Genomic DNA, 243,793 nt, shown 5'->3' on the forward strand with positions numbered 1-243,793 from the left:
GCAACTAATATACATTCACTTACACTGTCAGATTTAACTTGTTACAAAAATATGATCCACTCTGCTTTTCTAATGGCTTCCCTGGTGGCTCAGACAGTAAAGCATCTGCCTGCAATGCAGGAGACCTGGGTTCAACCCCTGGGTTGGGAAGATCCCCTGGAGAAGGAAATGCCAGCCCACGCCAGTATTCTCGCCTGGAAAATCCCATGGACAGAGGAGCCTGGTAGGTTACGGTCCACGGGCTGGCAAAGAGTCAGACACAATAATAGTATGGTCCCTCTGTACCTTCATAGAACCTAAAATCAAAAAATCATTTTAAACGACCCCATCTTTCACATAAAGTAATTTCAAACATTTGTTTTGTGTCTTGTGCCCCAAACTAAAATGGTCTCTATTATTTTGCTGCTGTGTTTAGGAAGAGTTTAAAGACTCAAGATCTAAAATATACTTCTCCAAAATTAGCCAAATCACAAGACAAATCCTATGAATTTCTCCCCTGAATCTTAGGTGGGGAGTTTGAGTTTCAGAAAATCTAGACAGCCTCCTGGAAATCCATTTGCCTCTCTACATCTCATTTTTTTCCCTCTAGAAAAAAAGGGGTGGGGGCTCTGGGGCTTCCTTGACGAAGAGCTGCTTGGGTGCAACCTACAGGCCCGGTAAGCCTCAGTGAGGTATGAGGGGGGCAGACGCCGGGAGGTGAGCAGTCCAGCAGGCTCAGCGGTCGTGCTCCATATGCCCCATGCCACAGCATCACTCTCCTGACGAACCCGGTCACCAAACACAGAGCCCAGGACGGTCCACAAGTGGGCTTAGAAGAATTCACACCACTCACTGGTCACATCACCTCTGACGAGGCTTATCTGGAAAGGGTGAGGGCTGAGAGAGGACTAAAGTAGAGTGTTTGGGGCTTCCCAGGAAGCACAGCAGTAAAAAAAATTCGCCTGCCAATGCAGGAAACTCAAGAGACGCAGGTTCAATCCCAGGGTTGGGAAGATCCCCTGAAGTAGGAAATGGCAACCCACTCTGGTATTCTTGCCTGGGAAATCCCATGGACAGAGGAGCCTGGAGAGCTACAGCTCATGGGGTCACAGAGCCAGACACGACTGAGCAACTGAGCGCGTGTGCACACACACGAATGTTCACCAGCTTTACTGCTATGGACTGAGTGTGTCTCCCCTCCCAAGTTCACACACTGAGGCCCGAACCCCTGTTGTGACATAATTTGGAAAGGAAGCCTTGGAAGGTAGTCGGCTTCAGATGAGGTCATAACGGCAGGCCCTCTCGATGGGATGAGTGTCCTTTAAGAAGAGACACCAGAGAGCTTCCTCCCATGTCCACCCTGTGAGCACAAAGCAAGAAAGCGGGCATCTGCAAACCCGGAAGAAAGCCCTCACTAGAACCCGCTGTGCTGGCACCCAGGCCTCAGACCTCCAGCTTCCAGAGCTGTGAGAAAATAAACACCTGTTGTCAAGTCTGCAGCATTTTGTAATGGCAACCTGAGCAGACTAAGACAGTTGTAAGGAAGAACTTCAGTTTTTGCTCTGCAACTGCTATTTTATTTAACTTTCCTATGAGAATATATTAATGTATTTTTTATTATTTAAAATAACTAAAAATAAATCCAGGGAAAGAGCCCTATAGCTCACTTACAGTGATAGTTTCAGTTTTCTATTAGACTCAGGAGCAGACCAGCTGCAGGTCAAACCAGCCATCAATGAAAGACATCAATTGTCAGTTCCATCAATGCATGAGTGCATGCTCAGTCATCTCTGTCATGTCTCACTCTTTGCACCCTATGGATTGTAGCCGACCAGGCTCCTCAGTCCATGGGATTCTCCAGGCAAGAGTACCGGAGTGGGTTGCCATGCCCTCCTCCAGGGGATCTTCCAGCCCAGGGATCAAACCCCGGGTCTCCTGCATTGCAGGCAGATTCGTTACTGCTGAGCCCCCAGGGAAGCCCAGTTTCATCAGTATTCACTCTCAATTTGGAAGACGTCTCATCGATTCACTTCTCTACGTTAAAGTGACATAATTAACAAGTATCGCAGTGAGAAGATCCTTTAGAACAATGTCAAAAATTCAAGAAAGTACTGAAATGTAGCTTTTCTGATGACATTTAGAAACATATATAAAGTTCAGCAATTAATTTAAAGGATGACTTTATGAAAAAGAAACATACATAAAATTCACAAAATTCAGACCTTGAAAATTATCTGTAGAACAGTGCATATAATATTAGAGAAAATGTTTAAAGAGGAATTATAAGTTGTCAAATTAAATATCTCTTTTTAAAAGGACAATTATATGCCTGTTATCAAAATTTTAAATTAAAATATAATTTAAGAATATAGTATACTAACGCATATATATGGAATTTAGAAAGGTGGTAATGATAACCCTGTATGCAAGACAGCAAAAGAGACACAGATGTATAGAACAGTCTGTTGGACTCTGTGGGAGAGGGAGAGGGTGGGATGATTTGGGAGAATGGCATTGAAACATGTATAATATCATATATGAAATGAATCGCCAGTCCAGGTTCGATGCAGGATACAGGATGCTCAGGGCTGGTTCACTGGGATGACCCAGAGGGATGGTACAGGGAGGGAGGAGGGAGAGGGGTTCAGGATTGGGAACACGTGTACACCCGTGGTGGATTCATGTTGATGTATGGCAAAACCAATACAATATTGTAAAGTAATTAGCCTCCAATTAAAATAAATAAATTTATATTAAAAAAATAAAATGTAATTGTTGCTCTCTTGGCACTTATAATTTAGTGGATCAAACAGATATTCAGTTTAGTTCAGTTCAGTCGCTCAGTCGTGTCTGACACCTTGCAACCCCATGGACTGCAGCACACCAGGCCTCCCTATCACCAACTCCCAGAGCTTACTCAAACTCATGTCCATTGAGTCAGTGATGCCATCCAACAATCTCATCCTCTGTTGTCCCCTTCTCCTCCTGCCTTCAATCTTTCCCAACATCAGGGTCTTTTCCAATGAGACAGTTCCTTGCATCAGGTGGCCAAAGTATTGGAGCATCAGCTTCAGCAAGAGTCCCTCCAATGAATAACAAAATAAATTAGTATGCAACTATGAACAGTAATTTGGATTTTATTTTGTCTATATTCTCTAAGCAATTTGTCCATAGTACTCTTTAGCTATTGCTATTACTCTTGCTTGCTTAAACCCTAAATCAGCTTTACCATCCCCTCTATGTATGTAAAGAGCTATACACAATGGAAAAATTATTTTATCAGGCACAAAGCACCAGCCCAAAAATTAGTTGAGTTCTAGTTCTGCCACTAAGTGAACTCGCAGACTCTGTAAAATTTAGATTCTGTAAAATTAGGTGGCACCATAGATGTTCCCTGATAGCTCAGTTGGCAAAGAATCCGCCTGCAATTCAGGATACCCCAGTTCGATTCCCGGGTCAGAAAGATCCCCTGGAGAACGGATAGGCTACCCACTCTAGTATTCTTGGGTTTCCCTTGTGGCTCAGCTAGTAAAGAATCCACCTGCAATGCAGGAGACCTGGATTTGATCCCTGGGTTGGGAAGATCACCTGGAGCAGGGAAAGGCTACCCAGTCCAGTATTCTGGCCTGGAGAATCCCATGGATTGTATAGTCCATGGGGTTGCAAAGAGTCGGACACGACTGACTTTCACTTTCATAGATGTTCCTGTAGGGTCTTCCCAATTTTAAAATCATGCGATAAATGTCTTTCCAATCCGAACATTATTTTATATTCCAGCCATGTGTTGTTTCATAATAAATAAAGGCTGTGTCTTTTAAAAGAGGAAGGCACTTGAAAATATTCAAATAAAGGATTCACACAAATAAGTAATAAGAAAATTTGTAAGAACATAATAGGCTTGGCTTTAAGAAATATATAATAAAGAATGTTCAGTGTGATCCACAATGTACCGGTTTGGTGGAGGCCAGAAGAATGCTTGACCTGTGTGACATTAGCATCTTTCTCTGGAGGTCTTTAAAGACAGAGCAGTTGCAGCGGGGCAGCTTAGAAAGCAAGAGAACGGGATGACATGGCAGGCACATCCCAGCTCTCTGAACATCATCTGAGACATTTTCTTCAAAACTCAAGCATCTTTTTTTCTATAAAGGAAGACCTCTTTTAATTATCCATGGACATGCATTATTAATCAAACTCTATCTTTGAATCATAATTCATGCCAAAGTCCCTAGAAGCTAAGATCGTGTATGAGAATTTATGAGAACTGGAAAACTCCACCCAGAGGTCATTGCAAGGACATTAAAGGGCATTTACTTTGTTTGAATGGGATGTACTTTATGAATAGGGCTGATTGCACCTGCGGCAATACTCCAGGGGAATTAAACATGCTAATTTAGTTATGAGAGTTTCAGAGCACTCTTGGCAGAAAGACATGCGCCAAACTTAAATTATTTTTAGATCTATCTTTGAATTTAATTTAAAATGTGATTAAATTCGTTTTCCTTTTATCTGAGCTGATGTAAAGTCATTGTTTAAGCTCATTCAAAAACAAAAGAATATTAATCTTTGGTTTCTTCATGTAGCTTACATTGAACAGTAAATCATTGCATAGTCTTATTTATATTTGATGATATTATTCTCCAAACTAAACACAGGTTTTGTATTAGACAGTCTCGGACACAGTGTGGAACAAATATTAACTGGTTCATTTTCTCCCAGTCAGTGTTTTCAAATATACTTTGTCAATTCTTTCCTGACCCTTAATAACATCTCAGGCAGACCCCATAGCTTTGTCCCCTTTGGATATTTAAATATATGGTCCAAATTAGTTCAGTTTAAAAATCTGATCAACAAATCTTATAGCATAGGGAGCTATATTCAATACCCCGTGATAAACCATGATGGAAAATCATACAAAAAAGAATGTGTGTGTGTGTATATAACTGAATCACTTTGCTGTACAGAAGAAATTAACACAAAGTTATAAATCAACTATCAGTTCAGTTCAGTTCAGTTGCTCATTCGTGTCCGACTCTTTGCGACCCCGTGAATTGCAGCATGCCAGGCCTCCCTGTCCATCACCAACTTCCGGAGTTCCCTCAGACTCATGTCCATCGAGTCGGTAATGCCATCCAGCCATCTCATCCTCTGTCATCCCGTTCTCCTCCTGCCCTCAATCCCTCCCAACATCAGAGTCTTTTCCAATGAGTCAACTCTTCGCATGAGGTGGCCAAAGTACTAGAGTTTCAGCTTCAGCATCATTCCTTCCAAAGAACACCCAGGACTGATCTCCTTTAGAATGGACTGGTTGGATCTCCTTGCAGTCCAGTGGATTCTCAAGAGTCCTCTCCAACACCACAGTTCAAAAGCATCAACTTTTCAGCACTCAGCTTTCCTCACAGTCCAACTCTCACATCCATACATGACTACTGGAAAAACCATAGCCTTGACTAGACGAACCTCTGTTGGCAAAGTAATGTCTCTGCTTTTGAATATGCCATCTAGGTTGGTCATAACTTTCCTTCCAAGGAGTAAGCATCTTTTAATTTCATGGCTGCAGTCACCATCTGCAGTGATTTTGGAACCCAGAAAAGTAAAGTCTGACACTGTTTCCACTGTTTCCCCATCTATTTCCCATGAAGTGATGGGACCAGATGCCAGGATCTTCATTTTCCGAATGCTGAGCTTTAAGCCAACTTTTTCACTCTCCTCTTTCACTTTCATCAAGAGGCTTTGAGTTCCTCTTCACTTTCTGCCATAAGGGTGGTCTCATCTGCATATCTGGGGTTATTGATATTTCTCCCGGCAATCTTGATTCCAGCTTGTGCTTCATCCAGCCCAGTGTTTCTCATGATGTATTCTGCATATAAGTTAAATAAGTAGGGTGACAATATACAGCCTTGATGTACTCCATTTTCTTTTTGGAACCAGTCTGTTGTTCCATGTCCAGTTCTAACTGTTGCTTCCTGACCTGCATACAGGTTTCTCAAGAGGCAGGTCAGGTGGTCTGGTATTCCCATCTCTTTCAGAATTTTCCACAGTTTATTGTGATCCATACAGTCAAAGGCTTTGGCATAGTCAATAAAGCAGAAATAGATGTTTTTCTGGAACTCTCTTGCTTTTTCGATGATCCAGCGGATGTTGGCAATTTGATCTCTGCTTCCTCTGCCTTTTCTAAAACCAGCTTGAACATCAGGAAGTTCACGGTTCACATATTGCTGAAGCCTGGCTTGGAGAAATCAACTATACTTCAACTTAAAGCGCTTTTCCAATCTTATTAATATATTCAGTTTAGTATCCGTGACCTCATCTTTCCAAGCACTGACAGGTGCAGCCTGAAGGCCATGGTGTGTACCCAGATCACAATCTGCTTTTCTCTCCTTCAAAGACGTGGAACAGAAACACTGCCTTGAGAAACTGGGGCTATGCCACGTCCATCAGTACTCGCGCTCAAGGTTTCCCAGACCAATGCATCCGAGTTGTGGCAGGACTAGCGCTTTCTTAAGGCAGAGCCTAAGGGGAACTGAGGCCAGACTCTGGCAGGGCAGCGAGGGGCTGGATGTAGCCGTGGTCTCTGGGTCAGGCTCAGGAGAGACGCGCGCAGCACAGCCCACATCAGACCGTGCGGTGGGCAGACGCCTGTCTCTGTTTGCTAAGCCCTGCAGAGATCATGCGCAGCTGCTATCACAGCATCACCTGTCCCGCATCCTGATGAATGCAAAGACAGAGTGCAAGATGGAGCAAAACGCATAGGTTACACTGGGTCTGGAGCTCCCCCAGGGGACTCAGACAGTAAAGAATCCACCTGCAATGCCGGAGACCTGGGTCCAATCCCTGGGTTAGGAAGATCTCCTGGAGGTCGGCATGGCAACCCAACTCCAGCATTCTTGCCTGGAAAATCCTGTGGACAGAGGCACCTGGAGGGCTACAGTAAATGGGGTCGCAAAGAGTCAGACATGACTGAGCGACTAAGCACAGCACACTGAGTTTGACCCCACCCCCAAAAAAAGAGAGAGAAAGACAGGGTGATTGCATGAGAAGACAGTAAGCCCATTGGTCCACTGGAGTTTGTATCCAGGTGAGAAGGAGACAAGAAAGAGAGACACTGGCAATGCAATAAAAGACAGGAGGAAACAAGAGGTCCATCTTCAAAGAAATGAAAGACTGAGATCGAAGACACCAGTGAAGAGAGAAGTCTTGGAAGCAATGTTTGCTCAAAGACAAGAGCAAAGGAAAGTAAACTGGGAGAAGAAACAAAGAAATTAGAAAAGGAATGATGAAAAGTGGAAGAAAACCTAACAATAGCAAAACAGACCACTTTCTCCCATCTTCTGATGGAGACATAATCAAGGGAATTTCCAGATGGCTGAGCTTGTGTTCATCTTGTCTCGCATATTTAGATGCATTCAGCTTCATCCCCATGGACTACTCTTAATACCTTGTCTTAATTTACTCTAAGCCTGATGTCTTCTAAATCTTCCATGTTTTATTTTAATTTTTTTATTTAAATTTATTTATTTTAATTGGAGGCTAATTACTTTACAATATTGTATTGGTTTTGCCATACATCAACATGAATCCTCCACGGGTGTACACGTGTTCCCCATCCTGAATCCCCCTCCCTCCTCCCTCCCTGTACCATCCCTCTGGGTCATCCCAGTGCACCAGCCCCAAGCATCCTGTATCATGCATCGAACCTGGACTGGTGATTCGTTTCTTATATGATATTATACATGTTTCAATGCCATTCTCCCAAATCTGAGTGGTCACTCCTATGCTTACTCCATGCACACTAACAACTTCATACATTTAGATTGGGAACTGTGGGGTAGGAGAGCGTTTACCAGCCTGACAATGGAAGCACAAGGTCACTTTCCACAGCTATTGCAGGCAGGGGTCTTAGAACACCAAACATGAGGGAAAGACATGCTTAATTTGAAAAGAAAAAAAAAAGGTTGGAAAAATGTAAGCTACAGAAAAGTGTGTTCTGCTTTATATTAAAGAGACAGGAAGAAAGGAAGGGAAAGAAGGAGGGGGTAGGAGGAGAGAGGGAGGGCAGGAGAGTTTCCAGTTCTAAAATCTCTGGAATGCTAAGACACCCCTCTCTCCGATTTTCCTCTCTCCCACTAAGTTCCTAAGCCAGTAATGCCCAAGGCAGTGGATAACAGAGTGTGCAAATCCACTGTTCCCGACACATGAGTCAGCAGATTTAGAAATAATAATTCATGTGTGCCTGTATCACTCTTTAAAAGCAAGGTATGGTTGAGGGATGTATTGAGAGTTTGGGATCAGCAGACACAAACTGTTATACATAGGATGGATAAGCAGCAAGATCCTACTGGGTAGTACAGAGAACTGCATTCAATATATCCTGTGATAAACCATGATGGAAAAGAGTAGGAAAAAGAATATGTATGTGTATAACTGAATCACTTGGCTGTACAGCGGAAATTAACACAACATTTTAAATTAACTATCTGCCAATAAAGTAAATTTTTTTAAACACAATGATTATTGTGTCATCTTGTCAGTAAATGAGACTTCAGGGATCTTTCTTCAGGAGCACAGAGTCACTGGTAGGTGGTCCCTCCACACGAGTCACACTCAAGCCCCGCTGTCCTTCCCTTCCTGTGTCTCTTTCCTCACCCACTGTACCACACTTTGTCCCAGCCCTTCCCCACCTTATATTCAGATACTGTCTTCAGCTCCCTGCCTCCAGTCTACCCTGAATACCTGCTTGAATCATCATCTTCACCATGTCTTTCCCAGACCTAAAATCTTTCCACGTTTCCCCATTGTGTGTTACAGGGGCTATTTCATGGCATTAACGGATAGGCTTTGACAGGAGCTTTGAAGACATTGAAATTCTCGGCCAACTTTTTTATGCTGTGTATTGTTTTGCTGATAAGAATATCCAGTTTTTTTCACATCCTCCTTGAGGCCCTAAAAAAGGCTGAGAACCACCAATCTGGGGGCAAAATCCAAACTCAACCTGCAAGAAGTGAGATCAAATCTGCATCCTAAGTGCATCTTCCGCTGGGTCAGCTCTCCTCCTGGTCATTCATGTGTTCACTCAATAAATACTCACTGCGTACTTCTCTGTTTCAGACATGACGATAGACACCAAGGGCCAAGTGACTGTACAATTTCTCCCCTAGTGAATTTCCAAACTCAGCACAACACCCTGCTCAGGTGGCTAGGGAATTAGGTCCGTGGCCACACTTGGCATTTCAGGAATTGTCAAGGTATGGATGTGGAATAACAGAAATGGCCCTTGGGGTTAGGAACAAAAGGGGAAGGAAAGCCATATCCAAAGGGATCCTGTCAAATCAAAGGGCAGTGCTGGGCAGAGAGGTGAAAATGAAGCAGTAGCTGAATCCAAAGCTCAGCCAAGCTAAACGGAGCAAATGCACTCAAGGAGGCAACACGGGATGGAGCTGATTGAGAATCTGGGGGACCCACACCTGCAGCCAGGTTTCTTCCCCACCCTCCCTCTGTGCCAGGATGAATGGTGTCAGGACACTGGGAAATAGCAAAATGGGGCACTGAAGTCCTGGAGGGCCTTACAGCAGTGGTCACACGCTCGCTGACCCTTCAAAGAAGAGCAGGATTGTGTCAAATGGACAGACAGGAAGGCAGGACATTCCTTAAAAGGGAACATTAAGTGCAAAGCCCAGAGACTTGATGCAGAATGTTTAGGGGAGCTAAAAGAGCTTCAGTACATGTTTTGGGGCAGCTGATAACCCTAAGTATACTGATGCTTGGTATTCCAAAAGAAAATGAGATTTGTAATTCAGAGCACAAGAGCAGGGATAATTAGAGCCTGCTAGACCAAGTTCCTTTATTTTACTGAGCAACAAACTCAAGTTTAGGCAGGGCGGGGGCTGGTATCTGTTTCACCCAGGTTCAGTTCAGTCTCTCAGTCGTGTCCAACTCTTTGCAACCCCATGGACTGCAGCACGCCAGGCCTCCCTGTCCATCACCAACTCCTGGAGTTTAGTCAAACTCATGTCCATTGAGTTGGTGATGCCATCCAACCATCTCATCCTCTGTCATCCCCTTCTCCTCCCACCTTCAATTTTTCCCAGCATCTGGGTCTTTTCCAATGAGTCAGTTCTTTGCATCAGGTGGCCAAAGTATTGGAGCTTCAGCTTCAGCATCAGTCCTTCCAATGAATATTCAGGACTGATTTCCTTTAGGGTGGACTGCTTGGATCTCCTTGCTGTTCAAGGGACTCTCAAGAGTCTTGTCTAACACCACAGTTCAAAAGCATCAATTCTTTGGCACTCAGCTTTCTTTCACCCAAGTTAACTAATGACAAAGTAAACAATGCATCTTTGTCTGTTGGTCCCAGCTTTGATGATGCTTCTACACCACACAGCCAGCCCTGGAGCTGATCCAAATGATTTCTCCTCACACCCAAACTATTCAGAAAAAAACAAAACAAAAATCCACGTCTACAAGGTCAGAGGGTAGGTAGGAGAATGATGATCTTTCACTTTTGTGGGTTATAATACTGAGCAGCTTTGAAGATTAGGGTAGACCTGTCAAGGTCACCCCTGTCCGGACAGCATGAGGACCAGCCTTGAGTCTGGCACCTGGGCAGTGGTGTTCTGGCAAATGCTGAACCACCAGCATTCATTCGGGGCGAGAATAGAGGAGGAGGCGCATTCAGGAGGCTCACCTGCAACGTGTTCCAACTTCTGTGCAGCAAGTATTTCACGGCCAGTTGCCGCCGTGATGTATCTGAGATGCTGACAGTTACATCACTCCGGTGATGGACAGTCAGGTCTCAGAAGCCAGGACATGCTGGTTCACACACAGCACCAAAGGCAGGCCTCAGTAAGCCCCTTGTGAATCCACCTACAATCAACCCACCAGCGAGGTCTTCAGCCTCCCCACCTTCAGTCTTGGTTGAGCCAGGGCTCCCCCTCCATGGCAAACACAGTAAGATAGTTCATCTATTTTGCTAGCCAGTGCTGGCTTCCTAGAAGAATAGAAAGAGACTAAATCCCACCTTCCAGGGTCAAGAGCACTAGCCAGCTCCTTCTGACCTTGGCTCACGACCTTGAACTTGACCTTGGTCCCGACAGCGGGGTGCTCATCACACTCCAGGGAGGAGAGTGACCAAAACACCGGCCAAATAGAGCTGGGACATCATCCCCTTACAAACTGTCTTAACAGCCTCAATGGAAGTCCCGGGTTTCCACTGCTTCAGGAGTTCTTCCATTGTCCTGAAATTAATAGCACTGAGATCAAGTGCCCAGACGGAGTTCAGTGGCCATTAGGCAGAAATTGAGGTCAAGGGTGGCTCCTGGGGACAGTCTCGAGCCAGGAGGGGCCATAGGGAGGGTCACCGGCCACAGCCGATTTCACGCGCTGGTGAAATCACAGCTGGCTTCACACAGCTGAGTGTGACCGACAGGCTCCAGGCAAAGCACCCCCATACAGCCGGGAGCCTCTTAGGACCTGGGCCACGCCTTTGCAGCCACGCTAAGGTGGGTGTTTGAAGGTCCTTTAAGGGAAAGCCTTCCAGGGCTGGGGGTCGTGCAGGAGCGTCCCCTGCAGGCCTTCACCCCTTAACCAGCCCCGCTGGAGCTCCTGTAACCATCATGGGAAAGTGTTCTAGCCCCGCTTCTGTTTTCTGCATCCTTGGCCCCTCGAAGTTGACGTAGAGTCACCTAGCCACTCTGCGGCTCTCTGCTGCCCCCTCCTGTTACCAAATGGTAATGACTCCACAGGCCCCATCCTTTGGACCAGTTTCCAAGGTCCCGGAAATCTGGCTTCTGCATATTCCTCTGCAATGTGGGCAGGTCTTCCTTCTTTGTACTCTGGCTCCACGGACAACTCTCTCTCCTGGATCCCTTCCTAACATGTATGTGGACATTTGTGAGTCCTTTCCTGACTTTCCTCTTCTTCCTTAATAAAGAGCGTCTTCAAAGAGACAGTTCAAGGACTCTTCTCTGTTCATATATTCACTCGTGGGGAAACCATCCCCTTACAGATTTTCAAGCAACAGCCTCAGCAGAAGTGGTAGGTTTCCATTCCAAGACCTGTGTTGCATTTTTATCTCCACCCCTGCATTGTTCCTTCTCTCTCTTTTCACAATTCTTATTTATAGATTTTTGGGCTGGAGTTAAACATTCAGTGGGCTGTCTGGCCCCGCCCTAGAATGACAAAAATATAAGATCCAGGCTTTAAGAGACAAACTGTGTAGATCTTTCTGAGAAGATTAGATTATTTCTCCCCATGTGTACATCAGCAAACTTCTGCTGGAAATTCATCAGCACTGGAAAAATTATGGTTGATCAGACTCAAAGAATAGGCAAACGTATACACAAACCAAAACAATAGGGTTTTGGTCCATGTACCTATTACAAACCACTCAACAGCTTTCAGGCAGAAAAAAGCACTAGCCATGTGGTTTTCACTAGCCTCTGCACCCCTCCCCGTACAACCCCATCAAAAGATGAACAGCTTTATAATTACAAATACACACACGTATGCTAATTCTATTTTCTAAAGAGATGGACAGATTCACAGCATGCCAGTGTCAGCTCTAAACCCGATAATCTGTGGAGGATTAAGTTCTAAGCTTATCCTCTCTGAATTCATCCATAATAATGAGATTTTGGTTCATTTGAATATAAATGCTATAACTGAGTATCTGGAAGCAGAATTTATTAAAATCCTCACCCAAGTTATTACTGAATGTGTTGCTTACGTGTCTGACCAGATTTTCTTTAAAAAATATTAGCATTTACTTAGAAGTGAGGTAAAATGAGTCCATAATGTAAACAAATCACCTCTTTTCTATTTTATATAATCATACTTTATTTTACTTTTAAAATTAACCTTGGGCATTTTCCACTTTTAATAAAGAAGTATTTTTCTGTCATTGAATAAAATTAGCTGATCTAAATCAAACTTTATGCCGCCAGTTTTATAAAAGCAGTCCACTCTCAAGTAAGCAAAACTTATCATTAGCAATGTAATATACTTATTATAAAATGGCTTTTTAAAAGCTTTGTTAAATATTGCCAATAAACACATTAGCAGCAATGGATTTTACATATCCTAAAGAATGAGGCATCATTTTTGAGCTTTAACATGACAAACGTAAGATTATTCAACCTAATAGATAACCATATTATAGACATCCATCACTATTACTTGGAGAGAAGTATATTAAATTAAGGCAGTTTAAAATGGTGAACATAACCGATGTTTAATATGGAAAATTTCAGAACTTAAGAACTAAACGTGAATGTAGGTATTACAAAAACTGACAAGAAATAACAAATTCTTCAATTGTGTGCAAACAGAAATGACTATGTAAAATCCAATCTGCCTCAATTATAAGTGATTAGAAACTAGTAATAAACTAGCATGCCCAACCAGTCCATTCTGAAGGAGATCAGCCCTGGGATTTCTTTGGAAGGAATGATGCTAAAGCTGAAACTCCAGTACTTTGGCCACCTCATGTGAAGAGTTGACTCATTGTAAAATACTCTGATGCTGGGAGGGATTGGGGGCAGGAGGAGAAGGGGACGACAGAGGATGAGATGGCTGGATGGCATCACTGACTTGATGGATGTGAGTCTGGGTGAACTCCAGGAGTTGGTGATGGACAGGGAGGCCTGGCGTGCTGCGATTCATGGGGTCGCCAAGAGTCGGACACAACTGAGTGACTGAACTGAACTGAACTGAAGTCCCAGGTTTTTGTATTTCAGGCAGCTAACATCAAAAAAATAAATGACTGATAAAGTCATAAAAACTTTGTGTAAACCTATAGCTCAGTACTTTGAACTAAAGAGTAAACACAAAGATCAGTCATTAATTTACTGATGGTTCATAACGGTCTCTTGGACATCTACCAACTTTTGTGCACTCAGAGCTCTTTAGGAAATCAGGAGTAGCTCCTCAATACTGCCACTAGATGGCAGAGACCAGGAGACTCAGGCTTAGTCTAAACGTAGTGAAGACTCGGACTGGTTCAGTTCAGTTCAGTTGCTCAGTCATGTCCGACCCCTTGTGACGCCATGGGCTGCAGCACGCGAGGCCTCCCTGTCCGTCACTAACTCCTGGAGTTTATTCAAACTCATGTCCATCGAGTCAGTGATGCCATCCACCCATCTCATCCTCTGTCATCCCCTTCTCCTCCTGCCTTCAATCTTTCCCAGCATCTAGGTCTTTCCCAATGAGTAGGTTCTTCACATCAGGTGGCCAAAGTATTGGAGTTCAGTTTCAAATTCAGTCCTTCAAATTAATATTCAGGACTAGTCTCCTTTAGGATGGACTGGTTGGATCTCCTTGCGGTCCAAGGGACTCTCAAGAGTCTTCTCCAACACCACAGTTCAAAAGTATCAATTCTTCAGTGCTCAGCTTTCTTTACAGTCCAACTCTCACATCCATACATGACTACTGGAAAAAAACCATAGCTTGGACTAGATGGAACTTGGTTGGCCAAGTAATGTCTGCTTTTTAATATGCTGTCTAGGTTGATCGTAGCTTTTCTTCCAAGGAGCAAGTGTCTTTTAATTTCATGGCTGCAGTCACCATCTGCAGTGATTTTGGAGCCCAAGAAAATAAAGTCTCACTGTTCCCACTATTCCCCCATCTATTTGCCATGAAGTGATGGGACTGGATGCGATGATCTTAATTTTCTGAATGTTGAGTTTTAAGCCAACTTTTTCACTCTCCTCTTTCACTTTCTTCAGGAGGCTCTTTAGTTCTTTGCTTTCTGCCATAAGGGTGGTGTCATCTACATATCTGAGGTTACTGATATTTCTCCCAGAAATCTTGATTCCAGCCTGTGCTTCATCCAGCCCAGCATTTTGCATGATGTACTCTACATATAAGTTAATAAGCAGGGTGACAATATACAGCCTTGATGTACTCCTTTCCCGATTTGGAACCAATCTGTTGTTCCATGTCCAGTTCTAACTGTTGCTTCTTGACCTACATACAAATTTCTCACGAGGCAGGTCAGGTGGTTTGGTATTCCCATCTCTTTCAGAATTTTCCACATTTAGTTGTGATCCACACAGTCAAAGGCTTTGGCTTAGTCAATAAAGCAAAAGTATATGTTTTTCTGGAACTCTCTTGCTTTTTCGATGATCCAGTGGATGCTGGCAATGTGATCTCCGGTTCCTCTGCCTTTTCTAAACCCAGCTTGAACATCTGCAAGTTCTCTGTTCATGTACTGTTGAAGCCTGGCTTGGAGAATTTTGAGCATTACTTTGTCAGTGTGTGAGATGAGTGCAACTGTGCGGTAGTTTGAACATTCTTTGGCATTGCCTTTCTTTGGGCTTCTCTTGTGGCTCAGTAGGTGAAGAATCCACCTGCAATGCAGGAGACCTGGGTTCGATCCCTGGCTTGGGAAGATCCCCTGGAGAAGGGAAAGGCTACCCACTCCAGTATTCTGGCCTGGAGAATTCCATGAGATCACAAAGAGTTGGACACGACTGGGAATAGTAGGCACACAAAAAAGTTTTTATAATCAGATCAGATGAGATCAGTCGCTCAGTCGTGTCCAACTCTTTGCAACCCCATGAATCGCAGCACGCCAGGCCTCCCTGTCCATCACCAACTCGCGGAGCTCACCCAGACTCACGTCCATCGAGTCAGTGATGCCATCCAGCCATCTCATCCTCTGTTGTCCCCTTCTCCTCCTGCCCCCAATCCCTCCCAGCATCAGAGTCTTTTCCAATGAGTCAACTCTTCACATGAGGTGGCCAAAGTACTGGAGTTTCAGCTTTACCATCATTCCTTCCAAAGAAATCCCAGGGCTGATCTCCTTCAGAATGGACTGGTTGGATCTCCTTGCAGTCCAAGGGACTCTCAAGAGTCTTCTCCAACACCACAGTTCAAAAGCATCAATTCTTTGGTGCTCAGCCTTCTTCACAGTCCAACTCTCACATCCATACATGACCACTGGAAAAACCATAGCCTTGACTAGACGAAATTTTGTTGGCAAAGTAATGTCTCTGCTTTTGAATATGCCATCTAGGTTGGTCATAACTTTCCTTCCAAGGAGTAAGAGTCTTTTAATTTCATGGCTGCAGTCACCATCTGTAGTGATTTTGGAGCCCAGAAAAATAAAGTTTGACACTGTTTCCACTGTTTCCCCATCTATTTCCCATGAAGTGGTGGGACCGGATGCCATGATCTTCGTTTCCTGAATGTTGAGCTTTAAGCCAATTTTTTCACTCTCCACTTTCACTTTCATCAAGAGGCTTTTGAGTTCCTCTTCACTTTCTGCCATAAGGGTGGTGTCATCTGCATATCTGGGGTTATTGATATTTCTCCTGGCAATCTTGATTCCAGCTTGTGTTTCTTCCAGTCCAGCGTTTCTCATGATGTACTCTGCATGTAAGTTAAAATAAACAGGGTGACAATATACAGCCTTGACAAACTCCTTTTCCTATTTGGAACCAGTCTGTTGTTCCATGTCCAGTTCTAACTGTTGCTTCCTGACCTGCATACAAATTTCTCAAGGGGCAGATCAGGTGGTCTGGTATTCCCATCTCTTTCAGAATTTTCCACAGAAAAGTTTTTATAATACTTTGGGTCAAATAACTAATGTCTTTCTTTATGCCAGATTCATATTTCCCATATGAAAATTTAGGATATTAGAATTTAACAAGTTGGCACACACTGGAAAAGGAAAGAAAATGGTGGAGGAAAAGAAAGATATTTTCCCTAAAAATTGCTTATTTTTAGCTATGATAAATATTATAATAGAATAGCATAAGGGGGAAATACAGAGGTTAAAACCACAATTCTCCCCTCCACCTACTTTGGAATGAACACAGAATATATATCTGCAACTATTAGAAACATACACTTAGAGATTAACAACTCGGTTGAATTTAAATTGAAACCATCTGGTGGTATATTGAACGACTTAAATGTCTTTAAATATAATGGTAGTTTTCACTCCAAACAACATTTTTTAACAACTTACTGGAAAAAAATTCACATAGCATATAATTCAACCATTTATTGCGTACAATTCAATATTTTCCAATAAAACCACAAAATTATACAACCATCACCACAATCTAACTTTAGAATATTTTGTTTCCTTTACAGGAAACCATTTACCCACTGACTGTCAATACACATTCCCTCTACAACCCCCCACTCAGCAAACCCTAATCTACTCTGTGTTTCTATAGATTTTCCTATTCTGAATATTTCATATAAATGGAATCAAACAATATGTGGTCTTTTGAGATTGGCTTCATAAACTTAGAATAATGTTTTCAAGATTCATCTATGATGTAGCATGCATCAGAATTTTACTCCTTTCTATTTATTACTGAAAATATAAAATATTTTATATTTCACATGGATAATATTATATAATGATAAGATAGAGCACATTTTCTTTATCCATTCATCAGTTGATGAACATCTGGGTCATTTCAACTTTTTTTTCTATTCTGGATAATGCTCCTGTGAACACTGGCATACAAGTATATGTGTTTTCAAATTCTGGGGGCTATACCTAGGAGTGGAATTCCTGGATCATCTAATTCCATGTTTAACCTTTTGTGGAAATGCCAAACTGCTTTCCATAGGGGCTGCACCGTTTTATACTCCCACTCGTGCTCATGCCTGGTAGCTTCAGTAGTGTCCAACTCTTTGTGACCCCACGGACTGTAGCCCGCCAGGCTCCTCTGTCCACGGGATTCTCCAGGCAGGAATACTGGAGTGGGTTGCCATGCCTTCCTCCAGGGGATCTTCCTGACCAAGGGATTGAACCCAGGTCTCTTATGTTTCCTGCATGGGCAGATGCATTCTTTACAACTAGCCCATTTATATACTTTCTTTAGAGATGTATCTATTGAAATTTATTGCCTGTTTGTAATTGGGTTGTCATTTTAATTATTGAGTTCTGTGTGTTGTTTGTATATTCTGGATATAAGTCCCTTATCTGATATATGATTTGCAAATATTTTTTCCAATGCTGAGAGTTGCCTTTTCACTTTCTAATGGCACCCTTTGCAGCACAGAAGTTTTTTCCCATGGTTTAATCTTCCATTTTTTTCTCTTGTGACTTGTGCTTTTGGTGGCATATCTAAGTAGCCATTGTCTGACTTAGGGTCACAGATTTACTCCTGCGTTTCTGTACGACTTTGCTTGTGTAGCTCTTCCATCTGGTTGATGCTTGAACGAATTTGTGTGTGTGTGAAGTTTGAGTCCAGCTTCATGCTTTTGCGTGTGAATATCCAGTTGTCTCAGCACCATTTGTTGAAGAGACTGTAATTGCCCACTTGTTGAATTGTCTTGGTCCAAGCAACGTATTATAATGTAAATAACTTGTATGTATTTGGAAGCAAAATCAAGGATGTTGCTCCAGATGCTTTTCTGAAGCTCAAACAAAAACTACTACTCATTTATACATTTCAACTGAGTTTGTGATTTCAACATATCACCATGCCTAGCCTCAATAGACACTCAAATTAATGAATAAACATACAAATCTCTTCGCCATTTCCTATTTTCAAAAGCCAATTTATATATCTTTTCATTTTGATTTTGTACATTTTACTTGCAAATTATAAAATCCTCAAATTGTCTAAGACGTGACACTGTTAAATTCACTAAATTCTTATTTGCATCTGTTTATTTTGCCTCTTGATAAAGGTGTTAGTATAAACTTTTTTCGAAGACTACCTGTGTTGAAATAACATCTGACTTTGAGTTTGCTTGAAATTTTATTTCTCAAGAGTTCTGTTTCTCAAACTTGACCTCAATCTGCTAGTAGCACCTGCAGATGACTCACAAAATGCCTTATGAACTTACTCAATAAAAACTGATGTACAATGTGATGAGGACAGTTACCATCCGTTACTGAACATTGGACCAGGCATTTTACATATGTTAAGCCACGGTGGCCAAGTCAGTAAGCTACTGAACTTGGATTCAAATCCAGATCTGTCTGACTCCAAGGACAACATGCTTGGCCTCTCCATGGTGTCCTTTGGAGATAGCAATAAACATTTAATAAATGTGTCTCTAGACTCTCTTGCAACCCCATGGACTATAGGGTACCTTTATATTTGTGCATAAAACCAAAATTACAATGGGAAAGTTTCTTTAATTTGTATATGAAAATACATCAAAATCACTCAAACAATATTACTTCCAAATAGCATGGAGCACCTCATGAATAATCTTATTGGCAATTGTTATGTAGTTTTTAAGTGGAATTAAGCAAAGGGCAATGTTTTTGGTTTTTTAATATGCTGTGCTTAGTTGCTCAGTTGTGTCCGACTCTTTGTGACCTCATGGACTGTAGCCCGCCAGGTTCCTCTGTCCATGGGGATTCTCCAGTCAAGAAAACTGAAGTGGGTTGCCGTGCCCCCATCCAGGGGATCTTCCCAACCCAGGGATCGAACCCAGGTCTTTTGCTTTGCAGGCGGATTCTTCACTGTCTGAGCCACCAGGAAAGCCCCTTTTAATATTCTACTTTTGGGTTAAACAAACATCTCTCCCAGATAGTGCTAGTGGTAAAGAACCTGCCTTCCAGTGCAGGAATCATAAGAGATGCTGGTTTGATCCCTGGGTCAGAATGAGTCCCTGGAGGACAGCATGGCAACCCACTCCAGTATTCTTGGCTGGAGAATCTCATGAACAGAAAAGCCTGGTAGGCTACCATCCATGGGGTCGCAAAGAATCAGACACGACTGAATCAACCTAGCATGCAGACATATAGATGAGATTCAGATTTATAATCTAAATGGTAACACCGAGGAGACCCAGGGACACATAACACTTTTTAGTTCAAAACATGTGCCCACCCAATATCATCAGATGAATGTAACTGTAAGAAACAGAACACCATGTGAAACATGACAAAACTTATTCATTTATTTTTCTCTTTATTCCTTCGTTCAGCAAGTATTTAGAGAGTGGTGATTAAACTCTAGACATTATCCTAGGCATCGAAGACACATCTATTACCAACACAAGATTCCTGCACCTGGGGCCTTTACTTGCAACGAATAGACACAGATAAGAGCACCTGAAAAAAAAAAAAAAAAGCTCATTTTTGATGGTGAAAAGGGCTATAAAGAAAATTTGAAAGGATGATGAAGAGTTATGAGACGGAAGGGTAATTTGGTTCAGAGAGTCAGAAAAGGTCTCTATGTGAAGGTGACGTTTGTACTTATGCCAAAAAAAGTTGATAAGGTGCCAACTATGCCAAGATCTGCAAAGAGGGAGTTTCAGGTCAAAGGAACAAACAGAGCAAGTGAAGACGCACAGAGATGAGAATAAGCGGCTGGAGGAAGAGGCCGATGCTCAGGGGATGGGACACAAGACGGGAAGGAAGGAGGTGTACGAGGGGAAGTCTGGAGAACAGGCTGCCGTAGGGTCGTGCAGTCTCTTGTCAGCTGTGGCAAGTTGCGTCTAACAGCAGGGAGGGGACGTTAGAGGATTATAAGCAAAGAAACAACACGGCCAGTGGATACGGCCAAGGTGGTCAGATTCAGGGCGTATTTTAGAGATAGAACCAAAAGATCTTGCAGAAGTTTCACCTGTACAGATAGCAGAAAGAAAAGAGTTAAATGCATGAGATAAGGTCTTAAATTGCACAGTATAATTCAGACTTGTATTTTTGTACAACAGAAGAGAAAATGTAAATCTCCTAACAGAATTGAAATTAAAATAAAAGAAAAACTCCCTCTTTCATTTCCCTCTTGCATCCTCTGGAGTGTGTTGCCATCATCACATTAGACTGTGCATTCCAACAATTGTAATCACACCAGGTGATTCTAGGTACAGAAAATTGTTCCACAAAAAAGAAAAAAATGGCCTATTTTGCCAGATTCACCAAAGGACCTTTCCTTTAAATAGCTGTGTATGCTCCTAGTGGCCACCATGTCTAGGGGTACCGACTCCATCCTCAGCCTTTGTCTCTGCAAACTACTCTTACCTTAATCCCACCCAAGGAACCAGCCCAGCTATCCATGTTTGAACTACATCTTTTCATACTCTACCCCCAAGACAGGCTTCCCAGCTAGCTCAGCTGGTAAAGAATCTGCCTGCTATGCAGGAGAGCCCAGTTCAATTCCTGGCTCAGAAGTTCCCTTGGAGAAAGGATAGGCTACCCACTCAATACTCCTGGGCTTCCCTGGTGGCTCAGATGGTAAAGAAACCACCAGCAACGCGGAAGACCTGGGTTCAATCCCTGGGTTGGGAAGACCCTCTGGAGGAGGACATGGCAACCCACTCCAGTACTCTTGCCTGGAGAGTCCCATGGACGGAGGACCCTGGCAGGCTACAGTTCATGGGGTCGCAAAGAGTCGGATGTGTCTGAGCGACTAAGCACAGCACAGTACCCCCAAGACACAGGTGATTGGGCCAAGACTGTGGCTAATTTATTGACAGGTCAAAGAGTTGACAGAACGAAGACAGAGCCCACTTCTTCTTGGTTCTGGGACTGAGAGGCTGTGGAGAGAGAGCTCGAATCCATACAAAGCAAGACAAAGCCTAGTGTTTCTAGTTCTAGGGGAGTGGAAACTGGGGGTTTCAGGCTGGTGTGGGGAAGAGGGGAAGCAAGGCCAGCATGAAGGCAGGAGAAAGCATAGACCAAAAAGAAGGAGCAAGAGACCATGGAGACTCAGAATTAGAGGAATCCAATCCTTTGGGTGTCTTGCAACCACAATTCCTGGTGAGATACTCCTCTACTCCATTTAAAGATGAGGGCATTTACAAATACTGGGCTTTACCTACCTTTTATTAAGAACAAATATGGGGCTTCCCCAGTGGCCCAGAGGTAAAGAATCTGCTGCAATGCAGGAGACTCAGGACGTATAGGTTTGATCCCTGGGTTGGGAAGATCCCCTGAAGGAGGGCATGGCAACCTGCTCCAGAACTCTTGCCTGGAGCATCCCATAGAGAGGAGGCTGGCAGCCACAGTCCATACTGTTGCAGAGTCAGACATGATTGAAGCATCTGAGCACGTACGCACACACACAAGAACAAATCTACTACAAGGCCTGGCTGGAGGGTATTGTTGACAACTGACGTGTCTTTTCCATTTGAATGAAACAATGATTCTGCCTCAGGAAGAGGTTTTCAAGACATTTGCTGACTGCCAGCATCCTCAAATCCTCTATGACTCTAGGAAAGAAAAGAAGGGTAGAAACTAAAACTCCTTTTTTCCAAAAACTCTAACAGACATTCCAGGCCACTTAAAACTTCTGTGATGGCCACCAAACTAACAGTGGAAACTGCAAGAGAAGGCGTTTTTCCTGGCCAATTTGATTTGACCCAGCCCTCATCTGCTAGCTGAGATTAGACTACGTTTGGTGATAAGATATGGTATATGAGAATTACAAGTGTGTTATCACATTGTGCTATATCATGGGGCCAAAAATAAAAAGAAAACGTGAAAGGTTATCACTAGAAATGTGTGGGAAGCTGATAAGTAAGGAAAAGGAAGTCTGCAGTATGACAAAGTCCACAGATAAATCTCACCACATGCAGCAAAACTCAATATGCTGGGCACCAAAAAATCTAAAATAGAAACAAGGGCAATACAATATATTTTCAGCTGTAGATGCCCACACAGACTATATTCCCAAATATGTTTATTCTACACGCATAGGAAAATATGAAGAAAGGCTTGAAAGGGAAAACATACATCATAAGAAACTGTGGTACTGTGAAAACTATTGGGAAGACAAGGGAAGATACTGCCCAGTTACCAACTTGTGAATCTATGGAAATCATGGCTAAAGGATAATTTATGCATGCTACAAAATTCTGATGCAAAACATCTGCAGTCCCAGTCGTCCATTGTTTCACCGAAGTGGGAAGGGATAGTTCAGTTCAGTTCAGTCGCTCAGTCGTGTCTGACTCTTTTCGACCCCATGAATTGCAGTACGCCAGGCCACCCCGTCCATCACCAACTCCTGGAGTTCACTCAGACTCATGTCCATCGAGTCAGCCATCTCATCCTCTGTCGTCCCCTTCTTCTCCTGCCCCCAATCCCTCCCAGCATCAGAGTCTTTTCCAATGAGTCAACTCTTCACATGAGGTGGCCAAAGTACTGGAGTTTCAGCTTTACCATCATTCCTTCCAAAGAAATCCCAGGGCTGATCTCCTTCAGAATGGACTGGTTGGATCTCCTTGCAGTCCAAGGGACTCTCAAGAGTCTTCTCCAACACCACAGTTCAAAAGCATCAATTCTTTGGCGCTCAGCCTTCTTCACAGTCCAACTCTCACATCCATACATGACCACAGGAAAAACCATAGCCTTGACTAGACAGACCTTTGTTGGCAAAGTAATGTCTCTGCTTTCGAATATGCTATCTAGGTTGGTCACAACTTTTCTTCCAAGGAGTAAGCGTCTTTTAATCTCATAAGATGTATCTAAACCCACTACATGGGCAAGCTGCATCAACGGAGAATGCTAGGTTCCAGCAGAGTTTCCGTTCTCAACAAAAGATGGACTGTTCTCAGCTCTTTCTCAGCAACCTTGATAAAATCTGAAAAGATGTGCCTGTCAGAAAATTGATAAGAGCTTAGCTGCAGTGGAAGTACTGATAGGGAACCCTCACTTCAAGCCCGTAAAGTCTAATAAGAACAATAAGTCAGCAGTGGTTATCGCTGTGCAGTTACTAAGTCGTGTCCTACTCTTTGAGATCCCATGGACTACTGCATGACAGTAGTCTTCCACTATCTCCTGGAGTTTGCTCAAACACATGTCCATTGAGTCTATGCTGTTACCCAGCTATCTCATCCTCTGCCACCCCCTTCTCCTTTTGTCTTCAATCTTTCCCAGCATCGGGGTCTTCTCCAACGAGAACTCCATGAAAAGGCGAAAAGTTAGCAGTGGACAAACAGGAAAATCGCTGGTATCAAATATCAAATCATCCTCTACCTTGCCATTTCTTCATCATGTTTCAAACGACCTGAAGCTACTCAATACATAACTGAAATTTCTAACCTCACACCAAAATTTCTGCAATCACTTATCAGAATACAGATCACAATTTCAAAACATTCTTTTTTAAAAAAGAAAAGATAAGAAAAAAGAATAGTGAGAAATTTACTTATTTGTATGTCAGATATCTCAAAGTTTTCCAAAAGCATAACCTAATCTAAAAATGTTCTGGAAGCATAAGATGAAGTCATATTTTTCCCATGTACCTTATAGACTTCTTGCCAACCTTATGGGAGGTGTTCAGAAGGAAAATCTGAGAGATTATGATATTCATTTGAAAATCACAGGTCTCTCTCAAAAAGGCCAGTGGGTTGGCCCAAAAGTTCATTTGGGTTTTTCCATAACATGTTATCAAAAACCCGAATGAATTTTTGGGCCAATCCCCTACATGATATGTTAGAGAAATCTTCAGAATGTCTAGAAGGAGGAATATAAAAGGAAATTTCCTTTCATTCTTTTCTTCTGTTTTGAGGGGAAAAAACACAAATAAATAATTTGAAAACATCAATTTTTTTAAAAGCACTCTTTTTGCAATGTGCATTTGTATACCCCACAGCACCACTGTAAACAGGGTGATGGATTTCCACCTGATTTTCCATTATTAACTACAATGTTGCACCCTGTACTCTTTTAGGTAGTGCCCAGTGGGCTCCAAACCAAGCATTTGCACGACAGTAGAGATGCCTGGAAGATGCTGCAGCTCCCAGAGCAAGTGGGGCTAGATGGAGCATGTCTGCACTGAACTCATGACTCTGAACTCCTTGAGGCTATAGTCAGCAGATTATAACGGCTAAGATGAAAGCCATTTTCAAGAATACTGATGAGATGAACAGTATTTCGGGAAAATAAAAGTATATTATTGAAGACTCAGATAGCAAATAGCAGAGTATAAAATCAAGTTTTGCTTTCATATCATGTCCAAAATGCTTTTTAAGTTGCTGTTTTTAAACCTATAGTTTTACTTATGTGGATTTAAAAGTTTAAGCTTTCAAAAAGTAATCTATATCAAAATAGGTTTTTCCTACTCTTTGAGTTAAGAATTCATTGCTGTGGGATCTTAAATAAGCTATTGATCAAAAAAGATTGGGAAGATAAGGTAGGAACAAGTTGTGTGCATGCGTGCTCAGTCACTTCAATCGTGTCTGACTCTTTGTGACCCTATAGACTCAGTTCACCAGGGTCTTCTGTCCATGGGATTCTCCAGGCAAGAATACTGGAGTGGATTGCCATGCCATAATCCTCCAGGGGATCTTCCAGACCCAGGGATCTAACCCATGTCTCCTGTATCTCTGACGTTCCAAGTGGACTCTTCACCGCTGAGCCACTAGGGAAGCCCAGGAACTAGTAAGCTGGTAAATGAATAACTTTTCTACTTATACAGAAAAATAAGGCAACCACAAAGTTCAACACAAACTACCAGCCACATCTGGTTGTATACATAATGGTTCTCTCCCTCAGCAGATCCCTGTCAACATAGGAGCCTGAAAACCCAGGACTGAGGAACTGTGATGGTTAATTTTATGTGCTATTTTGATGAGGCCAAAGCACCCAAATATTTGACCCAGTGCCAGTCTTGATATTGCCGAGAAGGTATTTTTATTTTAATGATGTGCTTATGTGTGTGTTCAGTTGCTCAGTTGTATCTGACTCTGCAATCCTATAAACTATAGTCAGCCAGGCTCCTCTGTCCATGGAATTTTCCAGGCAAGAATACTGCAGTGGGTTGCCATTTCCTCCTCCAGGGTGATGATACTCACATTTAAATCGGTAGACTTAGAGTAAAGCCATTTATCCTCTGGTTGTAGGTGAGCCTCGTCTGATCGGTTGAAAGCCTCCAGAGACCAGACTGAAGTTCCCCAGAACAGGTAATTCTCTCTGCAGTCTGCCTTTAGAGTCAAGCTGCAGCTTGAAACCTACCTGGTTTCCTAAGTAGGAAACCCTACCTGGATTTCCAGCCCATCCTGCAGCTTTGAACTTGCCAGCCCCTACAATCACAGGAGTCAATTCCTCCAAATCTCTCTCTTTCTATTTAGGTCAGTCTGTAAAGAACCTGCCTGCAGTAGCAGGAGACAAGGGTTTGATCCCTGGGTCAGGAAGATCCCCTGGAGAAGGAAATGGCAAACCACTCCAGTTTCCTTGCCTGGAAAATCCCATGGACAGAGGAGTGTGGTGGGTTGTGGTCCACTGGGTCTCAAAGAGTTGGGCACAACTGAGCAACTAACATTTTCCCTTTCATGCTTTATATATTATACAACCACCAAAGAGAAACACTATCTCTCCTGCCTTAGCAGGGTTTTTTCCTCCTAAAAAAAAAAAAAGAGAGAGACATGAAGACTAATACCTGCCTTACAATTGAAGGCAAAGCTTTTGGATTTATTTACTCAAGCGCTTACGGAGCACCTTTGACATAGCAGAACCCGCACTGTCCCAGCCCCATGGGGGTCCAGCAGAGAACCAAAGAGACTCAGTCTCAGCCCTCGCGGAGTTTATCATCTGGTGGCAAGATACACATGATAGACAAATAAACTACTGTATCATGGATTCAATGGTGCAAGTGTGATGAAGAACAACAGAGCAGGGAAGGGAGATAGAGAGGGTTGGTGCTTTAAATACAGGGATGGGGAGGGCCGGGAGGGTAGCAGGGGAGGAGAAATACCAGGAGAGGGAACAGCAGCTATAAATGTCTGAGGTGAGGGTGTGCCTGTTGTGTCCAGAGAGCAAGGAGGCCAGGGGTTAGAGCAGAGTCATCCAGGCAGAGAAGGACAGAGGTCTTTCTCTGAGCAAGGTAAGAAGCCAGTGGAAGGTTTTGAGGGAAGGAGTGACAGGTTTGGACGTGACTTTGAACAGTTACTCTGGTGGCTCCATGGAGAGTCGAGTCTGGGAGGACACGCCTGGACTAAGGGAGAACTTGAAGACGTTATACTTCAGGCGGGAAGGATGGTGGTTAGAGTTGCCAGGTAGGAGAGGTACGATCCATCAGTGCCGGAGCGGCAGGATTCCAAAGCAGACCTGCTCCCCTTTGGAAGCATCAAGGTCTGAAGGCCACAGATAATTCTGGCACACAGGGATGTCCAAGGCTTGTGTATGAACCCAAGGAAGCGCTCCTGGAAGTTCCTGGGGCTGGAGGGTGGGGCGGGGGGTAAGGCAGGAAGATCTATGACAATGCGACCATGATGACTCTATCATGCTGCTGTTGCTGCTAAGTCGCTTCAGTTGTGTCCGACTCTGTGCAACCCCATAGACGGCAGCCCACCAGGCTTCCCCGTCCCTGGGATTCTCCAGGCAAGAACAGTGGAGTGGATTGCCATTTCCTTCTCCAATGCATGAAAGTGAAAACTGAAAGTGAAGTCGCTCAGTCGTGTCCGACTCCTAGTGACCCCATGGACTGCAGCCTACCAGGCTCCTCCGTCCATGGGATTTTCCAGGCAAGAGTACTGGAGTGGGGTGCCATTGCCCTCTCTGGACTCTATCATAATCACACCTAAAATGTCCAATATTCCTGGACGTGGAGAAAGGATGAGGGGAAAAGGGGACATAGTGTCTGTGCAGTCTAGAAAAGGGGACAAGGTTCTTCTGGTCTGTCTCCAGAATTAGCCCAGATAGGCAGCATGTTGGCAGTTTTCACGTTCAGTCTGTTGCAGGGCACAAATATCCTTATAACACAGAAGGATGCATCAAGTCCTCTTGGTTTGGTGGCAGCTGCCACTGGGATCATCACGTTAATCTTCTTATCCTGGTTCTGTGTCCAACTAACAAAATGATAGCCACGTAGCCTCCTGGGAGTAGTGAGTTCCCACACTAGTTACATGAACATTACGTGTTAGTTCCCATGCTACATCATGAATGTTACAATTCACTTGATAGCTATGCTTTTCATAGTAAATTAATAAATTGGTTCAAAGCAAGGGACATATTATACCTATGTCTGATTCATGTTGATGCATGGCAGAAACAAAACACAATATTTTAAAGCGAGTATCCTTCAATTAAATATAAATTTTTAAAAAGTCATATTTGCATGAATGCCATGAGTCTAACTGATGTGAATCAATCCTCTTGAATCTGAATGATTAGAAAATGTCAATATGTCTTGCTAAACTGAGGAGGAGACTCTAAATCCCTGGCAATGCCACCCTGAAATGTTGGCAAAGGTGGTGGGGTGATTTGAGCTGGACTTTGATGAGAGAATAGGAGTTTGTTAGCTGAAGAATTCAGGAGGAATGCTGTAGGAATGAAATATGCAAAACCACACGGGCAGGAAAGGAAGGTTTTTGTTCACATGTTGTCCAGCATCCATGAAGCAGAGACTGAGCGTTGGAGCATTGTTGAGATACGTTTGAAAAGTTGTTTGTGCTCAGATTATTCCCTGAATGCCATAATGAGAAGCTTGGATTCTCTGCTAAGACAAGGAGGGTGGCCACTATATGTAAGCAGACTTGGAATACAATGGAATATAGATTTGTTTTAGACAATGTCTCCAACATAATGATGTGAAGGATGGACTGGACTGGAGAGAAACTGGATGTACTGGGATGTTCGAGGAAGAGTCTCCCCGGGAAACAACATGGACCTGAACAAAGGCAGAGGGAAGGTCCAGAGGGAAGTAGGATCAACAAGATGACTCAAAATGCACCGTGCGTGAATATTAATGAAGAAGCTCGGATAGATTTAGCTTAGCCAAATAGTTAGACAGCAAGATCATTAACTCAGACACGGAAGGGAAATGGGCAAGCAGGAGTTGGAGGAGGATATATTGAGTTCAGGTTTGAACATGTTGATTTTGAAATGTTTATGAGTCATCCCAGTGGAGACATCTAGAAAATGGAAACATAGCTCTGTGGTTCAGGAGAGCCATGTGGGCAAAGCTGCAGCTTTGGGACTTGCTGTGGAAGACAAACAAAATCATAAAAGTTGATAAATTAGAATAGATTAGAATTTGGTAGTGTGGGGAGACAGTTCAATGAATAGAATGCCAGATTAATCTTCTAGAATGCCAGTTACCTCATGGGATTGTTGATTTGAAAGCTCCAGTGGGAGAGGAGACCTTAAAAGCTCTCATCTCTGTCTCCCTCTCACCCACCCACCCCCCACCACACACACACATAAATTCGTAACTATGTGAGTTGATGATGTTAACGTGACTTATTGCATGATCATTTCACCATATATACCAGTATGAAATCATGATGTCATACAGCTGAAACTAATATAATGTTACATGTCACTTGTATCTCAGTAAAAATACATCTCTGCACACACACACAAGCTCAGTGAGTTTCACTCATTCTTATCCCCTCTTCAGCCTGCCATCTGACACTTGACAGGCTAGATCATCCTCATCCTTTCATCCTATAACCACCTCCCACCTGCTTCAGCCGAGAGGGAGCTCTCACTGTGCTCACAATCCATTAAGCTGACTGGGATACCACCTGCCCATCTGCCTCCTCTCAGGTAATCAACCCCACCTGTCCTTCTAAGCCAAGTTAATTTTCAGGTCTTCTATGAGAAAGGAGGAAGAAGAGAAAGTGAGAATAATTACTAAAAAATGTTGTCTATTTTATCTTACAGGTGGACTAGAAAGAAGAGAAGGGTAGGGACTTTGCTGGTGGTCTAGCGGTTAAGACTCCATGCTTCCACTGCAGGGGTCAGGGGTTCAATCCCTGGTTGGGGAACTTAGATCCCACAAGCTACGTGGGCAAAAAGTAAAAAATAAATAAATAAAAATTTTAAAAGAGGAGAAGGGTAAAATGATTAAGTAAATAACTAACAATGTCTCTAGGAATATAGTGATCAGTAACTATACACTTTTGAAAGCAATCATTCACTACTGATATTGAAGTTTCCCATTTACTTCAAATAGTAATGTCTTGTTTTTTAGTAAAATAGCAACTCCTGGATTCAAGGTTTCCAGCTTTCTGCTGAATATGTGAACACTTGCTAGTTGGCAAGTTTTGATCTGAGTGCTGCAATTCAAGCACTAGAGGAAAATACCTGGGGAGCTTTTTGAAATTACCCAAGCTCCTGAAGATTCTGTTATCACTTCCCTTGGGGGCTAGCCTGCTGCTTGAGAAGCCCTAGCTTGTGAGTCTTCTCATGGATGGATGCACCACTTGCCTCCTATATGGGTTTGAGAATCACTGCAGAGCATGCTGTGCTGTGCTTAATCCCTCAGTCATGTCTGACTCTTTGCCACCCCATGGACTATAACCTGCTGGGCCTCCCTGTCCATGGGGATTCTCCAGGCAAGAATACTGGAGTGGGTTGCCATGCCCTCCTCCAGCGGATCTTCCCAACCCAGAGATCGAACCCAGGTCTCCTGCACTGCAGGCAGATTCTTTACCATCTGAGCCACCAGGGAAGCCCACTACAGAGCACAGGGGGTGGGAAATGGCAGACCTCTCACAAAACCTCAGGTTGGTTATTCCCAGTGATAAAGAGAATCCCTCCCCCCGAAAATTGAAAGCAATTAATTGGGTGACTCCAGTTCCACAGAATATAAGGAACAACCCCCAGAAAATACTTAAAAGTATAAGGAAATTTTCCCCTTAAACTGTCATGCAAAATTTTAAAAATATGTAAGAAATGCAATATCCAAGTGAAAAATAAGTCAACAGCCTGTCTCCAATCTGCCGGGTGATATACTTAGCGTATTTATAATTAAATAAGCTGACTTTAAAGTTGTTTTGAGCGTCTAAACTATTTGTTTCCTCCTATGACTTCATGGCACTCTGTCTCCCTCCTTGTCAATCATACTGGGGCCACCGTGTCCTCCAGAGAGGCCGGCTGCATTTCCTGTTATGCTGTGTTAATAGTTCTTAATTATATGGGCACAGTTTCACTGGAGCAGTCATTTTTTGTTCAGTTTATGAATACCAAACAGTCCCAAGCTGTTTTGATGACTAATACCTGCATGTATTATTGTCATTCACTCAGAGCCAGGATTTATTTAGCATCTTAAATTTTAATGGCCCTGTGTTTATTTTTATTAACAAAAGCAAACAGAGCTCTTTGAAATAAGTAGGCACTTGGCTCTAATGAAAGATAATAAGGCACCAAAACTTATTCTAGAAAATTCTATCCCAGAACTTTAAAATCAGAGAAGAATCAGGTGATCCCTTACTTTGTTGGCTCCGGCTCAAGGTGAGCTGCAGAATCACATGGAGATTCCCAAGCTGGAAGGTTCTCATGAGATCCCCAGATCTGCATTTAACACAAGAACTCAGGGTGATCCTTGAGCTCAGGGTGAAATTTCCTGGCTCACCTCTTCACATACTCACGATGAACCTGAGCCCCAGGGAGGTTAAAGGACTTTCCCAAGGTCGTACAGCTGGATCACGACTAATGACGGTCAAGCAGAAGTGATGGAGCCTCACTCAGCTCTGGGCTCCTCATCCCGACACCTTGCCGGTCTGGACTGCTCCCCTGCCAGGTCCCTAAGGCAGGAGTGGTTGCCTCTCTAGTGCTTCCTTGAAGGGACACTCCCAGTTCTCTGCAGGTGCCACAGACAAGAAGGAAGCTACCTCTGTGCCAAAAGCAGCAGAAAAGCTGTCACCTTCAGGGGAGGACAAAGAAGGCCAGCACTGAACAACATTAAAGCCAAGTGCCAGGAGCTTGGAGAGACAGACAGAGATCACTCTGAAATGGCAAGTTCACTCATGATTCACTTAACATGAGCACAATTGTAAAAAATAAAAGTCAAAACTCCATTTTTAGTTAACTTTTGTGTATGATGTTACAGAATGCTCTCATTTCATTCTTTGACATGGATCAGTATTACCCAGCCGTTAAAAAAAGAATGAAATAATGTCATTTGCAGGCACATGGATGGATCCATAGATAATTATACTGTCAGACAGAGAAAGACAGATATCATACGATATCACTCTTATGTGGAATCTAAACAAGGACACTAATGCACTTATTTACAAATCAGAAACAAAATAACAGACATAGAAAACAAAACTATGGTGACCAGACAGGAAGGGAGAGAGGGATATATCAGGAGTTGGGGATTAACATATACACACCACTATATAAAACAGATAAACAAGGACCTACTGTATACCACAGGGAACTCTACTCAGTATCTTTAATAACCTATATAGTAAAGAACCTTTAGTCTTGATTTTTTTAAAAAAACCTTTATTTTATAAAAAATAAAAACAAAATTTGTGTTCCTGATGACTAAATCTTGGAAAGACCTGAACTTACTTATCTTTCTGAGTTTCACTTTCTTATCTGTAAAAACAATATGCTAAACCTACACCCTGTGAAGAATTATCAAGAATATACTAATACTATTTGAACTCTGTTTCATGAAGTCCTGGCACACTGTAGATACTCAAAAAATGTTATAATTTTAAAAAATATTATTATGTGGTAGGTCAGGGAGATTCTAATTACAAATACATCAAAGTAAAATTATTGATCCCTCCCATCACTAGAGTGCTGTACAGATTAAAAACCAGGGCAGATAGAGGATGTTAGAAAGATTTAGAAGTTTTAAGAGAGCACCTAAAGAACCATGCGGAGAAGGCAATGGCACCCCACTCCAGTACTCTTGTCTGGAAAATCCCATGGATGGAGGAGCCTGGTAGGCTGTAGTCCATGGGATGGCTAAGAGTCCGACATGACTGAGTGACTTCCATTTCACTTTTCACTTTTATGCATTGGAGAAGCAAATGGCAACCCACTCCAGTGTTCTTGCCTGGAGAATCCCAGGGACAGGGGAGCCTCGTGGGCTTCCGTCTATGGGGTTGCACAGAGTTGGACACGACTGAAGCGACTTAGCAGCAGCAGCAGCAGCAAAGAAGCCTAAGCGCCGAAGAATTGATGCTTTTGAACTGTGGTGTTGGAGAAGACTCTTGAGGGTCCCTTGGACTGCACAGAGATCCAACCAGTCCATCTTAAAGGAAATCAACTGAATTTCACTGGAAGGACTGATGCTCAAGCTAAAGCTCCAATACTTTGGCCACTTGATGAGAAGAGCCGACGACTCATTGGAAAGACCCTAATGCTGGGAAAGATTGAAGGCAGGAGGAGGGGATGACCTAGGATGAGATGGTTGGATGGCATCACCGACTCCAAAGACAAGAGTTTGAGCAAACTCTTGGAGATGGTGTTGGGCAGGGAAGCCTGGCATACTGCAGTCCATGGGGTCACAAAGAGTTGGACATGATTGATCGACAAAACAGTATAAAATAACACAAATGCAGCTCATGTAATATAATGTCAAGTAAAAAAGTAATGCTAAACAAAGACAGCCACAATTAAACTATATTATTTGGTGATGCATAGTCAGGGAGGCAGAGCTAGAAAGCAAAGCAAGGAATTAGCAAAAAAAAAAAAAAAAATTAGCGGGATATTGGTTCCGGCTAAAAAGTATGGGGTGGGGGGCTGCCATAAGGAAAGACACGTGGGGGACTTCTGGGATTCTGGCTGTGTTCTACTTCTTGACCTGGGAGGTGGTTACATCTGTGTCCCCTTTAAAACACTTGTCTCTTCTTGTGTTGCATGCTTTTCTATGAATATATGTTATACTAATATTTTGCAATAAAAATTCGTAAAGGATTTCAAAAGCCTGAGGGAGTTAACACAGGTTCCCAGCATAGATGTTGGGTTGCATCTCTGCATGAATTGCTAAAATTAGAGTCCAGCTGTGCCTCCGGTTAGTGTAAATATTTGTCTGTGTACCAGCCCAGAGGACTCACTCGGCACAGGTCTTATGATGTTTAATTGGAAGGCATTTGATCGGAGGTTGCCAGGATTCATTCAACACTAAATATAGTGCCCATCTAATTCCATATGACTTACACGTTTAGTGCTGACTATATTAAAAATCATCTTAAAAATAGTCATGTTTGCTTGATCCACCAATGTTTTCAGCTGTAGTTTCTTGATTCCCAAACAAACATGGAGAAATAATATATGTCCTAAAGGGGAAGGTGAGCAATTTTCTGAGCTTTACAAGGGAAAAGGCTGTCATTTTGCAACTTAGAAAAAAAATCTTGAATTTATTTTGATTTAGGTGTGATTCAGATCAGATCAGATCAGTTGCTCAGCCGTGTCCGACTCTTTTCGACCCCATGAATCGCAGCATGCCAGGCCTCCCTGTCCATCACCAACTCCCAGAGTTCACTGAGACTCACATCCATCGAGTCAGTGATGCCATCCAGCCATCTCATTTAGCCAGGAACTAAACTAAAACTTGAAGATGTCAGAAGATGAAGTTATAGTCAATGGCTTGTAATTTCATTGTTTGAACTGACTCACACTATTTATACATTTAGATAAGACAGCTTTGGATGGTGTGCCCATGTGTGCTGTTTTAAGTTATAGAATATTTAAAAACTTAGAAACAATTTGGTATCAGAGTTGATGACAACTGCTTCCACAAAACTGAATTCTTAACATGTTTTCTAATTTCCTGTGATTTACTATCTGAAAATGGACCTAACTTATTAACATCAGTTCAGTTCAGTCACTCAGTCATGTCCAACTCTTTGAGACCCCATGAATTGCAGCACGCCAGGCCTCCCTGTCCATCACCAACTCCTGGAGTTTACTCAAACTCATGTCCATTGAGTCAGTGATGCCATCCAGCCATCTCATCCTCTGTCGTCCCCTTCTCCTCCTGCCCCCAATCCCTCCCAGCATCAGAGTCTTTTCCAATGAGTCAACTCTTCACACGAGGTGGCCAAAGTATTAGAGTTTCAGCTTTAGCATCAGTCCTTCCAATGAACACGCAGGACTGATTTCCTTTAGGATGGACTGGTTGGACCTCCTTGCAGTCCAAGGGACTCTCAAGAGTCTTTTCCAACACCACAGATCAAAAGCATCAATTCTTTGGCACTCAGCTTTCTTCACAGTCCAACTCTCACATCCATACATGACCACAGGAAAAACCATAGCCTTGACTAGAGGGACCTTTGTAGACAAAGTAATGTCTCTGCTTTTTAATATGCTATCTAGGTTGGTCATAACTTTCCTTACAAGGAGTAAGCGTCTTTTAATTTTATGGCTGCAGTCACCATCTGCAGTGATTTTGGAGCCCAAAAAAATAAAGTCTGACACTGTTTCCACTGTTTCCCCATCTATTTCCCATGAAGTGATGGGACCAGATGCCATGATCTTCGTTTTCTGAATGCTGAGGTTTAAGCCAATTTTTCACTCTCCTCTTGCACTTTCATCAAGAGGCTTTTTAGTTCCTCTTCGCTTTCTGCCATAAAGATGGTGTCATCTGCATATCTGAGGTTATTGATATTTCTCCCGACAATCTTGATTCCAGGTTGTGCTTCCTCCAGCCCGTGCTTCCTCCAGCCCAGCATTTCTCATGATGTACTCTGCTGCTGCTGCTAAGTCACTTCAGTCATGTCCAACTCTGTGTGACCCCATAGACATCAGCCCACCAGGCTCCCCCTTCCCTGGGATTCTCCAGGCAAGATGTACTCTGCATATAAGTTAAATAAGCAGGGTGACAATATACAGCCTTGACATACTCCGTTTCCTGTTTGGAACCAGTCTGTTGTTCCATGTCCAGTTCTAACTGTTGCTTCCTGACCTGCATATAGGTTTCTCAAGAGGCAGGTCAGGTGGTCTGGTATTCCCATCTCTTTCAGGATTTTCCACAGTTTATTGTGATCCACACAGTCAAAGGCTTTGGCATAGTCAATAAAGCAGAAACAGATGTTTTTCTGGAACTCTCTTGCTTTTTCGATGATCCAGCGGATGTTGGCAATTTGATCTCTGATTCCTCTTCCTTTCTAAAACCAGCTTGAGCTTCTGGAAGTTCACGGTTCACATATTGCTAAAGCCTGGCTTGGAGAATTTTGAGCATTACTTTACTAGCGTGTGAGATGAGTGCAATTTTGAGCATTCTTTGGCATTGCCTTTCTTTGGGATTGGAATGAAAACTGACCTTTTCCAGTTCTGTGACCACTGCTGAGTTTTCCAAATTTGCTGGCATATTGAGTGCAGCACTTTCACATATTAACAATTTATTAACATAGTACTTCATGGAGAAGGCAATGGCATCCCACTCCAGTACTCTTGCCTGGAAAATCCTATGGGCAGAGGAGCCTGGTAGGCTGCAGTCCATGGAGTTGCTAAGAGTCAGACATGACTGAACGACTTCACTTTCACTTTTCACTTTCATGCATTGGAGAAGGAAATGGCAACCCACTCCTGTGTTCTTACCTGGAGAATCCCAGGGACGGGGGAGCCTGGTGGGCTGCTGTCTATGGGGTCGCACAGAGTCAGACACGACTGAAGCGACTTAGCAGCAGCAGCAACATAGTACTTCAAAATTAATCATTTGCATTTACTTTAATGAAGTGTATCATTATGAACAAGAGAGCACAATTTATATGTGCACTTTAAAAACTAATAACAAAACACACACCCATGTACCTACCACCCAATTTAAGAAATAGATCAAAATCTCTGTTCCTTTTCTCCTCCATAAGAGGCAAACACTATTTTAAATGTCCTGACTATCACTCCATGCTTTTCTCTGCAATTTTACCAGGTGTGTGTGGTACATATAATTACACATATTGCTTAGCTTGACATGTTTCAAGCATTGTGTGTGTTAGTCACTCAGTCGTGTCTGACTCTTTGCGACCCCATGGACTATAGCTTGCCAGGCTCCTCTGTCCATGAAATTCTCCAGGCAAGAATACTGGAGTGGGTTGCCAGTTCCTGCTCCAGAGGTTTTAAGCATTAAATAAATGAAATCATGTAGCAGCATGTTCAATAAATTTTATTTATTCAGCATTCCTTTTTTTAAATATATTTACCATGTCAACAAGTGCATCTGTACTTCATTCATTTTCAGTGTTCTATATTCAATTTTCTGAATTTTTATCATAAAGCACTGATTCTTACTTTCATGTAAAAGGTATTTGGGTTGTTTCCAGTTTGAGGATTTATTATGTTATCAGAAATGATGCTATTAACATTCTTAGACATGCCTTATGCCCATGTGCAAGTTTCTCATGATCGAATCTTTAGCAGTGGAATTCCTAGATCATTGGCACACATATCTTTGACTTGAGCAGATAATGTCAAATTGTTTTTCCCAAGTGGTTGTATACAGTTACGTTATTAAATGTCTAAATTTGCTTTTCACTCCCACTTACTCAATTATGAGTTACACAGCGGTAGTAAGTTTCCCTTGCAGATTCTCTTGCTTATAAGTATTAGAAGCAAACTCTGAAGTGACTTGTCAGGCTCACATAATCAAGTTACAGAAAGGCCAAAAGTTGGCTTTAGGTGTGACCAGAAGTGGGAATTTTAATTCCATCAAGATTGTCCCTCTCACTCTCATTTCTGCCTCCCAGTGATGCCTGCCTCATTCTCTCCAAGCAGCTTCTCCACCAAGGAAGGGACACCGTCGTCTGTAATTCCAGATTCACTTCCTTCCAACGTATCAGCTCCAGGTTGAACAATCCTAATGAGAGCTGGACTGGGCCAGCCTGGGGTCCAAGCTCATTCCTTAGATTGATAATCCCTGTGACCAGTGGGTGAGGCCCTCTGATGGGGTCACAGGATCACTTATGTGGTGGACAGTTAGGAGCTTGGTTATCAAGGAAGCGGGGTGACACGGTGAGCTGATGAGTAGCGTAAAATGTAAACAATGACTCTAAAACTGGGATAACGGCTAAGTAAAATAAACCTTAGCCAAACCTTACATGACGTGTGAAGTATGACGCAGAGGATGTCACACCTGAGGACACTCCTGTCACGCCCTGACTCCTCCACCACAAGAAGCCAAGGAAGGCCCACCCCTCTCTCCAGGTGCCTGGTGTCACTTGTGAAGGTGTCACAAGTGGCAGACATGGGAAGAGAAGGGACCTGGCAGCTTGAGCGTATCTCAATGGATTGAACTTCACCTGAACACACTGTTTAGCTTCTAGGGCCAGAGTAGGTTTTTTAATGTAATAGGCTTAACATGGGACTGTTTTTCCTACCAATCAGAACCTAGAGGCTTCAGATAAGACTTGTTACAGACAGAAATAAAGAGGCCACGTCTGTCTCCACATAACTGCACTGCAGTGTGAGCCCACACGGCCTTGAAGTTCCTGCCTCTGTTTTCTGGTTCAGGCGGCCTCCCTCTGGCCCTCCTGGCTGAGGGTCCCCCAGTCTCTGCCTGGACCCTGTCTGCCTCAGCCTAGGTGTCACAGAGCCTTACCATCGGGACGCCACATGGAGTCAGCATCCTTACATGTGGGAGTGAGAGACCAGTTGTATGAGATACAGTCAGTGTCCAGACAATGCTTGCCATTCCCATGGATGCCAGCCTGACTTCATTGGCCAACTTGGTTTTGGGGCTGAAGACTTTCTCTGGACACCAGTGGCTATTCACAGGCACACAACAGGCTGGAAACACCGGGCAATTAAGGTCCTTTGGGAGCAGCACCAATGACTGTCTGGGAGATAAAGACCCCAGCCCCTTTGCCGAGGTGTGGGTCATCTGAGATACGTGTTCTAATGTACTCCCCCACCTCCCCAGCAAGGTTAGATGCCAGTTGCCCACGTGGTCACTTGTTTGACAGCACATCTGTGAGATAATAGAAAATCTGTATATTGGTCTCTGCCTCTGGTTCCTGGCACAGAGATCCTGAGAACCTTGTAATTTCCTAAAAGTGATAAGAGCACAGGGAACATCCCTTGCTCGAATATTTGGTCCTTGACTCTGGTTCCTGATGTAGGGCTCCTGAGAACCCTTGTAATTTCTTGGTGATGGGAGGGTCTTTTGTTCCAATGAGGCAAATCTGAGTGAGCCCCTAGGTGGTTTGTGGGTGGAGCTCGTCCCAAGAAAGCTAGGAATTAGAAAGTTAGAAGCTTGGAATTTTAGCTCTACCCCCACATTATCTTGAGAAGGGAGAAGGACTGAAAATGGAGTTAATGATGGGGCAGGCCTACATGATGAAGCCTCCATAAAAATCCCAATATTGGTGGGTTTAGAGGCTTGCAGGTTGGTGAACTCATCCACCCTGGGTGGGGGGGGGGGTGGTCAGTGTAAGGCAGCCCACCTCCACCAGAACAGGAGCTTCTGTGCTCAGGACCCTCCCAGGTATCTCTTCATTTGGCTGCTCACCTGTATCCTTTAAAACATCCTTCAAATTGGTAAATGTACGTGGTTCCCTCCACTCAGTGAGCTGCTCTAGAAATAATGGAATCTGAGGAGGGCATCATGGGAACCCTGATCGGCGGCCAAGTTAGACAGAAGTGCTGGGTGCCCTGAAGATCCGCTCTTTGTAGTTGGCACTTGAACAGGGCTGGGGCAGTCTTGGGGACCGAGACCTTAACCTAGGGGATCTGACACCACCTCCAGTAGACGGGGTCAGAGTTCAGTTAAATTGTGAGACACTCAACTGGTGTCATGGAGAATTGTTTGGCACACGGAAAGGACCCCACACATGTGGTGATCAGAAGTGTCACAGTGAAGTGTTCAGTGTGCTAAGTGAAGGAGACACACAGGAGAAGGACCACGGAGTATTCCAGCACTGCACCCTTATTGGCTTTCTTCTATTAAACTTAACTTCTCCACTAACCTATTGGTGTTTCCTGGGACCATGCCCCAAGTAAATCCTCCTGTATCTAAATCCTTTCCTTGGGTTTGCCTCTGAAGGGGCACATAAGACAACAGGGAAACAAAACATAAGAGCCTCCAAAAACGTGACTGTGAAGTAGCCAGATTTCCACAGGAGAGTCTGAGGTAAGCTCCTCTCAGAATCCTGAGCAGGAAACTGAGGTGAAAGCCCTTCACCCTTTCATGTAGATGCTTCCAGAATCTCTTCCCTCCTTCACTTATCTCTCCTCCTTTCTATGCTGGAACACAAGCAACCTTTTGTTGAATGTTTCCTATATCATATCTTCCTTCTATTGTTGGAAAGCAGGCCTCTACTTATCTGATATAAAGGTATTCATCATCATTGGCTGAAGGTGTATCTTTTTTAAACTCCATGAGAAATCTATGTGCTGGGTCATCCAGATTCAGCCCTTGGTCGATGTGGGTAAAGAGGAGAGTGACAAAGCCAGCTTGAAACTCAATAATCAAAAAACTAAGATTGTGGCATCTGGTCCCATCATTTCATGGCAAATAGAAGGGGAAAAAGTAGAAATAGTGACAGATTTTATTTTCTTGGGCTCCAATATCACTGCAGATGATGACTGAGGCCATGAAATTAAAAGACATTTGTTCCTTGGAGAGAAAGCTATGACAAACCTAGACAGCATGTTAAAAAGCTGAGACATCACTTTGCCAATAGTGATCCATATAGTCAAAACCATGGTCTTTCCAGTGGTCATGTATAGATGTGAGAGTTAGATCATAAAGAAGGCTGAGTGACAAAGAATTGATGCTTTTGAACTGTGGTGTTGGGGAAGACTCTTTAGAGTCCCTTGGACAGCAAGGAGATCAAAACAGCCAATCCTAAAGGAGATCAACCCTGAATATTCATTGGAAAGACTGATGCTGAAGCTGAAGCTCTAATACTCTAGCCACCTGATGTGAAGAGCTGACTCACTGGAAAAGACCCTGATGCTAAGAAAGATTGAAGATAAAAGGAAAAGGGGGCAGAAGAGGATGAGATAATTAGATAGCGTCATGGACTCAATGGACATGAATTTGAGCCAACTCTGGAAGAGAGAACAAAGCAGCCTGGTGTGCTGCAGTCCATGAGGTCATAGACTTGGACACAACTGAGTGACTGAGCACACAAAATTCTCTCTCAAAACTTACTGAACAACTTTCACTATTTTTTTTTTTATTTCAGAAGCTATCGCCTGTTTTTATTCTTCATTCTTTCTGAAATATCCATCTCCCTGATGGAAGCAGAGATACTGAAGAAAAAGAGAGGAAAGAAACAAACAAAAGTGAAATGAAGAACACAGAATTTCAGGGCCTTTCCTACAAAATAGGTCAATTTCAAACAAATAGTGCACCTAATAGTCAAAGAAATTTAAACCAAGTTGCCCTTCCTGACAAAATAAGCCTGAAAAACAGGTGATCAAGCAAGAGATAAAGAGAGAACAGGAGATGAAAAGTGAGCTTATGGGTCTCAGGAATGAACTCTTCTGAATATGAAATTATTCAGGGTGGGAAGGGTGAGCCCAATTTTCTCCACTCCTGCCCCCACTCTAGCAATTTTCTTTACCCCTTCAGATTCTTCTGATTAAACAAAGACTCCACCTTCCCAGAGGGACAATCCAAAAACTTTACCAGCCCATCTGCCCCTGTTACCACAGTCAATTTGAGCACTATTTGGTCTATATTTTAGCTGTAAAATATAGTTAAAATATATTGGGGCATCCCTGGTGGTTCAGATGGTAAGGAATGTGCTTGCAATGCAGGAGAACTGGGTTCAATCCCTAGGTTGGAAAGATTCCTTGGAGAAGGAAATGGCTACCCACTCCATTATTCTTGCCTGGAGAATTCCAAGGACAGAGGAGCCTGGCAGGCTACAGTCCATGGGGTCACAAAGTCAGACACGACTAAGTGACTAACACTCTTTACAGAAATGAATTTCTCTTTAGACCCCCAAAAAGGAAAACAGACATGGATAAAAGCATATCCAGAAACAAAGACAGTAGGCTTGAGGAAATAACAAAATGAAATGAAAAAGAACAAACAGATAAAATAAGGAAGAATATGGCAAATAGGGATGGGACACATAAACATTATCACTATTCTCAAAAGAGCTCACAAAATAGGGGGAGAATCAAGTGTATATTTGAATAAATGTTCCTGAAATAAAGATTCAAATCCATAAATTACAAAGACATAGCTAAGCTAACATTTCAGAAAATTTGACTAGGACTACTTAATCAGACATATCCCATAAAGTGGATTTGGGGAGGGAAGTTATAGTAAGTTACACAGGCAAGAAATAAGGAAGCACATGAAAATCAGCTGAAATAAGAAAGAACAGGAGAGTGTGGGAGAACGAGATGATGGAGGAGTAGGTAGATGTGGAGAACATCTCTCTCCATGGATGCATCAGGAATATACCTTCAGACACAGAAGTGCATGCAGAACACCAGCTGAGAGTGGACAGGAGTATCTGACCAGTGGGAAAGAATATATAGGACCACGCAAAACTCTGTAGGATGAAGGAACTAGGGGGAAAAACAGGTGTGCTAGCAGGGCTGGACCTGTCCTCAGCCGGTGGGGGAACTGAAGCAGCGGTCCTATGTGCACAGCGGGGCAATTGTCTGAGTCAGAGCAGAAACATTTAAGGCTGAGAGTGAAACAGCTGATCAGTGGCATCCTAAATGAAACGAGAATCAGACAGTCCTTGCCGCAGCCATACATACCCTGGACAGGGACACTGGTCCCCTGGAAGGTGAAGTGGCTGGGAGCTGGGGTTTAGGGATTGTGGAGCAATCCCAGGGAGAGGGCTGCTGTGGACTGCAGAGAGACAGATTGAGGGGTTGTGAGGCAGAAGATCATGGTGGGAAATGCCTGTGGAGGAAAGTCAGGCAGCCATGGAAGCAAGGAGATACTGCTGAGTCAGCGTAGTTGGTGAAGCCATCTCCATAGCCTCTCTCTCCCCACATGCCAGCAACGGCAGCCAAACAATAGAGAGGCTGGCCCATCAAGCACCTCACACACTGAACTACAGAGTAGGACTCCACCCAGGGTACTTCTATAAGTGACTGATGCACGGAACTACATGGTAGGACCCCACCCAGGGTGCCCCTTTAAGTGCCTGATGTGCCAATATACAGAGTTGGACCCCAGTCAGGGGACCCCTCTATGTGCCTGATGCACTGATATACAGAGAAGGACCCCAGCCAGGGGGGCCCTCTATGTGCCTGAACAGGCAGAGCTATGGAGAAAGACCAGCCAAAGAGGCCTTCTGATCAGCAACAAGAGGCTAAAAAAAAAAGACTCTGATTGGGCCATAACCCCTGCAGTGGAGGCAGTCCGTGTCCCTCTACAGTTGGTGCCACCAGGGTCCCCGAAATCCAAGCAGCTGCGCCACCATCACATTCAACTGTCACTGGGGCAGAGCTGACACAGGGGAAAAAAGTCTTGTATTTATGCATGCAGCATCGCTTTGGTCATGTTCAACTCTTTGCAACCCTGTGGACTGTGGCCTGCCAGGCTTCTCTGTCAGAGAGGGTTTCTCCAGCAAAGAATACAGGAGTGTACTGGCCAATACTGGTTGCCATGCCCTTCTAAAGCACTATATTTCCTGCTGCCCTAGCCACCAACCCCCCTGAGTATCTGGTGCTGCACCACCTCCACACCTGGGCCTCACTGGGGCAGACCCAAGTCCTCCAGGGCAGCCTCAGGAGCAAACCCCAGTGGATGACCCACATGCAGAGGTGGAAACAAAACCACATTTAAAACCCAGGGGCAGTGTGGCCAAGGAAGAAGACCCAAACCCTTCCCACCAGCTGTACAAGCTGCAGATTAAATCCATATGATCAACTAGGCAGACTCTGTGTCTATGGGATATATAAAAGGACATTGAGAGCTCCTACAAAAGAAAATGCACTAGTTCTGATAGCCATGGACAATGGAGGCAAGAACACACAGGAGTAGGAGCAGATTAGAATCTGAGCTGCCCCCTCAGCAGGTCCAGAGATCAGCACAGTGTTGGAGGGCATCCTAGGGAGATGAGGTGGATTGTGACTCCCAGTGAGGGAAAGGACTCTGACAGCAGTGACTCAAGAAAAACATTTATTATTCTTATTTTTTGTCTTGCTCTGTAAATTCTTTTGGATTTATTTTTCTTCTTTTTTTTTCCTTTTTTTCTTCCTCTACTGTAGTTGTCATTTTATTGGCACTAAGAAATCCAATTAAGCTTTTGAGCTATTTTTTTTCCTCAGTCACAATTTTTATTGTTGTCATAAACATCTGCCTCTATGTTGGGCTTTTGCAATTCTGTAGAGTTTTCCTTTTTTTTGCTTTTCTCTTTTCTTAATTTTAATTTTTAAACTTACTATTATTTTTTCTACATTTATTCCTTTGCTTGTTTTCCCTATTGTTCTTCTCCCCTTGCAGTTAAATTTTAATGTATATAAATATTCTTTATCTGCCTCTAACTTTGAATATCTATTCTTTCTTTCTTTCTTTTCTCTGCTTTCCTCTCAAAACATTTGTTAGTTTTATTTTCATTACTTTATTTCCCAATTAGCACCTTGCTTTAGTTTTGTTTTTCAGTTTGTGCTTTAATTAATTTTGTTCTGGTGAATATAATTTTTGGTTTCCTTTGTTCACTGGGTCAATCTATTTTACTTTATTTTTGTTGTACTGTTTTGATTTTGTTTATGGATGTATATGTATATGTGTATATTCAGTCACACTTTCTACTGTTATAAACCTCTGCCTCTACATTGGGCTTTTGCGTTCTGTGGAGTTTCTCTCTTTTTTTTTCTTTCTTCCTCCATTTTCTTCTTTTTTTACAGTTTTAATTTTTTTAACCTATTATATTTTTTCCTACATTTATTCCTTTCTTTGCCTTTCCTACTGTTCTTTTCCCCTTGCAGTTAACCTTTAATGTATATAAATCTTCTTTATCTACCTCTATCTAACTTTGCATATCTATTCTTTCTTTCCTTTCCTCTCAAGATATTTGTTCGTTTTGTTTTCATTGCTTTATTCCCCACTTGGCAACTTGCATTAGCTTTGTTTTCCAGTTAGTGCTTAAGTTAGTTTTGTTCTTAACTGGTAAATATAATTTTTGATTTCCTTTGTTTTCTGGGTCAATCTACTGTAGTTTATTTTTGCTGGACTATTTTCACTTTGCTCATGGGGGTATATGTGTATGTGTATATTCCATTATTTTAATTATTATTTGCCTGATTTTGTAACTGCCATTTGTCTGGGGATCATCTTTGGTTTCTCCTTTTTGGATATTTGTTTTAATCTCACTTAATGCCATAACAAACCACTTGTGGAATCTTCATTCCTGGCCAGAGATCAAGCCCTGAGCCTTTGGAGTGGGAGCACTGACTCCAACACCCTAGACTATCAGAGAACTAAACCGAGGGAATATCAAATAGTGAGAACTCACACAAAGGAAGCCACTTGAATATACGACCCAGCATCACCCAACCACCAAGAGCACCCTGTGCAGGATGCCTCATCTAAACAACAAAAATACAAACCCAATAATCAGCAGACAGGATTACCACCCCACTCAGCCTTGCCCATCAGAGGAAAAACAAACAAACAAAAACTCAGCACAAATCTCACCCTATAAGAAGATTACACAAACCACTGGACCAACTTTAAAGGACAGACCAAAAGGAAGAAAGAATTCAACGTTGAAGCCTGGGGAAAGGAAACCTCAAGCACAATAACTTAAAAAAATAATAATAATGAAAAGGCAGAGAAATACTGCACAAATGAAGGAACAAACTAGAAACACAGAAGTCCAAATAAATGAAGAGGAAATATGCAAACTACCTGAAAAAGAATTCAGAATAATGATAGTAAAGATGATCAGAAATCTTGAAAACAAAATGGAGAAAATGCAAGAATCAATTAACAAAAACATAGAAGAATTAAAGAATAAACATACAGAAACAACACAATTACTGAAATTAAAAATATTCTAGAAGGAATCAATATCAGAATATCTGAAGCATAAGAACGAATCAGTGAGCTGGAAGATAAAATGGTGGAAATAACTTCTGAAGAGCAGAATAAAGCAAATAGAATGAAAAGAACTGAGGACAGTCTCAGAGACCTCTGGGACGATATCAAATGCACAAACATTTGCATTATAGGGGGTCCCAGAAGAAGAAGACAAAAAGAAAGTGTATGAGAATTCTTGAAGAGATTATAGATGAAAATTTCCCTAACATGGAAAAGGAAATAGTCAATCAAGTCCAAGAGGCACAAAGAGTCCCATACAGGATAAACCCAAGGAGAAACTTCCAAAACACATACTAATCAAAGGAACAAAGGCTAAACACAAAGGGTATTAAAAGCAGCAAGGGAAAAGCAACAAATAACATACAAGGAAAACCCCATACATTTAAAAGCTGATCTTTCAGCTGAAACTCTGAAGGCCACAAGGGAATGGCAGGATATATTTAAAGTATTGAAAGGGGAAAATCTACAAACAAGATTACTGTACCCGGTAAGGATCTCACTCAGAATTGATGGAGAAATAAAAAGCTTTTCAGACAAGCAAAAGTTAAGGGAATTCAGCACCACCAAACCAGCTTTACAACAAATGTTAAAGGGACTTAGATAGTCAAGAAATAAATGGGAAAAAAAAGATCTACAAAATTGACCCCAAAGAATTAAGAAAATGGCAATAGGAACATATATATCAATAATTACTTTAAATGTAAATGGATTAAATGCTCCAACAAAAGACACAGACTGGCTGAATGTATACAAAAACAAGATCCAAATATATGCTGTCTACAAGAAACCCAGTTCAGACCTCAAGATACATATAGACCAAAGTGAGAGGATGGAAAAATATATTCCACGCAAATGGGAAGCAAAACAAAGCTGGAGTAGCAATCTTCATATCAGACCTTAAAATAAAGAAGATTACCAGAGATAAGGAAGGACACTACATAATTATCAAGGAATCAATCCAAGAGGAAGACATAACAATTGTAAATATCTACAACAAAGGTCCATCTAGTCAAGGCTATGGTTTTTCCAATGGTCATGTATGAATGTGAGAGTTGGACTGTGAAGAAAGCTGAGCGCTGAAGAATTGATGCTTTTGAACTGTGGTGTTGGAGAAGACTCTTGAGAGTCCCTTGGACTGCAAGGAGATCCAACCAGTCCATTTTAAAGGAGATCAACCCTGGGATTTCTTTGGAAGGAATGATGCTAAAGCTGAAACTCCAGTACTTTGGCCACCTGATGCAAAGAGTTGACTCACTGGAAAAGACTCTGATGCTGGGAGGGATTGGGGGCAGGAGGAGAAGGGGACGACAGAAGAGATGGCTGGATGGCATACTGACTCAATGGATGTGAGTTTGAGTGAACTCCGGGAGTTGGTGATGGACAGGGAGGCCTGGCGTGCTGCAATTCATGGAGTCGCAAAGAGTCGGACACGACTGAGTGACTGAACTGAACTGAACTGAACTGATGACCCCAACATAGGAGCACCTCAATACATAAGACAAACATTAACAGATATAAAAGGAGAAATTGACAGTAACACAATAATAGTTGGAAATTTTAACACCACACACACACCAATGGACAGGTCATCAAAACAGAAAATTCATAAGGAAACATAAGTCTTAAATGATACATTAGATGAGATGGATCTCATAGATATCTTCAGGACATTCCATCCAAATGCAGAAGAATACACCTTCTTCTCAAATGGACACGGACCATTCTCCAGGAGAGACCACATCTTGGGTCATAAATCAAACCTCAGTAAATTTAAGAAAACTGAAATGGTATCAAGCATCTTCTTGGACCACAGTACCATGAGACTAGATATCAACTGCAAGAAAAAAAATGTAAGAAACACAGACACATGGAGACTAAACAACACATTTCTAAGTAACCAAAAGGTTACTGAAGAAATCAAAAGGGAAATCAAAAAATTTCTAGAAACAAATGACAATGAAAACATGACAACTCAAAACCTATGGGAGGCAGCAAAAGCAGTCCTAAGAGGGAAGTTTATAGCAATACAGTCCTACCTCAAGAAACAAGAAAAACATCAAATACACAACCTAACATTACACCTAAAACAACTGGGAAAATAAGAACAAAAAAATCCCCAAAATTGGTAGAAGGAAAGAAATCATAAAGATCTGAGCAGAAATAAATGAAAAATGAATGAAAGAAACAACAGTAAATGTTAATAAAACTAAAAGCTGGTTCTTGGAGAAGATGAACAAAATTGACAAACCGTTAGCCAGACTCATCAAGAAAAAAGAGAGAAGAATCAAATCAACAATATTAGAAATGAAAACGGAGAGGTTACAATAGACAATGCAGAAATGCAAAGGATTATATGAGAATATTATGAAAAATTAAATGGCAATAAAATAGATAACCTAGAAGAAATGGATTCTTTGATTCTTAGAAAAGTTCAGTCTTCCCAGACTGAGCCAGGAAGAAATAGAAATTATAAACAACCCAATTACAAGCACTGAAATTGAAGCTTTGATCAAAAATCTCCCAAAAAAACAAAAGCCCAGGACCAGATGGCTTCACAGGAGAATCCTACCAAACATCTAGAGAAGAGCTAACGACTATCCTTCTAAAACGCTTTCAAAAAATTGCAGAGGAAAGAACACTTTCAAATTCATTCTATGAGGCCACGATCACCCTGATACCAAAACCAGACAAAGACAACACAAAAAAAGAAAACTACAGGCCAATATCACTGATGAACATAGATGCAAAAATCCTCAGCAAAATTCTACCAAACAGAATTCAGCAACACATCAAAAAGCTCATATGCCATGATCAAGCTGGGTTTATTCCAGGAATGCAAGGATTCTTCAATATATGCAAATCAATCAACGTGGTACACCATATTAACAAACTGAAATATAAAAACCATATGATCATCTCAATAGATGCAGAAAAGGCTTTGACAAAATTCACCACCAATTTATGATTCAGTTCAGTTCAGTTCAGTTCAGTCGCTCAGTCGTGTCCAACGCTTTGTGACCCCATGAATCGCAGCACGCCCAGCCTCCCTGTACATCACCAACTCCCGGAGTTCACTCAGACTCACATCCATCGAGTCAGTGATGCCATTAAGCCATCTCATCCTCTGTTGTCCCCTTCTCCTCCTGCCCCCAATCCCTCCCAGCATCAGAGTCTTTTCCAATGAGTCAACTCTTCTAATGAGGTGGCCGAAGTATTGGAGTTTCAGCCTTAGCATCATTCTTTCCAAAGAACACCCAGGGTTGATCTCCTTCAGAATGGACTGGTTGGATGTCCTTGCAGTCCAAGGGACTCTCAAGAGTCTTCTCCAACACCACAGTTCAAAAGCATCAATTCTTTGGTGCTCAGCTTTCTTCACAGTCCAACTCTCACATCCATACATGACCACAGGAAAAACCATAGCCTTGACTAGACGGATCTTTGTTGGCAAAGTAATGTCTCTGCTTTTGAATATGCTATCTAGGTTGGTCATAACTTTCCTTCCAAGGAGTAAGCGTCTTTTAATTTCCTGGCTGCAGTCACCATCTGCAGTGATTTTGGAGCCCAAAAAAATAAAGTCTGACACTGTTTCCACTGTTTCCCCATCTATTTCCCATGAAGTGATGGGACCAGATGCCATAATCTTCATTTTCTGAATGTTGAGCTTTAAGCCAACTTTTTCACTCTCCACTTTCACTTTCATCAAGAGGCTTTTGAGTTCCTCTTCACTTTCTGCCATAAGGGTGGTGTCATCTGCATATCTGAGGTTATTGATATTTCTCCCGGCAATCTTGATTCCAGCTTGTGCTTCCTCCAGCCCAGCATTTCTCATGATGTCCTCTGCATATAAGTTAAATAAGCAGGGTGACAATATACAGCCTTAACGTACTTCTTTTCCTATTTGGAACCAGTCTGTTGTTCCATGTTCAGTTCTAACTGTTGCTTCCTGACCTGCATACAGATTTCTCAAGAGGCAGGTCAGGTGGTCTGGTATTCCCATCTCTTTCAGAATTTTCCACAGTTTATTGTGATCCACACAGTCAAAGGCCTTGGCATAGTCAATAAAGCAGAAATAGATGTTTTTCTGGAACTCTCTTGCTTTTTCCATGATCCAGCAGATGTTGGCAATGTGATCTCTGGTTCCTCTGCCTTTTCTAAAACCAGCTTGAACATCAGGAAGTTCACAGTTCACATATTGCTGAAGCCTGGCTTGGAGAATTTTGAGCATTACTTCACTAGCGTGTGAGATGAGTGCAATTGTGTGGTATTTTGAGCATTCTTTGGCATTGCCTTTCTTTGGGATTCTGTGTTGTTGGGTGTTGTCATTATAGACATGCCTGAACTGGCTAAGTCTGCTCCTGCCCCTAAAAAGGGCTCTAAAAAAGCTGTGACCAAGGCCCAAAAGAAGGACGGCAAGAAGCACAAGCGCAGCCGCAAGAAGAACCACTCCGTGTACGTGTACAAGGTGCTGAAGCAAGTCCATCCGGACACCGGCATCTCGTCCAAGGCCATGGGAATCATGAACTCCTTCGTCAACGACATTTTTGAGCCCATCGCTGGTGAGGCATCGCACCTGGTGCATTACTACAAGCGCTCAACTATCACATCCAGGGAGATCCAGACCGCCGTGCGCTTGCTGCTACCTGGGGAGCTGGGCAAGCATGCCATGTCTGAGGGCACTAAGGCTGTCACCAAGTATACCAGCTCCAAGTAAATATAATATGCCTAGCCGCTGTTAACAGAGAAGGCAATGGCACCCCACTCCAGTACTCTTGCCTGGATAATCCTATGTACAGAGGGCCTGGTGGGCTGTAGTCCATGGGGTCGCTAAGAGTCAGACACGACTGAGTGACTTCACTTTCACTTTCTTTGGGATTGGAATGAAAACTGACCTTTCCAGTCCTGTGGCCACTGCTGAGTTTTCCAAATTTGCTGGCATATTGAGTGCAGCACTTTCATGGCATCATCTTTCAGGATTTGAAATAGCTCAACTGGAATTCCATCACCTCCACTAGCTTTGTTTTTAAAACTCTTCAAAAAATGGGCATAGAAGGAACCTACCTCAACATAGTAAAGGCCATATATGATAAGCCTACAGCAAACATTATTCTCAATGGTGAAAAACTGAAAGCATTCCCCCAAAGATCAGGAACAAGACAAGGCTATCCTCTTTCCCCACTATTATTCAACATAGTTCTGGACATCCTAGCTACTGCAATCAAAGAAAAAGAAATAAAAGGAATCCAGATTGGAAAAGAAGAAGTAAAGCTTTCACTGTTTGCAGATGACACGATACTGTACATAGGAAACCCTAAAGATAGTATCAGAAAATTACTCAAGCTAATCAGTGAATTTAGCAAAGTTGCAGGATACAAAATCAATACACAAAAGTCACTTGCATTACTATATGCTAACAATGAAAAATCAGAAAGAGAAATTAAGGAATCAATCCCACTCACCATTACAACACAAAGAATTAAATATCTAGGAATAAACTTACATAAGGAGACAAAAGAATTGTACACAGAAAAGTATTAAGACACTGATGAAAGAAATCAAAGATGACATAAACGGATGGAGAGATATTCCATGTTCCTGGGTAGGAAGAATCAATATTGTGAAAATGACTATACTACCAAACACAATCTACAGATTTAACGTGATCCTTATCAAATTACCATGGCATTTTTTCACAGAACTAGAACAAAAAATTTCACAGTTCATATAGAAACACAAAAAAACCCCAAATAGCCAAAGCAGTCTTGAGAAAGAATGGAGCTGGAGGAATTAACTTTCCTGACTTCAGATAGTATTACAAAGCTACAGTCATCAAAACAGTATGGTACTGGCACAAAAACAGAAATATAGACCAATAGAACAAGATAGAAAGCCCAGAGATAAACCCATGCACCTATGGGTACCTCATTTTTGACAAAGGAGGCAAGATCATACAATGGGGCAAAGGCAGCCTCTTCAATAAATGGTACTGGGAAAACTGGACAGCTATATGTAAAAGAATGAAATTAAAATAATTCCTAACACCATACACAAAGATAAACTCAAAATGGATTAAAGACCTAAATGTAAGACCAGAAACTATAAAACTCTTAGAGGAAAACATAGGCAGAACACTCAACAAAATAAATCAAATAAGATCCTCTATGACCCACCTCCTAGACTAATGGAAATAAAAATGAAAGTAAACAAGCGGGACCTGATTAAACTTAAAAGCTTTTGCACAGCAAAGGAAACTATAAACAAGGTGAAGACACAATGCTCGGAATGGGAGAAAATAATAGCAAATGAAACAACTGACAAATGATTAATTTCCAAAATATGGAATCAGCTCATACAACTCAATACCAGAAAAACAAACAACCCAATCAAAAAGTGGGAAAGAAACCTAAGCAGACATTTCTCCAAAGAAGACATACAGATGGCTAACAAACACATGAAAAGATGCTCAACATTCCTCATTATTAGAGAAATGCAGATCAAAAGTACAATGAGATATCACCTCACACTGGTCAGAATGGCCCCCATCAAAAATGCTACAAACAACAGATGCTGGAGAGGGTGTAGAGAAAAGGGAATGTTTTTGCACTGTTGGTGGGAATGTAAATTGATACAGTCATTATGGAAGATGGCATAGAGATTCCTTAAAAAACTAGGAATAAAATTACCATATGACTAAGGAATCCCAGTCCTAGGCAAAACCCTGAGGAAACCAAAATTTTTCGAAATAGACTCATATATCCCAATGTTCATTGCAGCACTATTTACAATAGCTAGAACACAGAAGGAATCTAGATGTCCATTGACAGATGAATGAATAAAGAAATTGTGGTACATATACACAATGGAATATTACTCAGCCATAAAACGGAACACATCCAAGTCAGTTCTAATGAGCTGGATGAACCTAGAACCTATTATACAGAGTGAAGGGAGTCAGAAAGAGAAAGATAAATACTGCATTCTAACGCATATATCGGAGAAGGCAATGGCACCCCACTCCAGTACTCTTGCCTGGAAAATCCCATGGACGGAGGAGCCTGGTAGGCTGCAGCCCATGGGGTCTCTAAGAGTCGGACACAACTGAGCGACTTCACTTTCACTTTTCACTTTCTGCATTGGAGAAGGAAATGGCAACCCACTCCAGTGTTCTTGCCTGAAGAATCCCAGGGACAGGGGAGCCTGGTGGGCTGCCGTCTATGGGGTTGCACAGAGTTGGACATGACTGAAGCAACTTAGCAGCAGCAACACGTATATATGGAATCTAAAAAAATGGTACTGAAGAATTTATTTACAGGGCAGCAATGGAGAAACAGACATAGAGAATAGACTTATGGACATGGGTAGAGGGGAGGAGAGGGTGAGATGTATGGAAAGAGTAACATGGAAACTTACATTACCATATGTAAAATAGATAGCCAATGAGAATTTGCTGTATGTCTCAGGAAACTCAAACAGGGGCCTCTGTATCAACCTAGAGGGGTGAAATGGGGTGGGAGATGGGAGAGAATTTCAAAAGGGAGGGGATATATGTATTCCTATGGATGATTCATGTTGAGGTTTGACAGAAAACAGCAAAACTCTGTAAAGCAATTATCCTTCAATAAAAAATAAAGTAATTAATAAAGAAAAAAAAAGAATAGGAGGAAATGAATTCAGGATATTTAGGGGACTGACATGCTGAAAGGTGGACTTCCCTGGTGGCTCTGCCTGCAATGCAGGAGACCTAGGTTTGATCACCCACTTTAGCCTTGCCTAAAGAATCTAATGGTTAGAGGATCCTGGCAGGCTGCAGTCTATAGGGTCGCAAAGTGTCAGACACGACTGAAATGACTAAGCAGCAGCAGCAGCATGTTGGAAGGCAGCAGAGTGTGGTTGTTGAAAGCCTGAAAGCTGGCTGTGTAATTAGACCCCAGCCCTACCCTGTCTCCTGACATTGTTTTGCCTCTCTGTGCCTCAGCTTTCTTACCTTTAAGATGTTGATGGCAGAGGTCCCTGGTGGTCCAGTGATTAAGAATCCACTTTCCAATGCAGGGGACACAGGTTTGATCCTTAGTGGAGGAACTAAGATCCCACGTGCTGCAGGATAACTGAGCCCACGGTCCACAACTAGAAAGAAGCCCTCGTGCCGCAACACAAGATCCTACATGCCACAACTGAGACCCTATGGAGCCAAATAAATACGTACTTTTAAAAAAAAGTAAATAAAGTGATACTTTAAAAATAAATAAATAAATAGCCAGTAATAGCCACCCACAGAATACAGTAATGATGAAGATTGATATGATACATTTAATCCTCTTAGAAAAATGCCCAGCCCATATTAAGCACAATTAATTATTATTATATCACAGAACTTGGTAATTTTCTGAAAGTAGAGAGTCAGAGCAAGGGAAGAGATAAAGATGACTTCTAGGCTTCAAGCCTGGACATTCATAGCCCCATTCATTATCAAGGAGAATACAGAAGATAAGATTATAAAAGTGTCCCCAATTATGGATTCATTTTGAACATTTTATGATGGAGGCATCTTTGGACAGATGAGTAGAACCGTCCCCTGGGTGTCAAGCTCTCTTGGGAGAGCTGTCAGGGCTAGAGCCACATGCAGACATCTTTAGTGAGCACTTGAAGCCAGGGATGTGGGTGAGATCTCATTTGTGAGGCACCCAGGAGAGAAGGAAAGGGTAAGCACTGAACTGCAGAACATCCTCACCTGGGGGCTAGGCAGAGGGTTAAGGGCTGTGATGAGGGACCAGTGGAGAACAAAGGGAGAAGGAAATGGCAACCCACTCCGGTATTCTTGCCTGGAGAATCCTGTGAACAGAGGTGCCTGGTGGGCTGCTGTCCATAGGGTCGCACAGAGTCGGACACGACTGAAGCCACTTAGCACGCGTGCATGCATTGGAGAAGGAAATGGCAACCCACTGCAGTATTCTTGCCTGGAGAATCCCAGGGATGGAGAAGCCTGGTGGACTGCCATCTATGGGGTCTCACAGAGTCGGACACGACTGAAGGGACTTAGCAGCAGCAGCAGCAGAACAAAGACAAGGGGGACAGTGATGCAGCACAGCACCAGGTCTTTGGAGAGCCTGTGATAGGGAACACAGATAATGACTAACCTCCATCCAAAGAATGACACTCCTCCCATGAGAAAGAAAACCCTGAGGATATGTGTGGGAGCTGGTAAGTGAAGTGTGTAGACTGTCGCTGGTAAAGCTGAACAGAGTTTCCAGCTGGTGCTTCAGTTTTGTCTATAAAGTAAGAGCAAGGCCGCCTGTGGCCACATACAGGAAGTCGGTGCAGAAAACTCAACAGTGGCCACAGGACTGGAAAAGGTCAGTTTTCATTCCAATCCCAAAGAAAGGCAATGCCAAAGAATGCTCAAATTACTGCACAATTGCACTCATCTCACATGCTAGTAAAGTAATGCTCAAAATTCTCCAAGCCAGGCTTCAGCAATATGTGAACCATGAACTTCCTGATGTTCAAACTGGTTTTAGAAAAGACAGAGGAACCAGAGATCAAATTGCCAACATCCGCTGGATCATGGAAAAAGCAAGAGAGTTCCAGAAAAACATCTATTTCTGCTTTATTGACTAGGCCAAATCCTTTGACTGTGTGGATCACAATAAACTGTGGAAAATTCTGAAAGAGATGGGAATACCAGACCACCTGACCTGCCTCTTGAGAAATCTGTATGCAGGTCAGGAAGCAACAGTTAGAACTGGACATGGAACAACAGACTGGTTCCAAATAGGAAAAGGAGTACGTCAAGGCTGTATATTGTCACCCTGCTTATTTAACTTCTATGCAGAGTACATCATGAGAAACGCTGGACTGGAAGAAGCACAAGCTGGAATCAAGATTGCATGGAGAAATATCAATAACCCCAGATATGCAGATGACACCACCCTTATGGCAGAAAGTGAAGAGGAACTCAAAAGCCTCTTGATGAAAGTGAAAGTGGAGAGTGAAAAAGTTGGCTTAAAGCTCAACATTCAGGAAACGAAGATCATGGCATCTGGTCCCATCACTTCATGGGAAATAGATGGGGAAACAGTGGAAACAGTGTCAGACTTCACTTTTCTGGGCTCCAAAATCACTGCAGATGGTGACTGCAGCCATGAAATTAAAAGACGCTTACTCCTTGGAAGGAAAGTTATGACCAACCTAGATAGCATATTCAAAAGCAGAGACATTACTTTGCCAACAAAAGTTTGTATAGTCAAGGCTATGGTTTTTCCAATGGTCATGTGTGGATGTGAGAGTTGGACTGTGAAGAAGGCTGAGCCGAAGAATTGATGCTTTTGAACTGTGGTGTTGAAGAAGACTCTTGAGAGTCTCTTGGACTGCAAGGACATCCAACCAGTCCATTCTGAAGGAGATCAGCCCTGGGATTTCTTTGGAAGGAATGATGCTAAAGCTGAAACTCCAGTACTTTGGCCACCTCATGTGAAGAGTTGACTCATTGGAAAAGACTCTGATGCTGGGAGGGATTGGGGGCAGGAGGAGAAGGGGACGACAGAGGATGAGATGGCTGGATGGCATCACTGACTCGATGGACGTGAGTCTGGGTGAACTCTGGGAGTTGGTGATGGACAGGGAGGCCTGGCGTGCTGCAGTTCATGAGGTCACAAAGAGTCGGGCACGACTGAGCGACTGAACTGAACTGAATTGAATAATGGGAGGGTGATCGGATGTATCCCTTCTCCAAGGGGGAAAAAAAAGTCTCATCAAGGACTCAGCAGACATTCAATGAAAAGTATGAACTATAGTATTGCAAGAAAAAAATTTTTTTGGCCAGAGATTTTTCTCAGCAATTTTTCCCAGTGTTCTGAATGTAGAAACAAGAGCCAGGATGGAGAATTTGAGGTAAGATGTGGCATGCAAAATTTATTACATGGCTACTTTTGCCATAAAACAAAGTATAAAATAACTAAATTGAGTCCTTTTCAAGATTTACCTGGGACTGGAACATTGGCTTGGGATACAAAATACCTGTATCCAACTTCACATCCCTATTGTCTATTGAAAGGATTTTAATCCTTTAATAAAGTCACTCATAACATACAATGGAAAGTATTTCCTAGAATTTTGTAAAACTAATGAGAAGGAAGCTTGAATATGCTGATTAACGTGTAAGCGAGTTATTGGAAAAGGAACGATTATTGTTTTAATATCCTCTCAGTTACTCTAAAAGATTCCAAAACTGATTGTATAACACGCTATATAAAGTACAAGGCTTAGTCATAGTATCATCAGTCTCATACCTGGGTTTTCATACTTAGTATAAATGTCTGGAGGATTTTTTATCCTCCAGCTGAATGGCTTAAAACTCCCATAAAGGTCACTACACAGCACAAAAAAGACATCTTAGATATAGTTATTTCAAGACATTTATACAGATAAATGCATTTCTGTTCACTTTCAGCATTCAGTAGTTTGTTGTAAATTGGAGTATAACTAGGAAATCATTTCCATGATCATATTAAAGACACAATTTATTAAATACTTTAAACATCATTCACAAAACAACATTAGGGCATAAGAGTGACAGTAGAGCTCACTAATCAAAGAATCATTACTTCACCTCTTTTCAAGGATTTGGTTGTCTATACACACAAAAAAAATTTTTTAATGGTATACAAAAAAATATGTTAAAGAAATGGGTCACTTAAACAATTTGTTGAAGTACAATGAATCAAACTGAGGCCAAAAACAAAAAAATGAGACTAAAGATTAGTCATAGCAAGTGGATAAATACAAGAAAGAGGTGCATTTTATAAGCAAACTTTTAAGGCGACTTCTGCAAAATAAACGAACTGTCAGCAATGAGTATATGAAGAGCCGCCTCTGGGCACCAGTTTCAGACCCACATCTATCAGCTCTGGAAGCCGCAGAAGGCTTTCCACCAGGGAGAACCCCAAAACTGGAGCACCTCTTTAGGTCCCTTCTCTTCATTTCCTCCCTTCTTTGACTCTTTATCTGAAAACAAGTCAGGTCAAACGAAAAACAGTGAAGGTTCACGTGGGTGAGTTCATGATAAGAGAGCAGAAGTGTTCTGTGTCTAGAAGAAGAAACACAGGTCCTGAGAGCTGCTGCTGCTGCTGCTAAGTCGCTTCAGTCGTGTCCGACTCTGTGGGACCCCTGAGACGGCAGCCTATCAGGCTCCCCCGTCCCTAGGATTCTCCAGGCAAGAACACTGGAGTGGGTTGCCATTTCCTTCTCCAATGCGTGAAAGTGAAAAGTGAAAGTGAAGTCGCTCAGTCGTGTCTGACTCTTAGTGACCCCGTGGACTGCAGCCCACCAGGCTCCTCGGTCCATGGGATTTTCCAGGCAAGAGTACTGGAGTGAATTGCCATTGCCTTCTCCAGAGAGCTAGACTGAGAAGATAAAAAATTAGCAAGGAGTGGCAGGGGAAGACCCTTTCTCCTCAGCATCATGATGTTTGCCTGTGTGGTGTGTGATGACTTCTGAATGCTTCTGGCTGGCACCATCTGCATTAGATGTGGGTATAAACAATTTTCAGAATCATGTTCTAAGTGGATATCATATCACAAAAACCAGTGGCTCTCTAATAACTCATCACATATGCATCACCTGTACTCATTATATAGAGAGAAACTGCCTCTGATTTGACTACAGTGGAATATGAAACATGTCTAAAAAAGAACTACAAGAACTCATTTTTCTTTACTAGATTTTCTTACTAAAGGGAAACCAAAACTTGTTTTTCTGAAACCTATACAACTGATCCTTTGTCAGTTCCTTACTGCTATTATTTGAATTTACGAAAGTTGCAATGCGAAGACAATTTAGGTTACAATGATATTTGGAGATGAGAGCCCTGACAATCCTTGGATATATTTGAAAACCGGCAAATGTGTGGCTCTCAGCTATTTTCACTACCTTATTTGATGCCTCGTGAACTAAACTGGGTGCTCCTGTTCTATTATTCCCAACTTTTATTATCCAAACCCTTTTAATAAATTATTTAGCCTTTATTGTTCTAAGTTCTTGGATTTATTTTTACATCACAATTCTCTAGTTTCCAGTATGTTATTTCCTGTTACGAAAGGATTCAAAGTAGTTTGTTTTTTATTGTTGTTTTTCAAAGCCAGGGAGGCTGGCCAGTGGTACGTAGGGATGTTTCGCAATGCTACTTCCTTCCTATATACACACACACACTCACAAGCCCTAGGTAAAAAGTTGCCAAATTATCTGAAGTCTTCAAATCACCCTTTCTGGCTCCTCTTTCCTCCTTTGGAAGCACGTCCTGCCCTTGAATTGTACTGCCTCCTGAATTCTCCCCTTTTCCTTACAGAGAGCCTGGCCGGGGTCACAGCTCCCCACGCTCCTGGGTGGCAGTGGGCCACTTCTCCCAGAACACACTCACTGTCTAGCAAAGCAAAGGGAAGAGGCAGGCTGGCCCCTCCGCCGTCAGCCTCAGTCTTTCTGGGACACCAGGGTTTCTCCTTCCTACAAGTTACATCCTGTCTGTAGCCAGATTGGCCCAACAACAAGGCTGTATCTGTGAAAGGGAAACTTGCCCCAAAGGGTACGTGTTGGAGCAGAGGGGTGTGGGGGAGGGGAGAGGTGCAAAAGGAAAGCTAATCTTCAAAGAGTTAAAATCCAGCCTATCAAAATTTCATAATACTCAGTCAAGTAAATCCTTTTTTCTTTTTTTACTGATATTTTGTTCTAGAAGACAGCAATATTAGCATATTCTAGAAAAGAAAAACCTGACTTTAATAAAATATCATTAAATGAGAGATGCATGATTAACTGTTATTGACAAAAACATTATTTTGAAGTTACCTCATATACTTAGGTTTAATGAAGTCTTAAATATATAGAATTATTTCATACACACATTAAGAAAACATGAAATAGGTGACTAGGTAGAGTTGAAAAAGATGCTCTCAAATACTTTATATTGTCCATGCCTTATATGCTGCTGCTGCTGCTGCTGCTAAGTCGCTTCAGTCGTGTCCGACTCTGTGCGACCCCATGGACTGCAGCCTACCAGGCTTCTCCGTCCCTGGGATTCTCCAGGCAAGAACACTGGAGTGGGTTGCCATTTCCTTCTCCAATGCATGAAAGTGGAAAGTGAAAGTGAAGTCGCTCAGTCGCGTCGGACTCTTAGCGACCCCATGGACTGAAGCCTACCAGGCTCCTCCATCCATGGGATTTTCCGGGCAACAGTACTGGAGTGGGGTGCCATTGCCTTCTCCCATGCCTTAATACATTGGGTTTTATATGTTAGAGTGTTTGTTACCCTATTCAGGATACAGTGGCTTTTTTTTTTAATAGAAATATAGTTGATTTACATTGTTGTGTTAGTTTCAGGTATACAGCAAAGTGATTCAGTTATGAATATACATATATATTCTTTTTCAGACTTTTTTCCCTTATAGGTTATTATAAAATATTGAGTATAGGTCCCTGTGCTATGTAACAGGACCTTGTATAACACAGTGACTTTTACTAGGACGTGTGAAATGATTTTTTTTTCTACCTTGTGGAATAATTTATTGTGGAACAGCTGAAAAGTTTCTCTAATTTACTAATACTTCAAAGCATAATTTATTTTCTCAGGAAAAGAACTGGAAAGATTGGCCCCACATTTAAAATGTCACTCTGGTAGTTTAGTATTCAAAAATGAGTAACTACATGGAGTTACCAGTGATGTTTTAAAATTAATATTCTGGCTATATGTACAGGGTTTGTTTGTTTGTTTTGGCAAAACCATGGTAAGATACTAAAATGATCTAAGACTCTTCATTCCAAAATGTTTCCCCAAATAATTTCTGAACCATATGGCAGAAATTTGATACAGATGACTAAATTTGCTGTCATGTTTCATTATTGTTCACAGTGAAACCAATGAGAGAGCTTTAGATACTAATTAATACCTTAGAAATATGAACTTACATAAGACTTTTAGAGATACCATCTTTAAGTACTCTTATTCTTACAAAAATTAAATAAAAAGCAAAGATCATAGATGAAGGGAAGAAACAGATTGAGTGACAGTATATGCCGGCCAGATACTGGGCTAGACACCTCATATACCGTAGGTCATTCAACAGTATGATTAGATAGGAAATTTTTTAAGCTGTGGAAATTTTCTTTTTCTAAACTTGTACAGCTCTTTTTTATTTTATTGAACTAATAGTCTATTTACAATGTTGTGTTAATTTCTGCTGTACAGCAAAGTGATTCCATTATACATACATATATATATATATACATTCTTTTTCATATTCTTTTTTATGGTTTTTCACAGGATGTTGAATATAGTTCTCTGTGCTATAGAGTGCTATAAGTAGGACCTTGTTGTTTATCCATCCTATGTATAATAGTTTGCATCTGCTAATCCCAAATGATCAATCCACCTCTCCCCCATCCCTCTTGCTCTGGGCAACCACAAGTCTCTTCTCTATGCCCATGAGCCTGTTTCTGTTTGTAGCTAAGTTCACCTGTGTCATAGTTTAGATTCCCCATATAGGCAATATTATATGATATTTGTTTTTCTTTGTCTGACTTACTTTACTTAGTATGACAATCTCTAGGCTCCCAAGGCGCTGCAAATGGCATTATTTCATTCTTTTCTATGGCTGAATAATATTCCATTGTATATAAATACAAGGGAACAGTATATATTCCATATATTGGTATGTGTGTGTATGTATATACACCACATCCTCTTTATCCATTCCTCTGTCAGTGAATATTTGGGTTGCCTCCACGTCTTGGCTATTGCAAATAGTGCTGCAATGAACAATGAGGAGCATGCTTCCTTTTGAATTACAGTTTTGTCCGGCTATATGCCCCGGAGTGGGATTGTGGATCCTGTGTGAGCCAGCATAACTCTTGACCCACATGTCATAATGCAGAGATTATTTACTCTGCCCTATGCTCCCCTTGCACAAGTTCTTCTCTTGTTCAAGTCCTATTCTTGAATCTTCAGCCTCAGGCTTGATGCGGGGCAGTCTCTGAAGGACTAGGCTAGTACTTCAACTCACCTTTCAAAATACTCCCAGTATAGGCCACACCTTCAGTTCCCAGGTACCTAATGACTCATGCCCCTCCCCCAGCCTACTGAGTAGGATATCAAAGCCTCCTTTATCTCTCTGGGTGGATACAGAGTCATTAAGCTTAAACATGCCCTTTGCCAATAGATTTGAGGGTTGGGTTTAGTTATTAACTCGGGGAGCCTCCACCCAGCTAACTATTCTAGGAAATAATTGGGTGAGTCAGGTGTTTTTATATTCATATTTCATATTTCAGCAAACCAGTAATCCCAGAGCACTGTGACTGAAGGCTGAATGTCCTGGAAAGCTTGCCATCATATCTTCATCATGACATAAACTCTGAGGATAACAGGAAAAAAGTGCATTGTCAACAGAACTATGTTTTATTGTTTTTAAACAGCATTGCCTTATTTGTTATAAAGGGTCAATAAGTGTTTGTCCATCTCACCATTGATGAGGCTGTAAGATGTTACCATAAGGCACAGCGCAGCACCTTCACTGAGGGAGTAGGGGACGGGAAGTGAGCATCTGTGTTTAAGTGGGACCACAACCCGAAAAGGGCCTCCTCTGCCTGGAAGACAAACAGCACCGGTAGCATCTGCCCTCTTTCCACTCAGAGAAAAGCCTAGCCTCCCTGGTGTGTTTTCCTTACGGCAGCCCGTGGCGTGACTGTGCAGGCAAGACGGCTCTGGGACACTCCCCCCACCATCCAGGCACACACCCGACTCAGAGCAGGAGCTGGAGGCCAGGAGGAGGAAGACAACAGCAAGGCAGCACCTCTCCTTGGTCATCAGGGCAAACAGAATCACTGCTCACCTGCTCAGGACCTGAGGATGCTTGTAATTCATAGAACACCACGAACGGGACCTCACTTCTGAAATGTAAGGACATGAGGGAAGTTTAATCCTCTGTAGGAAAAACATTCTCCTGAAATAAAATAAGTTAATTTTGTGTTCAGTACTTTACTGTGCATTAGGTGCTGAGCTAAACACTTTATATGCTCCTGCAATGAACAAAGCTCACAATTCCAAAAAGTTGCTGTTCTTTCACCATTTTACAGAGGAAAAAGTTGGGACAGTCACTTGCCCAGAGTTCCACAGCTGAGCCAAAATTTAAAGCAAGGTTTTGTTTGTTTTTAAGAGCCAAAACTATTGACAAGTATATTATATTGCCTATTAGTAACTGTTTAAATAAAACTAATGTGACTAGCATGCAGCCTGCATATCTAAGCTTAAAATTACTCAGTATTTTATATATATATATATATATATATATATATATATATATGCCGTATATTGCCTATTAGTAACTCTTTAAATAAAACTAATGTGACTAGCATGCAGCCTGCATATCTAAGCTTAAAATTACTCAGTATTTTTTATATATATATATATATGCCGTATATTGCCTATTAGTAACTGTTTAAATAAAACTAATGTGACCAGCATGCAGCCTGCATATCTAAGCTTAAAATTACTCAGTATTATATATATATATATATATATATATATATGATATTATAGGGGCTTCCCTGATGGCTCAGACGGTAAAGAATCCACCTGCAATGCAGGAGACTAAGTTTGATCCCTGCATTGGGAAGATACCCTGGAAAAGGAAGTGGCAACCCTGGAGGATTCCATGGACAGAGGAGCCTGGCAGACTATAGTCCATGGGGTCGAAAAGAGTTGGACACGAGTGAATGACTAACACTTTCACTTTCACATATATATAATAGCATATTTTGATATAAAAATTTTATAATTAAAAAAAACATAAAATGAAACTTTCAAAGTAGATATTCTACCACAATAAGAAATAACTCTCAAAACATGGGTAAAATTCATAATATAAGCAACATCAAGATTCAGTTCAAACAAAAACTTTACAGACAAGCAAAAGCTAAAAAAATTCGGCACCAGCAAAACAGCTTTGCAACATATTCTAAAGGAACTTCTCTAGATCAAAAAGAAAAGGCCACACCTAGAAAGAAGAAAATTACAAAATTAAAAACTCAGTGGTAAAGGAAACACATAATAAAGGTAGGAAATCTTTCACACACAAAGATAGGAGGGAAGTTAAAAGACATAAGTAGTAAAATCATCTGTACAAATGCATGGTTTTAGAAATGGATTTGAAATTGAGATCAATAATTTAAAACAATCCCAGGTGACTCAGTGGTAAAGAACCTGCCTACGAATGCAGGAGACATTGGTTCAATCCCTAGCTCAGGAAAATCCCTTGGAGGAGGAAATGGCAACCCACATCAGTATTCTTGCCTGGGAAATCCCATGGACAGAGGAGCCTGGTGGGCTACAGTCCATGGGTTGCAAAGAGTCGGACACAACTGAGTATACACGCATGCACATGTAGGCCACTATATGAAAACCTCATAGTAGCCAAAATGCAAACCACTGAGAATCACAAAGGGAAAAAAAACAGATAAAGATTTGACAAAAATGGATGTGAAGGCTCAGGCATTTTTATACTTCTCTCCGTATTTTTATGTAAGTGTGAAATATATTACATGGAAATATATTTTTAAAAAAGCAAGTCCCTCACTACCTGTCTGGTGGAAATTCTGGCCATTATTTTTACCTTGATGATGCCCTGAGTGACCACGGGGGTAACGTGGGATGTACTGGTCCACCTCATCACTACGGGCCTTTGCCGTCTTCATACGTGACCTCTGAGGCTACCAGAGAACTGACATCTGACCAGCAGACAGGGAGAGAGAGAAAATCACACATGGGAAACTTCTGTTATGGGCTAGGTCAGGAAATGGTACCCATCACTTTCACCAGCGTCCTGCTGATAGAACTTAATCACATGGTTGCTTCTACTATGGGAGGCTGGAAATATAAAGTAACATGTACCAGAAAGAGAGAGAAATAGGATTAAACAGTGAAGCAACCTTCCCTGGTCTAGCCTCCTGGGCATGACACAGACTTTCACTCTTCTTCCCTACTTACTCCTTCACAAGAAAACAGTTCAAAATCCCATTCAGTCACTGTATCCAACTCCAGATCAAGGATCTCCAAGCAAGGGTCTTTTTCCATCAGGTAAGCATGCTGCCTAAGAATCTGAACACCTATAAATTATGATAAATTATCTTCCTATCTCCCTCCCTGAAATATACAAGAATCTGAACACCTATAAATGACAAATTATCTTCCTTCCTATCTCCCTCCCTGAAATATACAAGAATCTGAACACCTATAAATGATAAATTATCTTCCTATCTCCCTCCCTTAAATATACACGCATACACCACTGCATTAACCAGGCGCTTCATATACACAACTACTTTTTGTTTTTCATCCTCATCCTATTATTTTGGTTCTTTTGCCATTATAAAGGGTTGTTTCTGCTGAAAAGAACAAGAAACAAACAAGCTAAAAGCTCATATCTAAACAACAACTTTGATCTCTACTGGGTGACAAGTAGTAATTCTCATCTCTGTAAAAGCCAACTAAAGTCACCTTCCTTAAACACCTTTCCTGACCCCATGAGCCCCAGGCACTTTTTGTTCCTTCTGCCTATATCATTCCCATCTGTGATTCAGACTTTACAAGTCTGTGGAGGGCTTGCTAAGAAATCTACACTTGACCCTAGATAGCTACCAAAAAATTTTCGCACAAGCTTGACAACAATGAAATTTTCAGTTAGAAAATTCACTGGGAGATGCCTTGAAGGGACATCAACTGAAATTTGCAGATACTCAGAGTAAACTAAAAATAACAAAAAGAAATAGAAGAAGAAAAAGCAGAAGGGCTAACTGGTGGCCTTGTTATTATCAGTGAAATAGAGACAGTTTTAGACAAATGACTCAAGGGACCTTGAACATATCAGCTGCAGAATGTCAAAGCTCTTTTATTTGCTTGTGGACAGAAAGAAGGAGATAGGCTAAATAAAAGTATCTTCATCAAATTTGAAAATCCTCAATTTAAAATCTTATGCTCTCTGTCTACCTGTAAGAAAGGCAGATTATTCATTTGTTTACAAAGGATTCATTAGCTGATTTCGAGCAGGACTAGTTTTATTGCCCTGATATTGCGCTGTGTCTGTGCGGTGTGCTAAGTTGCTCAGTCGTGTCCGACTCTTTGAGACCCAATGGACTGTAGCCCACCAGGCCCCTTTGTCCATGGGATTTTCCAAACAAGAATACTAGAGTGGATTGCCATGCCCTCCTCCAGGGGATCTTCCTGACCTAGGGACTGAACCATATGACTTATATCTCTTACATTGGCAGGTGGGTTCTTTACCACTAAGTATTAATTCCTTAAGGATTAAAAAATGGGTACATGAGTTCTATTTCAATTTTTTTCAGAGGCCCAGAATTTTAAAGTAAATATCATCTTAACATGCATTCTTAGTGAGTTATTTCATGAAATGAAACAAAGTATCTGACAGCATAAATACAAAAGAGAACATTCACTGAAGCCCACTCTGTGCAAGGCACTTTGTCATAGAAGGAAGAACAAAATATGGTTTCTACCTTAAAGGAATCTTTAAGTCATGTAAAACTCAAAGGAAGATTAACATCTTCCTGTTTCAGGACACTACATATGAAGTATTACCTAGGAAACTGGAAGTTCCCTTATTTTAGTAAGAGACTGCTGCTGCTGCTGCTAAGTCGCTTCAGTCGTGTCCAACTCTGTGCTACCCCATGGACTGCAGCCCACCAGGCTTCTCCATCCATGGGATTCTCCAGGCAAGAACACTGGAGTGGGTTGCCATTTCCTTCTCCAATGCATGAAGGTGGAAAGTGAAAGTGAAGTCGCTCAGTCGTGTCCGACTCTTATCGACCCCATGGACTGCAGCCTACCAGACTCCTCCATCCATGGGATTTTCCAGGCAACAGTACTGGAGCGGGGTGCCATTTCTTTCTCCAATGCATGAAAGTGAAAAGTGAAAGTGAAGTCGCTCAGTTGTGTCCGACTCTTAGAAAACCCTAAGTCCTTGTCTTACTCTGTTTGGCCTATTATAACAAAATACCATAAACTAGGTAACTTGTAAACAACATAAAATTATTTCTCATAGTTATTGAAGCTAGAAATCCAAGATTAAGACACTATCAGTTTCAGTGTCTGGTGAGGGCCCTCTTCCTGGTTCACAGATGGCATCCTTTCACTCTGTCCTTGCATAGTGGGAAGGAAAAGGGTGCCTTCTTGGGCTGCTTTTATAAAGGTCTTGAGAGAGCATTATGAAAAACTGTATGCCAATAAACTTGACAACTTAATGAAATTAACAAATTTTTTCTTGAAAAAAACAGATTATCAAAGCTTACTGAAGATAATACCCATAATTGCCTTAAATCTATAAAAAAAAATTAAGAAGATAAATTTGTCATTAAAACTTTTTTCTCACCAAGAAAACCTCAGGCCCAGATGGCTTCACTGGGGAATTCTACCTAACATTTAAGGAAGAAATTAAAATATCAATTCTACACAAACTCTTCCAGAAAACTGATGAGGAAGGAGTATTCCACAACTCATTTTATGAAGTTAGTATTACCCTTATACTAAAACAAGACAAGAACTTCCCTGGTTGCTCAGATGGTAAAGAATCTGCCTGCAATGCTGGAGACTGCGGTTCAGTCGCTGGGTTGAGAAGATCCCCTGGAGAAGGGAATGGCAACCTACCCCAGGATTTTTGACTGGAGAATCCCATGGACAGAGGAGCTCAGCAGACTACAGTCCAAAGTGCTGCAAAGAATTGGATATGATTGAAGTGACTTAGCACGCATGCAAAATAAGATAAATATATTATAAGAAAAAAAATCTATAGTCCAATACCCCTCATTGACATAGATGCAAAAAATATAAACAAAATTTCAGCAAATTGAGTCTGACACTATATTTTAAAAAGACAATACATCACGACCAACTGGGGTTTATCCAGGAATGGAAGATTTGTTCAGTATTTGAAATTGCTCAATGTAATTCACCATATTAACAAGCTAATAAAGAAAAACTATATATTCATCTCAATAGATTCAGAAAAAGCAGTTGACAAAATTCAATGTTCAATCCTGATAAAAATTCTCAGCAAACCAAAAATAGAACTTCCTCAACCTGAGAAATGACATCTACCAAAAAAAGTAAACAAACAAAAGCCAAAACCAAACAAATAACTTCAGTTAACATTGAAATTAAAAGACACTTGCTCCCTGGAAGAAAAGCTATGACCAATGGAGACAGCATATTAAAAAGCAGAGACATTACTTTGTCAACAAAGGTCTGTCTAGTCAAAGCTATGGCTTCTCCAGTAGTCATGTATGGATGTAAGAGTTGGACTCCAAAGAAAGTTGAGTGCCAAAGAATTGATGCTTTTGTGGTGTTGGAGAAGACCCTTGAGAGTTCCTTGGACTTCAAGAAGATTCAACCAGTCCATCCTAAAGGAAATCAGTCCTGAATATTCATCGAAAGGACTGATGCTGAAGCTAAAACTCCAATACTTTGGCCACCTGATGCAAAGAACTGACTCACTGGAAAAGACCTGGATGCTGGAAAAGATTGAAGACAGGAGGAGAAGGGGATGACAAAGGATGAGATGGTTGTATGGCATCACTGATGAGATGAACATGAGTTTGAGCAAGCTCTGGGAGTTGGTGATGGACAGGGAGGCCTGGCATGCTACAGTCCATGGAGTCGCAGAATCAGACATGACTGAGCGACTGAACTGAACTGAACATTAAACCTCATATGAAAGATGGAATATTTTTTTCTAAGATTAAGACAAGGATGGTGATCTCACTATTTTACTTCAACAATGTATAGGAGGTTCTAGCTAGTGCAATAATGCAAGAAAAATAAATGAGAGGCCTTCTGATTAAAAAGTAGTAAAACTATCTTCATTCACAGATGATGTTATCATCTACATAGAAGGCCCAATGAAATCTACACAAATAGCTATTATAACCTTTAAGTAAGTGTGGCAAAGTTGCAGGATATAACAGTTTACAAAAATCAATTGTTTTTCTATATACAAATACCAATTGGAAATTTAAAATCAATAAAATTTACAATAATATCAAAATATGAAATTCTTAGGGATAAATCTGACAAATATATGTATGACCTGGACTCTGTAACTTGAAAATATTGCTGAGAGAGTTCAAAGAAGACCAAAAGAAAAGAGAAGATATGATAATCATTAATATTATTAAGATGTCAATTTTTTGCAAATTGATCTAATGATTCAATATACCACCAAATCAAAACTCTAGCAAGTATTAATGCAGAAACTGACAAACTAATTAAATGCATATGAAAATGCAAAGGATGTATAATAGCAGAAATAATTTTGAGAGAGAATAAAGTTGAAAAACTTTTTACCTAGCTTTAAGACTTATAAAAGTAAAAAATAAAGCTAATCAAAACATAGCCATATTAGCATAAATATATGCCAATAGGTCAATGGAATAGGATAGAAGTTCAGAAATAAACACTTATATATATCATCACCTGATTTTTTCAACAAAGATGCAAAGTAATTCAATGGACAAAGAATTGTCTTTTCAACAAATGGTGCTGAAAAAAATGGGTTTCAATATGCAAAAAGTAAAGAATTCCAATCCATATCTCACATATAAAAATAAACTCAAAGTAGATTTTAGATTTGAATGTTAAAACTTTCATAACAAAACAGGAGAAAATCTTGTGACCTTAGATCAGTGTGTCCAGAATATATAAAGAACTCTCAAAACTCAATAACAAGAAAACAACCCATAACAAAATGTGAAAAAAAGCTAAACAGTTAAACAAACACTTCATCAAAGTTACATGATGACAAAGAACTCCTGACAAAAGTCTCTCTCCACACATTAGTTATTAGATAAATATAAATTAAAACCACAATAAAATATCATTATATACTTATTAAGATACTAACATTAAAAAAGATTGACCATACCAAGTTCAAAAGGATTTGAAGCAGCTGAAACTTTCAAATACTGCTTGTGGAAATGAAAGTTAATAAAATCACTAGGAAAACAATTTGATAGTTTTTTTAAAAATTAAACATACACCTGCCATATGATCATTCATTCCACTCCTAGGTATTATCAAAGAGAAAGTATATATTCATATGAATACATGTAAAAATGTTCGCTGCTGTTTAATTTGTAATAATCCAAAACTGGAAACATCACTCCACCACTACTGCTATCACCAGATAATACATTGATTCCTTAACCCCCAATGAGACTGTATTTGAAGATAAGACTTACGAGGCATTTAGGGTTAAATGAAAAATTTATATGCAGGTCAGGAAGCAACAGTTAGAACTGGACATGGAACAACAGACTGGTTCCAAATAGGAAAAGGAGTACATCAAGGCTGTGTATTGAACCCCGCTTATTTAACTTATATGCAGAGTACATCATGAGAAACGCTGGGCTGGAAGAAGCACAAGTTGGAATCAAGATTGCTGGGAGAAATATCAATAACCTCAGAAATGCAGATGACACCACCCTTATGGCAGAAAGTGAAGAAGAGCTCAAAAGCCTCTTGATGAAAGTGAAAGAGGAGAGTCAAAAAGTTGGCTTAAAACTCAACATTCAGAAAACGAAGATCATGACATCTGGTCCCATCACTTCATGGGAAATAGATGGGGAAACAGTGGAAACAGTGTCAGACTTAATTTTGGGGGGCTCCAAAATCACTGCAGATGGTGACTGCAGCCATGAAATTAAAAGACGCTTACTCTTTGGAAGGAAAGTTATGACCAACCTAGATAGCATAGTGAAAAGCAGAGACATTACTTTGCCAACAAAGGTCCGTCTAGTCAAGGCTATGGTTTTTCCAGTGGTCATGTATGGATGTGAGAGTTGGACTGTGAAGAAAGCTGAGCGCCAAAGAATTGATGCTTTTGAACTGTGGTGTTGGAGAAGACTCTTGAGAGTCCCTTGGACTGCAAGGAGATCCAACCAGTCCATTCTGAAGGAGATCAGCCCTGGGATTTCTTTGGAAGGAATGATGCTAAAGCTGAAACTCCAGTACTTTGGTCACCTCATTCGAAGAGTTGACTCATCGGAAAAGACACTGATGCTGGGCTCTGATGCTGGGAGGGATTGGGGGCAGGAGGAGAAGGGGATGACAGAGGATGAGATGGCTGGATGGCATCACTGACTCGATGGACGTGAGTCTGAGTGAACTCCAGGAGTTGGTGATGGACAGGGAGACCTGGTGTGCTGCGATTCATGGGGTCGCAAAGAGTCAGACACGACTGAGTGACTGAACTGAACTGAAATGAGTTTAGAGGGTGGTACTCTAATTCAATAGGATTGGTGATTTTGTAAGAAGATATTGTTCTTTCTTTTTCTGCCATGTGAGGACACAACAGGAAGGCAGCCTTCAGCTTCCAGGAAGATAGCTCTCATCAGGAACCAAACATGCCAGGACCTTGATCTTGGACTTTTCAGAACTATGGGAATTAAAGTTCTGTTGTCTAAGCCCCCCAGTCTATGGTGTTCTGTTGTAGCCAGAGGTGACTAATCCAACGGAGTAGTTCAGTTCAGTTCAGTCACTCAGTTGTGTCCAACTCTTTGCGACCCCATGAATCGCAGCACACCAGGCCTCCCTGTCCATCACCAACTCCCAGAGTTCACTTAGACTCACGTCCATCGAGTTGGTGATGCCATCCAGCCATCTCATCCTCTGTCATCCCCTTCTCCTCCTGCCCCCAATCCCTCCCAGCATCAGAGTCTTTTACAGTGAGTCAACTCTTTGCATGAGGTGGCCAAAGTACTGGAGTTTCAGCTTTAGCATCATTCCTTCCAAAGAAATCCCAGGGCTGATCTCCTTCAGAATGGACTGGTTGGATCTCCTTGCAGTCCAAGGGACTCTCAAGAGTCTTCTTCAACACCACAGTTCAAAAGCATCAATTCTTTGGTGCTCAGCCTTCTTCACAGTCCAACTTTCACATCCATATATGACGACAGGAAAAACCATAGCCTTGACTAGATGGACCTTTGTTGGCAAAGTAATGTCTCTGCTTTTCAATATGCTATCTAGGTTGGTCATAACTTTCCTTCCAAGGAGTAAGCATCTTTTAATTTCATGGCTGCAATTACCATCTGCAGTGATTTTGGAGCCCCAAAAAATAAAGTCTGACACTGTTTCCACTGTTTCCCCATCTATTTCCCATGAAGTGATGGGACCAGATGCCATGATCTTTGTTTTCTGAATGTTGAGCTTTAAGCCAACTTTTCACTCTCCTCTTTCACTTTCATCAAGAGGCTTTTGAGTTCTTCTTCACTTTCTGCCATAAGGGTAGTGTCATCTGCATATCTGAGGTTATTGATATTTCTCCCGGCAATCTTGATTCCAGCTTGTGTTTCTTCCAGTCCAGCGTTTCTCATGATGTCCTCTGCATATAAGTTAAATAAGCAGGGTTCAATATACAGCCTTGATGTACTCCTTTTCCTATTTGGAACCAGTCTGTTGTTCCATGTCCAGTTCTAACTGTTGCTTCCTGACCTGCATACAGATTTCTCAGGAGGCAGGTCAGGTAGTCTGGTATTCCCATCTCTTTCAGAATTTTCCACAGTTTCTTGTGATCCACACAGTCAAAGGCTTTGGCATAGTCAATAAAGCATAAATAGATGCTTTTCTGGAACTCTCTTGCTTTTTCCATGATCCAGTGGATGCTGGCAATTTGATCTCTGATTCCTCTGCCTTTTCTAAAACCAGCTTGAACATCAGGAAGTTCACGGTTCACGTATTGCTGAAGCCTGGCTTGGAGAATTTTGAGCATTACTTTACTAGCATGTGAGATGAGTACAATTGTGTGGTAGTTTGAGCATTCTTTGGCATTGCCTTTCTTTGGGATTGGAATGAAAACTGACCTTTTCCAGTCCTGTGGCCGCTGCTGAGTTTTCCAAATTTGCTGGCATATTGAGTGCAGCACTTTCACAGCATCATCTTTCAGGATTTGAAAGAGCTCAACTGGAATTCCATCACTTCCACTAGCTTTGTTCATAGTGATGCTTTCTAAGGCCCACTTGACTTCACATTCCAGGATGTCTGGCTCTAGGTCAGTGATCACAACATCCTGATTATCCGGGTCATGAAGATCTTTTTTGTACAGTTCTTCTGTGTATTCTTGCCATCTCTTCTTAATATCTTCTGCTTCTGTTAGGTCCATACCATTTCTGTCCTTTATCGAGCCCATCTTTACATGAAATGTCCCCTTGGAATCTCTAATTTTCTTGAAGAGATCTCTAGTCTTTACCATTCTGTTGTTTTCCTCTATTTCTTTGCATTGATCACTGAAGAAGGCTTTCTTATCTCTTCTTGCTATTCTTTCGAACTCTGCATTCGGATGCTTATATCTTTCCTTTTCTCCTTTGCTTTTCGCTTCTCTTCTTTTCAAAGCTATTTGTAAGGCCTCCCCAGATAGTCATTTTGCTTTTTTGCATTTCTTTTCCATGAGGATGGTCTTGATCCCTGTCTCCTGTACAATGTCATGAACCTCATTCCATAGTTCATCAGGCACTCTATCAGATCTAGTCCCTTAAATCTATTTCTCACTTCCACTGTATAATCATAAGGGATTTGATTTAGGTCATACCTGAATGGTCTAGTGGTTTTCCCTACTTTCTTCAATTTCAGTCTCAATTTGGCAATAAGGAGTTCATGTTATGAGCCACAGTCAGCTCCCAGTCTTGTTTTTGCTGACGTATAGAGCTTCTCCATCTTTGGCTGCAAAGAATATAATCAATCTGATTTCAGTGTTGATCATCTGGTGATGTCCATGTGTAGAGTCTTCTCTTGTGTTGTTGGAAGAGGGTGTTTGCTATGACCAGTGCGTTTTCTTGGCAAAACCATGTACTAAACAATAAAAAAGAATAAATTATTGGGATGTACAACAACATAGATGAATCTCAAAATAATTGCACTGAGTGCAAGAAGTCAGACAAAAAAAGTAGGCATTATATGATTGATTTCATTCATATAAAATTCCAGAAAATGAAATCTAACCTATAGCGAAATAAATTGGTTTGGGTTTGCATAGGGTTTAGCATGGATAGGGAAAGGGACAGGATATAGAGTTACAAAGAGGCTCAAGAAAACTTTTCATGGTCATTAAATATGCTCCTTATCTTGATTACTGTGATGATGTTACAAACATCAACATACATTGTACATGTTAAATAAGTGCAATTTTTGTCAATTCTATCTCAATAAACTATTTTTAAATCGAATAAAATTTCGCTTTAAAACTTGTAAAATTTTCATCTACAGATTTCAATCTTGACAATGTAGTATTTATATGATCAATTTAAACCACCTAAAAATTGTTGTTGTTCAGTCTCCAAGTTGTGTCCAACTCTTTTGCAACCCCATGAACTGCAGGATGCCGGGCTTCCTTATCCTTCAGTATCTCCCAGAGTTTGCTCAAACTCATGTCCATTGAGTCAGTGATACCATCTCATCCTCTGATGCCCCTTTCTCCTCCTGCCCTCAGTCTTTCCCAGCATCAGGGGTTTTTTCCTCCAATGAGCCAGTTCTTTGCATCAGGTGGCCAAAGTATTGGAGCTTTTGCATCAGTCCCTCCAGTGAATATTCAGGGTTTATTTCCTTTAGGATTGACTAGTTTTTGCCTCCTTGCTGTCCAAGGGACATCTCAAGTGTCTTCTCCAGCACCACAATTAGATAGCATCATCTCTTCAGCTCTCAGCCTTCTTTATGGTCCAACCTTTACCTCTGTACATGACTCCTGGAAAAACCATAGCTTTGACTGTATGGACCTTTGTCAGCAAAGTGGGTGTCTCTGCTTTTTAATATGCTGTCTAGGTTTGCCATAGCTTTTCTTTCAAAGATCAAGCATCTTTTAATTTCGTGACTGCAGTCACCATCTGCAGTGATTTAGGAGCCCAAGAAAATAAAGCTTGTCACTGTTTCCATTGTTTCCCCATCTATTTGCCATTAAATGATAGAACTGGATGTCATGATCTTAGTTTTTTGAATGTTGAGTTTTAAGCCAACTTTTTCACTCTCCTCTTTCACCCTCAAGAGGCTCTTTAGTTTCTCTTCACTTTCTGTATATCTGAGATTGTTGATATTTCTCCCCCCAATCTTGATTCCAGCTTGGGATTCATGCAGTCAGGCATTTTGTAGGATGTACTCTGCATTTAAGTAAAATAAGCAGGGTGACAATATACAGTCTTGATGTACTCCTTTCCCAATTTGGAACCAGTCTGTTGTTCCATGTCCAGTTCCAACTGTTGCTTCCTGTCCTGTATACAAGTTTCTCTGGAGACAAGTAAGGTGGTCTGGTGTTCCCATCTTTTGAAGAATTTTCCACAGTTTGTTGTGATCAACACAAAGGATGCTAAAGCTGAAACTCCAGTACTTTGGCCACCTCATGCAAGGAGCTGACTCATTGGAAAAGACTCTGATGCTGGGAGGGATTGGGGGCAGGAGGAGAAGGGGACAACAGAGGATGAGATGGCTGGATGGCATCACCGACTCGATGGATGTGAGTTTGAGTGAATTCTGGGAGTTGGTGATGGACAGGGAGGCCTGGCGTGTTGCGATTCCTGGGGTCGCAAAGCGTCGGACACGACTGAGCAAATGAACTGAACTGAACTGAACTGAACTGAATCAAAGACTTTAGCATAGTCAATGAAGCAGAAGTAGATTTTTTTGGAATTCCGTTGCTTTTTCTATGATCCAGCGAATGTTGGCTATGTGATCTCTGGTTCCTCTGCCTTTTCTAAATCTGGCTTGTACATCTGGAAGTTCTTGGTTCATGGACTGTTGAAGCTTAGCTTGAAGGATTTTGAGCACTTCTTTGCTTGCAAAAAATGAGTAGAAGATATTTTCTTAAAGGAGTTACAGTAAAATCTTCTGTTAGCTTTCAGTTCTTAAACTCTGCATGGTGATAAAGCAAGAAAAAAGAAAAACAACTGCCAAGAAAATTTTTTCTTAACTTGTAAAAGCAAGTACAAGGGCATATGTTCTTGTCAAGGAATTTCTACAAATAGAATCATCCAAAAGCTAACTATTTCTTCACCTCCCAGATCACTTTAAACTGCTTTTTCCCCTGAATACTTAAAAAATAGTGGTTTAGGTAGCTTTTAAAAACACAATGAAAATAATAAATAAATTTGTATTTTTTAAAGAAAGCAGCTTTTATTTTTTCAATACCTGAGAGAAATTTGGCAACTGCTGAACACTTTAAATAAATCTAAGGATAGATAAATTTGGTAGTTACCCAAGGGAAAAGGGGTTCCCTGATAGCTCAGTTGGTAAAGAATCAAACTGTAATGCAGGAGATCACAGTTCTATGCCTTGGTCGGGAAGACCCACTGGAGAAGGGATCCACTCCAGTATTCTGGCCTGGAGAAGTCCAAGGACTCTATAGTCAATGAGGTCACAAAAAGTTGGACACGACTGAGAGACTTTCACTTCTCGGGGGGCGGGGGGGGGGGGTGGGACACAATGAGAACTGTAATATAGAAAAATGATTTTTTTCCTTCTACTGTGTTTCCATCAATCTTTCCAATGTAAAAACTAAGAAGTGGAAAGAAGAGTTTTCTGGTGAAGAGATTTTAAACGTAAGAGGTTAATTTTGCATTCTCTATAGTCCACAAATTGTAACGGGAGTTTAGAATTGTGTTTTTTTTAAGAGGAAATTAAATACTAATTATGGATGGATGCTTAATATAAGTTAAACTGACCTGCGAATGTCCCATTACTTATCATATTTCCTTCCAGTGCCAGGAATAATCAGAAATATGTACCTTTTTTTTTTTTTTGGTAAAAGATCTTTGTAATAATTTCATAGGGCTTCCCAGGTGGCTCAGTAGTAAAGAATCAGCCTGTCAGTGTAGGAGATGCAGGAGACAGGGATTCGATTCCTGGGTTGGGAAGATCTCTGGAGGATGCAATGGCAGCACACTGCGGTATTTTTGCCTAGAAAATCCCATGGACAGAGGAGCCTGGTGGGATAGAGTCCATGGGGTTGAAAAGAGTCGGACATAAATTAATGATTGAGGACACACACAATTTCACATTCTCATAAAGTAGCTTCTTATTATGATGCCCATCTTACAGATCAAGAAGCTAGAAAAGAAAGTTATGCAAATATATGTTGTAGATGTTAGAATACTATTTTGAATGTTCGATTATGTGTTCAATCCATAAATGGCAGGGGCGGAGGATCATTAAAAGATGCTGGGAGGTGGGGAGGGAGATGGAGCTGTGTGTGAGGGGAGGGGAGAGCAAGATGGGTCTGGGGTGCATTGAGTAAGAGGAATTGGCAGGAGAGCTCTGTGACAAGGTCTGATAGGAGGCAGAAAGAATATTTGTGGCTAGAGTTAAGGATCGGGATTTGAGATAAGACTGTGTGAGTCACTAGAGGAGTGAGACACTTGCCCTGATATGTTTGCTATCACAGATCAAATTGTAACTAGTATAAACATTATTTTTTTAAAAACATCATAGTACGCTTTAAGCACATGAGGAAGAGAATAATTCAGAAATCAGTACTGTCACATGGTACGAGATAATTATTCTTCACAGGAATGATTCAGTGGGGGTGGTGGTAGGAGGAACATCTTCTTAACAGAGTCTCTCTGAATAACCCAAGCAGACTCTCTGGCTTTAGGAAATCCAGATTACCAGAGCTGCAGCCAAGGAGTCACTGTTTGCCCCTTTCACACTGTATCGCAAAAACTCGTTTGCATTTTTATCCATTATGTAGTTATTGGGTTTTCTTTTTTCTGTAGTATCATTATTAAAGACTACATACATTTAAAAAACCGTGTTGTTTAATATAGATTTGAATATGTTTTCCTTTAATATACTCACTAGGTTCAAACTCAGATGAATATACAATAGAAATACTTCTTTCCATTCCCTCACCAAAAGCCCAGCCCTCCAAGTTTCCCTCTCAGAAGCAACCAATATTATCTGGTAAAAAAGAGAAAGAAAAAGAAAGAAGGAAAGAAAGAAAACTGCCTTTTTTTTTTTTTTTGAGGGATTGCTATTGTATTACAGGGAAGACTGAGTTTTATTGTGATTGTTCCTTCATAGTTATTAAGTCATGAAAAAAATGTTATGACATTAAGTTATGAAGTAATACATTTGCCCTTCTGGTTTGTAGTTGTTACTAACCCATGAAGGAAGTCTTATAATGAAATTTTGTTTTGCCCCATCTCATATTTGGTAATATTATATAACCTTTAAAGAACTTGTCTTGAGTACAGCGAGCATGCTCTCAAGTATTTGCAAATGATTAAATCTGTATTTTAAACAGACTCAAGAATGGTTGCTGCAGAAGGGGGTTTAGTACTTTATTAACACTGGGCTGGAAGAAGCACAAGCTGGAATCAAGATTGCTGGGAGAAATAGCAATCACCTCAGATATGCAGATGACACCACCCTTATGGCAGAAAGTGAAGAGGAACTAAAAAGCCTCTTGATGAAAGTGAAAGTGGAGAGTGAAAAAGTTGGCTTAAAGCTCAACATTCAGAAAACTAAAATCATGGCATCTGGTCCCATCACTTCATGGGAAATAGATGGGGAAACAGTGGAAAACAGTGTCAGACTTTGTTTTTTGGGGGCTCCTAAATCACTGCAGATGGTGATTGCAGCCATGAAATTAAAAGATGCTTACTCCTTGGAAGAAAAGTTATGACCAACGTAGATAGCATATTGAAAAGCAGAGACATTACTTTGTGAACAAAGGTCCATCTAGTCAAGGCTATGGTTTTTCCAGTGGTCATGTATGGATGTGAGAGTTGGACTGTGAAGAAAGCTGAGCGCTGAAGAACTGATGCTTTTGAACTGTGGTGTTGGAGAAGACTCTTGAGAGTCCCTTGGACTGCAAGGAGATCCAACCAGTCCATTCTAAAGATCAGCCCTGGGATTTCTTTGGAAGGAATGATGGTAAAGCTGAAACTCCAGTACTTTGGCCACCTCATGTGAAGAGCTGACTCATTGTAAAAGACTCTGACGTTGGGAGGGATTGGGGGCAGGAGGAGAAGGGGACAACAGAGGATGAGATGGCTGGATGGCATCACTGACTTGATGGACGTGAGTTTGAGTGAACTCCAGGAGATGGTGATGGACAGGGAGGCCTGGCGTGCTGCAATTCATGGGGTCACAAAGAGTCGGACACAACTGAGTGACTGAACTGAACTGAATATTATAATACTTTACTTATTAGAAAATAATCCAATTCTTAAAACAAAAATTGTTTAAAGGAAGTCAGAATTCCATGTATAAAATGCCATAAAGAATCATATTCCTGGAAAATGTTGTGGAATTATTTTGACTACATCTTAACGTTAATTTAAAATTTTACAGTTGATAGTGACCTCCTTAAAGCAACAGGAGTATTTTAACCATCATAAATCCCCAGAAGGAAAAAGTAAGTTTACTTGCTGAGTGAGTTGATGTCTAGCAACAAATAGATATCTTTCCACTAGGCTATTTCCAGATGTACAATATTCATTTCTTCTAACCTCTCAGTCTTCAGCTGAGCCAGTATTGTGCGACTGTGTAGAAGTTTAAGAGAACACTCTAGTTAGAAGGACTTAGGAAATATTTGAATACATTCTATGCCAAAGCTAAATCACGTAGACCATAGCTAGTAAACCACGGGATAAAAAGTATCCCAACTTTGCATCCCTTGAGCATGCATGGCTTGGATAGAAAATGACATATAACATGACATAGTTTAAACGGTAAGCATGTTAAGTGTGACACAAAACCGTTAATCATCAACATAAAGACTGACTCAAAATTGGGGAGATAAACGGGAAGTAAATTGAAAGTCATAAAATTTCTAAAAGACCTTAGACACAATATAATTTGATTCTCTTGTTACAAGAGAAACTGAGATCTAGAGAAGTTAGAATTACATAGATTATACAGACTCTACAGATCAGTGTACTGCAGAGCTAGAACCTGAACCAGGTAATCTGACACCTAGATCAAGGCATTCTGCACTCTAATAATATGTCAGGAGATAAATATTTTCTAATTTTTAAGAGAGTATTTTATATTTTTCTCTTGACGAATCATTTCCAGAAGTCTTGTCTAACCTTCTAGGTTAGTTAGAAGGGAGCTCTTCTTGTGGGCTGCCAGATGACCTCTGCCTACCCCAATTTTAACTCTGGTACAATGTTTTGACTTGTGAAGTACCTGTGTCCCCTTATTAGATTGTAAACTCCCTGAGAGTTGGGAGTGACTCACTCCTCATTGCATCCTAGTAACTAGCACAGTGCTTGGCACACATTGAATAAGTAATGAGAAAATACTAGTTAAATTGATCTTTCCTTGAAATCCTTTAAAGGGGCACCATGATCTGAACTTTGCCTGCTTCTCTAGCTTCATACCCCCAAATTGTGGCACAAAATTGCTAATCTCATTCTGTGCAAACATCATTTCTGGTTGTATGGTTTTGTTCAAACAATCCTTTTCCCCACACCTCTCCCTACCACACTCTGCCCTCAAACACACATATATTCCACTGCATTAACTCTCTGGAATCATTTCCTCCTGGAAGTCTTTCTTGATTCATAACTTCTCCCAACCTAAATTGGATTAATCCTATTCTGAGCTCCAGTAATTCCTTGTGCATGCATCTCTACACTACACACATCACATTATGAGGCAGTTCCATAAACACTGCACCCACGTTCTGTTTTATTCATGTTGGAATCTCCAAGATTAGTGCACTCAGGCACACAGATGATTTTAAAATGCGATTTAAACAAAAAGAATACATTAATAGAGAAGGAATCTTGGCACAGGGTGAAGTTTAAGGAAAGTATAGACATGGAACTGCAAATAATTGGATATTCAGTATATTTTCCTAAGAAAGAACTAAAAAAAAAAAAATAGAAAAAGGCTTTCAATTGTGGTTACATTCAAATCACAAAACAAACTTTTATGTAAAAGGACAGTAAAACACTATTTGGCAATTTTTTTTACGAAGACAGTGATTAGGAACTACAGTGGCAAGCCTTTCATGTAAATACTAATGTACTGGTTATCATAGGACAAAAAGGCACTTTTAAGCATGTTTACATCATATACTAAGATGAAGAAAAACCAGAGGTTAAACTATATTCAAAACCTGCCCCCCAAATGTCCGACACTACAAGGCATCGGTTTTATTCCCAAATTGGTGCACAAACCTTTTTCTTTGCAATCCATTTTTATTGTTATATTACATAAAATACAACCATTTTAACAAATTTTATTCTTTAAGTATAGTTGACTTACAATGTGGTGTTAGTTTCGGATTTACAGTGAAGTGGTTCAGATTCGTTCCCCTTACAGATTATTACAAAATACTGAGTATAATTCCGTGTACCATACAGAATGTCCTTAATGGTTATCTATTTTATATATAATGGTATGTACCTGTTACTCAAAAATGCCGAATTTATCCGTCCCTCTCCACCACTTAAACCACTTTAAAAAGTGCAGTTTAGTGTTATTAAGCGCCATCACCACTAAACACCCACAATTGTAAAACACTCGCTTCAGCCGCAACTTCCTTCTTTTCAACTTTGCTTTTGTAACACACTTAGCTTTCCGCACCACAAAAGGTTCAGAAACTAGGGAGAATGAAGTAAAGGATTATACTTCTCGGGATCCGTCAAGAGAATCGAAAAGCTACGTTCAGGCGTCCGTCGCCAAGCAGTAACCATAGCAACAAAGATACCTCCCCTCAAAGGCAGCAACTGAGCGCCGCCGCCCCCCAAGCGGCAGCTGTCCCTTCCCCTCCTACTGCTTAAGGAGCAGGCTCTTCACCCCAGACTGGAGGCAGAAGGTGAGGAAGAGGGAAGAGTAAATGACAAAGCGAGAACTACAGCCCAGCAGTCGCTCTCCTCGCCCTCCCTCTTATCCCGAGAACTAGCTCTCACCCTCCTCACGCCCGCAATCCGGCCCTTCCCGGGGGCCAGCGCCTTTTATTGACGCCAACTTCCCGTTCTCGCGGGAGTTTGGGAGCCTGAGCCCGATAGGGTGGACGCAGCTCTCAAAATCTCAGTCTTCGCTGGGTCTGGAACCGAGGCCCGGGAGCGCACCGCGCGCGGGGGGCGGGGCGCAGGCCTGGGAGGGCGGGGCCTCGCCTGGCGAGGGGAGGGCGCGGCCCGCAGGGCGGCCAGGGGGCGGGGCCGCGGCCGGGACCTGTGGCTCGCAGGTAGCGCGGCCCGCGGCGCTCCCTCGGGCACCGGCGCACTGCGCATGCTCGCTGGCCGCGCGGGGCAGCTCGCCGGGCGGCGGTTACGAGCCGGCTCCTCAGCGGCGGAGGTTGCGGTGCTGCGACGGCGATGTGAGGGGCCCGCGGCGGGATGGTGCTGACCCGGGCGGGGCCGCCTCCTTCCACAGAGACCGCGGGCTCCTCGGTTCGACGGGCGGCGGCGGCGGAGGCCAAGCCGGGCGAGAGGTGAGCGCTCGACGTCCGGCCGTCGCGGGCCGCGACCCCCGCGACCCTCTTCGTGTCCCCTCCCCGCGGCTGGGCGGGGAGCGGCCTCCTCTGCGCCCGGTCCCCGCTCGCGGCTCCGGCCCTTCCCGGCCGCTCCGGGTTGGAGCCGGCGCCGGGCCGCTGAAGGTCGGCGGGGACGGCCGGCGGGCGCGCTCGGGCTGTGGAGCCGCGCTGCCTGCCGCTCCTCGGGCCCGACCCTCGCGCGGCCCCGGAGCCCCCGGCCGCTCTTCGCCCCCTGTCCGTCCTCGCGCCTTGCTCCCTGCCGCGCCGCGCCCCTCATCCCCGGCGGCCCCTCCGTGGGAGGCTGGGTGCCCCTGGGTCCCCTCCCTCCTCTGGGCGCCCCCGGGCCGGCTCTTCGCTCGCCGCCGGCTCCCTTCTCCGCTCCCTCTGTCATTCCTCCCTTGGCTCGCTCTGTCCGTTTCCCCTCTTCGGTTCTTCGCCTTTCCCGTCTTGCGTTAGCTTCTGACAGGGTTTTGCTTCAGCATCTCTCGGCGCAGGACTTCATCTTCGGAGGCCCCGGCGCCCCGAATCCTTCCTCTCTGCCCTGACTTCACCGCCTCTCCGTCTGAATGTCCCTCCCTGTCCTCCCGCCTCTCTCCATCGTGTCCCCAACCCTTAACTCTCGAACCTTGATCTTTTTTCCTCACTAAAACTTGTTGTTTTCTCGTTTGCATAGGTCGAGTCTCTTAACTCCTGTCCGTTTTACTTTTTATGAAATCTCTGAAGAGTTCTAGTCTCTTTTACTTTCTACCTAAACTAGGTAACTCCTCAGTATCCTTAGTTCAGTTGACAGTTTCATGAAATCTTTCTTCACTGACTGGAAGTACCAACAGGAGTGACAGTAGCCGTAACCTGTTACACTTAACTGATCGAACCTTTAATTTTCAAGAATTGTGTTTACTTGACATGTCAAGAAGAAGCAACTTGAGGAGAGGCTTGGTGAAAATATAAAGGCTAACCTCCAGACCTAAGGTTAAATTTTGGAGATTTTATTGTCCTCCAGGAAATACAATTGTCCAAGAACGAATATTAAGTGAAATTTATCAAAAATTTTAAAAAATTAGTTATTAATTTGATGTTTTGTACATTTACCATTGCAGTTGACCGCATCATTTTTGTGATGGTCTCTGTTCTCTGCAGTAAGTGCTAACAATTTTTACTAGCTTAGGGAATTAGTGTTCTTACTAAAGGAGAAATTTAGTAAGGGGACAGAAGTATTAAATTTGTGAATTGGGTAAAAGAACTTTATAAACAGTTGGGGAGGTTTTTTTTTCTCCATTTCATTGTGATCAAAATTTGGCTTATAAAAAACTTCTCTATATAAAAAACATTGTAGGATCTTATTTTGAAGGCATCTGCTGAAGCAGTCACTCTCAGTGAAGTTTGCCTTTATTCTAGGGCCGAGGAGCAACTGGATTATGTATTTCATTCTGTAATCTCAAAGCAGCCCACAAACAGTAAATTCTTCTTTATGTTTCTGTGTCAGGTAGGAATTAAAATTTTCTGTTTCTGTAGTACAGAAGGGAAGCACCAAGGCAAAAATGTGTAGTTTCTTATTTGACATGATATTAGTATAAAAGTAGAACTTGATGTTGTGAAACCACACCTCTTTTGGAAGAAGCAGCAGTTGTTGTGTATGGTAGGAGGTGATGAACTCAGCTTTTAAGATTTTTTAAAATGATTTTTCCAGTGCAGGTAGAGATAACTGCTGCTTCTGAAGGAAATCTTCCCATCTTTCAAAGGCGAGTCCTTCTATTTCTAGGTAACTATTTATTAAAAAAGTAAATGCTTACACATTCTTGTTGGTATTTATAGTAAGTTGATTCTGTGCTCTTAGAAATGAAAATAAAGGTTCGTGGCGGACAATGGGCACATGGCTGGATGTCAGAGGATCTACACTCTTAGGATGACTCATGACATTAATTTGTAGAAGTCACTTAACCTGTGTACCTCCAGTGTCTCTCCTTACAATATATGAGTAAACAAGTGGCTACCCACTAATCTTTGAAAACCAAAGTAAACCCTCATCATTTAAGCATGCTTAGGGCCACCACAGACAAAAATTGCTATATAAAACACTTAGTTTTTGTCTCTTTTAGACTGTGTAGTAAGAGTAAAATTGAATGCTTAAATCCTCCTGCTCCTGCTGCTGCTAAGTTGCTCCAGTTGTGTCCGACTCTGTGCGACCCCACAGACAGCAGCCTACCAGGCTCCCCCGTCCCTGGGATGCTCCAGGCAAGAACACTGGAGTGGGTTGCCATTTCTTCCTCCAGTGTTTGAAAGTGAAATGTGAAAGTGAAGTCGCTCAGTCGTGTCTGATTCTTAGCCACCCCATGGACTGCAGCACACCAGGCTCCTCCGTCCATGGGATTTTTCAGGCAAGAGTATTGGAGTGGGGTACCATTACCTAGATCACTGCAATTTAGTTTTTTTTTTTTTTTTTTAGTTTCAGACTTAAGTGAAAAGTTTAGTAGCATGTGTTATAAACGTGGACTAGTTTAGATGAATCTTCATATGCAGTGAAACAAACACTGCCACATTCAGTATGTTTGCCAGAATTTGACACTGAAAATTTAAAGTTAACAATGTTTTGGTAACTTCCATGAATTTCTGTTGTCTTACAGTTTATCTTTGTGTTCTGTAGATATAGACATTTGAGAGTGGAGGTTCTTCAGGGGATAGAAAAGGCAAGGATTTCCTTTGATTCGAAGTATTAAGAATGATTAAAAGTGAGTTTTGTGATGTGTTCTGTTGTGTGTTTAAATAAATGAATGGAGATGGGAGCATATGTCTGAAGTGAGTAATGTTGTTTCCTTTTTTTCCTTGAGTTGTTTGTCAGGAAGGAGGTTTTGAAATGAATATGAGTAAGAAGCAAAGTGGTAGTACAGAAAAAGCATTCCTAATGGGCCCAGTGGATTTTCAGAGAAGTTGGGAAGCACAAGTTGTTAGGCAGGTCTGGATTTTTCAGAAGGGGTATAGTGAAATATCTTCACAGTGGGTTTTACCATTTTATTTTTAAAGATTACCATTTTTTTAATAGGTTCATACTTGGTTGTCAGTGATGTTCTAAATTTAATAACAATGAGCCTCTTTTATCTTAATGGAAATATGAAAAGTGTCAGGTCCTTTTAATGTAGAAATTATAAATCTTTTCCATTTGAGAAAACTGAGGCTTAGAGAGTCTGAATTAGAATCCAGGTCTATCTGCTACCAAGTTAATGATATACTGAAGAAAGCATTTCCTGTTAAGAAAACATTGTTTGTTTCTTGAAATATTTTTTAGACAGAGGATTGTACTTTTTGTTTTGAGTTCTGAGCTGTGTTCTCTGTTGATGAAATATTTTGAGAGGTGCTGGGCAGATCCCGGAACTGGGTAACAGATAATGACTGTGAAATAATGAATTTCTTTTCATGTTAAAAGGAGGGACTAGTTCTGGTTCTTTGGGCTCTTCCGGGATTTTTAAGGTATATAATAACATGACATACTCAAAGACATTCTGTGTTGTGTCACTGTCAGGTGTATTTGATGGCATATGAACAGCATGAAAACTTGACATGAGCTGCTCTTAAATAGCCCTGCCCTCCCTGGGGCGCCTTTTATTAGGTGTCCCATAATGAGCAGGAGGGGTTCTCCTCTGCTTTCTGTGCTTCCTGAAGTAAGTCATCCATCGAAGTGATGTCAGAGGCTACTGATGTTCTTTCTACATTATGTTTACACTTTGTTTTTCTATGGATTTTCTCATATTAACACAGTTATCCAAAATTAATAGTGTTCTGAGGGTGCTCCTTAATCTTAAGTGTCAGTTCTAAGATAAGAAGTAATATATTTCTCTATTATTAAACTCAACTGTTTAAACCCAGATTTTTAAGAAATTAGAAGATAGTAGGGCTTCCCAGTGGCGCAGTGGTAAAGAATCTGGCTGCCAGTGCAGGAGATGCAGATTCCATCTCTGGGTCGGGAAGATCCCCTGGGGGAGGAAATGGCAATCTTCTCCAGTATTCCTGCCTGGAAAATTCCATGGACAGAGGAGCCTGGTGGGCTGCAGTCCATGGGGTTGCAAAGAGTTGGACCCAACTGAGTACACACACACACACACACACACACACACAGGAGATGTCAGTGCCTTTAAATTTCAGATTTTATATCTGTGGGTGTGAGGAATTTGAAGATTTCATGATTAGATCAGATCAGATCAGTCGCTCAGTCGTGTCCAACTCTTTGCGACCCCATGAATCACAGCACGCCAGGCCTCCCTGTCCATCACCAACTCCCGGAGTTCACTCAGACTCACGTCCATCGAGTTGATGATGCCATCCAGCCATCTCATCCTCTGTCGTCCCCTTCTCCTCCTGCCCCCAATCCCTCCCAGCATCAGTCTTTTCCAATGAATCAACTCTTCGCATGAGGTGGCCTAAGTACTGGAGTTTCAGCTTTAGTATCATTCCTTCCAAAGAAATCCCAGGGCTGATCTCCTTCAGGATGGACTGGTTGGATCTCCTTGCAGTCCAAGGGACTCTCAAGAGTCTTCTCCAGCACCACAGTTCAAAGGCATCAATTCTTCGGCGCTCAGCCTTCTTCACAGTCCAACTCTCACATCCATACATGACTACTGGAAAAACCATAGCCTTGACTAGACGAAACTTTGTTGGCAAAGTAATGTTTCTGCTTTTCAATATGCCATCTAGGTTGGTCATAACTTTCCTTCTAAGGAGTAAGCGTCTTTTAATTTCATGGCTGCAATCACCATCTGCAGTGATTTTGGAGCCCAGAAAAGTGAAGTCTGACACTGTTTCCACTGTTTTCCCATCTATTTCCCATAAAGTGGTGGGAACGGATGCCATGATCTTCCTTTTCTGAATGTTGAGCGTTAAGCCAACTTTTCACTCTCCACTTTCACTTTCATCAAGAGGCTTTTGAGTTCCTCTTCACTTTCTGCCATAAGGGTGGTGTCATCTGCATTTCTGAGGTTATTGATATTTCTCCCGGCAATCTTGATTCCAGTTTGTGTTTCTTCCAGTCTAGCGTTTCTCATGATGTACTCTGCATATAAGTTAAATAAACAGGGTGACAATATACAGCCTTGACGAACTCCTTTTCCTATTTGGAACCAGTCTGTTGTTCCATGTCCAGTTCTAACTGTTGCTTCCTGACCTGCATACAAATTTCTCAAGAGGCAGATCAGGTGGTCTGGTATTCCCATCTCTTGAATTTTCCACAGTTTCTTGTGATCCACACAGTCAAAGGCTTTGGCATAGTCAGTAAAGCAGAAATAGATGCTTTTCTGGAACTCTCTTGCTTTTTCTATGATCCAGCGGATGTTGGCAATTTGATCTCTGGTTCCTCTGTCTTTTCTAAAACCAGCTTGAACATCAGGAAGTTCACGGTTCACATATTGCTGAAGCCTGGCTTGGAGAATTTTGAACATGACTTTACTAGCGTGTGAGATGAGTGCAATTGTGCGGTAGTTTGAGCATTGTTTGGCATTGCCTTTCTTTGGGATTGGAATGAAAACTGACCTTTTCCAGTCCTGTGGCCGCTGCTGAGTTTTCCAAATTTGCTGGCATATTGAGTGCAGCACTTTCACAGCATCATCTTTCAGGATTTGGAATAGCTCAACTGGAGTTCCATCACGTCCATTAGCTTTGTTCCTAGTGATGCTTTCTAAGGCCCACTTGACTTCACATTCCAGGATGTCTGGCTCTAGGTCAGTGATCACACCATCTTGAGTATCTGGGTCGTGAAGATCTTTTTTGTACAGTTCTTCTGTGTATTCTTGCCACCTCTTTTTAATATCTTCTGCTTCTGTTAGGTGCATACCATTTCTGTCCTTTATCGAGTTCATCTTTGCATGAAATGTTCCTTTGGTATCTCTGATTTTCTTGAAGGGATCCCTAGTCTTTCTCATTCTGTTGTTTTCCTCTATTTCTTTGCATTGATCGCTAAAGAAGGCTTTCTTATCTCTTCTTGCTATTCTTTGGAACTCTGCATTCGGATGCTTATATCTTTCCTTTTCTCCTTTGCTTTTCGCTTCTCTTCTTTTCACAGCTATTTGTAAGGCCTCCCCAGACAGCCATTTTGCCTTTTTGCATTTCTTTTCCATGAGGATGGTCTTGATCCCTGTCTCCTGTACAATGTCATGAACCTCATTCCATAGTTCATCAGGCACTCTATCTATCAGATATAGGTCCTTAAATCTATTTCTCACTTCCACTGTATAATCATAAGGGATTTGATTTAGGTCATACCTGAATGGTCTAGTGGTTTTCCCTACTTTCTTCAATTTCAGTCTGAATTTGGCAATAAGGAGTTCATGGTCTGAGCCACAGTCAGCTCCTGGTCTTGTTTTTGCTGACTGTATAGAGCTTCTCCATCTTTGGCTGCAAAGAATATAATCAATCTGATTTTGGTGTTGACCATCTGGTGATGTCCATGTATAGAGTCTTCTCTTGTGTTGTTGGAAGAGGGTGTTTGTTATGACCAGTGCATTTTCTTGGCAAAACCCTATTAGTCTTTTCCCTGCTTCATTCCATATTCCAAGGCCAAATTTGCCTGTTACTCCATGTGTTTCTTGACTTCCTACTTTTGCATTCCAGTCCCCTATAATGAAAAGGACATCTTTTTGGGTGTTAGGAAAACAGAATATAGTTAATTTATCAAGTGTATTTTTTAAAATCAGCATTGCAGGTTTTCTTTTAGTAGGGGCATATTTATTTCATGGCTTGTTACTATTGAATCTGTTTCCTAAAACAATTAAGGTATAGACTTTAGAATTATATAAGTTTAAATATAGGCTGTGAAGTTTGACACTTTCGAAGGTTTTGTGCTTTTTCCATTGTTTTCTAACCGTGTGACCTTGGATGAGTTGTGTAAACTTTTTGCTCCTTAGTTTCTTCACCTGTAAAATGAAATAATAATAGGTCTTTCATTCATATGAGAATAAGATGAAGTGATGTTAATAAGAGCTACTTGTATAAAAGTAAGAGCTCCAAAAAGTTCTCAGTGTTTGTATTTGATACTGCTATTTGGTCTACATTTGGTATCAACAGGGAAACATATAGCTTTTTAAAATATAGTTTGTCAAGGTTTTCTGCTTATCTTTCCTCTGGAAGATCTCCCTCTTACCCTCACCCCAGAAGAGAAGAACTTAGTACTCTATTCTTTTCTTAAATATTTCTAAATATAACTTGTGCAGTATGGTGTATGGCCCTCAGGAGTTTATTGTGTTGAGTGATTAAATGACAACAAAAGATTCTAGACCAGTGATTTTCCTTACTTTCCATGTCCCCTTTATTCATAGCAATTCTTTTAAGCTCCTCTTTATTGTAAATCACCTTTTAAGATGAGAGATGTTACTGATGAAAGGGTGTTGCATGTGTGAATAATTGTGAGGGCAAAAAGGTTAAAAGCCACCTGAGTGATGGTGATCCTGAGTCAGGAGAGTGCCAGGTGACTTGGCCATTTTAGAGTAGGAGGTAATCCAGTGGCGTAGTGTGTTTAGCTCCAGAAAGAGGGAGCTTTCAGAGCTGATCAGGGTATCAAGACCTCAGTCAGTCCAAAAGGAAACTGAATGTAAATCCAGAAACAGGACTATAGGCCAGATATTTAGACTGAACCAACCAATGCAGATTTAATTAATTGAGGTGGCCAGAGTTACACCAGATAGCAGGATTACAGGTGTACAACTCTTTAGACGTCACTGGCTGGTTATTCTCAGTTTATGGCTGTCTGGTTTGACTTGATCAAGGTTAGCTCAAAGGCTTGAGGGCCTTGAAGGGCCTGACTTTTGTGTATTGGAGTTCTGCTGTGGCCTCAGTGAGTGGTACTTAGGAAAGGTGGTGGCTGAGGATACTTTGTCCAAGAGATGGATCTTCCTACTCTCACACAGAACTTGGATGTTACAGAAATATTTTATTATGCACCAAGTTATGAGAACAGCATTCTGAAGGCTTATGGGGTGCCCTTCTTTGGGGCTTCCTGCTTATTCATTGGGAGAAAACCCCCCTCCCCCCCAGAATGGACCCAAAATTGACTATTATTAAATGGATTGAGTTAACCTTCTAAAAGGATCTAATGATCTTAGGATCTAAAAGATCTCTTTGTTCCCATTGTATTCCTATTTAACAAACTGTAATTGAAACGTGCATGTTAGGTTAGATGCCCTTCTCTTCACTGGTCCCAGATCCCAATGTCACTCTCAGTCCCTAGATGTCTGGCCTAGTGTTGAGCCCCTTATCTGGTTGGACTTTAACTTGATGTTCCCTCACTTGGTTTCAGTTCCTGTGTGTCTGTCTGAATGTGAGCATCTCATTACATTGAGTGTGAACATTTAAAGACATGTAGGTTTTTGTACACTTTGGCTCCTAAGTGCAAGTTTACTACATTATATAGTGTTCATCTGAAAAACTAGTGAATTTTTTCCCTAAAGCTGAAAGAAAAAAATGAGTGTGCTTTACTCATTGAGAAATGATGTATTGATTGCTAATGTGGAGGTTTTCTACAGATAAGTGGGTCCATAGATGATTTTTGCCTTATATGGTGTCTTTAGTACCTAACTTCTGCATACAGCTGGACATTATTATTTGGACTGTCAGTATTACAGGCTCTGAACCCATTTGTCCCATGACTGCTAACCTGGGAATGGGATTTAGAAGCTGGAGCCATTGGCTTCATAATCGACAGAAGTGGCCCCTTTATTTCTTGGGTTGACAAAGGGAGTGTCTGGAATCTCCAATTTGTTTAGCTTGTTTACCCTCAGCTTTAGGAGAAGGAACATCCTCAAGATATCTATTTTGGGTTTGTAGTTCAAGAGTCAAGGCTGTTCACTCTTTGATTTCTGAGACAGGATCTCATCATTGCCTGTGGTCTCCAGTCTATTTTAAGAACCTCTGAGCTGTGCCTCTCAGTTTCAGACATGTCCGTGTCCTCTTTTTAGGTTTCTGAAACAATCAGGAGTTCAGGCTAAGTTCAGAATGGTTAGCTGTTGTTTCAGGATGGTGTGGGTGGTACAGGAGCATCTTCCATATTTTTCCAGATATCCATGCCTGGACTCCCCTTGCAGATACTGGAGGTCTCAACTGATCCGATGCGAGTGAACAGCCCTGGTCTTAGAAGCTAGGCCAAGTGTTTAAGCACCCAGCACTGTTTTGGGGACAGTTACTGTGCACTCTAGTGGTTGGGGGGATGGATTGGCATTCTTAGGCTCAGGTCCAGTAGAAATCTGAGAGAGATGTGTAATAAAACATGTCCAAGGAGCTACATTTTTAAAAATAAAAACAAACTGATAAAATTAATTTGTATATTTTATTTAATTCAATATATGCAAAATATTATTCAAGATGCACGCATGTTAAGTTGCTTCAGTTGTGTCTGACTCTGTGTGACCCTATGGACTATAGCCTGTCAGGCTCCTCTGTCCATGGGATTCTCCAGGCAAGAATACTGGAGTGAGTTGCCGTTCTCTTCTCTGTATTTCAAGAGGTGGTCAATATAAAAAACATTAATGAGATATTTACATTCTTTTGTGTACTAAGTCTCTGAAACCCAGTGTGTACATCTACAGCATATCTCAATTACTAACTACATCTGTAACAGTTTAAGTAAAATACAGTCCTGTCTGCAATAAAGTTAGGTTTAATTAAAAAATATTTACACTGCTTCAGTGTTTGGATGTAAATGTAAAAGTAAAAATTTTAAATGCATTTCTTCAGTCATACTAGTTGAGTTTTGATTGTGCACTAAATCAAATTACTGACCACGTGTGGCTCATGGCCGTGGTGTGGGATGGACCGGCTCTTGAGGATCCAACTGTCTTTCAGACCAACAGATGATCTTGCTTCTTTGGGAGCAGTCTGTCTTTCCCTGAGGTATTACAAGGGGATTGTCAGATTTGACTGTCAGAGAAATATCTCCTCAGATCTCAGAGCCATTCAGCGAACGGTTCTCGTTTCGTATCAGGGCAGTTCCTGTTTGAGGTTCCCCTGTGGCTTCTTTGGGTTGAGCGTTATAGTCTATTTAGCTAAGTTCTTTCTTAGGGACCTTGGAAATGACCCAGGGGCCTACTTGAACAGACCTCTCAGATTGCTCTGTTTAGGCTACTTTGCCAGGGCCAAGATAATAGAACAGATGATCAGTCTCAGATAAGTCAGGGTTCCTACAGCTTCACAGGCTCAGGTGAAAGTGACAGATCTGAGCCTGCTAGCGGACTGTGAAAGGGGCCATGGTGAAGGGAGTTCCTGACGGTGGAAAGTCTCCCAGGCACGTCTGGGTAAAAGGAAAGAAGTCCTCTCTTTGAGCTTCTTTTACTCTTGAGAGAAAACAGGCCAGAACTTCCCTGTTTGATGAAAGATCTTTGCCTAATGAACTGAGTGGCATGAAAACCTATGCTAAGTCGAAGATTACAAACTTGAAATGAATTTGCCCTGTAGAGGAATTTGATTTTAACTGCACAGGTTTTGTTTGCTTGTTTTATTTGTGTTTGTTTTTTAACTAGTCGGCCACATCTAAAATTTAGAAGAAATTTAGGTGAAAACTCTTAGAAAAAACATTTTCAATTTCTACTTGAAAATTTAGAAGCCTGTGATCATGCTGGGCTAGCCAGGACTGTGTCGAGCTGAGTGGCAGTCCTTCCCGTAAAACAGGGAATAGAAGAGAGTCCCATAGAGCCCCTAGACTCTGAGAGTCCTCTGAATTTCTCTTTCCTTTCTCTCTTGTTTACTCTCCATTTCCTTTAGTCTCTTCTTTGAATTTTTTTCTTCTATCAATGTGTAAAAATAATTCTTTTTGGTTTTTTTTTTGGCGGGGGGGATGAAAAATAGATTTATTAGTATTACTCTGTATGTATCTGTACATGTACTGTATGTTTCCACTTAGGGAATAGTCAGTAAAAAGGGATAAATTGAGAAAAATTAGGCAGCAACTAAAGAACAAAAAGTGCAGCAAGATATGAGAGGAAAAGTGAAGGAAATTACTTTATACTGGTAATTTTATCATAAAGATTTGTTCATGTCTGTTTTCAGTTTATCAGTGTAATAATTCCTTTCTTCAAATTGATTCGATTTAAATATAAAAATAATAATAGTTAATATTTATGAAATTATTTTTGTTCAATTGCTCAGTCATGTCTGACTCTTTGTGACCCCATGGACTGCAGCACACTAGGCTTCCCTCTCCTTTACCATCTCAGAATCATGTCCATTGAGTCGGTGATGCCATCCAACATCTCATTCGTCCTCTGTTGTCCCCTTTTCCTCCTGCCTTCAGTCTTCCCCAGCATCAGGGTCTTTTCCAGTGAGTCAGTTCTTCACATCAGGTGACCAGAGTATTGGAGCTTCAGCTTCAGCATCAGTCCTTCCAGTGAGAATTCAAGATTGATTTCCTTTAGGATAGACTGGTTTGAACTCCCTGCAATTGAGGGGACTCTAAAGAGTCTAATCCAGTACCACAGTTCAAAAGCATCAATTCTTCCCTGCTCAGACTTATTTATGGTCGAACTCTCACATCTGTACTGGAAAAACCATAGCTTTGACTATATGGACCTTTGTTGGCAAAGTAATGTGTCTGCTTTCTAGGATGTCTAGGTTTGTCATGGCTTTTTTTCCAAGGAGCAAGCGTCTTTTAATTTCATGGCTGCAGTAACCATCTGCAGTGATTTTTGAGCCCAAGAAAATAAAGTCTGTCACTGTTTCCATTGTTTCCCCATCTATTTGCCATGAAGTCATTGCCTGGAGAATCCCAGGGACGGGGGAGCTTGGTGGGCTGCCGTCTATGGGGTCGCACAGAGTCGGACACGACTGAAGCAACTTAGCAGCAACAGCAGCAGCAGCATGGGACCTGATGCCATGATGTTCGTTTTCTGAATTGAGTTTTTTTTTCCTTTTTTTTTTTTTTAATATATTTTATTTTATTTTTTAACTTTACAATATTGTATTGGTTTTGCCATATGGATGAATGTTGAGTTTTAAGCCAGCTTTTTTTTCTCTCCTCTTTCACTTTCATCAAGAGGCTCTTTAGTTCCTCTTCGCTTTCTGCCATAAGGGTGGTGTCATCTGCATATCTGAGGTTATTGATAATTCTCCTGGCAGTCTTGATTTCAGCTTATGCTTCATCCACCCGGCATTTTGCACGATGTACTCTGCATATAAGTTAAATAAGCAGGGTGACAATATACAGCCTTGACGTATTGCTTTCCCATTTGGAACCAGTCTGTTCCATGGGTCTGGTTCTAACTGTTGCTTCTTGACCTGCATACAGGTTTCTCAGGAGGCAGGTAAGGTGGGTCTGGTATTCCCATCTCTTGAAGAGTTTTCCACATTTTGTTGTGATCCACACAGTCAAAGGCTTGTCATCGTCAATGAAACAGAAGTAGATGTTTTTCTGGAATTTTCTTGAAAAAAAATTATCTTGAGTTTTCTGGAAATCTCTCTTTTGCTATGATCCAGTGGGTGTTGGCAATGTGATCTCTGGTTCCTCTGCCTTTTCTAAATCCAGCTTGAACCTCTGAAAGTTCTTGGTTCACGTACTGTTGAAGCCTAGCTTGATTTTGAGCATTACTTTGCTAACATGTGAAATGAGTGCAACTGTGTAGTAGTTTGAACATTCTTTGGCATAGCCCTTCTTTGGGATTAGAATGAAAACTGACCTTTCCCAGTCCTGTGGCCACTGCTGTGTTTTCCAAATTTGCTGACATATTGAGTACAGCATTTTCACAGCATCATCTTTTAGGATATGAATAACTCAGCTGGAATTCCATCATCTCCGCTAGCTTTGTTTGTAGTGATGCTTCCTAAGGCCTGTGTGACTTCGCACTCCAAGATGTCTGGCTCTAGGTGAGTGATCACACCATTGTGGTTATCTGGGTCATGTAAGATCTTTTTTGTATAGTTTTTCTGTGTATTCTTGCCACCTCTTATTAATCTCTTCTGCTTCTGTTAGGTCCCAGCCTTTAGGTTTCTGTCCTTTATTGTGCCCATCTTTGCATGAAATGTTCCCTTGGTATCTCTTAATTTTCTTGAAGAGATCTCTAGTCTTTTCCATTCTATTGTTTTCCTCTATTTCTTTGCATTGTTCACTTTAGGAAGGCTTACCTGTCTCTCCTTGCTATTCTTTGGAACTCTGCATTCAGATGGGAATATCTTTCCTTTTCTCCTTTGCCTTTCTCTTCTCTTCTTTTCTCAGCTACTTGTAAGGCCTCCTCAGACAACCATTTTGCCTTTTTGCATTTCTTTTTCTTAGGGATGGTTTTGATCACCACCTCCTGTACAGTATTACAAACCTCTGTCCATAGTTCCTCAGACATTCTTGTCTATCAGATCTAATCCCTTGAATCTTTTTTGTCACTTCTGCTCTATAATCATAAGGGACTCGATATATGTCATACCTGAATGGTCTAGTGGTTTTTCCTACTTTCTTCAGTTTAAGTCTAAATTTGGCAATAAGGAGTTCATGATCTGAGCCAGAGTCAGCTTCAAGTCTTGTTTTTGCTGACTGTATAGAGCTTCTCCATCTTTGGCTGCAAAGAATAAAATCAGTCTGATTTTGGTATTGACCATCTGGTGATGTCCATGTATAGAGTCTTCTCTTGTGTTGTTGGAGGAGGGTATTTGCTATGACCAGTGTGTTCTCTTGAAAAAACTCTGTCAGCCTTTGCCTTGCTTCATTCTGTACTCCAAGGCCAAACTTGCTTGTTACTCCAGGTAGCTCTTGACTTCCTACTTTTGCAGTCCAGTCCCCTATGATGAAAAGGACATCTTTTTTTTTTTTTGGTATTAGTTTTAGAAGATCTTGTAGATCTTCACAGAACCGTTCAGCTTCTTCTGCATTAGTAGTTGGGGCAAGGCCTTATGTTACTATGATATTGAATGGTTTGCGTTGGAAACGAACTGAGGTCATTCTGTCATTTTGAGATTGCACCCAAGACTATGATGGCTACTCCATTTCTTCTTAGGGATTCTTGTCCACAGTAGTAGATATAATGGTCACCTGAATTAAATTTGCCTATCCTGGTCCATTTGAGTTCACTGATTCCTAAAATTCACTCTTGCCATCTGCTGTTTGACCACTTTCAATTTACCTTGATTCATGGACCTAACATTCCAGGTTCCTGTGCAGTATTGTTCTTTACAGCATCAGATTTTACTTTAACCACCAGTCACATCCACAACTGGACATTGTTTCCGCTTTGTCTCAGCCTCTTCATTCTTTCTGGAGCTATTTCTTTGCTCTTCTGCAGTAGCATCTTGAGCACCTACTGACCTTGGGAGTTCATCTTTCAGTGTCATATCTTTTTGCCTTTTCATACTGTTCATGGAGTTCTCAGGGTAAGAATGCTGAAGTGGTTTGCTGTTCCCTTCTCCAGTGCACCACGTTTTGTCCGAACTCTCCAACATGTCCCATCCATCTTGGGTGGCCCTTCACAGCATGGCTCAGAGTTTCATTGAGTTAAACAAGGTTGTAATCCTTTTGATCAGAACAATTATACCAAAGAAGTTCTCACACTGTTGCAAAAGTTCTAGGCTCCACAACAGATTTCCCAACCTGGGGATCCAACAGAGGAACTGCATATCCCCAGGGAATCTGACTTTGAAGGTCAGCAGGATTTGATTACAGAACTTCCACAGAACTGGGGAAACAGACTCTTGGAGGGAACAACAAAACCTTTTATGCACCAGGACCCAGGAGATAGGAGCAGTGACCCCACAAGAGACTGAGTCAGACTTGCCTAAAAGTGTCCAGGAGTCTCCAGTGGAGATGTGAGTTGACAGTGGCCTGCCACGGGGTCAGTATCATTGACTACAACAGTCCTAGGAGCCATGGGTGCTGACCTAAGTCCTTTTGCAGAAATTCACCATTACCCCTTCCATAGTTTGACCTCAGGCCAAATTACAGGGAAGGAACACAGCCCCACCCATCAACAGAAAATTGGATCAAAGAGTTACTGAGCATGGCCTTGCTCACCAAAGCAAGACCCAATTTTCACCACAGCCAATACTTCCAATCAGGAAGCTTCCGCAAGCTTCTCATCCTCATCCATCAGAGGGCAGACAGAATGAAAACAAGAATCACAGAAAACTAACTAAACTGATCCCATGGATCACAGCCTTGTGTCACTCAGTGAATCAAGAAAGTGAAGTGAAGTCACTCAGTTGTGCCCGACTCTTTGTGACCCCATGGACTGTAGCCTACCAGGCCCCTCTGTTCATGGGATTTCCATTCCAAGCAAGAATATTGGAGTGGATTGCCATTTCCTTCTCCAGGAGATCTTCCCGACCCAGGGGTTGAACCCGGGTCTCCCGTATTGTCGGCAGACGCTTTACCGTCTGAGCCACCAGGGAAGTCAGTGAATCAAGACTAAGAGGTAAAAGGTGAGTCATTTGGATATCCTGGAGGGACGAGTGTCCAAGGCAACAACTGCAAAACTGCAAAAGCCCCGAAGCATTAATCTCTTTGGTGTGTTTGAGAAATAGCAAGCAGTGTGACTGGAGTGGGCCAACTTAGGAGATGAGGTCAGAGAGGTGGTTGGAAGAACCAGGTTGTGTAAGGTTGTCATATAGGCCATTGTAAGGTAGTGCTACTGAACATGGTGGGAAGCCATTGGGGGTTTGGAATGGAAGAAAGATGATTTGAATTATTTTCAAATCATGTATATTGTCATATAGCATTTTATTTTATTGTTATTGTATGTAATATATAATTATTAATTAACATACGTAATTTAAAGGATCATTTGCCTGCTTCTTTGAAAATAGCCTGAAGGGAAGACATATTACTTAGGGTATAGGTTAGGTACAGTTGCTGTGATAAAGAGTTATAAAACGAAAATCTGAGCAGTCTAGATAAATTTGACGTCTGCGCTCTATGAAACCATTCCAGAATCCAGAATTTTTCCATCTTTCTGTTTTACCATTTTTCAGAGTTCTGTCTGAATCTGTGTGGTCGATACTAGATCACTATTAAGAAGGTATTCCAGCCTGTAGAAAAAGGAAGCAATGAAATCCAGAGCCAAGAATTTCCTTTTAAACAAGTGAGGTAGACATTACATATCTGTCTGCGGACTTCAGTTTGCAGTCCACGGAAAGGGTGGATTAGCCACACTTGCCTCAGGGCTGGTTGGGAAATGTTATCTCAGGATTGCTCATCATTCAGCAGGAAAAGAAGAAGAAAACAGAAATGACAAGTTGTCAACCACAGTCTTGCAGTTCACCTACTAAAGTATCCATGTGTATCGTTCATCCTGCCTGTTGAAAATACTCCAGTTCCCATTGCCAAAGGAGACAGACAATCCAGGATCCATCGTACTGTTATATTAATCCAACTGAGAGAGCAGATCCACCTGTTAGATCTGCAAGTCCAGTGACCTGGAGACAAAACACAGTTACTGTTCCTCCCTTGCCCCTCCCACATACACCTGACATATAGTGGTGGATCAAAAACAGGAAAAGAATAATAAAATTTTCCATTTGGGTAAGCAAACAATGAGAGAAGTCACTGGTTGAGGGTAATGCTGGGCAGTAATGGTATAGCAGCTCTTCTGGTAAGAATGCCTATATTCATTGTACTCTGACCCCTGTCTTTGCTGTCCGGGTGTTTCTTCCTTATGTTAACCTCCATGATCACATCTGAAGTTTGTATTGAAAATTTTCCCAGTTGGGAAGGCATCTAGTTTTCATAGTTAGCTTTGTGCTACGGTAGGCTTGCCATCCTGCAAGTTACACAGTCATAGGTGTTTGCAGGTTAGCTTTTAATATCTTTGACAAATACAGTTCTCTCAAAAATATAGTAGGGTTCATTTGTGTTTGTCTCCATTCAGTTCTGGTGCCAGTGACTATAGCAAAATAGTTCTTTCCTGCTGTGGTTCTTAAGCCTGACTTATTTATTGCTTTCCTGTGCACTCAGCACTTTCTCTTTGTCTTGAAGGCATCTGAAACAGGAGGCATTGCTGAGTGGGATGGCAGCACCCTAATATAATCTTATCCACAGTGCTGTACTTCTTTGTTTCGTCAGGAAGTCTTAAAAGTTCTGTGAAAAATGCCATTGGTAATTTGATAAGGATTGCATTAAATCTGTACATGGCCTTAGGTCATTTTAACAATATTGATTCTTCTAATTCAAGAACATGGTATATGTTTCCATCTGTTTTTGTTGACGTGCGTTTCTTTCATCTGTGTCTTAGAGCTTTTGGAGTATAGATCTTGCCTCTTTAGTAGGTTTATTGCTTGGCATTTTATTCTTTTTGATGCAATGATAAATGGGATTGTTCCTTAATTTTCCTTTCTGATAGTTCACTTTTGTCTATAGAAATAGCAACAGATTTCTGTATATTAATTTAGTACCCTGCAACTTTACTGAATTCATTGATGAGTTCCATTAGTTTACTGGTAGCATTGTTAGGGTTTTCTAGAACAGAAATTTTAAGATGTGTATGAAAACACAAAAGACCTCAAATATACAAAAAAATCTTGAGAAAGAAGAGCAGAGCTGGAGGAATCATACTCCTTGACTTCAGACTATACTACAAAGCTACAGTAATCAAAACAGTATGGTACTGGCACCAAAACAGACATATAGATTGATGAAAAAGGATAGAAAACCTATATATAAACCCTTACTCTTATGTCAATTAATCAATGACAAAGGAAGAAGAATATACAGAGGAGAAAAAACAGTCTCTTCAATAAGTGTGCTGAGAAAACTGAGCAATTGCATATAAAAAAATGAAATTGCAGCATTCTCTAACTCCATATACAAAAGTAGACTCAAAATGGATTAAAGACCTAAATGTAAGTTTGGATACTATAAAACTCCTAGCGTAAAACAGACCAAAACACTCTAATAAATCAAAAATAAACAAATGGAACCTAATCAAACTTAGAAACTTTTACACAGCAAAAGAAACCATAAAAAAATAAAGATTTAACTACAAAATGAGAGAAAATATTTGCAAGTGATGCAACTGACAAGGGCCTAATTTCTAAAATATACAAACAACTCATATGATACAGCAAAAAAAAAAAAAAAATCGGTCAGAAGACCTAAATAGACATTTCTCCAAAGGAGCCATGCAGGTGGCCAATAGGCAAATGAAAAGATCTTAACATTGTCAGCCATTAGAGAAATGAAAAGCAAAACCTCAATGAAATACCACTGCATACTGATGAGAATGACCATCATTAAAAAGTTTACAAATAACAAATGCTAGAGAGGGTGTGGAGAAAGCATTCCCACTGATTGGCAACTTAGTGCAGCAATTATGAAAAACAGGCTGGAGGTTCCCCAGAAAACTAAAAATAGAATTAGTATATGATCCAGTAATCTCACTCCTGGGCTATATAGCCAGACAAAACTATAATTCAAAAAGATACATGCATCTTTATGTTCTGTAGTAGCACTGTTTATAATAGTCAAGACATGGAAACAACTTAAATGTCCATTGACAGATGAATGAATGATGAAGATGTGGTATGTGTGTGTATATTAATATATATATGTGTGTATTACATATACATATATATATGATGACATACTGTTCAGCATAAGGAATGAAGTAAGGCCATTTACAGCAACATGGATGCAACTAGAGATTACCATACTAAGTGAAGTATGTCAGAAAAAGACATGTACCATATATCACTTATATGTGGAATTTAAAATTAAACTTATCTATAGACATATAGAACAGATTTGTGTACCAAGTGGGAGGGTTTGGGGAAGGATGGACTGGGAGTTTGGGGTTAGTAGATGCAAGCAATTACATACAGGGTAGAGAAACAACAAGGTCCTGCTGTATGGCACAGGGAACAAATAATACTCATTATCTTGAGATAAATCATAACAAAAAACAGTGGATGTATGTGTGTTTAACTGAGTCACTTTGCTATACCATAGAAGTTAACACAACGTAAATCAACTATGCTTCAGTAAAAAATAGAAAGAAACTACAATGAGGTATTGTCTCACACCAGTCAGAATGGCCATCATCAGTAAATGTTTGCAAGGGCATGGATTAGAGGGAACCCTTCTACAGTGTTGATGCGAATGTAAATTGGTACAGCCACTATAGAGAACAGTATGGAGTTTCCTTAAAAATAATAGAGTTACCATATAATCCAGCAGTCCCACTCTGCACATATATCTGGAAAAGATGAAAACTCTAATTTGAAAAGATGCATGCAACTCACTCTTCATAGCAGCGCTATTTATGATAGTCAAGACATGGAAGCAACCTAAATGTTCATCAACAGATAAATGGATAAATATGTGTTACATATATACATTGGAATATTCAGTTCAGTACAGTCGCTCAGTCGTGTCCAACTCTGCGACCCCATGGACTGCAGCCCACCAGGCCTCCCTATTGATCACTGACTCCCGGAGTTTACCCAAACTCCAAACAAAGTCCATTGACTTGGTGATGCCATAAAAAAGAATGAAATAATGCCATTTGCAGACATGGATAAACCTAGAGATTATCATATTAAGTGAAGTAAGTCAGATAGAGGAAGACAGATAATCATATGATATCTCTTATATGTGGAATCTAAAAAAAAAAAAAAAAAAAGATACAAATGAACTTATTCACAAAACAAAAATAGACTCACATAGAAAACAAATTTATCTTAACCAAAGGGGAAATGTTGAGGAGAAAGGAATAAATTAGGAGATTGGGATAGGAGATATAAAAACCACTATATATGAAATAAATAACAAGGACCTATTGTATAGCACAAGGAACTATATTCAATATCTTGTAAGGGATTATAATGGAAAAGAGTCTGAAAAGGAATATATATGTAATTGAGTCACTTTGCTGTATATCTGAAGTGAAAACATTTTAAATCAACTATACTTCAATAAAAAGTTTGTTTTGAAAAAAATGTCTTAATAGAAGTCTTTGGGAAAAGTACTAATAATCTTATCTGCTAATAATGCAGATATTGAAGGAGTTGACTACAGGGACCCATTTCTACTCTATTTCCTTCCATCTTTCGTTGCCAACTGGCCAGTTCTTGCCTGAATAAAGGCAGCAAAGAACCACTGGCACACATGAATGTTGTGGTTCTTTTCATATTCTTACCTTGAAGTTCTGAGGTTTTTATGGGCACCACGTTCTGTAAGTTATTGTCGGCAACAGTTTCTGGCATGTTTTGCTCCAATATAACCAGGGTCACCATTATTTTCTTAATAGTTTTGCCTATTACTCTGTTGCCTGGTACCCAGTGACTTAGCCAGTGCCACATATTTTAGAATTTTGTTATGACAGTTCTCTAATTCTGGTATTAATTTCTGTATTGAAGAAAAAGCTGCTGTAAAGGGATTACAAAAGTGAAATGGTATACATGAGGAAAAAAGATATTTCTTGCTCAGATAACAGGCCTACTGATACAGGTGATAGAGATGCTATGTTCCCTGAAGGAAATGAAGACTTGAGAGGTAAACTACCAAAATGTTGGATTTGAACTCAGATCCTAAGCCTTGTTTTAATCATTGTGCTGTACTTAATCTATATTAATCTCTTCCTGGTGGTTAGTGAGCTTTTTGAGATGTTGGGAACTTACCTCAGGGGCCTTGACCTCTTGCATTTGCTAGCTTCTAGTAAGTGTTCAATAAATGTTTGAATGATTGAATACCTATTTTATTTCTGAGTAAGTTAAGGCATAGAGACCTAACCAAACTTGACATAGGCAGGGCTAGAACACAAGAATATATGTACAGGAGAAGCTGTCTTAGAGAAGAGACTACTTCCATGAACAGGAAATATATAAAGGCAGTATCATTTTGATCTCCTTAGAAATAGTTACTATAAAAATCTTTTGATTATTAAGCTTTAACAATTAAGGAAGGTGGTAAAGTCTATATATACATGATGGAAAGAAGAAAAAAATCTATGAAGAAGTGTGAATGTGGTTTTCATTCTAACATTTTTAGTACCTAAAATAATTATACCAAAGGCAAAAGACTTTTTTTAAATTTAAGCAATAAATATTTGGAGTGTGGAAAAAAAAACTGTCCACAGTATATCCAGGCACCTTTTTTGTCAAAATATTTTAAATAGCTCATAGCATATGTGTGTATGTATATATACACACGTTTCATATCTCTCTATTTATGTGTGTGTGAAGTTTCAAAAATCATTTCTTCTACCAAGGGAATGGCATATTTTAAAATGGTGAGTTCTGCATCTTAAACATTGATAAGTTTAGGACTTCCTTGGTGGTTCCAGTGGTTGGGAATCCACCTGCCAGTGCAGGGGACACAGGCTCGGTTCCTGGTCTGGGAAGATTCCACATGCTGTGGGGCAGCTGAGCCATGTGTGAAAACTGCTGAGCCCACATGCCTAGAGCCTGTGCTTCACAGTGAGAGAAGCCACCACAGTGAGAAGCCCGTGCACCGCAACTAGAGAGTAGCCCTTACTTGCTGCAACTAGAGAAAACCTACGCACAGCAGCAAAGACCCAGCACAGCCAAAAATAATAAATAAACAGAAAATTCTTAAAAAAGTGAAAAGCTTATACTGTTTTGGGTATTCATGAGGATTGTTTCTGAACCACTGAACTAAGAAAATACTCCTCTATTTATTATTGTACTTTGAAGTGTACACAGGTGAATCATAACAAAGATAATAGTTACTATTGATGTGTGAAACTGAATGAAAACAAATTTCTAACCCTTATTCCTAAGCCTTATGGAGGATATGGATCTTCTGGATAAATTGAAAGTACTAAGTAACAAAGCATAGGTTTCCTTAAAATGGACATTTGTATGCCTCTTATTTTGTTTGAGATGTTATTTTTTCTTTCTCATAGGGGGAGCACTATTATTTTAGCAAGAATCACTAACTGGAAGTGCAGCATTGGTTATTTAATGATATTAAAATGAAGTTTTGATCAGCAGAGGTAAGACGATGGCATTTCTTTTGTGTTCAATTCATAATCAAAATATTTGCTAGATTTCTATGAAGAACTGTTTTAAGAAATGCGAAGGGTCAATATTATCCCACTTGCAAGTAACAAGTTAGCCTTCCCAAGCACCACGGATGTCAGCAGAAGACTCAAGACTCCTCCTGGGTCAGAGAAAAGGACAGTTTATATGCGGGGCAATAGCAGTGGCTGGAGTACGAGGCAGCCTGCGTAAGAGTAGTTTATGTTACATGAGAGGACGCCTGAGCTGAGGGACCTGAATCTTTCGTGAGGGACAGTGAGCTTGCTGATTTATGCTTCAGAGGAGACTTAATCTCTATCACACTGGACAGTAAAAAGATTTGCCCTTTACTCCAGAATGAGACACTGTCCCTGATTCCTGACGCTTTGCTAAACATGTGTCCTTGAAAAATAGTCTGAAATAAAGGCAGTCAGTGTCTCTGCTTGCAAGACATGCAGAAACATAAGGACTCTCAGAATTGTCTTTCAACACTTTCTTACTACATCAAATTGCTTTTTAAAGTATGTATTATTGATAAGGATGATTGCAGTGATGCTTTTTGAAATGGTGTGAAGATGGAAACTATTAAACTATTAATATCTAACAATAGGAGATTGTTTAAATTATAACATCATGGTATAATAGTTATTAACATAGATATTGGTAAAAATAAATGAAATAAGCAGATTATATTAAATGTATACATAATTTGATCCTACTTTTATAGAAATTGTACAAATATATATATACAAATATAAAGAAATATACCAAAGTATGTATTTCAGTGGATAGAATTATAAATGTTTTCTTTTTTGCTTGTCTCTCTCTTTTTGACCTCTTGAAAATGAACACTTTAGACTTTTGTAATGAGGGGGAAATTGTTTTTAATTAAAAAGTGAGCAGTCATTTAAGAACTTCACCTGACAGAGAAAAAGCTTCATAAATTTAAATGGAAATTAAAGAATGCTAATTCTTTTTTTGACTCTGAGTTGCCTTTATGTGAAGTGCAGTGTAGAACTAGAAGAGAATAATTAGGTAACTTAATTTTTCTCTTAAAAAGTTACCTTTTACCTATGATAAAGTCAATAGTTACTTTGAACAATTTGCTGTATTATTTATTATCACATAGTTGTCACAAAGAGAAACAAATCTTAGAAAAGCATTCAAACAGGGCAGATCTTCTAGGGTAGTGCTGTTTAGTATTTCCTTAGTATATATGTATAGTGAGTACATATGTATAGATTCTGGTGCTGTACAGTCGGATCAAGCTAAGTTAGGAGCACTAAATGAATTGTCTTCATTTTTATTTCCTGCCTGCATATCATACTCTGAAATATGTTTAATGTTAGTGATTTTGTAAGTTGGCATTTTTTTTGTGCTTCTCATGATTTTTTTCCCCCTACTTTAACCAAGGTGCTGTTACCAGATTTGTCTTCTGAGTATAAACTAAAAATGACTGAAGTTCAAGCAATGGTAGAATTCTCCGTGGAGCTAAACAAGTTCTACAATGTGGATTTATTTCAGAGAGGGTTTGTATTTTAATGTGAAAATTATGTATTTTGCATAAGATAAATTGTACAGTTTTCATTTAAATTTAAGTACATACTTTTGTTTGAGCATATATAAAGAAAACAATGAGCTATGTTCAAGGATTTTCTTAGTGAAATTTTATTTCTAAATAAATGAGTATTATTCCTATGGATTTAATGAAGATTCTGTATATATTTAACTTATGCTTATGAATTTGTGCTGAGCATTGAGAGGACTTCACTGAAAATTGATAAGAAAGATTTCATTTCTGCTTTTTTAAAAGATGACAGTGTGTGGGCTTTCAAAAAAGCAGAATATACACACACAATATACATATACAAAATAGCTTAGTAGGAATACAATATGATGACTCTTTAAAAAGTATATATAGAAAGTGCTCTAGAAATCAGAAGTGAAAGACCTCTTTCTGGTAGCACGTCAGGAAAGGCCCATGACAGGGGGATAGGGTCAAAGCATGGGTAAGAGTGATAGGGAGAGGATAAGGTGAAAGAGCCTCTTGGTGGGAGAAAACATTGTGAATCCAGTCTTGGAAATAGGAATGAGCATGTTATTTTAGAGTCCTAAGAGGCTGGATATTTTCTGGTAGAATTGCAGAAGAAAAGACAGCAGAGGAGAGGTTATGTTTGTGAAGGGCTTTTGTTGTCTGGAGGAGAGTTGATACTAGGGATTGGGGTAGCTGCTGGTGGTTTCCAAGAATGGATGACATGGTCACCATTATTACAATTAGTACTTACTGGCATATGGAGAGCATGATGATACTGAATGGATGGTCCGGCAGAAGAAATAGAGGCCCAGGGGCAGGGTAGAGGGGCTCACAATATCTCAGGACATAAACCTGAATCTCTACGCTGGGGATGGTAGTGGTAGGGCCATGACTGGGGAGATGATGAAAGAAATAATCCTATTGTTGATTGTTTATCTCGGCTTTGCCATCTTGTTGAAAAAACAAAGACAGCTGTGCTCTGCGCCACATGGTCTCTCACCCATCAGCAGGACAGCCTGGGCTTGTCCCCCTGGCAGAGGGGGAGTCCAGGAAAGTGAGCAGAAGGTGCAGGGTCCCCTCACTGACACAGAGCCTTCCCAGTGCTGGGCTGGTGGCTCTTGGGCCAGTGAAACCTCTGTAAAACTTGATGGGAATTCTGCGTGTTTGGCATGGTTGATTCCATGCTCTGAAACCCACACCCACACTTGTTTAGTGAGACGTGACTGCTCTCTAGATGAATCACTACTGTGTAGAGATCAGAATTCTGTGGGATCCTGCCCTTGAACTTCCTAAAAGCCCTTTTGTCAAGCTGAAAATGTCTACTTAGACACTGCCCTTAGCTCTTTTGGAGATCTTAAGAAAGGGATTAACAGCCACACCCTTGATTAGATCTTTGTATGAAGTTTTATTTTCCAAACCAGGAAGTCTTGATTCCTCTCTGTTTTCTCTAGATTCTGCTTATAAAATGACCAGGTGTTTCTTTAGCTCATCTCTTTCTTGCAGAACCTTACTGTATGGCTTGGAGCAACCAGGTGACATTTTCAGCATTCTGCCAGGAAATTAGCTTGCTCAAGCCAAAAAGTTTCTTTTAAATACAGTCTAACTTCTTTTAAGTTATTGTTTGAAAGCATAGTCACCAAAAATTTATCACTACAAAACATGGGTCACTGTTTTTTAAGTCTCATATAGTTTCCTCATTATTTTTCTTGCCTTTGTAACTGTAACTACTACTTTGGTCCCAAAGTCAATGACACATATTTTGTTTTTATTAGTACCAATTTCTGTATTAGTTATTTATTGCAACAGTAATGCAGCTAACAAAAAACCCAAAGCCTCAGTGGCATCACAATGGTAAACATTTATTTCAGCTCACAGATCTGTGGACCAGCTGGATGGTTGTGCTAATCTGGGTTGGCTGGGCTCGCTCGCAGTCGGCTGGCAGGGAGCTGCATGGTATAGAATGGACTCACCTGGGTGCACTCATCTCTGCTCTATCACCTCTCATCCTGCAGTGTTATTCTCACTGAGGGAGGCAGGAGTCCAGAGAGACAGAGAAACCTTACAAAAAGACCTAGGCTTGGCACTAGCTCACTGTCTTCTCTGCCACAGCATACTGCCTAAAACAAGTGGTCAGGACAGCCCAAAGGGATGGGGACCTGCACCCTACTTGTTGAAGGGAATCTTACTGTGAGAGGCATGGATACGAGGATGGGTGAAAAAAAACTGAGGACCTTTAAAAGTCTCCCACGCACTTTAATGTTTTTTGGGGATTGTTATTGATTTCTGTGAGACCTTTTGAGGTTATTAAGTGAAAGCAAAAGTTGCTCAGTTGTATCTGACTCTGCGACCCCATGGACTACACAGTCCCTGGAATTCTTCAGGCCAGAATACTGGAATGGGTAGCTTTTCCCTTGTCCAGGGGATCTTCCCAACCCAGGGATCAAACCCAAGTCTCTCGCCTTGCAGGTGGATTCTTTACCAGCTGAGCCACCAGGGAAACCTAAGAATACTGGAGTGGGTAGCCTATCCCTTCTCCAGTGGATCTTCCTGACCCAGGAATCGAACTGGGGTCTTCTGCATTGCAGGCGGATTCTTTACCAACTGAGCTATGAGGTTATTAGGAGTAGGATTTAATAACTGATTCCATGTGGAGGATATTGCAGAGACAGAAAAAACATTAAAATATATGTATGTGGAGGTATGTCTTTACATGATGTCGAGGGTTACTTTGAAATAGCTCAGCAAGAAAAAAATTACATATGAATCAAATGTGGCAAAATCTTTTTCATTGGTGGAAAATGGGCAGTGGGGATTGAGTTCACTGCTCTACTTTTTACAAATTTGGAATTTTTAATAAAAAATTTAAATGATAATGCTGAAGTTTTGCATCACATTTACTTGGACAGTATTAGTGATACTGATGTACATAATGAAGTTACAAGGGATCGTAGTGTAGAATTTAAGGTTGGATCATTTTGTTAGGTTGAGTTGAGGTAAGATCCAAGTAGAGATAGTTCATAATTGAAGATATGGAACTGGAAATACGGTCTAAGTGAACTTCTCTTCCATCTTACTGTCAGCCATCATCAGCATAGCATGTATGATTGCTGCTTTCATTTATTTTCTGTTATTCTGCAATCTAGTTTCCACATCCATTGAGGACTCTTGAAGAATGTAGTTACTGATCTTTGAAAAATCTAGTAATTAGAGGCTTATTGTTTTTAGATACATTACTTGACTTGTTTATTTGTAAGAATGTTTTTGAGGATATAATTTAGTCTTTTTTCTATTCTGATTTAATTAGTTCCTACCTTTTAAATCTTTGCTTTATGCTTCTTATTGTGCCTTTACTGCCTTTGCCATATAAGTCAGTTAACTTGGAGCTTGTGTTTGCTATAATGTTAAGTAATTGTCAGTTTTGGTATATAAACAGATACATTTATTTAAATTTATATTTAAATGCTAGGAAATAAAATATGTCTTTTCCAGTTTATTTTCTGTATGTGAAATGACTTTTTAGGAGACTGAGATGAGAAACTTAAAAATTCAAGTAATGAAATGGAGGCAGACCTCAGAAATACTGCAGGTTCAGCTTCTGAACACCTCAGGAAAGTGGGTATCACAGTGAAGTCACGTGAAGTTTGTGGTTGCTCAATGCATATAAACGTGATGTTTATATAAACTGTAGTCTGTTATGTCTAAAAATACAATGTACATACTGTAAGTAAAAAGTACCTTAATGCTAGAAAATGCTAACCATCATCTGAGCTTTCGGTGAAGCATAATCTTTTTGTAGTAGTCACGTCAAAGATTAACTATCACAGATCACCATAGCAAATATAATAGCAATGAAAGTGAAATCTTGTGAAAATGACCACAGTTTCTGTGGCACAGAGACACAAAGTGAGCAAATGCTGTTGGGAAAATGGCACCAATAGGCTGCTCAGCTCAGAGTTACCACAAAACTTCAATTCGTAAAAAACACATGATCCACAAGGTGTAGTAAACCGAAGTGTGATAAAATGAGATCTCCCTGCAGTCCTGTGGAGTATTTTACTTCGATGTTTTAGAAATAACATCAATAACTGAGTAGCGCTGGAGTCATAGCCCAGCAGGAACTAAATGGAAGTGGAGTGTGAATAAGCACCACTTGTGCATGTTTGGTAACAGTACTTGTCCTGCACGTCCCTAGGGCTGAGTGTTTAACTTTGCCACTGTTGTTACACGATAAGAAAGCAGTTAGACACCTGCTTATTTAACTTATATGTAGAGTACATCATGAGAAACGCTGGGCTGGAAGAAGCACAACCTGGAATCAAGATTGCCGGGAGAAATAGCAATCACCTCAGATATGCAGATGACACCACCCTTATGGGAGAAAGCAAAGAGGAACTAAAGAGCCTCTTGATGAAAGTGAAAGAGGAGAGTGAGAAAGTTGGCTTAAAGCTCAACATTCAGAAAACGAAGATCATGGCATCTGGTCCCATCACTTCATGGGAAATAGATGGGGAAACAGTAGAAACAGTGTCAGACTTTATTTTTCTGGGCTCCAAAATCACTGCAGATGGTGACTGCAGCCATGAAATTAAAAGATGCTTACTCATTGAAAGTTATGACCAACCTAGATAGCATATTCAAAAGCAGAGACATTACTTTGCCAACAAAGGTCTGTCTAGTCAAGGCTATGGTTTTTCCAGTGGTCATGTATGGATGTGAGAGTTGGACTGTGAAGAAAGCTGAGTGCCGAAGAATTGATGCTTTTGAACTGTGGTGTTGGAGAAGACTCTTGAGAGTCCCTTGGACTGCAAGGAGATCCAACCAGTCCATTCTAAAGGACATCACTCCTGAGTGTTCATTGGAAGGACTGATGCTAAAGCTGAAACTCCAGTACTTGGGGCACCTCATGCGAAGAGTTGACTCATTGGAAAAGAGTCTGATGCTGGGAGGGATTGGGGGCAGGAGGAGAAGGGGACGACAGAGGATGAGATGGCTGGATGGCATCGCCGACTTGATGGACATGAGTTTGAGTGAACTCTGGGAGTTGATGATGGAAAGGGAGGCCTGGTGTGCTGCGATTCATGGGGTTGCAAACAGTCAGACACGACTGAGCGACTGAACTGAAACTCCAGGCAGGCACAGAGAGAGAACATGTGACATCTGATTAGGTCCGTTTTTACCATAATTATATCATTGTTTCCTCAATGGTAAGCAAATAGTCAAGATACTAACAATATAAAGAAAAACTACCTTTATTTTCATTTTAATCTGTTCTTTTTTAAAATATGGTAGATTGTAAACTCTGGAAAACAAAATTGAGACTCTAAAGCATTGATTATAAATTTGATGTTATTTAATGGTGTGTGGATGTATGTCTTATAAATGAGTGCTATGAGAGCTCAGTATAATTACCTTGTTTTGAGTTTATTTACTAGCAATACATGATTTCAAAATGGTGGTCTTCCCAAATGACTCTTTCAAAATTCATTTAAGAGGGCTTAAAGCAGGGAGGAAATTTTGCTTTTTAAATATACGTGGAAGATTGTTGTTTGGACTTCTGCTCCCAGCAGCATAAAGGATATGAAAGTGGGATTAAATTGAAGATATAACAACTAAAGTTAGGTATTAAACTGAGGGGGAAATTTCCTCTCTTTGGAGACCACTGAAAAATTATTAGAACTTTTTTCTGGAATTCGTTAGGATATTGCTATCTGTCATACTCATCTGCATAGTTTGTTACTAATTCAAGAAAAGGTGAAATACTTTTGCCAAAATATAAATTACTGTGCTGCTTTCTTCAGTGAGAAAGTCTTGCTTAAAGAAAAACAAAGGACTAACTAAAATTGTGTGCTCTGAGATAGGGTTGATTTACTTTATTTCACTGCAGATTGATAACATGTCACAAAGATGCACCTGTGTACATACCACAGTTTAAAGAACACAGCTTTAGAATTAGTGAATGGCTTTTAGAATGGAGTTGACTTTAATTCATTTCAGAAGGAGGCAAATGGACTAGCCTTGCATGCATGCATGATGCTAAGTTGCTATAGTCATGTCTGACTCTTTGCGACCCCTTGAACTGTAGCCCCCCAGGCTCTCTGGCATTGGATTCTCCAGGCAAGAATACTGGAGTGGGGTGTCATACCCTCCTCCAGGGGATCTTCCCAACCCAGGGATCGAACTCACATGTCTTACGTCTCCTACATTGGCAGGCAGATTCTTTACCACTAGCATCACTTGGCAAACTGGGACTAGCATTCAGTTCAGTTCAGTCTCTCAGTTGTATCTGACTCTTTGCGACCCCATGAATCGCAGCATGCCAGGCCTCCCTGCCCATCACCAACTCCTGGAGTTCACTCAGACTCACGTCCATCGAGTCAGTGATGCCATCCAGCCATCTCATTCTCTGTCGTCCCCTTCTCCTCCTGCCCCCAATCCCTCCCAGCATCAGAATCTTTTCCAATGAGTCAACTCTTCGCATGAGGTGGCCAAAGTACTGGAGTTTCAGCTTTAGCATCATTCCTTCCAAAGAAATCCCAGGGCTGATCTCCTTCAGAATGGACAGGTTGGATCTCCTTGCAGTCCAAGGTACTCTCAAGAGTCTTCTCCAACACCACAGTTCAAAAGCATCAATTCTTTGGTGCTCAGCCTTCTTCACAGTCCAACTGTCACATCCATACATGACCACAGGAAAAACCATAGCCTTGACTAGACAGACCTTTGTTGGCAAAGTAATGTCTCTGCTTTTGAATATGCTATCTAGGTTGGTCATAACTTTCCTTCCAAGGAGTAAGCGTCTTTAGTATATAGGTTCTCATAAACCAGTTTAATTACATACCTGTAGCTACAACTGCTTTTCCCATGCAGTCCTACACCATTTCCTTGTCATAAGCTATATTACTGCAAGGTGAGTAATATATTATGATTTGGAAATAAAGAAGAACAAGGATATGGACTTAGAAATTGTTTTCTTAAATTGTAGTAACATCGCAAGATAGTGGAACTGAAATCCTCTTAGGAAAGGTTTGTGGAACCCTAGAAACTAGATTCCATACCACAGTCTTTAAATGCTCTGAACTAAATAAATCTTAAATCCTTTCCATTAATGATTCTGAGGTTGTTAAACTCATGGGAAGTTTATAGTTTGATTTTAAAATGACTGTCAGCCAAAAGAGAAAATTACATGCTGATTTTTTTGGATTATTGACATTGGTTACAACCTTGGAAAAGATAATCCCTTGCCTATAATGTCATGTATATGTTGTGTAAATTTCAAAAAATTGGGGACTTCTGATTAAGTGGTGCTGATTGGGACTCACAACAAACTACTTCAAGTTTTCTTCAAGGCCTTCAAAAGTGTCTAAAATTGTCTGTTTTTTCAGTAAGGTATAAGAACTGAGAATATTCTGTAAGAAGTTAATCAGTTTTTCATATTAATGAATCAGCCACTCTGTAGTCAGAAAGTTTGTTTTCTCAAAAGCAGTTAGCATCAGTTATTAGACTATTTCTGAATCTTTAGATTTATCTCATTGTTGTGTCCTATCTCATTTTTAAAAAGTGATACCATGGTATAAGTCTGCCATTTGTGGCCTGTGTGAAACAGGATGTCTGCATTCTTTGAAGAATCATAAGGACAGAATTGATAGTGATTAGGATCCCCCAAATTAGCCAGTACTGGCCTTGATTGACCTGTGTTTGAAGTATAAATACAGAAAAATTAAATTATGAACTGTGAAAAAAAATATGGAAAACAGAGAAAAATAGTGTAATGTTAATGTTGTCAATTAACTAGAAGGAAAATCTTTCCATGAAAGGACAATTTTTATTATAAGAAATGTCTACACGAAAATCAAAGTGTAATGACTTTAATGTAATGCAAACAAACACTTGTGGGAGGAGAAACATGAAACTTATGAGTTTGTGTACTCACAAATTCAAATTTAATGTTTCCATATTAATGCAAATAATTAAGTTATGAAACAGTTTACACAAAGACGAATTTATTTATGGATCAAATATTACTTAACCCGGGGACTGTCTGTATGGATTTTATGAGAGCTCCACTTGTAAACAACAAGATATTCTCAAACAGGTAACCAGTGAATTCACCTCAGTAATAAACAAGAATAGATCTTTCCTGATCTTAATAAAAACTTTTTGAGACAGCAAGTGAGCCGTTTATTTTCTTGACAAAATTAAAGGATAGATTTTAAATGTTAACATATTGGGGTAAAAAGTTTACATTTCAAAAATTAAAGAGTTCTCTAGGTATCTGGTTTCAAAAGATTTTACCTAAAAAGAAATATGAATCTACTCAAACTTTTTTATTAAATTACTCATGATCCTACAATAACACAATATCCCCTTCAGGAAAAATACAGTGACCACAGTATTCTGTCTTTAGTAACAGTTGGAAGATATTCTAAGAAAATACTGCATCTTAGAAAATATACTCTCTATTTACTCTTTTTGAGTATATTACTTATGATATGTTCTGAACAACAGGAGAGGGAGTAAAAATTTAGAACTCTAAGGAAGTTGTAATAGGGAATTGGCTTTGAAACATTAAAATGATAAAATAAGTCAAATAATACATTTATCAAGTTAAATCTTAGGGTTCTTTAAATTTTGCTCATTTTGAACAGATTAGTGAATTGGTTCTCTAGAGTTATTAATAAAATATGGAAAAGGAGAATGATGGTAAGAGGAGTAATTGTTAAATTCGGCATCTTGCCTAAATGTAAAGCAAAATTTTTAAAAATGTATTTCTATAAAATCTTATAGCTGTATACTAATGTTTCTGAAAAGTTTAATTGCTTTCTAATGAAATTAAAGGTTAAATGTGGTTATTGGGGAAAAAAAAAATAAGCAGGCTAACCAGCATTAACATAGCAAATTAAAGAACGGAAAACATCAGCAACATCAAAAACTATAGAATAAGATGACAAATACAAACATTTAAAATTATTGTGACCATAAATTTACCATAAATAGTTTTAAGTTTTCCTGTTTAAAAGCAGACTTTTGGATTTTAAATATCCGATATTTTGAGAACAGATACCTACAAATTAAAAGTTCTTACTTGATGAATTGAAACTTTTATCCTTATGAAGGGAAATGATTGGCAAAGGAAATGGCAATCCACTCCAGTATTCTTGCCTAGAGAATTCCATGGACAGAGGAGCCTGGTTGGAGTCCATGGGATTGCAGAGTCAGACTTGACTGAAACGACTTACCACATCATTTATGAAAATACTTTTATATCCTAATAATGCTTTTTGCTTTTAACTGTGTTCTAATATTAATATTGTAACATCAGTTTTCTTTTGGTTAGCATTTGCAAAGTGTACCTTTTGCCATTCTTTTATTTTCAAACTTTCTCTATCCTTGTATTTTAGCTTTGTTGTAAACAACATACAGTGGTATTTCCTTTTTCATTCTTTAGAACATTCTTTGTTTAACTGGAACATTTAGTCCGTTTATAGTTAATGTGATTGTTGATAATGTTTGTCTTTCTATCCATTATCTTATATTTTGTGCTTTTTATAGTCCCTCTTATATTTTTTTCCCCATCTCTCTCTCTCTCTTTTTTTCATGTTCTGATTTCTGCAGAGATCTTCAGGTTTATTCTTTGAGAGAGATTTTCCTTTTCTTATGTCTGGCCCTTGGAAAATACCAATCTAGGACCACCTTTGTTTCTTGAAGGAAAATTTTGAAACACATCAAAGTATAGTAAACATATATATACCAAACATCTAGCCAATAATTATCAAAGTTTTTTCCTCCTTATTTTACCTCCTTATTTCTTTTTTCAATATCTCTAATGCAGGAAGGCTTTTGTTTTTGAAAATCTGCGAAGTCATTATCACACTTAAAGAAATTTAAAAAATAATTTCTTGGTATCAAATAAAACAGGGTTCTCATTTCTTCATTCATCTTATAAATGTGTTTTTATAATTTATGTTTGATTCAGTATCCCACCAAAATTTATAGGTTGCATTTGAATGTTAATGTCTCTTAAATTTTTTTTTTTAATTTATAATAGCTCAGTTTAGGCTTAATTAAATTCTGATAGTTTTTGAGAAAAATCGTTCATAGGTACGTAGAAGGCAGTGGCAACCCACTCCAGTACTCTTGCCCGGAAAATCCCATGGATGGAGGAGCCTAGTAGGCTGCAGTCCATGGGGTGGCTAAGAGTCAGACACGACTGAGCGACTTCACTTTCACTTTCATGCATTGGAGAAGGTAATGGCAAACCCACTCCAGCGTTCTTGCCTGGAGAATCCCAGGGACAGTGGAGCCTGGTGGGCTGCTGTCTCTGGGGTCACACAGAGTCGGACACGACTGAAGCAACTTAGCAGCAGCAGTTCATAGGTGACGCTGTGTTTTTCCTGTTACATTACACCTGAGGGCATAACATGTCTCTTTTCATAAATTTGAGTAAGGTGTTGTCAACCTGATACATCTATTATGAAGTTCCACATCACTTAATTGGTAGTACCTATTGATAACTTTTGTCCAGAGTCATTGTTTTATATTACTAAGGCTTACAAAATGATGATATTCTATTATTTCTTCTGCACTTACTGGCTGTAATTCTGTGACGAATTTTACCTCATTAACTGTTTGGTTACTTTGAAATACAGTTTATCCTATAGAAAGAAAGGCATGGCAGATGTTTTATTCTTTTCTTTATTTATTAGTTTTCAGAATATTGTGTTGTTGCCCTAGCATCTTTCAAATATTGTAAGTTTTTATTTAGTACAGGCATACCTTGGAGATATTGTGAGTTCAGTTCCAGATCCTCACAATAAAGCGAATTTCACAATAAACACATTCCCAGGAATTTTTTTATTTCCTGGAGTATGTAAAAGTTGTTTATACTGTAGTCTGAAAAATTAAATGTGCAATAGGATTGTGTCTAGAAAAACAATGCACATACTTTATTTAAAAATACTTTACTGCTAAAAAATGCCAACCATCATGTGAGCCTTCAGTGAGTTGTAATCTTTTGGCTGCTGATCTTTCCATAGTGTTAATGGCTGCTGACTGATCAGGATGATGATAGCTCAAGGTTGGCATGGTAATATGACAAAATAAGACAGTGAAGTGTGCCCCATTGGTTGACTCTTCCTTTCACCAACCATTTCTCTGTAGCATTGAGCAATGTTTGATACCATTTTATCTGCAATAGAACTTCTTTCAGAATTGAAGTTAATCCTTTCAAACCCTATCCCTACTTCATTAACTAAGCTTAATATTCTAAATCCTTTATTGTCATTTCAACAGCCTTCACAGCATCTTCGGTAGATTCCATCTCAAGAAACCACTGCCTCTGCTCATCCATAAAAAGTAACTCCGTTTCCATTAAAGTTTTATCATGAAATTGCAGTAATTTAGGCACATCTCAGGCTCCACTTCGAATTCTGGTTCTCTTGCTGTCTTAACCACATTTGCATCTTAGTCCCTCTACTGAAGTTTCAAACCCCACAAAGTCATCCATGAAAGTTGGAATCAGCTTCTTCCAAACTCCTTATTTTATATTTTCTAAACATTTATTTATTTCTTTGGCCTTACCAGATGTTAGTTGCTACACTCACGCTCTTTAGTTGCAGCATGTGGGATCTGATTCCCTGACCAGGTATCAAACTCTGGGCTTCCTGCATTGGGAGCGAAGAGTCTTAGCCACTGGCTCACCAGGGAAGGCCCCAACTCCTATTTTAATATTGGTGTTTTGACCTCTTCCCATAAATCATGTATATTCTTAATGGCATCTAGAATGATTAATTCTTTCTGAAAGGTTTTCAATTCACCTTGCACAGATCCACCAGAGGAATTACTGTCTCTGGAAGCTATAGCCTTACTCCTTGATCCATAGGCTGCAGAATATATGTTATGTTCTCAGTAATGAAAACAACTTTAATCTTGTTGTTCATCAGAGCTCTTAGGGAACCAGGTACATTTTCAGTGAGCAGTAACATTTTGAAAGTCGTCTTTTTTTCTGGGCAGTAGGTTCCAACAGTGGGCTTAAAATATTCAGTAAATCATATTGTAAGCAGATGTTATGTCATCCAGTCTTTGTTGTTTCATATATAAAGCACCAGCAGAGATTTAGCTCTAGAACTTTCAGAATGGTAAATGAGCATTGACTTCAAGTTAAGTCACCAGCTGCATTAGCTCCTAACAAGAGAATCAGCCAGTTCTTTGACGCTTTGAAGCCAGGCATTGACTTCTCTCCAGCTATGAAACTTCTAGATAGCATCTTTTTCCAATAGAAGACTGTTTTGTCTGCATTGAAAATCTGTTGTTTAGAGTAGCCATCCTCATGAATTGTCTTAGCTAGATCTCCTGGGTGACTTCAAGTGCAAGCTTCACCTTGCACTTCTATGTCATTGAGTTGGCCTCTTTGCTTAAATGTCATGAACCAGCCTCTGCTGGCTTCAAACTTCCCTTCTACAGCTTCCTTGCTTCACTCAGCCTTTGTAGAATTGAAGGTATTTAGGGCCTTGCTCTGGTTTTAGACTTTGGCAAAAGGGAATGGTATAGCTGGTTTCATCTTCTCTTCAGACCACTAAAACATTCTTCATATCAGCAGTAAGGTTGTTTGCTTTCTTTTCATTCATGTGTTCACTGGAGTAGCACTTGTAAATTTCTGTCAGGGCTTTTCCTTTGAATCTACAGCTTGGCTATCTGTTTGGCACAAGAGGCTGAGTTTTCTCCCTTGAACGTGCCTTCCTCACTAAGCTTTTGATTTATAGTGAAAAACAACCAGCTCTTCCTTTCACTTAGAGGCCATTGTAGGATTATTAATTGGCCTAATTTCAATATTGTGTGTCTTAACTGGGAGGCTTGGGGAGAGGGAGAGGGGAGGGGTACAGCCAGTTGGTAGAGCTCTCAAAACACGCACAGTATTTATTAGTTCAGTGTCTTTTTTTTTTTTTTTTTTAGTTTTCTGTTAAAAAAAATTTGGCCCAATTTTATTTATTTATACTTTTTGGCCACATGGCATGGGGAATCTTAGTTCCCCAACCAGAGATCAAACCTGTGCCCCCTGCAGTGGAAGCAGAGTCTTAACCACTGGACTGCCAGAAAAGTTTCAGTTCACTGCCTAATATGAGTGGTTCCTGGTACCACAAAACAATGACAAGAGTAACATCAAAGTTCACTGATCACAGATCACCATAACAAATACAATAACAATGAAAAAGTTTGAAATACAGCCTGAATTATCAGAATATGACACTGAGACACAAAGTGAGTGAATGCTATTGAGAAAATCATGCCAATAGACACTTGACGCGTGGTTGCTACAAACCTCAACTTTTAAAACATAAAATATCTGTGAATGTTGTCGTCTCTCAGTCCTGTCTGACCGTCTGTGATGCCATGGCCTGCCACACGCCAGGCTTCCCTGTCCATCACCAACTCCCGGAGCTTACTCAAACTCATGTGCATCGAGTCAGCAATGCCATCTAACTATCTCATCTTCTGTTGTCCCCTTCTCCTCCCACCTTCAATCTTTCCCAACATCATGGGCTTTTCCAGTGAGTCAGTTCTTCGCATCAGGTGGGCAAAGTATTTTTATCATACTTGATGGGTTATACTGCGTCATGACTCTTCCTGATGTTCAGAGGGAGCCCTGTAGGTTGATTTCTGCAAACTTCTCATGGGATAATGCAGGCAGTGTTCATCTCCTACTATTGCTAGTTGTTCCAGACTCTAGTGATATTCTCTGTTCTAGATTTAGAATCAGCCTAGGGGCTCTAGTTCCTTTTAGTGGGAAATAGTGTTTAGAGATCATAACATATATGTTAAAAGTACACATTTTTATTGAATCATTGTTTCTAGGCCTTCTCAGTTGACACAAATTTTTTTAAAGAAAAATATTTTCCTGTTCTAACTTTTGATTTATTTTTTTAATTTTATATTTCTGTCTCTTTTCACTTACACTGAAAGTCTTGGTTCCTAATAACATAATTAGTCATTGCTTTATTCATATGTGTGTAGATATGTCTAAAATAATTTCGAAATAATGGTAGCAACGTAACCAGCAAGACTATTAATGTTGTTTGGAACCTCTTTGGGGTTTTCTTTTATTGTATATCCCATGAGGAACAGGCACTGAAAGTACTATGTTTTAAAAATCACTTGAAAGTACTCTGTGAAATTGCAATTAAGTAGATACACATTAAGTTCAGTTATTTTAGGGTGGTTTAAGGGATTGCTTTTTAAAGTTAATGTATTTTGCTTTTTTATAAAAAGATTTTATGATTCCAAAATAAAAACTCTTAAGTACATTCATTGAAAAGGGTCTTATTTTCATCCCTGTTGCTTCTCTTCACCCTCATTTCCCCATCTCCCCACCTATAAAAGCCATTTTACTTTTTATTAGTTTTGTGTATGTCCTTCTTCCTTTTTATTACTTTTTTTAAAAGGCAAAAAATACATGATCATATCCTTTATTCTCAAAGAAAGGTAGCATAATATACATATTCTGCACTTGCTTTTGTCTTTAAAAAATGTATCTTAGAGACCACTGCTTTGTAGTATATATAGATGTGCTAAATATAGATGTAGATATGCTAGTGGTAAAGAACCTGCCTGCCAGTGCAGGAGACATATGAGGCATGGGTTTGATCCCTGGGTTGGGAAGATCCCCTGCATGCCAACCCACTCCAGTATTCTTGCCTGGAGAATCCCTAGGACACAGGAGCCTGGCAGTATGGGCCACAGGGTCGCAGAGTCAGACATGGCTGAAGTGACTTAGTATGCACACACACATATATAGATGTATGTATATATGTATATAAGATTATGTTTTATAACTGTATGGTACTGCACCATAGTTTATTCAGCCAGTCCTTTATTGATAGACATTTTTTTCTCGAGTTTTCTTGTTGCAGTTAATACTTCAGTGAATAGCCTTATGCTACCTCATTGAAAATTTTTGCTAAAGTATCTTTGGGAGATCGTCTAACAAGTGTGATGCTAGGTCAGAGAGTAAATATGTGTGTTTTTGCTCTTTGTGGCTAAATTCTGTTTCACATGGTTTGCACCCTTTTACGTCTCCAGCAGTGCAGAATTCCTTTTTGCCCAGACTGTCACCAACAGAGTATTTTGTCAAATTGAATTTCCCTCAATGTGATAGATGAGAAAAGATGGCTCATTATAGTTTTAATTCATGGTTTTTAAAATTATAAATAAGATTGAACATTTTTTCATGTATTTAAGAGACATTTGCATTTCTTTTTTGGTGAACTATTTATTAATATATTTTCCCCCTTTTTTTAGGTTAATTGGTCTTTTTCTCTGTTTTTAGATGCTCTTTATATATTAGGAATATAACTCAGGTTTTTAAAAGTGAAAGTAAGATTTGTCTGAATGGATCAGCAAATTCCCTCAGGACAGAAACGGCTTCATTGCGTTGCCTGCCTGACTGAATTTTTTGATAATTCCACACTATTTTGTTGCTTCTTCAATAATCTTATAAAGATACATTTTAATACTTTATTTAGCAGTTTGGGTTGTTTTCTAAGCAAGAAGTTCTAAATAGCCTAGCTCACCATGGCCCTTGCTGCTGCTGCTGCTGCTGCTAAGTCGCTTCAGTCGTGTCCGACTCTGTATGACCCCATAGACAGCAGCCCACCAGGCTCCCCCGTCCCTGGGATTCTCCAGGCAAGAAAACTGGAGTGGGTTGCCATTTCCTTCTCCAATGCATGAAAGTGAAAAGTGAAAGGGAAGTCGCTCAGTCGTGTCCAACTCTTTGCGACCCCATGGACTATAGCCTACCAGGCTCTTGCGTCCATGGGATTTCCCAGGCAAGAGTACTGGAGTGGGGTGCCATTGCCTTCTCCATGGCCCTTAAAAAGGAACTATTTTATCCTGTATTTCAAAAATTTTACTGCTTGATATTTAATGTAAAAAATAGTTAACGTGCACAGTCACACACACACAATTGAAAGTTTTCCTCATTTTTGGAGATTTGTACCTTAAAGTACCATTAATTCTAATTTAAAAAATGTATTTAGAGTCATAATAGGCTGCTGTTACAAATGCTGTTACAAATGCAAAAGGAACATCGTTTAAAATAACGTATGTAATTACTACCAGTGGTTTGTTTTCCCTGTGTCTCTAGTACTTAGCCCAGTGGCTAACACATTGGTGGGTCCTCTATAAGTCATGAATTAATGGTACATGTGTGTGTTATATGTACACACTCACATTTAAGTTCAGGGAATTTTAAATAAGATACTCTAATTGCATACAGTTTCATGAAAGATAATGCTGTGAAAGTGCTGTACTTTTGGAAAACTCAGCAGTGGCCACAGGACTGGAAAAGGTCAGTTTTCATTCCAATCCCAAAGAAAGGCAATGCCAAAGAATGCTCAAACTACCTCATAATTGCACTCATCTGACACGCTAGTAAAGTAATGCTCAAAATTCTCCAAGCCAGGCTTCAGCAATACGTGAACCGTGAACTTCCAGATGTTCAAGCTGGTTTTAGAAAAGGCAGAGGAACCAGAGATCAAATTTCCAGCATCCACTGGATCATGGAAAAAGCAAGAGAATTCTGGAAAAACATCTATTTCTGCTTTACTGACTATGCCAAAGCCTTTGACTGTGTGGATTACAGTACACTGTGGAAAATGAAAGAGATGGGAATACCAGACCACCTGACCTACCTCTTGAGAAATCTATATGCAGGTCAGGAAGCAACAGTTAGAACTGGACATGGAACAACAGACTGGTTCCAAATAGGAAAAGGAGTATGTCAAGGCTGTATATTTTCACCCTGCTTATTTAACTTACATGCAGAATACATCATGAGAAACGCTGGGCTGGAAGAAGTACAAGCTGGAATCAAGACTGCCGGGAGAAATATCAATAACTTCAGATATGCAGATGACACCACCCTTATGGAAGAAAGTGAAGAGGAACTAAAGAGCCTCTTGATGAAAGTGAAAGAGGAGAGTGAAAAAGTTGGCTTACAGCTCAACATTCAGAAAACGAAGATCATGGCATCTGGTCCCATCACTTCATGGGAAATAGATGGGGAAACAGTGGAAACAGTGTCAGACTTTATTTTTTGGGGCTCCAAAATCACTGCAGATGGTGACTGCAGCCATGAAATTAAAAGACACTTACTCCTTGGAAGAAAAGTTATGACCAACCTAGATAACATATTCAAAAGCAGAGACATTACTTTGCCAACAAAGGTCCGTCTAGTCAAGGCTATGGTTGTTCCCATGGTCGTGTATGGATGTGAGAGTTGGACTGTGAAGAAAGCTGAGAGCCGAAGAATTGATGCTTTTGAAGTGTGGTGTTGGAGAAGACTCTTGAGAGTCCCTTGGACTGCAAGGAGATCCAACCAGTCCATTCTAAAGGAGATCAGCCCTGGGTGTTCTTTGGAAGGAATGATGCTAAAGCTGAAACTCCAGTACTTTGGCTACCTCATGTGAAGAGTTGACTCATTGGAAAAGACTCTGATGCTGGGCTCTGATGCTGGGAGGTATTGGGGGCAGGAGGAGAAGGAGACAACAGGATGAGATGGCTGGATGGCATCACTGAATCGATGGACATGAGTTTGAGTGAACTCCGGGAGTTAGTGATGGACAGGGAGGCCTGACGTGTTGCAGTTCATGGGGTTGCAAAGAGTTGGACACGACTGAGCGCCTTAACTGAACTGAACTGAATGGTATACAGTAAATGCAGTGTTGTTTAAATGTCTTTGAACTAATGTATACAATTATAATTGTGGGTGTACACGTATAAGTAGGTCATAGTTCCTGTGTTTAAGACGTTTAAAATGAAACATATCAGTTGTTTATTCTTAGCTCTTATATGGCATATCTGAATATTTTAAAATATCAGTGTTTGATTTAATCTTTAATTAAAATTAAAACTTTGCTATCTCATGCCAAAGTTCCTGCTTTTTCCACTTTGATTTTTGTTCTCAGTCGTCTCATGTTTTCAGAGTGACCTGATCTTAATCTTAACTCCACAGAGATAGATGTTATCTCTGTGGCATTTTGCCAGTTCTCTTTAAGTCCAAATTGTGATTTTAAAGGTTCTAAATTTAATTGACCACTCTTTCTTTCACTCTTTAAAAATCTGGTGTTGTCCATATATTCTATCCAGCGCCATGCTTTCCTAGAAATCATAGTAATAAATTTATGTATTTTAAATAATCTTTGTATTATTTACAGATTTATACTCTTGCCTAGGAAATCATTAAAGAAAAAAATGAAGATTAAATATTCAACTCTCTAGTGTCCATCTAAACTCATCCCTGATTTATAATCATCATTTAGCTTTTAGTAACCCTTTGTGTGTGTGTGTTTGTATACATAGATACATATATCCTCCATTACATGCACAAACTTGTAGTGTAATGATGTTAAAACAGAAGCATTTGTTTTTACCTCATAATTTTTTCTATTTAAACTGATTGTTAATGACCATTAGATTTATGCAAGTAAAAGTACATAAACTAAACGGAATAGCACTGACCTTGAATAAAACTGAGTTCTTTCAGCATAATACATGTCTTATGGTATGAAACCAATTTTTAAAACTGTTTGTTATTAATCCTGTGTTTTCTCAAAATTGTGCTTAAGAATATTTTTATTGTCTTTTAAATGAAAAAATAAATCAGATTAAGCAGTGAAATCCTTAGAATCCTTAGTAACTCCTATTATTGTTATGACATTCTCTTATTTAAAGTAAGAATGTTTCTGTCTTTACATTTGCCTGTTTCTCTTGGGGTTATATGCAGTGCAGTTGTAATGTTTGATCTGTATGTGGATCTGGTACACTGTTTTCCACCAATAGTAAATACTGTGGGAGATTGATAAAGCAGATGAACTTTATTTTTTAATACATATTGATATATAGAAATAGAGGCATTGCATATTTTTTGAATATTTCGAAGTGACTTTTTTTGTCTCTTTTGCTTTAGTTTTTACCAGATTCGTGCATCTATGAAAATTCCACCAAGAGTTCCTCACAGAGTAGAAGCTAGTTTGCTACATGCAGCAGGTAAGCCAAGGAATATTCTCAATTAAAAAAAATAAAACTGAAGCAAGATTATAATGACCAGTAATAACTTTTCATAATTATTTATATCTCTTAATTATGAACACAAGGTGCCAAAGAACATCATTCTCATACTTCATATAAGAAATATATTTGAGGCCTCAGTAAAACAGGCTTGATTATATATTCCTTGTCTCCATCTTAGGTTTCTTAGGATGAGCAAGTAAAAGAAAGTTTGTGAAATTTCCTGAAAACAAACATAAGTAAGGGTGATATCAATTATATCATGTAATATGTACTTTTAACAAATGCATAGTGAATGTGAACACATAATTTGATATATGATCACAAAGCTGTTTTCTGATAAAGTTTTATAGTATGCGTTTTGAGATTATTTTTTCACCTACTTTTTTTTTACTTGATTAATGAGAAAATAAAGGATCAGAAAGTATAAAATAGACATATTATAACTGGCACCCCACTCCAGTACTCCTGCCTGGAAAATCCCATGAACGGAGGAGCCTGGAAGGCTGCAGTCCATGGGGTCGCTGAGGGTCGGACACGACTGAGCGACTTCACTTTCACTTTTTACTTTCCTGCATTGGAGAAGGAAATGGCAACCCACTCCAGTGTTCTTGCCTGGAGAATCCCAGGGACGGAGGAGCCTGGTGGGCTTCCGTCTATGGGGTCACACAGAGTCGGACATGACTGAAGTGACTTAGCAGCAGCAACAGCTCTCTTATTTACTCATATTCTAAGGAGACACTCTAGCATTAAAGGATTTGAGCCAAAACTAGTGGCCCTGATGTCATCATTGGGCATTTTTTTCAGCTTTCTTGATACAGTATACTCTATTAAGCAGTTAGAAAATACAATGATTAATGAAACATACTGGAGAGTTTTCATTTCTAATATGAATTAATAGTTTTCAATGCATCACAAAACATTAAAAAATACCTAATATAAAGCTAGCTCAGTGAAGCTATGAGCCATTCTGTACAGGACCACCCAAGACAGATGGGTCATGGTGGAGAGTTTGAACAAAACATGGTCCACTGGAGAAGAGAATGGCACACCACTTTAGTATTCTTGCCTCGAGAACACTGAACAGTATGAAAAGGAAAAAAGACATAACACTGAGAGATGAGCCCCCCAGATAGGTAGGTATCCAGTAACTGGAGAAGAACAGAAGAATAGCTCCAGAAAGAATGAAGAGGCTGGGCCAAGCAGAAATGATGCTCAATTCTGGGGGTGCAGAATTAGAAAGTCAAGAGTTACCTAGAGTAATAGGCAAGTATGGCCTTGGAGTACAAAATGAAGCAGGACAAAGGCTAACAGAATTTTGCCAAGAGAACATACTGGTCATAGCAGATACCCTCTTCCAGCAACTTAAGAGACTACTGTATACATGGACATCATCAGATGGTCAATAGAAAAATCAGATTGATTAATTCTTTTTTTTAAAATAATATCTGGCAGTTTATTAAAAAATGGAGTATACTGAACAACAAACTATCTCACATCTTTCAGGAAGAAAAAACATTAAATTTGAAAAGACATTACCCACTGAATTTAGGCACAACACCTCTACTCAATTAAGAGAAACATTTGTACAGCCCAGGTCTTTATTTTTACACCCCTCAGGCCATGAACTCATAGGGAAGGGGCTCCAACAGTTTGGGTTCCTTTCCATTGGTCCTCACAAAGTGTGCTTCTCTGGGTGGAGCAGACTGGCACTTCAGCTGAACCCAAGTCCCTTTCTCTTTGGCTTCCTTCTTTTTCTGATCATTTTCCTTCACACGTTTCAGGAAGTTATCTCGGCTCTTAGAGTGCTTAATATGCTCGATATGCACATTAATTCTCTTGGCAAGAATCTTGCCCTTGTTTGTTTACAGTGATGCCAACAGCATGCTGGGTAAAACTGTAGACTCCCAGTTTTGCCGTGGTAACATTTGTGGGGCATTCCTTTTTGAACAGTACCCATTCCTTTGTATTGCTCATTTTAGCGAATTACTGGAAGATGACGGTTCTGGCCGAAAAGCCAGATAGATTAATTCTTTGCAGTCAAAGATGGACAAGCTTTATACAGTCAGAAAAAACAAGACCTGGAGCTGACTGTGGCTCAGATCATGAACTTACTGACAAATTCAGGCCTAAATTGAAGAAAGTAGAGAAAACCACTTGCCCATTCAAGTATGACCTAAATCAAATTCCTTATGAGTATACGGTGAAAAGGACGAATAGATTCGGGGGATTGAATCTGGTAGACAGAGTGCTTGAAGAACTATGGACGGAGGTTCATAACACTGTACCAGAAGCAGTCACCAAAACTTTCCCCAAGAAAAAGAAATGCAAGAAGGCAAATGATTGTCTGAAGAGGCCTTACAAATAGCTGAGGAAAGAAGAGAAGTGAAAGGGAAAGATATATCCAACTGAGTGCAAGCTTCCAGAGAATAACAAGTGGAGATGAGAAAGCCTTCTTAAGTGAACAATGTGATGAAATAGAGGAAAACAATAGAATGGGAAAGACTAGAGATCTCTTGAAGAAGATCAGAGATACCAAGGGAACATTTCATGCAAAGATGGGCACAATAAAGGTTGGAAACGACAGGGACCTAACAGAATCAGAAGAGATTGAAAAGAGGTGGCAAGAATACACAGAAGAGCTATACAGAAAAGATCTTAATGACCCGGATAACCACAATGGTGCAGTCAGTCACCTAGAACCAGACATCCTGGAATGTGAAGTCAAGGGGGCCTTAGGTAGTGTGACTTTGAACAAAGCTAGTAAAGGTGATGGAATTCCAGCTGAGCTCTTTCAAACCCTAAAAGATGATGCAGTTAAAGTGCTGCACTTAATATTCCAGCAAATTTGGAAAACTCAGCAGTAGCCACAGCACTGGGAAAAGTCAGTTTTCATTCCAATCCCAAAGAAAGGCAAAGCCAAAGAATGTTCAAACTACTGTACAATTGTGCTCATTTCACATGCTAGCAAGGTAATGCTCAAAATCCTTCAAGCTAGGCTTCAGCAGTTAATGAACCAAAAACTTTCAGATGTACAAGCTGAATTTTAAAAAGGTAGAGGAACCTGAGATCAAATTGCCAGCATCTCTTGGCTCACAAAAAACAAAAGAGAATTCCAGAAAAACATCTACTTCTGCTTTACTGACTATACTAAAGTCTTTGTGTAGATTACAACAAACTGTGGAAAATTCTCAAAAGAGATGGGAACACCAGACTACCTTACCTGTCTTCCTGAGAAACCTGTATGAAGGTCAAGAAGGAACAGTTAAAACTGGACATGGAACAATGGACTGGTTCAGAATTGGGAAAGGAGTATGTCAAGCCTGTATATTGTCACCCTGCTTATTTAACTTCTGTGCAAAATACATCATGTGAAATGCTGGGCTGGATGAATCACAAGCTGGACTCAAGATTGCCGGGAGAAATATCAACAACTTCAGATATACAGATGATGCCACTCTAATGACAGAAAGTGAAGAGGAACAAAAGAGCCTCTTGATGAGGGTGAAAGAGAGTGAAAAGGCTGTCTTAAAACTCAGCATTCAAAAAACTAAGAGCATGGCATCCAGTCCCATCACCTCATGGCAAATAAATGGGAGAAAAGTGTAAACAATGGCAGATTTTATTTTCTTGGGCTCCCAAATCACTGTAAATGGTGACTGTAGCCATGAAATTAACAGATAATTTCTCCTGGAAGAAAAGCTATGACAAACCTAGACAGCATATTAAAAAGCAGAGACATTACTTTGCCCACAAAGGTCCGTCTAGTTAAAGCCATGGTTTTTCCAGTAGTCATACAGGGATCTGAGAGCTGGACAGTAAAGATGGCTGAGGGCTGAAGAATTGATGCTTTCCAGTTGTGGTGTTGGAGAAGACTTGAGAGTCCCTTGGAAAGTAAGGAGATCAAACCAGTCAATCCTAAAGAAAAACAACCCTGAATATTCATTGGAAGGACTGATGCTGAAACTCCAATACTTTGGCCACCTGATGTGAAGAGCTGACTCATTTGAAAAGACCCTGATGCTGGGGAAGATTGTGGGCAGGAGGTGAAGAGGGTAACAGAGGATGAGTTGACTGGATGGCTTCACTAACTCAGTGGATGTGACTTGGGCAGACTCCAGGAGATAATGAAGACAGAGAAGTCTGGCGTGCTGCAGTATGTGGGTTGCAAAGAGTCAGACACAATTACTGACTGAACAACAACAGCATAAAGCTATGTTGAGCACCATTTAGTTCATTTTTGAAATTTAAAAATATATTCTGACAACCTGATGTGCTGAAGATTAACTTTCTTAGCATACAGTGGATACTGAAATGCTGGTTAATGGTTAATGTTAAAAATGAAAAACTGGTTAATGTTAAAAATTTAATGAATTTTACATGATGAAGAGTTTATGTTTTTGAAGACTGTCAAAATGCTCATATTGCTTATGACCAAAAAGATGTATATTTCTTTTAAAAAGGAAAAATAAATTTTCTTCTTGGCCTTTTGTATATGTTAACGTATATATTTATTGTCAATGGGTCTTTTGTAAGTCAACTTTCTAGGAAACAGAGGTTAAAACAACTAGTGGTATAAGATGGATTGGTCCTCCCGTTTTGAACTTCCTTAATCTAGTAAACTAAATGTCTTGCTCTATTGTATTTCTTAAAGTTGCCTGTTGAAAAAAAAGCTAGAAAGACTTATTTTTTCTGGACTTTTTATTTGCTTATTTTTTCAGCTTTATCAAGGAATAATTAACAAACATAATTTTACATATTAAAAGTGTACAGCATGATTTGTTTTATATATATACATATATACACTATATAATACATATAAATATGTGATTTGTTATACAGATAACAATGTGGAAAAATGGCCATAATCAAGATAATTAGCACATTGTTTGTGGTAAAGAACGCTTAAGATTTATTCTTAACAAATTTTAAGTATACAGTACTTTATTACTAGCTATAGTCATAATGCTATGCATGAGATCCTCAGAACTTACTTTTCTTATAACTAAAAGAATTTCTGTCTATGAAATTCACTTTTTTTTTAAAGTTAGCTGTGCTGGGTCTTAGTTGTCATGTGCAGGGTCTAGTTCTCTTAATAGGGATTGAATTCAAGCTCTCTGCATTGGGAGTGAGGCGTCTAAACCACTGAATCATCAGGAAAGGTCCCCCAAATTGATTTTGTTTTGTTTCTACATGTAAGTGATAACATCCAGTATTTGTCTTTTCTCTGTCTGACTTATTTTGTATAGCATAATGCCCTCCAGGTTCATCCATATTGCTGCAGATGACAGAATTTCCATCTTGTTATGGCTGAATAATACTCCATTGTGAATATATACACTGCATTTTCTTTATCTGTTCATGCACTGACAAACACTTGGATTATTTCCACATCTTGACAATTGTGAATAATGCTGCAATGAAAATGTGCATACAAAACTTTCTTTGAGATACTGATTTCATTTCTTTCAAATATATATCTGGGAGTGGGATTGCTGGATCATGCAGAAATTCTGTTTTTAATTTTTTGCAGATCCTCCATACTGTTTTTTATAGTAACTGCACCAATTCGCATTTCCCACCAACAGTGCACACTACTGTTCTCTTTTCACATCCTAACATCTCTTTTCACATCATAACATTTGTTATCTCTGGATTTTTTTTTTAAATAACCAATCTAACAAGTATGAAGAGATAGCTCTTATGCTTTTGGTTTACATTTCCCTGTAAATGAATAATTTGTGATGATTAGTGATGTTGAGCATCATTTTATATACCTGTTGGTCATTTGTATGTCTTCCTCTTTAGTGTTTTTACTTACTTATCATTTATTTGGTTAGCAGCGTGCAGGATCTTCAATCTTCCTTGTGGAATGTGGGATCTTTTAGTTGCATTGTGTGAACTCTTAGTTGTGGAATGTGGGATCTAGTTCCCTGACCAGGGATCAAACTTGGCCCCCCTCCATTAGGAGCATGGAGTCTTAGCCACTGGACCACCAGGGATTTATGGTTTCTTTGGAAAAAAAAAGTCTGTTCATTTCTTCTGCTTATTTTATTTATTTACTTTTTTATTGGAAATACTCTTTTATTCTTTCTTTTTTTTTTAATATAAATTTATTAATTTTACTTGGAGGTTAATTACTTTACAATATTGTATTGGTTTTGCCATACATCAACATGAATCTGTCATGGGTGTACACACGTTCCCCATCCTGAACCCCCCATACCATCCCTCTGGGTCATCCCAGTGCACCAGCCCCAAGCATCCTGTATCCTGCATCGAACCTGGACTAGCGATTTGTTTCATATATGATATTATACATGTTTCAATGCCATTCTCCCAAATCGTCTACCCTCTCCCTCTCCCAGAGTCCAAAAGACTGTTCTATACATCTGTGTCTCTTTTGCTGTCTTGCATACAGGGTTATCGTTACCATCTTTCTAAATTCCATATATATGTGTTAGTATACTGTATTGGTGTTTTTCTTTCTGGCTTACTTCACTCTGTATAATAGGCTCCAGTTTCATCCACCTCATTAAAACTGATTCAAACGTATTCTTTTTAATGGCTGAGTAATACTCCATTGTGTATATGTACCACAGCTTTCTTATCCATTCATCTGCTGATGGACATCTAGGTTGCTTCCATGTCCTGGCTATTATAAACAGTACTGTGATGAACATTGGGGTACACAAGTCTCTTTCAATTCTGGTTTCCTCGGCGTGTATTACCAGCAGTGGAATTGCTGGGTCATAAGGCAGTTCTATTTCCAGTTTTTTAAGGAATCTCCACACTGTTCTCCATAGTGGCTGTACTAGTTTGCATTCCCACCAACAGTGTAAGAGGGTTCCCTTTTCTCCACACCCTCTCCAGCATTTATTGCTTGTAGACTTTCGGATCGCAGCCATTCTGACTGGCGTGAAATGGAACCTCATAGTGGTTTTGACTTGCATTTCTCTGATAATGAGTGATGTTGAGCATCTTTTCATGTGTTTGTTAGCCATCTGTATGTCTTCTTTGGAGAAATGTCTATTTAGTTCTTTGGCCCATTTTTTGATTGGGTCATTTATTTTTCTGGAATTGAGCTGCAGGAGTTGCTTGTATATTTTTGAGATTAGTCCTTTGTCAGTTGCTTCATTTGCTATTATATTCTCCCATTCTGAAGGCTGTCTTGCTTATAGTTTCCTTTGTCGTGCAGAAGCTTTTAATTTTAATTAGGTCCCATTTGTTTATTTTTGCTTTTATTTCCAGTATTCTGGGAGATGGGTCATAGAGGACCCTGCTGTGATTTATGTCAGAGAGTGTTTTGCCTATGTTCTCCTCTAGGAGTTTTATAGTTTCTGGTCTTAACGTTTAGATCTTTAATCCATTTTGAGTTTATTTTTGTGTCTGGTGTTAGAAAGTGTTCTAGTTTCATTCTTTTACAAGTGGTTGACCAGTTTTCCCAGCACCACTTGTTAAAGAGATTGTCTTTTCTCCATTGTATATTCTTGCCTCCTTTGTCATTCAGTGCAATCCCTATCAAGCTACCAATGGTATTTTTCACAGAGCTAGAACAAACAATTTCACAATTTGTATGGAAATACAAAAAACCTCGAATAGCCAAAGCAATCTTGAGAAAGAAGAATGGAACTGGAGGAATCAACCTGCCTGACTTCAGGCTCTACTACAAAGCCACAGTCATCAAGACAGTATGGTACTGGCAGAAAGACAGAAATATAAACCAATGAAACAAAATAGAAAGCCCAGAGATAAATCCACGCACCTATGGAAATCTTCTGCTCATTTTAAAATCAGATTGTTTGGTTGGTTGTTTTTGCTAGTTAGTTCCTTGGTTCTTTATAGATTTTGGATGTTATCCCCTATCAGATGTATGATTGGCAGATATTTTATTCCATTCAGTAGGTTGCTTTTTCTTTTGTTGGTGCTGTCTTCCACTGTGCAGAAGCCTTATAGTTTTATGTAATCCTACCTGTCTATTATTGCCTTTGCTTTGGTGTCAAACATAAATATTACCAAAGACCAAGGTCAAGGAGCTTTCTCCCTATGTTTTCTTCTAGAAGTTAGTGGTTTCAGGTCTTAAAATTTAAGTCTAATCCATTTTGAGTTAATTTTTCTGAGTAATATATAATAGGAGTCCAGTTTTATTCTTTTGCATGTGTATATCCAATTTTCCCAGCATGATTTATTGAAGAGACTTTCTTACTATGTGTTCTTGGCACCCTGTCAGTTATTAGTTGATCATATGCGTGTGGGCTGATTTCTGAGCTCTCTTTTTTCCTTCCATTGATCTATGTGCCTATTTTTATACTACTACCATACTATTTTGGTTACTATAGCCATGCAGTGTAGTTTGAAATTAAGAAGTGTGATGCCTCCAGCTTTGTTCTTTTGCTCTTAAGATTGCTCTGGCTATTCAGGGACTTTTGTGGTCTAATACAAATTTTAGGATAATTTTTTCTATTTCTACGAAAAATGCCATTGGAATTTTGATAGAGATTATATTGAATTTGTAGATCACTTCAGGTAGTATGGATATTTTAGCAATATTAATTCTTCCAATCTAAGAACATAGGTTATTTTTCCATTTATTTGTGTTTTCTTCAGTTTCTTTCCTCAATATCTTACAGTTTTTAATGTACAGGTGTTTCATCTCCTTTGGTTAAATTTATACCTAAGTGTTTTATTGCTTTTGATGCTAGTGTGAAATTTTTCAGGTAGTTCATTGTTAATGTATAGAAATGCAATTGGTTTTTGTATGTTGATTTTGTGTCCTGCAACTTTACTAAATTCATGGATTAGTTCTAACAGCTTTTTTGTGGAATCTTTAGGGTTTTCTCTGTATAGGATCATGTCTTCTGCACAGAGAGACCCTTTTACTTCTTCCTTTCCTATTTGGATACATTTAATTTCCTTTTTGTGTATGTGTGTGGCTAGGACTTCCAGTACTGTGTCATAAAGGAGTGATGAAAGTGGGCATCCTTGTCTTGTTCCTGAGTTGAAAGGAGCACTTTCAACTTTTTACCATTCAGGATGATAGCTGTGGGCTTGTCATAAATGGCCTTTATTATATTGAGATACATTCCTTCTGTACCTAATTTATTGAGAGTTTTTGTCATGAAAGTATGTTGAATGTTTTCAAATTATTTTTCCACATCTTTTGAGATGATTATATGATTGTTATCCTTCATTTATCATCATTTTCTTAATGTGGTATATGTTTATTGATTTGCATATGTCAAACCATCCATGCTTCCCAGGGACAAATCCCAATGATTATAGTGTATGATCCATTTAATATGCTCTTGAATTTGGTTTGTTAGATATTGGTTGGTCAAAATTGCCTTTCATTTTTAAAGTAAAAATAAAAGGCACATTTTTCATTTTCACTGAGAAAACTTTTTATTGAACAATGTATTCACCATTTTGTTCCACTACCTTCTGCCAATTTTCAGGCAACTTCATAATGCATCTTCACAAAACTTTTTATCTCTTTGAGCAAAGAACTGTTCCACGTGCCTTTTACAGTATTCCAGGGAATTGAAATTTTTTTCCATTAAGAGAATATCGTAAAAACCACAATTAATGAGCATTCAAAGTGCAAGGTCTGGTGATTATGGCAGATGAATCAGAACTTCCCAGCCAAGCTGTAACAGTATTTGGTTATTAAAGAAATATGCAGCCTTGCATTATCTTGATGGAAGATTATGTTTTCTCTTAACTGATTCTGGATGCTTTTCATCAAGTTGGTCTAATTAGGAGCAGTATCTGTTGGAATCAATCATTTGGATGAAGACCAGCCTTTGGTATGATTGGTGATGGTTCATTTTTCTTGCCCCATAATCTCTTCCTCCCAGATTATTGTACAGTATCCACTTTTCATCACCATCATAATTTGTTTTAAAAATGGAACATTTTCATTACATTTAAGTAGAGAATGTCATGCAGAAATACCATCAAGGTTTTTTCTGTTTAACTTATGTAGAACCCAAACATCAAAGTGACTAAGCTGGTGCAAATGACTTTCAGTGCTTGATTTGGATATTTTGAGTATGTTGGCTATGGTGTAACATTAATTTGTTCTCAGTTAGTGTCTCAATTTGGTCACTATCAATTTCAACTGCTCTAACCTATGGTGGGGCATTGTCCAGCAAGAAATCTCCAGCTCGAGCTTTGCAAACCATTTTTGACACGTTTGATCAATCACAGCACCTTTTCCATAAACTGCACAAATCTTTTCTGCATTTTAGTTGTATTTATACCTTTCTTGAAATAAACATAATATGGCAAACATGTTGCATTTTTCTTCCATCTTCAGTATTAAAATGACTATACAAAAATTCACCAATTTTGTGGGTTTTTTTCCTGCATTCTTTTTTATTTTTTTTTTATTGAAGGATGATTGCTTTACAGAATTTGCTGTTTTCTGTCAAACCTCAACATGAATCGGCCATAGGTATACATAGAGCCCAACCCTTTTGAACCTCCCTCCCATCTCCCTCCCCATCCCACCCCTCTAGGTTGATACAGAGCCCCTGTTTGAGTTTCCTGAGCCACACAGCAAATTCCCGTTGGCTATCTGTTTTTCATATGTTAATGTAAGTTTCTGTGTTACTCTTTCCATACATCTCACCCTCTCCTCCCCTCTCCCCATGTCCATAAGTCTGTTCTCTATGTCTGTTTCTCCATTGCTATCCTGTAAGTAAATTCTTCAGAACCATTTTTCTAGATTCTGTATATGTGTGTTAGAATACAATATTTATCTTTCTCTTTCTGACTCACTTCACTCTGACTCACTTCACCTCATCAGAACTGACTCAAATGCATTCCTTTTTATGGCTGAGTAATATTCCATTGTGCATATATACCACAACTTCTTTATCCATTCATCTGTTGATAGGCATCTAGCTTGCTTCCACGTTCTAGCTATTGTAAATAGTGCTGCAATGAACAATGGGATACATGTGTCTTCTTCAACCCTGGTTTCCTCAGGATATATGCCTAGGAGTGGGATTGCTGGGTCATATGGTAGCTTTATTCCTAGTTTTTAAAGGATTCTACATACTGTCTTCCATAGTGGCTGTATCAATTTACACTCCCATCAACAGTGTAAGAGGGTTCCCTTCTCTCCACACCCTCTCCAGCATTTAATATTTGTAGACTTTTTGATGATGGCCATTCTGACTGGCGTGAGGTGATATCTCATTGTAGTTTTGATTTGCATTTCTCTGATAATGAGTGATGTTGAGCATCTTTTCATGTGTTTATTAGCCATCTGTATGTCTTCTTTGGAGAAATGTCTGTTTAGGTCTTTATCCCACTTTTTGATTAGGTTGTTTCTTTTTCTGGTATTAAGTTGTATGAGCTCCTTGTATTGGAAACGAATCCTTTGTCAGTTGTTTCATTTGCTGTTATTTTCTCCCATTCCAAGGGTTGTCTTTTCACCTTGCTTATAGTTTGCTTTGCTGTGCAAAAGCTTTTAAGTTTAATCGAGTCCCACTTGTTTACTTTTGTTTTTATTTTCATTACTCTAGGAGGTGGGTCATAGAGGATCTGCTTTGATTTATGTCATCGAGTGTTCCGCCTGTTTTCCTCTAAGAGTTTTATAGTTTCTGGTCTTAAATTTAGTTATTTAATCCATTTTGAGGTTATTATTGTGTATGGTGTTAGGAAGTGTTCTAATTTCAGTCTTTTTACATGTAGCTGTGCAGTTTTCCAAGCACCACTTATTGAAGAGGCTGTCTTTGCTCCTTTGTATATTCTTGCCTCCTTTGTCAAAAATAAGGTACCCATAGGTGCATGGGCTTATTTCTGGACTCCCTATCTTGTTCCATTGGTCTATGTTACTGTTTTTATGCCAGTACCATACTGTCTTGATGACTGTAGCTTTGTAGTATAATCTGAAATCAGAAAGGTTGATTCCTCCAGCTCCATTCTTCTTTCTCAGGACTGCTTTGGTTATTAGGGGTCTTTTGTGTTTCCATATGAATTGTGAAATTTTTGTTCTAGTTCTGTGAAAAATGCTATTGGTAATTTGATAGGGATTGCATTGAATCTGTATATTGCATTTGGTAGTATAGTCATTTTCACAATATTGATTCTTCCTACCCAGGAACATAGAATATCTCTCCATCTGTTTATGTCGTCTTTGAATTTCTTTCATAAGTGTCTTATAATTTTCTGTGTACAGTTCGTTTGTCTCCTTAGGTAAGCTTATTCCTAGATATTTAATTCTATTTGTTGCAATAGTGAATGGGATTGATTCCTTACTTTCTCTGATTTTTCATTGTTAGTATCTAGAAATGCAAGTGATTTCTTTGTATTTTGTATCCTGAGACTTTGCTAAATTCGCTGGTTAGCTCTAGTAATTTTCTGATACTGTCTTTAGGGTTTTCTGTGTACAGTATCATGTCATCTGCAAACAGTGAGAGCTTTACTTCTTTTCCGATTTGGATTGCTTTTATTTCCTTTTCATCTCTCATTGCTGTAGCTAGGAATTCCAGAACTATGTTGAATAATAGTGATGAAAGAGGACACCCTTGTCTTGTTCCTGATCTTAGGAGGAATTCTTTCAGTTTTTCACCATTGAGAATAATGTTTGCTGTGGGCTTATCACATATGGCCTTTACTATGTTGAGGTAGGTTCCTTCTGTGCCCATTTTTTGAAGAGTTTTAATCATAAATGGGTGCTGAATTTTGTTAAAGGCTTTTTCTGCATCTATTGAGATTATCATATGGTTTTTATCTTTCAATTTGTTAATATGGTGTATCACATTGATTGATTCATGTATATTGAAGAATGCTTGCCAACTTGATCATGGTGTATGAGCTTTTTGATGTGTTGCTGACTTCTGTTTGCTAAAATTTTGTTGAGGATTTTTGCATGTAAGTTCATCAGTGATATTGGCCTGTAGTTTTCTTTTTTCTTGTTGTCTTTGGTTTTGGTATCAGGGTGATGGTGGCCTTGTAGAATGAGTTTGAAAGTGTTCCTTCTTCCTTCCTCTGCGATTTTTTGAAAGAGCTTTAGAAGGATAGGCATTAGCTCTTCTCTAAATGTTTGATAGAATTCTTCTGTGAAGCCATCTGGTCCTGGGCTTTTACTTTTTGGGAGATTTTTGATCACAGCTTCTATTTCAGTGCTTGTATTTCGGTTGTTCATACTTCCTGGTTTAGTCTAGGAAGATTGAACTTTTCTAAGAATCTGTCCATTTCTTCCAGGTTATCCATTTTATTACCATATAGTTCATTATAGTCTCTTATAATCCTTTGTATTTCTGCATTGTCTGTTGTAACCTCTCCTTTTTCATTTCTAATTTTGTCGATTTGATTCTTCTCTCATTGTTTCCTGATGAGTGTGACTAAAGGTTTGTCAATTTTGTTCATCCTCTCAAAGAACCAGATTTTAGTTTTATTAATCTTTACTATTGTTTTTTTCATTTCTTTTTCATTATTTCTGTTCATATCTTTATGCTTTCTTTCCTTCTACTAATTTTGGATTTTTTTTGTTCTTATTTTTCCAGTTGTTTTAGGTGTAAAGTTAGGCTATTTTAATGTTTTTCTTGTTTCTTGAGGTAAGATTTTATTGCCATAAATTTCTCTCTTAGGACTGCTTTTGCTGCATCCCATAAGTTTTGAGTTGTCGTGTTTCCATTGTCATTTGTTTCTAGAAATTTTTTGATTTCCCTTTTGATTTCTTCAGTAACCTTTTAGTTATTTAGAAATGCATTGTATAATCTCCATGTATTTGTGTTTCTTACAGTTTTTTTCATGTGATTGATACCTAGTCTCAGAATTGTGATCAGAAAAGATGCATGATACGATTTCAATTTTGTTGAATTTACTGAGGTTTGATTTGTGACCCAAGACGTGGTCTCTCCTGGAGAATGTTCCATGTGCATTTGGAAAGAAGGTGTATTCTGCATTTGGATAGAATGTCCTGAAGCTATCAATGAGATCCATCTCATCTAATGTATCATTTAAGACTTGTGTTTCCTTATTAATTTTTCTGTTTTGATAATCTGTCCATTGGTGTGAGTGGGCTGTTAAAGTCTTCTACTGTTATTCTGTTACTGTCATTTTCTCCTTTTATGTCTGTTAGTGTTTGTTTTATGTATTGAGGTGCTTCTATGTTGGGTGCATAGATATTTACAATTTTTATGTCTTCCTCTTGGATTGATCCCTTGATCATTATGTAGTGTCCTTCCTTATCTCTGGTAATCTTTATTTTAAGGTCTGTTTTGTCTGATACGAGGATTGCTACTCCAGCTTTCTTTTGCTTCCCATCTGCATGGAATATATTTTTCCATCCTCTCACTTTCAGTCTATGTGTGTCTTAAGGTCTAAAGTGGATTTCTTGTAGACAGCATATATATGGGTCTTGTTTTTTAATCCATTCAGCCAGTTTGTGGCTTCCCTTGTGGCTCAGGTGATAAAGATTCTGCCTGCAATGCAGGAGACCTGGGTTCGATCCCTGGGTTGGAAAGATCCCCTGAAGAAGGGGAAGGCTACCCACTCAGGTATTCTGGCCTGGAGAATTCCATGGACTGTATAGTCCATGGAGTCGCAAAGAGTTGGACATGACTGAGTGACTTTCAGTTTCAGCCAGTCTGTGTCTTTGGTTGGAGCATTTAATTCATTTACATTTAAAGTAATTATTGATATATATGTTCCTGTTGCTATTTTCTTAATTGTTTGGGATTGATTTTGTAGATCTTTTTTCTTCTCTTATATTTCTTGACTGTGTAAGTCCATTTAACATTTGTTGTAAAGCTGGTTTCGTGGTACTGAATTCTCTTAACTTTTGCTTGTCTGAAAAGCCTTTGATTTCTCCATCAATTTTGAATGAGATCCTTGCCAGGTACAGTCATCTTGGTTGTAGATTTTTCCCTTTCAGTACTTTAAATATATCCTACCTTTCCCTTCTGGCTTTCAGAGTTTCTGCTGAAAGATCAGCTGTTAAATGTATGGGGTTTCCCTTGTATGTTATTTGTTGCTTCTCCCTTGCTGCTTTTAATATTCTTTCTTTGTGTTTAGTCTTTGTTCATTTGATTAGTATGTGTCTTGGAAGTTTCTCCTTGGGTTTATCCTGTATGGGACTCTTTGTGCCTCTTGGACTTGATTGACTATTACCTTTTCCATTTTGGGGAAATTTTCATCTATAATCTCTTCAAAAATTTTGTCATACCCTTTCTTTCTCTCTTCTTCTGGGACCCCTATAATTCGAATGTTGGTGCAGTTGATATGGTCCCAGAGGTCTCTGAGACTATCCTCAGCTCTTGTCATTCTTTTCACTTTATTCTGCTCTTCAGAGGTTATTTCCACCATGTTATCTTCCAGCTCACTGATTCGTTCTTCTGCTTCAGATATTCTGATATTGATTCCTTCTAGAGTATTTTTAATTTCAGTATTTGTGTTGTTTGTCCCTGCATGTTTATTCTTTAATTCTTCTAGGTCTTTGTTAATTGATTTTTGCATTTTCTCCCTTTTGCCTTCAGGGTTTTTGATTACTATCATTATTCTGAGTTCTTTTTCAGGTAGTTTGCCTATTTCCTCTTTATTTATTTGGACTTCTGTGTTTCTAGTTTGTTCCTTCATTTGTGTAGTATTTCTCTGCCTTTCATTATTTTTTTTTTTTAACTTACTGTGTTTGAAGTCTTCTTTTCCCAGGCTTCAAGGTTGAATTCTTTCTTCCTTTTGGTTTCTGCCCTCTAAGGTTGGTCCAGTGGTTTGTGTAAGCTTCTTATAGGGTGAGATTTGTGCTGAGTTTTTGTTTGTTTGTTTGTTTGTTTTCCTCTGATGGGCAAGGCTGAGTGAGTGGTAATCCTGTCTGCTGATGATTGGGATTGTATTTTTGTTTTGTTTGTTGTTTAGATGAGACATCCTGCAGGAGGTGCTATTGGTGGTTGGGTGATGCCGGGTCTTGTATTCTAGTGGTTTCCTTTGAGTGAGTTCTCACTATATGATACTACCTACATTTAGTTCTCTGGTGGTCTAGGGTCTTGGAGTCAGTGTTCCCACTCCAAAGGCTCAGGGCTTGATCTTTGAAGCTTCAGGTGTGGTACTCTGGTCATTTCCTGTAGCACTGAATGACGTATTCTCTTCAGTCTTTATGAAATTCATGATGAGTCCTAAGAGAATATAACTCTCTTCCACTTGGATTTCCGACCAAATAAAGTAACAGGGACCTGACTTACCTTTCAATTACCTTTCAGTTAAACATATATTTATGTGCTGTACTTAGTCTCTCAGTCCTGTCCAACTCTTTGCGATCCCATGGACTACAGCCCTCTAGGCTCCTCTGTCCATGAGGATTCTCCAGGCAAGAATACTAGAATGGGTTGCCAAAACATGTATATATATCTATTCTTTTTCAGATTCTTTTCCTGTAATTTTCTTTTCCAAAGTGTGTTTGTCTGGCTTCTCAATCAGGGTGGTACTAGCCTTGTAAATTAGTTTGAAATTATTTCTTGATAGTCAGTTTTTGAAAGAGCTTGGAAAGGATTGGTATTAATTCTTTATATGTTTGGTAGATTTCACCTATGAAGGCTTCTGATCCTGGACTGTTATTTTGTTGGGAGATTTATTAGTGATTCAGTTACCTTACTCATTAAGGACTTCCCTGGTAGCTCAGACGGTAAAGCGTCTACTTACAATGCAGAAGACCTGGGTTCAATCCCTGGGTTTGGAAGATCCTCTGGAGAAGGAAATGGCAACCCACTCTATTACTCTTGCCTGGAAAATCCCATGGACAGAGGAGTGTGGTAGGCTACAGTCATTACTGGTCTGTGCAGATTTTCTGTTTTTTCATCACTCAGTCTTGGTAAGGTATGTCTCTAGGAATTTATCCATTTCTTCTAAGTTATCTAATTTGTTGGGGTCATTGTTCATTATAGTCTTTTATTCCTTATATTTCTGTGGTATTTGTTGTAATGTCTCCTGTTTCACTTATAACTTTATTTGAGTCATCTCTTTTTTAAAGATTTGTCAATTTTGTTTATTTTTCAAAAAACCTACCCAGTTTCATTCATCTTTTCTGTCGTCTTTATTACCTCTATTTCATTTACTTCTACTCTGATCTTGGTTATTCCCTTCCTTCTGCTAACTTTGGGTTTGTTGTTCTTTGTCTAGTTTCTTGAGGTTCTGTTGTTTGAGACCTTTCCAGATCATTGATATGACAGAAATATTACATGTAATTAATATTTTTTGCAGAGTAATGTTATTTTGACATTGTGAAAATTTGTGTTTCAGAAATACCTAAATGATGAGCCTTCTTTCTAAGTGCCTTTTGTTCTGCTAGGCACTGTTATTTTGGTTTTTCTTAGTTGTAAGTCCAGATTTAGTCGTTGTTGTTACCCATTCAGTTTCAAGTTTCTGATACAGTCAACTGTATATTATTGATTGTGAGATGTCAATGGCCTGATAGCTTGCTAGTTTTCAAAAGAAAGTATCTTAAAAATAAATTGTTTATAGCAGATACCAGTTTTTAAAAGAGATGCCAGGATTTGGAAAACAGTAGACATCCATGATATGTAATTTTAACCTATAGAGAAAACATTATTTATGTATGTATAAATAAAACATTATACCAGAAAATTTTTAAGAGGTGGCATGAAAGTGTTAGTCACTGAGTCATGTCTGACTCTTGCGACCCCATAGACTGTAGCCTTCCAGGCTCCTCTGTTGTTTCCTTTTAATTAAATTATAGCAGCCAAAATGGCAAACACAAGAACTAGATTTTTGACAGTAGGAAAAAAATATGTAAACATGTTTCACACTTTTTTCTCACTTAAAAAAAAATTTGCCAACTTCCGTCTCTCATTCCTGAAATGTTGAACCTAATATGATTACACAAGACCTTTTTTATTCCAGATGTTTTATCAGTGTATTTTCTTTAACTCTAGTTTGGAATGTCATATTTTTGTTCTTTATGGTACAGAAAGATGTCAACATTTACCAATAAAGTAGCCCTGAATGCATTGTGAGATATGCTGCTGTTCCTGCCTAGGACCAGAAATGGTTACCTTTCATGTGTGTGTCATGTTCCACAGCTTCTGAACCATCCTCTGAAACCTGCATGGTGATATAAATCTATCATTCCAATTGTCTTTCCTGACATGCTACCTCAGAATAGCCATTATGTGGAATGTTTAAGTTAATATGAAAATTATAGAGAATAATGGTTGATGCAGTGTGGTGACTTATTAGAGGCCTACAGGTATAGTAGATGCAGTATTATGTTCTCATGTTCAGGTGAGTTTCCTCACCAACAATCTGACAAGCAAAGTGCATAGCAGGCTGCCAGTTTATTCCAGTCTAAGAGGTTCTTTTCTTTCCTTCTATCCTTCTTCCTCCAAGAATTTGTTCCATTTTAAAATGATTTTTAAGAGTCCTTGAAATGTATGTACCTTTTACGTTTGTACCTTTTTAATTTTAGTAAATTTGTTACGAAAATGTATCCTTTAAAAAATTTTCTGCCTTCAGAAATTACTTCTATGTATTTGACTTTCTTTTAATAAATATATACCACTCACTTCTAGACTCAACCTTGCAAACAACATAAATATCTTTATGTTAAGTCTCTTTTCACTTCTGTTCCTTAATAGTTGACTTTTTTTCCCAAGGGCTTGAATTTTCTCTGTACTTTTTATTAACATGTCCTATTTTTCTTCTAATTTAGATTTGTGCTTTTTATCTCAAGACTGTTTCTTTCCAGGTTTATATTTTACCATATCCTACACCTTGTGTATATTTCTGGAAAACTTTTGGAAAGAAGAGAAAAAATGATTTTGTGTGTGAGTTGCAGTAGGGCAGGTTAGATGGGTTGGGAATTTTATTGCAACATATTTAAATTATTTCCAGCATGAGATTGTGCTGACAGGGAAAGGTTTGGGTCAGCACATAGCTGTCATCTGTAGTAACATCAGTCATGAAAGACAATGCATATTTATGGGCTGTTGGAAATGGAATAATAACAGTGCATTCAGAGATTTCTACAACAGAGAGGACATTGCCGGTTCATGGAAGCTGGCCCCAGCTTGAAAGGTTAGAGGACTGTGTATAATTTTGATAAAAAGTTGAGTAACAACTAGCCATTTCTAATAGTGATAGTATTTTTTATAAAGAAATATATACTGTTTTATTTGCTTTTTGATATTCATCCCTTTTCTCTGAAAAACAAAATTTTTTGTAAATAATATATGCAAATAGTTAAAGATCCATTAATCCAGAAAGATTAGCAGTGAAAAGCATAACTCCTTCTCTAGATGCATCCACTTTTAACTGTTTCTCTAGTCCTGATGGTTTCCTCTCCATGGACATTCCACATCCAGTGATGATAAATGACAATTTAACTCACACAGCTTCCTCTCCTCCTGCTTTTTAAAAGAGATAACAGTATCCCACATCTCTCATTGATCATCACTGAAACTTCATATGATACATTTAAAGCTAAATATGAAGACCCCTCATTTTGAAAAGTAAAGATATACATAATCTTACCTCTTTTTTCAAATTTTCTTTTTCTCTCAACTTCTCAACCTATTAGAAATATCCTTTGTTTTACACTGTCAAGATTGCTAACATTCATATTCAGATTTGGAGCTGTATTCAAATCTTGTATATTTTGTCTATTTTACTTGTTAAAAACAAGTAAACAACATTTGCATTTTTATGGTAACACAAGAGGGAAAGGGTTTATAAAATTGAAATGAGTTTCCAACATAAGAAGAGTCTTAGTTTCTGACAAGACAAGACAAATCTAGTTCCTGTTTTGGTATTGATCAGGTCACCTGTGACATTGAGATAGCTGTATAGGTCTGTTTTGGAGTCAGAGATGCAGCTTTGTTGTGGTTAAGAAAGTAGTTACATGGAATCAGGATATCAGCTTCCTTTTATGTTACCTTGGAAAACTCACCCTCTGTGAGTTTCGGTTTCTCATCTGCAAAATGTTAACCTGCTTTACAATAAGTGAAAGTTCATAGCAAACTGTGAAGGACCATATACATGTCGCGTATTATTAATGGACTTATATTAGTACAAGAAAGTAAGAAGCCGTCTAGAATGCTGTTTGTGAAGTATATAATATTGCAAAGAGCTGAAATTTACATTAAAATTAATTTGATGTTTTCCTATGATTTTTATATTTTCTATTCATTATAGCATATCTCATGTTAATAAGTAAATCTAATTTTTTTTTTAAATCTGTAAACCATTTCTTGCATAAGAAGTATGAACCAGAATGACCAAAGTCAGGAAGGGAAAACTCAAGGGAGGAAGAGACCTCAGAAAAGACCCTAGACTGTGATTTACAAAGGAAATCTGGGTCCTTGGGCTTCCATTCCTATTCATATAAAATCAGCTTAATGTGCAGAGAGTATCTGAATTTAGACATAACTAGTTTCAAGTCTTACTCTGCCATTTACTAGCTGTATAGTTTTAAGCAAATTACTCAGTTTCTCTGAGCCTTTCCTAATTGTTGAAATGGAAATAATCCCTATCTTATAGTTTGTTTTTGAAAGTTAAATGAGAAAATTCGGTAGAGAGGCCCAGTGTGGTGCTCTGTGAATATTGGATGCCTTTGTCCTGCTTCTCTTTCTATTTTAACTGCCCTAGATGTTAAAAAACTGAAAGAGGTAAACTCTAGGATCTCAGCACGTGTTGATGTTGGGAGAGACAGTCCCTGAATGAAGAGGAAGCTGACTGGGGCCGTTTTCCTGCCTTTCCCTATGCCATGTGTAAGGGCCAGCCTTGCTTGTGCACCAGGAAGCTGATTGACATGGTTTTGCCCTCTTTAGAACCATCTTTGGGTCTTTCCTTCCCCAGTGAGACCGCTTTTCCCTTCTAGCATGGGTGTTCTGTGGTAAGCATAAGAGTTAACTGCACATACGTGTTTGAACTAGTTTTTCAGTGCGTCATAGAGACCAGGCATAGCCTGTGGAGCAAACAGCAGTGGCATTTACTTCCTGAACAAATTATTTATGTTCTCAGAGCCTTGGTATCTATAAAATGGAAATTAATCCCTGCCCTGTAAGATTGCCTGAAGGATTAACAACAATATATGTAAAACACAATGCCTGGCACATAGTAAGTGCTCTATGCTGCTGCTGCTGCTGCTGCTGCTAAGTCGCTCAGTCGTGTCCGACTCTTAGCGACCCCATGGACTGCAGCCCACCAGACTTCTCCATCCATGGGATTTTCCAGGCAAGAGTACTAGAGTGGGGTGCCATTGCCTTCTCCCATGGTAGCTAGTAGCTGTAGTGAGAAGGAATAAAAAATAAGAAGTAATTAAAAGTAAGTTATTTTTCTTTTTATTGAATAAATTTAACATATTTATTGAATAAATGTAACATGCAAGTTTAACATTGTGTACAAGTTACTTTGATACATTTATATATTGTGATTGCCATTGTAATAACATCTATCACATTACATAATTATAGTACAGTATTGTCTTTATTCATTATATTGTGTAGTAGATCTGTATGGCTTATTTACTGCTCATTTTTACCCTCAACTTATTTCACTTAGGATAATGGGCTCAAGGTCAATCCATGTTGTTGCAAGTGACAGGATATCCTCCTTTCTTGTGGCTTAATAACATTGCATTGTGTATATGTCCACCACATCTTCTTTATCCTTTCATCCATTAATGGGCTCTGTGGTTGTTTTCACGTCTTGAGTATTGTGAATGATGCTGCAATAAATACAGAAGTACATAGATCTCTTCAAAATCTCACATATTGTAAAGTAATTAGCCTCCAATTAAAATAAATAAATTTATATTTTAAAAAAATCCCACAACCATTGCCTTTGGATATATGCCCAGAAGTGGATCATATGGCAGATCTATTTTTTAAATTTTTTTCCTGTATTTCTCTAAATCAGATTTTTTTTTTCAATTTTTAATTTTTGGGGGAACTTACATATTGTTTTCCACCATGGTCAGACCAGTTTACATTCCCAGTAACATCTTGTGAGAGTTTCCTTTTCCCCACACCCTCTCTAGCATTTATTGCTTGTAGATTTTTTGATGATGATCATTCTAACAGGTACGAGGTTCAATGTGGGTTTGATTTGCATTTCTCTGATCATTAACCATGTTGAGCATCTTTTTATGTGACTGTTGGCCATTTTGGCATTCTTTTTGGGAAAAAATCAATTTAGTTCTTCTGTATGACTGCTATTTTTGAGGAGGAAGAAAGGGAAATTGTACGAAATTCAAGCAGTAACATGCAGGGAGTCTTATTACCAAAAAAAAATATTCTCCAATTTTATAGCAGCTTCACAACTAGATAAACATTTGGACTAATAAGAAATCAACCTGGTTTAACAAAAGGAAATTTTCAGCTGTTTGTATTTGACCAGTGTTTTTCTAAAGCCATCTCTTCCAGATAAGATTCTTTGTGTATATGTATTGCATTCTTCTTCCTACTACTACTACTACTACCACCCAGTGCTTTTATAGTGGTTAAAAAAATTAATGTCAGGAAAAAAAGGAAGTCTGAAAGTGAGGGCTAGTTATCAGAGTAAGGAAGGGTTGGCCCAGTGCTTTGCCTTGGGAGCAGCTAACTGACCACTTGTAATAAAGCATCAGCATTTTGAAATGCTGCTACAAGAACCATCTCTCTCCCCGATGTTAGCTGTCTCCTTAAGCTCTGCCTACCCACCAACCTTTTAGGGCCTTCCTTTGAGAGTCACTGAAATGTTGTGACAGTTTTGCTGAATTGTGAAGGTTTTCATGACTTGACCCCATCCTACATGTCTGACTTTTATTTCCTACCATTGTCCCTGTGGATTCTCTGGAACAAATTTGCTGGGTTTTCACCTCCCTTGTATTCTGTGCACCTTCATCCTCCTCATTGTCTCCTTTATTAACCCGTAAATGACTCCCATAAGCAATGACAATAGACCCCATTGTCATAGCACTTTCTATAGATCTCTTTCAGCTCTTAGCGTCTTGTAAATTTTTCCAGTTCATAAATGGAATTCTAATACAAACAAACAGTAAGAATCATTCAATAAAAATGCTTTTAAAAATGAAAGAAGTTTAAAGAAATATATAGCTGGAGGCAATTCATACTATGTCATTAATCCATTACGGTTGCTGCTGCTAAGTCGCTTCAGTCGTGTCCGACTCTGTGTGACCCCAGAGACGGCAACCCACCAGGCTCCGCCGTCCCTGGGATTCTCCAGGCAAGAACACTGGAGTGGGTTGCCATTTCCTTCTCCAATGCATGAAAGTGAAAAGTGAAAGTGAAGTCGCTCACTCGTGCCCGACTCTTAGCGACCCCATGGACTGCAGCCTACCAGGCTCCTCCATCCATGGGATTTTCCAGGCAGGAGTACTGGAGTGGGGTGCCATTGCCTTCTCCATTACTGTTACCAGTAATCAAATAAGTGTGAAAAGAAACAACTGTGAAAGGAAAACACCATGAAGTTAAATCTTGCCATAGACTCTGCATAGATTGTGAGACTTGAGTCCATTTGGCACACAAGCCTCCACATTCTTTCCTTGGATTCAGCAGCTTCCTCTGTCACTGCCATTTGCTGTCTTTTTACCTGGTTGAAGAGACAGTGATAATTACAGCACCATTTGCTTTGGTCTCCAGAAATAGTGAGTCAGGAGATTATCGCATTGTACTACAATTATTTGCTTGAATGTTTCTATCCAAATTAGATTGGGAACTCTGAAAACAAGAGCAGTATTCTTATTTATGTTCATATCTCTTAGTTCCTGATATTTTAGAGGCAAATTATGGTTGAATGAATGCTCGCTTGTTCATAGAATAAAGGATACAAATGCTCACTGTTTAACCAAAGGAAATGGAAATGCACAAAGATGGTGATAAGAATAAAATCTGAATTGTCATGATTTAATGGAAATAAAGTCTTTCAAAGTGTAGGATTGATGTTTGGGGTTAGATGACTGATAGGCAAAGTGAAAATAGAATCATTTCAACAAGGAGATAGAGCACTAAATTAAGACGTTTGATGAAAGTTCATTTATTCAATAAATACTTGCCGAGTACCTATTATGTGTAAGACATGGTTCTTACTCACAAATTAGAGCAATGAAAAATGTTTATGTGGTTCCTAATCTCATGGAGAGAGGTTACTATCAAATAAGTGTTGAAAAGTAGGGAAAGGTTCTGATTCAAGACAGTGAACTTGAGTACAGTGTATATCTGGGTCTTCTGGTTTCCAAGACTCCTTGGTAATAACAATAGAGAAGTATAAGAAGGAATTACAAAAATATTAAAGTGAGTTTTGAAGGACAGGAAGCAGAGTGGGAGCTGAATGACCTTTTCAGGACACTTTTCCCCCCAAGAGTGCAGACAGGAATAGCAGACGAGAGAAGTGAGATGGGGGCCTGAAAACAGGGATAAATAAAGGTCTGTAATTGGGTCAGCCAGGCAGCCCAGGCCCAGGGCACAATATCAGGAAATTAATGTTAACCTTGGGGAGCCTGACAGGCTACAGTCCACGGGGTCACAAAGAGTTGGACACGACTGAATGACTAACACTTTACGTTAGGACAAAAATCCCAAAGCTTTTGTCTAAATAAATTGCCATAGATTACTTTATTTTCTTGGGCTCCAAAATTACTGCAGATGGTTACTACAGCCATGAAATTAAAAATGCTTGCTCCTTGGAAGAAAAGCCATGACAAACCTAGACAGCATATTTAAAAGCAGAGGCATTACTTTGCTAACAAAGGTCCATCTAGTCAAAGCTATGGTTTTCCAGTAGTCATGTATGGATGTGAGAGTTGGACTTAAAGAATGCTGAGTGCTGAAAAATTGATGCTTTTGAACTGTGGTGTTTGAAAAGACTCTTGAAAGTCCCTTGGACTTCATGGAAATCAAACTAGTCAATCCTAAAGGAAATCAGTCCTTAATATTCATTAGAAGGACTGATGCTGAAGCTGAAACTCCAATACTTTGGCCACCTGATGCGAAGAGTCTACTCATTAGAAAATGCCCTGATGCTGGGAAAGATTGAAGGCAGGAGGAGAAGGGGACGACAGAGGATGAGATGGTTGGATGGCATCACCAATTCAGTGGACATGAGTTTGAGCAGGCTCTGGGAGATGGTGATGGACAGGAAGGCCTGGTGTGCTGCAGTGCATGAGGTCCCAAAGAGTGGGACACGACTGAGTGACTGAACAACAATGTAGGTTACTAACACTCCAGAGTAAATCACACTTTTTTTTTTAAGTGCATAACATGAAATCTCCTCTAGTAACAAACTTTTCAGTGTTCAGTAAGTGTTTCTAATTGTATACACATTGTTGCATGACTGAAACTGTAAGTTGAGCATGGTGAAACGTAAACTCTTCATCTCCCCCAACTCCCAGCCCCTTTCAACCACTCTGCTTTCTGCTTCCATGAGTGACTGTTTGAGAGCCCTTGTGTAAGTAGAATCATGGCAGTATTTGTCTGACCTGTTGTATGCACTTAGCATAAGTCCTCATCATTCATCCGTGTGGTAGCATATGACAGGATTTCCTTTATTTTTTAAGGCTGAAAATATTCCGTCTTATATCTCACTTTCTTTATCCATTCATCTGTTGATGGTCATTTCAATTGTTTCCACCTCTTGAGTACTGTGAACAATGCTTCAGTCAACATAAGAATGCAGATATTTATGTCTTCAAATCTTTTGTATAAATACCCAGAAGTAGGATTGCTAGACCATATGGTGGTTCTATTTTTAACTTTTTGAGGAACCTCCATACTGCTTCCACAATAGCTATACATACCATTTTACATTCCCACCAACAATGCACACAAGTTCCCATTTCTCCACAAGTGCTGACTGTGGACCTTGCCTACATGAAATTTCTGCTCCTTCCTCTTGAAATTTTCTTCTTTTCCATCTTAATTTGACAAACTTTTTATTTTTTTTATTTTTTTGCTTTTTTAAATTATTTATTACATCAAAGCCAAATATACATATTTTTAGGTTTATCATATTCATGCCTGGGATCTTCTTCTTCTTTTTTTTTTAATTTAATTTTATTTTTAAATTTTACATGCCACCAAAGCCTTTCCTGACTCCACTGACCAAGATCATCCTCATCTTATGAGATGTCATGGCTCTCTTGCTTCTCTGTAAAATTTAGTGGAAATGAAATTTACAGAATTAGGTGAGAGCAGAGAGAGTGGTTTTTTGGTTTGATCTACTTAGCTTAGAACAATGCATGACATAGAGTACCTTTACAATAAGCATTTAAAATTTTATTGTGAAATGTTCAGACATTTTTGAAACTAATATAAAACATTATTTTATTAAGTGATAAAAAAACACCCAGGTACCTAACCCTTCATTTAAGAAATGGAATATTACTAGTACCATAAAGGCATCCTGAACACCTCTCCTGACTTTTGTGTTAATCATTCTTTTTTTTTTTGTTTATACTTTATTGACCTACGAGTGTCTGCCATGGACGGGTCTGGTTGAGTTTGGAAGAACTGAGTAATAGCACAAGCCTGGTGTAAGGGACACTGCTATTTGAAGAAGCATCCATGAGAAAGCCAAGTAGTCCCTGGTTGTGGTGTGCTTCTGCATACTGAGGGGCCTCAGGATACCTCTAGGGGAGTTGGTAGGCAAGGTCAGGAGTGAGTTGTATGAAACACAGAGCTCACATGTCCAGGGCTTCCTCCAAGGTTATGGTGTGATGGAGCACTGGATGTACAATGTATGAGACAGGTTGGTGTGCATCTACCCTTACTACTCAGTTTTCCTTCCTGCAACTCTTAGACTCGAGTAAGGCAAAGCAGAAAGCCACTGTGAGATGTAAAGACTGCCCTTGTATGATCATAGGCTCCCATAGGGCGGAAATGTCCTGAGTATATCTTCAAACACAGCTAGTGCTGAAAGAAATCTGGCCAAGCTTTTAATTTGTCCTTAGGTTATTTAAAAAAAAAAAAAAGGCACCATGGCAGCAGAAGTCTTTAGGATGGTAGACCTCAACATAGCTGTCTGTTCTGAGCACACTGATCCTATCTTGATGCATCACCTCTATCTAAGACAAAGGACGTCTTCGGAAGCGTCCTCACCCTCTTCCTGCCATTCCCTCGGCCTCCCTTGTGCATTGGTCTTCTTCCCTTCCACCTGTTTTTTTCTCCTGGTTTTCTGTCTCATTTTGGTGGAGCCTGTTCTCCAACATCTTGTTGGGAAAAGTGGCATACTTTTCTTTCAGACATAAAAAATTTTAATCTCTAAAATGTCTTTATTCTACTCTTAACATGTGTTTAGCTGAGCATGGAATTCTAGGTTGGAAAGGAATTCTCTTTGCTTCAGAATTTTGGGAATGTTGGCCCCTTGTCTTTTGGGGTTGCAGCTTGGCTGTTGAGAGCCCCGAAGCTCTAGTTGCTGGTCAAGGAATGTGATCCTTACCCCTGTCAAGAATCCTGTGGGACTCTCTCTCTGTTTCTGTGGCCCTAGCGCACATGATGACGCCCCTGTGGTCTCTGAGGCTCACTGGGCCCTTTCTTCCAGAAGCACATGGACTTCAGTTCAGAGAAATGTTCTGTTTGTTATTTTCTCCCACCTGTTTTCTGTGTTCTTTCTTTATAAAACTTCTGTCCTTTAGATGGTTGATCACCTTCACTGGTTCTCATAGTTTTTAGTATTTTTCCTCTTACTTTTTTTCCATTTCTGTCTTTTTGTTGTATTTAATAGGTTTTTTAATTCAACTTTAACCCCTTTTTTGAGCTTTTTGGCTTTCTCTTTCTCCCTTTTTCTTTCTCTGTCCCTCCTCACTTCCCTGTTTTTCTTTGCTCCCTCTTGCCCCATCTTTTCTTTTAAAATTCAAATGCTCTTTTGTTTTGTTACTGTTCCTTTGTGTAGCAACATTTTCCTTATTAAAAATGTATTGTATTGAAATATAGTTGATTTCAATCTTGTGTTAGTTTTTACTGTACAGCAAGTGATATATATATACAGGTACATATATATGTATTTATATGCATTCTTTCTCATATTCTTTTCCATTATGGTTTGTCACAGGATAGTGAATATAGTTCCCTGTGCTGTGCAGTAGGACCTGGTTGTTTATGCATCCTATATACAGTAGTTTGCATCTGCTATCCCCAGCCTCCCAATACATCCCTCTCTCGCCCCCAGTTATAGCAGCATTTTCTTATTTCATGAATGCAATATCTTTTCTCTGAGAACAACACTGATAGATTTTTTAAAATTTCTCTCTACAAGTTGCTTTTCTCTCTGCTTTGGTTTCTAACTTGTATGTTAGAAGCCTTCTTCCGATGTCTGATTGTCCTCAGGTGTCTACAGGAGGAGACAAGGAAGCTGATTAGACGTTTGGTAAAGCATACCTGGGACTTGTGTCTTTGAGCTTCATAGTGGGTGATGTTGGTGAGCCGATTGCTAAGGAATCTGTGAAGTCAGCATCTATAGATCTTATCTAATAAAATAAATTTACATAATACATCTATTATAGATATACCAACTTGTCAGATTCCCCATATCAAGAGTTGTGGAAAATCAGATTTTACCTTGTAAGTTGTTGAAAGTAATTCTCCATATGGTTTCCCAGTTTTTGTACATCTTGTGAGCAGAGACACTGAAAGGCTTTTGTTCCAAATCATCTTTTTAAAGATGTTGCTGTAGTAAAGAGCTTTGGGAGGTGTAAGTAGTGGCTCAGACAGTAAAGAATTTGCCTGCAATTCAGGAGACCTGGGGTTTGATCCCTGGGTCAGGAAGATCCCCTGGAGAAGGGAATGGCTACCCACTCCAGTATTCTTGCCTGGCATGAACAAAGGAGGCCAGCAGGCAACAGTCCATAGAGTCACAAAGAGTCAGACATGACTGAGCAACGGACACACACATACACACTGACAAAGATAAGGTCTGGCTCCAGTTCAAAGTTTACACAGGTTTTTCTTCATTTCAGTTCACTTCAGCTGGTCAGTTGTGTCCGACTCTGCGACCCCATGAATCGCAGCACGCCAGGCCTCCCTGTCCATCACCAACTCCTGGAGTTCACTCAAACTCACGTCCATCGAGTCAGTGATGCCATCCAGCCATCTCATCCTCTGTCGTCCCCTCTTCCTCCTGCCCCCAATCCCCCCCAGCATCAGAGTCTTTTCCAATGAATCAACTCTTTGCATGAGGTGGCCAAAGTATTGGAGTTTCAGCCTTAGCATCAGTCCTTCCAGTGAACACCCAGGGCTGATCTCCTTTAGGATGGACTGGTTGGCTCTCCTTGCAGTCCAAGGGACTCTCAACAGTCTTCTCCAACACCACAGTTCAAAAGCATCAATTCTTCGACGCTCAGCTTTGTTCACAGTCCAACTCTCACATCCATACATGACCACTGGAAAAACCATAACCTTGAGTAAACAGACCTTTGTTGGCAAAGTAATGTCTCTGCTTTTGAATATGCTATCTAGATTGGTCATAACTTTCCTTCCAAGGAGTAAGCGTCTTTTAATTTCATGGCTGCAATCACCATCTGCAGTGATTTTAGGTTTTTCTTATAGCCCCTTAAAAAAGATTGAGGTTTCCTAAGCTTAGAGTTCCTCAACTGTGACCAGAACCTCACTGCATGAATAGTATTGACCTGTGTCACATCCATGTTCCTGGGGAGAGAACAAGGGGAACTGAGGTGAACTTGCAACTCAGGCTATTGCTGTGTATCTCTGGCCCAAGAATCCCGTGTCTCCTGCCAGCACCGTGACACTGTGGCCAGCTAGCTTATTGGTTTGCAAGTAGGGTTAGATCTTAGACTCACCACAGTTCCTCAGATACCAGAGAAGGCTAGCCTGTTTCCTTCCTAGAAAGGAAGAATCTAACTGCCAGCCTTCTGGGAACCCAAGGAGGAAGAGCTCTGCGAACTTCTGCATCCAGGGTCAGGATCCCTCTGCTCATAACTTGGTGCTCTCTGCTTTGCCATTCAGAGGGCTCTGTTTCACCCTCTCCAGGGAACAAGCTTCCAGACTTCTCAGGTGAAGGGAGCCCATAGCGGAGAGAGAATGTGGGAGTGCGTTCCGTTCCTTCCTGAGAGGTCAGCTTCTCTATTAAGTGTTGCCTGGCTGCTCTGTTTAAAACTGCTGCCTTTCTCACCTGCTTTCCTCTCTTTACCTTTCGGTGCAGCACTTTACTGCCTTCAAACACACTGTGTCATTTTTCTTATTTACTATTTTTATTCTCTGTCTCCCTTCCCATTAGGATGTGAGCTCCAAAAGGTCAGAGGTTCTTATCTCTTTAATTTTACTGTTTATCTCTAACACCTAGAAAGTATTATGTGATGACTAATGGATTATAATAATAGCTGTTGTAATAGGTATTCAATAAATACTTGTTGACTGGATGAGTGAATAAATGAATGGGACTGTGCCACCTTTTGCCCTTGGCTCCTGATTTGAGAATAAAATTTAAAAAGTTTATTATGTAAATCATTGGTACATCTTTTTGAAAGCTTTAAATATTGATGTTAATTGAGACAGAGGTGACCCTCACAGAAGGTTACTTACTGTCATTCCAAAGCAGTTTAGGATAATTTATTCTCTGTACAGTTTCTTATCCTGAACTTTAGAATCCCATTCAGGGCACTCCTAACAGTGGGATGTTTCAGTTCAAGCACTTCTGTCACTCTCACTCAGTAGTGCTGGATGTGCATAGTTTGTTGGCAGAGCTAGTGGGATTTACTGAAGATCGGATGTAGGCGTAAGAGATTAGTAATGGTCGAATTAGGGCTAAGAAGTGGCAGAGCCTGAATTTCAACCACAGTCTGTCCTTAACCATGAGGCTATGCTTCTTGGATAAGAAAAAAACAGCAAAAAAAAAGACTAAAAGGGCATGGCCCATGAGGTAGGAGCAAAACCAGGAAAGTGGGACATCCAGGATGCCTTCAGGAAGGAGAGAGTGTGTCACTGATCAGAGGCGGACTATAAGTCAACCAAGATGAGCTCTAAGAACGGAGTATTCCTTTTAGCAAAGTGGAGGTCATTCTTTGGTCTTGATAAGAGCAGTTACTTGGTCAAAGTCTAGTTAAATGTGGATGAATTATCGCTGTGTAAGAATTTACCCCCAAACTTAGTTTAAAACAACAAGCATTATCTCACAGTTTCTTTGGATCTGGAATCCGGAAGTTGCTCAGCAGCTTACGTCTGGCTCAGGGTCTCAAGAGGTTGCAGTCTGTTACCTCTGCTGTGTCCACACAGATCCTCCTGGGACTTTGTGGGAAGTGGACACAAGGATGTGAAAGCCACACAGTGAGACTCAGGGTGGGGGCATCTTGAAGACCAGCTGTCATGAAATGGGCTAAAGAGAGAAAGGGGGGAGATGAAGCAGGGATGTTAAATGCAGAGAATTCTTTGAGGCGTTTGCCAGAAAGGGGGTCAGAGAAATGGGGAGCTTGTCTAGGGGGTGTCCGTGGGTAGATGCCCTAGTGGAGCTTATATCTTCTTATGAAATAAGAACCAAACTTCTTGGTTGAGACTGAGGGAGAGGAGGAAATGTATGAAATAGTCATCTGGGAAAGCAGAGAGAGAATGATTCTGAAAATGTAGTGTGACTACTAGGCAGCACTAAGGAAGGGGTGCCGATGACACTGGACCATGGAGTTTAAGTAAAAGTTGGGGAGGGAAGTGAGGACTTGAGAAGAAGCAGAGGGCTGAGAAGAGTAGGATTCGCAGACTCTCCTCTTTAGAGGGGGGTCAAAGGATTGCTCAGAGAAGGCAATGGCACCCCATTCCAGTACTCTTGCCTGGAAAATCCCATGGATGGAGGAGCCTAAGTAGGCTGCAGTCCATGGGGTCGCTGAGGGTCGGACACGACTGAGCAACTTCACTTTCACTTTTCACTTTCATGCATTGGAGAAGGAAATGGCAACCCACTCCAGTGTTCTTGCCTGGAGAATCCCAGGGACGGGAGCCTGGTGGGCTGCTGTCTGTGGCGTTGCACAGAGTCGGACATGACTGAAGCAACTTAGCAGCAGCAGCAGCAAAGGATTGCTGAAGTGCTGGTCTTAGATAGAATGAACTGGAAAGAAAGGCCGGGGCATGAGAGAGGGTGTTGATTGAAATGTAAGTTACCAAAGGATTGCAGTCATTGGTCATGAAAGCTTTAGGGGACCAGACTAGGAGTAGGAGCTAGGAGGGCTACAAGGCAAGAAACCTGAGGGAGGGGAGGGAATGAATTGGGGCGATTTATCACCCACATTGATGCCTGGAGTTGTTTGGTATGAAGTAATGGCAACTCAGTCCAAAATTCTTGCCTGAAAAGCCCCACGGACAGAGGAGCTGGAGGGCTACAGTCCATGTGGTTGCAAGAGTCAGACACGACTGAGTGACTAAGCACGCATGCACACACAACCTTGCCTTGAGTGCTAGAGCCTTCAAGCATAAGGGCTTCCAGGAGTCTGCAGGTGGTGCTGCCTGACTCCATGCCATTCGGAGGTGGTGGAGGTGGCCATAGGAGGCACAGAGCCTGTCTACAAGCACCCATGGGCGCACAGGAGCTGTGGGCACGTGGGAGGGGATCATGGAGGAGGAAGAAGCCCTGCTCCGGAGCTACAGCCGTTCTGGTGCTTTCTGCGGTGGCAGATTCTACCTCTGCATTATCTGAGTGCTTTAAGTTTTTCTTTCCATTGAGGAAAGTTTCTTCCTCTTTTCACCTCTGCCCCTTTATAGAAGTTGAGTTTGTGATCTACTCAATTTCCTTTATATATGTGTGAAGGGAAAAGTTGTAAGTACGAGACAAAGCACTTCTCTCCTGAACTGTGCTCCACCATCCCCAAGCACTTCAGTGTGTATGTCCTCCAGACAAGAGAATTGTCCTGTATAACCCAATGAAAGCATCAGATTATAAAACTGACATTGGTACTTCCTTGCCAACGTATACTCAGACCCATTGAAGTTTGTGACCTCTCCCCATAAAGGCCTTTGCAGCAAATGATCCAGTTCAGAATCGTGCCCTGTAACAGGTGCTGTGCCTCGTGGGTCTCTTTCGTTCTGGAAGAGTTCCTCCGTCTGTCCTTGACTCTCAGGACCATAATGTTCTTGAAGACTGTAGTCCCGATAGTTTGTAGAAAGTCCTTCAGTTTTCATTGTTCTGTGATTCCCTTGTGATCTTTGATAGGACTGTCTCAGGAGTGATGCTGTGCTCATCTCATTGTATCTTATTAGGTGGCACATGCCCTCAGTGTGTCCCATTCATGTGATGTTAACAGATCATTTGATTCTCTGTCACTTCTCCACTATAAAGTCACTCTTTTTCCCTTCACACTTCTGGGCTTTTATTTATTTGTATCTGTGGATTTGTGAATTTCTCTTATTATCCAGTGCATGTTAATCCATTTCTCTCATAATTTATTTTGATGTTCAGTTGATCCCAGATCCAACCAGGATAGCCCCTTCAAGCTGGCTTCCTGTTCTTTTGATGTGTCCCCTCATTTTTCTAGCACTTACTTTCTGATGTGAAATGATGGGCCAGGCCTGTCTTGTCCTGTGTGTGCCCAACTCTGGAGTCAGCCATTTCTCCAAAGCCCTGGTTCCTCTTAATGAGACCAGTGTTAGGAGCCAGTACTGGGGTTGTGTTCTCAGCCCCTTTGAGTGGACAGAGCTGGTGAGGATCTGTATACACACACATGTATTTATCATACATGGACACGTTTACACCTGTTTTTCTTTAGGCATATAGAAAACCTTGAATTCGAATCAGTGTTTCTAATTCTCGTCTAGTGCTGCAGGACTCACTCTGTAGTTGGGTCTCCTTTCCGTTTGTGTCCCTCCTTTGCCTGGAGGTTTCAGTGAGGAAGCTGGCTGTCACTGTCCTTGAGGCCCTTGGTCCCCTGTCAGTCTCTTCCATAAGCAGGCTGCTGTGCCATGCCCGCTCCCTCGTGGACGCGTCTGCGCGCCTCTGGGGCTTCAGCCCCTCACGCAGCTCCTGTCCCGTGACCGTCCTCACCCCACCTGAGCCTTTCTGTCCTCCTGCAGGCAGTCTCCTCTCCTCTCTCCAGCCGTGTTGGAGTGCATCAGGCTGCCGCTGCCCACACCCACCTTCACACTCAGGTGGAAGTTTCATCCTTTTGCAGCTGCTCTGCCAGGGTGCCCCTCTGCCAGGACCCCCTCCCCTGCAAGCCGTAGGTGCCCTCTCGTGCAGTTGCCCCCTCATCTTGCATGAGTGCCCAGCACCCTGCTCTGCCTGGACCGCCATCCCCTCCTACAGAGGTGTCGACATGACCCCATGGGGGCATCCTCCTTGCTCCAGGTGGACTCCGGTGTCACACTCTGAGTTCTCTGCCTGCAGAGGTGCCCACTGACCAACTCTAGCTTCTATAACTGCTTTTTCCATGTTACTTCTGAAGGATATTTCCCTGGAGAAGGAAATGGCAAGCCACTCCAGTGTTCTTGCTTGGAGAATCCCATGGACAGAGGGGCCTGGAGGGCTACAGTCTATGGGATTGCAAAAGTCGGACACGACTTAACAACTAAACCACCACCACCACCACCATTTCTGGAGGATAGAGTAATAAGACAGCAAGTAGGCTGTTGGGATGAGCTGAAACCAGCAGCCTGGAGGCAGACTACCCTTTCCAGTATGCAGTTTTCCTTAAGATGCTCTCATCTCAGACACCAGCTATGACAGGAGGATCCACAGGCTACCCTCACTTCTGATCATGTGGCTGCAAGTTGGGAGTCCTGATCTCCCCTCAGGTTCAATGATTCACTAGTAACTCACACAACTCTACTTGTTATTAAAATTCCGTTACAGCAAAGAGATACAAAGCAGAGCCATCCAGGAGAACAGACACATTCAGCCAGGTCTGGAGGGCCCCAGATCTGTGAAGCTCCCATTGTTCTCTCCCCAGGGAGTCAGGAATACATTTCCCGCCCAGGAAGCCTGTATGATAACACAGAGAGAAGGGGCCATGGCTCAGTGTCTCGCATTTGTTGGTGTTGCGTTACGTGGGCATGACTGATCGGCTCAGCAGCCACATGACTTGGTCTCCAGCCCTCTTTCCTCCTGGATGTTGGGCGTACAGCATGAGGCTGAAAACCCCAACTTACCAGTTGCATAGTTGTCTTACGGGTGTGGCCAGTCCCCATTCTCAGTCACCTCCTCATCGTATACTCTCTGGGCTACCATGAATAACAGACACTTCTGTCACTGAGAAATTCTGGATTTAGAGGCTAGCTCTCAGGAATTAGGGAGAAAAGCCAACCAAATTCTTTATTCCCAGGGCTTGGAAGTTACTTCCTAGCAACCAGGACAGAAGCCAACCAGATTCCTCTGGCATATGAATGAATTGTTCACTCTTAAATTCCACCTTGAGGTTTCTCATTTACCTTCTCAGATTCAAATTAGTTGTACAAGAGTTCTGTAATGGTTATAATGTTCTTCTCTATTCATTTTTATCATAGTAATTAATAAACTTTCAGAAATGTTCCAATACTGCTATATAAAATAATGGTGTTGGAGTTGTATAATCTAACATATAGTATTTTGAAATAACCACAAGTTTTAATTATACTGTATTTTGCCTTTTACCTGTCAATTGCATATCTTGTCTATTTTAGGTATGACTTTAGCCTTTCCAGCTTCAGTTCATGATTCTCTGATTTGCAGTAAAACATTTCAAATTCTATATAAAAATGAGGAGGTTGTTTTAAATGATGTCATGATCTTCAAAGTTAAAATGTTGTTGGATGAAAAAAAGGTAAACATTTCTTCATATATATTTAGATAAATATTTTCATAAAGCCTCAAGGCATATTTCTAACTTTCTATAAAATATTCAAAAGGCATCTCATAGTCTGATTTCTCTTCAGATTGAAGAAACCCTTGAGGAAATGAATTTTCTGTTATCCCTGGATCTACACTTCACAGATGGAGATTATTCGTGAGTAGGCTAATCGAACAGTTAAAAATCTGTAGTCATGTGTGACTGTTATCTATCCCTATTAAAGTCCCATTTTCTTCTTGGAACCCAGCCTACCCTCTTCTTATTTATTTTGAACTTCTCCCCCTTGGGAGAGTCTCATGGGAATGGTTAGTCCTGGTTTTTTGTGCTCATGCTGGTTCCAGGAGCTGCAGGTAGCAAAGCCAGATGAACTGAAGAAACATGAAACAGCTTCTGAGACTCTTGGACATTGCACTGTTGACACAGCACCCCTGCCTTGTAGCCTTTAAACCTGCCTTAGCTCTGTTCCACTGCGTCACTGGCTACTCTTTCTTGGTGGCGTGAGTGATGCCCTCTTCAGGCGGGGCCTTCTTGATCTTCAGAGAGTTACCGAGACTTGTGACTCTTAGACCTGACAGCTGTTTCCAGAGTCCATGAGGAAAATTTAGGACCGGCTACCCTGGTTCAGGAAGATCCCCTAAGAGGGAAATGGCAGCCCACTCCAGCATTCTTGCCTGGGCAATCCCATGGACAGAAGAGCCTTGCGGGCTACAGTCCATGAGTCACACACGACTTAGTGACTAAAACAACCCTAAACTTGTCCACACATCTGGACAAGTAGTCACACATTTTAGGGACAAGCTGTGCTTGTATCCATTTAAAACAAGAAACAGAGATCCATTTTACTATTCTATTTTTGTAGAAATACTTCTTGAAAATTGTATACAAATTCAGACTACTTGTGGCATAAATGTCTAGGCAGCCATAGTACTGAGAGGTCTGATGTGAGATGCCTTCTTTACCACTGCAGAGGAATAAGTCTTTACATGGTAGCTGCTGCTTCTCTGAAATACTTGTTTATTGCAGAGAAGTCCTTGAGGGAATTCTTTCATAAACCAAGTCAGAATTCTATAAGCTGAAATGAGTACATAGTTCATAGTTGTAGGTACATATTGGTTAAAAATACATATATATTTGGAAGTAATTTTCATGGCATTGTTTCAGTTTTTGTATGTATAAATCTAATGACTAAATATCGATGATAAAGTATATACTAATTGCTTGCTTATTTTTGAGCAACATTTAATAACAAAATTTTGTACCATAAAAACAGTCTTAAATACCTTTTGGGATTTATCATAATAGGATTTGACCTACATGATACTGCAGCTTTACTATAAACAGTATTCCCTACTGGAGTAAAATTTTAGGATGAGAGTATTTCCTAAAGTATCAAAAAAAGACTCATTTTGTAGGCACAGTAGTGAAAAACAGTCCATTAACATGGAAATTGTAAGTACAGATAGAAAACTGTAAGTAAGATCTGGTTATTTCTTTATTGTTAGATTTCATATTGCATTTCATAATGCAAATGTGATGCTTTAAAAATTGTTCTCATTTTGTTTTTAAAAAATAGTTAAGTAATTAAATATTTTGATAGTTTAAATTACTCTACAAAACGTTGGCCTTCATTAAATTTCTGTACTAACAAGCAAACGGGTTGCTTTTCATAGGGCAGATGATCTGAATGCATTGCAGCTAATAAGCAGCCGCACGCTGAAGCTGCACTTCAGCCTCCAGAGAGGCCTCCATCACCACGTTAACGTCATGTTTGATTATTTCCACCTTTCTGTTGTGTCTGTTACAGTCCATGCGTCACTGGTTGCGCTACACCAGCCACTGATAAGGTAAATGTAACCAGCTCCCTGATCCTTATTAATATAGTGTCATTTATTTTTATAAATGAAAGCATATGCTTTGGTGAAGATAACTGAAATAGGAATTTCTAAAGTCACGCTTATTTAATACTTTTGTTTTTATACTAAAGTGTTAGTAAAATTTAAGAGCATAGGAATATTAAATTGATGACTTTTTTTGAAAAAATATGGAGCAATCTTTGTCAAACTGACCAGGAAAAATAATACGATCTGGAAGCAACCATATAGTATTGTTTAGTATAGCATTTATGTAATGCTAGACTATAATTATTCATTCTCTGGGAAAGTATATTCATCTTTTCATAGCTTTTTTTGTCTTTTCTCTGAATGGACTTAGTTGTATCTTCTTAAATCTGTACTATACAATAGTTCTTGTTTTCTAAGTTATTAACCAATTTTATGGATCTTTACTAAATAAATCTTTTGAAACTATATCACATTAGCCTAAAGGTATATAATATTCTGGATTATAATGAATGCATTGGGATAATTGTTTTTTCTGCTCACTTCCATGGGGGAGATGAATTGTCTTTCATTAATGTGAGGATACAGTTCAAACTCTTCAGTTCTCAAAATAACATCATCCTTATTGCAGGGGCAACAGAAATGACACTTTTAAATCAGTAACTTATGTGAAAAGATTCCAAATTGACTTGATTTATGAACTACTTTATAATTGCTGGCATAAATCTTTTTGCAGCAACTGATATTAGGGATGATACTCAAGGGTTAGGATGCTAAACTGATTTATCAGAAAACTAAGTAGGTGATTTTTGGAATTACCCTGAGAATTTATAGAAAACCAAGACACTAACAAATTTCCCCCCTAGTAACACCCTGTTGCGTATCTTTAAGTTGCTGTAAAAATTGTGAGCATGTCTTCCCCTGTGTTGTCCCGTGATGTCTTTAGAGCATGGGGCCAGGAAGAGTCTGTTTCTCCTGATGACCTACTTTTGCCGTCCTTATTCTGTAGTAAGATCTGTAACTAGTTATTGTGCGGGTTTTGTCTTTCCTATTAGACCTTTGAGAGCTTGTTCTCAGTTGCTATAACTTTGTAAACAGGAAAGTGTTCCTATTATTATACATAATTTTATTAGAAACATCTTCAAAACAATTTTAGATGTTGATTAAATTAATATTTAATAGCATGATAACTCAGTGAAACTTCTTTGATAGGAAAGTATATTTTTTGATATATAGCTTTTGAATAAGTAGTATATCTGGTATGAATTACATGTTAGGTTTTGAAATTAAGTTTTTATCTGTTTATACAATACATTCCTGTAGTCTTCTGAATTTCTTATTTTTGTAATTTCAGTAAAAATCCTGAACTATACTGTTCCAACCATTACTTTTTCTTTATAACAAAGAAATACATTCATGGCTTAGTTTCTTTTCTGAAAAAATGTAGGAACTGTTCGTTGAGATTCACTTGGGTTATTAGTGCTGCTTTTTAGTCCCTGGTTACATAGAACTCATCCTGGTAACATCAGTTTGTGCTTCCTCTTGCAACACAGCTGTTTTTGCCACAAGCTAGTAGGGGATAGAGACAGCTCGCATCCTAGAGACCTTTTGCTGGAAGGAGAAGACACTTTTGGCTCAGAATCAGAAGCCAAGAGGATTAGCTGTTGGCTCTGGTTAGTGATGGGAGAGGAGACTGGGACGCCCGTAACAGCTGAGGTTGCTCCTCTTTCCGTTGTTGCCTGGGTTCTGAAGTCCTCTCTCTTGCTGCTGGAGCTATGCCCTAGAGGGAGCAGTGCCTTTCCTGGGCTTCTTGGCCTGTAAACTAGATGGTTGGGTTGGGAAGGAAAGCAAGGAAAGGGGAAGAAGGCTGTCTGCTGGTGGCATGCGGTAGAGGGTCCTGTTACAGATAACATTCCTCACTGTGTTTCTGTGAAGACAAGTTTTTCCCTGAAGTTTTGTTATGGCTGGACTTTTTAATCCTCTAAAATAAATGAAAAAAAAATTTATAATATTACCTTTTAAACATTATTTTTACATAAAACAATTTCTATGATCAACCCAACTATAGATAAAAATCAATTATTTTAAGTAACTGGGATTAGGATTTCTTTCTTTGCTTGTTTTTTGCATAACTTTTTTCTTATACTTGATTTTTTTTAAGTACAGCTTCTTTGACTCAATCTTGAGAAACTCAGTTCTGTCATAGCAGGTGGAATTTACCATTGCCTTGCTACACCCTCTTGGCTAGGATTTAGAGATTTCATTGTTGCAAAGCAAATTGATTTTGCACATGAAGACTGCCCTCTGCTTTTGGTACATTTGATTCACTTTCCTGCCTTACCCCTTTTGCCAAACTGCTAGATAGTCAAATGCTTTGGCCTTCTTATAATTAGCTAGTACTTAATCTTAGAAAAAAAAAATTGTCCATGATTTTTAAACATTCAAGCAGAATATGGTTCTTATTCTATAGAATTTGTGATATATTAAATGTAATGTTAATACTAACAGCAGTGGTTCATACCCTATGTGATTGAGGTAGTGCCTTGAAGCACTTACTTAGGTTATCTTAAAGTTTATAGACTTCTAGTGAAGAGAAAGGAAATACCTTGTTTTTGAAGGAGAGAGAGAACAAGTAGACTCGTGGTTTTCCTTTTTCTGCCCTTAAGTGGGACCTCTTTATTTCTGTAAGCAGCACCTATATTTGACTGTTAACTTTGTGAATTTGGTCACCAGTTCTGACAGGTCAGAATTTCCAAATTAAAGCTGGACCTTCATTTGTCCCTGAGCTACTCTTGATTCCACCCTGTTTTATCCCTCCCCAAAGCCCAGTAATACAGAAGTAGTCTCAAGCATCTAATCTTAGTTTTTTTTTTAATAATAATAATTCAAATTTTAAAGGAATATTTGTAAAAGTACTTTAAGAATACTTTAGAAATCATAATCTTGCAAAGTCCTTGCTTTTTATTCTATTCCTCAAAGACTTTCTTTTGTAAACATTTAACTTAGCACTCTATAAATAGACTGTTATGACAACAATAATGTGATGCTTGTTCCTCCAGTTTTCCTCGTCCTGTGAAGACAACTTGGTTAAACAGAAATGCACCAGCACAAAACAAAGATTCTGTGATTCCTACTCTTGAAAGTGTGGTCTTTGGTATTAACTACACAAAGCAGTTATCACCAGACGTAAGAACTGAAGTGTTTATAAACCCTCGTTTCTCTCTTGTTTTGAATGAAATGTGTTTTAACTGTTATATATCTGTGGATGTAATAGTTCTTTTATTAATTATTTGAGCTCAACGACTTACAGATCTAATTAAACATGATCTTCACAAGTTGATTGGTTCCAGTTGTTTTTTATGAAAACGAACCTGATGCTTCAAGATTTTACAAGATTTCATGAATAGGCATCTTTGACAGGCAGTGCTTTTTTTAACTTGTTCCTGTCACCTCCTGCTCTGTTAACGGAGCTGGTAGGATCATTCCAGAGGAGCCTGTGAGGAACCCCTGCCAGAGTTGAGACCTAACTTGCAGCAGTATAAGTATATCTGTTACTCCCCTAAAAGAAGAGAGGGTTCATACTATAAAAACAGAGTGGCCCTCAGTTGAAATACAATCTGAATCTCAAATTTTTAAAAATCATCATTTGATCTGCTTGTTTTTAAAGTCCAGTGAAACTAAGATTTCTCGAATCACATTTTCCTGTGTTTAAATTACCTGTATGAATGAGAACAACTTCCTAAGATGCTGCTAGACTTCTTACATGTTTTAGAATAACTGTGATTAGTAAATCCTTTATTTTTCTAAGTTTCGGTGTGCTATTTTTAGACTCCGGTTACTAACATTGTGTCCCAAATCTCCTCTTTGTTCAGGGCTGCAGCTTTGTCATCGCAGATTCCTTCCTGCGTCACGCCTACCGTTTCCACTACACCCTCTGCGCTGCCCTGCTGCTGGCCTTCAAGGGGCTGCACAGCTACTTCATTATGGTAACAGAAGAGCTCCCCTCTTGTCAGAAACTAGAACTGGGTATGTTGAAAGTAGCCAGGCCCTCTTCATTCTCATCCTGCTGTTATCAGCTTGGCCATAGTTTCTGTACTTAGTTTAGTACAGCTAGTTTGCTTTATGTGCTTCACCTTTACTTCTCTCTCAACTCCATCTTTTTCAGGCTTTGATAATTACTTACTGAAATTTTAAAAAAATTTATGATACTGAGAAATAATTTCTTGGTGCTAAGTTTGAGATGAGTCTTTTGATAGATTTTTTTTAACAGTATGTCTTCTTCTCTTAGAATATAACCAGAAAATGTACTAGAAGCAAATTTAATTATCCATAGAATTATTAGATAGGAAGATAAATTAGGGAAAATAAATTCAATAGGTTAGGTAATGTAAATTAAATCCATACTTCCAAATAGTTAATAGTCTAAGCAGATTATATGTACTTGGAACCTTTTGTAAAATATATTGATTTTAGGTGATCTCAGATCTTCTTTCTTCTACTTCACTTGAGAAAATAATAACATTACTCAGTTTTAACATTTTGAAAATAATTTAAATAATTTCTAAAAATCAGTCTTCAGTTTTAGTCCATTAATATATACCTGTATGTTGTAACACATAATAAAAAATCATTTGCCTTGATTTTGTATACCACTTATAGTTTGCAAAATACATATATCATTTCACACAAGATTATTGATTTATGAAAATGTTTTTATTCAAACATTTTATGAAAGTTTTATAAGCTTTTATTTTCAAATATGAGCTAATAGCTCATCAAAAGCACATTTTAATTATTTCTTTGGAATAAATTATTTTCATCATACTTACTTGAATGAATGAGAAATTGCTTTTTAAATTTGACCGAGGTTGATCACTGTTCTTATTTCTTTGTTTCTCAAGGATCTTAGTCTTTTAACAATATTGATGCCCTATCAAAAATAGTCACTGTTACTGAAAATAATTCTTGTCTTTGAGACTAACTAGCCCGCTTTTGGAGAGGGAAATGGCAACCCACTCCAGTGTTCTTGCCTGGAGAATCCCAGGGACGGCAGAGCCTGGTGGGCTGCCGTCTATAGGGTCGCACAGAGTCGGACATGACTGAAGCGACTTAGCAGCAGCCCACTTTTATAATTGCCTACCTTGAGCTACAAAAGAATTATAAGAAAGTGAAATGATCTGTACCTTACTTAAATTCAGCTGTGAGAACAGGCTGGCTCTTGTACTCCTACTTATCAGCAGTGGGTCCAGAGGGTTTGATAATTCCATTATTCAAATATTCCATTAAACAAGTGGGATCTCAGTGTAGCTCCTTTACAAGCAGTAGGAAAGCGTTTGTTCTTTTTTGCTCATGTGTTCTTCCTCAAAACAAAAACAGTAGCACAGAAACATTTTGGTTACTCTTCTCTGAAATATTCTTTTTCCTTGCTGTTTTATATACTTAGCATCCATCTGCTTTCTTTAGGAAAGTTCTTTAAGAGACTACTGCCTCAAATGTGAACTTTTAAAAATGTTGTTTTTTGAAAATGAAAGAATTGTTTGTAGAATAGAACTAATTTAGGCTATTACTTATTCTCAATTAATGGGTAAATTATACTCCATTTATTTTTAAATTTTGTCCTTTGGAGCTCAAACACATTTTCTTAGGAGAATTGTGTGATGAATTTTGGTTAATTTAGGTTTAATGGTCAGACCACAAAACTGTCAAACCATAATATTAATAAAGGACAACACCATGTTCCTGAAAAGTGGTTAACACAGAAGCCACGTGTAATGGCATTTCTGAGGAGAATTGGTTAACAGTTTAGGTGTTGAATGTTGTAGAATTCACAGAGGCATCATCATGTAGTGCTTAGGACTGCATGTTTGCACCACTGCTATCCCTTACTACTTGTAAGTAACGGGACTGAGTATACAAACTGACTTCTACTCTAAGGGCAGGAGGATTGATGGGATCCAGACGTGCAGAGTGTGTCGGGAAGGAAAGATGAGGGTGTGCAGAAAGCAGAGGGTGTTCATGGAGGAATTCCCTTGGGCTGAGCAGGGTGCTGAGGAAAGAGCAGGTCTCTGTCTCTGGAGAGCTTTGACCTCCCCATTCCCTTATTGAGGAGTCAGTCCAGTGTTGAGAGAGGCCAGAGAAGCAGCCCAGCCAGGGGGCATTCCTTGTGGTTTCAGTACAGAGCACCCTAAGTGAAGTGGGCCTGTCCATGCCTGTGTAATTGTCAAATAGTTTTAACATGTAATATTTTCAAATGAAAAACACTTATACCACATTTTAACTAAGAAAAAAATATTTTTCTCCAAAAGGAAATAATGTTTAAACAGGCATCTCTTGTCAAAGTCAAAGATTTATTTCAAAGCATAGATAGTATTAGCACTTTATCACTAACTTAGCTAACCTCAGTTTGATAATTCATTTATTTATATGCTTTTTAACTTTCTCTCAGATAGAAATGGCTTTTATGACACATATGTATTATTTTGAGCTTATGAATATAATATAGAAAATATCATAAATTTTAAAAGCCCTTATATTTAATTTCAGGAGTCAGTTACTAAATAAGTAAATAGCAATTTTATTCCAAATTATTTGCTTAAAATATTTCACCAGAAAATAAAATTCTAAAGCAAACCCCGACTTAAGTTTTAGATAAGTAGATAATAGTGATAGAAAAAAATTATTAGTACCTTACACATAGTATTTACTCAAAATATATTTGTTGAATAGATGAGTGAATGAAATAGCACAGGGAAGATTTTGTTGACAATTGAAAAGTACATAGGCATCAGCACATACTTTATAGTAGTTTCCTAGGGATTTTTAAAAATCAAGATTCATCTTCAATAAATATTTATTAGTAATACTTCGGGTTATCCTTAAACTTTTCATTATTATTTATATTTTCTTTTCTATTTGTTGTGAATTTTAGTTTATTCTTGAATGTATCTTCTAGGAAAAAATCTAAAATTTTTGTTAACTATTCAGAATAAAACTGTTGCACTTTCTAAAGTATTAACATTGTTTATTTTTATCCTAGCAAAACTACATTTGTTAGGTACCAGATATTTCTGTAAAACACTGTTCACTAAATATTATTATATCCACCAGTTTTAATAAGTTTATAAAAAGTAATTCTTGGTTAGAGGGTGTATTCTACTTCCTTCTACTATTTAGCACTTTTCCTGAGTTTTCAAATAAGTTTATATTTAAAGTCAATATTTTAAGTAAGTCTATATTTCAAATAAGTCTAATAAAGTCTTCAAATTCTGCCATGCTATGAAGAGTTTATCTAAACTCCATTTCCTTTTTAAAAATAATGCCTTGAATTCCATTTTGCTTGTCTTTTTCTTTTCTTGTAGATGAATGATGTACATTTTTTTAATGACATTCAGTTAAAATACTGGTTTGGTAAAGAACTGTTTTTAAAAATGAGCATCATGAATTCTGAAGTCTAGGCTTTAGCAAGTTATGAAACCTTTTTGGCCCCAGTCTCTATACTTGTAAAAGCAGAGGATCGACCTTGCTGATCTCTGACACCTCTGCCAACTCTTAAAATTCTGAGTTTAGATATTAAAACATAAAAATAATATCGGATTATGAAATGTTGAGCGGCACATGCACTTAGAAAAAAGAACAAAGTAACATAAACGTGAATGTACATCATTTGTAATTCTAATAAGCTAATTAACTAACTGAAAGATTCTGCTTTGGTATTCTAATCCAATTGCACTAGCGAATCAATACTAAATCTATTAATCACAAAGTGGAAAATTCTAGTAAATTTTGTTGTAAAAGGAGTATAGTAACTAGTGCTGTGTGCAATCCTTATAACTAGCCAAAGCCAACATGCAGGTCCTTTATGAGCGCCTTCTCAGAAGAAAACAGCCAGCAATCCAGAAAGACACCTGTCTAGGTACGTTCACAAATAGATTAAGTAAATAATCCCTTTTAATCAATATATAAAACTTTGCTTTAATTTAGTATCAAATTTCATAAATATGTATTTTTTTAATATTTTATATTCCTGCCACCCTTACTTAAGAACTTACTTTAAGAATCAACCTGATTTGTAGTTGAGCTTTGGTTAATTCTTAGTTTTTAATGTTCAGGTTTTTGGAACATTAAAATTGGAAACGTTAAATGCAAAGATGTCTTTGGTATTTTTTCCATATTCATTTTAGAGTTCCTGTAAAGAGCACTTTTTAGAAACCATGTTCATTGCCAGAATTTGTTAGTTTAATGGTAATGACTTAAATTTGTTCAAAGTCATTTGTCTTTAGGTAGGGCTAAAGGTAATAAAATGTGGTTTGAAAACTGAAGCTAATTTCATGCATTACAAAAATAAAGTGAGAAACATCTTTAATATCTGGTTTTGTTTTTTGAGTCAGTTTGCATTTATTTTTTTATTCTAAATTTAAAAAGCAAAATACAGGAATATCAAATCACTGCTACCCAGATATATTACATCTTTGAAAAGAGATATTCTGATTTCATTATTTCATTGATTTACTTCTCTGTATGTTTTAGACTTTTCTTCTTGAATAGCAATAGTACTTAATTTATTATCTTTCTCTAAGTATATTGAAAGTTTTTACTTTGAGTAGACCATCACAATTAAGATTTTTTAAAAGTTACGAAAAGCTATAGAAATAAAAAATAAAATTAAATCACAGCATTTGTCTCTCAGTTTTCAAAAGTATGGACAAAAGGAAATTAAGGAGCCAAAATCTTTCTCCACATTTCTCAGATGAAAATTAACTCAGAAATATTTCCATTGGGTCAGTTTTTACTGAAATTGTTAAGCGAGAAACTTACCAGGAAGGAAAAAAGAAAAGTTGAAGATTTATTTATGATCATTATTTTGGAACATAATTTTATCCTCTCATTAAGTAACCTAAGTATAAAGTTAAAGAACTCATGGTGTGAAATTATAATCATTTATGACATATTTTTTCTTTTTAACAAAAAATTGTACTTCTCATTTCCTGTTGTATTGCCAGCCTATCAGTTTACATGTGAGCATTCTAAATGATTTTTTTAAATGCTGCTCATTTAATAAGGTCTGTGTAAAGAAGGGCCCAGTTTTTGGTTGGCTAGGAAAAGACTTGATTCAAAACTAAAACATAGTTAAATAATACTTCTTAGTTAGTTAAATAATACTTCTTAGTTAAATAATACTTCTAAAAATATGTGTATATCTTTTATCCTTCATTCCTGACATTGTATTAGCATATCTGTTGAATGAATGAGTAGATGAGTGGGTAAATAGATTTAGAAAATAAATTTAAGATACATTTACCCTTTGACCTAGCAGTTGCACTGTTGTTCATAGAAAGGAGTACTAGTTTTTTGTACCATAGAAAGGATTACTACTTTGTAATGGTATTTGTACATGCATGTTCATCACAGTATTCTTAGTGACAAAACACTGAAAACACAGATAAATGTCCATCATTCAGCAAAGAATAGATTATGAAGAAAATTATGAGGTCCCTACACCAAGGAATATTATATAGCCATTTTTTTTTAAAGTGCTTTAGAGCTGCGTATCAGATTTGCATGAAATACTACTGAGAGATTTCATGCAGAAAGTTTGTAAAATACAGCCCATTTTTATAAAACAGTAACTGCAGATCTCATATATGTGTATATTTGAAAATATGGAAGGATGTGTTCTAGGTTGCCACCTTGGATTAGCAAGAGGAGCCAACTTAAAAAAGTTTGTAGGGAGTTCCCTGGTGGCCTACTGGCTAAGATTCTGGGCTTTCACTGTCATGGCCTGAGTTCAAAACCTGGTTGAAAAACTGAGATCCCACAAGCTACATGACATGGCAAAAAAAAAAGAAAATAATAACCTTTGTTATTCTAGAAATATATGTAAATCTCTAGAAAATTATATAAATAGATATATAGGTATTAAAAAAAATTAAACTCAGTTAAAAGCCTAAGTTATTTTTAAGTCATTTCGACCCAGAGATTTTGAAGTTAAGTTTTACATTTAAGCATCCCTTAAGGTGTTTGCATTGAAGTAACTCTCAAGAATCATAATGCATAGACCAGATTCTGCATTTAAGCTCTGGTATGTAAAGGTGACAAAAGTGTATCAAACTCTACAAAGTTTATGCTCATTTTTTAAAAATTAATAGGATATGTAACCTACTGAGATCAATTTTGCTGATTTTCTTCTATCTCAGGAAAACATCATGAGTGATATGAAAATAGATGTTGGCATATGAAAGTTATGATTTTAACACAGGGTCTGTCGCAGGTTTTTTTTTTTTAACATAACATTAGAAGCCACTGATTTATCTGATAGTGAAGTGATTTGTGAAATTGAAGCAAATTTCTTTAGTTATCGGTGGTTATTTATATATATTTTGTGAATTACAAAACATCTGTGTCCTACTAGTTTTAGTTATCAGTCGAGTATTTGTTATTCAGATCATAGCTTGGTTTTGTTCTGGGCAGTGTAACTGCTTATTTTATCAAATTTAAATGTTTACCATTCTTTTATCAAGAAGTAAATATTTAGTATACCTTATGAGATAGTGAGCTGAGGAATGAATTCAAAGATACCACAAAAATGTTTTCTTGTCTTTGTGTGACAGTGATCAATTAAAGTCACTCTAGCAGCAAGATTATGGAATTTTGTGTGTTGATAACTATGCTGTTAGAGTTGTCCTAGGAAAACTCATTTTAGTTTGATTTCAGATAAACGTAAGTGTGTCTAAACGTGATATTTTAGGCGTTAGCAAAATCTTTCCCTGCAAAAAATAACTGATTCTATTCTGTTGGTTTCTGTATTCCTTTGTAAATATTACCATTTTAATTGTAAGTTAATCTGCATCCCCCCTCTGTAAATGGTTATAGCATACATTAAATGTAAGTCAAGATTATATAGAAAAAAATGGCCTTCATTTTAGACTGCCTCATAGGAAACTAAATTTATTGAACTAAGATATAAACTTACATTTTTGTTGAAAAGGATTTTGTCATTCATTTTCATTCAATAGCTTATATTCCAGGTATGTTTTTATTATTTTGACTTGAACTTTTGTAATCTCCTAGGTTTTTAAAAGTAATTTACTTATAAAATTTCAAAAATAATTTTCAGATATATAACATTGAAATACTTACTTTAATTACTGTTTACTCCTTTCAGAGGAAATGGATGTAGAAGCTCGACTTACTGAATTATGTGAAGAAGTTAAGGTATTTGGATTTTTAAAATTCACATTACCAAATTATTTGAATGGATTCTGTTTCCTTTTTAAATACTTTATTGAAAATAAATTATTATTTTTCCTTTCTCAAATGCAAAGATAAAATTGTTGATTCTAGGTAGAAACACAGCTTAGTTGATCAAACAACATTTGACTTGAGTGTGAAGTTATCTTTTTTCTAATCATTATTGATTAAAATCTTTTTTTTAAATTTTATTTTATTTTTAATTGGAGGATAATTGCTTTGCAATATTGTGATGGTTTCTGCCATACATCAGCATAAATCAGTCATAGGTATACATGTGTCCCCTCCTCTTGAACCTCCTTCCCACCTTCCTCTCCACCCCACCTGTCTTGTTGTCACAGAGCACAGGCTTTGGGTTCCCTGCGTCATACAGCAAATTCCCACTGGCTGTCTTGTTTAACATATGGCAATGTATATGTTTCAGTGCTACTTTCGCAAATCATCCCACCCTCTCCTTCCCTCGCTGTGTCCAAAAGTCTGTCCTTTATGTCTGCTTCTCCCTTGTTGCCCTGCAAATAGAATCATCAGTACCATCTTTCTAGATTCCATGCTGCTGCTGCTGCTAAGTCGCTTCAGTCGTGTCCGACTCTGTGCAACCCCATAGGCGGCAGCCCACCAGACTCCCCTGTCCCTGGGATTCTCCAGGCAAGAACACTGGAGTGGGTTGCCATTTCCTTCTTCAGTGCATGAAAGTGAAAAGTGAAAGTGAAGTCACTCAGTCATGTCTGACTCTTAATGACCCCATGGACTGCAGCCTACCAGGCTCCCCTGTCCATGGGATTTGCCGTATATATGTATTAATATACAGTATTTGTCTTTCTCTTTTTGACTCTCTTCACTCTGTATAATAGGCTCTTGGTTCATGTACTTCATTAAAACCGACTCAAATGCATTCCTTTTTATAGCTGAGCAATATTCCATTGTGTACATGTACCACAACTTCTTTATCCATTCATCTGTCGATGGACATCCAGATTTAGCTATTGTAAATAGTGCTGCAATGAACACTGGGGTACATGTGTCTTTTTTAGTTACGGTTTCTTCAGGGTATATGTCCAGTAGTAGGATTACTAGATCATATGGTAGTTGTAGTCCTAGTTTTTAAAGGAATCTCCCATACTGTTCTCCATAGTGGCTGTATCAATTTGCATTCCCACCAACAGTATAAGAGGGTTCCCTTTTCTCCACACCCTCTCCAGCATTTATTGTCTGTAGACTTTTTTGATGATGGCCATTCTGACCGGTGTGAGGTGATACTTCATTGTAGATTTGATTTGCATTTCTCTAATAATATGTGATGTTGAGCGTCTTGTCATGTGTTTATTACCCATGTGTATGTCTTTAGAGAAATGTCTGGTTAGGTCTTCCGCTGACTTTTTGATTGGGTTTTGTGTGTGTGTGTGTGTGGTATTGAGCCACTTGAGTTGCTCGTATATTTTGGAGATTAACCCTTTGTCATTTGTTTCATTTGCTATTATTTTCTGCCATTCTGAGGGTTGTCTTTTTCACCTTGCTTATAGTTTCCTTAATTGTGCAAAAGCTAGGTCCCATTTGTATACTTTTATTTTTATTTCTATTACTCTAGGAGGTGGGTCTTATAGGGTCCTGCTGTGATTTATGTCAAAGAGAGTTCTGCCTATGTTTTCCTCAAAGGTTTATAGTTTCTGGTCTTACATTTAGGTCTTTAATCTATTTTGAGTTTATTTTTGTATATGGTGTTGAGAAGTGTTCTAATTTCATTCTTTTTCACATTGCTGACTGGTTTTCCCAGCACCACTTATTGAAAAGACTGTCTTTTCTCCTTTGTATATTTTTACCTTCTTTGTCAAAGATAAATTGCCCATAGATACGTGGATATTCTGGATATTTTGCATGTAAATGAAATAGCAGAGACAATTAACTGATCAAAAGTGTGCTTTTTCCTCCTGTTAATTAATTCAGACTTTCTGGACAAAATTTTTAAGCATTGCTTAAATTTACATACTTTTATAAAATGATATTGTTTAGAAATGGAAATTTATTTTATTTCAAGAAATGAATTTCTCTTGGGCTATTTTTCTATCAGTTCATTCTTGCAATTAAATTGAATAGATTTTTGTTTTTCCTTTTCTTCCCCATGGAACTAAATGTTTTGACTATTTTAGGAGCCCTGTATATTTCACTGTTGTTTAGCTATGGTAATGGAAGATATCAGAGACATGAATCAAACAAAAATACATATTTGACTTTGGGATATATTTCTGTATGTAAATATAAATGAGAACTTGACCCTTTTGAAAAAGGTATTTACCTTCTCCTTTTAAAATTATAGGTAGAAGAGACAATTTCATATCCCATTCTAAAAGCTTTCCCCACGGTTTAAGTAAGCCAAGTGTCTTCTTTAAAAAAAAAAAAAAATCACTAATGTTGTTATAATAGTTGTCCCAAAGGATTTTAGAAATAATAAGTTTTTTGTGATAAATATAAATCTACTGACTTATTCACTGACCTTAAAGGAAATTTGAGTGAAGAAACATATGATACTCCCAGATGAAAAGGTAAATGATCATTGACAGCTACCTGGTTTTTCACAAGTTAATAATATTAATGCATTATATCAAAATCCTGTTGGAAACTTTAAAATTAAACTTATTTTAAAGATCACTTGAAGAAAGGTAAGAATGACTAAGAAAAATTTTTGAAAAAAACAATAATATAGAGGGACTTGCCCAAGTGGATGTAGTTTTTATATATAAAAACTACAGTAATGGAAATAGAGTAGGATTTCTCTAAAAGAACACAAAGACAAATCAGTGGAACTAAATAGCACTGGAACAATCGTTAAATATGTGTAAGATTTGAGTATATGATAAAATTTCATGAACATTCAGTTACATAGTAGTATGGTAAAATAACATGTTATAGAAGCAAATTCTAAATGGACTTGAAGAGTTAAATGTCAAAAAAATCTGTAAGACAAATATATGTATACATGTATATATAAGCAATCTATCCTTGGAATATGAAATAACTTCTTCAGAGTAACAGTAAACAATATGATATTAATGATTTAAAACTTCTTTAAAACAAAATAAAATATAAAATTGAAAGGAAGCAACAGACTGAAAGAAAATATTTGCAATACCTGAAAGTGGCAAATGATACTGAAACTAAATAAAGAACTCCTATGTATCAGTTTCAAAACACCCCTGGGAAAAAGGGGTACACATAGAGGCTGTACAAAATGCAATTCTTATAGCAGGTTTGCTGCTTAGGTGACACCAAGGAGATGCAGATTTAAGCAATAAAGTGGGGTTTTTTTAACCATGAAATTTGCAGAAATGAAAGTGATTGCTAATCTCCATTGTTGGTAAGGTGGTAAGGAAACTAGTGTCTGCATAGGCTGTTGGTGAGGGTAGAAATGGTACATTTTTTAGGTCAGTTCATCATCTGTTCCAAAAACACTCACACGCTCTGCCACAAAATAGTTTTTATTTAGAAATGTATCCCACAAAAAGTGCCAGTTCATTTCAACAAACAAATATAAAGCATTATCAACTACCATGTAGCCATTTAAAAGAATTAGGTGAATCTCTGTGCATTGACATGGATTTTTTAACTCAAGAAATACATATTCCTCTATGATGCAGGGTACTGTTTTCATGCTGAAAACCTCTTTAGAATATATTAATTGAAAAAATAAATTGGAGAAAAATATGAATATGATTTGTATATGTTAGAAAAGCTATGTAAATATTTGATCATGTTTATGTGATTAGATTGCGTATAAAATATTTGAAAGGACACATACACAAACACATACACATTTGAACTATACATAATAATAAAGAAAAGAATACCACAAAGAATGAGGCTATAAAGGAAAATATTTGTTCTTTATTTCCATATCTATATTGTTTTAAAAACTACGTATGTACTCAGATATTACTAATGAATTTTATGTACTGATACTTAATTTCAGTATTTAAGTGTAATATAAACTAGGGTAAATAGAGTAGACAGAAGATGGAATATTTAAACAGGTCTTATAAATCAGCAAAAAAAATCCTGTAATATCCCATTTTTAATATTAATATAGCTTAGACACCCAGTTATCCAGTTATAAAATGCTAATAAGTATGTGAAAAAATTTTAATTATAAAACAAAAATTTAAATACTCTGACATGATTTTTAACCTATCAGATTGGCTGTGATTTTTTTTTTTGATTTAAGGGTAATTGCTTTACAGAATTCTGTTTTCTGTTAAACCTCAACATGAATTAGCCATAGGTATACATATATCTCTCCCTTTTGAACTTCCCCCCCATCTCCCTCCCCATTCCACCCCACTAGGTTGATATAGAGCCCGTTTGAGTTTCCTGAGTCATATGGCAAATTCCCGTTGGCCATCTCTTTTACATATGGTAACGTAAGTTTCCGTGTTACTCTTTCCATACTTCTCACCCTCTCCTCCCCTCTTCTGGTGTCCATAAGTCTATTCTATATGTCTGTTTCTCCACTGGTACCCTGTAAATGAATTCTTCAGTACCATTTTTCTAGATTCTGTATATATGCGTTAGAATATGATATTTATCTTTCTCTTTCTGACTTACTTCACTCTGTACAATAGGTTCTAGGTTCATCTACCTCGTTAGAACAGACTCAAATGCGTTCCTTTTTATGGCTGAGTAATATTCCATTGTGTATATGGACAACAATTTCTTTATCCGTTCATCTGTTGATGGACATCTAGGTTGCTTATATGTTCTAACTATTGTAAATAGTGCTGCAGTGATCAATGGGATACATGTGTCTTTTTCAGTTTTGGTTTCCTCAGGGTATATGCCTACGAGTGGGATTGCTGGGTCATATGGTGGTTTTATTCCTATTTTTTTAAGGATTCTACATACCTTCTCCCATAGTAGCTGTATCAGTTTACATCCCCACCAAAAGTGCAAGAGTGTTCCCTTTCTCCATACCCTCTCCAGCATCTGTTGTTTGTAGACTTTTTGATGATAGCCACTGGATTGTCCACTGGGGTTTGCTCCTGAGGCTGCTCTGGAGGAATTGGGTCTGCCGCAGTGAGGACCAGGTGCAGAAATCATGCAGCTGCTTGGGTCACAGGGGCCCTGGCAGCACCAGGTACTCAGGGAAGTTGGCAGCTAGGGAAGCAGGAAATATAGTGCTCTAGAAGGGCATGGCAACCTGTATTTGGCTGATACGCTTCAGTATCCATGCCTGGAGAGAACCCCCTGAGAGAGAAGCCTGGCAGGCTACAGTCCACAGGGTCACAAATAGTTGGACACGACCAAAGCAACCCTGCATGTGTAGATGCAAGACTTCTTTTATCTGTGGCAGCTCTGCCCCAATGAGGGTTGAGTGTGAAGGTGGCGCAGCTGTTTGGTTTGCGGGGACCCTGGCGGCGCCAAGTGTGCAGGAACACAGACTGCCTCCGCCGCAGGAGTTATGGCCTGATCAGAGTCTTTTATAGAGCCTCCTGTAGCTGTCGATCAGAGGACCTCTTTGGCCAGTCTTTCTCCGTAGCTCTGCCCATTCAGTCACATAGAGGGGCCCCCCCTGCTGTGGTCCTGCTCCGTGGATTGGTGCATCAGGCACTTAAAGGAGCACCCTGGGTGGGATCCTAATCTGTAGTTCAGTGCATCAGGTGTTTGATGGGCCCACCTCTCTATTGTTCAGCTGCTGTTCCTGGCATGTGGGGAGAGAGAGGCTATGGTGATGGTTCCACCCCCTACACTGACTCAGCAGTATCTCCTTGCTTCCATGGCTGCCTGGCTTTCCTCCACAGGCATTTCCCACCACAATCTCCTCCCTCACAACCCCTCAATCTGTTTCTCTGCAGTCCACAGCAGCTCTCTCCCTGGGATTGCTCCACAATCCCTAAACCCCAGCTCCCAGCTACTTCACCTTCCAGGGGACCAGTATCCCTGTCCAGGGTATGTATGGCTGCGGCAAGGACTGTCTGATTCTCGTTTCATTTAGGATGCCACTGATCAGCTGTTTCACTCTCAGCCTTAAATGTTTCTTCTCTGACTCAGACTGGACCCTTGCTTCAGTTCCCTCACCTGCTGAGGGCAGGTCTAGTCGTACTAACACTCCTGTTTTTCCTGGTAGTCCCTTTGTCCTACCAAGTTTTGTGTGGTTCTATATATTCTTTTCCACTGGTCAGGTTCTCCTGTCCTCTGTCAGCTGGTATTCTGCATGACTGTGATTTTTTTTTTAATAACAGTATAATCTTTGTTGAGTTATGGTGAGATACAGATTCCCATACCTTGCAGATCTTTTTCAGAGATGAATTTGGCAGTATGTATCCAACACCATAAAAAATATTCCTTCTCAATTTATACCAAATAAACAATCAGAAATTCATGTATAATGTAATCTGTGATATTATAAAACATTAACCTAAATAAATACCCAACAATAAGACTTTGGTTAAACAAATCATGGGCCACTCATAAAAACATTGTGCAACCTTAAAAGTGATGCTTTCAACAAATATTTGGTGATATGGGAAAATGCTCATACTGTGTTATTCAGTGAAAATGGCATAAAAATATGATTCTGGTTTTTTCTTCTCTGTAACTGAAAATAATTGAAGACTGTATACTAAAATGAACTTTATTTTTTTTCAATCAAAAAAGGTCAATGAATGCTATGAAAAGGTATACATCTATATAAAACAAAATAATGAATTTATTTAAAAAAATAGTATACAAGTATAAATGTCTTATTATTCCTACATTTATATATATAAAAAATCTTGTCAAACTTCATTCCAATTTTCTTTTTAATATAAAAAAGAATTATTATTTATATTTTGACACTTATCATAAAGAGTTATATAAACCAAAGGAGTAATTTGTTTATAGGATGCTTTTCCCAATAATGAAAATACCAAAAGTCCTTTCTCAGAAACTTGATGCCATACTGCCTGAGAAATACAGGTAATAAATACAGGGTATCTAGACAGCCTTGCTTTCTGGGGGGAATTATTTTTACTTGTGTGTAGATTATACCAGGTGTAGTATTGCTTGCCTTACACAGTACTATTTAATTACTGTCAAATACTTATTCTAGTCTTCTTTTCCTAACTTCATTAAACTCATTCTTGAAACCATACTACAGGTTTCAGCTTATTTATACTCCATTTTAATCTTCTGTGTGTTAAGAGACATAAAAATCTTGGCAGCTTTATTTCTAATAATATTTATACATCATCCCTGAGGTAAAACCCTTCTGTAGAATTTCTCTGTGTGTTGAGTCAGTGTTTATCATCTGTTGACTCATTAGCTTCCATTCTAGAATTCTGGAATTTGTCAATATTTTCGGAATTTCTCCTTGTTTTCTGGGGACTTTTTCCTTGTCTGAAGCCTGTAATTCCTTATTCAGTCATTCATTCATTTATTCGTTTGGTACACATCTATTGAGTGACTACTGTGTACTGGTTACCAGTCACACAAGTGAATAAGACATGATCCCTCCCCTTCTTACTTATTTTGCTGAGTTTTTGTTTTATATGTTCTCTGAGTTAAGAAGATAAATGGAAGCTTGGTTCGGGTCAGGGAAGAAAAGCCTGCTGAATTTCAGACTTTAAAAAGGAGTCTGTATAAACAAAAGTGAAAGTGAAGTCGCTCAGTCGTGTCCGGCTCTTTGCGACCCCATGGACTATAGTCCACCAGGCTGCTCCATCCATGGGATTCTCCATGCAAGAATACTGGAGTGGGTTGCCATTTCCTTCTCTAGGGAATCTTCCTGACCCAGGGATCGAATCCAGGTCTCCTGCATTGCAGGCGGACTCTTTAACCTCTGAGCCACCAGGGAAACCCGAGAATATCATATATGATGAGCAACATTTAGGGGTTTCATTTGTTTTTTAGAAGGGGACTGGTACAGGTATAATGAGTATAATTGGGGACATGGTGAATTGTCCAAGCACAGTTGTCCAATAGTTGTTGGGTCTAAACATGAGGGATACTTAATCGAGAGACACAGATATAGTGGTGGTTGGTGTGCAGGTGGAGATGAGCTGTGGGAGTGGCTGTTAACTTCAATCTGAATACATGACTTCCCCCATCTTTATGGCAGGAAAGTGAAATCAGCACCCATGTATATATTTAAAGTAGATTTCCTAGCGTTACTAATAATTAAAGACAGATTTTTGCATCAAGATTCTATCTGCGTAGAAACTGACTGCTGCCTTAGTGGACAAAACGTCCTTATGAGAAACATCATTCTGCTTTATAGTCTTTGTTATTCTTTGTTCAGAAGTTCTTTATCAATTCAAGAAAACTAAAAGCCTTCAAGAAAATTCTACATCTCATTCAGTACTCTTAATTTCTGTCATCAATTAAGATGAATATTTAAATAAACAACAACTTAATATCACTATTCAAACATTCATAATATATATATATACATATAATAGATATATATTTGTTTACCCACTTTTCTCTCCTCATTAGACTGTGATCTTTTCATATTAATCTTGGTGTCTGTAGAATGTAGCCCCCTAGCATGTAAAATGTGCTCAATAAATACTGGATGCATGAATTGTTAGAAAAGAAGAAAGAAGTGTTTGACAACTCTGGGAAAGGGTTTCTGTGAGCAAAATAAAATCTAAGAGCAGAGATGTGAAGGAAGAGCTGCTTTAGAGAGAATCTCAATCCTTTCTGAGGAGCATGTGACCTTTAAATTACTTAACTGATTGAAAATAAATCATATTTTAAGATTTCACAGTCTTTCAAAAATTTTATAACTTTGATCATGATTTGTTTTGCTTAAAATTCCTAGTTTTAGTGTTTGAATTTGATCATGTTGTATAGAATCCTGATTTGTAACTTTAGACTATATCTGATATTATTTCAGAAATTGAAATATTGGTTAAATTGTCGAAAATGCTAGAGTGACTACCAAGATAGGAAAAAAGCCATGGGATAGTTGGTCTCTCTCTACACACACGTGCAAGTGTGCACAGATGTACATATTTTAAAACTAAAAAATTTGCCTTTGTATTAATACTTTCAGTAATATACGTGTTATGGTAATTCTCAGAGAGCAGTTTTTTTTTTTCTTGTCATTTCAGAAAATAGAAAATCCTGATGAACTGGCAGAACTTATAAATATGAATCTTGCACAACTTTGCTCACTTTTAATGGCTTTATGGGGACAATTTCTGGAAGTTATAACACTACATGAGGAACTAAGACTATTACTAGCACAAGAGCACCATACTCTGAGGGTAAGTTATAAAAATAAGTGATTGTAGAGCATTTTAATGAGTATTGTCATTTATATTTAGAAATTTCTTATGAATAAAAATTCTGATTTTTATCTATTATGTTCATAAATGAGAAAAGAGACATCTATCATTGTGTTATTGTTTGATTCCTAAAGTTAATAATAGAAGAATACAGTTGAGTATATGACCTATCTCAGTTACAACCCTTGCAACTAAGAGACACCACCTGTATGAAATAAAATACACAATAAAGGATAGTTCTTGGAATCCAGGAACAGGAATTATCACTAGATCTCTTAAGAAAAAGAAACCAGAACTAAAAAGCCATCTCAGAATAGACAGAATATCTCTCTCCAAACCTCATACTCCCTCCTTTCCTCTCTCCTTCCTTCACCTCATTTAGAGAGATATATTATGAACTTTGCAGGCTCGGGGGAGTAATCTAGACATGGAGGTTGTTATAGGTCTGGTACGGACACTATGCAGAAAATTTTGTACAATTTTATTGTGTCAAGAGGCTTCGAGATGTTAAATCTCTGTCTTTTCAGCTTTATCTCCTTATGTACTCTGTATGCACACTAATTTTCCTGAATTAGTTACACAAAACATCATGTGTATTTTATTTTCTTTTCTAGTTTTTCTTTTCTTAACTATAAAGCACAAATGAAAGTGGTAGTCGCTCAGTTGTGTCCAACACTTTGTGAACCCATGGTCCCTCCATGGAATTCCCTAGGCAGGAACACTGGAGTGGGTTGCCATTCCTTTCTCCAAGGGATCTTCCCAACCCAGGGATCAAACTGGGCTCTCCTGCATTGGCAGATGGGTTCTTTACCATCTGAGCTACTACATAAAGCACAGTATATAATTAAAATCAGAAAAGTTCATAAAACGTGCACATTTTAACAAGTGGTTAAAAGTACCTACCCTTTTAACAATCACCCAGATCAAGAAATAGAATATTGTCAATACCACAGACATGTTCTATGTATTTGTTCCAATTTCTACCCCTTTATGACATTTACAAGGAATCACCATCTTTCTCAGGAAGTTCCTTCTTTCTCTTTTAGTTATTCAGTCTATATTACTGAATTCTACATAAATGAATTCATACAGTATGTATTCTTTTGTATATTGCTTCTTTCAGTTGAGATTTTGTTTTGGAGATTAATCTATTTTTGTTGTTGTTGTTAGTAGCTGTAGCTTACTCATTTTCATTGCTATAATGTATTTCCATTTGAATATACCTACAATTTGTCCATTTTACTGTTGATAAGTGGATTATTTCAGATTTGTAGCTACTGTAAACCAAGCTGCTGTGAATATTTCCTGTCGTAACAGTTTCTGTGATGTATTTACCTATGAAAGAGATTACTGTGTCATAGGGTATAAATAACGTCAATTCTATTATATAATGCTACCCTGGTTTCCAAAGTGGTGCTGATTTTCACTCCCACAAGCACCATAGTAAAGTTCTTAGTCCACCTCCTCCCCAGTTCTTGATATTGGCAGACTTTTAAACTTTTGCAAGATGGATGTAAAATGGTATATCATTTTAGTTTTATATGTATTTTTTGATGACTTGGTAATAGTTGAGCACCATTTTGTATGACTGTTGGCTGTGTAGATTTCCTGTTTGTGAAGTACCTGTCCAAACTGGCTGCCCATTTTCTATCAGATTAGTTTTCTTTTTCTTCTTGATTTATAATAGTTTTCTGTGTATTCTAAGTACTGATCTTTGTTAAATGTTTTATAAATCTTTCCTCATTTCATGGTTTTTTCCACTATGTTCATGCTGTCTTTTGATGAAGTAGAGGTCTTAATTTGTCGATGGAACGCAAGAGAAAAGCCAGACAGAGACACACCTGTATTTGGACATAATATGTACAGATCAGCAAGGAAGATGTGACATTATCAGTAAATGATATTGGGACAATTGGGTATTATATAACTGAATTATATAAAATTCAGTTCCAGATGGACTAAAAACAGACATGAAAGGCAAAATCATAAAGTTTCTAAAATATAGAAGAGAACTATCAGAAGTATTATAGAAGTAGTACAGCTTACTCCCATATTGTCTTTGTCAGAATCACAAGTTACCATTTTGGCACATTTGCTTCATCATTCCTTCTTTTTGTCAATAGATACACATTCCCAGTTGCTCAACTGGTAAAGAATCCTCCCGTAATTCTGGAGACCCCAGTTAGATTCCTGGGTCGGGAAATTCCCCTGGAGAAGGGATAGACTACCCACTCCAGTATTCTGGAGCTTCCTTGGTGACCCAGGTGGTAAAGAATCCACCTGCAATGTGGAAGACCTGGGTTCAATCCCTGGGCTGGGAAGATCCCCCTGGAGGAGGGCATGGCAACCCACTCCAGTATTCTTCCATAGAGAATCCCCATGGACAAAGGAGCTGGCGGGGTACAGTCTATGGGGTCCCAAAGAGTCAGACACGACTGAGCAACTAAGCACAGCACAGCACCCATATAAATATACTCACACACATATTTTTTTTTCTGGGCCATTTGATAGTTACAGACATTATACTCGTTTTTCCTTAAATACTTCAGGGCATATTGACTAAGAACAAAGATATCCTCTTACGTAACCACAGTACAGTGATCAACTTTAAGACATCTAATACTGAAGCTAAAGGCAAAGGAGAAAAGGAAAAATAAACCCACTTGAATGCAGAGTTTCAAATAATAGCAAGGAGAGATAAAAAAGCCTTCCTCAGTGATCAGTGCAAAGAAATAGAGGAAAACAATAGAAAGGGAAGGACTAGAGATCTCTTCAAGAAAATTAGAGATACCAAGGGAAATTTTCTTGCAAAGATGGGCACAATAAAGGGCAGAAACCTAAAGGCAGGGGCCTAACAGAAGCAGAAGAGATTAAGAAGAGGTGGCAAGAGTACACAAAAGAACTGTACAAAAAAGATCTTAAATGACCCAAATAACCATGACAGTGTGATCACTCACCTAGAGCTAGACATCCTTGAACGCAAAGTCAAGTGGGCCTTAGGAAGCATCACTACGAACAAAGCTAGTGGAGGTGATGGAATTCCAGTTGAGCTGTTTCACATCCTACAAGATGATGCTGTTAAAGTGCTACACTCAATATGCCAGCAAATTTGGAAAAGTCAGCAGTGGCCACAGGACTGGAAAAGGTCAGTTTTCATTCCAATCCCAAAGAAAAGCAATGCCAAAGAATTTTCAAACTACCGCACAATTACACTCATCTCACACTCTAGCAAAGTAATGCTCAAAATTCTCCAAGCCAGGCTTCAACAGTAAGTGAACCGTGAACTTCCAGATATTCAAGCTGGATTTAGAAAAGGCAGAGAAACCAGAGATCAAATTGCCAACATCTGCTGGATCATTGAAAAAGCAAGAGAATACCAGAAAAACATCTACTTCTGCTTTATTGATTACACCAAAGCCTTTAATGTGTGTGGATCACAACAAACTATGGAAAATTCTTAAAGGGATGGAAATACCAGACCACCTTACCTGCCTCCTGAGATACCCATATGCAGGTCAAGAAGCAACAGTTAGAACCGGACATGGAACAACAGACTGGTTCCAAATTGGGAAAGGAGGATGTCAAGGCTGTATATTGTTACCCTGCTTATTTAACTTATATGCATAGTACATCATGTAAAATGCTGGGCTGGATGAAGCACAAGCTGGCATTAAGATTGCTGAGAGAAATATGAATAATCTCATATACGCAGATGACACCACCCTTATGTTAGAAATAGAAGAACTAAAGAACCTCTTGAAAGTGAAAGAGGAGAGTGAAAAAGCTGGCTTAAAACTCAGCATTCAGAAAGCTAAGATCATGGTATCCAGTCCCATCACTTCATGGCAAATAGATGGGGAAACAGTGAGAGACTTTATTTTGGGGGGCTCCAAAATCACTGCAGATTCTGACTGCAGCCATGAAATTAAAAGACGCTTGCTCCTTAGAAGAAAGGCTAGACCAACCTGTTAAAGACAGCATATTAAAAAGCAGAGACATTACTTTGCCAACAAAGGTCCATCAAGTCAAAGCTATGGTTTTTCCAGGAGTCATGTATGGATGTGAGAGTTGGACTATAAAGAAAGCTGAGCACTGAAGAATTGATACTTTTGAACTGTATTGTTGGAGAAGACTCTTGAGAGTCCCTGGACTGCAAGGAGTCAATCCTAAAGGAAATCAGTCCTGAATATTCATTGGAAGGACTAATGCTGAAGCTGAAACTCCAATATTTTGACCACCTGGTGCGAAGAACTGAGTCACTGGAAAAGACCCTGATACTGGGAAAGATTGAAGATAGGAAGAGAAGGGGACAACAGAAGATAAGATGAGATGATTGGATGGCATCACCAGTTCGATAGACATGAGTTTGAGCAATCTCTGGGAGTTGGTGATGGACAGGGAGGCCTAGCATGCTGCAGTCCATGGGGTCGCAAAGAGTCAGACACGACTGAGTAACTGAACTGTACTGAAATACTGATACCTACTACATGATTCATTTTTAAATCTGGTCAGTTGTCTTAATAACACTCTGTGTGACAACCTTTTCCAGGATCAATCTCAGGGTCACACATTGCAATCAGTTATCACATCCCTTTAAACTCTTCAGACTCACTTAATCTTCCTTCTTCCTTTCATTTTCTTCATCTTTCACAACTTTAGCCAGTAATTTTTAGACCAGTCTTCAATCTGGTCTTCAATTTGATTATGATTAGATTTAGAAGTTATAGTATTAGTGGGAATGCTACATTTTATTTCTTTTTCAGTCAATTTTGGTAAATTATATTTCTCAAGGATTTTTTTTATCTCAATATATTGACTTATTGGTCTTAAATGAATTCAGAATAATTCTGAAAATTCTTAAAAAGAATTCAGAATAATTATAATGATGATGATCCAGGATGTCGGAAAAAGAATGGTGGGCAAAGATTGAGAAGATGAAATAAATGTTTACCAAAGGCCTAGAAAAACAAAAGAACAAACAAACAGAGATGAACAATATACTAGAAGGAATTAATAGCAGAATAACTGAGGCAAAAGAACGGATTAATGACTCGGAAGATAGAATGGTGGAAATCACTGCTGCAAAACAGAATGTAGAAAAAAGAATGAAAAGAAATGAAGACAGCCTAAGAGACCTCTGGGATCATACATATTGCCTTAATAATTGCCTTAAATATAAATGGATTAAAGACACCAACCAAAAGACATAGACTGGCTGGGTAGATACAGAAACAAGACCCATAGATGTGTTGTCTACAAGAGACCCACCTCAGACTTACAGACTGAATGTAAGAGGATGGTAGAAGGTATTCCACACACAGTGAATTCATAAGAAAGCTGGAGTAACAATACATCACACAAAATAGACTTTAAAGCAAAGACTGTTATAAGAGACAAATAAGGACACTTGATAATGATCAAGTGTTCAATCTGAGAAGAAGATACAACAATTATATATGCAGTACCTCAGTATGTAAGGCAAATACTAAAAACTATAAACAGAGAAATCGACAGTAACAGAATAATAGTGGGGGACTTTAATACCCCACTTTCTCTAGACAGAAAATTAATAAGGAGCATGGACCTTAAATGACAGTTTAGATCAGTTGGATTTAATTGATATTTATAGAGCGTTTCAACCAAAAGTGGCAGACTTTACATTCTTCTCAAGTGCACATGGAACATTCTCCAGGATTGACCACATGCTGGGCCACAAGGCAAGTCTTGGCAAATTCAAGAAAATCGAAATTATATCATTTTTTCTGTCACAAAGCTCTGCGATTAGAAATAAATCACAAAAAAATACTCTAAAAAACATAAATACGTGGCAGCTAAACAATATGCTACTCAGAAACCATTGGATCACTGAAAAACTCAAAGAGGAAATTAAAAAGAAAAAACTTAGAGACAAATGAAAAGGAAAGCACAATGGTCCAAAACTTATGGGATGCAGCCAAAGCAGTTTTAAGTGGAAAGTTTATGGCAATACACAGTTACCTCAAGAAACAAGAAAAACCTCAAACAACCTAACCTTATACCTAAAACAATTAGAGAAAGAAGAAAAAACAAACCTACGATTAACAGAAGGAAATCATAAAAATCAGAGCAGAAATGAATGAAATAGAGACAAAGAAAAATCTCAAAGATCAATGAAACTAAAAGCTTATTCTTTGAAAAGATAAGCAAAATTGATAAACCTTTAGCCAGAAACCAAGAGAAAAAAAAAGGAAGGATTCAAATCAATTAAATTAGAAATGAAAAAGGAGAAGTTACAACTGACTCCATAGAAATACCAAGGATCATAAGAGACTACTATCAACAATTGTATGCCAGTGAAATGGACAACCTAGAAGAAATGCCCAAGTTCTCAGAAAGGTACAGTCTCCTTAAACTGAACCAAGATGAAATAGAAAACATGAACAGACCGGTCACAAGCACTGAAATTGAAACTGTTATTAAAAACCTCCCAACAAACAAAAGTCCGGGCCCTGACAGCTTCACAGGCAAATTTTATCAAATGTTTAGAGAAGAGCTAACACCTCTCCTTCTGAAACTGTTTTAAAAGATCGCAGAGGAAGGAAAACTCCCCAGCTCATTTTATGAGGCCACCATCACTCTGATACCAAAACCAGACAAAGATAGCACACACACACACACACACACACACATTATAATCCAGTATCACTGATGAACATAGATGCAAAAATCCTCAACAAACTACTAGCAATCTGTATCCCACAATACATTGAAAAGATCTTACACTATGATCAAGTGGGATTCATCCCAGTGATGCAAGCATTTTCCAACATCCACAAATCAATCAAGGTAATATACCACATCAACAAATTGAAGAATAAAAACTATATGATCATCTCAGTAGATGCTGAAAAAGCTTTTGATAAAATTCAGCACCCATTTATGATTAAAAAAAACTCTCCAGAAAGTGGGCATAGAGGGTACATAAATCAACATAATAAAGACCATATTCTACAAACCTACAGCTAGCATCATACTCAATAGTGAAAAACTGACAGCATTCCCTCTAAGATCAGGAATAAGACCAGGATGTCCACTCTCACCTATTTTATTCAACATAGTTTTGGAAGTCCTAGCTATAGCAATCAGAAAAGAAAAAGTAAGGGGAATCTAAATTGGAAAAGAAGAAGTTAAAGTATCACTATTTGCAGATGACATGATACTGTATAGATCCTAAAGGTGCTACCAGAAAACTAATAAAACTCATCAATGAATTTGGTAAATTTGCAGGTTATAAAATTAATACACAGAAATCTGTTGCATTTATCTACACGAACAATGAAAGATCAGAAAGAGAAATTCAGGAAGCAGTTCCATTTACCATTGCATCAAAAAGAATAAAATACCTGGGGATAAATCTACCTAAGGATACAAAAAACCTGTACTCTGAAAACTGTAAGATACTGATGGAAGAAATCAAATAAGTCATAAACAGATGGGAAGATACACCATATTTTTGGACTGCAAGAATCAATATTGTCAAAATGACTATAGTACCCAAGGCAATCTACAGATTCAGCACAATCCCTATCAAATTACCTATAGCATTTTTCACAGAACTAGAACAAAAAAATCTCAAAATTTGTATGGAGGCAAAAAATATCCCAAATAGCCAAAGCAAGCTTAAAAAATGGAGCTGGAGGAATCAGGCTCCCTGGATATACTACAAAGCTACAGTCATCAAAACAGTATGGTACTGGCCCAAAACTAGAAATATAGATCAATGGAACAGGACAGAAAATGCAGAAATAACCCCATTCACCTATGGTCAATTAATTGATGATGAAGTATGTTGGAAAGACAGTCTTTTAAACAAGTGGTACTGGGAAAATTGGACAATACATATTTTAAAAATGAAGTTAGATCATTTTGTATATGTATAGAACATATACAAAGATAATCTCAAAATGGATTAAAGACCTAAATATGAGATCAGACACTGTAAAACTCCTAGAGGAAAGCATAGGCAGAACACTCTCTGGCATAAATCACAGCAGTATCTTTTTCAATCCATTCCCCAGAATAATGGGAATAAAATGGGACCTACTTAAACTCAAAAGCTTTTGCACAGCAAAGGAAACAATAAACAAAATGAAAAGACAACCCACAGATTGGGAAAAAATATTTGCAATTGATGTGACTGAGATAATCACGATGGTGTGATCGCTCACCTAGAGCCAGACATCCTGAAATGTGCAGTCAAGTGGGCCTTAGGAAGCATCACTACGAACAAAGCTAGTGGAGGTGATGGAATTCCAGTGGAGCTATTTCAAATCCTGAAAGATGATGCTGTGAAAGTGTTGCACTCAATATGCCAGCAAGTATGGAAAACTCAGCAGTGGCCACAGGATTGGAAAAGGTCAGTTTTCATTCCAATCCCAAAGAAAGGCAATGCCAAAGAATGTTCAAACTACCACACAATTGCACTCATCTCACACGCTAGTAAAGTAATGCTCAAAATTCTCCAAGCCAGGCTTCAGCAATACATGAACCGTGAACTTCCAGATGTTCAACCTGGTTTTATAAAAGGCAGAGGAACCAGAGATCAAATTGCCAACATCCGCTGGATCATCAAAAAATCAAGAGAGTTCCAGGAAAACATCTATTTCTGCTTTATTGACTATGCCAAAGCCTTTGACTATGTGGATCACAATAAACTGTGGGAAATTCTGAAAGAGATGGGAATACCAGACCACCTGACCTGCCTTTTAAGAAACCTGTATGCAGGTCAGGAAGCAACAGTTAGAACTGGACATGGAACAACAGACTGGTTCCAAATAGGAAAAGGAGTACATCAAGACTGTATATTGTCACCCTGCTTATTTAACTTCTATGCAGAGTACATCATGAGAAACGCTGGGCTGGAAGAAGCACAAGCTGGAATCAAGATTGCCAGAAGAAATATCAATAACCTCAGATATGCAGATGACACCACCCTTATGGCAGAAAGTGAAGAAGAACTAAAGAGCCTCTTGATGATAATTAAAGAGGAGAGTGAAAAAGTTGGCTTAAAGCTCAGCATTCAGAAAACGAAGATCATGGCATCTAGTCCCATCACTTCATGGGAAATAGATGGGGAAACAGTGGAAACAGTGTCAGACTTTATTTTTCTGGGCTCCGAAATCACTGCAGATGGTGATTGCAGCCATGAAATTAAAAGATGCTTACTCCTTGGAAGGAAAGTTATGACCAACCTAGACAGCATATTAAAAAGCAGAGACATTACTTTGCCAACAAAGGTCTGTCCAGTCAAGGCTATGGTTTTTCCAGTGGTCATGTATGGATATGAGAGTTGGATTGTGAAGAAAGCTGAGCACCGAAGAATTGATGCTTTTGAACTGTGATGTTGGAGAAGACTCTTGAGAGTCCCTTGGACTGCAAGGAGATCCAACCAGTCCATTCTAAAGGAGATCAGCCCTGGGTGTTCATTGGAAGGACTGATGCTGAAGCTGAAACTCCAGTACTTTGGCCACCTCATGCGAAGAGTTGACTCATTGGAAAAGACTCTGATGCTGGGAGGGATTGGGGGCAGGAGGAGAACAGAACGACAGAGGATGAGATGGCTGGATGGCCTCACCAACTCAATGGACATGAGTTTGGGTGTACTCCGGGGGTTGGTAATGAACAGGGAGGCCTGCCATGCTGCAATTCATGGGGTCGCAAAGAGTTGGACACTACTGAGCGACTGAACTGAACTGAACTGATAAGGGATTAATCTCCAGATTTACAAACAGTTTGTGATGCTTAACAGCATCAAAACCAACAGAACACTCAAAAAGTGGACAGAAGACCTGAATAGATATTTCTCCAAAGAAGACATACAGATGGCCAGCAGACTCATGAAGAGATGTTCAATGCTGCTGGTTATTAAGGAAATGCAAATCAAAGCTGCAGTGAGATAACACCTCACACTGGTCAGAATGACTATCATCAAAAACTGACAAAAAAATAAACGCTGCGGAGGGCATGGAGAGTAGGGAACCCTCTTACACTGTTGGTGGGAATGTAAATTGGTATAGCCACTGTGGAGAACAGTATGAAGTTTCCTTAAAAAACTAAATATAGAGCTACTATTGGAAAAGACTCTGATGCTGGGAGGGATTTGGGGGCAGGAGGAAAAGGGGACAACAGAGGATGAGATGGCTAGATGGCATCACCGACTCAATGGACGTGAGTTTGAGTGAATTCCAGAAGATGGTGATGGACAGGGAGGCCTGGCGTGCTGCGATTCATGGGGTCGCAAAGAGTCGGACACGACTGAGTGACTGAACTGAACTGAACTGAACTGAACTACAGAGCTACCATATGACCCTGCAGTCCCACTCCTGCTCAGCATGTATCAGGAGGAAAACATGATTTGAAATGATATATGCACCCCAGTGTTCATTGCAGCCCTGTTTACAATAGCCAAGACATGGAAGCAACCTAGATGTCCATCAGCAGATGAATGGATAAGAAAGCTGTGGTACATATACACAATGGACTATTACTCAGCTGTAAAAAGAACACATTTGAATCGGTTCTAATGAGGTGGACAAAACTGGAGTCTATTATGCAGAGTGAAGTAAGTCAGAAAGAAAAACACCAATACAGTATATTAATGCATATATGTTAATGCATATATATGGAATTTAGAAAGATGGTAACTATGACCCTATATGTGAGACAGTAAAAGAAACACAGATACAAAGAACATACTTTTGAACTCTGTGGGAGAATGCGAGGGTGGGATGATTTGAGAGAATAGCTTTGAAACCTGTATATTATCATATGTGAAATAGATCATCAGTCCAAGTTCAATGCATGAAATGGCACTTAGGGCCCGTGCTCTGGGATGACCCTGAGGGATGGGATGGGGAGGGAGGTGGGAGGGGGGTTCAGGATGGGGGACACATGTACACCCATGGCTGATTCATGTCAATGTATGGCAAAACCCACCACAATATTGCAAAGTAATTAGTCTCCAATTAAAATAAATTAATTAATTTTTTAAAAAAGAAGATGTGGTATGTATATACAATGGAATATTATTCCATTAAAAAGAATGAAAAAAGGCCATTTGCAGCAACATAGGTGGACCTAGACAGTGTCATACTGAGTGAAGTAAGTCAGACAGAGAAGGATAGATATCATATGGCATCCCTTATATGTGGAATCTAGAAATAAATGATACAAATGAACTTACATACAAAACAGAGACTCACAGATTCAGAAAACGAATTTATGGTTGCCTGGGGGAAGGGAGTTAGGGAGTTTAGAAGGTCATGAACACACTGCTATATTTAAAATGGGTAACCAACAAGGATCTATTGAATAGCACATGGAAATCTACTCAACATTATATGCCAGTCTGGTTGGGAGGGGGATTTGGGGGAGAATGGATACATGTGTATAGATGGCTGATTCCCTTCTCTGTTTACCTGAAACTGCTGCTGCTGCTAAGTCGCTTCAGTCGTGTCCAACTCTGTGCGACCCCATAGACGGTAGCCCACCAGGCTCCGCCATCCCTGGGATTCTCCAGGCAAGAACACTGGAGTGGGTTGCCATTTCCTTCTCCCAGTGCATGAAAGTAAAGTGTGAAAGTGAAGTTGCTCAGTCGTGTCTGACTCTTCGAGACCCTATGGACTGCAGTCTTCCAGGCTCCTCTGTCCATGGGATTTTCCAGGCAAGAGTACTGGAGTGGGATGCTATTGCCTTCTCCAACCTGAAACTGCTACAGCATTGTTAATTGGCTATACTATACCCAATACAAAATAAAAAGTATAGTCTGAAAAAAATAATGCTGGAATTTCAGTTTAAGTAAAATCTACAGATCAATTTAGACAGAATTTTCCCCTTAATTATATTGAGCCAATCTGTGAACATGACCTGGCTCCCCATTTACTTAGGTCTTTAATTTCTCTTAGAAGTGTTTTGTAGTTTTCAGTCTCTTTTATTTATTTATAACCTTTTTATGCAATTATATTATGTGATGTTGTTATAAATAGTCTTTTAATTTCATTTTTTTAAAGGTTGTTACTAGAGTGTAAAAGTACAATTGATTTTTGCTTATTGATTTTATATCCTATGACCCTGCTAAACTTATAGGTATAGTATATTACAAATCTAACTTGGGTCATGTTAATTCATAGGGTTGTTTAATCAACATTCTGGGTGGCCATTTTTTTTGTCTCTGCTTTGCTATTTTAAAGACATACCGTTATCATCTGTCCGCCATACTCTGTGATAATAAATCAGTCATTGATATCAGGGTTCCCAACCCCTGGGCCGCAGACAGGGCCACACAGCAACAGGTGAGAGGCAAGTGAGTGAGCAGCGCTGCTTCTGTGTTTACATCTCCCCATCGCTCACATTACCACTTGAGTTCCACCTCCTGTCAGGTCAGCAGTGGCATTAGATTCTCATAGGAGCATGAACCCTACTGTAAAACTGTGCCTGCAAGGGATCTAGAGTGTGCTCCCCGTATGGGAATCACCTGAAAACTACCACCACCACCCTTTTCCATGGAAAAATTGTCTTCCGCTAAACCTGTCCCTCCCTACCACCCAAAAGGTTGGGAACACTGATTTACAATGTTGTTTTCCTTCAGCTGCTGTTAGGATCTTCTCTTTATCTTTGTTTTTTTAGCTATTTAATTCTGATGTGCCTTGTATTTTCTTAATTTATCTTCCTTAGGATTTGCTTTAATTCCCAGATCTGCAGTGTGATATTTTTATCAAAATTTTAGCCATAACTATAGATTTTTTTATGCCCCAGTTTTTCCCTCTGGCACTCTCATATCACTTGTTACACTTTTGGTATTTTGGGGTCTTTAGTTTTTTTTCTCTATGTTGTTTGGAGTGAATAATTTTTGTTATTCTATCTTTGAATTCACTAACTCATTTCTGTAGTGTCTGATCTGGTCTAAGTCTTATCTAGTAAAATTTTCATTTCTGATATTATATTCTTACTTCCAAAATTTCCCCTTGGTATTTTTTTTAATGGTTTCATTTTTCTGCTGAGGTTCCTCATCTCTTCCTTCATTAAGATCAGCTGCTCTCAGTCATTTGGTAGTGTATAATTATTGCCTAAAAGTACTTGCCTGGACTTCTGGTTTCTGATCTGGTTTGGAAGAGACTTGGACTTCATCACTTCCTTTCTACCAACAAGAAAAGAGCTGAACAAACCAAATGTCAACACATCTTTTTATATCCATTTGAGAATTGAGGCTGCATGATAAACTTCTGCCCACCTCACCTGAACTGGAAAGAGAGATAGCCAATTACAGAGAATCACATCTTGCTAAAGCAGAAACGTATCCATGAACAGAAATCACCAGGAGCCAGTACCAGGGGAGCAAAATTTACACTGTAATTGACAAATTTCTGGGGGCTCAGTTTGGACAAGTTTGAGTTGGTAACTCCAGAGGGCCCAGTCTTAGGGGATACCCACACTTCTATGAGTTTTAGCTTGAGGAATCCTACCAGATTCGCATAATGATGATCAGAGAAATCCCCTCATGCAGGGAGAGGTGGAAATAGTCATTTGTAGATACATTCAGAGCATTCTATCCTTCTTAACAAGACCTTCCTCCTCAGAAGCTCTTTCTGGAGCCCATCTGACCTGGAGGACCCAATTCCAGCCCTCTCTAGCCATTCACTTGGGGAAGGAAAATTCCCAACTTACATTATCAGAGAATTGCAAATTAAAACAATGAGGTGCCATACACACCTGTAAGAATGACTAAAATCAAAAACACTGACAACACCAAATATTGATAAGGATGGGGACCCAACAGGAATTCTCATTCATTGCTGTTGGGAATGCAAAATGGTGCAGCCAGTTTGGAAGATGGCTTGGCAATTTCATACAAATCCAAACATACTCTTACACTACAATCCAGCTATCATGCTTTTTTATTTTTTTCCCAAATTAATTGAAAGTTAGGTCTACGCAAAAACCTGCACATATATTATGGCAGCTTTTTTCATAATTGCCAAAACTTGAACTAAACTGTCCTTCATCAGGTGAATGAATAAATCTTTGTTTATCCATATAATGGAACTTTTTTCAGTAATAAAAAGAAATGAGCTATCAAACCATAAAAAGACATAGAAAAACCTTAATAATTTATTTTTGCTAAATGAAGCCAATCTGAAGAGAGTTACCTACTATATGATTCCAACTGTATGATATTCTGGAAAAGGAAAAACTAAAGAGATGATCAGTAGTTGCCAGGGGCTCTGGGGAATTGGGAGAGAGTCAGGTGGGTGGAGCACAAGAGATCTTTAGGACAGTGGAACTGTTCTCTATGATGTTGTGATGGTAGGTGTTTGTCTTTATACATTTGTCAAAGCCCATACCATGCACAGTACCAAGGGTGAACCTTAATGAAGTGATGAACTTTAGTTGTTGATGATGTGTCAACATTGGTTCATCAGTTATAACAAATGCATCAAATTATTGGAGAAGGAAATGGCAACCCACTCCAGTATTCTTGCCTGGGAGACACCATGGACAGAAGAGCCTGGCAGGCTACAATCCATGGAGTCGCAAAAGAGTGGGACACAACTTAGCGACTGACCAACAACATCAAATTATAACAAATACAAAACGCAAATAATAGGAAAAACCTGGGGGCTTGGTGTATAATTGGAATTTTCTATAATTTCTGATCAATTTTTCTCTAAAACTGCTCTTAAAAAAAAAAAAACTTTAGTTTTAATTTTTTTTTTTTTAATTCTTGCTTGCTATTTCTAGCACCTGGGTTATTGTGGAGTCTATTTCAACAAACTGCTTGTATCGCTTGATTGTAAGGTACATTTTCCCACTTCTTTGCGTATCCAGTGGGTGTTCTTCAGGGCTGGAAGCAGTTGCTCCATGTATTTTGTTAGGTTTTGTAAGTTGTTTTCAGTAGAGTCAATCCAATACCAGTTTCTCTGTCCTGGTCTCAGTGAAGTTAAATAGTGCTTTTCAACTTTGGCTGTGTATTAGAGTCATCTTGGGAACTTTAAAAATTATCAGTGCTAAATGGGGCCCAGACATGGGTAGAATTTTTTAAGTTCTCCAATTGATTAACAGGTTTGGGTGGTAGGGGTGGTTTAGTCACCAAGTCATGTCTAACTCATTGCTACCCCATGGACTGTAGCCTGCCATACTCCTCTTTCGTGGGATTTCCCAGGCAAGAATACTAGAATAGGTTGCCATTTCCTTCTCCAGGGGATCTTCCTGACTCAGGGATCAAACGTGTGTCTCCTGCTTGGCAGGCAGATTCTTTACCACTGTATCACCTGAGAACAGTGTTAGGCCTTTCCCTAAATAAGAGGATTCTGCTAGGGGGAGTGGGAACTGAAATCTAGCCTGTCTTCCCTTGAGGCAGGTTGTATCTGCCTATGAAAAGAGTACCTTTTTGTTTCGGTTCCTGTTTGTTTTCCTTTTCCATTATGGTTTATCACAGGATATTGAATATTGTTCCCTGTGCCATACAGTAGGCCCTTGTTGTTTATCTGGTCTGTGTCTAATAGTTTGCCACTGTGAATCCCAGACTCCCAATTCTTCCCTCTTCCTGTCCTCCTCCTCCTTGACAGCCACAAGTCTGTTCTCTGTAAGTCTGTTTCACAGATGCCTCATGCCTCCCCTTGTCCCTCTGAAGATCCTGTCTCACCAACTCAGGGAGATAGGCTGAGGAAATCAGAAACTCAACTGGCTGTATCTTGATGACGAATAAAACATTTCTCCAATTCATTGTGTATTTAAAACCAAAGAACCTCTAGTCTTCTTTCCCTTTAGAAAACATTTTCAATGTAATGTAATTCCTAGCTATAATCTGATTTCTCTCTCCTCCACGTACCCTTCAAACAAAATATATTTTCCGTGCCCTTACTGGTGCTTCAATTGCTGTCCGTAGCTGACAAAGCCTTTGAATAATTAGAAATGAAAAGGTCAAAATACGAATATGATGGAAGAAATATTCAACTCGATTTGACCAGTATTTACAAAGCACTTGCTTTTATAACGTACCAAGATGTATTTTAGGCAGATAGCAAAGATCATCCCAAATACAGCTCCTACTCTAAAGAATATCACACATTAAGAGGGGAGACAATTCACATAAACAATTATTTTAAGGAAAAATGTGGTGAATGCTACAATGGTAATTGTCATAGCTTATATTTGCATATACCTTCCAGTTTAAAAAAGAAATATCAAACACGTAATTATGCTTACTCTTCACAATAACTCCGTATGTAGACTAAGTATTAAGTGTAATTGAAAGCGAGTCATCGAGGCTCCCAAGGTGAAATGCCTGAGGTCGCAGTGTCAGTGAGTCCACCCATCAGCTCACCTGACGTGTCCTGGGCTGCCTGGCACACAGCATGAAGCAGGAGCTAGGCGGTCCTACCATTTTTTCGTGTACTGCGCACTCTTCTTGGTGTGGGGGACAGAATCCCCATCTTCAAGGAGGATGAATGGTGAATCCGTAATGTAAGCCGAAGTTTCTTACTCTGCATTCTGTTCTTTCTTTTAACTCATGCAGTAAGTACCAACATACAGAGGTTTGGCAACACTGAGGAGAGAGGTTAATCTTATGGGGGTGGTTATGGGGGCCCTTGCGGAGGGTGTTTTTCTTCCTACCACCTAAAACCTCATTGACTTGTTAGATGCACCATGTTATTCATACTCCCTTTTGGAATTTTTCAGGTGCGCAGGTTTTCTGAGGCCTTCTTTTGTTTTGAACATCCAAGAGAAGCTGCCATTGCATACCAGGAACTTCAGTGAGTAGCACAAATCCAAAGTTTAAATGATTTTGTTTCCTTTTATATAAGATATCATCTCAGAATTTATCATGGTGGAATATACAATATTTACAGCAAAAGAAATGAGAATTTGAAATTCAGAAATCTCCTGTTTAATCAAATGTGTTTAATCTTGTGAATTGCTTCATGAAAGACCCCTGCCTTCCGTAAAGAATCACATTGCACTACTATCCCATCCCACACATGAGATCTACCCACCCTTAGGAGTCCCACAAGGCCCTGGTTCCAGCCTTCCGTTTGGTCATCTTGTTGTACCTTTATTTTCACAGGTCAGAATCTCTTACATTTACGATTATGTATTGCAGGTTCTCAAAAGTAGTCTGGCACTTTTGAGACTGGCAAAAGACTGGCACTTCTTGCCATTATGTAAAAGATGTATAATTCAAATATCCAGAGTAGATGCCTTTTTTTTTCCCTACTGAGTATTTTTAGATCTGGTTTTCTTTGGCTTTAAAGAATATTTTGAGGACATTATGCTGAGTGAAAAGAAGTGAGACATAAAAGAATAAATTATATATGATTCTGTTTATATGACGTTCTGGAACACATAAAACTAAGGTGAAGTGAAAGTCAGGACAGTGGTTGTCTTGGTGTTGACTTGGGCAGAGAGTTTGCCTGGGATGACATTAGAATACTCTCTAGACAGGTGGAAATGTTCTGATTCTGTGTCCACTTACCAGAACCATACAGCTAAGGTGTATTTGTTTCAGTGCCTGTGAACTGTACCTTAAAAGAGAACTGTAAATAATCATAGGGTGTGTGAGTGGAGGTTCAGACAAAGCGAGAGGGAAAATGCTCATTGTTGAAGCTGATGGGATTATTTTGCTATTCTGTGTACTTTGATTTGTTTAGGAAATTTTTCATAAGAAAAAGTTTTTTAAAAAAACTTTTATATTAGAAAAGTATATACCTTTTTAAAAATAGCTGTTGTGTTTATCAGTATGTGTTAAGTAAGCAGTAGGAATGGAACACTTTTTTTCAACATTATCATCAAATCATTAGTAGGCATTTGAGCTTTTGGTCTTTCTCTTCTATGCTATTCTCAGCTAATTAGGAAGTGCATATATTAAGTACAGATAAATCGCTTTGAAATAACATTTGTCAGTAAACCATAATTTTTATAAGTCAATAGTTTTCATTGTAGCAGTTTTTATCTCTGATTAAGGAACTCCTTTGTCAGGAGCTTGTGTCTTGAGTGGTGGGGAGCACATGACTGATGAGGGGATGGTGCCCGGGGGACTATGAGGTGGAACTGGTGTGATTATCTCGGTTGCAGTCTGACGTGAGACATGTTTTTCAGTGCTCAGAGTCATCTCCAGATGTGCACCGCTATCAAAAACACTTCCTTCTGCAGCTCTCTCCCACCCCTGCCTATTGAATGTAGTGAATTAGATGGAGATCTCAATTCGTTACCTATTATCTTTGAAGATAGGTATTTAGATTCAGTTACTGAAGGTAAGTGTAATCTAACTATAATATGTAAGCTATGTGTCATTGACAGTATATTATACCTACTATACATAAAGCCATTCCTTAATGTGGGACTTTTTTCCCCCTCCAGTTTTATTTATTTTTGAGGATATTAGAAAGTTATAGTCAGAAAAAGTAGTCTTAATCATATAAGTTCTTACACCTTGTCTTAAATCTGAATTTCTTTTTCTTTGGATAAAAGACTTAGATGCACCCTGGATGGGAATTCAGAGTCTTCAGAGATCAGAGTCCAGTAGAATGGATAAATGTGAGACTGAAGAAAGCACTCTAGCTGGACTTTCCAGCCCAGAGTTGAAAATCAGACCTGCTGGGACCTCCAGTTTTTGGTCTACAGAAGGTGAAAAGCAGCTAACAAAGTCTCTAAAAGGAAAGAATGAAGAATCAAATAAATCCAAGGTTAAGGTTACTAAGCTCATGAAAACAATGAAACCTGAAAACACAAAAAAATTAATAAAACAGAACTCTAAGGATTTGGTGGTTTTGGTAGGCTACAAATGCTTGAAAAGTACAGCATCAAATGATCTCTTTAAAAGCTTTGAAGGCAACCCTACACATAGTCAGAAGGAAGGTCTGGACCCCACAATATATGGATATAATTTTGATCCAAAGACCTACATGAGACAGACAAGTCAAAAGGAAGCTAGCTATTTGCCAGCTAATACAGAAAGAACTGAACAAAAGTCTCCAGATATTGAAAATGTGCAACCAGACCTGTTTGATCCTTTGAACTCTGGCAGCCTAAATCTTTGTGCAAATTTGTCCATTTCAGGTAAACTTGATATCTCCCAGGATGATAGTGAAATTGCACAAGTGGAACACAGTGTGGCATCCAGAAGCTCATCAGACGATTGCCATGATCGTCAGTCTGCCCCCACTTCAGGAGTTAGGACAATTGAAGTTAAGCCATGTAATAAAGACTGTTTCAGTGGAGAGAAAGTAACTGTTAAAATAGGACCTTGGACAGAGCTTCAACAAGATGAAATATTTGTGGATAATTTACAACTGCCCAGCTTTGAGTCCTTAGACTCTAATGGTAAATCTAAACCTATGGAAATAACACTTGAAAAGGAAGCTTTGCAGGAAGCTAAGTGTCATTCTGTCGGGGAATCGTTAGTTAAGTTAAGAAATAATCAACCTGCTTCTACAAGAGAATACCACCTTGTAGTGAGTGGAGACACCATTAAGTTACCAGACATTAGTGCCACGTGTGCCTCATCTCGGTTCTCAGACTCAGGTGTGGAAAGTGAACCAAGCTCTGTTGCAGCACATCCAAACCCTGACATAGTCTTTGAAACTGTACCAGGGCAAGGTCTTTTCATCAGTGAAAGGTTATTTCCTCAGCTTTTGATGAAGCCTGACTGTAATGTAAAGTTTTCACTAGGCAGTCACTGTACTGAGAGTACAAGTGCTTTCAGTGAGATCCAGTCATCCTTAACCTCCATAAATTCTCTGCCTTCTGATGACGAGCTGTCACCTGATGAAAATCCTAAGAAATCTGCTGTATCTGAATGCCACCTAAGTGATAGCAAAACTGTGTTAAATCTAGGAACAACTGATGTGCCAAAATGTGACGATAGGAAAAAGTCAAGTATTATTTTGCAGCAGCAGAGTGTCATATTTTCAGGGCATTTGGACAATGAAACTATAGAAATACATTCCTTAAATTCAAGCACTAAAGACCCTTTACAATTTGTTTTTTCAGATGAAGATACTTCCAGTGATGTGAAAAGTAGTTGTAGCTCCAAACCTAACTTGGACACTGTGTGTAAAGACTCCCAGAGTCCTGATAAATCCAGTGACTCTGTAGGAACCACAGTTCCATTAAGTTCAGAACTGGCTTGTTCAGGCACCCCTTGTGTCGTTTCAGGTTCCGTTTCCACCAGGGCAGATAGCAGTGAAGATAGAACTGTGAAAAGGAAAAACAGCGATGCATTAAATCCCAAACAAATGTGTTCAGAAGCCCCTGCAGTTAAAGATGAAACTTACCTGGGTACAGGTGATGCTTTTTCAGCCAGTCCTGATATGGTAAAGCAAGGGCTTGTGGAAAATTATTTTGGCTGTCAAAGCAGTACGGATGTTTCTGACACATGTGCTATTAGCTACAGCCATTCAGTTAGCCCTCAGAAAGAAACTTCTGGAAAAGAAATGAGTAGTCCTCAGCGGGATCAGGGTAAAGATGAGGAAGAGGAAGAGCAGGATCAACAAATGGTTCAAAACGGGTATTATGAGGAGGCAGATTACTCCTCTCTGGAGGCCGCGGGAGATGCTCACTGTGCAGATGGAGCTGACCTGGGAGGAGAAAGACTTGCCAAGTCTGAAAGACTGGCCGGCGACTATCTGAGCGATGGCATAACCATGCCTACTGTCTGTACTTCTGGCTGTCTGTCCTTCCCGTCTGCACCACGAGAGTCCCCTTGTGGCGTTAAGTACTCTTCTAAGAGTAAGTGTGACGCTGTTACCAAGCAGCCGAGCAGCGCCTCCCACAGCTGCACCTCATCTCTGTCCTGGTACGAAAACTCGCCAAAGCCTCAGATACAAGCGTAAGTAGTGGAGCGCAACGGCATGAGCTGTGAGAGAGGGAACATGTGTATATCTTTCTCTGGAAACATGCATATTTCACATTCTCTGACTTCTGTAATATAGAAAGTATTTCTTTGATTAGCTGTCCAGAATGGAGAAGTGAACTCAGTATGCTGCCTGAGACAGACCTGTAGGTTCCTATATGATTGTCCTCTTCTATTGGCTACACATCCCTGATATAACTTTTTCATCGGTAGTTGTGTGGTAAAAGTGTGGAATAGTTGAGCTTAAAACCCTTTTTTTCCCATCATTTCTCCCCATTTACTCCCAGACAGAAGTTAGGTTTTATAAGGACATCTAGCAATTAAGGACAGTATTAGATAATTACTAGAAACTTCCTCAGCCTGCCAGACTCAGATTGCCTCAGCTAAGTCAGTGGTTCCAGAATTGAGATTTAATGGTCCAGTTGAAAAAAAAAAAATCCAGAAAAATTTGAAGATGGCATAGATTTACTAGTATGGCACAGTTGTCTACCACCTTAATCCAGATGGAATTATAATCCCTAGAGTAAAATGTCTGGGTTTGGCTACTATAGGTTTTTAAGTTCCCAGATTATTCTGATGTGTGCACATAAGTGAGATCCATGGTGCTACAGCTAGTGAACCCACTGAGATGAGAATTTATTGTTATTCAGTCACTCAGCTGTGTCCAACTCTTTGTGACCCCACAGACTACACCACACCAGGTTTCCCTGTCCTTCTTGATCTTCCAGAGTTTGCTCAAACTCACGTCCATTGAGTTGGCGATGCCATCCAACCATCTCGTCCTCTGTCATCCTATTCTCTTGCCTTCAATCTTTCCCAGCTTCAGGTTATTTTCTAGTGAGTTGGCTCTTTGCATCAGGTGGCCTCAGTATCGGAGCTTCAGCTTCAACATTAGTCCTCCAAGGAATATTCAGGGTTGATTTCCTTTAGGATTGATTGATTTCACCTCTTGCAAGGGACTCTCAAGAATCTTCTCCAGCACTACAGTTGGAAAGATCAATTCTTCAGTGCTCAGCCTTCTTTATGGTCCAATTCTCACAGCCATATATGACTCTACAGACCTTAGTCAGCAAAGTGATGTCTTTGCTTCTTAATATTGCTGTCTAGATTTGTCATAGTTTTTCTTCCAAGGAGCAAGCATCTTTTAATTTTATGGCTGCAGTCACCATCTGCAGTGATTTTGGAGCCCAATGAAATAAAGTCTGTCACTGTTTTCATTGTTTCCCCATCTGTTTGCCTTGAAATGATAGGACTAGATGCCATGATCTTAGTTTTTTGAATGTTGAGTTTTAAGCCAGTTTTTTCACTCTCCTCTTTCACTTTCATCAAGAGGTTCTTTAGTTCTTCACTTTCTGCTGTAAGGGTGATGTCACCTGCATATCTGAGGATATTGATATTTCTCCCGCCAATCTTGATTCCAGCTTGTGCTTCATCCAGCCCGGCATTTTGCATGTTGTACTCTGCATAGAAGCTAAATAAGCAGGGTGACAATATATAGCCTTGACATACTCCATTCCCAATTTTGAACCAGGTGAGAAGTGCCTACTGAAGAATTATAATGTGCTAGAAGGGGGCTTCCCGGGTACCTCAGCAGTAAAGAAGCCTCCTACCAATGCAGGAGACACAGGTTCAATCCTTGGGTCTGGAACATCCCCTGGAGAAGGAAATGGCAAACCACTCCAGTATTCTTCCCTGAGAAATATCATGGACAGAGGAGCCTGGCAGGCTATAGTCCATGGGGTTGCAAAGAATTGGACACAAAGTGACTAAACAATGACAGATGTGCTAGGAAGTTGGAGGAAATTGTTCCACCTCCTGGCAGCTCAGTCTCTTCCTGAATCAAACATGAAAGCAGTATTCTTCACCCAGTGTGTCCCCCTCAGTTTAGTGTTTAGCAGCTTACTTGAGTTTTACTTTCATCAGCCCAAATCATATAATATTAAAATAGTTCATAATTTTTCATGTTCTCAATCCCCAAATTGAATAGATATGTTTGTGCCAATTTTATTTAATCACATCCCCCCTTAGTTCTATTCCTTCTTACTGATATTTTTAGAGAAAAATACAAATAAGTTAATCTACTAAATATAATACCTGCCGTTCTCACCAGTACACTGTGTAGAATAGTGCCTTTTTTTCCATTTATGTAAGATTAAAAAGGAGCAAGGGACTTCCCAGGTAGCTCAGCTGGTAAAGAATCTGCCTGCAATACTGGAGACCCTGATTCAAAACTTGGGTCGGGAAGTTCCCCTGAAGGAGGGCATGGCAACCCACTCCACTATTCTTGCTTGGAGAGTCCTCATGGACAGAGGAGTCTGGCTGGCTACAGTCCATAGGGTCGCAAAGAGTCAGACATGACTGAGTGACTAAGCACATACAGCACAAAAACGAGCAAGGAGGGTAAGATTTGGTCACAGGATCAGCATCAGACTGTTAGTCTTTGCAGTACTTCTCCCAGCTTTTTCTGCATACAATATAAAGTTCTGTAAAAAGCATAACTCCATTCCTAATATTTTCTAGTGGATTTCAAATTTAAAAGAATATTTTTAAGTGATGTCAGGGTGTAATTACTTATTGTATTTGATCAGAGTATGTACTAAAAAACAGGGATTGAACCCAGGTCTCTTGCATTGCAGGCAGATTATCAGCTGAGCCACCAGGGAAGCCCTAGTAAAGAAAATCACTGTCTAATTTCTAAATCATTTAGGTGATCACACATATTTCAGTATTTTAAAATCAAATATTTCTGGGTTTCCTTTTCTGTAGTTCTCTAAATTCAGTAGATTATCTTTTTGGTTCTAAAAACTGAATGTAATGCTTAGTAAATAATATCTTTTATAACATTTTGCTTTAGCTTCCTTCAGGCAAAAGATGAACTGAAGCAACTTAAACTCCCCGGGTTCATGTACAGCGATGTTCCTCTGCTGGCATCCTCAGTCCCTTATTTTTGCGTGGAGGAGGAGGAGGAGGACCATTGTGGAAATGGAGTGCATCTCATTGTCTGTGTGCATGGCCTAGACGGTGTGTAACATCTGTGGATATAACCCGTACCAACTCGATATCTTCTTTTCCTAGTAGATCTCGTTTAGTTTTAATCATTGACCTGAAGAAAGATTTCTAAATTGCTGATACTAATTATTATCTTAAATACATTCTAAAACAGAGAGATGTTTAATTTTGCTAAGTATAATATTAGATTTTTTTTAAAGCAAATTTTCCTTGGAACTGATATCCACATGCTGACATTTTCTTATTTTAACTTGGGGTTTTTCTGTCGGCTCTCTTACTGTTATTTTCATCAGCTGTCACTCGTGGCAATCATTTTGTATCCCTTTGGTTGTCTTTCTGCTTCTGTCTAGCTTGGTGCTTTAAACTTTATGGATAAGAAAAATCAATACCTAAGAATAAAAGATTCACTGATTAATTAGGGTATAATTTAAATTCTTAATACCTGTTCTTACTTCCTCTAATTTTATGACAGCTATTTTGGTTACTCAGCAGCCTATTTTTCTTGGTTAGGAACTGCGTTAGAAGATACCAGATATCTCTAGACTAGCAGAGTCAAGTCAAGTCAAGTCAAGTCGCTTAGTTGTGTCCAACTCTTTGCGACCTCATGGACTGTAGCCTGCCAGGCTCCTCTGTCCATGGGATTTTGCAGGCAAGAATACTGGAGTGGGCTGTGTTATAATGTGATTCTGTAATAACAAAGTAACAAAAGATTTTATGGATTATAAAAATGCTAAAGTGAAGTCTCCCAGTTGTGTCTGATTTTTTGTGACTCCACAGACTCTGTAGACTCCTGCCAGGCTCCCCTGTCCATAGGATTCTCCAGGCCAGAATACTGGAGTGGGTTGCCATTTCCTTCTCCAGGGGATCTTCCCAACACAGGGATCCAACTCCCATCTCCCTCACTGCAGGCAGACTCTTTACCGTCTGAACCACCACAGGTCTAAACTAGTAAATTATCATTAAATTGGATATTTTTAATTAAAAAAAAAAAAAACTGCAACCCAAGAAATAAAATACCTCAAATACTAACCTGTTTCCTTCCCCTAATAAAATTTTCAAAGAATTATCCTCCAAGAAAAGTTTCTTGGCTTAATAGAATCTCTGATAAAGTCCTCTTTGAAATTTCTAAGAAACACTATTCCATGTTATAGAAATTGGTCCAGAATAATAGGAAAAAAGATGGAATGGAGCCTATTTTATTCCTTGAAGTTAACCTAACCTTGTTATTAAATCTGAAAAAGATGTAACACCGACACTCCAAAGAAAAGTGGAGCAATCTAACATAAATATACTTAATAAGACTCTAGTAACATTGTAGAAAAATGAATTCATTAATTGATTAAATGTTTCCCAAAACCCTCCAGCAAATGAATCAATATATTAAAGTAGCTACAGCAAATAGAATTTAGTTCCCAGAATGCAAGGATAGGTAAATATAAAGAAATTTATATACTATATTAGTAAGTCAAGTAATATAAAATTCAATATTCATTTCCAGTTATGACAAGTAAGCATCAAACTTTAAGCCTTAAATAGCACTAGTCTAATTCATTAATGTAATTAAGCATATATACTTACAGCTCATGGAAAACATATACCTAGTAGTGAGATGCTAGAGGCATTTCTTTTAAAAATCAGGAATAAAACAGTTAATTCTGTCTGTTCATGACATAGCTAAAAAGAGGGATAAAGTAAAAATTCAGCAGTTGATAATGATATGTATATATTCCTAAGTAAGCCAAAAGAATTAACTGAAAAGCCACTAAACTAATTTTTAAAGATACTAATTTATATTTATATATTACATATGTATATACTGATTATTTATATTTATGTATGATAGCTGTTATAAATATTTTGTATTTATATATATCTTTTAAGTTAGTAATTAAACTGCTTTAGATTATTTAAATGGATTTTTATTTCTGTTTGTCTGACCTAGTACTGCCAAAGAAAAAGTCAACAGATTAAATCGAAAATGCACTCAAGTGTGGTTAAATGCTCGTGCAGAGAGTGATGGTGACGAGTTAGTCAGTTGGTCACTCACAGCTGCTATTGCCAGTGGTCAGCACAGCATGTGCTGACCGTGGGACAGACGGGGAGCCGGAGTGGGCGTGAGGGGTTGATAGCATCGTGCATCCAGACCTCTGAAGACACAGGCTGTTGGGGAACGTTGTCTGCTGGTGGCGATCAGCCGTGACATGAACAGAGTGGGTTCTGGTGTACAGGTCCTTGTCTCTTCACAGCTGACTTAGGCCCTCCACATATCCTCAAGATGATTAACAACCTGTGAGGATGTGTGCTGCATCTTTTGCTTTATCTTGTCCTTTAGACAGAATTTTCATTTTCTTCATTTTCTAGGTAACAGTGCAGATCTCCGATTAGTAAAAACTTACATTGAACTTGGGCTTCCTGGGGAAAGAATTGATTTTCTTATGTCTGAAAGAAATCAGGTACAGTATGACTGTGTTTTCAGTGAAAGCATACATGTTTCTACCAGTTTCTACCTAAATATTGCTTACTACAAAATGTCTGTAGTAGTAGAAATAATTTTTCTGATTTCTATAAAATTTAACATTCATGCATATCCTAAGGAATTTGAAATGATTTATAACTCAGTTTTTGAGCTCTTTACATATGCAGAATTTCTAGTATTTCACATTTCTATGCAAATAGTTCATTAAATAATTAAACCATTTCAAATAACCTTATATTCAGTTCTGTTAGTGTGCCAAACAGTCTAAACAAAGTATTAATGAGAAAACTGAGCCTTTTTTCCTGGAAATTCACTGCTTGTTCATTTTAGTATAATGAATATTACATTCACTAACTTCTCTAAAAAAAACTGGTCTTTAACCATATTTTCAGTACCCAAATTAAAGGTAATGTTTATATTCAGTTTTTCCTGTGTATATAATGTGTATGTTTTGCTTTTGTTTAGAATGATACTTTTGCTGATTTTGATAGCATGACTGATCGCCTTTTGGATGAGATAATACAATATATTCAGATATATAGTCTAACAGTCTCAAAAATAAGGTAACTTTTCTTATTAACTTATTTTTATGTCTCCATGAATTATAGAAAAATTACACAGACTGTCTGGAAATTTTTTGTCCTATTCTAAAATATAGTAGACAGCAATTCAAATTAATATAAAGAGAAAAAATTAAAAGATTTTAGGGAAATACTACATATTGTATAATTCTGTTTATGTGAATTGGCCAGAATTGGCGAGAGAGAAGTAGATCAGTGATTACTTAGGACTGAGGGAGAAGGAGATGGGAGCTGATGATAAGTAAAGAATGTAGGGTTTCTTTTATTTTTTATTTTTTTTAATTTTTCTAATTTTATTTTATTTTTATACTTTACATAATTGTATTAGTTTTGCCAAATATCAAAATGAATCCGCCACAGGTATACATGTGTTCCCCATCCCGAACCCTCCTCCCTCCTCCCTCCCCATAGCATCCCTCTGGGCCGTCCCAGTGCACCAGCCCCAAGCATCCTGTATCCTGCATCGAACCTGGACTGGCAACTCTTTTCCTACATGATATTTTACATGTTTCAATGCCACTCTCCCAAATCTTCCCACCCTCTCCCTCTCCCACAGAGTCCATAAGACTGTTCTATACATCAGTGTCTCTTTTGCTGTCTCGTACACCGGGTTATTGTTACCATCTTTCTAAATTCCATATATATGCGTTAGTATACTGTATTTATGTTTTTCCTTCTGGCTTACTTCACTCTGTATAATAGGCTCCAGTTTCATCCACCTCATTAGAACTGATTCAAATGTATTCTTTTTAATGGCTGAGTAATACTCCATTGTGTATATGTACCACAGCTTTCTTATCCATTCATCTGCTGATGGACATCTAGGTTGCTTCCATGTCCTGGCTATTATAAACAGTGCTGCGATGAACATTGGGGTACACGTGTCTCTTTCCCTTCTGGTTTCCTCAGTGTGTATGCCCAGCAGTGGGATTGCTGGATCATAAGGCAGTTCTATTTCCAGTTTTTTAAGGAATCTCCACACTGTTCTCCATAGTGGCTGTACTAGTTTGCATTCCCACCAACAGTGTAAGAGGGTTCCCTTTTCTCCACACCCTCTCCAGCATTTATTATTTGTAGACTTTTGGATCGCAGCCATTCTGACTGGTGTGAAATGGTACTTCAGTAGGGTTTCTTTTAAAGGTGGTGGAATATTCTAAAAATTTTTATAGTGATGCTGCACTACTCTGTAAATACACTAAAAACCATTGAATTGTACACTTTTAGTGGGTGAATTGTATGGTATATGAATTATATCTCAATAAAACTGCTCCCAAGAAGAAAAGTTGTAGGGAGATATATATAAAGAAATGAAACTGTAAGAATATTTTCAGTGTCATGACTATACTTTGAGAGTACCCAAGCAAGAGATGATGATGAAACCAGTATGTCTCATTCTTTAATCACATGTTGTGAGTAGAAATGAGAGAGAGAAAAGTGATTGTTTCTTCTGTTCCAGTAAGAAATAAAGAAAAAATTAAAAGTAATCTTCTTGAGTCAAAAAAGAGTAGAATAAGCTGATGGTTGTCATATCCCAGGTAGGAGGCCAGCTCTTTATACTATAGGCCTTTGTTCAGTCCATTTCCAGTTAGTATAGAGTAGGGACAAAGAGCAGAGAAAAGCAGGTTTTTACCTGAAGTCATTTTTAAAAAATGTTTCTGTTAGAATATGGTGGGAGATGTATGTTGTCGGGGGTGGGGGAGAAGAGATTGTTTTCTAATTATTTTTGTCATTTATGGATCTTAATTTGTTTGCTAAATTTTCTGTAGTCATCTTGTATTCCTTTTATTAATTTGTTATTTTATAATGAGAAAGTATTGTTTCAGGTTTTTTTAATTCATCCACAAGAATATGCCTCTTTTAGTCAGTTACAGTGAGCCATAAAATCCAGAAGCTTGATCTAGCTGATTGAGAACAGTTTGATATCAGACTTGCCTTCCCAGCTTCAGGAAATTTGTCAGCTCCTCCCTAGTCGTTGTCTATAAACCGTTGCTGAGACAGCTCTCAGGCTTGCTTCTTTCACTGTTAGTTGTCCCCAGGGATTCATGTACTGTCTATTGTAAAATAATGGGAAGCAGAAAAGGCTGTTTTGATTTAAGCTATTCCTAGGTAAAGATGAAATCCTCTGTATTAGCTATTATTTTGGTATAATCTTATACTTAAGTAGGAAAATGCATGTATATTTCATGTGTGTTGAAATGCATTCAGTCAAAGAACTCCCCCAACGTGGAGTGTGGACCAAAAATAAGAGAAATGGGGATGTAATGTCTCCTAAATCATCCTCACTGATACGATTTCATTATTTTGTTTTAAATCATGACTTCAGTTTAGTTCAGTTCAGTCACTCAATCGTGTCCGACTCTTTGCAACCCCATGAATCGCAGCACGCCAGGCCTCCCTGTCCATCACCAACTCCCGGAGTCCACCCACACTCACATCCATTGAGTCGGTGGTGCCATCCAGCCATCTCATCCTCTGTCATCCCCTTCTCCTACCCTCAATCTTTCCCAGCATCAGGGTCTTTTCAAATGAGTCAGCTCTTCGCATGAGGTGGCCAAAGTATTGGAGTTTCAGCTTCAACATCAGTCCGTCCAATCAACACCCAGGACTGATCTCCTTTAGGATGGACTGTTCAGATCTCCTTGCAGTCCAAGGGACTCTCAAGAGTCTTCTCCAACACCACAGTTCAAAAGCATCAATTCTTCTGCACTCAGCTTTCTTTATAGTCCAACTCTCACATCCATACATGACCACTGGAAAAACCATAGCCTTGACCAGACAGACCTTTTTTGACAAAGTAATGTCTCTGCTTTTTAATATGCTGTCTAGGTTGGTCATAACTTTCCTTCCAAGGAGTAAGCGTCTTTTAATTTCATGGCTGCAATCACCATCTGCAGTGATTTTGGAGCCCCAAAAAATAAAGTCTGACACTTTCCACTGTTTCCCCATCTATTTGACATGAAGTGATGGGACCAGATGCCATGATCTTAATTTTCTGAATGTTGAGCTTTAAGCCAACTTTTTCTCTCTCCTCTTTCACTTTGATCAAGAGGCTCTTTAGTTCTTCACTTTCTGCCATAAGGGTGGTGTCATCTGCATATCTGAGGTTATTGGTATTTCTCCTGGCAATCTTGATTCCAACTTGTACTTCCTCCAGCCCAGAGTTTCTCATGATGTACTCTGCATAGAAGTTAAATAAGCAGGGTGACAATTACAGCCTTGATGTACTCCTTTTCCTGTTTGGAACCATTCTGTTGTCCCATATCCAGTTCCAACTGTTGCTTCCTGACCTGCATACATATTTCTTAGGAGGCAGGTCAGGTGGTCTGGTATTCCCATCTCTTTCAGAATTTTCCACAGTTTATTGTAATTGCTGTGTATACCTAAAAAGGAAAATTTATCATGTAGTCAATATATTATTACTTTTTAAATGTATTTCTAAGCAGTTGCAAACTAGGAGTAAAAATTTTCTGGTAAGTAATATCTTTTTTCTGTAGATTAAATATATAAATTATATAATCATAGGAATTTTCTGCTACATTCTCATATTTTTTTCCTTCAAAATGTAGTTACATCATTTCAGAGTATCAAATCATAGTTTTAAAACGTATTAGAAATTCTTAGTATTTCACATCTCTGTATAGTGATAGCAGGTTTTACTTTTGTTTTTAAAACTAATGCTATGGGAGAAATGTCATTTTTTTTCTTTTATAGCTTTATTGGACATTCTTTGGGCAATTTAATAATCCGTTCAGTGCTTACAAGACCACGGTTTAAATATTACCTCAGCAGGCTTCATACCTTTCTTTCACTTTCTGGACCTCACCTTGGTACACTCTACAATAGCAGTGCTCTTGTTAATACAGGTAAGAAGTTTTATTGTTCAGTATAAAAAATATGGCCTGGGGAGATTTAATCCAAATTAGTATTTTCTGATGTTTATTTTAGAGCCAATTTGTCACATATAGAATTTCATGAAACAAAAGATGCAGCTATTTTTCTGTTTTATCATGCATAAGAAATAAGCTGATAAAACTCATTTCAGAAAATGATATCCTATTGAAATATTTGTCAAGCCACTGGAGCATTTTTCTCTCTTGTTTTCGTTACGTGTTTATTTTCAGTAAATGTTAGTATTATAAACAGATTATTCTGTTATTCTATTAGTGGAGCAGATAACAAATATCTATAATTAACATAAAGTTATAAAATATTTTATATAGAATGTTAACTCTGATTTTGATTTGATAACAGTAAAGGGATATTAGGAGAAAATAAATTCTAAACTTTTTAAAGAAATTAAAATAAAAATTAAGACCTCAATTTTTATTAGAATAAATATTCTCATTAAGAAAGATCTTCTACTTGATTTACGCTTATTTGGCTTTGTTTTTCCCTTAGAATTTTTAAATGGCTTTTCTAGTATAGTCAATTGATTCTCATTGAAAGAATAAATTAGGTTTCATCCTGACTTTTTTTCATCAAGCTTTGAGACTCTTATTTCCGTTTTCTCCTCTACTTCTTTCATTGACAAATAAACCACAACATTTTCATTTGAATCTCATTTTGAAGGGTGGTTTTCAAAATCTGGCTTGATCTAGATTTTTACAGTTTCAAAAAGAAGGCAAGAGAAAAAAAAATGAAACATATAAATAATATAAAGTAGAACCCAGCATGAATAAGATGCAGTACTTTAAATTTATTTCCTTTAAATTTATTCCTTCACTAAACTTTTCCCCAGATAGCATTGCAGTTAGCAGCTTTAATCAATTAAAAGGTTTTTTCCTCTTTTCTTCGTTCACCTCAGTAATGTTAGAATCAACAAAAGTAGAAATGAATAGTCTGTAGTCTTAAAAACCAGCTCCAGGGTGATTGAGGTTTTACTTAAGGGGAAGATGCACTTATATACAGGAAACTGGACTTCCATGATGATCTGGTGGTTAAGAGTCTGCCTGCCAATGCAGGTCACACCTGTTCGATCCCTGGTCCAGGAAGATCCCACATGCCACAGAGCATCTAAACCCATGTGCCACAGCTACTGAGCCCATGCTGTAGCGCCTGCCTGCCTCAATGAAAAGTACCCCTCACCAGCCACAACGATAGAGAGCCCATGCACAGCAATGAGGACCTGGCACAGCCAAAAATAAATAAATAGATAAATATTTTAAAATAAATACAGGAAACTGATAATATGAAGAAATACAATTAAAATTTAATTATAATCAGTGTTATTAGAAAACATCATCTAATTGCTCATCCCAGGGCTGAGCTGTGGTGGCTGTAAAGCCTCGGTGCTCAGGCATGTGGAGCTACGACTGTTTGAAGTTTTATCCCCCTTCACTTCATCTTAATTTGAACGAATATATCTAAAGGTATAATATCCCCAAATTTGATCTTGATAGACCATTACCTGTTTAATTACTGAATGAGATAGAAGTAGCAAGCCTTCTGTCAACCATTAACCCATTGTTAACCTCAGTGTGTTTGTGTTTATATTTATTATCAGAAAATGGAAATATTTTGCAAATACATTTTTTATTCACCAACAAAATGCTAATTTGAGGAATATGATTTTTAAGTGAAATATGTATATTAAAATTAATAACCTTGTTATATGGTACTATATTTTCCAGTTTATAACTCTCAAATATCTCGTACCATTAATAACTTTCTAGGTCTGTGGTTTATGCAGAAATGGAAAAAATCAGGTTCTCTTTTACAATTGACATGTCGTGATCATTCAGACCCTCGCCAAACTTTCTTATACAAGCTTAGTAATAAAGCAGGTAAGTATATAGTAACAGTTTTAAAAACATACACTTGAAAACCTCTTTTAAAATAAACCTTTAGCAAATAAGTTAACATGTGTTTCTGGTGATTAAAAAACTATCAATTGGTTGTAATTTCTTAATGAAATCGACTCACAAAACCAAACAACTGATAGCATGATTTAATTTTTTATATGATTGTATTTATTTCTTATGAGTTGCACAGCTAGTCTGAGATTATCCTAAAAATTTTTAGCATTTATAATTCATACCATGAGTTAGTTTTTTAACTAGGTTCATGTCCTTCTAGGTGCCCCCAACCCCAGTCTTCAGCCCTTGTTTTAAACTGCCACATATTTTTTTATTTTATTATTATAAGTATTTCTGGAAAATGTGAGAAACTGATGGCTACCTGATGGCTACCCACTCTAGTATTCTTGGGGCTTCCCCAGTGGTTCAGATGGTAAAGAATCTGCCTGCAATGCATGAGACCTGGGTTTGATCCCTGGGTCAGGTAGATCCCCTGGAGAAGGGAATGGCAACCCACTCCAGTATTCTTGCCTGGAGAATTCCATGGATAGTGGCTACAGTCTATGGGGTCACAAAGAGTCAGACACGAGTACACAACTAACACTTTCACTTTGAAACTATTAGTAGTTATTCCTTCTACAAATTCTGGCCACTGGATGAATCTGGTTAGTCATCTCTCATTAAGTGAAAGAAAGTGAAAGTGAAAGTCGCTTAGTTGTATCTGACTCTGTGATCCCATGGACTATACAGTCCATGGAATTTTCCAGGCCAGAATACTGGAGTGGGTAGCCTTTCCCTTCTCCAGGGGATCTTCCCAACCCAGGGATTGAACTCAGGTCTCCCACCTTGCAGGCAGATTCCTTACCAGCTGAGCCACAAGGGAAGCCCAAGAATACTGGAGTGGTCCCTTCTTCAGCAGATCTTCCTAACCCAGGAATCAAACCAGGGTCTCCTGCATTGCAGGTAGATTCTTTACCAACTGAGCTATCGGGGCATTAACCGGTTATTAAATATATTCCCTATCTTGCATGAAGGGAAACTATCTAAACTTTTACTAAAATTTTTATATCTAAACTTTTACTCCCAGAAGTCCCCAGCTGGTCTCTCCCCATCCAGTCTCACTCTCTCTAAGTGACCTCACCTCTGACCTTTCGTCTCTCCCTGGGTTATACTCATGTGTTCCCGGCACGCTGTAACCCTTTGAAATCTCCACTTGTGGAGAACAGACTGTGTTCATCTGTGTCTTCTGCACAGACCGTGATTTCTGCTTCCTGCAGAAAAGTTCCCCAGCCTGCAGTCCCCAGCTCCCTGCTCCCCCTGGTGACAGAACAGAGGAGTGGCACACTTTTTTGCTGAAGGGCTGGATAGTACACATTTTGGCTTGTAGTCCGTGGGATCTCAGTTGTAACAACTCAACATAGCATTGTAGCACAAGAACAGCTATAGCCAACACGTGAGCTGATGAGTGTGGCTGCATTTCAAACAAATTTTATTTATGCAAAAAGTAAAAAGGCAGCAGTCCAGATCACACAGGCCACACTGTACCACCTTTGTTGTAGAAGCAGCTGGACTTCTGATTTCTTGTTACTGAGGCCCACCTGGAGGGGGAGCGCGTCCTCTTGCTCTCCATCCCAGCACAGCAGTTATTCCTCCACCATCACATGAAACTGCTTCCTGTGAGGCTTATCCCACCCAGGCTCCGCTGCCTTCTTAAGTTATGATGACCTCCTTGCATGGTCAGTGAGAACTTTGATAGGAGTTCATTGACAAATATTTACTGCACAGTTATGCTTTAGGAAAAGATAGTTTCGGGATCTTAATATCCTGGCATCAATTTGGTAATTCCACAAGCAGCTCTTTAAATGGTTCATCAAGCATTAAAGAGCCTTTCTCAACTCTGGTAACGTTCTATTCCACTCCACTGTGAAACCACACGTGGCTACACTCTACTCTGAAATTTCAACCAGTTTTTCATCCTGTCACTGTAATATCCTGTCTTCTTTGAACACACTCATCCTTTGCTGTAGTCACGTCGTACATGTTTGTGCTTCCCACCTTCCCTGCTTTTTCTACCACCATTCCTCCCTGTGACTGCACATCTTTGCAGAACTAATCCTCTTCATTCTCTGAAATTATACTCCACACCATCACCTATCCAGAGCTTTCCTTGATGCCCTGTCTGATGTAATGTTCATTCCCTGGTGGCTCACATGGTAAAGAATCGGTCAGCAATGCAGGAGACCCAGGTTCAATCCCTGGGTTAGGAAAATCCCCTGGAGAAGGGAATGGCAACCCATTCCAGTATTCTTGCCTTGAGAAGTCCATGGACAGAGGAGCTTGGTGGCCTAATGCCTATGGAGTCGCAGAGAGTCATGCACGACTAGTACCCAGTATATACCTTCATATCTTGAGTCTTCTGTCTCTGGAAAGCCCTCATTCCAGTCTTCATTTACCTGCTAGATGCCTGTGCTTACATTTCAAACTAAGTGTGTCTGAAATTGAATGTGTTTTCTTCTGCTGCTTCCTCTTCTTTCAACCTTTTCTAAATGGTACTTGTCCACTGGATGACTTGGTGTGAAACATCTCAGTGTCATCTGTGGTGGATCCTACTTCTTTGTGTTTACCACATCCCGAGTTGTGAGTGTCATCTGTGAGCTGCTTTAACATTACATATGAACCTCTTTTATTATACTCATTACAGCTTATCTCATGTCAATCATCTTTATGCCTCTTGGCCTTTTTTCCCTGACTAGGATCTGTCATGACAACCCTTTCCCACTCCCCCACTATATGTGCCCTCAGTACTACTTACAATACCCTCAAGAACCACTTAGCATAGTTCTTCCCAGTAGGTGTTCGCTACAAAGCCATTGAATCAATGATCTTTTCAACGTTATGTTCAGTATCCAAAAGCAGGTCAAATGTTGTATGGTAAGCTGAAAATCAAACCCATGTTTCTTAAGTAACTTAAACTAGTAAACTTAAGCCCTGGCCTTTTAAATCTGTTTTTCATCTTCATCCTTATCACCATGTTCTCCTCCTGCTCTTGAAACATTTGATATGAACACCAGGCAGATTTAGTCATTGAATACAGCCCACTTCATTTGAGTCTTGTTTTTTTTTTTTTTTAATTTTATTTTATTTTTAAACTTTACATAATTGTATTAGTTTTGCCAAATATCAAAATGAATCCGCCACAGGTATACATGTGTTCCCCATCCTGAACCCTCCTCCCTCTTCCCTCCCCATACCATCCGTCTGGGTCGTCCCAGTGCACTAGCCCCAAGCATTCAGTATCGTGTATCGAACCTGGACTGGCAACTCATTTCTTACATGATATTTTACATGTTTCAATGTCATTCTCCCAAATCTTCCCACCCTCTCCCTCTCCCACAGAGTCCATAAGACTGTTCTATACATCAGTGTCTCTTTTGCTGTCTCGTACACCGGGTTATTGTTACCATCTTTCTAAATTCCATATCCTTTTCAGGATTCTGCCTTAACTACTGTTATGAATATGAGGAAGATAATTGGAAATGGTTATTTCATGTGTTATTGGTTATTAGAATCCATGAAAGAAAGGTTTTTTTTAGGTGAAGTTTTAAGATTTTGTGTCTAAGGGTACAAAGTAATGAGTTATTCACAGTATACAGAAATATATGCTTGATTCACAAAATCACAAGATATTCCTACATCACATAGTTCTCATGTGAGAAAAACTTAGACTGACTAGATCCATTGTGTGTAGCTATGGAGTTTGTACTACTGCTGCTGACAGGGTTTGTTCAGTCACTAATCTGTGTCTGACTCTTTGCGACCCCATGGACGTGCCAGGCTCCTCTGTCCTCCACTGTCTCCTGAGGAGTTTGCTCAAATTCATGTCCATTGAGATGGTTGTCCTCTCTACCTATCTCATCCTCTCCTGCCCACTTCTTTTTTGACCTTCAATCTTTCCTAGCATCGGAGTCTTTTCCAATGAGTTGGCTCAGGTGGCCAAAGTATTGGAACTTTGGCTTCAGCATCAGTCCTTCTAGTGAATATTCAGGGTTGATTGACTGGTTTGATCTCCTTGCTGTCCAAGGGACTCTCAAGAGTTTTCTCCAGCACCACAGTTCAAAAGTATCAATTTTTTGGCACTCAGCCTTTATGGTCCAGCTCTCACATCAGTACATGCCATGAAAAACCATAGCTTTAACTGTATGGACCTTTATTGGCAAAGGGATGTCTCTGCTTTTTAATACAGTGTCTAGGTTGGTCGTAGCTTTCCTTCCAAGGAGCAAGAGTCTTTTAATTTCATGGTTCCAGTCACATCCACAGTGATTTTCGTGCCCAAGAAAATAAAGTCTGTCACTGCTTCCCCTTTTTCCCCTTCTATTTGTCATGAAGTGATGGAACAGGAAAGGAAATATATGAAAGGCAAAAAATGTAAATGTTCCCTGGGGTCTGTGTATTTATACTGCATTTTACAAAGTAACATTTAATTAGCAATAGTAATAATAGCAGGGCTTCCCCTGTAGCTCAGCAGTAAAGAATCTGGCTGCAGTGCAGGAGATGCGAGTACAATTCCTGTGTTGGGAAGATCCCCTCAAGAAGAAAATGGCAACCCACTCTAGTGTTTTTGCCTGAAAAATCCCATATATAGAAGAGCCTGGTGGCCTCAGTCCATGGGGTCGCATAAGAGTCAGCCACAACTTAGCGAAAACAAGAACAATAATAGCAACATAAGAAAAACACGAGAGAGAGTATAACTGTAAAATTTTACTGTAAACATTCTGTAATCTATGGCATTCCCCTCTGAAAAGATATTTACATTACTTTATAATTATTTGTAGATCTGAATAGATCTTTTGCACTTGAATTCTTTTCTAAGAATTAGTTATAATTTTGCTTACAAGTTACTGATTTATTATTTGCCTTATAATGTGTGGCAGGACTTTCATCTCCCCTCTGGTTGTACCAGCACTGTTTAGGAGCCAAACTTTAAAAGCACACGTAGATACTAATTTTAGCAGAAACACTGACAAGTTTACTTAATCTAAATAACACTCAGTTTTTCCAGTGGTACAGTGGGAATAATACTGTCTTTCTCACAAGACTGTTAAAGGTTAAACAAGATAATTCATGTAAAATAATCAGCATTCTAAATAATACAAAACTCAGTAAATATTAATTAGTAAAAATACCTCTAAATGAAGAGATGCCTGAACTAAAATAGTATTATGGATTTATAAATCTGTTTGGGGAGTTTTTTTTAGCAGAACTGTCAATATTGCTAGCTAAAAAATTATTCAGATGACTTATTAAAGTGCTAGCATGTCATACCTGTGAATGTGTTTAACTTTGTGACATAGGAGCCCCGTTGCCCCCTTTGCAGCTGAGACAGACACGTGGAGCGGCCGAGCGCCCGCCGCTGCCCACCAGCCAGTACCAGCCCACATGGCCAGAGCAGGCATGCTAAGCCAGGAATGTGTGCTTTCAAAAGTTTGAGAAGGTTTTTCTAATTTTAGTTTTAAATATCAACAAATATTCATTAATTGATTTTAACTTATAATATTGTCATAGGAGTTGGAGCAATTCTCTCCAAGCTATGTTTTTCCCTTTTTTTGGGGGGAGGGGGGCGGGAATCATCTCAATGAAATATGAGTAGTCAATTCCTAGGAAACCTCTACACCTGTATATGTACATATAATTCTTTATTCACAAGATAGAAGTAGATGGGTTCACGCCAGAAACTTTAAGTAAATATTAATAAAACAGGAACACATAGAGCAGCATTTACTTAACCAATTTACTTAGCCAGTATGCCATTCGCAGGTATTTTTAAACAGGAGCCCTGGTGATAACTGTTCTGTTATACTTTACTTTGCTAAAGCTAAATACAACGTCTTGGATGCCTTGGTCTGATTATTGCTTTTGTTTCTTCTGAACGGCCAGTTTCCTGTTCTTTTGAGAAAGCCTAAAATCACCTGTCTAAAGCAAAATCAGACTCCTACCCTCTTCCCTTTTTTAAGCAAGGCCTCCCCCGTGGGTCTTCATTTTGAAACAGTCTTTTTTATCTCTGCAACATATCATTGGATCATAACTTTCCTTAATCAAAAGCTAGAACTAGAGCAATGTGGAAGGTAAGCTGTAGATTAGGTGACAGCGGTACTGAATGGTCAGGTTCACAGAGAAAGAAGGGTCGGGGTGCTCCCAGCATTCCATGATGAGGCCTCAAAAATAGCCAAAGAACAAACTATCCATTGTTAGAATTTCAAAAACAAAATATCCTTATTTTAAGATCTTCCTAAATATATCTGCTTGGAGAAGGAAATGGCAACCCACTCCAGTGTTCTTGCCTGGAGAATCCCAGGGACGGGGGAGCCTGGTGGGCTGCTGTCTCTGGGGTCGCACAGAGTCAGACACGACTGAAGTGACTTAGCAGCAAATATATCTGCTTAGACTCTCTTTACCAGCTGTTGAATTCTGACAAATAAAATACAACAATTAAAGAAGTCTCTTGCAGTACCACTTTGGCACAAAATAATTTTTTCTTACAGCAGATTACAGAGACGTTTAATAATAGGTATGACTTGATTTGTAATTAACATTTGTATTTTGTTTCTGAAAGTATAGGAAAGCATCAGCATCAACTCACATTTTAAGAAGTGAATTCTTTCAAATGTGTTTTAAATAAAGGAGTGAAAATAAGAACAGTTTAATACTGTGTAGAATATGTCCCTTTAGAAAGCACAGGATTTCTCAACCTCTCAGCACTTTGGATATTCTGGGCTGAATGTTCTTTGTTGTCAGGGTCTGTCCTATGCATTGTAGGATGTTTAGCAGCATCCCTGGTCTCTGCCCAATAAATAGTGCAAACACACCTTAGCCCTTCATGTCCTAGCCCCTGCTTGTGAGAAACAGCATTGTCTCTGGACACTACTAAATGTTCCCTGAGGTGTAAAACCACTGGTTCAAAACAGCTATTTTTGTCAATTCCAGAAAATAAAACAGAGATGAGTCAATATGAATTGCTTTGTGTGTGCGTGCTAAGTCGCTTCAATTGTGTCTGACTCTTTATGACCCTATGGACTATAGCCCACCAGGCTCCTCTATCCATGGGATTCTCCAGTGAATTGCTTTAAAGCTCATTGAATTTTTCAGGAAAAACAAATGAGCAGTCAAAAGTATCAGGAAGACTAAAATAATGAAGATGAAATTTATAATGTTCATTCATACATAAGTCATGTAATTATACAGTCCAGAAAAATTTTGAACATTTACTTTTTATCTTTCATGGCAATCCTGAAAAGCAGCTAAAATATTTAGAAACTTTTCTAGTTAAACTATCTCATTCTACAGAGGGGAAAAGAGTATTACTTTACCAAGTTAGAGGTAACTTTTCAACCAAGAATTAGTCACCTTGGGCTAAGTGAAGGTCAGTGGACAAGGCTGTCTTTGAGCAGGTAGAGTCAGTGCAGGTACACAGAGGATGAACCTATGGTACAAGGCTCCCCAGACACAGCCCTGAGATGTGTCCATCAGCTGGATTTTGCTCAGATGAAGTGCTGCCATGATTCCCAGCAGTACTGCACCTCGGGGACCACCATGTTTCTCTTTGAGCTGCTGCCCTCTCCAGCCAACACTGCTACACAGGAATGGAAACAAAAGACTCAAAAAAGAGGCCAGAGTCTGTTTCACTTGGCTGATGCAAAAAGTAGGCTCCATACAGGATGCTTATTATCATTAATAAATACATTGTTGTTGAAAACATGTTATTAAAATAATTCAATTTAAAATGCATTTTTTAAGTACGGTGGCTTTTTAAAGTACAGTGCTATCTTGGAAATCACATTTTAAAATATGACAGTATCATGTATCTATATTGATGTTAGTGTCTTTGATTGTATTTATTTTATCATGGAATCAAAGAGCATAAGGGTTTCTTGGACACCCCCTCCTCTTTTCTTGGTTTGCGTACTTCCACTCCACCAAGCTGCCTGAACCTAGGAGACACCAGTGCTCCTCTCAAGGATCTAAATCATCTGAAGCAGTGATTCTGAGCCTGAATGCCATTATTTCTGTAGAAGCACAGCAGAATCTCTGCAAAGAGTGATTTTTTGGGAAAATATATTTAAATTTTAATTAAATGACTATAATTTTTATAATATAAACTATAGAAATAGAGTGCCAGTAAATGGGGTGGTAATTGGAGGGGAGCATAAAGTCCAAGGACAGATTTGTTGAGTGAGTGACTTTTTTTAACATGAGAGATATGTAATATTTTACATACTGGTAAAAATGTAAAAGATGCTGGTGTTCTGAGAAAAAGTACAGAAACATTACTGAGCAAGGCTGCCACAGGCTGTGCAGCATCATTCCTGTCAATGTGATGGGAGTGATGCCCCCGGAGCTGTGCAGTGTGGTTGCCTTTACAGAGGACACACATGTTAGGTAATAGAAAAAGCCAACTCTGCTGTTAAATGGCTGGTTTCATGCAGCTCAGGATAAAGTTTCAGTTAACTGTCAGATTTAGGAAGCACAGCACCTAAGGTAACTGGGTTAGAAGTGAAAATGATGTGCCATGGGATGGTGGCTTTCACATTTTTTGGCTTGTTGACCCCTTAAAAGAATTTTGAAACAGTTTGTATCCCCTTGTATAATTTTATAGTGATACCTACAACTATTTTCTATAATTTTAAATAGTTGCAATGGATATATTTTCTGGCATGTGAGGTAGTATACATTTACTGTATTTTCATAAACATGTAAAGACTTAGAGCTATAAATTAATTTGTGGGAAATATGTGCCATGACATCTAATTGACACAGTCATTTCTTAACTGTCAAACAATCTATCAAATCAAACTTTTTGTAAGAGAAAGTAAGACTTCATTCATTTTTGGCTTGATTCTCCCTGGGTATGTACCATAAGAAGATCTGAAATAGATTGGAGAAATAGATTGGAGAAAAAAATATCTTTCTCTCATAAGGTAGGAGAAGGAAAAATCATTTTTAGAAAAGTGCTCATATGGAAGCTGGGATGTAGAAACCAGTTTTCTTAAAGATGTAAATGCTTATCTGCCCCCATGGAGTCTTAAATTACCCCAAAGGGTAAGTGTATGCCAGCTCTAAGACCTCTGCTTAGTTCACACAGATGATTCCCAGAGTCGTGCCAGTGAAGGCATTGGTTTCAAATAATGTCAGAGGGAAATGAATTTGTCTCATGAAATGTGAGAATGAAGGGGAAAATCTTTTCTTAATCTTTCTAAAATATAATTTTTAAAATATTTACGCAACTGAGTTAATTCCTATTATAGCCATTCTCTTATTTCACTTACATTCCTAGAATTTTGTATATTCAAGTGGCCACAAAGTAGTATCTTCTCATTGACAAAAGAAGGGATGACCTTACATTTGGCACAGAAGGTATATACCATTTCACCTGGCTGTGTGTCAGTCTAAACTCTTCATCATTAGGGTCCTTAAGTTCCAGAGAAGACAGGGAGCTTCTATGAAAGCTTTTTATATTCTGGATCCAAAGTAGTCCCCACAATTGACTGTCTCTAAGAATCTGAATTTCAGGGCACAAAAAGTATCAAAATTTTGTTCTGGAACATTCCAGAACAAAATTTTATGTACTAAATAACCAATTATAATGTGTTACCAATATCTATTTGTACCTTATTTAATTAATCACATAAAATTTGATTTTGTATTTACTGGTCTGAGCCAGATAGTAAAATTAGAACATCACTAGTACTAAAGTGGTCAGGAATGTAGTTTCAGTATTTAAATGAGTTATTTAGCAAAGCATCCCAAGGACACAAGCCCTAAATTCACCTAGTTTACTGAAAAATTAAAAAATTTAAATAGACCTAACAAAAAGTCTATTGAATAGATCATAAAATTTTTTATTAAAAATTCAAAGTATTTATTATCTTGACATCATGCTTAAATAAGGAGAAAATATAAGTAATATTGGGCAATGGTCAAATGCAAACTTAAAGTAAAAAGTCAGCTTTAAATGATTTTGTACAGAGTGTTTTGTTTTTATGGAAGAGTGTACTTTTGTTACCTTGGGAAATAATTCTGAATATTGATGAATATCCTTTGGAAATAAGACTATGAAATAAGAACATTATGGTAAAATTTCAGTTCACCTATCCAGTTTCTCCCTCACCCCCATACCACAACGCTTGCCCTCTCTCAGTGCAGACACACAGTTCTCATATCAGCACCTAAACTACGTAAATTGGCGGTTTTGGTAGAGAATACCTAGTAATTTGGAGAAGGAATTCATCGGGTACTTAAAAAGGCATAAACTTAATACTACTGAGGAAGTACATTTATGGTCACTTAATATGATACTAGTAAGTTACGTATAATCTGGTAAATTGTTGCACTGTAACTCAGTATTTTTTTCTTCACAGGGCTTCACTACTTCAGAAATGTTGTCCTAGTGGGATCTCTGCAAGATCGCTATGTTCCTTATCATTCTGCCCGCATTGAAATGTGCAAGACAGCTTTGAAGGACAAACAGTCAGGTAACGAAGTAAATTAGAAATATTTAAGAGAGTTCTGTCTACCTATGAGTCTCTCCCAAATTTTTCTTGCATTCGTGTTCTCTCTCCTTTCTCTTGTCCTTGCTTTCTTCTGACTTCCTTTTCCACCTGCTGATAGTAACAGCTATCCTTTCTCCATTTTCCTTCATCTGTTTTCTTCTACCATGTAAGATGTTTTGGCCAGTGTTGTACAACCGTAGTTGTTCTTTTGAAATCCCTTTTTCATATAATTACAAATAGTTCTCCATTTTACTGCTTCAGAAGTAATTTGTGCTTCAGTTTCCTCTGGTTTCTTGGGATTGGTGGTTGCAGTAAAGGTCATGCTGCATGTTTGGCAATACTTTACTTTTAGTCAAAGAGTAAAGTAACTATACTTGTTGGCAGCAAGCAGACTAGTCAAGAAAAAAAGAGAGGACCAAAATAAAATGAGAAATGAAAGTGGAATAGTTACAACATCTGACACCACAGAAATACAAAGATCCTAAGAGACTGTGAACAATCATACACCAATAAAATGAACAACCTAAAAGAAATTGATACATTTCTAGAAATGTAAAATCTCCACAGACTGAAACAGGAAGAAATAGAAAATATGAACATAATTACCAGCAGTGGAATTTAATCAGAAGAAAAAAAAAACCCTCCCAACAAATAAAAGTACAAGATCACACAGATTCATTGGTGAATTCTACCAAAAGTTTGAATAGAGGTAATAGCTATCCTCAAACTATTCTAAAAATTGAATGTGAAGAAAGATTTACATTATTCTACAAAGCCAGCATCACCCTGATACCAAAACTGGACAAAGGCACCACAAAAAAGGAAAATTACAAGCCAGTATCATTGATGAACATACAAGCAAAAATCCTCAACAAAATATTAGCAAACCAAATTCAACAATGTATTAAAGGGATCACACATCAAAAGTGGGACTTATTCTAGGGATGCAAGGATAGTTCATTATCTGCAAATTAATTGATGTGATACATCACATTAACAAATGATAAAAAACACATGATCATCTCAATTGATGCTGAAAAGTGTGACAAAATTCACCGTCCATTCATGATGAAAACTCGTCACAGTGAGTATAAAGAGAATATATCAACATAATTTATGGGAAACAAAACCCAAAGCTAACTTCATATTCAATGGTGAAAGCTAAAAGTATTTCCTCTAAGATCAGGAATAAATCCACTCTTACCACTTTTATTCAAATAGTATTGAAAGTCAAGAAAACTAAGATCATGGACTCTGGTCCCAGCACTTCATGGCAAATAGATGCGGAAACAATGGAAACACTGACAGACTTTATTTTCTTGGGCTTCCAAATCACTACAGCCATGAAATTAAAAGACGCTTGCTCCTTGGAAGAAAACCTATGACACACCTAGACAGCACATTTAAAAAGTAGAGATATTACTTTACTGACAAAGAGTCGGACATGACTGAGCAACTGAAAAACAACAACTCACAGCAATCAGAAACAGAAATAAAAGTCATCCAAACTAGAAGAGAAGAAGTAAAACTGTTATTGTTTGCAGATGTCATGATACTATTTGCTTTTCTATACACTGATAATGAACTGTAAGAAAGAGAAAGCAAGAAAACAGTCCTGTTTGAAATTGCATCAAAAACAAAATCCCTAGGAATAAACTTAACCAATGAGATGAAAGGCCCCTGTATTCGAAGCTATGGTTTTTCCAGTAGTCATATATGGATGTGAGAGTTGGGCCATAAAGAAGGCTGAGTGCTGAAGAATTGATCCTTTTGAACTGTGGGGTTGGAGACGATTCTTGAGAGTCCCTTGGACTACAAGGAGATCAAACCAGTCAATCCTAAAGGACATCAATCCTGAATATTCTTTGTAGGGACTGATGTTGAGGCTGAAGCTCCCAGACTTTGGCCACCTGATGCAAAGAGCCAACTCACTGGGAAAGACCCTGATGCTGGGAAAGATTGAAGGCAGAGAAGAGGATGACAGAGGACGAGATGGTTGGATGACATTACCAACTCAATGAACATGAGTTTGAGAAAGCTCCAGGAGATGATGAAGGACAGAGAAGCCTGGCATGTTGTAGTGCATGGAGTCACAAAGAGTTGGACATGACTGAGCGACTAAAAACAAAACTCATAGCAATCAGACAGAAAAAGAAATAAAAGTCATCCAAACTAGAAGAGAAGAAGTAAAACTGTTACTGTTTGCAGATGTCATGATACTATTTGCTTTTCTATACACTGATAGTGAACTGTAAGAAAGAGAAAGCAACAGTCCTGTTTGAAATTGCATCAAAAACAAAATCCCTAGGAATAAACTTAACCAATGAGATGAAAGACCTATATTCTGAAAACTATGAAATGCTGATGAAGGAAGTTGAAGATGATAGAAAGAAATGGAAAGATATCCATGGATTGGAAGAATTAACACTGTTAAAATGTCTATACTCCCCCAGGCAATTTATAGGTTCAAAATGATCCTCATCAACATACCAGTGGCATTTTTCACAGAACTAGAACAAATAATCCTAAAATTTATACACAACCAAAAAAGATCCCAGATAACCAAAGCAGTCTCGAGGAAAAAGCAAAGCTGGACAGTCACACTCCCTGACTTCAGACTATGCTATAAAACTACAGTAATCAAAACACCACGGTGCTGGCAAAAAACAGCCACAGAGATCAATGGAACAGAATAGAGTCCCCAGACATAAACCCATATACCTATGGTCAGTTAATCTGTGACAAAAGAGGCAAAGACATACAATGGGGAAAAGATCGTCTCTTCAATAAGTGGTACTGGAAAAACTGGGCAGCTACATGTAAAAAGATGAAAATAGAACATTTTCTCACAACATATAAAAAATTAAACTCAAAATGGATTAAAGATATAAGATCAGAAACCATAAAAGTCCTATAAGAAAACATAGGCAAAAAAAAAAAAAGAACACTCTTTGACACAAGTCATAGTAGTATTTGCATCTGTCACCTCTCAATGGGCTTCCCAACTGGTGTTAGTGGTAAAGAACCCACAAAAGCAAAAATAAATGAGACCTAAATAAAACTTTCAGTGTTAATGCTCATGCACAGCAAAGGAAACCATCAAAAAACAATAAGACCACCTGCTGAATGGGAGAAAATACTCGCAAATGATATGACCAGTAAACCAAATTATATAAACAGCTCATACAACTCAACATCAAAAACAAAAACAAACTGATTATAAAATGGGCAGAATACTTGAACAGACATTTCTCCAAAGAAAACATACAGATGGCCAACAGGTACATGAAAAGCCGCTCAGCATTGCTAATCATCAGGGAAATGCAAATCAAGATCACCATGACAAATGTTGGTGAGAATGTGAGAAAAGGGAACCCCCAATGGTCATGTATGGATGTGAGAGTTGGACTGTGAAGAAAGCTGAGCGCCAAAGAATTGATGCTTTTGAACTGTGGTGTTGGAGAAGACTCTTGAGAGTCCCTTGGACTGCAAGGAGATCCAACCAATCCATTCTGAAGATCAGCCCTGGGATTTCTTTGGAGGGAATGATGCTGAAGCTGAAACTCCAGTACTTCGGCCACCTCATGCGAAGAGTCGACTCATTGGCAAAGACTGATGCTGGGAGGGATTGGGGGCAGGAGAAGAGGGGATGACAGAAGATGAGATGGCTGGATGGCATCACTGACTCGATGGATATGAGTCTGAGTGGACTCCGGGAATTGTTGATGGACAGGGAGGCCTGGCGTGCTGCGATTCATGGAGTCACAGAGTTGGACATGACTGAGCGACTGAACTGAACTCAACTGTACATTTGTAGTGGGAATGTAAACTGGTTCAGCCATTGTGGCAAACAATATGGAGTTTCTTCAAAAAATTAAAAATAGAACTACCATATGATCCAGTAATTCCACTTCTGGGTATATTGCCAAAGAGAAAGAAAACACGGATTCCAAAAGATACATGCACCCGATACTCATAGCAGCATTGTTTATAGTAGTCAAGATATGGAAGCAACATGTGTCCATTAACAGATGAATCAATAAAGAAGATGTGATACATATATATGATGGAATATTACTCAGCCACTTAAAAGAATGGAATATTACCATTTGTATGCTTAGTGAAATAAGTCAGAGAAAGATAAATGTACAACGTGTTATCACTTATATGTGGAATCTAAAAAATAAAGCAAATGATTAAATATAACAAGAAACAAATTCACAGCTACAAAGAACAAACTAGTGATTACCACTGGGGAGAAGGATGGGCAAGACATGGGTAGATACAAACTACTATGTGTAAAACAAACTATAAGAATATACATGCATGCTAAGTTGCTTCAGTTGTGTCTAAGGATTCTTAGCGACCCTATGGACTCTACCCTACCAGGCTCCTCTGTCCATGGGGTTCTCCAGGCAAGACTACTGGGTTGCCATGCCCTTCTCCAGGGGATCTTCCCAACTCAGGGATCGAACCCATGTATCTCATGTCTCCTGCATTGGCAGGGGGCTTCTTGACCACTGATACTACCTGAGAAGACACAAGAATATACATTACAGGGAATGTAGCCAATATTTTATAGTAACTTTAAATGGAGTATAAGCTATGAAAATATAGAATCAATGTATACCTGAAACTCAGAAGAAATGGAGTAGCCATCATGGTCTACAAAAGAGTACGAAATGCAGTACTTGGATGCAGTCTCAAAAACAACAGAATGATCTCTGTTCGTTTCCAAGGCAAACCATTCAATATCACAGTAATCCAAGTCTATGCTCCAACCAGTAACGCTGAAGAAGCTGACGTTGAACAGTTCTATGAAGACCTACAAGACCTCTTAGAACTAACACCCAAAAAAGATGTCCTTTTCATTATAGGGGACTGGAATGCAAAAGTAGGAAGTCAAGAAACACATGGAGTAACAGGCAAATTTGGCCTTGGAATACACAGTGAAGCAGGGCAAAGACAATAGAGTTTTGCTAAGAAAATGCACTGGTCATAACAAACACCCTCTTCTAACAACACAAGAGAAGACTCTATACATGGACATCACCAGATGGTCAACACTGAAATCAGATTGATTATGTTCTTTGCAGCCAAAGATGGAGAAGCTCTATACAGTCAGCAAAAACAAGACAGGGAGCTGACTGTGGCTCAGACCATGAACTCCTTATTGCCAAATTCAGACTGAAATTGAAGAAAGTAGGGAAAACCACTAGACCATTCAGGTATGACCTAAATCAAATCCCTTATGATTATACAGTGGAAGTGAGAAATAGATTTAAGGGCCTATATCTGATAGATAGAGTGCGTAATGAACTATGGAATGAGGTTCATGACATTGTACAGGAGACAGGGATCAAGACCATCCCCATGGAAAAGAAATGCAAAAAAGCAAAATGGCTGTCTGGGGAGGCCTTACAAATAGCTGTGAAAAGAAGAGAAGTGAACAGCAAAGGAGAAAAGGAAAGATAGAAACATCTGAATGCAGAGTTCCAAAGAATAGAAAGAAGAGATAAGAAAGCCTTCTTTAGCGATCAGTGCAAAGAAATAGAGGAAAACAACAGAATGGGAAAGACTAGAGATCTCTTCAAGAAAATGAGAGATACCAAGGGAACATTTCATGCAAAGATGGGCTCGATAAAGGACAGAAATGGTATGGACCTAACAGAAGCAGAAGATATTAAGAAGAGATGGCAAGAATACACAGAAGAACTGTACAAAAAAGATCTTCACGACCCAGATAATCACGATGGTGTGATCACTGACCTAGAGCCAGACATCCTGGAATGTGAAGTCAAGTGGGCCTTAGAAAGCATCACTACGAACAAAGTTAGTGGAGGTGATGGAATTCCAGTTGAGCTATTCCAAATCCTGAAAGATGATGCTGTGAAAGTGCTGCATTCAATATGCCAGCAAATTTGGAAAACTCAGCAGTGGCCACAGGACTGGAAAAGGTCAGTTTTCATTCCAATCCTAAAGAAAGGCAATGCCAAAGAATGCTCAAACTACCGCACAATTGCACTCATCTCACACACTAGTAAAGTAATGCTCAAAATTCTCCAAGCCAGGCTTCAGCAATATGTGAACCGTGGACTTCCAGATGTTCAAGCTGGTTTTAGAAAAGGCAGAGGAACCAGAGATCAAATTGCCAACATCCACTGGATCATGGAAAAAGCAAGACAGTTCCAGAAAGCATCTATTTCTGCTTTATTGACTATGCCAAAGCCTTTGACTGTGTGGATCACAATAAACTGTGGAAAATTCTGAAAGAGATGGGAATACCAGACCACCTGACCTGCCTCTTGAGAAATCTGTATGCAGGTCAGGACGCAACAGTTAGAAGTGGACATGGAACAACAGACTGGTTCCAAATAGGAAAAGGAGTACGTCAAGGCTGTATATTGTCACCCTGCTTATATAACTTGTATGCAGAGTACATCATGAGAAACGCTGGACTGGAAGAAGCACAAGCTGGAATCAAGATTGCCAGAAGAAATATCATAACGTCAGATATGCAGATGATACCACCCTTATGGCAGAAAGTGAAGAGGAACTAAAAAGCCTCTTGATGAAAGTTAAAGAGAAGAGTGAAAAAGTTGTCTTAAAATCAACATTCAGAAAATGAAGATCATGACATCCGGTCCCATCACTTCATGGGAAATAGATGGGGAAAACAGTGGAAACAGTGTCAGACTTCATTTTTTGGGGCTCCAAAATCACTGCAGATGGTGACTGCAGCCATGAAATTAAAAGACGCTTACTCCTTGGAAGGAAAGTTATGACCAACCTAGATAGCATATTCAAAAGCAGAGACATTACTTTGCCAACAAAGGTTTGTCTAGTCAAGGCTATGGTTTTCCTATGGTCATGTATGGATGTGAGAGTTGGACTGTGAAGAAGGCTGAGCGCCGAATTGATGCTTTTGAACTGTGGTGTTGGAGAAGACCCTTGAGAGTCCCATGGACTGCAAGGAGATCCAACCAGTCCATTCTGAAGGAGATCAGCCCTGGGATTTCTTTGGAGGGAATGATGCTAAAGCTGAAACTCCAGTACTGTGGCCGCCTCATGCGAAGAGTTGACTCATTGGAAAAGACTCTGATGCTGGGAGGGATTGGGGGCAGGAGGAGAAGGGGACGACAGAGGATGAGATGGCTGGATGGCATCACTGACTCGATGGACGTGAGTCTGAGTGAACTCCGGGAGTTGGTAATGGACAGGGAGGCCTGGCGTGCTGCGATTCATGGGGTCGCAAAGAGTTGGACACGACTGAGCGACTGATTGATCTGATCTGATCTGATACCTGAAACTAATATAATACTGTAAATCAACTATACTTCAATTTAAAGAAAATTTTTAAAACCTTTTTTGTAAATCTGTATGATATTAATCCCTCTTTTAAACACTTCTCTCTCCTTTCTCTAATTATACTTCTGTATACTATTCCCTTCTCAGCATTCCTCCAGACTACATCCTTCCTCTTCTCTGAAATTTAATACCTTCGTCCCTAAAATTCATGTTTGATGGATATATGTTAGCACTCATCTGTTAATAATGAAGTAATATATGAGCATTAAAAGTGGTCTTGCCCCTTTTAAGGCAGTTTGTGCTTTTATGTGTATATGTATGTAAACTTTATCATTTATGCTTTGCATGCTCTCAGTAAATCCATTGTAAGAATTATCCAGAAAGAGGGAGAGGAACACAACTTTGGAATTAAAAGCAAACCAAGCATTAAATAAACCTGCAGGCCAAAAAATAAAAAGAATTCTGTTTGATCTTTGAGCCAACTCACATTATTCTTCTGATTATGGAAGGTTACTATTCTTTTTCAAAATAATTTGGAAATATGTGGAATAATGTTAACTGCCTTTAAAAGTGTTTGCTCTAGACTCAGGTTTTAAATTTAGCCTTGTCAGGATGTCTCATCATGGCTCCTCTACAGTCGTTAAGAGACTTCATGTTGAAGAAAACTATTTGCTGTATTATATTCATTATTTTTATTTAATACCAAGTTGACAAAAACAGTGTATAATAAATTTGTTATTTTAGTTGGCTAGATAATGCGATCATTTATATTTTCTCTACAGTAGTGTCAAAAATTATATTCAAGCAAAAAAATCCTTTTAAAAGACATTTTTCTGCTTTAAATGGAAATAATGTAACTAAATTTTTTAAATTATATAAAAGTTGGAGAAGAACTTTTTTCAGTTCTTTTTGTGAACTGATTTTCCTTTTTTATATTTGTCCCATAGGACAGATCTATTCAGAAATGATCCACAACTTACTTCGCCCGGTTCTGCAAAGCAAGGACTGTAACTTGGTTCGATATAATGTCATCAATGCGTTGCCCAATACAGCTGATTCACTCATTGGCAGAGCTGCACATATAGCTGTTCTGGATTCAGAAATATTTTTAGAGAAATTCTTTCTGGTTGCTGCCCTCAAATATTTCCAATAGAATTAAAAACATTGGTAGAGACTTGACAATTACCTCATTCAACAATGATTTAGATAATCTATTATAATAAACTATAGATGCTGATAAGTTCTAAGAAATATTTATACCTTTTTATATGGAAGATAATTTATATCATCCATGTTTAGAGCTTTTTAAACATCAACTTTACTTTCTAGGTAATGTGCCTGTGCAATATTTTTTAATTTCATCTTTTTACTTTTCTATTACTTTTTCATATATTTTGCTACATAAGTATTTCAGTGAAACTTTAAGCCCATATGTATGTATGATTGTTTTATTATTGGCTTTCCACATTCTTTACATCAGACACATCATATTAAAGGCCATTATTGCTAGAATCACTCCCAAATCACTGCAGATGGTGACTGCAGCCATGTAAAAGACGCTTGCACCTTGGAAGAAAAGCTATGACCAATCTAGATAGCGTATTAAAAAGCAGAGACATTATTTTGGTGACAAAGGTCCATCTAGTCAAAACTACGGTTTTTCCAGTAGTCAGGTATAGATGTGAGAGTTGGACAATAAAGAAAACTCAGCACCGAAGAATTGATGCTTTTGAACTGTGGTGTTGGAGAAGACTCTTGAGAGTCCCTTGGACTGCAAGGAGATCCAGTCAGTCCATCCTAAAGGAGATCATTCCTGGGTGTTCGTTAGAAGGACTGATGCTAAAGCTGAAACTCCAATATTTTTGCCACCTCATGCGAAGAGCTGACTCCTTGGAAAAGACCCTGATGCTAGGAAAAATTGAAGGGAGGCGGAGAAGGGGACGACAGAAGATGAGATGGTTGGATGGCATCACTGACTCGACGTGCTAGACAGGGAAGCTCTGGGAGTTCGTGATAGACAGGGAAGACTGGTGTGCCATAGTGCATCGGGTCACAGAGTCAGACACAACTGAGTGATTGAACTGAACTGAATTGCTAGAATAGCATGGGATTTTAAATTTTCTAGTATGGGGGTATTATTTAGTTAGTCATAAATTTTACTTTTAACATTTTAGTATGTTTAACTGGAAATAAAATTATGGCTGCTAAAATATATTTTTTGAAATCAACTATTTTGCCCTCTCAAACTGGGTAGTTCATATATGACAATGTTATAAAAGTTTTCTATAAAAAGTTATTATTACTGTTGCTAGTAAACATCTGCCATGCCTATTAAAATATATTTTCTACAGGTGATTTCAACATTATTTCTCATATTGACTTTTATTACTGGAACTTTTCATGTTCATGTTAGCAGCATCTAGAGATTTTTTGAATGTTTGAATGCCCTCTGCCTTGGTTTGGTTGGAATTTTGCTAAATTTGGTAATGTTGCTTGAACTTTCTGAGTACATTTCTTTAACTTTTTCATGGACTTCCTTGTATGTACATAATAATTAAATGTTGAAATTTATGAAATACTTTTATGAATTTAGATAATTTTTAAATATTGCTAAAATTTGTTGAACTAAAGAGTAATGTAAATACAATAATTCATGGAACAAAATAATTAACTTTACATGTTTGGTGACACAGATGCAAATGTTTTGATATATGGAGATGTTAAGTCTCTTGACTTTACTCAAGGTGCTGAATAGCATTAAATTCACTATTTTCCTTTCCTGTTTTACTTGTGAAAATAACAATGCACTAAGGATAATAGAAGGTCTATTTGCATTTACCAGTTGTGATAGAAGGCTTTTGTAAATATGTATTGTAAATTTGATGCATGTTTATTTTTAGCATTGTGTTATTGCCTCTGCTGCTAATAAATGAACAAATGACTATCTGGAGGACAGCTAAAACACTCGCTTATTTTCAGAATACTAGAGGTGTATTTTTATTTATAATTGGATAGACTATATTAATTAACTTTATAGGACAGTGTGATTGTGTAACTTATACCTTTGTGAACTATTTTTATAATTTATATCATTTGCATATGTTAAAACATATTTCATTATGCTCCATAATTGTTTTTTTAAAAACAGATGAAAATTTTTGAATTGAGTAAGCAATAATATACCAAGTGCATTATAACTGGAAAATGTAAATGCATTATTCACCCTGTATTTTTGCTACACACATTTTTTCATCTTCACATTCCTTGGTCCTGAGTTTAAAATACCATACTTTTTTCTTGTATTTCTTTTCATTTCTTATTTTTAACTAAAAGAAGTTTCACTTATGAGTTTGAATAATCTTCTGGGTTTATCAAAGTATTCATGCTTATTCATAATCATACTATTGTTTTTAAGGGAAAATTGCTCTTTATGATCATGGTTGGTTGATTGGATGTTTGTTGTTTTAATACAGTTTTAAAAACATATCAGTGATCATGGTTTCCAGTCCAATAGATTTAACTTCTGATTTACTAGAGAAACTGTTATACACTATTCACCTTCAAATTCAGAGTGCAGGGGTGGGGCAATGATCATCCGAAACAGTGTAGTTGACTCTTAGAGAACGAATCTCATTAAACTGTATATCAGTTAGAATTCTGGGTTGTAAACAACAAAAACCATTGTGATTAACTTCAGCAGAAAAAGAATTTATTGGAAAATATAGGTAGTTCACAAAATTGACAGAAAGACTGGAAAACCACTCTTAGATAACAGGTAGAAACCAAGGAAGTGAGGTGACCAAAATTATATCCAAGTTCCCACTCCAGAGGAGCTAGAGGTTTGTGTATATTTCTGCTGGCAGGGATTCCTCTAAAAACTGGATTACATCTGCTGCTTTGCATCACTCATTCCAGATTCAGTCTCATGAACGTGTGATTGACATGCTGTCCTGTGCCAGCACTCAAGCTGCCAGGCACCCACCCAGGTGAGTATATCAGGCTTTCTCAGCCTCTGCAGCAGAAGAAGATGGGACCATTTCTTCTGCCAGAATTCAGAAATGGGTGTGATGACTGAGCCCAAATAGAAAAACACAGCACGTCCACTACAGTCCACTTCTTTGCCTTTCCAGCATCACAAATATTGTACTCACACATTTTTACAAATGGTTCCTCCTAACCTAATACTGTTAACACCCCTGTCCAGTTTCAGGTCCAGGATCTTGGTGTTCTGTCCATTTCTCCACTGGTTCTGTAATGATCTTGCCTCAGTAATGTGCAGCCACAGAGAAAAATATGACTTCATCACCCACCCCACAACGCACAATGAGAGAAAAGAAGTTATTAACAGTATAAGCACATGCATGAGCCAGTGAGGAAAAAAATAACAACTAGAGCAGTGCTTTGCAAGTTTCCTTGGTGAATTCCATAGGGGCTCCACACACAACAGACCAGCTGAAGTGTAATCTTCTCCAGGGCAGGATTTGAGGAGCAGCGTGTTTTATGTCCCAAAGCTCTCCAGTTTCAAAGCAAAACCATGGTAAATACAGCCCTCAGTTCTGCCACTGGTCATGAGGCTAGATGGTTATGAGCTGTCACCACTGCCTCTTATTCCCTGTTTGCTTTCTGTTCAGCCAGCACCTCAGCTGATAAGATTTCTTTACCCAAAGATCTGAGACTTAGGTGATCTTGCCTCTACATGCTTGCAATAGTCTACTTAATGTTTACAGTTCAACATGATATTGTGAACAGGTACTCCAGGAGATGAGGTCCTCCAAGTTCTAGACAGTCCCTACTCCCCTTTCTCCTGTGGTCATAGGGCCCATCACTACAGCTAGCACCTTAACCACTTCTTCTAACCCCTTACCCAGTTGATCAGTCACTAAGTCATGTCAGACTTTGTGTCCCCATGGACTGCAGCATGCCAGGCTTCCCTGTCCACTATCTCCCAGGAGTTTGCTCAAACTCATTTCCGTTGAGTCAGTGATGCCATCCAACCATCTCATCCTCTGTCGTCCCCTTCTCTTCCTGCCTTCAATCTTCCCCCAACATCAGGGTCTTTTCCAGTGAGTCAGCTCTTTGCATCAGATGGCCGAAATACTGGAGCTTCAACTTCAGCATCAGTCCTTCCAATGAATATTCAGGGTTTCCTTTACGATTGACTGGTTTGATCTCCTTGCAGTCCAAGGAACTCTCAAGAATCTTCTCCAGCATCATCATTTGAAAGCATCAATTTTTCAGCACTCAGCATTCTTTATGATCCAATTCTCACATCTGTACATGACTACTGGAAAACCATAGCTTTGACTATATGGACCTTTGTGGGCAAAGGGATGTCTCTGCTTTTTAATATGCTGTCTAGGTTTGTCACGGAGAAGGCAATGGCACCCCACTCCAGTACTCTTGTCTGGAAAATCCCATGGATGGAGGAGCCTGGAAGGCTGCAGTCCATGGGGTCGCTGAAGTTGGACACGACTGAGCAACTTCACTTTCACTTTTCACTTTCATGCACTGGGGAAGGAAATGGCAACCCACTCCAGTGTTCTTGCCTGGAGAATCCCAGGGACGGGGGAGCCTGGTGGGCTGCCGTCTATGGGGTCGCATAGAGTCGGACACGACTGAAGCGACTTAGCAGCAGCAGCAGCAGGTTTTTCATGGCTTTCCTTCCAACAAGCAAGTGTCTTTTAATTTCATGGCTGCAGTCACCATCTGCAGTGATTTTGGAGCCAAGAAAATAAAATCTGCCACTGTTTCCATTTTTACCCCATTTATTTGCCATGATGAGCTAAGAATGACCAGTTGGCAATCCCAACTTCCAACTCAGAGAAAACACTGTATCCCCTTATACTCCACACCGGGCACAAAAACTGGCATACCAGCAGAACCTAGAATCATGGAGATGGATGATGAGCAGTGAGGGTCTGAGACTGTCTTACTTGCCGTCTTGCTGGCTGCAGTTCCATGGATGTTTGAGGGCAGGAGACTCCTGGGTCAGAGACAAGAAACTTGATTACAGCAAAGTCGTGGCCAAAGTGTCAGCACATTCACAGCAGTTTCTAGAACCTCAGTTCCCACAGCGATGTGGAGGGCCAGGTGGCACGTGTACACCCAGTGCAGGTCCAGGACCAAGCATGTTGGGTTGCATTAAGGGAGAAGAATCCAGGGCTGAGACCCAAGCCATTTAAAAAAACAAAAAACTTTTTATTGGAGTTGACACACAATGTTGTATTAGTTTTATGTGTATAGCAAAGTGAATCAGTTATATACTCAATTTTATTTTTTTTAGATTCTATTCCCATATAGGCCATTATAGGGTATTGAGTCGACTTCACTGTGCCTTATATTTTTCTCATATTTGAGTAATATTCCATTGTATACACACCATTTCTCCTTTATCCATTCTTCTGTTGCTGGGCATTTAGGTTGCTTCCACATCCTATCTACTGTAAATAGTGCTGTAGTGAACACTGGGGGTGCACCTGTCATTTCCAATTACGGTTTTTTCTGGATATATGTCCAGGAGTGGGATTGCTGGGTCACATGGTAATTCTGTTGTTTTTTAAGGAACCTCCACACTGTTCTTCATAGTGGATGTACCAATTTATATTCCCACTATCAGTGTAGGATTGTTGCCTTTTCTCCACATCCTCGCCAGTATTTATTGTCAATTTTTTGATGATGGCCATTCTGATCAGTGTGAGGTGATATCTCATTGTAGTTTTGATTTTCACCTATGATTTTTCTGGAAACACAGAAGACCCTGAATAGCCAAACCAATCTTGAGAAAGAAAAATGGGAGCTGGAGGAATCAGACTCCCTGACTTCAGATAGTCTGAAGCTGTAGCTACAAAGCTACAGTAATCAACACAGTATGGTACTGACACAAAAACAAACCCATAGATCAATGAAATAGATGTGGAAGTCCAAAGATAAACCCATGTACTCTGGTACCTTATCTATTACAAAGGAGGCAAGAATATGCAATGAAAAAAAGGCAATCTCTTCAATTAGTGGTGCTAGGAAAACTGGACAGTTATATATAAAATAATGAAATTAGAACCACACCATGCACAAAAGCAAATTTAAATGGATTAAAAGCCTGGATGTAAAGCCAGACAATACAAAACTCTTAGAAAAAAACACAGGCAGAACACTCTGACATAAATCGCAGGAGGAGCTTTTTTGACCCACCTCCTCAATTAATGAAAATAAAAATTTAAAAATGGGATCTACTTAAAAACTTTTGCACAGCAGAGGAAACCATAAAAATACAACCCTCAGATTGAAGAAAATATTTGCAAATCAACTGACAAGAGATTAATATCCAAAAATACAAACACCTCCCTCATGCAGCTCAATATCAAAAAACCAAAAAAGCCCCACAAATAACCCAACCAAAACATAGGCACAAAATCTAGACACTTCTCCAAAGAAGACACATAGATGGACCAAAACAGCACATGAAAAGATGTTCAACATCACTAATTATTAGAGAAAAGCAACCCAGGGCTATTTTTTACCTAGCAGCACACAATCCAGTTCTTTGCCCCAGGAGAGCAGCAGTTAAATGGTAGTAATGCTGTGGTTGCCTTGATCTACTTAGATGCCCATGTGACCATCTACAGAAACTGCCCTGCCAGGCAATGAAGCTGCAGTTGGCACGCTCAGCAATAATACGCAGGAATGCTTGACCCATGGAAGTCTGTGTCTTCCCACAGTTGTCAGATGTCACAGCAAGGTAACAGTCCCTCTGCTACTCTTTGGACACTGTTACTCTGTCAACATGAGAGCTGTCACTGAACACTGTTAATTCATTTGAAGCATATGCCAGATCCTTTAGGACATGATCCGAAAGTATTTTTCTCACATGGGGCTGTCCTACAAGACCAGTTGCTTCTGGGTTGATGGGATATGTGATGAAGCCGATTTATCCCACAGGCCTCTGTACCCACAGTCATCAGTGAGTTCTTTGGTGAGAAGCAATGTTGTAAGGGAGGCTACATAAAGTGTATGGAATGTAAGGTATTCAGTAAGTCCACAGGTGAAGTGAAGTGCATAAAAGAAGCACAAGTCAGGCATAACAATCCAAACCCAGAATAATTGTTTATTCCTATACAGCAAATTGCTGCCTCCTCCATTATAGATGTAGGAGACCTGGGTTCAATCCCTGGGTTGGGAAGATTCCCTGGAGAAGGGAAAGGCTACCCACTCCAGTATTCTGGCCTGGAGAATTCCATGGACTATATAGTCCATGGGGTTGCAAAGAGTCTGACACGACTGAGCAAATTTCACTTCACTCATAGTAGAGTCACTTGTAATCAGAGCCACCACTTACGCTGTTCCAGACTGTATCAGAATTGGGTTGGTCTCTGCAAGTAGTGGTGCTAGCCCATCAGAGTTGGCAAGGGTGAAACTATGTTAACACTACAGGCATGTCTCCATGCCACTGTGGCTGCCTTGTCAGGGACGCACTAAACAAGCACAGCTGTGGTGAGGGGCAGAGACTGACCGATGCCTACAGAGTTGTGGTAACCAGCCTCTAAAAAGCCCTTCAGCGATCCCCATCTGCTGGCATTCTCCTCTGGTGTAATCCCCTTTCTCTGACATAGGCTGGGTTTGCTGGTTCACTGCTAATCAAGAATTCAGCAAAAGTGATAGGTTGTCACTTCTGAAGTGAGATTACAAAGGGACTGTGCCTTCCATCTCCAGCAGTCTCCACCGTTCTCCTGCTTGTTCATGGACACTCAGCTGCCATGTTGTAAGATGACTTCTGGAGAAGCCCATATAGTGCAGAACTGAGAAAGGTCTTCAGTCCAAAAGCCACAAAGAACTAATACCTGCCAATAATCAGGTGGGTGAGCTCGGGAGCCGATCCTCCCCTAGTCAAGCCTCCATGTGAGACACGAACCGAGTTCACAGCTTGACTGCAATCTCATTTAATACCTAGAGCCAGAGGCACCCTGGATCCTGGATTTAGGAGGCACAAAAGGGGTGAGAGAATAGATGTTTATTGTTTTAAGCCACAAAATGTTGGTATGTTAGGCAGCAATAGATAACCTACAGTAATCTTGTTCTGTAGTCAAAGCTTTGGTTTTTCCAGCAGCCATGTATGGATGTGAGAGTTGGACCATAAAGAAAGCTCAGTGCTAAAGAATTGATGCTTTTGAACTGTGGTGTTGGAGAAGACTCTTGAGGGTCCCTTGGACTGCAGGGAGATCAAACCAGTCAACTCTAAAGGAGATCAGTGCTGAGTGTTCATTGGAAGGACTGATGCTGAAATTCCAGTACTTTTACTACCTGATGTGAAGAACCGACTCCTTGGAAAAGACTCTGATGCTGGGAAAGACAAGGTGGGAGAAGGGGAGGAAAGAAGATGAGATGGTGGGATGGCACCACAGACTGTATGGACCTCAGTTTGAGCAAGCTCCAGGATTGGTGATAGACATGGAAGCCTGGCAAAGAGTTGGACATGACTGAGCAACTGAACTGAATCTTGTTCTAATTAAAAGCTCTGTTGCAACAGGACCTTCTTTTGAGCATTCAGTGGGACCCAAATGTTATGCTTTGACGTCATTTGGAGATGTCCTAATTCCAAAAAAAGTATCACAAAACCTTTACATTTTCCCAGTCCCTCACCACTTGATTTCAGTGCCCACGAAATGATGTATATCTTTATCTCAAGTTCTATCTCCTTCCAGGCAAAGATAATGCCCTTCCCTCTGGGAGGATTTATTTTTATTTGTTTTGTCTCTGCTGTTCCTCAAAGCACCTGTAAAATGCTCAAAATACCAAAGCAGTCATTTTCCAGCTGGTCAGTATATTGGGCAAAGCCCTCTGTAATCTAGCTTTGCGTTGTTTCCTTGATCAAGTGGTCACATGGAACTCATTATCAAGCTGTAAATATGAACTAAGGGTGAAAAGGTGTGTGTGCAACCTACCAAGCTACTTGTTAATGAAAACTGCTGGGGTTTTGGCTTTGGGCCTTTCTGAAAATACCACTTCCTCCTGGTGAAAGGAGTCCTTATCTAGGAGAAACATATCTCCGGTTCAGAGAACTCAGATTCTGCAGCCACGTGACATTACTTGGTCAGACATTACTAGGGTCCAGTTCAGTTCAGTTCAGTCACTCAGTCGTGTCCAACTCTTTTCGACCCATGGACTGCAGCATGCCAGGCCTCCCTGTCCATCACCAACTCCCCGAGCTTACTCAAACTCATGTCCATTGAGTCGGTGATGCCATCCAACCATCTCATCCTCTGTCATCCCCCTTTCTTCCTGCCTTCAATCTTTCCCAGCATCAGGGTCTTTTCAAATGAGTCAGTTCCTCACATCAGGTGGCCAAAGTGTTGGAGTTTCAGCTTCAGCATCAGTCCTTCCAATGAATATTCAGGACTGATTTCCTTTAGGATGGACTGGTTGGATCGTCTTGCTGTCCAAAGGACTCTCAAGAACACCACAGTTCAAAAGCATCAATTCTCTGAAGCTTAGCTTTGTTTAGTCCAACTCTCACATCCATACATTGGAAAAAACATAGCCTTGACTAGACGGACCTTTGTTGGCAAAGTAA

General features: G+C 39.3%; 3 protein-coding genes and 3 long non-coding RNA genes across 15 annotated transcripts; 3 read left to right on the plus strand and 3 right to left on the minus strand.

Annotated features, from left to right (window-relative positions):
- Positions 1-22,727: 22,727 nt before the first annotated feature.
- LOC147365563 (uncharacterized) lies at positions 22,728-31,355 on the minus strand. The gene is made up of 2 exons (XR_015132566.1): positions 31,065-31,355; positions 22,728-23,500 (listed from the first exon to the last, which is right to left on the minus strand). It is a non-coding gene; the product is annotated as an uncharacterized LOC147365563 (long non-coding RNA).
- Positions 31,356-49,773: 18,418 nt separating this feature from the next.
- LOC147365564 (histone H2B type 1-L-like) lies at positions 49,774-50,306 on the plus strand. The gene has a single exon (XM_086316750.1). It carries the CDS (start codon positions 49,894-49,896, stop codon positions 50,272-50,274), a length of 381 nt encoding a protein of 126 aa, XP_086172876.1. The 5' UTR covers positions 49,774-49,893; the 3' UTR covers positions 50,275-50,306.
- Positions 50,307-80,772: 30,466 nt separating this feature from the next.
- On the minus strand, positions 80,773-82,603 carry LOC147365565 (uncharacterized). The gene has a single exon (XM_086316762.1). The coding sequence runs from the start codon at positions 82,461-82,463 to the stop codon at positions 81,552-81,554; it is 912 nt and encodes a 303-aa protein (XP_086172888.1). The 5' UTR covers positions 82,464-82,603; the 3' UTR covers positions 80,773-81,551.
- On the plus strand, positions 81,750-236,191 carry FAM135A (family with sequence similarity 135 member A). 10 transcript variants are annotated; one of them, XM_086316752.1, is made up of 23 exons: positions 81,838-82,030; positions 83,760-83,831; positions 103,867-103,956; positions 105,395-105,510; positions 124,471-124,550; positions 160,118-160,257; positions 160,370-160,440; positions 161,955-162,128; positions 165,182-165,308; positions 165,995-166,148; positions 169,957-170,034; positions 173,284-173,333; positions 182,453-182,608; positions 199,346-199,419; positions 200,762-200,916; positions 201,134-203,492; positions 206,371-206,537; positions 208,887-208,978; positions 209,467-209,564; positions 213,294-213,445; positions 215,255-215,365; positions 225,790-225,903; positions 234,177-236,191. In XM_086316752.1, exons 4-23 carry the CDS (start codon positions 105,434-105,436, stop codon positions 234,380-234,382), a joined length of 4,635 nt encoding a protein of 1,544 aa, XP_086172878.1. In that variant the 5' UTR covers positions 81,838-82,030; positions 83,760-83,831; positions 103,867-103,956; positions 105,395-105,433; the 3' UTR covers positions 234,383-236,191. The 10 variants fall into 10 exon arrangements, with proteins under 10 accessions (XP_086172877.1, XP_086172884.1, XP_086172879.1 ...); XM_086316751.1 differs by lacking the exon at positions 83,760-83,831 and having other exon boundaries at positions 81,750-82,030; XM_086316758.1 differs by lacking the exon at positions 83,760-83,831 and having other exon boundaries at positions 81,763-82,030; positions 201,722-203,492.
- Positions 236,192-236,916: 725 nt separating this feature from the next.
- Positions 236,917-242,194, minus strand: LOC147365567 (uncharacterized). The gene is made up of 2 exons (XR_015132573.1): positions 242,064-242,194; positions 236,917-239,212 (listed from the first exon to the last, which is right to left on the minus strand). It is a non-coding gene; the product is annotated as an uncharacterized LOC147365567 (long non-coding RNA).
- LOC147365568 (uncharacterized) lies at positions 239,206-242,751 on the plus strand. Its single transcript, XR_015132572.1, has 2 exons — positions 239,206-240,964; positions 241,936-242,751. It is a non-coding gene; the product is annotated as an uncharacterized LOC147365568 (long non-coding RNA).
- The last annotated feature ends 1,042 nt before the right edge of the window (positions 242,752-243,793 follow it).

Source organism: Bos grunniens, chromosome 9 (genome assembly GCF_055505025.1).
Source record: "Bos grunniens cultivar Pamir isolate PY7600 chromosome 9, Bosgru_T2T1.0, whole genome shotgun sequence".
Lineage (NCBI taxonomy): Eukaryota > Metazoa > Chordata > Mammalia > Artiodactyla > Bovidae > Bos > Bos grunniens.

Excerpts from the sequence above, each read along its gene's own strand:
- LOC147365564 (XM_086316750.1), top strand. The coding sequence starts at position 49,894 with ATGCCTGAACTGGCTAAGTCTGCTCCTGCCCCTAAAAAGGGCTCTAAA.
- FAM135A (XM_086316751.1), top strand. The coding sequence starts at position 105,434 with ATGACTGAAGTTCAAGCAATGGTAGAATTCTCCGTGGAGCTAAACAAG. Across the intron at positions 166,149-169,956 it reads TTGTCAGAAACTAGAACTGG|CCAAAGCCAACATGCAGGTC; the intron begins GTATGTTGAAAG and ends CCTTATAACTAG. Across the intron at positions 170,035-173,283 it reads CCAGAAAGACACCTGTCTAG|AGGAAATGGATGTAGAAGCT; the intron begins GTACGTTCACAA and ends TACTCCTTTCAG.
- LOC147365565 (XM_086316762.1), bottom strand. The coding sequence starts at position 82,463 with ATGACAGAGGGAGCGGAGAAGGGAGCCGGCGGCGAGCGAAGAGCCGGC.